Source organism: Bubalus bubalis, chromosome 1 (assembly GCF_019923935.1).
Source record: "Bubalus bubalis isolate 160015118507 breed Murrah chromosome 1, NDDB_SH_1, whole genome shotgun sequence".
Taxonomy (NCBI): Eukaryota; Metazoa; Chordata; class Mammalia; order Artiodactyla; family Bovidae; genus Bubalus; species Bubalus bubalis.
This window is the reverse complement of record NC_059157.1, coordinates 53289173-53577530: the sequence shown is the minus strand read 5'-3', so window position 1 is coordinate 53577530 and position 288358 is coordinate 53289173.

Sequence of the window (288358 nt, the reverse complement as noted above, 5' to 3'; positions counted from 1 at the left end):
GCCAGAACTGAAAAAAAGCATCCCAGATATGAAATGAGAAACGTGCAATTGTCATGTACAAGGAAGAAATGAGAATTGAACACAGAACTCTCCCTGAACTTTTCTTTTACTAGAGTAAACACATTCCTCTTTAGGTTATTTAAGGTTTGTTTTAGTTGTTTTGCTTTTGTCACTTGCAGTCAAAGGAATACTTGATGCATCAGATCACTGAGAAGTAGTTTATGAGGTTTCAAAGAATGAACTCTTATAATGATCAAAAAAGTACATTAAAAAAGATAAGTGAGTAACTTGGTTATTAGGATGTGTTTTGGAGTCAGAAAACTGAGTTTGAATTCTGACTATCCCACTTAACAAGATGGGTAACATTTAGATTTACTTAGTCTCTCTGATTTTTACATTTTCATGTGTAAATTGGATATAATGATCAGAAGAGGTACTGTGTATTATGCCCCATGCATTACACCAGTGTTTCACATACTTTATCTTAATCAAATCTTGCATTCACCACTGAAACAGGTATCATCTGTTTCATGAGGAGAGTGAGATTTAGAGATGTTAATAATCAGCCCAACAGTCTACAATTACTCAGATGGTATTGAATGCATGGTTATTTTATCCCAAACCTAGAGTGACTTTAAGTCTCAGTTCACTTGGACGATTTTAGTCTACACTTGATGTACCTGCATTCCATCTGATTAGCATACTCTTTCACTAAAGAATCCACCTGCAATGCAGGAGATCCAAGTTCCATCCCTAGGTCAGGAAGATGCCCTGGAGAAGAAAAATGACAACCCGCTCGAATATTCTTGCCTGGGAAATTCTATAGTCAGAGGAGCCTGGTGGGCTACAGTCCATGGGGTCACAAAAAGTTGGACACGACTGAGCAGCTAACACTTTCACTTTCACTTTCACTCACAAAATAGACTTAGATTGGACAGTAAATTGCAAGATCACTCTTGCAGTGACCAAGCTGATTTTAAGTCAGAGATGAGCTTGCTGGACATTTACTGGGATATGCTCTCTGGACCTCTACCAAAGGTGGGAGGAAAGAAAGTGAGACAGGGCAAAGGGAGGAACAAGAACTCCAACCAATCCCATGGGGAGCTCCGACATTGGAATGACCCTTTGGAGTTGTTATGTTTGGGTCCTTACGCTACTACGTCAACCCACTCATTGCACCAGGTCTGGCCCCAAGATTGGAGTGGTCTTGACAAGAAAGTGTTCATTACTCAAGGACAATTTCTTGAGAAAGCTGACACTTGAGGCTTTTCCACTGGGCAACATTCTCAGCTGGGGGAGTAAGTCCTTCAGAAAAAGAACTGGAAAGCATATCATAGCATCCACCATGGCTACAAGCATTCACTAGTCATCCATTATGTATGGAGCACCGCCTGCAGACAACAATTTCTTAATACAGTTGCTCTGAAGATTAATTAAAGTGTACCTACATATTTTTAAAAGTACATGGCATATATTAATATATTTTTGTTGATATTCAGATGCTGTCACATCCCACTCTTTGCAGCCCATGGACTGCAGCACTCCAGGCTCCCCTGTCCATCACCATCTCCCAGAATTTGCTCAGATTGATATCCACTGACATAAATTTTTTCCAGTAAGTTGGCTCTTTGTGTCAGGTGGCCAAAGTATTAGAGCTTCTGCTTCAGTATGAGTCCTTCCAATGAATATTCAAGGTATCTTCACATACATATATATATGCATAAATATGTGTATATATCTATCTATATGTATATGTATATATTCAATAAATGGTAGCAATTATTATTTTATTACATATGATATAGTACATCTTAAAATACAGTATATATCATTATAGCATGTTATATATTATAAATAGCATTATTATTAAATTATCACATCACAACACAGCATCTGAAATAATAGAAAAATTAAATTTACAAAAAACTTTAAGAATTTAGCTTGAGGGATTGCCACAAGTAGCACAACACAGTGTTCTGTCTATAAATTTTCACAATAAACTGAAATCTGATGAGGGCTACATGAGCAGAAAGCATCCAGGTATGGGTAAGTTAAGGGAACCCCATATGATGAAGGAGTGTGAGTGAGTGGCAGGGATGTTTGGGTACTAAATAAGGCACTGAAATCCACTGCTTTTACACCCAAAAGCTTTTGACACCCTCAACCTCTTAAAACAAGGAGAGGATTCTCCACCCCCCGCTCCCCAATTGTGGTTTTATTTAGGAACAAAGCCTAAAACTGTAGTAAACAGGAAGAAGGTCCGTCTGGATAGCCCGTTTAACAACCTCATAACAACTGTGTCTATACTTTTACTGTGCTGCTGTTAACTCTACTCCTAAATAGCCTGGAGGTGAGTGGGGATAACCAGGGCCTTAAACTAAATGTTTCAGCAGAAAAAAGGTAGAGTCCCTATTATGTGGGTTAATATCACATGATTTCAAAGAGGATACTCCATCTCCAGATTTTGAAGCCTGAAGAACATGTACAAATAGAGCTAGATATTTGGAATTTCCAAGTAAAAAGTTTAAAATTTTTCTCTAGTCAGATATGTTAAGTAGAAATGTTGCTGTCTTCCTGGAGTAACATCTTAGGCAATACATCAACTGTTATTTGACTCTCCCTTGATCTAGGTGTGATTGAAACTGCTATCATCTCTTGCACTTTCCTATGAGGCCAAGGCCATCAGATAAGTTTTTGGAACATGGGCAACTCTTATACATCTCAAAGATTTCACTGAAGTTAATTCATATACTACATGGGGAAATCTGAGATAAGTTTAATTAGCAAATAACTTCAATACTGTTTAATTTTTATTACTGTAATTCTTGCAGTGACTATTTTTCCCTATTTTAATCCCTTTGCTAAATTTTTCAGTGGTTGCTTTGTATAATAGGTGTATTTAGGAATGTACACATGAGTTTTCAAAAGGAAAATAAAGTGAAATATGATATTCTTCCTTGGAGTGTGTGTAAGTCAAGTAAAGTCTATATGAGTTTCCATATTAGCTCTGATTGATAGAAAAAGGGACAAGATATTTTCAAAGTTACTTTAAACATAGATTTTCCTTTTCATGACTTTGGTCCCCCAGGAAAAAATGAGACGTGCTATGATTAAACCTCATGAACCCTTGACTCTAGTACACATAAAGACAGCAAGAAGCAAGTCCTGATTATTAAAGACATCTTGACATAGACACGTTCTTTCCTTTACACTGAGAAACAAAAGATTTCTTGGAGAAACTATTAAATTTGGATATTACAGTATTCTCTAAAGGGAAGAAAATTTCATTTTCCCACTTCAAGGGAAGTGTATGCTTCACTCTTTTTTTTTTTTTCACATAAACTACACAATATAGAGGCTATTTGTGATTTTAGAGAGAAAAGTAAAAGCAAAATAAGACAGTAAAGAAAATAGACTCAAGTAACAACAGACTGGTTCCAAATAGGAAAAGGAGTACGTCAAGGCTGTATATTGTCACCCTGCTTATTTAACTTATATGCAGAGTACATCATGAGAAACGCTAGGCTGGAAGAAGCACAAGCTGGAATCAAGATTGCCGGGAGAAGTATCAATAACCTCAGATATGCAGATGACACCACCCTTAAGGCAGAAAGTGAAGAGGAACTAAAAAGCCTCTTGATGAAAGTGCAAGAGGAGAGTGAAAAAGTTGGCTTTAAGCTCAACATTCAGAAAACAAAGATCATGGCACACAGTCCCATCACTTCATGGGAAATAGATGGGGAAACAGTGGAAACAGTGTCAGACTTTATTTTTGGGGGCTCCAAAATCACTGCAGATGGTGACTGCAGCCATGAAATTAAAAGACGCTTACTCCTTGGAAGGAAAGTTATGACCAACCTAGATAGCATATTGAAAAGCAGAGACATTACTTTGCCAACAAAGGTTCGTCTAGTCAAGGCTATGGTTTTTCCTGTGGTCATGTATGGATGTGAGAGTTGGACTGTGAAGAAGGCTGAGCGCTGAAGAATTGATGCTTTTGAACTGTGGTGTTGGAGAAGACCCTTGACAGCCCCTTGGACTGAAAGGAGATCCAACCAGTCCATTCTGAAGGAGATCAGCCCTGGGATTTCTTTGCAAGGAATGATGCTGAAGCTGAAACTCCAGTACTTTGGCCACCTCATGCAAAGAGTTGACTCATTGGAAAAGACTCTGTTGCTGGGAGGGATTGGGGGCAGGAGGAAAAGGGGACGACAGAAGATGAGATGGCTGGATGGCATCACTGACTCGATGGAGATGAGTCTGAGTGAACTCCGGGAGTTGGTGATGGACAGGGAGGCCTGGTGTGCTGCAATTCATGGGGTTGCAAAGAGTCGGACACGACTGAGCTACTGAACTGAACTGAACTGATTCTTATAAAAGGAAGAGAGAGAAAAATTCCTACCAGATTAGTTTCGTAAAACTTACTATTTAAATTATTATATGGAGGGGCCATGCAGTGTTATAAAGGGTAGAAATCAGGTGGGGTTTTTTTGTTGTTGTTATAAATTATTCAACCATTTTATCATGTGCAGAAATAATTTAATTCACTGCTAATGTCATGAACTAAAATGCAGACTACATTTACTATCAACCTTTATTTGAGGAAGTTAAATTTTGTGATGCTATAAAATAATACTGTAAATATATTTCATTTAATAATATTGTCTCCTGTTTTAGTTTTAGTTCCAAAGATGAGAAAAGCCCATAAAAATTCAAAGTGCTTTAATGATTTCGCTGTAACACAACTGTATAGTGACATGTTTGATTTGCTATGTATAATGATTTATAATGGTATTAATTTTTTCATGGCTCCAAAGCAGACTCAATGATATCACAAAATATTTGTTTGCTTGTCTATATTTTTCTTTTCAGACAGCCTTGCAAAGAAGAAAAAAAGAAGACAGAAAAAAGGAAGGAAGAAAGAGAAAAAGAAGGAAAGAAAGAAGAGAGAAATGGAGTAAATCATTAGGCAGTAAAAATACTGATATTTATGTGATTTTACCAGTTATAGGTGGCACCTAGGCATCTCTGACTCAATGGACATGAGTTTGAGTAAACTCCGGGAGTTGGTGATGGACAAGGAGGCCTGGCATGTGACAGTCCAGGAGTCGCAGTCAGACACAACTGAGCAACTGAACTGAACTGAGGTGACAGTTTTAAAAAGACAATGTCTCTCAAAGTCTCTCCAAAGCTGCTGAGTAACACTGAACAAGAACTAGATGTGATGGCAGGTGGCTCTTGAGAGATTCTGCTTTCTTATACGTATAAACACAATATTTAAAAATACACAGAGAAACAACAGTCTTCAAGGGAAACCGTCTTGGTGTTTAGATGCACACTCTAGCCTAGTGTACTAGCCATCCTTGGCTTCATGTTTCAGAAGCATCCTGTTATTCAGGAGAGTGAACGTACACACAGCAAAGTAAGAGCTGAATGAAAACTTTGGGCTAGTCAGTTAGGACAGTTTTCAGCTATTTAGCATAATTTTTATTTCCTTCTTAATACCCCAAAATAAAAACAACTTTTAGATTCCACATTTGATTTAATTAGTCTTAATCCTGGTGCCTCAGCTGGTAAAGGACCCCTGCCAATGCAGGAGATGCGAGAAACAAAGGTTTGATTCCTGGGTCAGGAAGATCCCCTGGAGAAGGAAAGAGCAACCTGCTCCAGTATTAATGCCTGGAAAATTCCATGGACAGAGGAGCCTGGAGAACTACAGTCCATGCTGTCACAAAGATTCAGATATGACTGAGCACGCATGCACACACATACAACCTGCTATAAAGGGTTATATTTTATTCTCTCAGTCAAATTAAAATTGAAGTAAAATTATAGAACCCACAAGCAGACAAGAATCTAATGCTCTGATATAAAATTATCTTTTTATTAAAAAAATTACTCATCTTCATATAGTCACAATACAAGAATGACAATTTATATTAAACCATTGCACAAATATCAGTCAACATTTTTTTTAATTTTATGCAAATCTGATCTCTTCAACAAGCTCTGTTTTCCTGAATTTGCATTATATTGCTTCTTTTACTTCCTTCACTAAATAAAGAAAATATAAACTATTTCAGTATAGAAAAATACATAGAGAAAAACAGACTCTACTGTTTACTACCCTAGCCATTGCAAAGTCACCAGTTATTGGAGATTTTATTTCTACAACATATCTAAAGTACTATGTCTTTTTTCATAAGAGAAAACCTTTTGGAACTGAGATATAGTACACTGGAACTAAACTGGGATTACATTTGCTGTTTCTGTAATAGCATTTTATATTTGACATTCCAATAAACATTTTTTTTTCTGCTTCTACGTGGCTTACTTGATCATTTGAGGACATTATCCTTCATAAGAAATGAAGGCATGCCAGCATTTCTATAATTTCCCAGAGTCCATTTTTGCCACAGGCTTGCATTTTTTCTTATTACACTTACTAAAGCAGAGACCTGGGAGAAAGAAAATTAATCCAAAAAGTATTAAAGTAGAAGATCTAATGAAAATACAAAACTATGTAGAATATTAGGAATCCTATTCCATTAAAAAACCTACTTATTGTTTTCAGTATGTATGAGTATTAACATTTTTCAGCAATTACTTGAGAGTATCTCTTTTATTGATACTTTTATCCTTTGAATTCAGTAACTTCAGTTCAGTTGCTCAGTCATGTCTGACTCTTTGCGACCCCATGGACTGCAGTATGCCAGGCTTTCCTGTCCATCACCAAATCCCGGGGTTTACACAGCCTCATGTCCATCGAGTCAGTGATGCCATCCAACCATCTCATCCTCTGCCCTCCCCTTCTCCTCCTGCCTTCAATCATTCTCCCCTTCTCCTCCTGCCTTCAATCATTTCCAGCATCAGAGTCTTTTCAAATAGTCATTTCTCTGCATCAGGTGGCCAAAGTATTGGAGTTTCAGCTTCAGCATCAGCATTTTATATCAGCCTTTCCAATGAATATTCAGGACTGATCTCCTTTAGGATGGACCGGTTGGATCTCCTTGCTGTCCAAGGGATTCTCAAGAGTCTTCTCCAACACCACGACAATATTTTCTCCAAGAAATGTTTGATTATAGAAATCTATTTTGATATGTATTGTAATATATAACACAAAAGTAAAATACTTTACATTCTTACTCAAAGCTTCAGCCTCATTTATTCACATATAGACACAAATATTTGTGGAGCCCTGTACCAAGTTCACAGCATAAAAATCTCTGAAACTGACCAAGCCCCATAGCAACTGTTGCCATGAGCCTCTGGATCTAAACCGGCCTATTCCGTTATGTAAAATACCCACCGTACTCTCCACCCTGTAGCATCCTAACCCATCACCTAATGCCACCATTATTAGGAATTTTCTCTTCCTTGAGGCTATAAAAATAGGTTGCAAGCCTGAGAAAGCCTTTGGCTCTCCCTTGAGCCTGTCTACTGTTCTCTCACTCTAATCTAAACTTTATTCTCCTCTCATTCTGCCTCATGTCTGGAAATTCCTTTCCAACCAGCATATGGACTGCAACAATATTAAAATGATAGAATCATATTTTTCAAGGTCTTCTTAGTTCTAGAAAAAATCAAATTAATTATATACAGTATTATGAAAGAGTCACGTGTGATCATAACAACAGTGTAAAAACAGGTCATCAAGCCACAATAGTTCATTCTTTTTCCCTTTAAAACGTTATCACTCAGTTCAGTTGCTCAGTTGTGTCTGACTGTTTGTGACCCCATGAACCGCAGCACACCAGGCCTCCCTGTCCATCACCAACTCCTAGAGTCCATCCAAACCCATGGCGATTGAGTCGGTGATGCCATCCAGCCATCTCAACCTCTGTCATCCCCTTCTCCCTCTGCCCTCAATCCTTCCCAGCATCAGGGTCTTTTCAAATGAATCAGTCCTTCGCATCAGGTGGCCAAAGGATTAGAGTTTAAGCTTCAACATCAGTCCATCCAATAAACACCAGGACTGATCTCCTTTATGATGGTGTGGTTGGATTTCCTTGCAGTCCGAGGGACTCTTAATCTTCTTCAACACCACAGTTCAAAAGCATCAATTTTTCAGTGCTCAACTTTCTTTATAGTCCAACTTTCACATCCATACATGACCACTGGAAAAACCATAGCCTTGACTAAACGGACCTTTGTTGGCAAAGTAATGTCTCTGCTTTTGAATATGCTATCTAGGTTGGTCATAACTTTCCTTCCAAGGAGTAAGCGTCTTTTAATTTCATGGCTGCAGTCACCATCTGCAGTGATTTTGGATCCAATAAATAAATAAATAACATCAGCCACTGTTTCCATTGTTTCCCCATCTATTTCCCATGAAGTGATGGGACCAGATGCCATGATCTTCGTTTTCCGAATGTTGAGCTTAAAGCCAACTTTTTCACTCTCCTCTTTCACTTTTATCAAGAGGCTCTTTAGTTCTTCTTTTCTTTCTGCCATAAGGGTGGTATCATCTGCATATCTGAGGTTATTGATGCTTCTCCCAGCAATCTTGATTCCAGCTTGTGCTTCAGCCAGCCCAGTGTTTCTGATGATGTACTCTGAATATAAGTTAAATATGCAGGGTGACAATATACAGCCTTGATGTACTCCTTTTCCTATTTGGAACCAGTCTGTTGTTTCATGTCCAGTTCTAACTGTTGCTTCCTGACCTGCATACAGATTACTCAAGAGGCAAGTCAGGTGGTCTGGTATTCCCATCTCTTTCAGAATTTTCCACAGTTTATTGTGATCCACACAGTCAAAGGCTTTGGCATAGTCAATAAAGCAGAAATAGATGTTTTTCTGGAACTCTCTTGCTTTTTCCATGATCCAGCGGATGTTGGCAATTTGATCTCTAGTTCCTTTGCCTTTTCTAAAACTTGAAGATCTGGAAGTTCATGGTTCATGTATTGCTGAGGCCTGGCTTGGAGAATTTTAAGCATTACTTTACTAGCGTGTGAGATGAGTGCAATTGTGCCGTAGTTTGAGCATTCTTTGGCATTGCCTTTCTTTGGGATTGGAATGAAAACTGATCTTTTCCAGTCCTGTGGCCACTGCTGAGTTTTCCAAATTTGCTGGCATATTGAGTGCAGCACTTTCACAGCATCATCTTTCAGGATTTGAAATAGCTCAACTGGAATTCCATCACCTCCACTAGCTTTGTTCGTAGTGATGCTTCCTAAGGCCCACTTGACTTTGCATTCCAGGATGTCTGGCTCTAGGTGAGTGATCACACCATCATGATTATCTGGGTCGTGAAGATCTTTTCTGTACAGTTCTTCTGTATATTCTTCCCACCTCTTCTTATCTTCTGCTTCTGTTAGGTCCCTACCATTTCTGTCCTTTATTGAGCCCATCTTTGCATGAAATATTCCCTTGGTATCTCTAATTTTCTTGAAGAGATCTCTAGTCTTTCCCATTCTATTGTTTTCCTCTATTTCTTTGCATTGATCGCTGAAGAAGGCTTTCTTATCTCTCCTTGCTGTTCTTTGGAATTCTGCATTCAAATGGGTATATTTTTCCTTTTCTCCTTTGCTTGACCATTCAGGTATGACCTAAATCAAATCCCTTATGACTATACTATGGAACTGAGAAATAGATTTAGGGGACTAGATCTGATAGACAGAATGCCTGATGAACTATGGACGGAGGTTCGTGACATTGTACAGGAGAGAGGAATCAAGATCATCCCCAAGAAATGCAAAAAAGCAAAATGGCTGGTTGAGGAGGCCTTACAAGTAGCTGTGAAAAGAAGGGAAGCAAAAGAGAAAATGAAAGATATACCCATTTAAATGCAAAGTTAAAACATATATGAACAAACTATTATAATACCCTCTGTTGGAGTCCACTTAAAGTTCTATTCGATTACAAACCAGAATCCTTTTAATGTTAAGAGATCAAAACCTTTTCTCTCTTAGTTACAAATGTAAATTTGATCACCTGATGCTAAAAAACATTGGCTGGCCAAGGAAATGGATATGCTGGTATAAACCACAACAGAAAAGACTCTGCCTTCGACAGTGTGATTTGCATAGCTACATTTTCATTACATTTATAATGTAACCCTGGGATTCCCTGGTGACTCAGCTGGTAAAATAATCTGCCTGCAATGAGGGAGACCTGGGTTTGATCCCTGGATTTGAAAGACCCTCTGGAGAAGGAAAAGTTTGCCCACTCCAGTATTCTGGCCTGGAGAATTCCATGGACTGTATAGATCATGGGATCCCAAAGAGTTGGGCACTTCTGAGTGACTTTAACTAACTTTTTATAGTGTAACCAGCATCTATTCAGGTGCAAATACTTGAAACTGACAAAGAGCTAGCATGAGAGAATTTCAAATTATAGGTTGCATATGGTTAAAGGAAATACTTAGGATGGCATGTTTATTCTATTGACATTGTTTCCAACAATTTGCATAGTGATTGAAAAGGTTTTGACATCTTACCTTTGATAATATTAGATAACTATGTAGTTTTGTTTAAAAAGCATAGAAAGTCAATATTAAGGTTAGTAACATAAATTGTTTAATTATGCATTCTATTCAGAAAAGCTTACATGCATTCTAAAGTACCAAGGAATGATTCGGTTCTGGTCAGTACAGTTCAGTTGCTCAGTCGTGTCCGACTCTTTGCAACTCCATGGACTGCAGCACGCCAGGCCTCCCTGTCCATCACTAACTCCTAGACTTTACTCAAACTCATGTCCATTGAGTTGGTGATGCCATCCAATCATCTTGTCTGTCATCCCTTTCTCCTTCCACCTTCAAACCTTTCCAGCATCAGGGTCTTTTCAAATGAATCAGTGCTTCGCATCAGGTGGCCAAAGTATTGGAGTTTCAGCTTCTACATCAGTGCTTCCAATGAATATTTGGGACTGATTTCCTTTAGGATGGACTGGTTGGATCTCCTTGCTGTCCAAGGAACTCTCAAGAGTTTTCTCCAACACCACAGTTCAAAAACATGTTCTTTAGCTCTCAGCTTTGTTTATAGTCCAACTCTCACATCCATACATAACTACTGGAAAAACCATAGCTTTGACTTGACAGACTTTTGTTGGCAAAGTAAAGTCTCTGCTTTGTAATATTGTGTCTAGGTTCATCATAACTTTTCTTCCAAGGAGTAAGTGTCTTTTAATTTCATGGCTGCAATCACCATCTGTAGTGATTTTGGAGCCAAAAAAAAGTCTGTCACTGTTTCTGTTGTTTCCCCATCTATTTGCCATAAAAGTGATGGGACCAGATGCCATGATCTCAGTTTTCTGAATGTCAAGTTTTAAGCCAACTTTTTCATTCTCTTCTTTCACTTTCATCAAGAGGCTCTTTAGTTCTTCTTTGCTTTCTTCCATAAGGGTGGTGTCATCTGCATATCTGAGGTTATTGATATTTCTTCCAGCAATCTTGATTCCATCTTGTGCTTCTTTCAGCCCAGCACTTTTTATAATGTACTCTGCATATAAGTTAAATAAGCAGGGTGACAATACACAACCTTGATGTACTCCTTTCCCAATTTGGAACCAGTCTGTTGTTCCATGTCCAGTTCTAACAGTTACTTCTTGACCTGCATACAGATTTCTCAGGAGGCAGGTCAGATGGGCTGGTATTCCAATCTCTTTCAGAATTTTCCACAGTTTATTGTGAAATACACAGTCAAAGGCTTTGGCATAGTCAATAAAGCGGAAAATATGTTTTTCTGGAACTGATTATGATGTCCCAAAGTACCATATATTGTCCATATATGGAAATGGAATAAAGGAAGAGCTTAGAAAATATCTGGAAAATTGCCAGTGGGTTAAACACACTGAAATAATTACTATGAAAAATTCTATTTCTTAATTTCAGTTTAACTATCTTTAAAAAAGTCATTTTAAAGTTATCGATCTCATTTAAGTCTATATAAAATATAATAGTCTATTTTAGAGTATACTTTTAAGAAGCATATAACGGTTTTCTATATGGCTTAAATCACAATACCTTCTGGCATTGCCACTCAAGAGTTATTACTCAAACCAGGAATACCATGGTCAACCTGTTGTGCTAAGTTGCTTTAGTCGTGTCCAACTCTGAGACCCTATGAACTGTAGCCCACCAGGCTCCTCTGCCCATGGGGATTCTGCAGGCAAGAATAACGGAGTGGGTTGCCATGCTCTCCTCCTGAGGGTCTTCCTTTAAAGCTCAACCTTTTACATCTCCCTATATTTCCACATAGAAACAAACACTTCAGCATTTTCTGATTTTTTTTGTATTAATCTGATATTTTCCTCCATATTTCTAAATAATGATGTAAGAAAGAATTAATTCAATCAATTCAAATCATTCACATTACCCCAAAATGCTTGTTTTCAAGACTGGCCCTTTGCCAGCTCTTAGAAAGTAAACCACTGGGCTCTAGAAGTAAAGAAAATAGGGAGACGTCTACCTTTAGCCTTTGGTTCCTAGCCTCTATGGTCTATCTTATTGGTTAAATGACCATTGAGTCAAGAAGTTACATTCTGCATCTCAAAGGACAGCATCCCAACTGCATGAATATTATTGTCAAGATTGTGCTTAGCTTCACTTTTTTTTCTAGATATTTACTTTTATTTTTATTTTTTAATGAGGTATAGTTAGTTGCTTTACAATGTTGTGTTAGTTTCTGCTGTACAACAAAATGACTCAGCTGTGTATATATATACACATATCCCCTCCCTCTTAGACCTCCCTCTCACTCCACTGTGCCACCTATCTAGGTCACCATGATCTTGGGCAACTTTGGCCTGCAGCAGCTTGGACTGAGACTTGGGTTTCCAGCCAGAGATCGAGGCTGGGTCAAAGTGGTGAGAACACCAAATCCTAACCACTAGGCTGGTGATGAGTGATACAGGCCCTGGCCTTTAATCTTTGCAGAAAGAATTTCCACAAAGATGGAAAGTAGTGAAGCAAATAATTTGATAAGAGGAAAAAGAACAGTATGTGTGGATAGACACATGGGCAGACTCAGAGGGAGAGACCCTGAGTCACACTATTATGGCAGTTTAAATCATTTATGTGGGGCATTTCTTCGTTTCCTTTGATAGCAATCATTTTAATTTGCCTGGTTCATAGTCCATATTGGTATATCTCAGGATCCTCCCCTGTGTGCATGCTCATCTCTTGTGAAGTGAAAGTGAACGTTGCTCAGTTGTGTCCGACTCTTTGCGACACCTGGACTATATAACCCACCAGGTTCCTCTGTCCCTGGGATTCTCCCAAAAGAATACATTTGAATCAGTTCTAATGAGGTGGATGAAACTGGAGCCTATTATACAGAGTGAAGTAAGCCAGAAAGAAAAACACCAATACAGTATACTAACGCATATATATGGAATTTAGAAAGATGGTAACAATAACCCTGTGTACGAGACAGCAAAAGAGACACTGATGTATAGATCAGTCTTATGGACTCTGTGGGAGAGGGAGAGGGTGGGGAGATTTGGGAGAATGGCATTGAAACATGTATAATGTCATGTATGAAACGAGTCGCCAGTCCAGGTTCCATGCACAATACTGGATGCTTGGGGCTGGTGCACTGGGACGACACAGAGGGAGGGTATGGGGAGGGAGGAGGGAGGAGGGTTCAGGATGGGGAACACAGGTATACCTGTGGCAGATTCATTTCGATATTTGGCAAAACTAATACAATATTGTAAAGTTTAAAAATAAAGTAAAATTAAAAAAAAAAAAAATACTGGAGTGGATAGCCATTTCCTTCCCCAGGGGATTTTCTTGACCCAGGGATCAAACCCAGGTGTACTGCATTGCAGGCATAATCTTTACTGTCTGAGCCACCAGGAAAGACTCTCATCTCTTCGCCATGATGGATTCTCCACAAAGGCTTATGAGTAGGCTGGCATTAGTTAGTGTCACTCCTCTTTGATCTCCAAGGAGACTTTCTGCACATGTGTGGTTGGGGAGGACTTCACGGATGAGAAGGTGGTCCGGGCATGGCCTAGCTTCCTCCCTTAATTGTCCTGATATTCTTGTCTTGGAGTTTCAGTCCACAGGGAATGAATCTCTATTCGCTTTACCCTGGGGTGAGGGGTGGTCATCTACCTCCTGCCTCAAGTGAAGAGCACTGAGCTAAGCTCCCTGTAGTATTCAGTGGTTCCCACTAGCATCTATTTTACACATGGTAGTGTATATATGTCAGACTCAATCTCCCTATTCATCTCACCCTGCTTCCCTCCCAACCCTGTGTCCACAAGTCTGTCCACTACTTCTGGGTCTCTGTTCCTGCCCTGGAAATAGGTTCATTTGTACCATAATAATAATAAATCTATTACAAAACTTTCTCAGGTCACCTCTTTTTGGAGGATGCAGTATTTAGTATGCAATGGCTTGTGCCCATTGCTGTATCTCTTTCACCATAAAACAGGCTCCTTGCCTGAGGTACGTAATACAGAGCTGTATATCAGAATACCTGAGAACGCTCAGGTAGTGGTACTATCCTACACCCTGAGAGCAAGAACAAGCTTTTACCTGAGTCCTGCTCAGGACCGATTGCTGACCTTTTATGAAAGAATCAAAATTAATCAACGTGTAGCCAAGTGGTTGGTTGACCTCCTCAAAGGAGTATCCTATTGAGGCCCTAGTATGAGTCTCTGATGATGACAGAATTTTGCAGCAGTAGGAGCTCTACCAGCCTTTGTGAGAAGGAGCCCACACCACTGTGTCAGTAGCCACCATGGCTACCTCCACCATAAGCCCATTGTACATATGTAGGGTTGGCCTAAAGGGTTCAGGATGGGGAACACGTGTATACCTGTGGTGGATTCATGTTGATATATGGCAAAACCAATACAATATTGTAAAGTTAAAAAATAAAATAAAATAAATAAAATAAATGAAAAATTTTAAATTCAAAAAAAAAAAAAAAAAGGTTGACTTACAAGACACCAGTCGTCCTATTCTCCCAGTTGTTCAGGGTCTACTCTCAGCGAGTGTCTCTGAAGGATACAGATAACAAGTCACACACTCTGTACCCTATTCTCTGTGTTTATCTACATGATTTTTCTTTCCCATAGTCAAGGAAATCAATGGAATGAAGACCAGTGTCTTCTACTCTTAATTCTCACTCAAGTACTGGGACTCTTTCATTGTTCTTTTAGTTCAGAGTACTGAGATTCCTCCCTTGATCCTCCCTTTCTGCTCTTGTCAGATCCTGCATGTCACTCTTTGCCTGTTCCTTTCATCTTTCCCACAACTACGTGGGTTAACTAAGTTCTCCTCATTTGAACATCTGAGATGAAATCTGTTTCCAGACACACCCTTGACAAATGTAGGCATATTTGAACAAACATTTGAGGGGAGGTAACTAGAAGAAGAATATTTTGAATAAAGGCAGCAGCAAGATCAAAGACCCTGAAATTATAGCTTTCCCTGGATATTTAAGCAACAAGAAGGCTTGCATGGCCAATTAGGACAACCAAGGAATTGAGCAGTAAGAGGTGAGGCCAGAGAAGAAACGTGGGCTGATATCTCACTACTCTTGGCACTGACTCAGTCTGATTCCAAATTCCAGCATGATTCCAAAAGAATTCTGCTGACCACATTAGTCTAAGTAGCATAGAATAGCACAAAGTTGTCACATGACAGGTAATATTTGTGTTCTAGTACCTAAATCCAGGGTTGCAAACTGTGTCCCACTAGAAAAATCTTGCCCAACCTCTTGTTTTTGTTTAAAAAAAAAAAAAAAAAAAGCTACTGGAATACAGCCAAGAATGTTCATCTACCAAATTCTTGTTGTGATAAAAACAATATGGCTCACAAAGCCTAAAATATTTATTATCTAGACCTCTACAAAAATAGTTGGCTGACATTTTGCCTAAATGATAGAAAGTATGTCATCCTCTCTAATCACCAAAGATGTAAAAGACAATGGATTTTTTTTTTTTTTTAATTTGTCCTTGACCTCAATCTGACAGCTTGGGCCTGAGTTCCTTTTTTAGTAGAGGCCTGAACACTTCAGTCCACACTTTCTTTTCTCAAGTGCCAATTGACATTTGTGAAGGAAGTTATTTTCTGTGTGTGGCCTTGTATTCTTGGCTAATACCCTCTTCTTTCTAGAGGATTCTGCCCTCTGTCTTAGTTTTCTGATTGCTTATCTGGAATTCAAGCTTCTGTTACACTTTGGCATCTTAGGCTTTTGTTTTCAAAAAGGCGGTGTCTGTCCCTTTAGTGCTTTCTGTTCTACAGGGTGTAGGGTGATTTGATCTCTGAGTCTTTCCCACTCTGCCTTGTTTTGCTACAGGTAATTAGACAAGGTCCTAAGCAGACACTGAGTCTGCTTTGTTTGAAGTATTATTCTGTTTCTGTAAAAAATACCTCATCAGAATGTAACTTGGTTTTTGGTACATTCTTGTCAAGCTAATCCAGTTGAGAAATCTATATGCAAACATGCTTTCTGACTGCTGTCTTGGCTACTGATGCAGGCTTTTTTAAAACAATTTTCCATGTGTATAGGCCTACCCAAGGGTCCGATCAATGGAAACCACAGCTTCTTTGTTAGTTGTAAAGGCCTTGGAAATCTGAGTGACAGTTATAATCAAATCACTCATAAACAACAAACTAAGAAAAAGGAAGTTGAATAGTCATCAAACAGCCTGTAAAAGGTGTTCAGTCTCTGTTGTTTTCCAGTCTGCTACCTAACAATTCTCTCAAGATCATTATCAATCATCATCATCCTCAACAAAACCAAAAGTTTGTTCAATTTCAGGAAAAGGAAGCTACAGCAATTGAATTATTTGAACCCCTAATTTGAGTTCATGTTAACCTGACTGAAAAGCCCATCTCATATCATCAATTTTTATATGGATAATAGTATTAATCTGAAACAGGTCTCATAATTAAAGGAAGTGGAACCTAGAACTCTATTTGTAGACAGTCTCACTTGACAAGTTTACTCTATACAGTGACATTGGCTTCCAATGCCCATAAACGCTGCCTCATTTTGTTTCTTCAATATAAAACATTTGCTTTACAAACACAGTGTTCAGACTGCAAGAGAACTCCTCAAGTCAAGCATATACACTGTAATTGTACTGTAATAGCCGTCTGTACAGGCATTTTCACTGAAATCACCAAATAAAATATATTATTATTTTATTTTCTTTATTAAATTTATGTTCTTTATTAAATTGCTTACTTATAGACAAGTGTCAAGATGTCTCCATAATCTGACGTTTAGCTAAGGGAGACTAGTGCTATTCAAAAGTTTCTTTTTCTAGTTTCCTCAGTAATTTGGCTGTGATAAACATGAAGAAACTTAAGTTGCTAATTCAAACTTAAAAAAAAAAATCTCTAAACCTCAAATCCTTCTGTGTGGGCTGTGAATATATTAGTAGGTTGCTTTTCAGTCTGGTAAAGGATTGATGTTTTCTCTTTAACTGGAAGTTTTGATTACAACAAAATATAAAGTCTAGGGAAGACTTTTTTCAATACCAATAGTATTTAGAAATTCTTATACACACTTTTCTATTTGTTGAGATTTAAATGATTAGAAAATGGTTAAGCATGACAAATGAAAAGTAGTTGTATAAATAGTATAACCCTGTTTTGTAGTATTTCTAAGGGTTTGTAAAGAAAAGTATAAATTCAATGTTAATATTTTCCATTTACTATTATGTACTTAATTACATGATGTTAGATTAAATTAGCTATTGTTTATGTAGAATCAATTAGATGTTAGGTATATAAGAGACATATTTTTTTCACATGATTGACTTTTTTTCTTAAAAAATAGACAACTGTCCCCATTTTACTGTGAGTATATTAAAGTTGAGGAATCTAAGAGAGATGCCAAAAGTTAAAGAGCACTAGAATTAGACATAAATGAGTCAGACTATAAAGTCTATGCCCCCTTTCCTAGACTAGGGTATGTATCACCCTAGTAATATTTTTACTGGAATTGCTTAAATGTGGGCAACAAAGTACCAAGTGCATAATAATTTTAGTTTCTGTTTCTACATATATGAACCTCAATTAGTGCATTTCCACAATTGAGAACAGAATAACAAAGAGAAACTTTTTTTTTCCATTTTCTTTATAAATTCTGACCTGAATGTATTTTATAAACAATTTAAGTTTACTAGGATGTTGTACACTCAGTAATTATGCTTTGGTACAGTGCCTTTTACCTGATATCTGCATTATATAAAAGACATTTCTGTAAAAGGAAACAGGTTTTAATGAGTAAGCTACACAAAAATTTTCATCTCACACTTAACAATGAATATTACTGTTCTTATAATTTGCACTTCTCAGTCATAAGACATCCTTTTGTGGTTCTCATAATTGGTCTAATGAATTTCTAAAAATAAATGAAAGTCTAATTTGATCCAATGCCCATGAACAATTCACTCATTCACATCCAAATCACTGACCTGATTTGAAGACAAACCATGCCAAATGAAGTCATGCTTTTCTACGAAGTGTGTTGCCTCAGTGAGAGTTTTTGAATGGCCTGTTCTTAGATTTGAAGTGGGGATTTCCAGTGACAAAGAAACACAATTTGATCTCATAACCCTAGACACCACGGACTTATTTTAAATGACAGAAACTTAAGACTGGAAGAAAATCTGAGTCATTATCCAGTCAGTGTTTTCCACACAGTGGAAAACTTACTGATCATCTGGGATTTGACCAGTTTAGGAACGTGATGATATAATCTACAGGTAGCATTCAAATCATTTCTCTACCTGGGCAGAGTTTAGGACCTCTGAGTGTCTAGCACCCCTTATCACAGAATTATTCATCCAAATGTTTCCTTTCGTTGAAATTTTCAACACTGGAACTTGTTAAAGATCTTTGAAAGAAGGCCACTTTGTATTGTGTTAAGACACTAATCTCTGGTTAGGACTGTGTGTGTTGGGAGGGGGTGGAGTTGTAATCAAATGATAAAGTGACAAGAGAGATTTATCTAAGATTATCTGTATTTTTCACAGTTCCCTGAATGGTGGATGAAAGAAAGAATGTATTTATTTCTACATTTTATCTTTGGCAACCAATATATTGGCATTGGTTATCACATTACCTTTGATTACTAATTGTAGTAGTATAAAGATGAAAATCTATTGAACAGTTTCACTAAGAATAAAATTTTCTTACACTAGTAAGAATTTTGTCAATAATTTCCCCTAGTGTCTGCCACCAGCCAGAATATTTTCAACAATTTTCCAAAATCAGATTCCAAAATTTTAAATTCTGTATGACAATAAAGAAGGCAGAGCACCAAAGAATTAATGTTTTTGAACTGTGGTGCTGAAGAAGACTCTTAAGAGTCTCTTGGACTGCAAGATCAAACCAGTCAATCCTAAAGGAAATCAATCCTAAATACACTTTGGAAGGACTGATGCTGAAGCTGAAGCTCCAATATTTTGGCTACCTGGTACAAAAAGCTGACTCATGGGAAAAAAAAAAAAAAAAAACCCTGATGCTGGGAAAGATTGAAGGCAGGAAGAGAAGAGGGTGACAGAGGATGAGATGGTTGGGTGGCATCATCAATGCAGTGCACAGGAACTTGGGCAAACTCTTGGAGATGGTGAGGGAAAAGGAAGCCTGGCATGAGCAGTCTATGGGGTCACAAAGAGTTGGACACGACTTGATGACTGAACAACAACATGATGCTAACCATTAAAATCCCCAATAAGGTACAATATTAAGATTGAGAGATAAGGCACAATAAAAATTTTTAAGAACAGAATCATTTCTTTTGACAATTGTAGAAAGAGAAAAACCTCACAATTTTCTCTTCATCAATTAAAACATGTCTTCAGTGACAAGAAAAATTTTAAGAAAATATTATGGACAATTAGGTGTCAAAATAAAATGGACAAATTCTTACAAGCACATTAATTACCTAATATGTCTCAATAAGCAATAGAAAATCTCAAGAATCCTATACTAATTATATAGCCTGAACCAATAATCAAAAATCCTCCAACAAAGAAAAGCCCAGGGTCAAATGGCCTCACTGGAAAATCCTACTAAATATTTAAAAAAGAATCAACACTAATCCCTCTCAAATTATTCCAAAAATACTTCCTAAGTCATTATAAAAGGTTAGCATTATCTTGATACCAAAGCTAGAGACAAATAAGAAAAAGGGAACTCACAGACCAATATCCCTAGTGAATATACACACAAAAAGGAAATTAATAAGCAGTCTCACTTACAACATCATGTAAAAAGAACAAAACATCTAATAATAAATTTAAGCAAAGAGGTAAAACAATCATATACTAGAAACTACACGATATCTTGAAAGAAGCAAGGTAAGACTTAAATAAATGAAAAGAGAAAGATTTAATATTGTTATAATTCAAATACTACCCATAGTAAATAAAATTGAAAGCCCAGAAATAACAATTTAATACACTTAATAGTACAGAAATTTTTCTGAACAATTGATTTTCAAAAGGGTTCCAAGTATATTCAATGGAGAAACAATAGTTTCTTCAACAAATGGTGCTGGGAAAACTGGATTTCTGAATGCAAAAAACAAAGTTGGGACCCTACCTCACATCATGTAAAAGCTAATTCAAATTTGATTAAGGACTGAGGTGTAGCTCAAAGTCATAAAAGTCTTAGAAGAAAACATATGAATTAGTTTCCCACTCTTGTATTTGACATTGGATCGTTTGGTCTGATGCCAAGCGCAGGAGAAACATATGACACACAAATTGGACTTCACCAAGATTAAGAATTTTGTGCATCAAAGGACTTTATCAGAAAGGTGAAAAACTTACAGAATAAGAGAAATATGTGCAAATCATATATCAAATAAAGCTTTAATAGAATATATAAAGAATATGTATTGCTCTTCATCCTGTTTGTGACGCCAATTGTCTTGTTGTCACACTGCTTACGCTGTTCTCTGAACCCAGGGTAGGCAAGGCGCGAGCTAAGAAGATGAAAGGAAACTGGAGGAGCCTTAGGGATAGCAGACAGGTTTATTCTCTTCCGGCTGATGCAGCAGACACGATATATTCTCTCCTTTCATGGCTGAGCCAAGGGACACAGCCATGATCCAGCAGTAAATACTGCTGCTTTTTAGGTGGAGCTCATTCGTGAGCACGGCACAAAGTCGGGTGTGACCAAGCAAGTACCTTATGATGGGAACGCACAGTGCTGTGATATCCACTGTTACATAAACTGCAAAGTTTGTTTACAGAACCCCATGGGGTGAGAGCCCGACTGGTGCCGTCTTGTTAATTTCCCCACAGAATACCTACAACGAAGCAATAAAAATACAAAAAGAAAGCAACTAAAAATATATATACAAATGGCCAAGAACCACACAAAAAGATGTTTAACATTATTAGTCATGAGGAAAATGTGACTCTAAACTACAATAAGATACCACATCATACCTACCAGAATGACTATAAACAAAATAAAAAGGGGGTAATACCAAGTGCTGATGAGGATGTGGAGAAATTTGAACTCTCACACACTGCTTATGGGAATGTAAAATAGTGAAGCTCAACATTCAACAAATGAAGAGCATGGCATCCAGTCCCATCACTTCATGGCAAATAGGTGGGGCAAAAGTGGAAATAGTGACAGATTTTATTTTCTTGAGCTTCAAATTCGCTGCTGACAGTGACTGCAGCCATGAATTTCAAAGACGCTTTCTCCTTTGAAGAAAAGCTATGACAAACCTAGATAGCTTATTAAAAAGTAGAGATATCATTTTGCTGGCAAAGGTCTGAATAGTCAAAGCTATGTTTTTTCCAGTAGTCATGTACGGATATGAAAGTTGTACCATAAAGAAACCTGAGCACTGAAGAACTGGTGCTTTTGAAATGTGCTGCTGGAAAAGACTCTTGAGAATCCCTTGGACAGCAAGGAGATCACATCAGTCAAGCCTACAGGAAATCAATCCTGAATATTCATTGGAAGGACTGATGCTGAAGCTGAAGCCCCAAAACTTTGGCCACCTGATGGGAAGAACTGACTCATTGGAAAAGACCCTGACGCTGGGAAAGACTGAAGGCAGGAGAAGGGGGAGCACAGAGAATGAGATGGTTGGATGGCATCACTGACTCAATGGACAGGAGTCTGAGCAAACTCAAACATAATGAAGGACAGGGAAGCCTAGCATGCTGCAGTTCATGGGGTCACAAGGAGTCAGACACAGCTTAGTGACTGAAGAGCCACAGTTGAAAGCAATGACTCAAACTGACACTTGTATGCTAGCATTAATTATCCACAATAGCCAAAGTTCAGTTCAGTTCAGTTGCTCAGTCTTGTCCGACTCTTTGAGACCCCATGAATCGCAGCACACCAGGCCTCCCTGTCCATCACCAACTCCTAGAGTCCATCCAAACCCATGGCGATTGAGTCGGTGATGCCATCCAGCCATCTCATCCTCTGTCATCCCCTTCTCCTCCTGCCCCCAATCCCTCCCAGCATCAGAGTCTTTTCTAATAAGTCAACTCTTCGCATGAGGTGGCCAAAGTACTGGAGTTTCAGCTTCAGCATCATTCCTTCCAAAGAAATCCCAGGGCTGATCTCCTTCAGAATGGACTGGTTGGATCTCCTTGCAGTCCAAGGGACTCTCAAGAGTCTTCTCCAACACCATAGTTCAAAAGCATCAATTCTTCGGCACTTAGCCTTCTTCACAGTCCTACTCGCACATCTATACATGATCACAGGAAAAACCATAGCCTTGACTAGATGGACCTTTGTAGGCAAAGTAACATCTCTGCTTTTGAATATGCTATCTAGGTTGGTCATAACTTTCCTTCCAAGGAGTAAGCGTCTTTTAATTTCATGGCTGCAGTCACCATCTGCAGTGATTTTGGAGCCCAAAAAAATAAAGCCTGACACTGTTTCCACTGTTTCCCATCTATTTCCCATGAAGTGGTGGGACCGGATGCCATGATCTTCATTTTTGAATGTTGAGCTTTAAGCCAACTTTTTCACTCTCTACTTTCACTTTCATCAAGAGGCTTTTGAGTTCCTCTTCACTTTCTGCCTTAAGGGTGGTGTCATCTGCATATCTGAGGTTATTGATATTTCTCCCGGCAATCTTGATTCCAGCTTGTGTTTCTTCCAGTCCAGCGTTTCTCATGATGTACTCTGCATATAAGTTAAATAAGCAGGGTGACAATATACAGCCTTGATGTACTCCTTTTCCTATTTGGAACCAGTCTGTTGTTCCATGTCCAGTTCTAACTGTTGCTTCCTGACCTGCATACAGATTTCTCAAGAGGCAGGTCAGGTGGTCTGGTATTCCCAATTCTTTCAGAATTTTCCACAGTTTATTGTGATCCACACAGTCAAAGGCTTTGGCATAGTCAATAAAGCAGAAATAGATGTTTTTATGGAACTCTCTTGCTTTTTCAATGATCCAGAGGATGTTGGCAATTTGATCTCTGGTTCCTCTGCCTTTTCTAAAACCAGCTTGAACATCAGAAGTTCACGGTTCATGTATTGCTGAAGCCTTGCTTGGAGAATTTTGAGCATTATTTTACTAGCATGTGAGATGAGTACAATTGTGCCGTCGTTTGAGCATTCTTTGGCATTGCCTTTCTTTGGGATTGGAATGAAAACTGACCTTTTCCAGTCCTGTGGCCACTGCTGAGTTTTCCAAATTTGCTGGCATATTGAGTGCAGCACTTTCACAGCATCATCTTTCAGGATTAAGCAAATCAAATGTTCACTAATAGATATAAATATGTTACATATACATATATATATTATTCAGCCACGAAAAGGGTTGAAGATCAGACACATACTACGACATGAATGAACCTTGAAAACATTTTGTTAAGTGAAATGAGTCACACACAAATGGGCAAATATTGTATAATTCTACTTATATGAATTACCCAGGATAGGCAAATTCATAGAGAAAGAAACTAAACTAGAAATTACCCGAGTCTAAGGAAGAGGCTTCCCTGGTGGTTCAGATGGTAAAGAATCTGCCTCTAATGCACGAGACCTGGGTTCGATCCCTAGGTTGAGATGATCCCCTGAAGAAGGAAATAGCAACCCACTCCAGTGTTCTTGCCTGGAGAATTCCATGGAGAAGCCTGACCAGCTACAGTTCATGGGGTTGCAAAGAGTTGGACACGACTGAGGAACTTTCACTGTCAGAGGAAGTGGAAAATGGAGATGATTGCTTAACAGATTTATGTTTCAGTTGAGAGTCTTTGTTTTGGTGATGATAATTTTTAGAAATAATAATGATGGTTGCTTAAGAATGTAACTAAAGCCACTAAATTGTACATTAAAAATGGCTAATATGGCAAACTTTTTTAATGTATATTCTACCACAGTAAACAAAGGTTAAAAGAAAAGTAAAGTGGAAAAAGTGAGGGTCTGATCTTAATAAGTCAACATGCTATTCTCTGAAGCTGATTTTATCTTGTTTAAGTTATCCTGGTTAATTGAAATGGGAAAACAGCAACATCAGATTTACATTTAATAAAAATATTCTAGAAACAATAAAAAATCAGAAATTAGAAGAAAAAATAATAATAAATGTGATTCAACTATATGCTGTCTAAAAAACACATGTTTCATATTCAAAGACACAAATAGGTCAAAATTAAAAGAATGGAAATAAATGTTCTATGCAAACTGTAACCAAAAAGGAGCTGGAGTGGTTGTACTAATATAGACAAAATAGAATTTAAGATAAAAATTGTTAGCAGAGTCATTCATACATTTTGAAGTGATAAGAGGCTTGGTAAATTAATTAGCAAGACATACAATTGTATATATGCACCTTAAAGCAAAGATTAAAATATGAAACAAAAATGGACAGAATTGAAGAGGAAAACAGATAACTCAATAGATGGAAATTTTAATACTCCCATTTTCAATCATGGTTAGAACCACTAGGCAAAAATTAACATGAATCAACACTAAGAACCAGCGGGAACTAAAAGCCATAAGAATAACCATACCCGCAAACAGCAGAATACAGATTCTTCTTATCTCTCTTATAAATTATATATTAGGTCATAAAATAAGAGTCAGTAAATACACATGATTGAATTCATGCAAATCATATTCTTTGACCATAGTGGAATGGAATTACAAACCAATAACAGAAGGAAATTTGAAAAACTCCTGAATGTTTGTGTTTCCTCAAAACTTGTATGTTCAAATTCTCAGACCCAAAGGTGATGATAAGTGGGGCCTTTGAAAGGTATGGTAAGTAATAGGCTTCCCTGGTGGCTCAAATGGTAAGGAATCTGCCTGCAATGCAGGAGGCCCAGGTTCAATCTCTGGGTCAGGAAGAAGGGAATGGCTACCCACTCCATTATTCTTGCCTGGAGAATTCCACGGACAGAGGAGCTTGGTGAGGTTCTCAAGAGTCAGACACAATTGAGCGAATAAACCGCCGCTGATCTCCCTCATGAAGGTTTTGCTCTAATTATTTAGAAAAAATTGAAAAGTGAAAGCAGCTCCAGCATGTCGAACTTTTTGCAGTCCCACGGACTGCAGCGCCTGCCAGGCTCCTCTGTCCATGGAATTCCCCAGGCAAGAATACTAGAGTTGGTAGCCATTCCCTTCTTCCCGTTAGCTTCCCTACCCAGGGATCAAACGCAGGTCTCCTGCATTGTAGGCAGATTCTTCACCAACTGAGGTGCCAGGGAAGCTCATTACTCAAACCCATTCCAAAGGTTCTACTATCATCACATTTGGGGCTTAGAATTTGAACACGTGAATTTTGAAGAAACACATTCAAATGAATGGGATTAGCTCCTTATAGAAGAAAATCCAGAGAGATCCTAGTGGTTCCAGGATTTGAGACTACAACAAGATGTTGGAACAGAGGCCTTGCTTGACCATTCTTATACCCTGACCTTGGACTTCCAGCCTCCAGAACTGTGAGAAATAAATTTCTGCTGTTTAATAAGCTACCCAGTCTACTGTATTTTGTTATAGTAGTCTGAATTAAACTAAGACTGTCAAAATGTGTGGAAATTAAAAACACACTCATATTCAAATATTTCTTTACATTTTGTATTTCATATAACATGCTTTAATTCTACTTGTTTATGATTAATTCCCAAATATGTTCACAAAGACTTCAGAAAAGTTTTATTGTGGGAAATCAACTAATAAATTTCTCTCAACATATGTAAAAAATAAATAAATAAATAAAAATAAAAACACACTCATAAATAATCATTGGATCAAAGAAGAAATCAAAGAAAAATTAGAAAATACTGTGAGATGAATGAAAATGGAAACACACCATTCCAAAACTTAGAGGATGTGCATAAAACAGTGTGTAAAGAAACATTTATTGTGATAAATGCCTGTAATAAGAAAGAAAACAAAGATCTCAAATCAATAATGTAACAATCCATATTACTAAGCTAAAAGAGAAGAATCTCTAGCCAAAACAAGCTGGGGGGAGGAAATAATGATTATAGTAGAAATAAAACTGAGAATGAAAAAAAGAAAAAAGCTTCAATGAAATAAAGGCTAATTCTTTGAAAATATTAATAGAAGTGACAAAGCTTTAGCTAGACTGAGCAGTAAATGAAAGGAGACTAAAATCACTTAAATTAAAAAAAAAGAAAAGAAAAGATGAAACATCACTACTGAATTTTCAGACACCACACAAGGTTTGTAAAGGAATACTATGAACAACTGTATACTAACTGCTAACAGATTATATAACTTAGGTGAAATAGACTCTTTTGCTATTGTTGTTTAGTTGCTAAGTTGTGTCTGACTTTTTGCGACCCCATGGACTCAGTCTGCTAAGTTCCTCTGTCCATAAGATTTCCCAAACAGGAATACTGGAATGGGTTACCGTTTCCTTATCCAGGGCATCTTCCCAACCCAGGGATCGAAACTGTGTCTGCTGCATCTCCTGCTTGGCAAATGGATTCTTTACCACTGAGTCACCTAGAAGTCCCATCCACCATGACCAAGTAGGATTAATCCTAGGGAGAAAAATGTAGTTTAGTATTTTAAAAGTCAACATAATATATCAGTAGAATAAAGGACAAAAAAAACAAACATCTCAATAGACACACACACACAAATATTTGACAGAATCCAACACTAAAATTAATTTAAAAATATTAAAAATTTATAAAATATAACTAGAAAAAGAGACTTTTGAATCTAATAAAGGACTTCTACCTAAAATAGAAAGACAGCATATACTTAAAGTTGAAAGAACTAAATGCTTTACCTTTAAGTTCAGGACAAATGAAGGATGTCCATTTTAACCACTTCCATGCAGCACTGAACTAGAGGTTCTAACCAAGACAATTTGGCAAGAAAAATGAGTAAAAGTCAAAACTCCTTTTTACCCCTCTCTTGCAACCAACCCAGAAGTCAGCCAATAGAAGCAACTGTGTGTGTAGCTTTGCATATGTGTAATTTAAGGATCCTTCCAAAAAAGTGCTTTATATATAAAAGAATTGCTTTACATAAAAGTCTGCACTTAGCATGTACTATTCTGGAGTGCACTTTCTGTTCTCTATCTTCCATCAAGTAAGCACTATATATTAGCAAACCTTATATTTTTAAAATATTATAATTTTATGCTATTTAACTGTCTTATGTTACATATAAAATGTGATTTTCCTTGAATGTGACAAAATTTTTCTAACAAGAATTCCTTTTATGGTGCTTATGTTTCTAATAAAGTAGTAATGCTTTTAAAATTTAAAAATCACATCATCGTTAATCATAAAAGAAACCTTGTAGTAATAATATCTTAATGTGAAGTGAAAGTGTTAATTGCTCAGTCGTGCCTGACTCTTTGTGACCGCATGGACTGCAGCTCTCCAGGCTCCGCTGTCCATGGAATTCTCCAGAAAGGAACACTGCAGTGGGTAGCTATTCCCTTCTCCAGTGAATCTTCTCAACCCAGGGACTGAACCTGAGTATCCTGCATTTCAGGCAGATTCTTTCCCAAGTGAGCCAAAAAGGAAAGCCACGATAGTATCTTTACTATCTTTAGATAATATCTTTACTAGCCACGATATTCTTCTTTAAATCTACTTCCCAAAGGATCAGTATAACATTCTACTACCTGCTGCATTGAAAATGTCACTGGAATAACTTGAAGTTCTGTTTTGTGGTTCCTTTATTTTGAGATTTTTAAAAAATGATGTGATCTTTGTCTTTTGCATAAATAAATTAGATTTTTCAAAAACTATAATTTTCATTTTACCTCCTTTCACTGAAATACTTAAACACTCTTAAAAAAGAAGTTTATTTTCATACGCTAAATTACTTATTTTTATACTCTGTTTTCTTCCCTTCTTCATTTTGCAATCTCTGAACTCTCTTAAACTCTTTTATTCCCTGTAATTATGCCTTCCTTTCTTATTAAGTCTTTTTATTATCATTTTTTTAATTTGGATCAAAACCTTATGCCTAAAGTGGATTGCACTGCATATCAAAAGCCTCAAACAGTAAAACAAATAAGAATAAGCATGCTGTTCACAATTTATAGTTCTGATGGGAGGGAAAAGGTCAGAGGAAATGGAAAACATGAAACCAGCACACTTGCAGGCTGAAATTCGTGTAATGACTGAGTCAGGTCTCGCGTTTCATTTATAAGTGGAAAGAACATTTTAGTCTCACACAATACTAGTAGAAGCTACAAACAAAATACAGATGTGCTGAAGAACAAATGCATGATTGTTATGTCTAATTCACTTGTGTATGTTCGCTAGTGTTCTTTATCGTCCGATAGTCTCAAATCCAGGTCATGATTTTATTAGAGCAGTTATGGATTTTACAGTGGACTAACTGACCAACCTAGATAGCATATTCAAAAGCAGAGACATTACTTTGCCAACAAAGGTCTGTCTAGTCAAGGCCTTGGTTTTTCCAGTGGTCATGTGTGGATGTGAGAGTTGGACTGTGAAGAAGGCTGAGCGCCAAAGAATTGATGCTTTTGAACTGTGGTGTTGGAGAAGACTCTTGAGAGTCCCTTGGACTGCAAGGAGATCCAACCAGTCCATTCTGAAGGAGATCAGCCCTGGGTGTTCTTTGGAAGGACTGATGCTAAAGCTGAAACTCCAGTACTTCGGCCACCTCATGAGAAGAGTTGACTCATTGGAAAAGACTCTGATGCTGGGAGGGATTGGGGGCAGGGAGGAGAAGGGGATGACAGAGGATGAGATGGCTGGATGGCATCACCGACTCGATGGACATGAGTTTGAGTGAAAACTCCGGGAGTTGGTGATGGACAGGGAGGCCTGGCGTGCTGCGATTCATGGGGTCGCAGAGTCGGACACAACTGAGCGACTGAACTGAACTGAACTGAGCTGAGTTAATCCTTACATGCTAACTATGACTTAGATGGAATGTATTTGGATAATCAACATAAAGTATTTACAATGTTTGAAAGACTAGTCAGATTGACTTTGCTTTCTGAAATGATGGCATTTAAGTCAATGTATGAATGAATTAAATTTGCTGAATATACATATATATTAATAACATTGGCTGAACATTTATTGAGATTTTATTATATGGTTAAAAATTACAGTTTCTTCAATTGCTGCAGTCCTTTTACTGTTTTCTGAGAAGAAAGCTCAGTCAAACTTAATATGGAGACTTATCTTTTAAACTACTGGTTTTAAGAATGGTTGTATCACTTCTTGGCCTTTGGTAAGATCATGTGTGAAGAATAGATGTGTTTTGTTTTTACACTCAACAGCTAGTTTTAAAATTATTCTTCGAATTAAAAAGAACAAAAAGCTGCATGAAATTATACAATTTTCACCCAATATTCTCATATTCTTGGCAGTATAAATTACAAAAGTGCCTATAAATTACAAGTGTGCCTATGAAAATCAATCACTGGATGTTACACAGCATCTTTCTGTAGGTAATAAGGAGTTTACTGACGCAAAAGGAATGATTTTTAATGAGATACTGTGAATTTAAAATCAAATAACAAAACACGAAACTGCCAAAGAAAATGGATGTATTAGGGCAAACGAGCCCTTAAGTCCTGTTAGAGACATTATTAATAAATTGCCTTTTAACCTTCAGGTCAATCAAAGAAGCTGAGCTCATCAATACCTTTTGGCAGAGTGGTTGCTCTGCCATCACCACCACGCAGGAACATTTTATGTGCAAATATTAGTGTTACTTTAAATTACAAGTATTTGGAAAGTAAATAGACAATTGTTTTTAAGGTAACGTCTAAATTAAGGTCTATTCAAATTTTGCAGTATTTTCTAGCTATTAAATATATGTGTGAAAGATATGCATATTTTAACATTTATTGGAGTATAGTTTTTTTACAATGTTGTGTTAATTTCTATTGTCTGGAAAATTGAATCAGCTACAGGTATATATGTAGCCCTTTTTTTTTTTAATTTTCTTCCCACTTAGGTCACTGAAGAGATCTAAGAAAGGTTCCTTGATATCCCAGAAACTATTTTAAATCGTGCTGTATCAATAAGTAAAGAAAAAACATACTAATTATAAATTCTGAAAGAGTCTAGAAAGCCTATAAAAAATAAAATATTTGCCTTGGTTAACTTTCCTTAAAAGCATGAGTGATTTTATTTTTTACTGTTTTTTAATTGGTCTATATTAATGTTTAATGAGCTTCCTTGGTGGCTCAGACTGTAAAGAATCTGTCTGCAATGCAGGAGACCTGGGTTCGATCCATGGGTTGGGAAGATCCCCTGGAGAAGGGAACAGCTACCATTCCAGTATTTTTGCCTGGAGAGTTCCATGAACAGAGGAGGCTGGTGGGCTATAGTCCATCGAGTCACAAAGAGTTGGACATGACTGGGTGACCGACCCTTTTTACTTTCTCTCCCACTCACCTCTATTGAACCCCTGGCAACCACTAGATTTGTTTACTGTCTCTAATCTTTTCTAGAATGACATGTACATGTATTCATTCACTGGGTAACATTTTCAGACTGGATTTTTTCACTGAATTATACACACTTAAAATTCACCCATATCTTTACATGACTTGATGTGTTAGTTGCTCAGTCATCTCTGAATTTTTGCAACCCCATGGGCCTTAGAAAGCATCACTACAAACAAAGCTAGTGGAGGTGATGGAATTCCAGTTGAGCTATTCAAATCCTGAAAGATGATGCTGTGAAAGTGCTGCACTCAATATGCCAGCAAATTTGGAAAACTCAGCAGTGGCCACAGGACTGGAAAAGGTCAGTTTTCATTCCAATCCCAAAGAAAGGCAATGCCAAAGAATGCTCAAACTACCGCACAATTGCACTCATCTCACACGCTAGTAAAGTAATGCTCAAAATTCTCCAAGCCAGGCTTCAGCAATATGTGAACTGTGAACTTCCTGATGTTCAAGCTGGTTTTAGAAAAGGCAGAGGAACCAGAGATCAGATTGCCAACATCCTCTGGATCATGGAAAAAGCAAAAGAGTTGCAGAAAAGCATCTATTTCTGCTTTATTGACTATGCCAAAGCCTTTGACTGTGTGGCTCACAATCAACTGTGGAAAATTCTGAAAGAGATGGGACTACCAGACCACCTGACCTGCCTCTTGAGAAATTAGTATGCAGGTCAGGAAGCAACAGTTAGAACTGGACATGGAACAACAGACTGGTTCCAAATAGGAAAAGGAGTTCGTCAAGGCTGTATATTGTCACCCTGCTTATTTAACTTATATGCAGAGTACATCATGAGAAATGCTGGACTGGAAGAAACACAAGCTGGAATCAAGATTGCCAGGGAGAAATATCAATAACCTCAGATATGCAGATGACACCACCCTTATGGCAGAAAGTGAAGATGAAAGTGAAAGTGGAGAGTGAAAAAGTTGGCTTCAAGCTCAACATTCAGAAAACGAAGATCATGGCATCCGGTCCCATCACTTCATGGGAAATACATGGGGAAACAGTGGAAACAGTGTCAGACTTTATTTTTCTGGGCTCCAAAATCACTACAGATGGTGACTGCAGCCATGAAATTAAAAGACGCTTACTCCTTGGAAGGAAAGTTATGACCAACCTAGATAGCATATTCAAAAGCAGAGACATTACTTTGCCAACAAAGGTTCGTCTAGTCAAGGCTATGGTTTTTCCTGTGGTCATGTATGGATGTGAGAGTTGGACTGTGAAGAAGGCTGAGCGCCAAAGAATTGATGCTTTTGAACTGTGGTGTTGGAGAAGACTCTTGAGAGTCCCTTGGACTGCAAGGAGATCCAACCAGTCCATTCTGAAGGAGATCAGCCCTGGGATTACTTTGGAGGGAATGATGCTGAAAGCTGAAACTCCAGTACTTTGGCCACCTCATGCGAAGAGTTGACTCATTGGAAAAGACTCTGATGCTGGGAGGGATTGGGAGCAGGAGGAGAAGGGCACGACAGAGGATGAGATGGTTGGATGGCATCACTGACTGGATGGATGTCAGTCTGAGTGAACTCCGGGAGTTGGTGATGGACAGGGTGGCCTGGCGTGCTGCGATTCATGGGGTCGCAAAGAGTCAGACAAGACTGAGTGACTGATCTGATCTGATGGAGTGTAGCCCACCAGGCTCCTCTGTCCATGAAATTCTCCAGGCAAGAATATTGGAATGGGTTGCCAGTCCCTTCTCCAGGGGATCTTCCTGACCTAGAAATCAAACTGGGGTCTCCTGCATGACTTGATAGTTCTTTTCTTTTTATCACTGAATAGCATTTCTTCATATGGATGTGCTATAGTTTGTTTATACCTTTGCTTATTGAATGACCTCTTGATTGCTACAATTTCTGATAATAATGAACAAAGCTGCTATAAATATATCTTTGCAAGAAACAGCCAAAGTGTCTTACAAAGTTAAAGTGCCATCTACATCTCCATCAGAAAGGAATGAGAGTTTCAGTTTATCAGCCTCTCAGACCAGGAACTGGCACTGTCAGGGTTTTGTTGGGTATGTTTTTGGAGAGTCAGGAGACCCAAAGACCTCTGCCTCCAAAAGTCATCACATTGGGGATTAATTTTCATCAAATGAATTTTGTGGGGACACAGATATTCAGCCTATAACAGTATATTTATACCATTTACATTAAAATTAATCATTGATATATTTGGATTAATATCCAGCACATGTCAGTGGTTTTATTTCCTGCATTTGTCCCATATTTCATTTTTGCTCTTGTTCTGCTTTTTATGTTTTTGGTTAAGCATTACATATTATTCCATTTTATTGCTTCACTTAGCATTTGTATTCTTTTCAAAATTATTTTAACAGTTGCTCTAAGATTTACTCTATGCATTTTAAAGTAAATAAACTCCACCTGCAAACGGCGCTACATATAGCACTTCATTTGTGATGCATGGGTTATATAAAAGAATTCTTAATCCCTCCATTCTACCACTGCCACTTTGCCATATTCACTTCACTTACCATAAAGCTATAAATAACTGAGTTAATATTATTGCTTCAAATATCCATCAGATCAGTTACAGTTTCAGTCCAACAAGCCAGAGCTCTTGATTATTTCTCTCTAAACTCTCTTGTTTTCTTTCTAAACATTTAGCAAGATGATACTTCCATGTAGCTGCAACAGCTCTTTATCAATGGGCATTCCCAATGAAATCTGTGTATCTGTGAATCAGGGACTTCTGTTATCATCTGAAAAAGAATTCTTCATTGGACACTCAACTGCATCTCTTGATGTTGTTTGTAGTTGGTTCAGACACTTTAATATTGTTATTTGGTAGTTTGTACACCATTGAAACACAGCTGAAAGAGAGGATACTTGTCTCTTCTTGCAAATATATTGTGCTAAAAACTATAAAGGAGATTGACAGTGTGTTATTTTAGTTCTGGAGTGAGACCCAGATAGCAGCACTTGTTTTCCCTGCTTAAAATTGGAACCATGTGACAAATTAGACTTATGTGAAAAGATGCTCAGCATCACTAATCATCAGGGAAATGCAAATCAAAACCACAATAAGACACCAACTCACATTTGTCAGAATGACAATCATCAAAAAAGACAAGGAGCAAGTGTGATTTCCATTCTTAACCTCCTATAGGTATAAATAATACTGCCTTCATAGAAAGGAAACATTGATTCATAACCCAACTACATAACACAAACAGTAAGCTTCTCTGGAGTCCAATCATAACTATTCCAGGAATTCTCTACTTACTATTTAATATGTACTCATAAACATAAGTTTACTGTAAATGCAAGTTTTTGCTTTGTGACCAGTCATTGCAAGGTTTTTTTGTTGTTTTTTTTTTAAACCAAGAATCTATTGCTGCTCTGCCTGGCCTCTACTGCTGTCCCATGAGGCATTAGTATCTAGTTAAGGGGACTGGCTGCTGTTTCATTTGCTTCCAGATACAACAAATTTTGCTAAGGATCATCATCTGTTGGATATCATCATCAATATGCATCAATGTTTCATAGCAACAGCAGCAGTCAGGATAAAGTCAGGACAGGCTAGGCTGTGGTGCAACAATAAACACCCTCAAAGTTCCATTGGCTTAATAATGAGACCTATTTCTCACTCATATCATCAGCTGATACAGAATTTGGGGACAGTACTCTTGCCTGGAAAATCCCACGGACAGAGGAGCCTGGTAGGTGCAGTCCATGGGGTCGCTAGGAGTTGGACACGACTGAGCGACTTCACTTTCACTTTTCACTTTCATGCTCTGGAGAAGGAAATGACAACCCACTCCAGTGTTCTTGCCTGGAGAATCCCAGGGACGGGGGAGCCTGGTGGGCTGCTGTCTATGGGGTCGGACAGAGTCGGACATGACTGAAGCAACTTAGCAGTAGCTCCCTGTCATCTCAAGATGCTGCCTACCTTCAAAATGTAGCCTCAGGGGCTTCCACACAAAGGAAGAGAATAAGGGTGGTCATCCATGGGGTTAAATGACTAATTCTGGACTTATCTTAGTCCAGAGGTATGCTACAGCCAGTTCACCCTAGTTTGAAAGATTAAATTTGTGCATCTCTTCCCAACTCCAGGTTTACTTGGATGCCATGTTGATAGCTCACTATCAGCTATGGTTTATTTATACCAGGAAAATCAGCAAACATTAGAAACAAGGTCTTTTGTTTGGGCCGAGTGTTTTGTTTTGTTTTTAAAGAAGCAGCTCTTTAAAATAGAAACCATACATATTTTCAATATTAAAAATGTCTCAAAGATATTTAAAGAATAATCAAGTTCATGGTAGATGACATCTATTAAGTAATGCAGTTTTCTATTTATTTACTGCTTATAGGAGCCACAGAACCACAATAGTTGTATGCTTTTGCTAAGAATCAAAGTGATAGGGTTTTTTTGTTTGTTTGTTTTCCTATTGACCTTTTACTGTATAAAATCATACATGGCTGAAAAGAGTGTACATGAATCAGATATAATTTTTATTGACAGCTTTGAAACCTTATCACAGACTCATTACATGCCTTTAGGCTTAATTTCTGAAATAATAAAAATTCAAGCTATCTGGATGGTATACTGAATGAACTTCATTTGCCAATATTACATTTTGTGAACCAGCAATTAAACTTGGATGCAGAAACATACTCATAGTTTCTAAAAGATACTGAAGGTTTTTTTGTTTGTTTTCTGTTTTAAAAAACTAGTTTCATTTGTGCAGAGGGCAACTTTTTTCTCCTGGATATACATCACATGCTTTGGACAATTACAGGGGTAAAAATGGCAAAATAAAAACTCTATATTTTTCTACAGCTGCTCCTTTCAAATTCAGTGATCAGATATGACTGCTAACATAGTTCATAGATGTGTGTACTTCAAAATTTTGTGCATTGGTGAAGAATTATATTCATGAGTTATTAATTCTTTTGCATTAATTTCATTTATGAAGTGCTTCTGGCCAAACCTAGAATTCACTTGACAAAAACTATTCAGGGTTTCCCAGGTGGCCCTAGCGGCGAAGAATCCACCTGCCAATGCAGGAGACATAAAAGATGTGGGTTTGATCTGTGGGTCAGGAAGATCACCTGGAGAAGAGAATGGCAACCCTCTCCAGTATTCTTGCCTGGAGAATCCTATGGACAGAGGAGCCTGGCGGGCTACACTCCACGTGGCCCCTAAGAGTTGGACATGACTGGAGACTTAGCATGCAGCCAAAGTGCTCACTCACAGCAGAAGCACTTTTTAGGTGGTGAACAACGGGTTCTGTCTGGGAAGGACAGCAAAGAACACAACAAACTCAACACCTCATGGAGCTTACATTCTATAATAAGTGTGGTATGGACGTGAGAAACTCCTGGGAGGCAGCTTGGCCCCACAGGTTTGTCTTGAACTTGACAGGCCTACATTCTATAAAAATGAAAAGAATAGATCAATTCAAGAGCCACTTAGGAGCCACATCAGGACTAGAACCCAGGCTTACCTGATCCCTGGTGTGTGCTGATCTAATAAGACAAGCACAGATTAACTGGAGCATGTCATTATATCCGCTTCAACTAGATTTTGCATTTTCAGATAGTTGTTTTATGGTTTAGCAAAATGGTTTTGGACGTATGAAGTGAAAGTGTTAATCGTTCAATCATGACCAACTTCTGCAATGCCATAGACTATAGCCCCCACCAGGCTCCTCTGTCCATGGAATTCTCCAGACGTGAATACTGAAGTAGGTTGCCATTCCCTTCTCAAGGGATCTTTCCAACCCAGAGATCAAACCCATATTTCCTGCATTGCAGGCAAATTCTTTACCCTCTGAGCCACCAGGGAAGCCCATATGGATCAGTGCAATACCTTACAGTGCTTAAGTTAATGGAGATCCTCTAAAAACATAAGCCAGGTCATATCACTCGAGTGAAAACCTTCAATATCTCTGTTTCTCTCAAGGCGAAAGCCAAAATCCTTAAAATGCCCTCTAGAGTCCTGTGTAATCTGCCCTTCTCTCTTCCTTTTATTTTTCTACCTGCATCTCCTATTACTCTCCCCTTTCTTATTCTAATCCAGTGGAGCTGTCCCTGCTTTCCTTGGACTTATCAGTCACACTCCCACCTTAATGCCTTTGCACTGATGGTCCCCTCCTGTGGAGAACTCTTCTCAGAGATTCCCAGGGCCTGCTTCCACACAACTTTTAGGAATTTTTCTCAGATGTCAGCTCACTGACCTGTCTAAAACTCCATCTCATCCTCTCCTCCTCACAATGCCTGATCCTGCTTCCCCTGCATGTCTTTTCCTTTTTTCATACTAACCATAAGGGCATGACAACCCACTCCAGCATTCTTGCCTGGAGAATCTCATGGACAGAGCACCTAGAGGGCTACAGTCCATAGGGTCGCAAAGAGTTGGACGTGACTGAAGCAACTTAGCAAGCACAGAATCACCTAAGCTATTATGTAATTTACTTTTTATTTTATGATCTCTATTTTCTATTGTCTCTTTCCCTAGTTGCAATGTAAGTTCTTCAAGGATAATGTTTTTGTCTGTCTGCTCAGATGATGTATCCCAAGCACCTAGAAAAGTATTCTGGAGTGTAGTAGAGACTTAGTTAATATGTGTGGAAGAAATGGGTGTTGACATTATGTTTATTATATAATGACCATGTGCTATTAATAGAACAGTGTTCCTTAACCTTTTGGCACCAGGGATAAGTTTCATGGAAGACAATTTTCCCACAAATCAGGGACAGTGAAGAGGAGTAGGAGTGGGGGGAGGGGGGTGTAGTTTCAGGGTGATTCAGTGAATTTCATTTATTGTGCACTTTATTTCTAGTCTAATGCCTTCACCAACTTGACAGGAGTACTGGTCCAGGGACTCCTGTTACAGAATAAAAGGGTCTAAAATGTATGGAACACGGCGCTGTTCTCACCCAGTCCCATGTAGGAGACTGTCTTTTCACATAAGACTGAAACTTTTCATATAATATATACACACACACACACACATTTGTATATACATATACATAACTTTGAAGACATTAATGAATATATTAAAATTCTAAAGGCTCTATGAAAAGATGGAAGAGGAAATTGCTTTACATTAAAACACTTCCTATCAGTTCAGTTTACTTGCTCAGTCGTGTCTGACTCTTTGCAACCCCATGGACTGTGGCACGCCAGGTCTTCCTTTCCGTCATCAACTCCTGAAGTCCACCCAAACTCGCAATCACTGAGTCAGTGATGTCATCCAACCATCTCATCCTCTGTCATCCCTTCTCTTCCTGCCTTCAATCTTTCCCAGCATCAGGGACTTTTCAAATGAGTCAGCTCTTCCCATCAGGTGGCCAAAGTATTGGAGTTTCAACTTCGACATCAGTCCTTTCAATGAACATCCAGGACTGATCTCCTTTAGGATGGACTGGTTGAATCTCCTTATAGTCCAAGGGACTCTCAAGAGTCTTCTCTAACACTGCAGTCCAAAAGCATCAATTCTTCAGTACACTCAGCTTTCTTTATAGTCCAACTCTCACATCCATATATGACCACTGGTAAAACCATAGCTTTGACTAGATGGACCTTTGTCGGCAAAAGCCTCTGCTTTTTAATATGCTGTCTAGTTTGGTCAGAGCTTTTCTTCCAAGGAGCAAGTGTGTTTTAATTTCATGGCTGCAATCACCATCTGCAGAGATTTTGGAGCCCAAGAAAATAAAGTCTGTCAAGTGGGCCTTAAGAAGCATCTCTAGGAACAGAGCTAGTGGAGGTGATGGAATTACAGTTGAGCTATTTCAAATCCTAGAAGATGATGCTGTGAAAGTGCTGCACTCAATATGCCAGCAAATTTGGAAAACTCAGCAATGGCCACAGGACTTAACTATAGAACCACATGGAACCAAGAAACAATAACTCTGAGGTTACTTTTAAAGGATTATCAACCTGCAAGAAGTTCATCAGTCATGTATTTCAAAGTTCAGTGCATGAAAATTTGACTGTTGAAAGGATTTGCACTATACGCACATGCATAAATGCAGTGTTTACTGGTTAATAGCAAGTATCTATTGTGTTATTCCTTATGTACGTACATATATGTAAAGTAAATTCTTTACACAATATTACTCAGAGTAATGGGATGAAAACTATCGATGATGGAGAAACGAACATGTGTGCTCAGTAGCGTCCAACTCTTTGTGACTTTTTGGACTGTAAGCCTCCAGGCCCTTCTGCCCATGGCATTTTTAGGCAATATACTAGAGTGGGATGCCATTTCCTCTTCCAAGGGATCTTCCCAACTCAGGGATTGAACCCACATCTCCTGTCACTCCTATATTGCAGGTGGATTCTTTACCTGCTGAGCCATCAGGGAAACCTGAAGAAACTAAATGAAGTCTCCAAGTGGTCATTCCTCCTTCATCTTCTTTTATCTTTCTCATACATGATATTTGTAATGGGATTTCACTGAAAACCTGTTTTCATTATTTTCATCATTTCTATTATATTGTGTTAGCATCTCCAAAGAAATATTTAAAATGAATAGGAAACAGATGAGTATTTGTGATAATTTCTCTACAATTATTTCTTTGCTTTCAGAGAAAGCATTTAAGAGAAAGCATTATTTTCTGTCGGAATTATGACTACTGATTGATATGGTATTATTTTTGTCTCTATTTCTTTCCCTTGTCATCAAAAGCTTGCAAGTGATATAAGTAAATACTAATTATTTTCTAGTTCAAAGACTGTAAAATATGGAATTATTTTCATGAAAGTTGTATACCAATAGAGATGACAACTTTCACAATGAAGTCATGTATAGCTATAAATTAAAAATGATTTCTTTGGGAAAGAGCAGTATTCTGTTCTTTGGGACCATTTCATCAAAAAATTGATGATTGATAAGGGAACTATAAACTGCTTGGAAATAATTGAAGCAAAAACTTGAGATTTGCCAAAGATTCAGTAATACTGCTAAGATTAAATGCTTCTGTCAATAGCATTATGCAATTTTGCACACTTTGATTAGCTACTACCAACTGCATTTTTTTGTTGTTGTTTTTTGCAGCCTCACAGATTGTTGCTCAAGAATGTATGAATCTCTATCCCCTATCCTGCTGCATTTTACTGAATTCTTGGTACTAGATCTAGAAGACTAGTGAATTTAGAGTAGAAAAAATGAGGAGTAGGCATGGGTGATATGGGAATGGAGAGGAAAGCAGGTGAGACAATGTAGAAACTTCTTTACCAAGTAAAGAGCTTTGGTTTTCATTGTAAGAGCATTCAACAGCCATTTTGCAAATATATATTGTCAATCTACAATAGGCCATTGTTTGGATATTTGCAAATATGTGTTAGCAAAGACAATAAGTAAGAAAATGATGTTAGATGTTTGAAGGTGAAAATAATATAATGTGGAAGGAGGATAGAGTCAGAAGTAAGTTGAGCTGAGGAACAACGACATGATCTACTTTGCCTTGTATGGATGCATTTCTCACGGCAAGATGAAAAATGAACTGAAAGGGAGGCTTCTGCAATAGTTCAGGCCAGACGTAATGGCTTGGTCCACCAGTGACGGTGGAGATAATGAAAAGTGAACAGATTTGAGAGACATGTTGTTGTTCAGCAGCTAAGTCATTTCTGATTCTTTAAGACCCCATGGACTGCAGCATGCCAGACTCCTCTATCCTCCAATATTGCCTGGAGTTTGCTCAAATTCATGTTAGTTGGTGATGCTACCTAATCATCTAATCCTCTGTTGCCCCCTTCTCCTCTTACCTTCAATCTTTCCCAGCATCAGGGTTTTTCCAATGAGTCAGCTCACCATATCAGGTTGCCAAAGTATTGGAGCTTCAGCTTTAACATCAGTGCTATCAAAGAATATTCAGGATTGATTTCCTTTAGGACCAACTATTCAGATCTCTTAGTAGTCCAAGAGACTCTCAATAGTCTTCTCCAGCACCACAGTTTGAAAGCATCATCTCTTCAGTACTCAGCCTTCTTTACTGTCCAACTCTCACATCAGTACATGACTACTGGAAAAACCATAGCCTTGACCATAGGAACCTTTGTTGGCAAAGTGATATCTCTACTTTTTAATATGTTGTCTATCTTAGTCATATCTTTTCTTCCAAGGAGCAAGTGTCTTTCAATTTCATGGCTGCAGTCACCATCCACAGTGAGTTTGGAGCCCAAGAAAATAAAATCTGTCACTGCTTCTGCTTTTTCCCCTTCTATTTGCCTTGAAGAGATGGGACTGGATGCCATGATCTTAGTTTTTTTAATGTTGAGTTTTAAGTCAGTTTTTTTAGTCTCCCTATTCACCCTCACCTCAGAGAAGGCAGCAGCAACCCACTCCAGTACTCTTGCCTGGAAACTCCCATGGATGGAGGAGCCTGGTAGGCTGCAGTCCATGGTCGCGAAGAGTCGGACATGACTGAGCGACTTCACTTTCACTTTTTACTTGCATGCATTGGAGAAGGAAATGGCAACCCACTCCAGCGTTCTTGCCTGGAGAATCCCAGGGACGGGGGAGCCTGGTGGGCTGCCATCTATGGGGTCGCACAGAGTCAGACACGGCTGAAGCGACTTAGCAGCAGTATTCACACTCACAACAGGTAAAATTGACAGGCCTTTGTGATACATTTGATATGACGGATGATATAAGAAAGAAATATCAAGTGTTTCCTTTGCAGAATTGATCAATCACAGACTATTTTTGAGATAGGGAACATTAGGGAAGATTGGTTCTTATTTTCCAGCTGGTAGTAATCAGGAAAACCTTGAATGAATTCTTTAGTAATTCACCATGACTTATGACATGGCATGACCTGAATTATTGTACATATATTCTTTTTCTTTCATCTTTATATACATCTGTTGGCTGTTTGTAAGCAATTTTGTATTTTAAAAGTGGTTCTGATTAAGCTAAAGTTAGTAATAAATTAACATGATAGAAGAAAAAGTTGGAAAACTGTTGCTACCTAATTTCAAGACTTACTATAAAACTACAGTAATCAAGACAGTGTGGTATTGGCGAAAGAACAGACAAGGAGATCAACAGAACAGAATGAAGAGTCCAGAAACATACACCCATAAATACAGTCAACTGACAAAGAGCAAAGACAACATAATGGAGTAAAGACAGTCTCTTTTTTAGGAAAGATTAACTCAAAATGAGTCAGAGGCCTAAATGCACAAAACTATAAAATTCTCATAGAATATAACACAGGAGAAAACTTAGATGACCTTGGGCATAATGATTTTTTTTAAACAACTTCAAAATTTTGAATTGAAGCAATGACCTTAACAGACACATCACCAGAGAGCATCTACAGGTAAAACCTAAGCATATTAAAAAATGTTTCACATCATTTTATCAAAGAAATGCAAATGAAAACAGTAATTACATACCTAAATTCTTATTAAAATGACCAAAATCTGGAACACTGACATTAACGATGAGAGAAGATGTGTGGAGCAACAGGAATTCTCCTACACTGTTATTGAGCTAATAAACTGGCACAGACAATTTAGAGGACAGTTTGATGGCTTCTTAAAAAACTAAGCAAACCCTTACCATACAATCTAGCAATTATGCTTCTTGATATTTTCCCAAAAAAGTTGAAAACTTATGTCAAAACAAAAGTTTGCACAAGATGTCTACAGAAGTTTTATTAACAATTTCCAAACCTTGGAGGAAACCAAGATGTCTTTTGATAGATGAGTTTGTGATTGTTGTTCAGTTGCTCAGTCGTGTCCAACTCTTTGTGGCCCCATGGACTGCAGTGAGCCAGGCTTTCCTGTCCTTCACCATCTGCAAGAGCTTACTCAAACTCATGTCCATTGAGTCAGTGATGCCATCCAATCATCTCATCCTCTGTTGTCTCCTTCTCCTCCTGCCTTCGATCTTTCCCAGCATCAGGGTCTTTTCCAATGAGTCAGCTCTTTCCATCAGGTGGCCAAAGTACTGGAGTTTCAGCTTCAGCATCAGTCCTTCCAATGAATATTCAGGATTGATTTCCTTTAGGATTGACTGGTTTGATCCCCTTGCAGTCCAAGGAACTCTCAAGAGATTTTTCCAACATCACAGTTCAAAAGCATTAATTCTTCGGTGCTTAGTCTTATTTATGGTCCAACCCTCACATCAACCCACACTAGTACTCTTGCCTGGAAAATGCCATGGATGGAGGAACCTGGTGGGCTACAGACCATGGTATCTCAAAGAGTCGGACACGACTGAATGACTTCACTCACTCACTCACTCTCACATCCATTCATGACTACTGAAAAAGCCATAGCTTTGTTGGCAACGGTGAATAAGTAAACAGGTAGTAGATGAATAAGTAGATAAAATGTGGTACATTCCAACAATGCAATTATTCAGTACAAAATTAAATAAGCTGTCAAGCTGTATAAAGACTTGGAGGAACCTTAAGTACATAATTACTAAGTGAAAGAAGCCAAGCAGAAAAGTCTACATCCTCTGTTATTTTAACTGTATGACATTCTGGAAAAGACTAGACAATGGAGAAAATAAAAAGATCAGTGATTCCTATTTGGATGAGGGGTAGGGAATGAATAGGTAGAGCACAGAGATCTTTCAGGTCAAATACTCTGGGTGATATTATGTTATTATAATGATATGTCTTTATACATTTGTCCAAACCCATAGAAAATCAGAGATACCAAAGGAACATTTCATGCAAAGATGGGCTCGATAAAGGACAGAAATGGTATGGACCTAACAGAAGCAGAAGACATTAAGAAGAGATGGCAAGAATACACAGAAAAACTGTACAAAAAAGATCTTCACGACCCAGATAATTACGATGGTGTGATCACTGACCTAGAGCCAGACATCCTAGAATGTGAAGTCAAGCGGGCCTTAGAAAGCATCAGTACCAACAAAGCTAGTGGAGGTGATGGAATTCCAGTTAAGCTATTCCAAATCCTGAAAGATGATGCTGTGAAAGTGCTGCACTCAATATGCCAGCAAATTTGGAAAACTCAGCAGTGGCCACAGGACTGGAAAAGGTCAGTTTTCATTCCAATCCCAAAGAAAGGCAATGTCAAAGAATGCTCATACTACCCACAACTGCACTCATCTCACACGCTAGTAAAGTAATGCTCAAAGTTCTCCAAGCTAGGCTTCAGCAATATGTGAACCGTGAACTTCCTGATGTTCAAGCTGGTCTTAGAAAAGGCAGAGGAACCAGAGATCAAATTGCCAACATCCTCTGGATCATGGAAAAAGCAAGAGAGTTCCATAAAAGCATCTATTTCTGCTTTATTGACTATGCCAAAGCCTTTGACTGTGTGGATCACAATAAACTGTGGAAAATTCTGAAAGAGATGGGCATACCAGACCACCTGATCTGCCTCTTGAGAAATCTGTATGCAGGTCAGGAAGCAACAGTTAGAACTGGACATGGAACAACAGACTGCTTCCAAATAGGAAAAGGAGTTCGTCAAGGCTGTATATTGTCACCCTATTTATTTAACTTATATGCAGAGTACATCATGAGAAATGCTGGACTGAAGGAAACACAAGCTGGAATCAAGATTGCTGGGAGAAATATCAATAACCTCAGATATGCAGATGACACCACCCTTATGGCAGAAAGTGAAAAGGAACTCAAAAGCCTCTTGATGAAAGTGAAAGAGGAGAGTGGAAAAGTTGGCTTAAAGCTCAACATTCAGAAAACGAAGATCATGGCATCCAGTCCCAACACCTCATGGGACATAGATGAGGAGACAGTGTAAACAGTGTCAGACTTTATTTTTGGGGGCTCCAAAATCACTACAGATGGTGACTGCAGCCATGAAATTAAAAGATGTTTACTCCTTGGAAGGAAAGTTATGACCAACCTAGATAGCATATTAAAAAGCAGAGACGTTACTTTGCCAACAAAGATTCGTCTAGTCAAGGCTATGGTTTTTCCTGTGGTCATGTATGGATGTGACAGTTGGACTGTGAAGAAGGCTGAGCGCCGAAGAATTGATGCTTTGAACTGTGGTGTTGGAGAAGACTCTTGAGAGTCCCTTGGACTGCAGGGAGATCCAATCAGTCCATTCTGAAGGAGATCAGCCCTGGGATTTCTTTGGAAGGAATGATGCTAAGGCTGAAACTCCAGTACTTTGGCCACCTCATGCAAAGAGTTGACTCATTGGAAAAGACTCTGATGCTGGGAAGGATTGGGGGCAAGAGAAGAAGGAGATGACAGAGGATGAGATGGCTGGATGGCATCACTGACTCGATGGATGTGAGTCTGAGTGAACTCCGGGAGTTGGTGTTGGACAGGGAGGCCTGGCGTGCTGCGATTCATGGGGTCGCAAAGAGTCAGGACACGACTGAGCGACTGATCTGATCTGATCTGATAGAATGTACAAATCCATGAGTGAAATCTAAGGTATAAACTCTGGACTTTGGGTAATTAAGATATGTCATTGTAAATTTTTCCTTGGTTAAAACAAAAAAGAAAAAGAAAATGCACCATTCTAGTCATTATGTTAATAATGGAAGAGGCTATGCGCTGTGAGGTCAGTCTATGGGAAATCTCTGTGTTACTCTCGTCTCAATTTTGTTGTAAACCTAAAACCTCCCTGCAAAAAAAGGTTTTAAAAAGTTAACGGGGAGGGGTCAGGATGGGGAACACTTGTATACCTGTGGCGGATTCATTTTGATGTTTTGCATAACTAATACAATTATGTAAATTTTAAAAATAAAATAAAATTAAAAAAAAAACAGTTAACGGGACTCAAGTCTATTCATTTAATCTCATAAAGTAGCACAAAATCATTATTTGCATTTATGGAAGCTTACAATTGAAATGGGTATATTCTCTTTCCATCCAGCATGAACTGTTGTAGTGTATGTATCAGATGATTGCCTCTTGATTGTAATGTAAGTGCTTGACATTAAGCTTTTGATTGTTGATCCATCCATGTCAAATATACCATCTGGAATAAACATATTGCCAGGTACACAACTAGATAAAGAGCCAGAACATTTTACACATAAGGTTCCTTTTTTTATGGTAGCTCTGATTGACTTAGATAAGTGACCATTTGACTGACTTCCGGCTTTTACATTCCTGTACTTTACCAGCAGCTCTTATGCCTTATTTCTTTAGATTCTTTTTAAAAATATTTATTTATTTGGCTGCCTCAGGTCTTAGTTGCAGCTTCAATGATCTTCTTTAGATCATGTGGGATCTTTCATTAAGGCACCTCTGTGTGGGCTGAGTTGCCGCATGGCATGTGGGATCTTAATTCCCTGAACAGGGATGGAACCCATGTCCCCTGCATTGCAAGACTGATTTGAAAGTCCCCTTGCCCTTATGTTTTAAATTCACCAATAAAAAGTAAACCTGCAAAATCCTGAGTACTCCACCTTTGATGTCAATAAAAAGAACCCCATGTCTTCTCTCTCTCTCTTTCTATCCCCAGCCTCTCTGTTTTAACGCAAAGTGTGACTTCTACCCTCTAGAACTTGTGAGTAATAAACCTGTTTCCAAAATTCCTTGGTGGTTTTTGCTAAGGTGCATCTTGCAATCATAATAACCCCAAAGGCCAATCCAGTCACAACACTGACTCCAGGGTTCCCACAAATAGTCCTGGCCTCACTGAATGCCCACAGGCATTTCCAGCCAATGACATCACTATCAAACAGGCTGAGACAGACACAAACAGGTACTCATTCAATAAATTTTATTGAGCATCTGAAATATGTATGTCACGTTACATTCTATTGGTTCATTCTTATAGAGAATCAAACTTATTTTCAGGCCTCTGTATTTACTTATCCTTGAATTTTGGGAATTGCCAAAAGCATGAGAGAATGGTTTTCACGTGTAACTTTTGATGCTGCTTTTCACATCTATCTCTTATTCCCAGCTGTTGCTTTTGTAGGCCTTCCGGAAATTGTCCCCTATCAGTAGGGTTTTCACACTGAAACGGTCACACTCTCACTCATAACTTGTTAATTATATAAGAGGAAAACTTTGTTCTGGACATGGCAAGACATATTTTATTCAGACTACTGCAGTAGGAAAGAGAGACTTCAGTGTAAACTAAGCTTGAAACAAATGCCAGGAGGCTTTTCAAGAATTGGGGTATGTTAAAGAAAAAACACTGAAGAAAAACACTGAAGCATGCTGGAAAGGAGGGTTTGGACAATGTGATTAGGCCATCTGCATTTGCTAATTGACACTTACTCAAAGAGGAGAAACAACCATTTTATCCTATGACAGGGAGTAGTTTTGCAGAGTTCATCAAAGTTAGACACTTACACTCCCATAGGATCTAAGCAATTAGGAAGTTAAGCTCAGATGATTGCATTTCAAAGAGAGGATTCCCAGATCTTTGAGGAAAGAGTGCTGAATAGTAGGAGATTTACATCTCAAAGGGGCAAAGAAAGGATTTATAATCATAAATTTTCAAAAGTACATGCTTTAAGAAAGGGAGGTTAGCAATGTTTAGTTAAATTTTGGCTGGAACAAATAGTCAATTCTTCCTGCAGTGTTGAGGTCTCTTGAGCAGTTCATTTTTAAGAGAATTGTAGTCATCCTAGGGACATTATCTTGGATTAAAGAAACTAGGCTGCCACCCCTTCTCAATGTAGAGGGTTGAACAGAATCATTTGCCCCAGGAGTTCTACAGTTTTCAACTGCAATATTGTAATTTATATGAATATATATGTTTCATCATTTAGATTCCATAATACCCAAAAAAGAGCAATAGGAACATCTTCTGTTATAATAATTGGTCTCTTGTCCTCAGTTCCTGAAATCACTTCAGAGTCATAAAGGTGAAATGGGTGTGCTGTTATTTGCTGTTATTCATAACAACCACCACAGCTGAGTGTATATTAATGAGGTGACTTTTGGAAAGCCACTAAGGCTGGGGGCTGGAGGCCAGGGCAGCCAATCGAGAATAGAGTGGTGGAACTTTTAGTTTCATCCCCTGATTTCTGAGGAGAAAAGAGAGTCTAGATATTGAATCTTATACCCATGACCAGTTATTTAGCCTATCATGTCTATGTGATGAAGCCTTCATAAAAACACAGAAGGAGGGAGTTCAGAGAGAATTGGGGGAACCAGAACACTTCAGTGTGGCCTATGCTGGGTCCACACTCCACAGGGACAGAAGCTCCTTTGTTGGCTATCTCACCCTGTGTGTCTCTTCCTCTACCTGTGGATTCGTGTCATATACTCTCCTTTATAACACACTGGTAATCTTGGGAGTGTGCCTTCTGGGAGCCTCTCTAGCCAGCTAATCAAACCCAAGGAAGTGGTCACGGAAACCTCCATTTATAGCCAGCTGATAAGAAACACGGTGTTGTGCACAGATAAGAAGCACTGACATTGTGCTGCTGTCTGAAGTGGAGGGTAGTCTTGTGGATTGTCTTGTGGGACTGAGCCTTTAACTTGTGAAACTGATGCTGGGCTTCAAGTAGATGGTGTTAGAACTGAGTTGAATACACACAGCTGGCATCTGGAGAATTGTTTTATGTGGAGAACCCCCTCCCTTGCACCACACACACACATACACATACACATACATTTTGTAATTTGGTGATTAAAATATTTTTATCATTCAATTCCTATCATTTAAAATTACACCCAACCATCATGTTGGTGACTCGTATTCAACCCAACACTTGGTGCAGTGAGGAATCTTCAATCTCAGACATTATTTGAGCAATTCTTTATCTCGCTTTTAACCTGTAATGCCTGTTTCTGTTATAGGTTGAATTTTAAAAGCATCATTTGGGTTTCTATGGGCATGTATGTAGTTGAGAATGAACTCAAGTGAAATTCTTAATATATGTAGCTTCAAACCATTGTTTTCTACCTGCATGTAAGACTTTTTCTTACATCTTTATTTCCAGAATCTCCTTCATGTTTTCTTAGGGAATTCCTCATTTTCCCCCCTCCATGCTGTCTCCTATTGGGTTCACTCCCTTATTTCTATCTGAGAAGACAATGTATGTCAGAAGAATAGGATTCATACTTCTCATAGGCTAAAATGCTTCATTAAGAAAAAAAATCAGTGAATGAATTGATTCATTGAAAATCAGTGAATCTACTGATATCTTAGGAAGGAGATATTATATGATTATATTATTCATATAACATTTTATCTGAATCACATCAACTCAACCAGCATTTCCACTAGTATTTATTCCCACACTTGTTGGAATTTTTATTCTAGCTCAAGATAGATATTTCTTAAAAATGATGATGATTTTTGTGAGTGAATTTTGAGTTGTTTCTATTTGACTTTTTAATTGAATGAATCATAGATGGACTTAGAGAGTATTATGCTAAGTGAAATAAGTCAGACAGAGAACAAAAAGACTCTATGTTTTTTATGTTAAAATACTTATATTGGGGTCTAAAAAATATTTTTAAAAATTGTATTTTAAAAAATAGAAACAGATTTATCAATATAGGGAGCAAACTAATGATTACCAGTGAGGAGAAGGAAGAGGGAAGGGGCAATATAGGGGAATGAGAGTAAGAGGCACAAGCCACTAAGTATAAAATAGATAAACAACCAGGATATATTGTAAAGCACAGGGAAGTATAGCCATTATTCTGTAATAATGTTAAATGGAATATAATCTATAAAAATTTTCAAAATGTAATTCAAAAATTTGAATCACTATGTTGTATTATGTAAAATGAACTATACATTGTAAAATAATTATGTATATTTTTAAATTATGTGATTTTACATTATGCAAATTTACATAAAATTATATTATGCAAAATAATGTAAACCTACTGTATATCAATTAAAAATTAAACTCCATTAAATTTAAAAAGTTAAAGAGCCATAAAACATTGTAAGATTTTCAAACATAAGTGATAATGGGATCCACTGCTAACAGAGATCATGTTGACTCTTCAGAGGTCTTTCAACTGTACCTTTGATCGTAATACCAAATCCTGTCATATATGAAAGGGGGCGCTTTGTTAACTATTTTATCACATGATACATGATACTAGGAATAACACCAATTAAATTTTGCATGTTTATTCTTTTGAATTTTAATACTATCTCTTATTCAGATGAACCTGGTTTTAATAAATGATATTTAGCATCTGATATTCAGGGTGTTTTATCAGCAATGAAAATGTGGGTTGGTGAGTAGGCCCATTTTCTGTAATTAGAAATGTATCCTTTTATTAACTGTTTAAGCTGAGTGTAATTATATATAAACAAATTTCTCTAGTGTGTTTCTGCTATTAAATTCTGTACCTTTCTCATATATAACTTCTTATCATTTGTTGCTGGGGGAAAAAAGTCTTATTCTGGTTTTACTGGATGAAAATAATTTAGTGTGTATTGTTTAGAAGAATAAATGACTCAGTTTTCTTATCCCTATGACTTAAATATTCATTTGATGTTTTTCCATGTGCTCTTACAATAAAGTCTTTAAATGATGTCATCTACTTATAAATCCAACATGAGAAACCTAAAATTTGACTCTCATCATTTTCTTTGCTTTCTTCATTTTGTGGTTGATTTTGACCTACATAAATTCCCTGAAATGAGTCAGGTTCCTTCCAAATAGTTTAGTATACTAAGCACTTCATATAGGCTGCACAATACTTGTTCTTTTCTCATTTCCACTGCCAATGTGCATTGTTATAAAAATGAGCCACTTTTTTTTTGCCAGTAATAATGTATTTGCTGTAAATTTTATATTGCAAATTTCATCAAGTCCCACAAAGAACGTGATATATTTTTATCATCACTATTGCTATTTCTCTAAAGAGATACGTGTAAAAGATTGTGTACAGGGGAAAGTTTTTAGATATCAATTGTATACACAGATAGTTATGAAAGATAGCCAGCAAAGCTTGAAACAATGTTTCAGTTTCATTCACCTACTTAGTATGTAGACCAGGGTCAATCATAATGGAAAAAAAAAAAAAAAAAAGCTCCCCAAAACACAATCACAATTTCTTTTTTTTTGGTCCTCTCTGTAATGAAGGTTCCAAGTTGACACAGATGGTAACAATAAGGAGGCAAGATCTGAACGCTGCCAATTGCGTCATCCTGAAACCTTTCAACACACCTCATCTGAAACGATAACTATAATTCCTGTTCTATGTAGCACTCTCCTGAACTGCCACACATTTTTTTAAAGTATTAAGGAAATCATTCAAAGAGCATTATTGGAAAATAAGACAGGGCAAATATACTGGTCAATGAAATAACGCATTTTAATACTTCCCAGCAGTTACCTAAAATCCCAGCTGAATGCGAAGACTTTAAGAGGTAAAGGGGAAAAGGAATTGATGGTAGTGGGGGTGGCGGGTGGGGACTAATATGTTCTATCCAGTATATATATCTCCTCCATTCAGTGTTATCTCCTGCCAGTTTACATGAAATATTTCAGCATATATCAATTCACTGTAGCATTTATGAAATGTCCTGATAGTAGAAGTGAAAATCTTTTAGGAGAAACAACATTATAAAGCTCTGTATAAATTATGTAACCACATATTAGACACCACAGAACGCCTAACTGGCCAAGCAAAATTTTATCCTACTTTATCTTAACTCTAACATGATAAAAAGTAATAAGTAGTATTAATCCTTTAAAATGAAATCCACAAATAAGTATTTCCAATCTGTGCAATAAAGTACTTGCATAGTCTTGTGAAACACTGTATCTGTTCACATAATTTTTTTTTTTTTGCTATTTACTATAAAAAATGCTCATTTTTGTTCCCTAGAACTGAGTCATATTTACACAACTCTGAGGTTAAAATAAAAACCTATAGCCTGCCACAATAAATGTGTACAAGCAATTAAAATATCAGAATAATACAGAACAAAATATCATTAATTAGTTATTTTATTAGTCCTTCAGTAAACAAGATGCAGCTCAGATAGCAAAATAACTTCACCAAGATAATCTCTCAGTGTTGAGGCACTCAGAGATGAGCATGAGCGGGAAGCCATTATCACCTCAATCTGAAGAGCAAAGGAAGGTCAAATTCAAACCCAGGAGAATGGGAAGCTTAATGTAGGTATGGCCTGATGGGAGCTGTAGTTGTGGATGGTACCAAACGCAAATAGAAAATGCTGCTAAACATGGTAGGAAGTGGAAACAAATACCCCAGCCTTCCCTCTTGTCCTGTGATACTCCTGCCAGTGCCTCCCATTGACCAAACCCAGCAATCTGATGCCAGACAGTAAGAAAGCCAGGTGATTGAGTCCAAGGAGTTAGCTTCCAGTGCAGAAAAGAAGAACAAAAAAGACAGAGGGCAGATTGTGCTATGCGGTAGTCTTTGCTGTTTATTGATTTTAGTCTTTGCTGTAATGTGTATATGTTAATTCTATGTCAGTCATATGCTACATTAAATCTTTGGGCTTTTCATGTTTTCAAATATCCCCACACTCTATTTATACTTGAAAAACATTTTAGCTGGCTATAAAATTATTGGGCTATAATCCTTTTTCTTTTGTATTTATAAACATAGCTATTGCCTTCAGTTACAAAATATTGCTGTAGATATACTATTGGGCTTATCTGATTTTTCTTCCTTATTTGTGTTCTCTTTTTCTGATCTAGATGCCTGATGAATCATTTCATTACCTTGAAGATGAATAGCCTGGAATGGTTATATCTCAATGTTGAGTAAGCTGAATTAAAATTTCCTGGTATACTATATGCAGATTAATTTTTCTCAGTCTCCTTCTTTTTTTCTTGTAAAATTAAGAGATGTCTCAAAAAATAACAGTGCATAAATCATTTGAATGTGTCAAGGAAGTGCATGTACTTGTAAGTGCAACAAAGTTGAACATCTGATATCACACAAAAGGTTTACAAAAAACAGACAAAAACAATGCTATAACCGAATAAAAATGCTTTTGAGTTGTATTCCAGGTCCAAAGATGATGAGTTAATGTCTTTCCTTGAGTTGGGTAATGAAATATTACCTAAAAGCAGAAGAAAAGCCAATGCGGCTTCAAAAGCAGAAGTGTTTCAGCAAAAGGCAGGTTCAAAATGAATATAAGCCATATGTGATTAAACTTATTTTTCTTTGGAGGGTCTTTAGCTCAGGAAAAATGTGAAATATAACGTGTTCAGTAACTGATAAATTACAATGTCTTATATTTTAAGCTTCAGGGTGCAGAGTTCAGACTGAATTATAGTGCAGTTGGGTAGATTGTGTGTTAGTTGCTCAGTCGTGTCCAACTTTTTGCAATCCCATGGACTGTAACCCGCCAGGCTCCTCTGTCCATGGGATTCTCCAGGCAAGAATACTGGAGTGGGTTGCTGTTCCCTTCTCCAGAGGATCTTCCCAACCCAGGGATCGAACCCTGGTCTCCTGCATTACTGGCAGATTCTTTACTATTTGAGCTACAGAAAAGTCTCTAAAACTCCATCTTCTTACTTATGTACCCCTTTCATGTCTAGGAAGGCCCTCAGGGCCCATGAAACTCATCAGGGAAGTCAGTGTTACCTGGCTGGCTGAAAGTGGGCTAGCTGGGAAACTCAGTGCCCCTTCCTCAGATCACAGCGGCTGTTAGGGCCATGAGACACCGCATGGAGAGACTTGGACATTTGCTAACTTAGTGTTCCCTAGGGTTATTCTAACTGTTTGCTGCAGATTTGCTGACAAGGGCTTAGTTGTTTCCAACTCTGCCACACTGTGGACTGTAGCCTGCCAGGCTCCTCGGTCCATGGGATTTTTCCAGGCAAGAACATTGGAGTGGGTTGCCATTTCCTTCTCTAGGGGATCTTCACAGTCCAGGTATCAAACCCTGGTCTCTTGTGTTGGGTAGATTATTACCAGTTTAATGATCATATCTAAACATTAATTAGTAGTAAATCTATTTGAATCTGGTAGGGGATTCTTTTTTTTTAGAAAATGGAAGCTAGCCTGTAATTTCCTGTTGAAAGAGACCATGTCTATGGTCTTGCTTAGGCATATTTCATGTGACTGGTTCTATGTTCAGCTCATAATAATTGTATGAAGAATATTTGTCTGATATGTAAGAGTGCTCAAAGTGTATAAAAGGATACTCCAAAGGATTCGTCCCTATACTCCTCAGGATTTCATTTCACTGACTTAGCTGAAGACCTCACATACATGTATGTCAAGTGTATGGAGGACTCCAAATCATAATGGAATGCATATCAGTTGGGTGATCAACTTGGGATGCAGCAATGTCTTACGGGATGTATAGCAATGCATTGCTTTGTAGACTAATGCAATACAATTACTCTGACACAAGGAAATTATATAAAGCCTCTGGATCTCCAAAACCAATTTCAAAGGTATTGAAGTGGAATAATATAAAAGAGTAGGGGGATAGAGGAAAAAAGACTCAGAAGTTACACTTGACAGCAATTTAAATATAATATGAACAATGTGGTCTGACTCCTGGGGAAAAATGAATAGAATCTAATGGAAATTGATGGTCCAGTCATCTCTCTTCCTATGATGTTAGTAATATTAATTTTACAGGCAGCACCTCAAAGGAGGTATAGGCCTCTTGAATCATGTTCAAAAGAAAGAGATCACAGTATCAAGTGAGGCAAATATCTCCAAACATATGAAAAGGTGTCATGTAAAAAGACATTGTATGTGCTGTCTATAGTCTCTGGGCATGCTGTTGAGCTAAGATAAATGGAGTGAAATTGTTAATAGACATGTAAAAATTGAATGGACTTGATCATGAGAAACGCTGGACTGGAAGAAACACAAGCTGGAATCAAGATTGCCAGGAGAAATATCAATAACCTCAGATACGCAGATGACACACCCTTATGGCAGAAAGTGAAGAGGAACTCAAAAGCCTCTTGATGAAAGTGAAAGTGGAGACTGAAAAATTGGCTTAAAGCTTAACATTCAGAAAACAAAGATCATGGCATCTGGTCCCATCACTTCATGGGAAATAGATGGGGAAACACTGGAAACAGTGTCAGACTTTATTTTTCTGGGCTCCAAAATCAATGCAGATGGTGACTGCAGCCATGATATTAAAAGACACTTACTCCTTGGAAGGAAAGTTATGACCGACCTAGATAGCATATTCAAAAGCAGAGACATTACTTTGCCAACAAAGGTTCGTCTAGTCAAGGCTATGGTTTTTCCTGTGGTCATGTATGGATGTGAGAGTTGGACTGTGAAGAAGGCTGAGCACCAAAGAATTGATACTTTTGGACTGTGATGTTGGAGAAGACTCTTGAGAGTCCCTTGGACTGCAAGGAAATCCAACCAGTCCATTCTGAAGGAGATCAGTACTGGGTGTTCTTTGGAAGGAATGATGCTAAAGCTGAAACTCCAGTACTTTGGCCACCTCATGCGAGGAGTTGACTCATTGGAAAAGACTCTGATGCTGGGAGGGATTGGGGGCAAGAGGAGAAGGGGACGAAAGAGGATGAGCTGGCTGGATGGCATCACTGACTCGATGGACGTGAGTCTCAGTGAACTCTGGGAGTTGGTGATGGACAGGGAGGCCTGGCGTGTTGCAATTCATGGGGTCGTGGAGAGTCATACACGACTGAGCGACTGATCTGATCTGGACATGAGAAACATGATATGAACTTCCTTGGCTGGTAGTAAATTTCTCATCACTGGAGGTGTTCAAAAGAAGCAGAATAACTTTTCAAAAAGAATTTTAATGAAGTTACACCCAAATTAAATAAATAATAATTATTTTAAAATCTTTTCTAACACTAAAGGTACATGGCTCTACTAGTATTTCTTTTTATTTCTATTTTCTCATTTTTAAAAGTAATTTGGAATCCTATTTCCAGCACTTACTAGCTATGTGACATTGATTTAGCAAATTATTTAAGTTGTTGGTATTACAGTTTCTTCATCTCTAAAATGAAGATAAATAAGTTATTGAATTATGTGAGTTAAGATATGGAAGGAACAGTAAATGGCACAGAATAAACATGCACAAATAAGTATTTGAACTTTGAGGGAAAAATTGAAGAATTCAGCTCTTTGACACTACTATTCAAACCAGGTCCCCACAATAGGGAGGAAAATTTGGTCTTTATTTATTTGAAGAATGGTAGATTTACAATGTTGTGTTAGTTTCTAGTGTACAAAAATATGACCCAATTTACACACACACATATATATATATATATATATATATATATATATATATTAGATTCTTTTGCATTACAAGATATTGAATAGGGTTCCCTTGCTACACATTAGGTCCTTATTGTTTTTTTCATATTTAGTACTTTGTATCTGCTAATGGGCTTCATAGGCATCTCAGTGGTAAAGAACCCATCTGCCAATGCAGGAGATACAGGTTTGATCCCTGGGTCTGGAAGATTCCCTGGAGAAGGATATGGCAAACCAGTCCAACATTCTTGTCTAGGAAATTCCATGGACAGAGGAGCCTGGCAGGGCTATAGTCCATGAGGTTGCAAAAGAGTTGGTCGTGACTTAGCAACTAAGCACTCATATATGTATACCACATCTTCTTTATCTGCTCAACTATCTATGGACACTTAGGTTGCTTCCATGTCTTGACTATTGTAAACAGTGCTGCTATGAACATGGGGTGCATGTATGTTTTTGAATTAGTTTTCTCTGGTTTTATGCCTAGGAGTAGTACTTTAGATCATATGGCAACTTTATTTTTAGTTTTTAAGGAAACCTCATACTGTTCTCCATGGTGGATACAAAAATTTACATTTGCACCAATAGGGTAGGAGGGTTCCCTTTTGTTATATGATGACTATAAAATTCTGATTCAAAGAAATGGAAATATATCCCATGCTCTTGAATTGGAAGAATTAATTTTATTAAAATGGCCATACAACCCAAAGCAATCTACAGATTTAAAGTGATCTCTATCAAATTACCCACGACATTTTGCACAGAACTAGAACAAATAATTCTAAAATGTATGTGGAACCATAAAAGACCCAGAATTGGCAAAGGGTTTCTCTGAGGCACAAGAATGAAGCTGTAGTTATATTCCTCTCAGACTTAAGTTTACACTATATTTACATTAGGGTCCTTCACTGAACTCTACTTCAAAGACATGCAGTTCCTTAACTTTTTTTGAGTAAGACATTAAAAAAAAGTCAATACATAATACATACATTATTGCTTTTTATAATTTCATCCCTAGAATTGAGAAAAATGCATATCATACTGAATATACTCAGAATTTTTCTAACAAACAATTTGATGAATTTTTTTTTTTTTTGGTTAAAACATTTCAATGGCCCTAAATTTTCAAGTGGCTTCCCCAGTGGCCCAGTGGTAAAGAATCTGCCTAACAATCCAAGAGATCCAGATTTGATCCCTGGGTCAAGAAGATCCTATGGAAGAGGAAATGGCAACCCATTCCAGTATTGTTGTCTGGACAATTTCACAGACATAGAGCCTGGCTAGCTATAATCCATGGGGTCTCAAAGAGTTGGACACAACTTAGCGACTAAATAGCAACAAAATTTTCAAGTGCATGTTTTTTGCATAGGGATTAATTCATCTACCTATTCAGTAACAGTATTTCTTTCATATTTACCCTGAAACACAGATAAGTAGGTAAAAGATAAAAGTTTTTAAAAAATGTATTGTGAATTTAATCATCAAATCACCTAGCTTAAGTCCATGCAAACACAAGTTAAAGAGATAAGTAATTCCATGGGGACTGAGAGTCTGTGTATTCACTTGTAAATACATTTATTATCTCTCATGGCATCTGCTAATTTCTGTACATTGTTATTTTCTGTAGACCCTGACTAGGGTAGCTAATTAGTGAATGCAGCCAAAACTAAAAATGTAATACAATAAAAGAAATACAATTTTAAAAAGTCCCTCCTGACATTTTAAACTAGAGATTGTACAAATTGCTTCTTTCCTAAGTACTGTTTGGTATCCATCACTCTGGACAAATAACCTTTATACATTATATAATTCATTGCCTAGGAAAATTAATGCTTGTACTTGTGGGAGACTAATACAGCAGTGATATTCCATTATAATGATAGTCTCAAATTACAACTATTTTCCCTCAAAAATTCTATGTGCTCATCAAATCCATCTACTTCTTTTACAAATTAACATGATTTACAGCCTGTATTAGGCAGATTAATAGCTTCCCCAAATATAGCCAATGACTTAAACACTAGAATCAGATAATATACCACCTTGCATGAAAGTGTGTTTTCCTGATATAATTCAGTTCTTGAGATAGGGAGGGCATTTTGGATTTTTGCAGTGGGCACAATCTAGTGACATTAAAGAAGAGGCAAAATTTTCTTCTAAATTCTTAGCTGGAAACCCTACAAGCAAAAGACAGATTAAGAAAGAAACAGTAGTTTATTGGCTTGTATATGTCATATATGCGGCTCTCCAGGAGGTAAGGAATCTACCTGCCAAGCAGGAGATGAGGGTTTGATCCCAGGGTCATTAGAAGATCCCCTGGAAAAGGATCCCAGGATTCTTGCCTCCTTTTGCTAAGAGATATATTTGGAGATGGCATATTCTGCTACTTTTCAATATGATCCCTAAAAAAGCAAAAAACTTTTCCTGGGTTAGAAGACATGAGACAGGAGGAGAAAAGGGAAAGCATTTGAAGAATGACAAGTGGCGAGAACTGATGTTGTTGGTTTGAAGATGGAGAAAGGGGACCAGAAGCTGAAGAATATGGGTGTTCTCGAGAAGCTGAAAATGGCCCTCACCTGAGAGCTAGTAAGAAAATGCAAAACCCAGTCCTACAAGATTGGTAAGGAATTAAATTCTGCCAATAATCTGAATGAGAAAACAGATGAAGAAAGCAGATCTTCTCTTAGAGCCTTCAGAGAGGAATATGGCCTGCAGTACCTTGACCTTAGCCTGGTGAATCTTAGCCTGTGTTGCTCTTCTGACCATTGTTTTGCATTATTCAGGTCATTAAATTTTGGTAATTGGTTATGCAGCAATGAAAAACGAATATGATGTCATAACAACTTCTCTTTCTCTGAGTTCATTTAAAACTTGCTAAGCTTCTATGTGTGTGTGTGTGTGTGTGTGTGTGTGTATACACATACATATATATATGTTTTTTACCAATGAGACATTTTATACTAAATTATAAGAAGAATATGTGATTTTTTAAAAAAACATTATCACTAGTCTTTGACATCCTGCTGCTGCTGCTAAGTCGCTTCAGTTGTGTCCGACTCTGTGCGACCCCATAGACAGCAGCCCACCAGGCTCCGCCGTCCCTGGGATTCTCCAGGCAAGAACACTGGAGTGGGTTGCCATTTCCTTCTCCAATGCATGAAAGTGAAAAGTGAAAGTGCAGTCGCTCAGTCATGTCTGACTCTTCGCGACCCCATGGACTGCAGCCCACCAGGCTCCTCGGTCCATGCGAGTTTCCAGGCAAGAGCACTGGAGTGGGGTGCCATTGCCTTCTCCATTTGACATCCTACTGCCAACCAAAAACAAAAGACACACACAGAAGGCTTCAAATAAGAAAAGCGTTTAGCTGGAGGTCTTAAAAACTACAATTTAGGGGCACAGATTTGGGTGAAGCTTAAAGAGTATTTTAAAGAAGAGAAACAGTCAGGGGCTTATAAATGCAAAAGCCACCAGGATGTACTCTGACATAAGAGAGGAAACATTAATTCTTAAGGCATGTTGTCTCTGGTGGGTTCAGGGTAAGAGTTTGATAAACATCTTGAGTTTCTGGAAGATGTTCTGGATGCCTTTGTTAGGATACTGAGTGGTCCAAAAATCAGATTCTTTCAAGCTAAAGACCAGTACATACATCACACTTCCTCAATGGCCCCCTGGCTCCATTTTATACCAATACTGTCTCTCTTGATTTTCCTTCCATATCACTTTATGTGGGTCTGTCAGTCTAAGTATCAAATTGCACAGTGATAAAGGGCCAGGACAAACAATTACATGTCCATTATTTAACTCAGAGATTAGAAAAAAGAAGGGAAAATAAGTTGGAAACTTATATAGACTTGAATTGCTTTTTAGGCTTGCCTTTAAAAAACAGAAAAAAATAAATGAAGCATCAACTTTAAATAAATTAAAGGTGAAATAAATTTAATATTAAGTTGCATTTCTTGAATAATATGTGAAAGATTAAATATAAATCACACTTAAGACAGATTGTCTCAGACAATTGTCTTTAAAACTACTGTTTTAAATTTTGGATAAAGTGTCATTCTCAGTTTTTCTTTCTGTTTCATTTTGTGATCTTCATCTGTCAGGAGTTCAGAAGATGATACGAAATAAATAGCTTGAAACATTTATTGAGGATACATTAATTTCATCTGTTCAACTTAGTTTCAAAAATTCTCTGGGAGAGAAACTCTGTTCCAAACTCTATCAAAGAAGATTTAAGGGACCACCAAATAATTTAAACATCTTATGAAATACTGGATTCTGAAAACCTCTATTCATATCTGTTGGGCTGTTTATTTTTCAAAAGTCATATCTGACTCTCTGTGACCCTATGGAGCATAGCCTGCCAAGCTCCTCTGTTCTTGTGATACTGATTCTCCAGGCAGGAATACTGGAGTAAGTTGCCATGCCTTCCTCCAGAAAACCAAAGTAAACTTTTGAAAAGAAGCTACCCCTTGTGGCTATCAAATCCTCCAATTTAATATGTAAACATAGGCTCCTCTGTCCAGGGAATTTCCAGGCAAGAATAATGGAGTGTGTTGCCATTTCCAACTCCAGGAGATCTTCTTGACCCAGGGATCAAACCCATGTCTCTTGGGTCTCCTGCATTGCAGATTCTTTACCACCAAGCCACTGGGGAAGCCCACACTGTGATATACTGGACTTTATTTAGAATCAGGGAGAAAAGTATTTATATTAGAGCAGATAAGTCTGCTTTGGAGCATGCTTATATTAACACATTATTGGCTGGAGGATTTTTGTGGAAACTATTCCCAGAAATTTGTTAAGTGAATATTGAAACATTCTGGTGAATTACATTCAGGTAACACAAGACATATTAATACATTTCTGATCAATAAACTGTTAATCCAAACTTTAGCAATATTTCCAAACTCAAACTGTTTACTCCTATACTCTTTTATCTTCTGTTTTAGTTCTACTACTTTGTAACCAGGACCTGGATTTCAAGGGAAAGCAATTGAAAATTTTAGGACTTTGGAGGAGTAGATTTTTAGCATCACACTGCAAACAGAATAGAAATGAAAAGAAACAACATGAAAGTAATTGATTCTACCAAAAATAGCCTGATGTTTCAAATACAGTAAGAAAGCAGATATATTGTAAACCTGAAAGGGAGTTGTTTGACTCATGCATCCTACTAAGAGTCTGAGCTGTTAGTAGCTAAGAGATGTCTTGATCAGATCTACATGAGCAAAAGCCCTAGGCAAGTAAACTGTTGCATGTGGGCAAAAGATGTGTGTGTGTGTGTGTGTGTGTGTGTGTGTGTGAATGCTTGTGTGTAGGTGCACACGTTTCAATGTGGATCCATTTGTGCCTGAACCTTTGAGAATATCCTGATTGGACTTTGTGTTATTAAAACCTACTTTATATAACATACTTTTGAAGACAGGGAAGCTTCATGGCTGACCCTTGCCAGTGTCATGGTTGCTGAGTCAGCCTTTCTGAGGGTCACTGTTATTTTACTTCCAAGAAATGGCATCAGGTCAACAAAGGACTTGTTTGTGGTCTGTTTGTTTTCCCAAATTTAGGTTTCATTTGATCTTGGGTGAGTTCAAACTAATTTGGAATAAAATGAAAACACTTTTCTGCTTCTCCACCTCTAATCAGTAATATCCCTGTCTGTTTCAATTAGAAGAAAGAACAGTTCTATGTCGGCTCCAGGCAGAGGACACACAGTCTTGCCGAGGTGGAGGGTGTTGGAATCCAGTGTGGAAAGCAAGGGAATATGGATGGAATACTGTTTGGCCCTATTTTCTTAGGAAAAAAGAGTAAAGTTTTGCTTCACTTTAAGTTACAGCACACTCTTTCCTCTTTATTTTTTGTTTCTGCTCCTCCATCCTCCAGTAATTCTTCCAAGTCCACTTTTGTGCCCCAGTGGTACTCTTCGCTCCTGGCATTCTCTGTGAGAGAATCTTGATTATAATCCGTCATTCAACTTTGCTGAGTTAAGCATCTGACTTTATCAAACACTGTATAAAAAGCTGCATGGTAAAGGTCGTTGCCTTTTATTCTTTAGTTGGAATCAAGATAAACACAACTTGCCAGCCATCTTTTATGAGCCAGCATGTTTAGTTCCCCTCATCATTCCTATGCCCTAAGACTACTGTAAGTTAGAAGTAGCAACGGTCATTTTTATTAAACAGGATATACAGAAATAGTTTTCTCAAAATATAGGATTTCATAAACTAGATCCCTGGTTTCAGAAGGCAGAGTTCTGAATTTGCTCTATTTATGCAGTAGTGGTGGTACTGGTGGTAAAGAACCCACCTGCCATGCAGGAGACATAAGAGGTGCACCTTTGATCCCTGGATCCACAAGATCCCCTGGAGGAGGGCATGCCAACCCACTCCAGTATTCCCACCTGGAGAATCCCCATGGACAGAGGAGCCTCGCAGGCTACAGTCCATATGGTCACAAAGAGTCGGACATGACAGAAGTGACTTAGTATGCATGCGTGCATGCAATAGATATATATATGTTTTTAATCATAAATATATAGAGGTACTTTATTTGTTCATATCAGTTCCTAATTTCACTTGGTTTCTTATTAACTTTCTTATGAATTGTACGTAAGGAAGAATCCAAGACTCTTTTTCATGTACAATGATCTTATTTCCCTGAACAGAAGCTCTGGCTGAAAACTATTAAAATTTGGATTCCAAAATTAGGTTAGTGAAAGAGGAGAAACAGGATGGAAAGTTAACACATCCATTTATTATGCAATGTGCAAAATGGTGCTTCACAGTGTTTCCACTGAGGTTTGCTCATCCTCTCTAATACGGCTAAAGAATTCATTCCAACTAGTATCTCTTGTTCTAGAAATCTCTAGACACTTACTGTAGCTTACAGTCAGCATGGCACTGCCAGTTAAGGACTCGGAACACTCTGGGTCTAGTCACTCTTCTACTCCTGGGTAAACAATTCTGAAGCTTAATTTTTTTTCTTATCTGTATTATAAAAATGTTGAAATAATTTCTAAAATCTTGAATAGCTTTATAATTCTGATTCCCAATGTAAATAACACATAGTGAAATTTCTCCCCTTTTTTTTTGCAATACTTTAAAATGTAAAATAAAGATTTTTTTCATCTTAATCATAACATTTCTTTTCCTGTGATATCAGATGTGTAAGCTATTAATACCGTGTGCATGCATACATGCTCAGTTGCTTCAGTCATGTCAGACTCTGCGATGCAGTGGACTGTAGCCTGCCAGACTCCTCTGTCCATGAGAATCTCCAGGCAAGATTACTGGAGTGGGTTGCCTTGGCCACTTCTAGGGGATCTTCCCAACCCAGGGATTGAACCCAGGTTTCTTATGTCTCCTGCCTTGTAGGCAGATTCTTTACCCATTTGAGCAACCTGGGAAGCCCAATACCATGTGGACTTACCATGAAATTCCGTAAGAAGATATTACGTAAACGAGTCAAATCTGTAACTTAATAGAGAACAAGAAACCCAATTACAAAAATACAGCTAATAATTCATAAATGATAAAGATGTATTTTGTGCTAGTATATAGCTATCAAAGAGTAGGTAGTGGGCTTTTCCTGATTATTTAACTTCTGGCCATTGAGATCTTTTTTTCCCTAGGACAGTTACATTTTAATGCTTAGCTGTATTTTCTTTTTTAACAAGTCTCAGCCTTGTTTCACTTCTCTCAGTTTTCAGCAGAACTTGCTTTGGATTGGAACGCTTTCTACAATGTTGCTATAACATTGCCACCAGCAACCAAACTTAGCCAGCTGGCACCCTAGTGGCTCAGTGGTAAAGAACCTGCCTGCAATGCATGATCCACCAGTACACCTGGGTTTGATACATGATCCACCAGTAGATCTGGGTTTGATCCCTGGGTCAGGAAGATCCCCTGGAGGAAGAAATGGCAACCCACTCCAGTACTCTTGCCTGAAAAATCACATGAATGAGGAGCCAGGTGGGCTGCAGTACAAAGGGTCGCAAAGAGTTGGACACCACTGAGCACACACACTACCAAAAGTTGTATAATTAGTACAAAATGCCCCCACCTATTTTTGTATGATTTGCATTCACAACAACAATAAACAAGTGAGACTTCTTACAAGCAAAGGAATTTTAGTTCAGTTAAACAAGTTCAGTTAAAATTTCTGAGAGCGGAGAGGAAAACAGGGACATTTTGATTTTTCTTTTGAAAAATGAATTTTTAAAACGTTAATTCAGTGCCACCATAAAGATGTCTTTACAGGGGCATCAGTAGATAACCAAGAAAGATAACTGCATGCTTGAACTCTTGTTGTTCATGTTAGGTGAGTGTTGCAATCACACCATTTGGTCATTTGAAATCATGTGCTAGTGAGTCCCCCGTATTATCCTTGCAATATTCAATAGAAAAAAAAAAGATGAAAGCTCTTTTCTGCTACTTAATCTTTCTCCCAGAAGTCCCCTCTGCTGACAGGATGAGTGGGAGAGCAGGGAGGAAGCCTTACAGGCACTAGCTAGAACACACAAAACAGGAACTTGTCTCATTTTGGGAAGGGAGTAGGATGTCTTGTGAGCAGAAACCACTGATTTTCACCTGTTATCCTGGGACTCATTTGAACTTTTAGGAGGTAGAAAAACTATTTACCAGAATTTTTCTCAAGGGAGGTAATTTGGGGGATTGGCGAAAGAGGCATGATTAGGCAAGAACAGACCTCAGTAAAGGACCTTAGAAAAATAGGTCTGGAGTTCTTTGTTTTGCTTAGTGGGCCATTCAAGTTTATAGCAGGAACGCAGCAGAGGAGTCTAAGAGTAGCCAACAGGGCACTTCAATTTCATACTTCACCAACACAACACTCAGACTCTCTTCCAAATGAATGTGGGGCCAAAAATTTAAGAAGATTGGTTAGACAAGCACCAGATTACTGCCCACATTGGGACACAGCAGATCATCTGATTCTGTCCCTACAAGCTTCAGCTATTACAATTTAAATTTACTGACAACCCCTGGCAAAGGCAGGCAACCAGACTATAGACTTTTCTAAGATCAGCCCTAAAATTTATTAAGTTTTTTTCATACTGCTCTCTATTTACAAATGTAAACTGTTTGAGGCTTAGAGAGTGAGCATTAAAACCACTGCAGTGAACTCCCTTATTGTTTTATATCTTAGTGTTTTACACATGAAAGCACAAATTACTATTAGTTTTTAAAACAGTTGTTGAGAGGGTAGAAGGACTGTGAATGTGTGTGTATGTGTGTGTGTGTGTGTGCATAAAAGTGGGTATGAGGAGGTAGGTACGTGTGCAAGTCATTGATTTTATTGTGTAATTCAGCAAGAGCAAAACTACTAGATATTTTACTAATTTCACACAGAAATAGTGTGGAAATAGAAGCTAATCAGTATTTCAGTTTCCAGATTTATCTAGTATAGTAATTAGACTTCAGTATTTTCAACTCAAGGCTTGTACAGCAAGTCCATCTTTTACTGATTTTCTTTCCATGAACTCTATTGGTTACTGAAAGAAGAATGTTGACGTCTCCAACTGTAATGTTGATCTGTGTATTTGTCCTTTCAGTAGTATCAGTTTCAACAGTTTAGGCTTTATGGAATTTGAAGCTCTAATGTTGTATACAATTAAGACTTGTCTATCTTCTTGGTGAGATGGATTAACCCTTTTATTGCTGTGCATATCTCTCTTTGTTCCTAGACATTGTTCTGCTCTGAAGTCTACTTTGTCTGATATTCACTTAGTCACTTCATTTTCTATTGTTTCCGTGATGCACCCTTTTTCATCCTTGTACTTTTAATTTATTTATATCATTGTATTAAGGGGCTTTTTAACAAGCAGATATATTTGGAATTTTTTTTTTTAGCTATTCTAACAATTTCTGAAATTTAATTGATTTTTAGATAACTTACATTTAACATAATTATTGATATTTGGAATTATGTCTACCAGCTTCTTTTGTTGGCTCTCTCTTGCCTTTGCTTTTCATCATTACCCCTCCCCTTTTCTGACGGCTTTTGTGTTAAACATTTTTCAGTTAAACATAGTTTGAGTTTTCCTGTTGTTGTTTTTTCTACTGTGTCTTACAGTCCTCACATACATTTATCAGCACTATGGCTTTCTGCTCAAAGTGGTAGCTGGAGAGTCAGGATTAAAAAAAATTTTTTTGCCTCAATGTTTGTGTTCCACCCTCAACTTTCATCCTCTCTACATACGGGCACTACAGGGGAGCTCACTCCAGGATATCCCTCTTTCCCAGTGGTAGACCTCTTTTGCCTGTCGCTGGATTCTGGCTTGCAAGAATTTACTATTGTCCAGTGGCAGCCTCAGTTTAGGCAGATCCTGTATGTCCAGCCTCATGGGGAGCAAGATAGGAGAGTATTCTCAGCATTTTTCTCCCTATGTGCCCTAAATGATGCCCTTGATCTGTGTTGATCTTTACCACGCATTCCCTAACCCTACCCTCTAAGTGGGTGCACATATAGAATTCTAAGGCCAGCATGGCTTTCTTAACACCTCCCTGGAGTACAGGAGTTTCTCCTCTGCTCATTCCCCTGTATCAGTGTGTCTACACTGTTCCCTTTAAGCTTCCTCCAGAAGCTGCAAGTTTTTGCCTCATAGGAGAAAAGAGTTTAGCAGAAACAGTTTAGGGTTTGTATATTCCCCTCAGCAGCTCGGGCTTCTCTGGTAGCTCAGAAGGTGAAGAATCTTCCTGTAACATGGGAAAGCTGGGTTCAGTCCCTGGGTTGGGAAGACCCCTGGAGAAGGAAATGACAACACACTCTGATATTTTTGCCTGGGAAAATCCCATGGACCGAAAAGCCTGGCTGGCTACAGTCCATGAAGTCACAACGAATCAGACATAGCTAAGCAACTAACAGTCACTAAGCAGCTAAAAATCACTTTATGCAAGATTCCAGCAAGCAGAGGAGGCTTTTTATTGTTGTTGTTGTTTGTTTCCAGCCCTGCCTTCAAATATTCTTTAGAGTTATTTAGAGTTACTGAGAGAGGCTCATTAAAAATAAATACAGAAAGAAAAAGCTTGTAAGAGGATGTCTCGGCCCCAGTTCTTCCAGTCTTAGTTCACATTTGGCCTTTATTAATTTGCTAAAATTGCAGCTGATTTTGTCTTTTCTCATTCATTTTTTATTTTTATTTTTTTGGAAGGTTTTTGAGGTTAACTATTTTTTTTTATTTACTTTTTTATTGAAGGATAATTGCTTTACAGAATTTTGTTGTTTTCTGTCATACCTCAATATGATTAGCCAAAGGTATACATATATCCCCTCCGTTTTGAATCTCCCTCCCCATCTGACCCCTCTAGGTTGATACAGAGCTCCTTTGACTTTCCTGAGCCATACGGCAAATTCCTGTTGGCTATCTGTTTTACATATGGTAATGTAAGTTTCCATGTTACTCTTTCCATACATCTCACCCTCTCCTCCCCTCTCCCCATGTCCATAAGTCTATTCTCTATGTCTGTTTCTCCACTGCTGCCTTGCACATAAATTCTTCAGTACCATTTTTCTAGATTCCATATATATGCATTAGAATACAATATTTATCTTTGTCTTTCTGACTCACTTCACTCTGTATAATAGGTTCTAGGTTCATCCACCTCATCAGAACTCAAATGAAATCCTTTTTATGGCTGAGTAATATTTCATGTGTGTATGTACCACAACTTCTTTATCCATTTATCTGTTGATGGACATCTAGGTTGCTTCCATGTTCTAGCTATTGTAAATAGTGCTGCAATGAACAATGGGATACATGTGTTTTTTTTTCAATTTTGATTTCTTCAGGGTATATGCCTAGGAGTGGGATTGCTGGGTCATATAGTGGTTTTATTCCTAGTTTTTTAAGGAACCTCCATACCGTCTTCCATAGTGGCTGTATCAATTTATATTCCCACCAACAGTACAAGAGCATTTCCTTTTCTCCACACCCTCTTCAGCATTTATTATTTGTAGACTTTCTGATGGTCATTCTGACCAGTGTGAGGTGATATCTCCTTGTAGTTATGATTTGCATTTCTCTGATAATGAGTGATGTTGAGCATCTTTTCATGTGTTTGTTAGCCATCTGTATGTCTTCTTTGAAGAAATGTCTGTTTAGGTCTTTTTCCCACTTTTTGATTGGGTTGTTTGTTTTCCTGGCTTGAGTTGTATGAGCTGCTTGTATATTTTAGAAATTAATCCTTTCACTTGCTATTATTTTCACCTTGCTTATACTGTCCTTTGCTGTGCAAAAGCTTTTAAGTTTAATCAGGTCCCACTTGTTTACTTTTGTTTTTATTTCCATTACTCTAGGAGGTGGGTCATAGAGGATATTTCTTTATGTCATCGAGTGTTCTGCCTAATGTTTTCCTCTAAGAGTTTTATAGTTTCTGGTCTTACATTTAGATCTTTAATCCATTTTGAGCTTATCTTTGTGTATGGTGTTAGGAAGTGTTCTAATTTCATTGTTTTACATGTAGCTGTCCAGTTTTCCCAGCACCATTTATTGAAGAGGCTGTCTTTGCCCTATTGTATATTCTTGCTTCTTTTGTCAAAAATAAGGTACCCATTGGTGCATGAGTTTATTTCTGGGCTTTCTATCTTGTTCCATTGGTCTATATTTCTGTTTTTGTCCCAATACCGTACTGTCTTGATGACTGTAGCTTTGTAGTATAATCTGAAGTCAGGAAGGTTGATTCCTCCATTTCCATTCTTCTTTCTCAAGACTGCTTTGGTCATTCGGGGTCTTTTGTGTTTCTATATGAATTGTGAAAATTTTTGTTCTAGTTCTGTGAAAAATGTCATTGGTAATTTGATAAGGATCACATTGAATCTGTAGATTGCATTTGGTAGTATAGTCATTTTCACAATATTGATTCTTCCTACCCAGGAACATGGAATATCTCTCCTTCTGTTTGTGTCATCTTTGATTTCTTTCATTAGTGTCTTATAATTTTCTGTGTACAATTCCTTTGTTTCCTTAGGTAAGTTTACTCCAAAATATTTAATTCTTTTTGTTGCAATGGTGAATAGGATTGATTCCTTAATTTCTCTTTCTGGTTTTTCATTGTTAGTATATAGAAATGCAAGTTATTTCTGTGTATTGATTTTGTAACCTGCAACTTGGCTAAATTCATTCATTAGCTGTAGTAATTTTCTGATAATATCTTTAGGGTTTTCTATGTAAAGTATCATGTCATCTGCAAACAGTGAGAACTTTACTTCTTCTTTGCTGATCTGGATTCCTTTTATTTCTTTTTCTTTGATTGCTGTAGCTAGGATTTCCAGAACTATGTTGAATAATAGTGGTGAAAATGGACACTCTTGTCTTGTTCCTGAGCTTAAGAGGGATACTTTCAGTTTTTCACCACTGAGAATAATGTTTGCTGTAGGCTTATCATATATGGCTTTTCCTAAGCTGAGGTAGGTTCCCTCTATGCCCATTTTTTGAAGAGTTTTAATCATAAATGTGTGCTGAATTTTGTTAGAGGCTTTTTCTGCATCTATTGAGACGATCATATGTTTTTTATCTTTCAGTTTGTTAATATGGTGTATCACATTATTTGATTTGTGTATATTGAAGAATCCTTGCATTCCTGGAATAAACCCAACTTGATCATTGTGTATGAGCTTTTTGATGTGTTGCTGAATTCTGTTTGCTAAAACTTTGTTGAGGATTTTGCATCTATGTTCACCAGTGAAATTTGCCTGTAGTTTTCTTTTTTTGTGTGTTGTCATTGTCTGGTTTTGGTATCAAGGTGATGGTGGCCTCATAGAATGAGTTTGGAAGTGTTCCTTCTGCAATTGTTTGAGAGAGTTTTAGAAGGATAGGCATTATCATGCAGAATTCTCCTGTGAAGACATCTGGTCCTGGGCTTTGGTTTTTTGGGAGATTTTTTATCACAACTTCAATTTCAGTGCTTGTAATTGGTTTGTTCAAAATTTCTATTTCATCCTGGTTCAGACTTGGAAGATTGAACTTATCTAAGAATCTGTCCATTTCTTCCAGGTTATCCATTTTATTGCCATATAGTTGTTCATAATAGTCTCTTATAATCCTTTGTATTTCTCCCTTGTCTGTTGTAACTTCTCCTTTTTCATTTTTAATTTTGTTGATTTGATTCTTTTCTCTTCTGTCCTTGATGAATCTGGCTAAAGGTTTGTCAATTTTGTTTATCTTCTCAAATAACCAGTTTTTAGTTTTATTAATCTTTACTATTGTTTCTTTCATTTCTTCGTCACTTATTTTTGCTCTGATATTTATGATTTGTTTCCTTCTACTAACTTTGGGGGTTTTGTGTTCTTCTTTTTCCAGTTGTTTTAGGTGTAAAGTTAGGTTGTTTTTCTTGTTTCTTGAGGTAGGATTGTATTGCTGTAAACTTCCCTCTTAGAACTGCTTTTGCTGTACCCCATGGGTTTTGAGTTGTCATGTTTTCATTGTCATTCATTTCTAGAATTTTTTTTTAATTTCCCTTTTGACTTCTTCAGTAACCTATTGGTTATTTAGAAACGTGTTGTTTAATCTCAATGTATTTTTTTTCTCACAGTATTTTTCTTGTAATTGATATCTAGTCTCATAGCATTGTGTTCAGAGAAGATGCTTGATATAATTTCAATTTTCCTAAATTTACTGAGGCTTGATTTGTGACCCAAGATGTAGTCTATCCTAGAGAATGTTCCATGTGCACTTGAGAAGAAAGTGTATTTTTCTGCATTTGGATGGAATGTCCTGAAGATATCAATGAGATCCATCTCATCTAATATATCATTTAAGGCTTGTGTTTCCTTATTAATTTTCTGTTTTGATGATCTGTCCATTGGTGTGAGTGGGGTGTTAAAATCTCCTACTATTATTGTGTTACTGTCAATTTCTCCTTTTATGTCTGTTACTGTTTGTCTTATGTATTGAGGCACTCCTATGTTGGGTGCATAGATATTCACAATTGTTATGTCTTCCTCTTGGATTGATCCCTTGATCATTATGTAGTATCCTTCCTTATCTCTTGTAATCTTATTTATTTTAAAGTCTATTTTGTCTGATATGAGGATTGCTACTCTAGCTTTCTTTTGCTTCCCATGTGCATGGAATATATTTTTCCATCCTCTCACTTTCAGTCTATAAGTGACTTTAGGTCTGAAGTGGGTTTCTTGTAGACAGCATATATATGGATCTTGTTTTATATCCTTTCAGCCAGTCTGTGTCTTTTGGTTGGAGCATTTAATCCATTTACATTTATAGTAATTATTGATATATATGTTCCTATTGCCATTTTCTTAATTGTTTGGGGTCAATTTTGTAGATCTTTTTTTGTTCTCTTGTATTTCTTGTCTATATAAGTTCCTTTAACATTTGTTGTAAAGCTGGTGTGGTGGTACTGAATTCTCTTAGCTTTTGCTTGTCTGAAAAGTTATTATTTCTCCATCAATTTTGAATGATATCCTTGCCATGTACAGTAATGTTGGTTGTAGATGTTTCCCTTTCAACACTTTAAATATATCCTGCTATTCCCTTCTGGCCTGCAGAGTTTCTGCTGAAAGATCAGCTGTTAAGCATGTGGGGTTTCCCTTGTGTGTTACTTGTTGCTTCTCCCTTGCTGCTTAATAATGTTCTTTCTTTGTGTTTAGTCTTTGTTAGTTTGATTAGTATGTATCTTGGCATGTTTCTCCTTGGCTTTATCCTGTATGGGATTCTTTGTCCTTCTTGGACTTGATTGACTTTTCCATGTTGGGGAAATTTTCAACTCTAATCTCTTCAAAAATGTTTTCACACACTTTCTTTTTCTTTTATTCTCCTGGGGTCCCTATAATTCGAATGTTGGTGTGTATGATATTGTCCCAGAAGTCTCTGAGACTATCTTCAGTTCTTTTCATTCTTTTTTCTTTGTTCTGCTCTTCAGATGTTAGTTCCATCATTTTATCTTCCATCTCACTGATTCATTCTTCTGCAGGGGTTCTGGCAGCACCAGGTACTCAGAGGGGTTGGCGACTAGGGCAGCAGGAAATATAGTGCTCTAGAAGGGTATGGAAACCGGTATTGGCCAATACAATCCGGTATTCTTGCCTGGAGAACCCCCCTCCTTGACAGAGAAGCCTGGCAGGCCACAGTCCACAGGGCCGCAAAAAGCTGAACACGACCAAAGCAACTCTATGTGCATAGATGCAAGACTTTTTTGCCTGTGGCAGCTCTGCCTCAGTGAGAGTTGAGCGTGAAGGTGGTGCAGCTGCTTGGCTTGTGGGGACCCTGGAGGCACCATATGTGCAGGGACACAGACTGCCTCCACTGCAGGAGTTATGGCCCTATCAGAGTCGTTTAGTGAGCTTCTTGGAGCGGGCTATCAGAAGCCCTCTTTGGCTAGTCTTTCTCCATAGCTCTGCCCAATCAGGCACTTAGAGGGCTCCCTTGCCTGGGGTCCTTCTCTGTTGTTTGGATTATCAGTCACTTAAAGGAGCACCCTGAGTGGGGTCCTATTCTGTAGTTCAGTGCAACAGACGTTTGATGGGCCAGCCTCTGTCTATTGTTCAGCTGCCAATGCTGGCATGTTCGGGGGAGAGAGGCTATGGTGATGGCTCCACCCCCTATGCATGACTCAGCAGTATCGCCTTGCTTCCATGTCTGCCAACTTTCCTCCTCCACAGGCATTTCCTACCGCAATCTCCTCCCTCACATCCCCTTGATCAGTCTCTCCATAGTCAACAGCAGCCTCAGCCCTGGGACTGAGCCACAACCTAAACTCTGGCTCCCAGCCACTGCACCTATCTGGGGTATGTATTCAAAGCTATGGCTTTTCCAGTAATTATGTATGGATCTGAGAGTTGGATCATAAAGAAGAAGGCTGAGACTTGACGAATTGATGCTTTCAAATTGTGGTGTTGGAGAAGACTCTCAAGAGTCCCTTGTACTGCAAGGAGACCAAACCAGTCAATCCTAAAGGAAATCAACTCTGAATATTCTTTGGAAGGACTGATGCTGAAGCTGAGGCTCCAATACTTTGGCTACTTGATGTGAAGAGCCAACTAATTGGAAAAGACTCTAATGATGGGAAAGATTGAATGCAAAAGGAGAAGGGGGTGGCAGAGGATGAGATAGTTAGATAGCATCATCTACTCAGTGGACATGAATTTGAGCAAACTCCAGGAAATGGTGAAGAATGGGGAAGCCTGGCATGCTGCTGTCCATGGGGTTCCAAAGAGCTAGACAGGACTTAGCAACTGAACAATAACAATGCTGAACTAAGAAAGTGAACTAGCACTTACTAGCTTTCTGCTAATTCCCTGATTTAATTTTTGAATTAAAATATCCAAATTATTTAAATAAGTTAAACAATGTTAGAAAGGGCAGACATTGTGGACGATAGGATTTCTAATCTACACTTTCAGTAAAATCATATAATCCACTGCCTATTCAAAGTACAGGAAAATGGTTGTTTAGCATCAGCCACTAGATAGAGAAATGACAGAGAAGTGGTGAGATCTCAAGCAAATTTGTCAATTAGCAAAAGTATTGGTAGAATAGAGACATTTGATCATAATGAATGTTCCCCCACTGCTGTCCATATTATTTTTTAAATTGTTAGATTGCTCATATTTACTATTTTTCTTAATATTCCATGGAATTGTTTCAAATTTTAGAGTGTTTTCTCCCTGAAATTTTCAATGAGCTTGTACTAGTGTTGGCCAAAAAGTCCATTCAGAATTTCCCATTACATTGTGTGGAAGAATCAGAACTAACTTTTTGGCCAGTAGTTGGCTTAAAGCTCAACATTCAGAAAATGAAGATCATGGCATCTGGTCCCATCACCTCATGGGAAATAGATGGGGAAACAGTGGAAACAGTGTCAGACTTTATTTTTCTGGGCTTCAAAATCACTGCAGATGATGACTGCAGTCATGAAATTAAAAGACACTTACTCCTTGGAAGGAAAGTTATGACCAACCTAGATAGCATATTCAAAAGCAGAGACATTACTTTGCCAACAAAGGTCTGTCTAGTCAAGGCTATGGTTTTTCCTGTGGTCATGTATGGATGTGAGAGTTGGACTGTGAAGAAGGCTAAGTGCCGAAGAATTGATGCTTTTGAACTGTGGTGTTGGAGGAGACTCTTGAGAGTCCCTTGGACTGCAAGGAGATCCAGCCAGTCCATTCTGAAGGAGATCAGCCCTGGGATTTCTTTGGAAGGAATGATGCTAAAGCTGAAACTCCAGTACTTTGGCCACCTCATGCGAAGAGTTGACTCATTGGAAAAGACTCTGATGCTGGGAGGGACTGGGGGCAGGAGGAGAAGGGGACGACAGAGGGTGAGATGGCTGGATGGCATCACTGACTCGATGGACGTGAGTCTCAGTGAACTTCGGGAGTTGGTGTTGGACAGGGAGGCCTGGCGTGCTGCACTTCATGGGGTCGCAAAAAGTCAGACACAACTGAGTGACTGATCTGATCTGATTTGATCTGATATAACAATTGCTTTTAATGTAATAGATAACAATCAAACTAAAATCCAAATGAATATAATCTTAAAATAAAAAAGAGGGTAAATTGACAAAGACAACTTTATTTCAAGCATTGTCAATCAACAACATATCTCAGTTGCTGTCAATGTAAGCTTAATTCAATTTTTGATACATTATAGATGCTGTATAAAGTATCAAATTGTAAATTATCATTTGGATGGCTGTTTATGTTCACTGGACTGAGTTTAGGCAAGAAAAATACCCCAAGAGGTTTTATAAACCATTTTAACAATGTAGACAGAAATAAAAAAGTTTTACCCACTAATGCTTAGTTGAACCGAATATTAAATTAAATTAACTGGAACATCCCATTCCCAGAGAAATTCAGTCAATCGTGGTTTTATAATAACAAGAATGTCTTAGAAATATTTATAAGAATTTTTTCTGAGAAGGTCATTGCATTTTCATCAGTATAACTGAAGTTAGTCCTTCAAGATCCCTGTGAAGTAGAGAAAACATCTTATCACTAAAGTAAAGTGGAGATTGCTCTGTTGTGTCCAACTCTTTGTGACCCCATGAACTGTGGCGCACCAATATGCTCTGTCCATGGGATTCTCCAGGCAAGAATACTAGAGTGGATTGCCCTTCCCTTCTCCAGGGGAGCTTCCCAACCCAGGGACTGAACCCAGGTCTCCTGGATTGCAGGTAGATTCTTTACCATCTGAGTCATTAGGGGTTTTATCATGACTAATTGACAAATGAAAGGTATAAACAGTTAAGTATCATCACAGAGCACTTTGGTAGAAAACTAAACACATTTTCATTTGGGTTAATTTATAAATGTGTGAAATAAATAATCTAAGTCATTCTTAAAACTGTTTAAAAAGTCCCAAGAATACACAATGTATTTATACTACTATTGCTAAAGATTATCTAACATTTAAAGATATGAAGCAATCAATAAACGAACCATTGTATGAAAAACACTAGTGTATAATCATGCATGCTTATCAAAGATTAATAACCTTTTAATAAACTTCATCTTAGAAAAGTACAGCATCATTAACTTTCAAGTGCATCAATAATTTTAGTCTCAAATAAAACATGCCTTTATGAACACTTGAAATTTTTGTTCATGATACCTGTTTGCTTTCTTTTCAGTTCAGTTCAGTTCAGTTGCTCAGTCGTATCTGACTCTTTGTGACCCCATGGACGGCAGCACACCAGGCCTCTCTGTCCATCGTCAACTCCCGGAGTTTGCTCAAACTCATGTCCATTGAGTGGGTGATGGCCTCTGACCATCCATCCTCTTTCACCCCCTTCTCATGCCCTCAGTCTTTCCCAGCATCAGGGTCTTTTCCAATGAGTCAGTTCTTCACCTCAGGTAGCAAAACTATTGGAGCTTCAGTTTCAGCGTCAGTCCTTCCAATAAATATTTAAGGTTGATTTCATTTAGGATTAACTGGTTTGATTTCTTTGCACTCCAAGGGACTCTCAAGAGTCTTCTCCAGCACAAGATTTTAAAAGCATCATTTCTTCAGATAATTTAGTCAATAATGGACCCTCTAAAGCTCCCAATTTAAGTCCTATGAACCTACATAGACCAGCTCTAACTGTTTTCTCACAAGTATCTTTCAGGAACACAGTTCATGACCTATAGTGAATATGTTGTTTTTCTCTACACACATCCTTTCTTCAAGTTCCCTTTTCTTCTTTTACTCCTTTTAGCCTTTGGTAGACTATCTCAGTGGCATGTGGTTGGAGTGATGAGAGTATATACTGTGTTTCTAGTAGAGACAATTGTCTAGTAGAGACACTAGTGTTTTTCATACAATGGTTCTTTTATCAATTGCTTCGTATATTTAAATGTTAGATAACCTCTAGCAACAGTAGTATAAAACCAGGACACTTCCTGATCTTCTTCCTTAACTGAATCAAAATCTCCCTTTTTTTCCTTAAAGTAATTTAAGTGATATTTCTGTTCCTTCATTAGCCATGATGGGCTTTTTATAGTCTTTGTCTCTATCATACTCTTCCTTTACTTTTCTTTCAGTGTCTAGCTTACTCTAGACTATTTACCAAAGTGGTGTATTTCTTTCAAAGTATTGCATTTTTTTTTCAATATTTTCACAAAATGAATTTCCCACAAATAAGCAAAAATGTGCTATATCATCATGTGGAATAGTGTGTACCAACACTCTCTTTGTTCTGAAAATTGTCTTTCTACTAATCAAACCAAGTGGGTATTACTTTGCTGGCACTCAATCACCTAACATGTTTGCATAGAGTTTATGATCAAGTGAGTACCAGGGGATGATCAGAGGGAAGAAAGAGGGTAAGCTTAAGGTATTAGATAAAACTCTTGGATGCCCTCCTGTGGGGTTTCCTCCAGGCACAGGTCACTACTCCTCTCATAGCAGCTTGCTTTTGGCAACCCTTCTCCAGGTTTCTGTAACCTGTCCCTGCTTTTGATTGAGGCTTGCTAACAACTTCACTGCTGTGAGCTTAGCTACCTTTGAGGGTCTCCTGTAGTTAGTCCACAGCTTTGTTTAATGTCATTGCCCATAAACTTTCTTAAAATTATCTTGAGTGTGATATTTATTTCCTAACTCAAGTATTTTAAAAAGTTAAAAACAAACATGAATCCTTTACCTGTGCATGTGTAACCACTCTGTCATGTCTGACTCTGTGACACTCTGGATGATAGCTTGCCAGCCGCCTCTGTCCATGGGATCTTTTAGGCAAGAATATTGGACTGAGTTGCCATTTTCTTCCTCCAGGGGATCTTCCTGACCCAGAAATCAGCCATGGGTCCCCTGTGTCTCCAGTATCACAGTCAGATTCTTTATCCACTGGACCATCAAGGAAGCCCTCTTGTACCGGATTGGAAAACATCTCTCTTACATACTGATATTCACAGATTCAGGTTACAAAGTTAAAGCATCAAAATCAGAATTTAACCACATGGTCTGATTTTATTTTTGTTTTATTAACTTTGCTATTCAATAGGATGACATTGATCCCTCTCTCTAAAGAAAAAAAAAATAATAAGGTATTGACTCTTAAGCTAAATACTTTACTAAAGAGTCATGGATACCTTCTGACTCAGTAGGGACAAGACAGACTTTTAAAATCAGACCATTTGGTTAAAATTTCAATTTTGCTATTTTCAGGTTGTGACTTGAATCTGTGAATCTCAGTATTCTTATTTGTACCACAGGGATTGCAATGTACCATTCTAAAGATGGTTGTGAGAAGTAATTGGGATAAATATTTAAAGTGTCATGTAGAGAAAGTGTAGCTTAGTAGATCTTCCATCATTTTATTCCTCTTTGACGTTCATATATTTTACAGCAAATTGTAGCATTAGGTATATGGTGCATGCTGGGCACAAAATGAGAGGAAAATCTGCATTTGCTTGTTAGTTTTGAGATTGCATGACACTGTCTCTAGATTAATAACCTCCCAGAGTTTAGAATATTACCTTGCACATTTTGGAAAATATTCAAATGAGTTGTGGTGTCCTGGATTCTACTCTCTTATCTGGTATCAGTTATATGATTATTTATAAAGATAACTATCTCAAATAGACAATTGTGTTTCTTTAGAGTAGACACTTTTGATGATATATTTGTTACTGAGTTTAAGTTCATGCTGTTTGCTGCATAACAGGCCAATAATAAAGAGACAAGATGTTGGGGAAAAGAATAGAGATCTTATTCAGAAACACAGCATTCCAAGAAGATGGTGGACTAATGTTTAAAAGAACCATCTTCTCTGAGTTAGAATCCAAGCTTCTCTAATACTAGAAAGGAGGAAGTGAAGTCCTGATTCTAGTCAGACCCCAGAAGGGATGTGTTTATTTCTTCCTTCCTGCAGTCATTCACAGGTGGCACTGGTAAGGATGTTCCCTGTGACCTAAACAAAGGTACTTTAGCTTAACACTCATTACATGGGAGGCAGGATTCCCAAAGATGTGTGATTATGTATAATTCAACTTATAGGCAGCAACACTTTAGTGATTAACTTGTAATAAAATACAAAGGTTTTTTGTTGTTGCATTTTCTAGAACCAACATTTATATATAGAATAGGTGATTAGTATAATTAGTTTATAAATGTTCAGAGTTCATTACATATATTTTAGTTTATATATAAGGAGTTCAAAAAGTTTTAAAAAGTATTTGTACTCTAATAAATGTTAAGTCACTTCAGTCATGTCCAACTCTGAGACCCTATGGACTGCAGCTTGCCAGGGTCCTCTAATAAATACCAACAATGAATGCTTATACAAATTATTTCTTCTGTAACTTATTTTTCCTGAAAGTTTTCTATTTATGTCAATTTACATAACCTTTGTTGCTGTCATATTGATTTGGGGGACCCATTACCAGAGCTCCCAGGCAACAGGTTTTTATCTTTTTGCAGAAGCTATGAGTACAAATTAAATATCCTTATTTAATCAAATTGGAAGCTTGAATAAGTGTTACAAATTGATTTTCTGACTTTATTAAAATGCAAGTTTCCCTGATAGCTCAGTTGGTAAAGAATTCACCTCCATTGCAGGAGACCCTGGATTGATTCCTGGGTTGGGAAGATCCACTGAAGAAGGGATAGGGTACTCACTCCAGGATTCTTGAGCTTCCTTTGTGGTTTAGCTGATAAAGAATTTGCCTGCAATGTGGGAGACCTGGGCTCGATCCCTGGGTTGGGAAGATCCCCTGGAGAAGGGAAAGGCTACCCACTCCAGTATTCTAGCCTGGAGAATTCCATGGACTGTATAGTCCATGGGGTCACAAAGAGTTGGACACGACTGAGTGACTTTCACTTCACCTAAAAATGAAAATAATATTTATTAATATTAATGTAATTAAATGGCATTTATATAAGATGTAATATTATTACATAGTAATGAAAGGTGTTAAATACTATTTAATACAATAATGCTTTATAATTGTAATAATATCTAATAAGTATTAAACATAGCAGTTAACATACTATTGAGCTAGGTTACAATATTGTAAGTAAGAGGTAAATTTTTATATGAATAACATATTAACATAATTGTATTTCACCAGCAGGGTACAATTGCTTTAATAACTACATATTCTCTTCTTAATATCTAATAATACCAAGGCAAGTATCATTAAAGATGAAAAGTAGGAAATAATTTTGCATGCAAATAAACAGCAATGACCATGAGTGCACACAATAAGTGTAATCCAACTACTTCATCTTTTCAGTGATTCATATCAAACATTGAATATTTATTTTTTAATAGGAAGGAAAAATCATCTAAGACAAGTAAACAAAGGCTGAGAGTTATGATATGACACAAACACTTTGGTACAGTAACTCTTTTTGCTAACTTTAAAAAATTTATTTGTTATTTTTAAATGTTTTGGCCACAGCACATGGAATCTTAGCTTCCAATCAGGGATTAAACCTGCATCCTGTGCTGTGGAAACATACTGTCTTAACGACTAAACTGCTAGGGAAGTCTTTCTGTTTTTTCACTGTTTAAAAATTTATTTATTTATTTATTTATTTGGAGGATAGTTGCTTTACAGTTTTGTGTTGGTTTCTGCTATACCTCAAAATGAATCAGCCATACACATACATATGTCCCCTCAGTCCTGAGCCTCCTTCCCACCTTCACCCCATCCCACCCAGTTAGGTTGCCACAGCGCCAGGTTGAGCTCTCTGTGTTATACTGCAAATTCCCACTGGCTATCTGTTTTACATATGGTAATGTATATGTTTCCATACTACTTTCTCAATTGGTCCCACCCTTTCCTTCCAGCACTATGTCCACAAGTCTGTTTTCTATGTCTATGTCTCTATTGCTGTCCTACAAATAGATTCATCAGTATCATTTTTCTAGATTCCATATATATGCATTAATATATAAGATCTGTTTTTGTTTTTCTGACTTACTTCGCTTTATATGGACTTCCCTTGTGGCTCAACTAGTAAAGAATCCACCTGCAATGTGGGAGACCTGGGTTTGATCCTTGGGTTGGGAAGATCCCCTGGAGAAGGGAAAGGCTACCCACTCCAGTATTCTGGCCTGGGGAATTCCATCGGCTACATAGTCCATGGCATCTCAAAGGGTCAGAAACTTTCACTTTCGCTTTCACTTTTCACTCTATATAATAGGCTCTAGGTTCATCTACGTCACTAGAACTGACTCAGATTCATTTGTTTTTATGGCTGAGTAATATTCCATTGTGTATATGTACCACAACTTCTTTATCCATTCATCTGTCAAAAGACATCTAGGTTGCTTCCATGTCTTGGCTATTGTAAACAGTGCTGAAATGAACACTGAGGTACACATGTATTTAAAATCATAGTTTTCTCAGGGTATATACCCAGTTGTGGGATTGCTGGGTCTTATGGTAGTTTTAGTCCTAGTTTTAAAAGAAATCTCCATACAATTCTAGTGTCTAATCAATTTACATGCCCCACCCACAATGCAATTGAGCTCCCTTTTCTCCACATCCTCTCCAGCATTTATTGTTTATAGACTTTTTGATGATGGTCATGGAGAAGGAAATGGCACCCCACTCCAGTATTCTTGCCTGGAGAATCTCATGGACGGAGGAGCCTGGTGGGCTACAGTCCACGGGGTCGAAAAGAGTCGGACACGACTGAACAACTTCATTTTTACTTTTCACTTTCATTCTGACTGATGTGAGGTGATATCTCATTATAGTTTTGATGTGCATTTCTCTAATAATAAGCAATGTTGAGCATTTTTTCATGTGTTTATTAACCATTTGTATGTCTTCTTTGAAGAAACGTCTGTTTAGGTTTTCTGCCTATATATATATATTTTTTTTATTGCATTGTTTTTCTGATATTGAGCTGCCTGGGCTGTTTGTGTATTTTGGAAATTAATCTTTTCAGTTGCTTCATTGGCAATTGTTTTCTCCTATTCTGAGAGTTGTCTTTTCATCTTGTTTATGGTTTCCTTTGCTGTGCAAAAGCTTTTAAGTTTAATTAGATCCCACTTGTTTATTTTTGTTTTTATTTCCATTACTCTATGAGGTGGGTCGTAGAGGACCTTGCTGTACCTTATGTCAAAGAGTGTTCTGCCTATGTTTTCCTCTACAAGTTTTCTGGTCTTATATTTGTCTTTAATCCATTTTGAGTTTATTTTTGTGTATGGTGTTAGGAAGTGTTCTAATTGCATTCTTTTACATGTAGCTCCCCAGTTTTCCCAGTACCGTTTATTGAAGAATCTATTTTTTTCATTGTATATTCTTGCCTCCTTTGTCAAAGATAAGGTGTCCTTAGGTGTGTGGGTTTATCTCTGGGTTTCTATCTTATTCCACTGATCTATATTTCTGTTTTTGTGCCAGTACCATACTGTCCTGATGAGTGTATTATGTAATATAGTCTGAAGTCAGGGAGGTTGATTCTTCCAGCTTCATTCTTCTTTCTCAAGATTGCTTTGGCTATTTGGGGTCAGTTGTGTTTCTATATGGGCTTCCCTGGTGGCTCAGATGGTAAAGCATCTGCCTGAAATGGGGGAGACCTGGGTTTGATCCTTGGGTCAGGAAGATCCCCTGGAGAAGGAAATGGCAATCCGCTCCAGTAAATTCCACGGGTGAAGAAACCTGGTAGTCTCCCTGGGATTGCAAAGAGTCAGACACGACTGAGCAACTTCACTGGTGTTTCTATACGAGTTGTGAAATTTTTTGTTCTAGTTCTGTGGGAAAATGACATTGGTAATTTGATAGGGATTGCATTGAATCTGTGGATTGCTTTGGGTTTTATAGTCATTTTCATAATGTTGATTCTTCCAATTCAGGAACATGGTATATCTCTCCATCTGTTTATGTTGTCTTGGAAAATTACTATAGCTAATCAGTGAATTTACTAAAATCGGAGGATATGAAGTCAATACACAGAAACCCCTTGCATTCCTATACACTAATCATGAAAAATCAGAAAGAGAAATTAAGAAATTGACCTTATTTACCATTGCAACAAAAATAATAAAATGCCTAGGAGCAAACCTACCTAAGAAGATGAAAGAACTTTATACACAAAAATATAAGACACTGATGAAAGAAATCAATAATCTCTTAAAAACCACTTCACCATTCAAAAAGGAAATACTTTAGATCACATTGTTAGAAAGTTTCTGTCTTCTTTGAGGAGGTAAGTTTTTGTGTGTCTGTGTACATAATGAAGAAACTTTTTAGATATGCTTCAGAACAGTGAAAGTAGCAATGGGAAAGAACCATCCCATTTGCTAGATCCCTTGATTAAAAAGCTACAGAGAATGGGTTTGAAATTTTGAAAAAAAAAAATCACTCATAATTCCAACACTTATAGATAAGTATTTTAATTTTTTTTAAATATTTTCTTCTGAATGTATCCTATTCATGAAGATAACATTTTTTACAGAGTCGAGAATTACAGAGTCAAGGGGTGTAAAAGTATTTAAATCCTTAAACATGTATTTTACTAAATTCTATATTCCTAAATATTTCTAATAAAATTATATCTATCTATATTTCAAACACCAACATAAGAAGAGCTGCTTTCATACTGTGTTCACTTACATTCTTGAATCCCTTTCTAATTGCAAACTCCTTTAAAACTACAAAGTCACAATCCTTGGGGGATGGGCAAACGACCTTAAGACAGGTACCCTATTTTGTCCTGAAATACCATATTTTTTTTTAAAGAATTCTTGCTCAGTTAACCTTAATCCAGATCTTACCTCTAAATTTAGTCCCTCATATAGCTTCAGAATCAACTTTGAGAGCTCAAGTTGATCAGCCTTAAAGCAACCAATGTATTGGAGAGAAGAGACAATGTCTAATATAAATTTAATTTTTTTAGCAAGTTAAGGAGAAAAATATATATTTAGAGGCAGATAAAGAAGAGCCAATTGGAGTTGTTTGCACATTTCCAGTGAGTCAATTCTACCTGGAAGTCCTTTAGTTTCAAGATTACTTGTGAAAGGAGAAAGAAGAGAATCTTGACTCTAGGATATTACTTCAAGTTTATTCAAAATTTCATGCAAAACTAGTCACCCATAGATGGTTTCTTTGTAGCTTGCCTGAATTGAATGAATTGTCCCAGACTTGTTCTTCAGTTCAGCTCATTTCAGTCACTCAGTTGTGTCCGACTCTTTGAGACCCCATGAATCGCAGCATGCCAGGCCTCCCTGTCCATCAACAACTCCAGGAGTTCACTCAAACTCATGTCCGTCGAGTCAGTGATGCCATCCAGCCATCTTATCCTCTGTCAACCCCTTCTCCTCCTGCCCTCAATCCCTCCCAGCATCAGAGTTTTTTCCAATGAGTCAACACTTTGCATAAGGTGGCCAAAGTATTGGAGTTTCAGCTTTAGCATCAGTCCTTCCAATGAACACCAAGGACTGATCTCTTTTAGAATGGACTGGTTGGATCTCCTTGCAGTCCAAGGGACTCTCAAGAGTCTTCTCTAACACCACAGTTCAAAAGCATCAATTCTTCGGCACTCAGCTTTCTTCACAATCCAACTCTCACGTTCATACATGACCACTGGAAAAACCATAGCCTTGACTAGACAGAACTTTGTTGGCAAAGTAATGTCTCTGCTTTTGAATAATGCTATCTAGATTGGTCATAACTTTCCTTCCAAGGAGTAAGCTTCTTTTAATTTCATGGCTGCAATCACCATCTGCAGTGATTTGGGAGCCCAAAAAATAAAGTCAGACACTGTTTCCACTGTTTCCCTATCTATTTCCCATGAAGTAATGGGATCAGATGCCATGATCTTAGTTTTCTGAATGTTGAGCTTTAAGCCAACTTTTTTACTCTCCACTTTCACTTTCATCAAGAGGCTCTTTAGTTCTTCTTCACTTTCTGCCATAAGGGTGGTGTCATCTTAGCAATGGATAAATGCCCACGTCACAAATCCCTGTCAGTCTTGATTGGAGAGGGGTGGAATGCAGATGAAAGAATCTAAATTCTTCCCCAATCCTTGGAGGAGTCTTCTTTCCAGAGCAACATTAGAGTACATCTGCCTTGCTGCAAGGCAAGTTTTCTTCTTTATAGGAGATTAACCCAAAAGGATTCAAACTCATTGCCTGGGTATTTTTAAGATCACATTTTACTAACACTTTAAAATGCAACTTTTATGCTTTTGACCTTCAGTTATGCTTTAAAACATCTTCTATTTTAAACCTTACAATTCTTCATGACCAGCTTCAAGTCATCAGGTCCATGATTACCCCAACTCACACAGGGAACTCCTTTCTGGTGTTTATTTTTTCTATTGTCATCTATCGCTTCATATTACTTTGTTGTTCCTGTTCCTGTTGTTGTTGTAAGCATGCTTTCAACTTTAATAAGATTATAATTATTTGTGGTTAGGGCTGGATATTTTATTTCCATCTACTTCTTATTGTGCTTTGAATACAGTAGTTTCCATCATTATATGTTGAGTGGTTGCTTTCAGTTCTCAAAATGTGGACTATACAACTGTTTAGCCTTCTTACAACAGTTATTTAACATGATTATGTGGAATGTTTATGGTCTGGCCTGGGAGTGATATTCCCTTCCATTAATTCTTACATGTAAACTATTTTAAATAGAAATAGTTTTCATTGGAGCAAAAGGAAAAGGAAAACACATTGAATCTTATAGCTTAATCATCATGGACTTTCATTTTAGTGATCCCATGGAGGGTAAACTAAGCTTAACAAATAAACCAAAAGTTAACATTATACATTAAAAAACAGATTTAAACCTTAAAAAAATAATATTTATTAGAGAGAACCAATTAAGTTAATTTTTTTGAGAAAACTGCTCAAGTGTTTAACAAAGGGGGAAATTTGGAATTTGGAATATTTAGTCTTTGGAATATTTATTAATATCCTACAAAATGCCTTTATAAGTAGAATGCCCACACATACCAGTATAGTCAGGATAGTCCTGGATTATGCCTCATATCCTGAGAAATTATGAATAGCTTTTTCCTACCCTTTTTCAAATGAATCATTTCACAAATGGAATCATAAACTTATGGTCAATACACAAATAGTTATCTTAGTCCAAGTTCTTGCTTTCAAAGCATAGAAAATCACAAGAACCAACTCAAAACAAAGGAGTATACCAAGATTAAATAGTTATATAATTTGTTAGTTTTGAAACAGATATCATATAGTGGGCTGTATAAAACATATTGCCAGTATTATCAAAGTAAAAGTAAGAAATATATAATTCTTATCAGGTTCTGGACTAGTTCACTGTGTTTAGACTTTCAACATAGAATTTGAGTATTTTTATTATGTGCACTTTGTTCGTGCAAAGTAAATTACAATGTGGTATATTGTAAAGACCCTCTAAAAGAAAGTTTGGATTCTTTCCTTGAATTGAAAACAAGTCTTTAAAGGGAACATTTTGATCTGATTAAAGCTATTCAAATTGAGAAGAAATAAATGACTCTATTGCAAAATGATGGGTCCTGAGCAGGATGACCTGAAGTCTTAAGAGTTGATAAACTTGCATGTATTTTTAGCAGTGTTATTAACAAGCAAGTGGCTCTAGAGTTCAAGACAATGGGGTTTTAAACGTAAATCAAAATGATCATATATTCTCAAAAGCATGTCCATTTAAGAAATTCAACATTGTGATGCATGCTCATGTCAGTTTAAGCTTTCAAATTTCAATGATGCTAGAAATCTAATAATAATAATTATCAGTCCTTCAACCTGCAAATTCTAGTTGAAGTAGATATCAGGCTTTGGTGTAAATAAAAACCATCACAAATAGCAGAATGTTCTGGAACAATTCATTTCTTTAAAGAACAATTTGTTCCTTTTGCTTCATTGAAGAGAAAGGGTTTGATGGTTAATTCTTAAATTGGCTTAAAATGTTTATCATAAAATTTGAAAATAGTACAAGTACACACAAAAAAGGGCTTCCCTGTTAGCTTAGTTGGTATAGGCTACCCACTCCAGTGTTCTTGGGCTTCCCTGGTGGCTCAGCTTGTAAAGAATTTGCCTGCAATGTGAGAGACCTGAGTTCAATCCCTGGGTTGGGAAAATTCCCTGGAAAAGGGAAAGGCTACCCACTCCGTTATTCTGGCCTGGAGAATTCCATGGACAGTCCATGGAGTCACAAAGAGTCAGACACAGCTGAGCGACTTTCACTTTCACACACACACACAAAAAGAAGCATATATATTTTGAGTCCTCAGTTGTGATTAGGACATATCCTGGGAAGTAAGCTGGAGAAAGTTTGAATTGCTTTTGTTGTTATTCATCACTGTCAGTTATTCATCTCTTGTCAGTATACTTATGGCTCAGATAGTCTGGAGACTGAAAGAATTCCCTTAATAGGAAAACATGAAGCTGGGGGTAGGGGTAGAAATTGAGGGAATGATAAAGTATAGACTCATGAGAATCGTCAATTATGAGACATCAAACAAACACTATATCCATTTGACAAAATATCAATCACTTCTATGATCCTGGAGGATGAACCCTATTATTAGCAATACCTTGACTCAGTTCTTGCAACTGTGTCCAACAACTGAAACCTCATTATCACTCTCTATTTACTTATACATTCTAGGTACCCAATACTTCAGACTAATTGAAAGTAAAAATCAAAAATTGGTCTTGAAAATGATTTTTTAATGGAGGAAGAGACAGAGATATAAGAAACCAAACAGCCAAAAGCAATGTGTTGTCCGTGTTTGAGACTTCATTGAAATAATCAAGGATGTAAAAAAAAAAAAAATGAGACAATTGAGGAAATTTGAAAATGAAGCATGTACTAGGTTGACTACAATATTCCTTCAGATTTTTCCATAAGATATTATGAAAAACCCAAATGATCGTTTTGGCCAACCCAACATCGTATTAAGGAATAGCTGTAATTTCATCTTGCTTGATAATAGCATTATATGTGAAGTCTAGATTTCTTAAAGGTGAATATCAAAATATGTATTGACAAGACTGAATGGTGTCTGAGATTTGTTTTAAAACATTTTAGGGAAAAAGAACATATGAAACATAATTTTAAAATATTTATAATGTTGAAGATTAATGATTAGGTTTTCATATTTAAGATTGCAAAGCCAATATTATACTTCAAGTTATTTAACAAACTGAATCTGAAATGTATAGAATTGCTCAAAGACCCAAAATCAGGCAAGGTTCTCCTAAGGAGGAGTAAAGTGAGAGGGCTTATGTTGCCACATTTCAGAACTTATTGAAATAAGTATTAATTCACTCTTTGAAAAAATATTTGTTGAATATCTATTATTTCCTGAGTTCTCCAATACAGTAGAGACAGTATAGTATTGGTGAGAGGTAAACACGGAGATAAACTAAAGAGAATTTTGATGCCAAAGTCAGATATTGCATATATTGATACTTGATTATATTCTTACTGCGTGTATTGATATTTGATAGATAACTAATTGGAAAAGGAAGCAAATACTGCTAGTATCACTGATGCTCCAAAAGAAAATAAGACTTGATACCCACATCAATTGCCACATGCATATACACTCAAAACATACATATTGGGTTGGCAACAGATTAGAGACAATATGAAAATCAAATACTAACCTTTTAGAAGAAAATATAAGCAAATATATTTCACTTTAAATCAGAAATACATTTCTTACAAAACGTACAAGACATGTAAAGAATGAAAGAAAATGTTTACGAATTTGAATAGATAAAAAGTAAGAACTTCTGTTCTTCAAAGCATTTTGGAAACATACACACACCTATATCTATATCTATCTATCTATCTATATATATATAGAGAGAGAGAGATACATTATTATAAAGAGATGATATATTTTAAAAATCTATAACTTTTACAAATTGTAAGAAATAAACTAAACATAAAATGGGCAAAAAGGCAGAGAGGCATTGTACTGAAAAGGAATGATACAATTGAATAATCATAGGAAAGGTTGACCATCTTATATGACTGGTGGGAGTGTAACTTGGCATAATCACTTTGAAAACAAAAATTTTATCACCTTGTAAATTTGAGAATGTGCATAGTCTGTGACTCAAAAATTTCACTAAATATCAGTTCAGTTCAGTAGCTCAGTCGTGTCCAACTCTTTGCAACCCCAGGTCTCCCTGTCCATCACCAACTCCCAGTTCAGTTCAGTTCAGATGCTCAGTACTGTCCGACTCTGCGATCCCATGAATTGCAGCATGCCAGGCCTCCCTATCCATCACCAACTCCCAGAGTTCACTCAAACTCACATCCATAGAGTCAGTGATGCCATCCAGCCATCTCATCCTCTGTCGTCCCCTTCTCCTCCTGCCCCCAATCCCTCCCAGCATCAGAATCTTTTCCAATGGGTCAACTCTTCGCATGAGGTGGCCAAAGTACTGGAGTTTCAGCTTTAGCATCAATCCTTCCAAAGAACACCCAGGTCTGATCTCCTTCAGAATGGACTGGTTGGATCACCTTGCAGTCCAAGGGACTCTCAAGAGTCTTCTTCAACACCACAGTTTAAAAGCATCAATTCTTCAGTGCTCAGCTTTCTTCACAGTCCAGCTCTCACATCCATACATGACCACTGGAAAAACCATAGCCTTGACTAGATGGAGCTTTGTGGACAAAGTAATGTCTCTGCTTTTGAATATGCTATCTAGGTTGGTCATAACTTTCCTTCCAAGGGGTAAGCATCTTTTAATTTCATGGCTGCAGTCACCATCTGCAGTGATTTTAGAGCCCCCCCCCAAAAAAAAAGTCTGACTCTGTTTCCACTGTTTCCCCATCTATTTGCCATGAAGTGATGGGACCGGAGGCCATGATCTTAGTTTTCTGAATGTTGAGCTTGAAGCCAACTTTTCCACTCTCCTCTTTCACTTTCATCAAGAAGCTCTTTAGTTCTTTTTCGCTTTCTGCCATAAGGGTGGTGTCATCTGCATATCTATAGATGCACATTTAAATTATAATATTATTGTTATGAGCAATGCTGCTATCAACATTCTGTGACTTGAAAATGGCTGTAAATAATTTGGCACTCTTTCCATGAGAGAATGTGGACTATTTTCTCTCTTCTTGAAACGGGGTTACTCTGTGATGCTTTAACCAATGAAATGTAGGGGAAAGCATACCTTGCTAGTTTCAGATCTAGCTCAAAAGAGAGGACTTACAGTTTCAGCCTTGTATCATCTAGGTCTGATCTTGTATCATCTAGATCTGAGCTGCAGTGTAGTCAGAAAGTAGCTGACTATCCTGCTGAAAAGATCTAGTAGAGAGGTTCTAGGATCTCTGAGGAGAGAAGCCGGGGAGCCCATTCCTCCATGGCCAGCCTCCAACTGCCCATTTCACAACATCAAGCTTTCATGAAAACGCCAGACAGTCTTCAGATCAATGGGACATCACTGGGTCACATCATTGATGGCACTTGGAACCAAAGAATCACTAAACTAAGGCCTTACTGATGTTCAACCCAAAGTATTAAGTTCATACTAAAGTAAATGGTGTTTTAAACTATAGACTAGGAGGTATTTTGTTATGTAGCAATAGGTTATCAAACCATTCCTGGTATGCTGTGAAAGTGAAACTGAAAGTAAAGCCGCTCAGTCATGTCCGACTCTTTGCAACCCCATGGACTGTAGCCCACCAGGCTCCTCCATCTATGGGATTCTCCAGGCAAGAACACTAAAATGGGTTGCCATTTCCTTCTCCAGGGGATCTTCCCGACCCAGGGATCAAACCCGGGTCTCCCGTGTTGTAGGCAGAAGCTTTACCATCTGAACCACCAGGGAATGGACTGTGAACATGAGTTTTACTAAGAAATATAGCTGGTTTTAGAAAAGGCAGAAGAACCAGAGATCAAATTGACAACATCCACTGGATCATCAAATAAGCAAGAGAGTTCCAGAAAAACATCTATTTCTGCTTTATTGACTATGCCAAAGCCTTTAACTGTGTGGATCACAATTAACTATGGAAAATTCTGAAAGAGATGGGAATACCAGACCACCTGACCTGCCTCTTCAGAAACCTATACACAGCTCAGGAAGCAACAGTTAGAACTGGACATGAAACAACAGACTGGTTCCAAATAAGAAAAGGAGTACATCAAGGCTGTCTATTGTCACCCTGCTCATTTAACTGCGATGCAGAGTACATCATGAGAAATGCTGGGCTGGAAGAAGCACAAGCTGGAATCCAGATTGCCGGGAGAAATATCAATAACCTCAGATATGCAGATGACACCCCCACATTTAATTGGTTAAAGCATCCCAGAGTAACCCCGTTTCAAGAAGAGAGAAAATAGTCCACATTCTTTCATGGAAAGAGTGCCAAATTATTTACAACCATTTTCAAGTCACAGAATGTCGATAGCAGCATTGCTGATAACAATAATATTGTAATTTAAATGTGCATCTATAGGCATGAAGATGACACCACCCTTATGGCAGAAAGCGAAAAAGAACTAAGAACTAAAGAGCCTCTTGATGAAAGTGAAAGAGGAGAGTGGAAAAGTTGGCTTCAAGCTCAACATTCAGAAAACTAAGATCATGGCATCCGGTCCCATCACTTCGTGGCAAATAGATGGGGAAACAGTGGAAACAGTGGCTGACTTTTTTTTTTTGGGTGGGGGAGCTCTAAAATCACTGCAGATGGTGACTGCAGCCATGAAATTAAAAGATGCTTACCCCTTGGAAGGAAAGTTATGACCAACCTAGATAGCATATTCAAAAGCAGAGACATTACTTTGCCAACAAAGGTCCGTCTAGTCAAGGCTATGGTTTTTCCAGTGGTCATGTATGGACGTGAGAGTTGGACTGTGAAGAAAGCTGACCCCCAAAGAATTGATGCTTTTGAACTGTGGTGTTGGAGAAGACTCTTGAGAGTCCCTTGGACTGCAAGGTGATCCAACCAGTCCATTCTAAAGGAGATCAGCCCTGCATGTTTTTTGGAGGGAATGATGCTGAAGCTGAAACTCCAGTACTTTGGCCACCTCATGTGAAGAGTTGACTCATTAGAAAAGACTCTGATGCTGGGAGGGATTGGGGGCAGGAGGAGAAGGGGACGACAGAGGGTGAGATGGCTGGATGGCATCACTGACTTGAGGGATTTGAGTCTGAGTGAACTCCGGGAGTTGGTGATGGACAGGGAGGCCTGGTGTGCTGCGATTCATGGGGTTGCAAGGAGTCGGACACGACTGAAGGACTGAACTGAACTGAACTGATAAAAGGAAACCCACAGGGCATATAAGGCAGATCTGTGTCACTGTAAAAACTCAAGAGAGGGACAGTTTCCTGCTGTCAAATAGATGAATCTTAGGAGTTTTGAATACACAAAATTTAGTTCAAGAACTATTATACAGTGTGTTATTAGGTTGGCCAAATACTTTGTTCAGGATTTTCCATACTATCTTACAAAAAATCTGAATGGATTATTTGGTCAACTCATATGCATCATTATATAACTATATCTACAAATCTCATAAGTAAATAAATCTCAAAAATATAGAGGTAGTTGTGTTTTTTTTTTTTTTTAATATATAAGGGAATTTCAAACAGTACTCAGGAAAAATTTTCTGTCTTTGAGGGGTACTCTAGTATAGAATGGAAGAGAAATACTGGGGCGAAGAATTTTATATAAACTTTTAGGTCTTAAAATTATTGCATTATTATACTCATATATATTAAGTGTGCTATTTAGCATATTAAAGCTGCATTTAAAACTATTTTTTTTGTATTCCTGGGTTTGGAAAATACCCTCAGGTCTATCTTGCCTTTGGAATTGATTTGTTATTTTGTATTCCTAGGAATTTCCTTTAACTTCTCACTCACAAGCAGTTATGTATTTAAAAAACTGTATTTATATTTTAATCTATTCTTTTATAGCAGAAGGGTTTTTCAGAATTACCACTTGACTGTGTTTCTAGAGCCAGATATTTGTTCTAGCCCCTTCTATGTGTATACACATGTGTGTGTGTGTGTGTGTGTGTGTCCCCTTGAGCTTATATAAGTTTGTGTATAAATTTATACACCCTCCTAGATCTGTGGGTGTCAACTGACAGAGAAATCTCCTCACTAGGAAGGATTTGAAAGACATAGAGAAGTTCTACATGTTTACAATGAGTTCCATTCCAAGCCTCTGAACACCAGTGATAAATGTCCAGCAATTAACAAAGAATTGTTCATCTGAAGAATAAATTTGAAAAACACTCCCCTAGATTGATGATATGTCTCTTACTTAACCTTTCTCTTATTTACTTTCCCTCCCCACCTCTTTTTTCCCTGGGAAAATTTCTCTCCTTTTTTTCCCCTTAATCATCTATTGATTTCATTCTTTAACTTTAGCAACTATATTTTAATTTCCAAGAGTTTTTATTTTGATCATACCTTTTGCAACTTTCTATTCCCATTATATGGCATATAATTTCTCCCCTGTCTTCCATTTTAGTACTTGAATTATTTAGGTTTATTCTGTTTACTGGACTATCTCTGTATAATTTGGATTAATTGTTCTGTGTCTATATCTTAGTATTTCATGTTGATGCTCTTTATGTCCCTGAATATCTTTGTTGAGATTTTACTTTTTATCATGTCTGGATAGATATTATTGTATAAGTAAGTTTTCTGCCAAGTTCTTCCTTAAATGAGAACTCTGGCTGACTTATTAGACAGCACTTGGCCTGCTAATTAGGGGGTTTTTGCTTTTGGAAAACAAATCCAAAGAGAAAATCTACATGTGCATCATCTGCAAACTAAAAGAAGAAGTTGTATATCTTTGGTGCTCCTATCCACTATTACTTTCTTGGAAAGAGATTGCTCTCTTTCCTTTGAATTTCTAGCTACCTTCATGAGGGTAGGAGGTCAAGTCTGATGAGCATTTTCATTATACAAATTTACTTGTTGGAGTGAATAGCAGATCATCAAGACTTAAAAAAATGTATTTACTTTTTTCCCACTTCTCAAAAAGATGTCTCCGGGTCATCAGCAACTATGGAAGAAAGTGACCTGGGGATGGTGAAATTGTTTCTTACACAGTCCATCAATTAATCTTCATGATTTTACATATATGTAGTACTTTTTAATCTTCTTTAGATTTTGAGACTTTATATCAAATAAGAATGGCTGCTATCTGCACTGAAGTTTTCTCCTCTATTACATGAAGCCTTAGCCATCTCTGCTTAGCTTCTTATGTGTTCTCATTATCCACTACTCCCATATTTTTTAAATCTTTTAAAAATGGATAATGCACTCTTCTTTTTTTCTTGTCTTCTGTATTTGTGTTACTGAACATTGGTTGATGAATGTGCATGAATAGTTAATCATCATGTGCAATGAGTTTTATGTACATATTTTCAGAATTATAACCATGAGAATATTGGAGCCAGAGTAATGAGATGCAAAATTGGTTAGTCACAAGCTACATTGTTTTGAATTATTTATTTAAAGTTTATATTAGCTTTGAATTATTCCAGTCAAAAAGAGAAAGGAGAATACATTCTGCATATTGTTTTTGTTTCTTAGAATATATATTAAAAATAGAAAAATGAACATCTGATGTGAAGAACTGAAAAGACCCTGATGCTGGGAAAGATTGAAGGCGGGAGGAGAAGGGGATGACAGAGGATGAAATAGTTGGATAGCATCACCGACTCTATGGATATGAGTTTGGGTAAATTCCAGGAGCTGGTGATGGACAGGAAGGCCTGGCGTGCTGCAGTCCACAGGGTTGCAAAGAGTCTGACACGACTCAGGGACTGAACTGATCTGAACTGAAGAAGATAAAATAGTTCCATAGAGTGTTTCCTTGGGATGTTGGGAGCCCTGTAGATTCTCTTGGAATTCAAAACATTCTTATATAACAACATTTTGATGACCTTAAGAGTAAATGTAAATAAATAAAAAGCATAAGGATTACATTTTCTTTGACCCATATGTGACAGTTTTGAGAAAGACATGTTTAGCACATAGGCTCTGGACTCAACAAAACAAGAATTATGGTAAAAATTTCCCCATGTAGCTCACAAACCTCATAGAATTCATAAGAAAAAAGTTTTCTAATAAAAAGGCATATAATTAATATTATTATAGTAATATTAAACTCAGTCATACCCCAAACTTGCGACCCCATAAACTGTAGCCCACCAGGCTGCTCTGCCCATGGAATTTCTCAGGGAAGAACACTGAAGTGGGCTGCCATTTCATCCTCCAGGTGATCTTCCTGACCCAGGGAGCAAACCCATGTATCCTATTTCTCCTTCATTGCAGGTGGATTCTTTCCCAGCTGAGCCATCAGGGAAGTCCATTAATATTAACTGTATATAACCTAGTTGTTTGCTTGGGAATAGAGCATCTTACAAGTTGAACCTCATTGTCAGGCTTATATTTATTTAGTATTATTAAACAGAGATACATATTTTGCTTCTAAAGATTGTGAACACTCATCTAAACTTAGATAACAGATAGGTAACAATGTTAGTAAATATTTCTACACACCTGCACACACAAAGGGAGAGTCAGAGTCTTCCCATTGCTCAAAACTATTCCTTGGTAAGGTCTTACCCATGTGTATATATGTTTGTAACAAGTTTATATTCCTGGTAGAACAGTCACACAAACTATAACATTCTGTTTACAGACCCAGATTCTCTAGAGACAATATCAGTGCTATGATTGCTCAAAATTTGAAAGGCACAAAAGATTTAATACCAAACATGTACTTCATTGTAATTAAGTGGGTGGACTTAATTTAAAGCCAAAATGTATTTCAATTCCCGTATTTTCTAATAAAAATAGAGGAAGCAGATGGATACCATCACATAAGAACAATTTTCAACCACAATGGTTTTAACTGGAAGGTTAAAAGGTTCAGTTCAGTTCAGTTCAGTTCAGTTACTCAGTCGTGTCCGACTCTTTGCAACCTCATGAATCACACCACGCCAGGCCTCCCTGTTTATCACCAACTCCTGGAGTTCACCCAGACCCATGTCCATTGAGTCGGTGATGAAATCCAACCACCTCATCCTCTGTCATCCCCGGCTCATCCTTCTTTCAATCTTACCCAGCATCAGGGTCTTCCAAAGAGGCAGCTCTTCACATCAGGTGGCCAAAGGATTGGAGTTTCAGCTTCAACATAACTCCTTCCAATGAACACCCAGGACTGATCTCCTTTAGGATGGATTGGTTGGATCTCCTTGCAGTCCAAGGGACTCTCAAGAGTCTTCTCCAACACCACAGCTCAAAAGCATCAATTCTTCTGCACTCAGCTTTCTTTATAGTCCAACTCTCACATCCATACATGACCACTGGAAAAACCATAGCCTTGACTAGATGGACCTTTGTTGGCAAAGTAATGTCACTGTCTTTTAATATGTTGTCTAGGTTGGTCATAACTTTCCTTCCAAGGCATAAGCATCTTTTCAATCACCATCTGCAGTGATTTTGGATCTCCCCAAAATAAAGTCAGCCACTGTTTCCCCATCAATTTGCCATGAAGTGATGGGACCAGATGCCATGATATTCGTTTTCTGAATGTTGAGCTAAAAGCCAACTTTTCCACTCTCCTCTTTCACTTTCATCAAGAGGCTCTTCAGTTCTTCTTTGCTTTCTGCCATAAGGGTGGTGTCATCTGCATACCTGAGGTTATTGATATTTCTCCCGGCAATCTTGATTCCAGCTTGTGCTTCCTCCAGCCCAGTGTTTCTCATGATGTACTCTGCATAGAAGTTAAACAAGCAGGGTGACAATATACAGCCTTGATGTACTCCTTTTCCTATTTGGAACCAGTCTGTTGTTCCATGTCCAGTTCTAACTGTTGCTTCCAGACCTGCATACAGATTTCTCAAGAGGCAGGTTAGGTGGTCTGGTTATTTCCATCTCTTTCAGAATTTTCCACAGTTTATTGTGATCGACACAGTCAAAGGCTTTGGCATAGTCAATAAAGCAGAAATAGATGTTTTTCTGGAACTCTTGCTTATTCGATGATCCAGTGGATGTTGTCAATTTGATCTCTGGTTCCTCTGCCTTTTCTAAAACCAGCTTGAACATCTGGAAGTTCACGGTTCGCATATTGCTGAAGCCTGGCTTGGAGAATTTTGAGCATTACTTTACTAGCGTGTGAGATGAGAGCAATTGTGCACTAGTTTGCACATTCTTTGGCATTGCCTTTCTTTGGGATTGGAATGAATACTGACCTTTTCCAGTCCTGTGGCCACTGCTGAGTTTTCCAAATTTTATTAGATATCTTATAAAAAAATATTCAGAAATAGAAGCAATCACTGTCTCTGAGTGTACACAGCCATTTGTGGCTGGCTCTAGCAATAATTATGATCATGGCGCTTTACATAAAAGGAAGATGTTTTTGCACATATTGGCTTTGTAATTTTTCTTTTATTCATTCATTCAAAACTGTTCATTTTTTTTGTTGATTTTGTGGTAGGCATTTGAAACTGAACAAATGGCTCTTGGTATAAGATTAGAGATCAACATTACAGTCTATAGACTGGGCATTCTTTAAGCTCCTTGATAAAACAATCGGGCTCAGTACTTGGCATTTCTGCCTGACCAATAAGTGTTTGACACGCGGTTATGTCTCTTCTAATACTTAGTGATTGAATAGGCAATTTCAAGCAGACTTTTCATGGCATGCTGTTGCTGCATTTTTTTTTTAACCATTCACTCTACACAATTCTATACATACCAGTGTCTTCATCAACAAGTGGCATGTCACTTTCCCTTCCGAATGAGTCAATTCAATGAAATGTCACTTTGAAAAATATCCTTGAAGATAGATTAGAATGCTCTTTTTCAATGTGGATATCACAGGGGGAAAGAGTCTGAGGAGCCAATATTGTGAAATACCTGCACATCTTGCTTTCCCTAGGGGGAGGTGAGTGGATCATCACCAGATGCAGATCTGCTCTCAGTGGTTGCTTTGTTTTTTTGACATGTGCATAGAACACGGGTGCACCAAATAAAATAATCACAAATGTGCTCTTTACGGTAAAGACACCTGGCTTTGTGGGAAGTTGGAATGACACATGATGCCCCAGAAAATGCCTAAAATGAAGTGAAACTCAATACTAAAATCCTTTGATCTTGAACTCTAAATTAAGTTACCATTTTGATTAGCATGCAAGTAATACTCATATGCCTAAGCTTTCCCAAAACCCATAATACTGGAAAGAAGCAGTCTCATGACCCACAAGTATCTGAGTTAGCATTTCTGCTTCACAGAAGAGAAAGCAAATAGGGAAAAAGTGCTAACATGTCCTGAGCACTTAGCATATTCCAGGCGTCATGCTAATGTTATATTTAGGTCACCTGCTTCCCTCTCTTCATGAAGGGAGAAATGACAATCGTGTAGACTTCAACAGAAAATAATCTGTTCATAACTATTACCTCCTATACATATTTTCCATCTACCAATGTAAGAGAAGACTTAGCAAAAATGAAATAATTTAAAAAGGTTTTTCTTTAGCTTGCTACTTGAAGTTCTATCATTGGAACCGTCAACCCATTGAGAAGCTCGCTCTCTAGTTATAATGGTTAAGTTTCCTGGATGATCAATCTGTCATCCTCCATGTCCCTCTGAAATGAATCCAGACACGTGCTCTTATTTTCCACTGTGTTCTCTGAATTGGATCAGGAAGGACACTGTCTTGTTCTCTCACTTTCATGTGTAAAAACCAGAGGACACAAATGTGATGAGTCACACACACTAACGGATTCAACTCCATTCAGCACCCATACCAAACTCACACACCTTATATAATTTTAGTCTATTAGAATGTGATGATCGACCTTGGGGAAGTGATTTAACAGTTTCAAGTTGAACTCTTATCTGCTGTTATAGATGCTGTTACTTCCTGTAACATATACTTCACAGGCTGGTTGAAACTATTAAATTACATAGTTCACGTTAACTATTTAGTACATGGTAACAGCTAATGAAAAAATGCCATTTTCTCCAGCTTGCCCCTAAATGGTGAGATCTGGGAGAGAGATTTAATGATGGTCACAGCTTCCCAAAGTCTCTCTTTTTTCCACTTTCATCAAGCACCATTTCTACACTTACGGAGAGATGTCCGAATTGTTGAAAGTACAGAATTTAGGCCTGAGGTATATCCCTCATTTTGTACACAATTGCATTCACAGACAACCATACAATACTTTTGAAAATATATTATTGAAATATCTTTAATTCGGGTTATATTTTTCCCACCAAGATATGATAGTAAATGTTTGTTTAAAAATATTTTAATTATATAATGTAAAAAATCATATGAAAATAAAATAATTTTAAAAGTTTAATTCTTCATCCCACTGATTATACTTCCGTCACTTTTGGGGAAGTAAATATATAGAAGATACTGTTTTGGGGGATTCCTGATTCTTGAGATAGGAAAGGACTCTTAAAATTTTTGTTTTCTTTAGGAAACTAAATATCTTACTTTAATAAACTCTTGCCAAAAATAACTTAGCAGCTGTGTATCAGGGAAGATACATAGGTCTTATCTTGCATGTCAGTGGTGGTCTATTTATAATGAATGTCAGCCCGTTTAAGTGTCATATAGTCAGTGATGCATCTACAGCCAACCCAGGACAAGGACAGAGGCTTCAAAGGTGTATATTTATTATTCTGGCTTTTTTTTCCCCCTTTTAGTACTTTCTCTGCATGGTAGGGAAGTCCCTGGTGGCTCAGCAGTAAAGAATCTGTCTGCCAATGCAGGAGATGCTGGGTCGTGAAGATCACTTAATCCCTGGGTCGGGAAGATCCCTTGCAGAAGGAAACAGCAACCCACTTCAGTATTCTTGTCTCGAAAATCCCATGGACGGAGGAGCCTGGCTGGCTACAGTTCATGGGGTCGCAAAGACTGTAGTTAGCTGCTAACATGGGTTAGCAGCCAAACAACAACTGAACACAATTTTAGGTAAAATAAAACTGACGCTTCTCATTTTAAATAGATAAGAAAAATTTTTAAATAGCATGTAGGGAAAATGTTCTTTGCATAATATCAAATAGAGTTATGTTTTAAAACAAAGGCATATTTGATGTCACATATATAAATTATGCTATGATCAATTAAATAATCTATTTCAGGTTCTTTTAATTGCATACCAACTATCGTAACTCTTTTTAAAATTGATCTGGAGAAAATGAACCTGAGGCATAGGAATCTATGAGCGAAAAAAACCGGGGTGGAAAGCCCTAATCTGACCTTCTAACAAAAAAGTCCTTCAAAAGTGATTTTCTTCCTTCTCTTGGCAATGCCATTTCAGTCTCTAAGAATTTCCTATTCGCTACTTGACCTTTCAAATAAGGTCATCACCAAAGGAAATGTCTTATTTCAAGAGTCACTGCTGACTTTCGAGATCTTAGGGAGTTTCAGAGCATAGACCTTGTTAGATCCTGTTCAGAAGGGGAAAAGTAAGAGCTATTTGCCAATTGAATAACTTGCCAAGTGAATTTCAAAGCTCTTGTGTGTTTCAGGAAAGTACAGAGGCATGCTCTATAGACCTGAACTGTATTGCTTATATCTTAACCTAATACTTTGGGGACTGAGGGTTGTTGCCTATAATATAAAGTTATATCTATTTTAGAAATCTAAAGTTATAAAAGCAAAATAAAAGTTAAGTTTAAAAAAAAGCTCTGTCAAATAAAATATGTCCACACTATTCACTACATGGCTTCATCAAACACTAATTTTATATAAATCTATTTGTGTTTACAAAATACTTTATTTGGAACTTATAGAAAAATACATATGCATCTTAAGATAATTTACAGTGATCATATAAAAGTAGCTATAGTGCTCAAATTTCCATCCAGTTGTTTGCTCTTCCAATGATTTATGGTGCCCAAGGTTCAGTTAAGACAGGAAATTAGTGAACTGTATTTTCCTCATAAAGTATAGCAAATCAACTAGATATATAAATAAATGGTGAAACATAAGATACTCTCGTTAGGAAAAAAGTAGTTGCTGAGGTTTTGAACCAAGAAATTGAGTTGAGGACATAATTATTTTTTAATTGTATCAGTTTTCCTTGTCCTGACAGATTGGGTCTACTATAGACATTGTTGTCACATGATTGATTAATATTTTAAAAAAGAAGAAGGTGCTGAATGTGCTTGTCAGCATTTCTGAGGCCATCTTAGGTCAAGGTCTTTGAGAAGCAGACTCTGAACCTAGGATTTGAGAACCAGTGATTTAATAAGCAAGTTCTCCCAAGAGAAACCAGTAAGGAAGTGAAGGAAGCAGGAGAGGAAGAAACAAGGACTTTGTTTTTGTTTTTTGTTTAAGAAATATTAAGAGTCATCTTAGTAAAATCACCAAAAAAACATTTTTTCATAAATGTTTTAATGATAGCCTTTTGCAAAAACATTTTGAATTTTGTAGTAATTTAAAATTAACTTGCAAATATTTATATGGCATTTTTCCCTCCCTGTGTCTTTACAGCCAATTTTAGCTGAATATCCAGAAGGTGTTCCAAGCCAGATCAATCAATATGTTTGTGAAAGCAAGACACAGAACAGCAGATACATACAATTTATAATTTGGTAAGGTCTACATAGTTCTTCTTTTTCTCAGCATGTTACCATTACATAGGATATATTTAGTCATATTCTATAATACTTCATTTAGGAGTGTCATCTTCTTTAAAATAAGATTGAGGATAGTTTATTAATAGCTTGGTTTAACTCAACTGAGTAACTAAATGGAAATCATTCAAGTATCACTATTGCTAAATTCCATTAGATAAACTTTTCAATATAATACCTTTGTCTGCTATTATGTTTCCATATTCTTCTTTATTAATATCCACAGTTTTAAGAATAGATTCATAGTTGAAATAGGAGATGGTTGGGGAAGAACTCCATGTGTAGAACCCTTATCATCTCTCTGCACCTCTTATATGCTGCCTGATACTGGTGATAAACAAGAGCAACCAGAGTGTGCAGTGTCATCCAAGGTCAAGGAAGTGTCAAATACTTAGGTTAGCTATTACATTTAAAAGATTTTCCTCAGTGTGTATGCCCAGCAGTGGGATTGCTGGATCATAAGGCAGTTCTATTTCCAGTTTTTTAAGGAATCTCCACACTGTTCTCCATAGTGGCTGTACTAGTTTGCATTCCCACCAACAGTGCAAGAGGGTTCCCTTTTCACCACACCCTCTCCAGCATTTATTACTTGTAGACTTTTGGATCGCAGCCATTCTGACTAGTGTGAAATGGTACCTCATAGCCAGTCCAGGTTCGATGCATGATACTGGATGCTTGGGGCTGGTGCACTGGGACAACCCAGAGGGATGGTGTGGGGAGGGAGGAGGGAGGAGGGTTCAGGATGGGGAACACATGTAAACCTGTGGTGGATTCATTTTGATATTTGGCAAAACTAATACAATTATGTAAAGTTTAAAAAATAAAATAAAATTTAAAAAAAAAAAAAGATTTTCCCCTAATCTTCTTTAGCCCTGTGACCTTGATAAAATGAATCAATCCTTCTGATGTTCAAAGCCAATATCTGTATATTTGGTTGATAACTGATATTTATCTCCTTGATTTGACAGAGTTTAAAGTATAGAGCGATTGCCTTCAATAGTGATTCCCTTGTGGTACCCACTTTTAATAAATACCTGTTCCTTTTCGTTTCCCTTTTTTTTTTTGCTTTTGTGGTTCAGAAACTGCATTAGGTGAAAATGTTAAGTTCCCTAAAGAAAACTATTTCTTCTTAAATGCTTGAACCTCTTAACCTTATATAGGAGTTAAATTTTTAATTTACACTGAGATATTAAACCTTGTATTGATGTATTTTATTCTACAAATGTATTTGAGCTTTTAAAGAGAAATTGTGAATATAAATATTAATCCAAGATATTCAAGAGCTTCTTGGGAATATTCCAAGAAAAGGAATTTTCCTAAAGTAATGATCTTGCAGAGCACTCTGGACAACAGTGTGAAGTGGGATGAAGTGTGGTGAGAGTGGTGGACATTCGGATCTAACTGATACCTAAAGTGTGAACAGGAATGCAGGCAGCCAAGAGAAGATTAGGGGTTCTAAGCCAAAACTTGATAAATCTTGTACAAGATCAGTAATAATAATGGTTGGCATACATGAATCGCTCTACTTTTGAAATAACACAAACAAGGTGCCCTTTCCTGGAGTATCAATTGTTGTTCAGGTTGCAGAAGCAGGGGTGTGGGAGTAGAGAATGTATCACATTCCTATGAAGATAAACAGTAAGGAGTAGATGAAAAATTAACTTGAAAAGTTAATTAGATTAGATATTTGTAACAGGCTGCTAAGCTTTTCACCTCCTAGTCTCTGGGAATAAACTACTCTTCAGTGTTCTTTATATTGGGATAGAAAACACTGGTCTAGTTTGAGTTTCCAGAATGCATTAGTATCTGATCAAATACCATAATAATTATAAAAGGTAACTAAATCATCATTTCTATTCCACAAGTGAGGAAACCAAGGCTTTGCTATCCAGTCATTAAGTTGTATCTGACCCAAGGACTGTAGCATGCCAGGTTCCTCTGTCCTTCAGTAACTAAGGCTTACTGGGCCAAAGTTAATTTTGTGTAACCAAAAAGTTAGAGTGGAGACATTACTAAACTAAACTTTACTTTTCCAGAAAACCTCTGTCATGTCAAGTAGATACATTTTTACACATATATGACAAATAAAATTTTACACAAATTAAAAAAAAAAGTTATGTGAGCACTTAAAATAGTGAAGGATCACACACACACATTGCCTGGCAGAAGGAGGAGGCATTTGAGCATTTGACATTGAACTGGTGAGAAATGGTAAGGATTGAACTGGTGTAGGCTTAGATCCCTTACTATAAGAGGCTAAGTTAATCTTAGAAATTTTACTCTCTTTGGTAATGAAGTGACTACTTCAGTTATTATGAGGCATTTATAAGGTATATGTGAATAAGTCACAGGGTTACTTCCAAAGATAGATAACTCATGACAGTGAAAAGATGTGAAGAGACAAATAAGCCAACATATTTTAAGCTTTAATACATTTGTAAGTGTACAGAGCATCCAATTTATTTTGATATAATCAGTGGTGAAAGTAATGCCATCAAGCATTAGTGGTTGGCTTCTAACAAGAATCATGTGCTGTGTAAAGCTGTTGGACAGAGTTTAAAGGATCAGAATGTTGGAAGATATTTTAAAAAATGGCAAATGCCCTGTTGCTTTTGTAAGCAATTTTAAATTAAAGCAGCAAACTCTTTAAAACATCACACAATGGGTAGAAAAAAAAATGAAAGCTAATTAACCTCAATTCTTTTTAGTTGTAGAGCTTTGTAATAATCTTCCACGGAGTTCATGACCAGAGGATTACTAGACCTCTAGAATTTTTGGAGAAGAGGTCGAGGTAGGAGCCAAAGCAGCCATGTGAGACTCCACTGGCCTGCCTGGGCATGTCTGAACCAGATGCACACTTCTGATCCAGATTTAGAAACAGGTAAAAACAAGGAGTTCTGTGTATATGTCAATGTTGCTAAAGGATACGTCTGTATGTATATATACATATATAGTATGCTATAAGAATATGAAGTAGTGTGCATTTATCATAGTGGAGAATAGTTTGATAGCATTTCTCAAAAGTCTTAAAATATTCACACCATTTTACCTAGCTTTTCATTTCTACAAATTTATATTAAAGACATTATCAGAAAGGAATGTAAACATTTTTGGATATACTGTGTATTGCAGCTCATTTGTAATGGCAAAATATTACTGTAAAAAATGTTTCTTTTTTTAAATTAAGATATAGTTAACATATTATGTGCAACCTAATAATTCAATATTTTGCAACTATTGCAAAATGATCACCAGGATGTCTAGGTAGCATCCGTCCCCATACTCAGTTACCATTTTTCTCTTGTAAGAGAGCTTTTAAGGTTTACTGTCTTGGCACCTTTCATGTGCACAGTGCAGTGTTCACTGTAGTCACACTGTTATGTATTGCATCTTCAGGACTCATTTAATTTTATAGCTGGAATTTCATACATTTTGAACCCCTTCACACATTTGCATGCAACCCCCAAACCCACATCTGGCAACCACAAGTCTGTTCTCTATCGATAAATTAATTTATTTCCAATAATTTTAATTTTCAATAGTAGAGACATGATGATACAAATCATGGAATATTTATAAAATAGGATGTATACAGACATGAAAATTCATACATTAGAAGAATATTTAAAGACACAGGTGAAGAATCATAGTGGAGTATTTAAAAGTAATTATGTGTATCAATTGATAATTATATTTACATAATTTATATGCATATTACACATGTATTTATAGAAATACTATAAACTATTTATCCTATATCATCAAGTGATGGAGTTGTATGTACATTTTTTGTTTTTGCTGCCAAAATCTTGCCATTTCTTATAAAATGAAATTATTTTTAAATTATATTAAAGTATCATTTCTAAATATTAACACTTGGGGAAAAGCAGAGTCATGTAAAAAATGGGCCCAAGTATCACAAACATAGGAAGTATATTTTTAATAAAGCCTAAAACTAAACTTTTAAAGTTCATTAACTGAGGCGCATCAGCAAGCTTATTACATTTCCTTAAGCTGTGAAGTCTAAGCCCAAGTCTCTTCTCCTACTCTGCTTTTATTAAAATATTCTCTTTGATCTTACTTATATCAATTTTCTTTTAATAAATCTATGTATCCACCAACACATTTTTTTACATGTGTGTGCTGAGTCACTCAGTCATGTCCAACTCTTTGAGACCCCATGGAGTGTAACCTGCCAGACTCTTCTGTCCATGGGAATTCTCCAAGCAAGAATACTGGAGTGGATTGTCATGCCCTCCTCTAGGGGATCTTCCTGACCCAGGAACTGAACCCAGGTCTCCCGCATCGCAGGTGGTTTCTTTACCATCTGAGCCACCAGGGGAGCCCTTTCTTACATAGGCACGTGGTATTTCTAAGTCTAAAGCTAAAATGAATGCAGAAACCAAGACCTAAGTAAGCAAGTAATTTGAGTCTCACATGGTGCCTCCAACTTCCATTCCTAAGGATCTCTTGGAATGGCTCTTCCATCAGCAGAGTATGACTATGCACATTTTACTATAACCTCATCAATACTGGCAGAAATTGTCTGGTAGGATTTTTTAATTTATAAAATATACTTATTGAAGTAATTTTGAAAAATACAAATGTTTTCTTAAAAGGGAAATATCCAACTGTCGAGAGACAGATCTTCTTTTATTTTGTGGGAGGAAAGCATAACAGGGAAAGAAACACTTTGGACTGATAGCTTTTGATTTAAGAGTGTGTGAGGGAGAAAGGAAGAGAGAGAGAGAGAGACAGAGAGAATGAAAGGAGTTAGCAGAAATGGAGAAAGAATAATGGAGCAAGTGAGAGAGAGAGAAGGGGTCATAGAGACTTCAGAGACTTCTTGGGCTGGTTGATAACTTGCAAAGCATCCTATCCTAGGGGGACAACAGATGCTCAGTTGGACCCATAGCATAACAGACATTTACAAAATCTAATGGAACAAAATATCCAACACACCCCTATCCTGTTTCCCTGTTTCCCTGTCTGATTATTAGTTTTTAGAGAAAGAAGATCAAGGGAAGGGGAGTGAAGACAGTGGGGCAGATGCCAAGGTCAAACCCAATCTTGCTTTGTTTTCTGTGTGCCAAGCATTTGTGTGACAGCCAGCTGCCCTGGAATGAAAGTATCTTTTTTTGGGAATGGCAATATTGGTCTTCTTCCTCCTTTAAAATTTCTGATTGTGGCAAATGGCTTCCTTTGTCTTAATCTTAAATCATATATTTTTAAATATATAAAATATGTAACTTATTAATGGGCTTCTCTGGTGGTTCAGAGAGTAAAGAATCTGCTTGTAATGCAGGTAACCTGGGTTTGATCCCTGGTTCTGAAAGAAAACCCAGAGAAGGACATTCAACCCACTCCAGTATTCCTGCCAGGAGAGCTCCATGGATTGAGGAGCCTGGTGGGCTACAGTCCATGGGGTCACAAAGAGGCAGACATGGCGGAGCGACTAACACTTTCACTTTCTTTCATGCATAGGAAGTAAAAGTCAAGATGCTTTCAATTAGAATATATGAAATATATATTGGAAGGAGTAGAAATTAATGTCAGTGGGAAGGCCAATGAAGAGGCTGTCATGTCGCTACAGGTAAGAGAATTTACTGCTTATACTAGGATACTGGCAATAGCGATAAGATTTAAGTGGGATTGATAAGTAAAACTGTCATAGTTTATTGATAAATGCATACGAGAGTATTGTATGAACACCTAGATTTCCAATCTCGATAGTTAGATGGGTTATTGTGTTTTACAGCAAGAGCAGAAATGCTGAGGGAGAATCAAGAGACTCAGATTGAACAGTGAAGATCTTGATCATGGTTTAGATAGACTGAGTCAACACAGCCTTTCCGACATCAAAGCATATGTAAGATAGTAACTACCTGTGTCAGTCTGGAGTTGAGACAAAATATTCTGACACTATATTTGCTAATGGGAAAGTAATTTTTAATAGGATGCTCTAATGGTTTCGCCTTCCTCTGGGGTTAAAATCACAGCCATCTGCAAGGTGGAGGGTGAAGGCAAAGGGTCTGAGGTGGAAAGTCAGAGTGGGATGGATAAGTGTGGGAATAGTGAGTTTGAGTGAACTCCGGGAGTTGGTGATGGACAGGGAGGCCTGGTGTGCTGCGATTCATGGGGTCACAAAGAGTCGGACATGACTGAGTGACTGAACTGAACTGAACTGAACTGATTGTGTAGTATGGGCAAGCACATTATCTAGGGTAACAGTGTGCTAGCTAGGCAAAGCTTGCAACTTTCAACCTCCATTCAGAAGAAGGCTATAAACCAAAATATTTTAATGGAAGGTGGCATCCATTCCTGGGGAACATAGAGAGCTCACATTATTGACTAGTGTTGCATTATTGAGATTTTAGGAGTTCTCTATGGTTAAACAGTTACAATAAAGAAAGATTGTCTCATTATTAGCTCAAGCTTGTTAATTAAAAACATAAGTTTATATCTGAATGCTTTCAATATGGCATTATACCTGAATTACATTCCCCTTCCCTAAAATATAATAAACTTTGGTTTGTGAGTGAGAGTGAAGTATGAGTTCCTGGAATCAAAATAAATGAAAAATACCATAGCATCTGGGAAATTGAAACTATTTTAAGGTGACTTATATGCATGGGAAGTGACAGGAGTTGGAAGTAAAAGAGTGGGTATCGGCTGTGAGGGTAAAGAGGTTTGTAATTATAGCAGTTGGAGGAAAGATTAGAAAGGAGCTTTGGATTGCCATTCCTATCTCTTGAAGTAGCCTTGGAAAGATAATTTCCATCTCACATTATGGGAGTATCTACAAGATGGCAAGCTCCCCAGTGTTACTGAGCAAAATTTAGGGATGCATAGGAAATCAATGTTGTAAGGAGCTGATATATACTACACTAAACTGAATGCCTTACCTTCCATTATTTTTTCTCTCAGTCCCTTCACTCTTATCCCCTCAAGGAAAAGAGTCATATATGACTCTTTGTGACCCCATGGACTACAGCACACCAAGATCTTCTGTCCTCCACTATCTCCTGGAGTTTGCTCAAATTCATGTCCATTGAGTCAGTGATGCTATCTAACCATCTCATTCTCTGCCACTCCCTTCTCCTTTTGCCTTCAATCTTCCCCAACATCAGCGACTTTCCAATGAGTCAGCTCTTTGCATCAAGTGGCCAAAGTATTGGAGATTCAGCTTTAGCAGCAGTCCTTCCAAAGAATATACAGGGTTGACTTCCTTTAGGATTTACTGAGGTGATCTTCTTGCAATCCAAGGGATTCTCAAGAGTCTTATCTAGCACCATAATTGGAAAGCATCAATTCTTTAGCCCTCAGCCTTCCTTATGGTCCAACTATCACATGAGTACATGACTACTGGAAAAAAAATACTGTTGTATTAGTCACTCAGTTGTGTCCGACTCTTTGAAACCCCATAGGCTGTAGCCCACCAAGTCCTCTGTCCATGAGATTCTCCAGGCAAGAATACTAGAGTAGGTTGCCATTCCCTTCTCCAGGGGTTCTTACCAACCCAGGAATCAAACTCAGGTTTTCAGCTTTGTGGATGGATTCTTTACCCTCTGAGCTACCGAGAAGCCCTGATATGGAGGAAAAAAAAAAAAAAAAAAAGCTTTGATTATACTGACCTTTGTTAGCAAAGTGTTGTCTCTACTTTTTAATATGATGTCTAGGTTTGTCATAGCTTTTCTTCCAAGGAGAAAGCATCTTTTAATTTCACCATCCACAGTGATTTTGGAACCCAAGAAAATAAAGTCTGTCACAGCTTCCACTTTTCCCCCCATCTATTTGCCATGAAGTGATGGGACCAGATGCCATGATCTTAGTTTTATGAATGTGGAGTTTCAAGCCAGCTTTTTCACCCACCTCTTTCACCTTCATCAAGAGGCTCTTTAGTTCCTCTTTTCTTTCTGCCATCAGATATGCAGATATCACCTGCATATCTGAGGTTGTTGATATTTCTCCCAGCAATCTTGATTCCAGCTTATGATTCATCTAGTCCAGCATTTCACATGATATACTCTGCATAGAAGTTAAATAAACAGGGTGACAACATAGACCCTTGACGTACTCCTTTCCCAATTTGGAGTCATTTCATGTCCGGTTCTAACTGTAGCTTCTTGACCTCCATACAGGTTTCTCAGGAGCCAGGTAAGGAGATTTGGAGATTCAGCTTTAGCAACTGTCTTTCCAAAGAATATTTTATATAAATTTATATATATATATATATACACACACACATATATATATATATGTAATGTATAAGAAGATTCCTATACCTTTAAGAATTTTCCACAGTTTGTTGTGATCCACACAGTCAAAGGCTTCAGTGTAGTCGATGAAGATGAAACAGAAGTAGATGCTTCTCTGGAACTCCCTGGCTTTTTCCATGGTTCAACAAATGTTGGCAATTTGACCTCTAGTTCCTCTGCCTTTTCTAGATCCACCTTGTATCTGGAAATTAATGTTTCATGGACTGCTGAAGTCTAACCTTAAGGATACTGAGCATTAACTTGCTAGCATGTGAAATGAAAACAATTGTATGGTAGTTTGAATATTCATTGGCATTGCCCTTCTTTGGGATTAGAATGAAAACTGACTTCTTCCACTCACTATGTCTTGTTCCATATTAAGGAGCTGTCAGGAGGAGGGAGTAAAGTACCCCCTTTTCCCCAGTGAAGATCCACACTGAGGGCTCCCCTGAGGCAATAACACTGGCATGCTCTCCCCTGGCCTGTGTCCACCAGCTGAAGTAAGTGAATGTGGACAGTCTGTCTTATTAGGTCATGTTGGAGGAAATGGATTCATTTTGATATATGGCAAAACCAATACAGTATTGGTTTTGTTAAAAAATAAAATAAAATAAAAACTGATCTTTTCCAGTCCTGTGGCCACTGCTGAGTTTTCCAAATTTTCTGGCATATTAAGTCCAGCACTTAAAAAACAAACAACAAACAAACAAAAACAAACAAGGTAGGAGAATTTCTCATCTCAGGGCAGTCCCAGGAAACTGATTGAACTTAAATCTCTATGTGGGCAGTATTCTCTGGAGCACCAACTAGGAAAGAGCAAGTAAAACAGAGCTAAGCTGAGAAAGAAAAATGAACTGCTTTGCAACTGCTACAGCGATGTCAGTCACAGGGAATCCTAGAGTTGAAGTACCCCTGCAGAGATGTCTCTTAATATCATCAGGTATTCAGGCCTTTGAACACTTCAGTGGTCAGTTACTGGATATCAGTCACTAGGGACCATTAGTGAGGTCCTTGGGAGCTCACATCCCAAGGCAGCTTCCTTGGGATGACAGCAATTTTAGAGAGAGATGCAGGAAAAAACTGCCAGTAGCTGAGGTGGAACATGAATAGCATCTCAATAACTACTATAATTCCTTCAGGACACTCCTTTCAAAGAAATTCAAGGTAAGTATTTGGCCAGAATATATGCTTGGTGGTAAATGCACATACTTTTTATGCTTAAGGATGCTGCAAATTAGGGCCAGGCTTTCAATCTTCCCCAATACACATTAACAGTTGGACCATAAAGAAAGCTTAGCATCAAATAATTGATGCTTTTGAACTGTGGTATTGGAGAAGACTCTTGAGAGTCCCTTGGACTGCAAGTGGATCCAACCAGTCCATCCTAAAGGAAATCAGTCCTGGGTGTTCATTGGAAGGACTGATGTTGAAGCTGAAACTCCAAAACTTTGCCCACCTGATGTGAAGAGCTGACTCATTTGAAAAGACCCTGATGCTGGAAAAGATTGAGGACAGAAGGAGAAGGGGATGACAGAGGATGAAATGGTTGGATGGCATCACGGACTCAATGGACATGAGTTTGAGTAACTCTGGGAGTTGGTGATGGACAGGGAAGCCTGGTGTGCTACAATCCATGGGATCGCAGAGTCGGACATGACTGAGCAACTGAACTGAATTGAAGCCAATCCCCACATGAAATAGAAGTTAAAGGGGAAGTTAACTAGACTGACAGTGGCAGAATCTTTCCTTAAAGCAGCAGGTGGTAAATATTTTAGACCTTGTAGGCCATACAGTTTCTGTCCCAATTACTCAACCCTTCTCCTCCTTTTTCAAATGTGATCTGTCATATCTGACTCCTTGCAACTCCATGGACTGCAGCCTGCCAGGCTCCTCTATCCATGGGATTTCCCAGGGAAGAATATTGGAGTGTGTTGCCATTTCCTCCTCCAGGGGATCTTCCTGACACAGGGATAGAACCCACGTCTCCTAAATCTCCTGCATTAGCAAGCAGATTCTTACCACTAGCACCATCTGGGAACCTTACTCAACTCTGCTGTGTGTGAAATCAGACACAGACAATGCATGCACGAATAGGTGTTGGTGTATTCCAATAACACTTTTCTTTTATAGATACAAGTGGTGATCCAGTCTTGGAATTTGAACTGTAATTTTTCAACTCATGATTACTGAAAGAAAGCATGCAAAATTGTACACCATACAACATCTAAAGCAGAATTTTGGAGCCAAATGGTCCAAAATTTTTCTGTAATATATAAACTATTCTCAGGAGATAATGAAAAATGTCAGCAATAATGAATCAGGAACAAGGACTTACATTAAATAAAAGTTGACATATTAGATCTGAGTTAAATAAGTGTTTAAATAAACACTTACCAGATGCAATAAGTAACAGGATGTATACGTAGCTTAGAATAAACTAGTACACTGGAATATGATGTAATGAAACTCTTCCTGAAAGATAGAGCATAAAGTAAAACAAACTATACAGAGAAAAACTAACCAATATTTCAGACAGCAATAGATATGCCAATATCTGGGCAATAGAGTACTAGAAAGATGAAGGAAATGTTACTGGAAAGAAGAAAATGTCTTAGGAAATAATACCACATTTCCTGGAATTAATAGAAGAAGAAAGACTTCAGATTGAAAGACATCATAGATGTCTAAGCCCATACTTAGACATATAAAGAAATTTAAGAACATAAATTAAAAGGGAAAATATACAGCTTCCCAAAATAACAAATCACCAATAAAGGTAGAAGAATCAGGTAGACAACAGAAGTTTTACAAGAAACCAGAATATACACAGTCAATAAAGCAATATTTTTCACATGTTGAAGGAAAAGAATATTAAATACAAATTTTGTGCGTAGCCAAATTTTCACTTGAAAGTCAGTGTAGTAAGAATGAACTAAATGTTCAAATTAAATTTAAAAAAAAATAACAGCAAAGACAGAAAGATAAACCAAAATATTTAAAGAATGTAATAAAATAGATTCTGGCAAACTGATTGTGAAAAAATAGGAGGATATGTAAAGAAAAATACAGAAGGCTTCCCTGGTGGCCCAGTGGTAAAGAAACTGCCTGCAAGTTAAGAAATACAGGTCAATGCCTGGTGGTCCGGGAAGATCCCACAGGCCTCAGAGCAAGTAAGTCTGTGTTCCGCAATTACTGAGCCCACACTAAAGGCTGTGCTCAGCCACAAGGGAAGCCTCCAAAACGAGAAGCCACAACTAGGGAGCAGCCTCCACTTGCCACAATTAGAGAAAAGCCCACGAAGCAACAAAGACCCAGCACCGCCAAGTAAAAATAAATAAAAACAAAATTTTAAAAATATAGAAGAGGTATTTTACTATACAACAGAAATCTTTAAATATGATAAAAGACATGGTGCAGAACAGTTTACTAATATGTTTGTAAGCCTAGAAGAAATAAATCCATTTCTTGATTGTAAAATGAGAAAATGGCACGTGAAAATTGGAAGCTTGAGTGAGCAAATAGAATTAAGGAATTTTAAATGATAATTAAAAACCAAATTAATTCCCCCTTCCTTGGTGCCCTAGGATTATACAGCTTTACTCCTGAGTTCTACAACAGCTCAAACAATAATCTATTCTTATATTGTTCAGACCATAAATTCTGTCCAGCTTTTTATTTCAAAACAATGATGTAACTGTTTCCAAAACTGGGAAAAATATGAAATATAAAATTTGTTGAAAAGTGTAAATACAAAATCTCAAATGGAACACTAGATAAATAAATATTATGGATTTTTTTTAAAAAATCAAGCTAAGGTAAAATTTATCTCAATAATACAAAAATTAATCAACACTATACAATTTTACCCATGTAATATACCAATCGGTAGACCTGCAACAAACATATAATAGAAAAAATTCAATAATATAAAAAGCAAGCAAACAGCATTCCTCAATTACTTGTCACTCCTTAACATAAAATAGAATATGGTCAGTGGAATATGGAAGTAAAGGGAGAAAAATAGAAGTTTAAGGCTTGTAAAGGTCTGTCTACTCAAGGCTATGGTTTTTCCCGTAGTCATGTATGGATGTGAGAGTTGGAGTGTAAAGAAAGCTGAGCACCGAAGAATTGATGCTTTTGAACTGTGATGTTGGAGAAGACTCTTGAGAGTCCCTTGGACTGCAAGGAGATCCAACCAGTCCATCCTAAAGGAGACCAGTCCTGGGTGTTCATTGGAAGGACTGAAGTTGAAGCTGAAACTCCAGTACTTTGGCCACCTGATGTGAAGAGCTGACTCATTTGAAAAGACCCTGATGCTGGGAAAGATTGAAGGTGGGAGGAGAAGGGGACCACAGAGGATGAGATGGTTGGATGGGATAACCGACTCAGTAGACGTGAGTTTGGGTGCACTCCAGGAGTTGGTGACGGACAGGGAGGCCTGGCGTGTTGTGGTGCATGGGGTCGCAAAGAGTCAGACACGACTGAACAACTAAACTGAACTGAACTGAAGGCTTGTAAAAATTGTCAAGTTGGCCAAAGATATTTTTGTCTACACAAAAAGCCCAAAGAATCTAGACAGACCATTTAAAACAAATAAGAGAATTCAACAAAGTGGTTTCATTCAAGATAAAGTTACAAAAATAAAACTATCATTTTTGCACTAAGAACATCTGCAAAATATCAAACATGACTGGATTTTATTATTGGTATTCACATCAAGCATTTTGGAGAAGGTAATGTTGCCTGGGCTCCATGGTTTTCAAATTAGCAAGTCTTCCTGATTAAAAGGTCAGTGTGTTTTTGCTATTTATAAAGAATTAGATTACAACTTATGGGAATGCATATTGTTTTAACATTCACTCAAATTGCCATTTTTAATTTTTTTTTAATTAAGAGGAAATGCACCAGCTTAAAAGTCAAAGGAATTACTGTTATGTTTTCTTCATTACTTTTGTTGTCACTAAGTCATTAGTGACTCTTTGTGAGCCCACGGACTGTAGCAAGCCAGACTCCTCCGCCCTCCACTATCTCTAAGAGTTTGCTCAAATTCATGTCCGTTCAGTCGGTGAGGCTATTTAACCACCTCATTTTCTGCCACTCCCTTTCCTTTTGCCCTCAATCTTTCCCTGCATCAGGGACTTTTCCAATGAGTCGTTTCTTCCCATCAGATCGCCAAAGTATTGGAGCTTCAGCATCATTCCTTCCAATGAATATTCAGGACTGATTGCCTTTAGGGTTGAGTAGTTTGATCTCCTTCCAGTCCACGGGACTCTCAAGAATCTTCTCTAGAACCACAATTCAAAAGCATCAGTTCTTCAGCACTCAGCCTTCTCATTATTTTTACTTAAGTATAAATGATGAAGTTTCTACAAAAGCAAGAAAAGAATAATGTCAACCCAGGCAAATACAAGAAAGCAATAGCAACCCACTCCAGTACTCTTGCCTGGAAAATCCCATGGACGGAGGAGCCTGGTGGGCTGCAGTCCATGAGATCGCTAAGAGTCAGACACAACTGAGCGACTTCACTTTCACTTTTCACTTTCATGCATTGGAGAAGGAAATGGCAACCCACTCCAGTGTTCTTGCCTGGAGAATCCCAGGGACAGGGGAGCCTGGTGGGCTGCCGTCTCTGGGGTCGCACAGAGTCGGACACGACTGAAGCGACTTAGCAGCAGCAGCAGGCAAACACAAACTCAGCAGGTATCTAACACATTACCACTCTCCACAGTCTATTCTGTGCTTTCTTGTGTATAACAAAAGTTCTCTGTGCTTCCAGGGAAAAGTTGTAACTCTAAAAGTAGTAGAATCTCTGCAATTTAACCCTAATTGCGCTATGTACCTCTTTTGGGTTTTTATCCTCGTCACTCAAACAGTGTATAATGACAAGCCCAAAACTTTATTTATTACAATTTTACTGCTCTCCTCTACCAGAGAATGTGAAGACTCTTCTGAAGAAACTTAAATATTGTAGGCAAAATCTGCAGTTGGTGCATTAAACTTATAGATTGGCAAATTGATTTCCCCTGAAAGAAAACTAAGGGATAGGAAAATATGAGATTTTTTACAAATTGAATTATACCAAAATTCTGAGCATTTGAAAAGTGCATTCTCCTTTGCTATTGTAGGTAAACACCAATATAACGGCTTTAAGGAGTTGACTGGCAGTGGATAGGAAGAATAGAAAGAACTGTTATTCAGCTACGAGTTTTCATATTTTTTTTTCTTTATAGACAATCATAACTGTACTCACCCCACCCAAAGGATTTCCCATTTTAAGACCCAATATTCCATACAAGAAGCACACAGATGTAAAGTTAAAAATAAGAAATGAAGAATCTGGTAGAGCTGGGGATAATTAGTAAAAAAAAAAAAAAAAGTGTTTGCCATTAAAAAAAAAGGAAGTTGGGTAGACAGATTTTTCTTTAGCCAGGCTTTGGGAGATCCTTGGAAAATAAACATATTTACAGCCCTGGCCCTTCTCTTTCATCCCATAGTATCTAGCAGGAGGAGATCCATTGTGAAAAAAACCATATTAAAATCACCAAATAGTGGCATTCATAATTCAGTTGAGATTATCTTACTGAAACAGGTTGATTGATTGGAATCACATTTGAGAAATCAGTCATTTCTGGGGCTCTATCTCTGTTTTTGAGCCAATTCTGAAGCTTAAACACACCATTTAAAATTCCAGCGCAGTCTTTCCAAATGGCTATTTCCTTTCTAGCCTTTCATTTTCTGTACCTGTATGTGTCTTGTAGCGTAAGATTCCACAAATACAGCTACTTTAGTTAATTTTTGTAAAGGTAAATGTTCTCTTAGGTTATGATTTAGTGAGATGATGCTTTCATAAAGCTGAACTTATCAAGATTTCATCCAATTCAGTAAATAGTGATCAGTATATGCTCTGAGTCAGGAAGATGAATACAGATCTTGCTAAGACTGAGTTTCTAGTTTCAAGTCTCTTGCAGTTTAATTAATAAGACACAGGCTGTATTCTTTCTTACTGATTAAAATATTCCATGGCTTGGGAATGTTGTGCATTATATATTGTCTGGACTTTCTATCTATCATCTAAGGAAATATTTTACCGATTGGTGGACTGAAAATATTTCTGACTGTATATAAGATTTAAGTGAGCCAGAATAAGTTACTCTGAGCCTTTCCACAAACCAGAAGAAACTAAATTTGGATCCATGAAGCCTTGAATGTATTTTCCTTTTAATACATTTCTTATTCACTAAGTAGTTATTGTATATTAAACCAAAAGGTTGAAATTACTTTATGATATCTGCGTGCAGAGTTTCGCCTTTGCTTTTTCATTAAAGCTGTAACCATACCTTAGATAGTCAAACTGTGTAATTCACTAAAGCACATTCTCACAAGCTCACTAGAAGTTAATGAATAGCTAATAAATCTGCACTTAAGTGTGAGGTAAAACAAACCAAAAAAAAAGTAAATTGTTTGTAATGTTTCTGTTTTGAATTTTACTCTTTCTTTCCTGACATCCTTCACTTCCTGCATACCCTTATCGCTCTTACTTCCTCTGCCTTTGGATATATTCTTCCTGCTAATTTGCAGTGTTGACATTAAGCCTAGACTTGAGGCACATTCTTTGCTTAATCTTCAAGAATCAGGGAAAGAATACACAAAGATTTATATGAGGTTTATTTAGTGAACTGCTTAAATATGACCTCAGGGTAGTTCAACACTGTATACCTATTTCAATAATTTAACACAGGAGCTGGAACAGTTCTCTAATTCTATATCTACAATGTTTCTGATTATTTGAAGAATGTATTTTAATATCCAATCTACATTTTACAATTTTCTAAAGCATGTTTTTAATAGAACAACTCTGATTTTCATTTCAATAGAAATAAAAGCAAAACTATTATCATTTTCTCACAGAGTGATCCTAGAAACAGACTTCATTAAAAAGAATATATACATCTCATTAATATTTTTGAATAGAATTATAGAGGTCTTCAACTTCATAAAAAGGTTAGTTTAGAAAAATCATGTTCAACTTCAATAAATATTTGGGAATTGTCTACCTCGTGTGAATAAATGTGAACGTTTGCAAACCAAGATGCTAAAGTCTAAATATGTCTTGTTTTGTTTTGGGTAAATTAAAATCGTGGTTTAAGACAAAAAAATCAAGTGTCTGTCTCTCATTCTAATTTCCAACAGGATCACAACTAAGAGTTGACTTTTTTTTTTTTTTTTTTTTTTCTATTTAAAGGCTGCTGGTAGAACATTTCAACATTGAATACTGCTTACTGTTGGGAAAATTCCTTCCTTTCTAGTGCAGCAAGCTTTCAGCCCTGACACATGCATGGCAAAGACATCCAGGTTGCACAACAATCCAAACTCCTGCCAATTCCTTGGCTCAGGACTACTGAAAACTTTACGTGCTCACTTGGAACTTGGTCTCTGCCATGCTCTTTAAAACCACATGGTCCTGACTAACTGCATTCCATCACTAAAGAACATCACTGACTCTAGGTAACCGCTCAGCACCCAGGTCCTTCTCTTATCACCACTATTTGTCCATTACAGGGACACTGTACCCTTTTGTTCCTCATTCTATCAGGGAGAAGATCGGATTAACATCATTTAGCACCTTCAGCTTCTCGGATCTTTAACTTCGTCTAATATATCTCCTCACATCTTGGATACCTATCTCTATGAGTCATCTTAAAGTGACTAAGAGAATGTTTACATTTCTTGTCACGTAAATAATTGATCATTTTGGGCTACCCTGGTGGCTCAGCAATGAAGAATGCACCTGCAGTGCAAGAGACTCCTGTTCAGTCCCTGGCTCAGGAAAATCCCATGGAGAAGAAAATGACAATCAACTTCAGTATTCTTACCTAAGAAATTCCATGGCCAGAGGAGCCTGGTGGGCTACAGTCCATGGAGTCACCAAAGAGTCAGACACCGCTTAGCAACTAAACAACAATAAAACAACAACAAATGATTATTTTCCTATAGCAAGTACTGATAATAGTTTCCTCATATTCTCTCACTTTTCAAGAGAAGGAATTGGTCGTTTTTTATAAAGAACTCTCACTATGCCCTAAGTAAAGCCAGCCCAGGTCAATTTCTTGTTCATCAGATCAGATCAGTCGCTCATTCGTGTCCGACTCCTTGTGACCCCATGAATCTCAGCACGCCAGGCCTCCCTGTCCATCACCAACTCCCGGAGTTCACTGAGACTCACGTCCATCGAGTCAGTGATGCCATCCAGCCATCTCATCCTCTGTCGTCCCCTTCTCCTCCTGTGCCCAATCCCTCCCAGCATCAGAGTCTTTTCCAATGAGTCAACTCGTCGCATGAGGTGGCCAAAGTACTAGAGTTTCAGCTTTAGCATCATTCCCTCCAAAGAAATCCCAGGGCTGATCTCCTTCAGAATGGACTGGTTGGATCTCCTTGCAGTCCAAGGGACTCTCAAGAGTCTTCTCCAACACCACAGTTCAAAAGCATCAATTCTACGGCGCTCAGCCTTCTTCACAGTCCAACTCTCACATCCATACATGACCACAGGAAAAACCATAGCCTTGACTAGATGGACCTTTTTTGGCAAAGTAATGTCTCTGCTTTTGAATATGCTATCTAGGTTGGTCATGACTTTCCTTCCAAGGAGTAAGCGTCTTTTAATTTCATGGCTGCAGTCACATCTAATACATTGTAATTGTGTTATAATACTCTTATCTTTCGAAGTTGACAGTAGTAAACCATTCCCCTTTAGGAAGAGCTTAAAAATATAAATTTCCAGTGATTCACCCTAGTGAAAGGTGGTTGTTGCTCAGTTGCTCAGTCATGTCTGACTCTTTGCAACCCCATGACTGCAGCGCACCAGGCTTCCCTGTTTTCTTCACCATATCCCAGAGCTTGCTCAAACTTATGTCCCTTGAGTTGGTGATGCCATCCATTCATCTCCTCTTCTGTCGTTCTCTTCCCCTCCTGCCTTCAATCTTTCCCAGCATCAGTGTCTTTTCCAATGAGTCAGCTCTTCACATTAGGTGGCCAAAGTATTGGAGCTGCAGTTTCAGCATCAGTCCTTCTAATGAATATTCAGGGTTGATTTCCTTTAGGATTGACTGGTTTGTTCTCCTTGCAGTCTAAGAGACTTTCAAGAGTCCTGTCCAACACCACAGTTCAAAAGCATCGATTTTTCACTGTTCAGCCTTCTTTATGGTCCAACACTCACATCCATACATGACTACTGGAAGAACCAAAGCTTTGACCAGAAAAGTAATGTCTCTACTTTTTAATATGCTATCCAGTTTTGTCATTGCTTTTCTTCTAAGGAGCAAGCATCTTTTAATTTAATGGCTATAGTCACCATATACAGTGATTTTGGAGGCCAAGAAAATAAAGTCTGTCACTATTTCCTTATTTACCCTATCTATTTGTCATGAAGTTATGGGACTGGATGCCATGATCTTAGTTTTTTAATGTTGAATTTTAAGCCAACTCTTTCACTCTCTTCTTTCATTTTCATCAGAAGACTCCTTAGTTCCTCTTCACTTTCTGCCATAAGGGAGGTATCATCTGTATATCTGAGGTTATTGATATTTCTCCCAACAATCTTGATTCCAGCTTGTGCTTCATCCAGCCTAGCATTTCACATGATGTATTAAATGGCAACCCATTTCAGTATTCTTGACTGGTGAATCCCATGGACAGAGGAGCCTGGCTCCAGTTCATGGGGTCACAGAGTCAGATACGACTGAGCAAATAAGCACATACTCTGCATATAGGTTAAATAAGCAGGGTGACAATATACAGCCTTGACACACTACTTTCCCAATTTTGGAACAGTTCTTTGTTCCATGTCCAGTTCTAACTGTTGCTTCTTGACCTGCATATAGGTTTCTCAAGAGGCAGGTAAGGTGGTCTCTTAAAGAGGTCTCTAAGAATTCTTCCACAGTTTGTTGTGATCCACACAGTCAAAGGCTTTAGCATAGTCAGTGAAGCAGAAACAAATGTTTTTCCATGAAAGGTTGACCAGAAGTATTTCTCTACCCTTTATCTTAAGAGATGGTGTCTAATTCTTCTCTTGAATAAGGGCTGGCTTTACTGATCTGTTTGGCCAGTAGAAGGCAGCAGAAGTGATTGCCTTAGACCTCTTAACCTAGGTCAGGAGACACCTCATATCTTCTACTAGATTACTTTGAACAATGTTTCTCAGAATTTTGGGATGCCCTGTAAGAAGCTGGACTGACTTCTGCTGCTGAAGAAACCTGTGAAAAATCCTGAGATGACCTGAAGAGACAGAGAGATTGAGAGAGAAAATATCCAAACAGCCTTAGTTATTCCAGCTCTTAGGAATGTGAGTCAGATTAGGTGAGGATCGGATATGAATTGTTTTACTTAATCTTTCACAAGTTGTAGATTCATAAGCAAAATCAACGACTGTTGTTATTTCAGGAAATTAAGGTTTTATTTCTAGGTGAGGGAATATCACAAAGTAACAGATAATTGGGATACTTCCTGTTACTGACTGTTGAATCTGTAATTTTTGAAATAATGAAAGTTGTTTGACAGTTTCTTTATCCCATCATATGGCGCCATCATAAAGCCAAATTGTGAAGTAAGTAAACTTGACTTTTCTGTGTCAAATACCCATGTATATATTCTCCACCTGGGACATTTCCTACCTACTCTGCAGTTTCACAGGACCTACTGCTCCCCATAGACTGCTTCTCCTTGACTTTTTCAAATAAATCTTGCACTCAGGGAAAGTAGTCTTAAATTTTGTCTTTTTAAAAAATCCATTTATAGTTGCAACTTGTAATTCTTACTTGGTTATTTCTTTTAGGATCAATTCCTCCATTCCACAAATACTTTCTTTCCATCACTATATCAGTTCTGAATTAAATTATTTCCAAATAACTTTGTTTTATCATATTCTTACCCATGCCATTCTCTACACTATATCCAAGAATCTCTACACCATATCCAAAAATCTTTCTGAAATATAACTTATCTTTTTTACCCCTTTGGTGCACCTCCAAGGCATGTGGAATCTTAGTTCCCAGACAAGGAGTGAAACCCATGGCTCCTGAAGTTGAAGTGCAGAGTCAACTCTGGACCACCAGGGAATTCCCTGAAATATAAATCCTATCAATAACCTGCCTCCTTCCCAATTTCTTCTTCATACATCATTGACTGCCACCCCCTACACACACACATACACACACACACACACACACACACAGTGTGCTTAAAAAATAATAATAATAACCTAGATTCTTTAAAATCTTCTATGTAGTACTTAAAGAATTTGTAAAGTTAAAAAATAAAATAAAATTGAAAAAAAAAAAGAAAAAAAAAGAATTCATCTGGGATTTCTTTTCCAGTCTTATGTTCTCACCATGATCCTAAACCTAGCTGGGGTCCTAATTCTGAGAAATGTCAATAGCTCCTCAAACTTAATGTCTGCACTGTCTTTTCCAGATTTTTGCAAAGGTTTCTTTCATAAGTTTCTCTTCTCTATTGAGCCCACTCTATAGAATCTCTTTGCATTTCCTCATACTGTTTCACCTTCCAACTTTCCTCCTTCTCTCTGTAGAAACAAATATTGCAACAAAAAATTGACTCTGTAAATTTTCTATTTAATTCCATAGAAACTACAGAAACTCTACAAATATCCCCAATGTTACTCTTTAAATTTTGGTGCATCCTAAAGATCTAATTCCTAGTAGAGTAATTTTTCACCATCCTTAGTGGTCCCAGAACCTCCTCAACAGGAGTGGGGAGAAGGCAATGGCACCCCACTCCAGTACTCTTTTGCCTGGAAGATCCCATGGACGGAGGAACCTGGTAGGCTTCAGTCCATGGGGTCGCTAGGAGTCTGACACTACTGAGTGACTTCACTTTCACTTTTCATTTTTGTGCATTGGAGAAAGAAATGGCAACCCACTCCAGTGTTCTTGCCTGGAGAATCCCAGGGCCGGGGGAGCCTGGTGGGCTGCTGTCTATGGGGTTGCACAGAGTTGGACACGACTGAAGCGACTTAGCAGCAGCAGCAGCAGGAGTGGACAAGAAAAAGTCTGCTTATGGATAAATATGTGAGTTATTTATATATATTATATATGATGTGAATTATTATTTTCATGCCTTTTTGTTAACCTATGGATTAAAACAAAACAAATACAATATTAACACAAATTTAATATTAAGATAATGTTTATTTTATATTAATAATAATATTATTATAGCTAGTTTTTATCTTAAGTTGAAACACCTTAAAATGTATTTTTGTGTGATTATATAAGCTTCCAACTTCTGTTCTTCTGCATAAAGCATGCAAAACTTTTCCAGCTTTATAATGAATTCACATGTTTTTAAAAAATTTTTTTCCATAAATTATTTTTTCTAACTAGACTACATGTTTACATAGTGGTATAGTGGTTTCCTTTCAAGGAAAGTATAAGAATTATTTATAGCTGTTAACAAATTAATAAGATTTTATGGTGTTAACAGGGTGTTTGCAGAGCCCTCAATGAATCATTGCTTAGTTTTTTCAAACAGTGTCCAAAAGTGTACCTCAGTCAAGAGGTCCTTGTCAGAGGCAGTAAAGTAAATCATTTTTTATGATTGTTACCAAATACTTTCCATTTCACTTAGTGACTTTACCATCAGAAGCAACTTGTCAAAACACAGAAGTACCTGCTGACACAACACTTTATCTGTAGATATGTAAGTTGTATAAACAGGTACAATTGTTTTACAGTTTTAGATTAATATAAGTAGAGATTAGTTCATGCCTAAAAGCAATAGTTTGCATCGTTTCTTAATAATGTGTATTATTTCTAAAAGAACTTACTCAGCATGCTTCATGTTTAAAATACTAGTTTTCTGAAAAAAATATCAATCTTAGTGGAACTGTGGCTTAGAGGGACAGAGAGTAAATATGGAGAAGTAGGTGGGAGTATTAACTTGAATCAAACAAAGCTGCAAATGACCTGAGAATTGGAAGTATTCCTCAGAGAATCTTGACGGTACATTCAAGGACTTGTAAGTGAAAGAGGAAAGCATTTAAAACCGAAAGTTTCTGGCATGACTGTTGCAAAGACTTGAGCAGGTTTATTCCCAAACCCAATGTCATTGGCCTTCATGTTTGACCAAAAAAATAAACATAGTGTAGACATAAGTTTAGAAAACAGGTTCCACAATGAAGCCAAGTTTCACCAAAGTTGATGAATCCATTTAAATGTGGCTATTGAATATACTCTTGACAAATGAAAGAGAATATTCAGTACATGGGGGAAAAAAAGGTGGGGGGGGGGGGATCTGAATGGATGCAGCATTTTCCTAAGAGTTGGTTTATACCTACAGAAAAGACTAACAGTCAAATCTTTCAGAAACTGAAATCTCTCTAAAACAAAGAAGTGAGTCTTAAATGACTCTTGAGCTACAGACTGGAGTGAAATGATCAATTATCAGGCAGGCAAAATTAGGAAAAGAGAAATAAAAAGTGAGAGAATGTATGTAACATCATCTCTCAATATAGTTAAATTTTGATTAAACTATAATATGAAAAACAGTACTGTATTCATTTTGAGTTCTTTTTCATTCTCTTTGATCTTTAGTAGGAATTTATTTGGAAAAAGTTTTTTCACAACTTGTTCATAGGTTCTAGGGAGTCACTGTGGCCAGAAGTTATAGGGGCCAAATAAATTCTCATTCTTGATGCCAGATAAACCTGTAAACTGAAAGGATAGGTATAAATGCAGTAAGTGAGAAGTAGATACAGAAGTGGTAGGTGATCACTTCTTACATGTTATTCATTTATCAATCAGATAGGATAATATATGTCATTGAAGCCTACTAAATCTCAAGCTACAATCAATGGTACTGTGAATATATTTTTGATTGTTCTCTTAATTTTGTTTTTACTATCAATTTCTTTAAATACATTTTCATTGCTCTTGAGACACATCTGTGCCAACCATGGTGTTGGTCACATAGTAAGTCTTCAACAAATATTGTGGAATGAATAAATGAGTGGTACAAATGAGTTGCAATTTTGTGTCAATTACACATAAGTCAACAGCATGCTCACTTTCACTGGACCCGGTAGCCTAATAATAGGTATTTCAAATTCCACATGTCCAAAATGAATTCTAATTTTTTAACCATAATATGATCCTCTTGTAGCCCTTCCCATCTCAGTCATCAACAACTTTATCCTTCCAGTTCCTCTGCCTTCAGAAAATACATTTCTGGATTCAATCCTTTTCACCACCTCCACTGTTACCACTTTAGTCCAAGTCTCCATCATCTCTCACTCAAATTTTTGCCATGGCTTCCTAGTTGGCTTTTGCTTTTAGTCTATGCCATCTACACTTGGCATAGCCCTCAAGAGTGGTCTTCAAAAAATCCAAGTCAGATCATGACTTCTCTCTTCTAAGCCATCATTGGCTGCCTTACAATGGCCTTCTATTCTCTAAATGACTTACTCCTGGGCTAGAAGACTAAATGGCATTATCAAATTTCCACTGAGGGAAGTTAAGATGAGAGAAATGAAAAAAGGCAGGGTGCTCTGTAACTCGACTGCTCTTGATATAATTATATATTGGTTGAAATAAGAGAAAATTGTGCTTTGTTAACTTGGGTTTCTTTTCTCTTTCTGCTCAGTCTGTTTCCTACTACTCTCATTCTGCTTACTCCTTTAAAGACACACTGGCTTGTGCATCGTGCCTTACCCATGCCAGTTTATTTCCAACCCAAGCCTTTAAGTTTTCTGTTTCCTTTCATCTGCAAACATCCTCCCCACGAATATCCACATGGCTCCTTCTCTCATTTCTTTTGGAACTTGACTCAAATGCTACGTTTTTAGAGAGGGTTTCTCTTACTTAACTATTTAAGCTTTCCTCATTTCTAGTATTCCTTAACCTACTTTATTACTGCTTTTATTTTTTTTCTATTTTAGTTGTCACCATTTGTCATAATATATGTGTTTATATGTATATATATATACACATATATATATATATATGTAAGTATGTGAAAGTGAAAGTCACTCAGTCATGTCTGATTCTTTGCAACCCCATGGACTATACAGTCCACAGAATTCTCCAGGCCAGAATACTTGAGTGGTAGCCAAGGCTACCCACTCCAGTATCCTTGTCTAGAGAATTTCAAGGACAGAGGAACCTGGTAGGCTACAATCCATGGGATCACAGAGTCAGACACAACTGAGCAACTAACAAACACACACATATATAACTTAAGTATTTTAATATGTGTCCCTCTACCCCTCTCCCATAAAAATAAAGTACATATGGTCAGGGATATTTGTTGATTTTGTTAATTACTATAGCCCCGGAACCTAGAACAATGCCTATCACATACAGGCTCATAAATACTTGTCAGATGAATGAATGAACATCAAGAAAGCATTATCACTCATTCCATTTGCCACATATAAGGCAATGACAATCCCTTTGATTCACTTCAGCAAGGCTGCTACCTCTTCCCAAAGAAGCACTGAAGAATTCCAGACTGACTCACAAATTCCTTTTCTTTACCATTTCCTTCTGTCTCCTTACTCTTTCTATTTTTCCCTCCTCCTCCTTCTCTTTTTCCTAATAAAATGACTTGTTTAAATTACATCCAATGTAATCTCTTCCTTGTAGCCATATGGGAACCTGTATATTCCAATTTCCTTTATTGTCAACAACTTAAAATGCAAATATACACACTCACATGCTTTCTTAAATTTAGGGAAGAGGAAAAAAAGATAAGAATGGATTGCAGTTCAGACTTTTACAGTTTTCTCATGACCTTAAATAATTTGTGAACTCAAATTCCACCAATACTTGGTTACACTTCAGTAATTATTATTTGACAAAAATGTATAATAACATTTAATTGTGAATATTTGAGAATAATCAAATTAGGCCAAAGACCATTGGGTGTGCTGTAGGCTCAGCTTCTGTTAAACTATAGGTGAGATAGTTTACCCTGGATATTAGATACTATGCTGTGTTTGAATTCAAGTCCTAGAACCACTTATCTTACAGTTGGGTCATTTAGCAAATCAGTAATTTTCTCAAACGAGAACTTCTCTTATATTCTCCTTAGTAATCAAGGAGGATAAAGCATATGGTAAGAGCATTTTTAGTCCATATATTCCCCAGTGAAAGCAAACAACAATTTATGCTAATATCACTGTGATTTTATATTTATGAATTATAACATGAAGGAATGAATATTTAGACTTCCTGTTACACATTTCCCTTTTGACATCAGAATTATAAAGGAGTTGTAAGGCAATTAAGAGTGTTGCATGGAGGTACAGCACTGGAATTTTAAAACAGTTTAGAGGCATTTTTGAATAGTAATATACTGTAATATGACTTTTAAATCCTACATGTACTTTACAATCTTTCATGGAAAATTCCCATGTTAACATGATAAGGTAAAGCCCTGCTTTCTTTAGGGAATAATCTTAGGAAAATAAGCTTAGCTTGATTTTCATGGAAAAAAGTCTAAATAGTAGTATGGCTGTTTAAATTTTGTCACATTTCTTTTTGTGGGTGTCTTGAAGTAAATGAACAGGTTTATGTAAACATTATGATTTGGCTTCTCTTCAATATTAGAAAGAGGCAGTGTGTGACTAGTGACGTACATAGGCTTTACGTCAAGAGATTTTGCCATTTTTCAAGCCAGATATAGCTTTTGTATCAACAAATGAAACAGGTCTTCAGTGTTAGCCTTGGGCAGAAAAATTCTATAATACTTCAATGAACTCTTTGCATTTTAGGTTTGTTGACCAGAGTATTGTATATATCTAATGCTGCTGCTGCTACTGCTAAGTCGCTTCAGTTGTGTCCAACTCTGTGCGACCCCATGGACTGCAGCCTACCAGGCTCCCCCATCCCTGGGATTCTCCAGGCAAGAACACTGGACTGGGTTGCCATTTCCTTCTCCAATGCATGAAAGTGGAAAGTGAAAGTGAAGTTGTGTCCAACTCTTAGCGACCCCATGGACTGCAGCCTACCAGGCTCCTCCATCCATGGGATTTTCCAGGCAACAGTACTGGACTGGGGTGCCATTGCCTTCTCCTATCTACTGCTACAAAATATTAATTTTATCATGTATCCAAGTTAATTAATTAATTGCTATCTATAGTACTCATAGAGGGCAAATTTGTTCCTATTAGGGGACCTGCTGATATAGATGTTTATAAGTGAGAATTCATGTAAATATGTGAGCAGCTCATTCTGCCTTCCTGTGTAACAGCAGTTATGTTGCATGTATATGTTGAGTAAACTAAAGTCTAAGAATAATTTACATTTAGAATTTTGAATACTATCACAACTAGACAGCAACTAAAAGATGAAAAATATTTAGTAGAGATTCTTATGTTGCAGTTAGAAATCATTCTTTCATCAAAGATGTGATTTTAATTTTCTGATAGGCTTCTGCCTAAATGTGCTAATCTTGTCTCAACTTTATAATCCCTTGGTCTTTCAGTACTTTATCTTGCACTATGTGCGTCTTTTATTTGTGTTTACTGAGACACTTTCAGTTACCTTTGAGGCACACCAGGAGCCTTTCTGTAGACTCTTGAATTGCTTTCTCTGTCAATTATCTCAAGTTTTTCATTCAAGAAAGGACCACTGTCTATTTTTTTTAATTTTATTTTATTTTTAAACTTTACATAATTGTATTAGTTTTGCCAAATATCAAAATGAATCCAGCACAGGTATACATGTGTTCCCCACCCTGAACCCTCCTCCCTCCTCCCTCCCCATACCATCCTTCTGGGTCATCCCAGTGTACTAGCCCCAAGCATCCCGTATCGTGCATCGAACCTGGACTGGCAACTCGTTTCATACATGATATTTTACATGTTTCAATGCCATTCTCCCAGATCTTCCCACCCTCTCCCTCTCCCACAGAGTCCGTAAGACTGTCTTATGGACTCTGAGGACCACTGTCTATTGAACAGCTTGTTTCTAGGGTGAGCTGCTAACATGAGTGCATTTAAGAGTTTGTTTTTGTGCATTCATACCCAAAGTCTTAAGCAATGATGTCAGCATTACCCTAAAGATAAAAAAAGAAAAGGACAGGTGAAAAATCTGGATAGAGTTTATTCCAAGAGATATTTAGACATTCCTTAAAAAAAAAAAAAAGTAGTTTTGTTTTTAGAAGCCAACAAAGTAGAATGCCAAAATCAATCTCAAAGCAGTAGAACTAAGGATTTTTAGGCCAGGCATTACTTGTAATGAGATAAAAACGCCCACGTCATGTAAAACAAGCATTAAAAGGAAATATATGTAGCTAGAAAATAGGAAAACCTCTAATGCTCTCTGTAAAGTAGACCAGATGCCTGCTCCTACATGTTCTTTTTATTTACCTCTAGAGGAAATGTTGAAGTTATTGCTGAAATGTTTGAGTGTGAATGAGAATGATTATTTCACACCAAATATTCCCAACCAGTCTGTCATCTGGCAAACAGCTGTGAAGCCTTCTCGACATCTTGCTTTGTGACAGCAACAATCTCTCATCACCCATCAGTCCCAAATGTCTCGTCGCCTGCCACTGGCCTTTCTGGCAAACCACAGCCAGCGCCTCTGCAGTATCACTTGTGCCTGCTTGAAGTGCAACACTTCAAGCTGTCCTGTTGTTTAGATGGGAGATATGTTAACTAAAATGAAATTCTAGAGGTACTGTCCACACACTGTCAGTAGAGATGAGAATCCAAACCACATAGACTGAAAATAAAGCAACAAGGGGACATAATAAGAATTGTCTCTATCACAAGCGCTTAAAGACATATGTTCCTCAATATCACAGGCATACATTTAACTTGTAAAAAATATTTTTTTTAAATATAGTAGCCTAATCTATTGGGTTAAATAAAGAACAGCAAGTAAAACCAAGAAATTTCAAATGATGCATTTTGAATTTAACCAAATCCATTTTATACTAAGGAATATTAGCCAAGTATAGGTGAAAATCAAATTGCTATTTAATGTTTTTCCCCCAGGAAGGGATAATCAATCAGTAAATAAAAGTCTTGAACATAATTATACATTATGCTGCTGTGTTTAGTTGCTCCGTCATTTCCGACTCATTGCAACCCCATGCACTATAGCCCCTCAGGCTCCTCTGTCCATGGAGATTCTCAAGGCAAGAATACTGAAGTGGGTTGCCATGCCCTGCTTCAGGGGATCTTCCCCACCCAAGGATCAAACCCAGGTCTCACGCATTGCAGGCTGATTCTTTACCGTCTGAGCCACCAGGGAAGCCTGCTGGTTAATGACAAAAAATATAAGTCATGACCTCAGGTGGTGGTCATGACATGCATTTTTCCTCCTCATTTCTGAAATTATTCATGCTTCATAATTCATGTATGGATCACCTATGTGTAAATAGTGGCATCAATATGAGGAGATTACACATGTGTATTTTGAAGACTTTCATCTTCTTTCATCTTTCCCAACTAGGAATGGTCTTTATCCAACTAGCTCTAAAATTCACATCTCAATTGGTTGTTTGGTTTAGTGAAAAATGACTAAAGAATTATCCTCATAACTTAAAAAAAAATCTAATAGCCTTTATGGTCAAAAGATAAACCCATTAAAAATTATGTTTGAGTAATATAAAAAAAATTATGTTAATATAGTGGGAAATATTTCAAATAAAATTAGACATGGTATAAATGAGAGAATTGTTTGCATCCAATATTTATCTTGAAAGCACAAATCCCAAGAAGCAAAAGCTTATTTACAAGTCAACTTTCTCATTTTACTTGGGAAAAAAAAAATTGAAGATTATACAGGAAACCTCACAAGAATAGCTTCTGTCCAATTCAAGAAGAGTGAGATAATCTGCAATTTCTCACTAAATTTTAAAATTAGCCATTTACAGGTATATAGTAACCATAAATATCAAAAAATTACCCCCTCCCAAAATGTTTATTCTATGAAACTTTGTTGTGTGCATGTGTTATGAAGCAAACATGCTTCTTCTAATGTATATTTAGAGCACAAGCAAACAGGTAACTAGATGACTTATGTATTGTTATAAACATGTGGTATATGTGTGTCACAGTGTAAATTAAAATGCTGGAAATGTTTTCTGATTTTTCTCAAATTAAACAAAGTCAAACATAAAACTGTCACTTGATTTTTTGTTGTTGTTGTCTTTACCAGACAAAATAGACTTTATTTTTTTTTTATTTTACAATATTGTATTGGTTTTGCCATATATCAACATGAATCTGCCACAGGTATACATGTGCTCCCCATCCTGAACCCTCCTTCCTCCTCCCTCCCGGTACCATCCCTCTGAGTCATCCCAGTGCACCAGCCCCAAGCATCCAGTATCGTGCATCGAACCTGGACTGGCGACTCGTTTCATATATGATATTATACATGTTTCAATGCCATTCTCCCAAATCATCCCACCCTCTCCCTCTCCCTTTCCCACTTAGCCATTAAAAAGAATACATTTGAATCATTTCTAATGAGGTGGATAAAACCTTCACTTTAATCTTACATCCATTTCAAAGATTCTACAAACACACAAGGATACACACAGGAATCCAACCCAGACCTCTTGACCTCAGTTTGAAATCTTCCAGTAACCAAGAGGACTGAAATATGTATGTGGATTTGTGCACACATGTACATATGTGCGTGCATATATGTGTGTGTATTTATTACTGTTTTTTCTCTTTCCCTTTCTGTCCCTGCCAACTCATTAAGCTACTGGAGAGGCTGGCTGGGAGGGAAAGGGCACACCCTACTTCACAGGTGCATTTGTAATCCACTATCACTGCTCTCTGGGGTGTCAACTTCAAATATTGGTCCTTTATCCCCACTGGTGCCTTTGAAGGCTATTTGACAACTTCCCCATTGAGTACTAACATCCTGCAATTCTCTGAAGCAAGCAATGCCCTCCACAGCCACCTCTTCCTAGTCGTCTTCTACTCCGTCGGTATGACCCAGTGTAGACCCTTAGCTGGATTTGTTTGGTCCTGCCTGCCATCCTCTTTGAGCTGGTTCATTAGCCAAAGCTCACCCCAACATCCTGTAACCCGTGGCCTGCCTGAAGTGAAAGTTCTGTTCAAATGTTACCTGAAAAAAACAGGCACTAGTCACTATGGAATCCATAGGGTCAGTTTCCAAAGCACCCACAGGTCACTATAGGGGCCCACAGTGAGTTCCTCAAAGCTTCCTTTCACTGTGGCCTTCAGAGCATCTTCTGGCACAGTCTTAAATAGACTTGGATTAGAGTATAACAAGCATCCATGTCTTTTTTCCCACTTTCTGTTAGGCAGATAATTATTCTCAAGAAGTGGTATTTAAACACTCTCGAAAATTTTAGCATATTCTAGTACATCTATATAAAATATATATATATATATATATATATATATATATATATGGCATCCGGTCCCACCACTTCATGGGAAATAGATGGAGAAACAGTGGAAACAATGTCAGACTTTATTTTTCTGGGCTCCAAAATTACTGCAGATGGTGACTGCAGCCATGAAATTAAAAGACGCTTACTCCTTGTAAGGAAAGTTATGACCAACCTAGATAGCATATTCAAAAGCAGAGACATTACTTTGCCAACAAAGGTTCGTCTAGTCAAGGCTATGGTTTTTCCTGTGGTCATGTATGGATGTGAGAGTTGGACTGTGAAGAAGGCTGAGCGCCAAAGAATTGATGCTTTTGAACTGTGGTGTTGGAGAAGACTCTTGAGAGTCCCTTGGACTGCAAGGAGATCCAACCAGTCCATTGTGAAGGAGATCAGCCCTGGGATTTCTTTGCAAGGAATGATGCTAAAGCTGAAACTCCAGTACTTTGGCCACCTCATGCGAAGAGTTGACTCACTGGAAAAGACTCTGATGCCGGGAGGGACTGGGCGCAGGAGGAGAAGGGGACGACAGAGGATGAGATAGCTGGATGGCATCACCGACTCGATGGACGTGAGTCTGAGTGAACTCCGGGAGTTGGTGATGGACAGGGAGGCCTGGCGTGCTGCAATTCATGGGGTCGCAAAGAGTCGGACACGACTGAGCAACTGATCTGATCTGATATACATATACTTATCAGCAATATCAGCAATGCTTCAGTTTCCCTGAGCATGTGGATAGTGGATATAGTCGATTTTAATCATTAGATAAATACTGCAATTCACACACACACACACACACCCCCCACATCACACACCACACAAAACATCACATACCCCACACAAACACATCACCCACACACTATGTTTAAACACTATGTCAACTAAAGATATTTTATCCTAATGACTTGTTGAATATTGTATATTATTTATGTCACATAACAAGTTTTGATTGCAAATCTTGAAGTACCTGCTTTGATCATTTTAAAAAGAATAAATGGAACAGAGGCTTACACTTGCACAGTGCAGTCTCCTTTTTTCCCTTCCTACTCTAACCACTCCCAATTATACACATCAATGAAGAAAAGACAAAGCAACATAAATCAATTAAGAACGAATGTTATGTGGAAACGAGACAGCTTCCTCCCAAGTCTGAAGTCATTTTGAGTTCATTAAACACAGGCTATTTCTAAACCAAAGAGGACATCTTTAATCTTTAAAAATATGAATTCTGATTTTTTTTTTCTGCTTCCATATTTCTGTTGCCCATTTCCTCACTAGAGGCTAAAATTGTTAGGTTGATCAAAGGATAGAAACACTTGGAAAAAGGACCAAGGGCAATTGCTCCTAAGATGTTGCCATCTTCCCTGGAAGTTTCCAGATTGCTGAGACAGTCTCACTGCATCATGAAGGACACACACAGACCCATGGTATCTTTTATTCTGTTTGTCTTTCCACTCTCGTTTTCCAGCCTGTTGCAGACAGCAGCTATTCAAACTTTTTTTGGATACTTTCATTAGCTATGGCGTCCAAAAGTTTGGTTAAAATAGTAAGCGAGCTGACCAAGCAACATTCTGGCTTTTTTTTGGTTTTATTGGGCACACCAGTCATTTAGTGCCCCTCCCCCACTTTATTCTCCTAGCCCCAGAACACAGCCTTCTCTGGATGGTATCTGGCTGTCTGGCCAGTGACCACTTTATTGCAGGCCACACATCTGCGTCCTCAGAATCTGAGACCTCGCTTTTATGTCAGGGCATCAGGGATTGTTCTGCCAAAACTCCAGGAGCTGTTTACTTCTTCTCTGTTCTTTCCTGTCTCCTCTTTTTCTTATTTCTTTAATCCCCAAGAACAATACGAGCTGCACCTAGCGCTGACACTACTAGAATACTAGAGTTGATCTCAAGTGGATTTTTAACTCATCTTCTAGCCCCATTACCAACTGATCTTGTGAGTTTAGAAAAGTCATTTAAATTCTCTCAGATCCTGGCAGCTTATCTACAGAATCAACCCTATTAAAGGACTCTGTGAGGAGCAAGGATGCTATATGTATTGTTATTACGGTTAGGTCAGAGGGCCCCTAATCTATGGCTGACTTGGATGAAAGGGCATACGCTGAAGGAATTCAATTAACTAGTTCAAGGCTATCTCTTAGCTAACTTGCTCTTTTCTCTCTTGAAAGCAGCAGTGGTATCATTACAGTGGGCTTTTTAAAGGAAAAGGAAGAACAACGATGTCTTTTGAAAGCTCCATCCGCATTAAAGGAACAGCTACAAACCTATGATATCTGTAACAGTGCTGGGTTGATATTTTAATCTCTAAATCAAAATTTCAGAACTCTTTACTCTCGATAAAGATTATACATGCATATCTGCACAGGTTTAGAATTTAAGAGCATCTCATCTGTGCTCACAACCTGGAAAATATTACCATATTTAAGGCCCACATGGAAAGGTACTATTAGGACCTACCAGTGACAGTTTATACACAAAAGTCAATCCCTTTTCAAATGTCATTTCCATTAGTATCTTATATCAGAATTACAAGTGAAATGAACACACTGTAACCTGGTATTTTAAAAGGTTATGTTGAAGGAGTAGAGAGGCTTAAATTAATTTTCCCTGCTCTTATCCAGTAGGCCTTTACCTCAATAGGATTTCCTATAATTCTATCTTAATCCATGTCTCTGCGGATGAACCAAACAGACCACAACACAGGAGAGCCTGCCAAAGTGGCTCCCTGCCAGAAGTCCTTTCTACCCTTTAAGAGGAACTTCAGCTTAATAATTGTACAGCAAGCCAAATCAATCAAGAAAGCAGAGAGTAGACGCATATCTTATTATGCTCTGCAAAGATCTATTTGTTTAGCCATGTGCAAACATTGCCCTAAAATGGTCAGAAGGTTAGCACGTTAATCATTTGCTAGATCTATTCAATCCTTAACATTAATGTCAAGAATAAATCATTTCAAGGAATTTTTCTACATAAGCAATATTAGTATGATATTTGGAAGGAGCTGCACTGCTGATTTTGTTTCTAGAAACTTGATATAGACAGAGAAGAAGAAAATTCTTCATATTTAGAAGGTCAAACAGAACTTATATATTTGAGATTATAAAGTAGCCAAATATAGCAAAAGTATTTTCTAGCAATACCAGTTAGATGAAACATAAATGTTAAATGAAGACTAAAAGTCTACTTTGCCACCTGAGCTTAAGCATTGGTCTAAATTATTGCATGTATAATACACAGGCTCAATATGTATGCCTTCATCAACTGCTTTACTTGAATTATTCTTGCGGCATTTTTTCCTTTCCTTACAGGTTGGCTGCTGTTAAGAGGCTGGAAAAGAGTGTATTATTTATTTTGAGGCCAATGTAGGATCACATTGGGTAAAAATATATTAGATGCACACTAGTTAGACATCTATCACAGTAAATATTGTTCTATATCACTTAGGAAGTTTGAGTCTAACTTTCAGCTTGATGGTGGTAAGAGATCTTCCTGATCCAGGGATCAAACCCACATCTCCCACATTGCAGGGAGATTCTTTACCAGCTAAGCCACTAGGGAAGCCCAAGAATACTGGAGTGAGTAGCCTATCCCTTCTCCAGCAGATCTTCCTGACCCAGGAATTGAACCAGAGTCTCCTACATTGCAGTTGGATTCTTTACCAGTTGAGCTACTAGGTAATCCCAGTAAACTGAGGATATTAAATTTGCTTAAGTTTATTTGAGTCAAGCAGAATCCAATCTAACAGAAAGGAACACCAAAGAGTTGTACAATATGAAAGACTTTTATAGCTAGAAGGGAGCGGGAACAAGGAAGTTATATAAGCTAAAAAACTCAAGTTGGTTATCACAAAGTCACTTTCCCTTATGGGATGGCAGGGGTCTGCCATAAGATGACCTAACTGGTGCTGACCAGGAGATTCCTCTTTGACTGGTCTAACATTCCACTTCCAGGATTTTTTAACAATGTGATTTAATATTATGAATTTAGAATTTTTGTTCACTAATATGATTTTGGCCATAAATACCATGGCTGAAAATATCCAAATGAAACTAGATTTTTATATCAACAAATGCATAAAAGGGGTGACTGAATAAACAATTCTTTTTATTTGTCTGCATAAGATTTAGAAAATGTAAAATATCTTATTTATAGTAGAAGGTTAGCATTCACTCTAGATGTGTCCATACAGACTTTCGTCAGGGTTTGAATGGATAAACAGAATGAAAAATGTTTATTCTTTCCTTTTATCCAGAAATTATACTAAAGCAGGAATGGGTCTTCTTATTTTTAGATAGACTCTTAGGAAGTCATACAATCACTGCACTCAAATACCTAAAGAAAAAAAAATAATACTTTGTGTACTGTGAGAGATTTTTAAAATGTGAGACATAACCATGCTGTAATCTATCTTAAAAAAAAGGGAGGGGGCAGAAAATGAATTCATCAGCTTTTGACATTGTCCTCAGTGAAATGCCTTCTATTCTTGAACTACAGATTCCCTATATAAAACTCTCTCAACCTCTCAAGAACTCCCCTATGAATAAAAATATCTCTAGATTCACCCATACCTTGTTTCTGTTACTTAAAATAACACAGTCCCTGGAAATTCTGCGCTGAGTTTAATGTCTGGGGAAATCCTCAGTCCCTATCTTTTTACTAAAACATCAGCAAGTGACACTTCATCCTAAAATAATTAAAATTTTGAAACTTATTCAAAGCAATTTCCTTGAATATCTCCCTGGAGCCCTTTAAATTTCTTCATCTTTATGCATAATGTTCTTTCTATATTTATGTATCTATTGTTTAATCGACTCATCTATCCATCCATTTGTCTATTGTTTCATGTATCTAATACTTGTACATCTTTTTTGTTTGTATCTAAATATCATAGAGGACTCTTGAAAATCTCTTGAACTGCAAGGACATCCAACCAGTCCATTGTAAAGGAAATCAGTCCTGAATATTCATTGAAAGGACTGATGCTGAAGCTGACACTCCAATACTTAGGCCACCTGATGCAAAGCACTGACTCATTTGAAAAGACCCTAATGCTGGGAAAGATTGAGGGCAGGAGAAGGGGACAACAGAGGATGAGATGGTTGGATGGCATCACCAGCTCAATGGACATGAGTTTGAGTAAACTCAGGGAGTTGGTGATGGACAGGGAGGCCTGGTGTGCTGCAGTCCGTGGGGTCGCAAAGAGTTGTATATGACTGAGCGACTGAACTGGACTGATTCATATACTTATCTATCTATACGCATATTTATTTACATTCAATATGTCAATGATCTAGCCTCAACCATCAGTTTCAATCGTTGATCCTCTATTTCTACCCCATTTTTACCTCAGAGAAGGTGTATTAAATGATTTTTTAAATGTTGCACACAATTCCTAATTTGCTTTACTTGCACCTCATAGGCGGAATATTTATTCTAAGAATTCTGACACTTAAATGCAACATATTAATGTATTTTTAAAAACCTGTATAGAACAGTCTTATGGACTCTGTGGGAGAGGGAGAGGGTGGGAAGATTTGGGAGAATGGCATTGAAACATGTAAAATATCATGTATGAAATGAGTTGCCAGTCCAGGTTCGATGCACGATACTGGATGCTTGGGGCTGGTGCACTGGGACGACCCAGAGGGATGGAATGGGGAGGGAGGAGGGAGGAGGGTTCAGGATGGGGAACACATGTAAACCTGTGGCGGATTCATTTTGATATTTGGCAAATCTAATACAGTTATGTAAAGTTTAAAAATAAAATAAAATTAAAAAAAAAAAAAAAAAAAAAAACCTATATTGAAAGAGACATGTGTACCCCAATGTTCATCACAGCACTGTTTATAATAGCCAGGACATGGAAGCAACCTAGATGTCCATCAGCAGATGAATGGATAAGAAAGCAGTGGTACATATACACAATGGAGTATTACTCAGCCATTAAAAAGAATACATTTGAATCAGTTCTAATGAGGTGGATGAAACTGGAGCCTATTATACAGAGTGAAGTAAGCCAGAAAGAAAAACACCAATACAGTATACTAATGCATATATATGGAATTTAGAAAGATGGTAATGATAACCCTGTAAGCGAGACAGCAAAAGAGACACAGATGTATAGAAGAGTTCTTTTGGACTCTGTGGGAGAGGGAAAGGGTAGGATGATTTGGGAGAACGGCATTGAAACATGTATAATATCATATATGAAACGAGTTGCCAGTCCAGGTTCTATGCATGATACTGGTTGCTTGGGGCTGGTGCACTGGGACAACCCAGAGGGAGGGTACGGGGAGGGTGGAGGGAGGGGGGTTCAGGATGGGGAACACGTGTATACCTGTGGCAGATTCATGTTGATGTATGGCAAAACCAATACAATATTGTAAAGTAATTAACTTCCAATTAAAATAAATAAATTTTAAAAATCTATAGATATTGGCATGTCCTCTTCTTCCTTGATGTTATAACTTTCTTAGAAATCTACTAATATTTATCTATTATGTAATTTTTTATATTCCATTTTGTTTCCTGGGCTTCCCTGGTGGCTCAGATGGTAAAGAATATGCCTGCAATGCAGACCAGGATTCGATCCCAGGGTTGGGAAGACCCCCTGGAAGAGGAAATGACAACCACTCTGGTATTCTTGCCTGGAGAATTACATGGACAGAGGAGGCTGGCAGGCTATGTAGTCCATGGAGTTACAAAGAGTCAGCATGAGTGAGGAACTAACACTTTCATTTTCTCTTTGTTTTCTAGCTATCTAATTGAACTTGTACTACCCCAGTAATAAACAGTACTTTACTTGAAGGTTGGGTCTCTTGATCCTTTTTTTTTTTTTTTTTTTTGGCTTTGTGTATCATATAATGTAAAACACAGAATTCTGTGAATAGTAGACATTTAGCTCATGTTGACTAGATTATGCAATTGATGTGTGAAAGTTAATTTGGAAAAATTGTCAAATGCTTTGTGTTGCTGGGGTAAACTGGATTCAAGAAAATTTGGGAAGGAGCTTCTAAAGTGACCCAGGAACAAGTTGATACAGATTTAACTTAATACTGGAGATGTGAAAGTTGAAAGATAATTGTAGTTTTATAGTTGTTGTTTTTTTTTTTTCCCAAATAGAAAAGGTGGTTTTCAAGACATAGTGGATTTACAGAATGAGGGAGAGTTAAAGATCAAAGGTGAATTTGTTGATTTAGCTCGCATAGGAGACTGGTCAAACAGTACCACGATGGATAACTCTGAGAGCTAGACGAGAGAAATAAAGGTTTGGGGCAGGTAACCATATGCCATTATAGTGACTGGGTTCTATGATGGAGTGTGGACTGAAAGGAGGCCAGACGGGAGAGGCATATGAGGAGTGCAGGACACAGGGGAGAAGCCCGCAGAGCCTTGGGAGGAATCCAGTTATCATTAAGGACAGCTGAGAAAGTGATATACTTTCAGAAGGAGTAAATGACCAATAATAAACAAACTAGATTGGAAGATTGATCACAAATAAAGAACAGTTAGATATTAGCAAGAAGGTGGTCACGTCTGAGCACATGAAGGGGTATTTCAGTGGAATGGTAGCATTTTTATCTTGTTATTAAAAAATAACATATCTTCCTCTGTCCTTTCTTTTTAATGTGTGACTTCTCACATGAAGTAGTCTTCTCGAGAGGACTAGTCAATAAATTGTTTTATATATAAAGTTAGATTATATATAGCATAATATATAAAATATAGCCGGCTGTATATGGCAAAACAATATATTTTAGCTCGCTATTCACAATCTGAAAAATCCATGTGTCAGGCAATATGGGTCCTACTTTTAATCTCATCTCCAAATTATTTCTTAATTTAGAGTATCATCAATATAATGTTCTTCCTTTACTGGTAGCTCAGCTGGTAAAGAATCTGCCTGCAATGCAGGAGACCCAGGTTTGATTCCTGGGTCTGGAAGATCCCCTGGAAAAGGGATAAGCCACCCACTCCAGTATTCTTGGGCTTCCCTTATGGCTTAGCTGGTAAAGAATCCGCCTGCAATGCAGGAGACCTGGGTTCAATCCCTGGGATTGGGTTGGGAAGACTCACTGGAGAAAGGAAAGGCTACCCGCTTCAGTATTCTGGCCTGGAGAATTCCATGGACTCTATAGTTCATGGGGTCGCAAAGAGTCAGACATGACTGAGCGACTTTCACTTTCACTTTTCACATATGATGTTCAGTGTTCAGCTGAGTAACTGAGGGCTTAAAGAAATCCACTGGGGGGAAGAGAGAGGGGTGGGAAGAACTAGCACCAGGAGAACTGGCTACTACTTTTGATAACTGACTAAAAAAATCATCTCGCTGTGTCTAGTCACATCCTCCAACTGAATTCTACAACTGTGGAGTACTGGACAGATTTTCAGACACAATAGGAACCAGCTATTCTTTCAGTGCTGGTCTATGTAGGCCAGTACTGATTCAGCTAAGGGAACATTCACCCCCTCTGAATTCTAGCCAATGAGAATGAGAACTAGAATGTAAGGAAGGCATACAACCCATGCATTTGTACCGCATATTCAAGTTCATCCTTCTGTGGGCATTTTCTTTAGACCAGGGAGTGAATGAGACACTAGAGCTCAATGATTTTCAAAGGCAGATCCATTCACTACCTACAATAGTATCATCTGAAGTCATTTTTCCAGGGAGAGGTTTGGGATTTCACATCTCTGAAATTCTAATTCAGTATATCTGGGGAAAAGCCCAAGAAACAGCAATTTTTTTTAAATTTATTTTTTTTATTGAAAGATAATTGCTTTACAGAATTTTGCTGTTTTCTGTCACACCTCAGCATGAATCAGCCACAGGTATATATATATATCCCCTCTCTTTTGAAACTCCCTCCCATCTCCCACCCCATCCCACCCCTCTAAATTGATACAGAGCTCCTGTTTGAATTTCCTGAGCCATAGAGCAAATTTTAAAGAACTCTGTAGTCTTTTTTAAGGCCTATTGCACTCAGGTTTGGGAACTAATGAATACTTTATGTGTCAAATTTGCTAAATTTTAAAACCTTAATATTAGCACAAAACAAATTGAGAAAACTGAAACTCTGAGGAAGTAACTGGAGAAGGAAATGGTGACCCACTCCAGTATTCTTGCCTAGAGAATTCCGTGGACAGAGGAGCCTGGTGGGCTGCTGTCCATAGGGTCACAGAATCAGACATGACTGAAGCGACTTAGCATGCATGCATGTGTTGGCGAAGGGCATGGCAACCCACTCCAGTATTCTTGCCTGAAGAATCCCAGGGACAGAGAAGCCTGGTGGGCTACCGTCTATGGAGTCACATAGAGTTGGACACAACTGAAGCAAAATTAAAAGATGCTTACTCCTTGGAAGAAAAGTTATGGCCAACCTAGAGAGCATATTGAAAAGCAGAGACATTACTTTGCCAACAAAGGTCCATCTAGTCAAGGATATGGTTTTTCCTGTGGTCATGTATGGATGTGAGAGTTGGACTGTGAAGAAGGCTGAGCGCCAAAGAATTGATGCTTTTGAACTGTGGTGTTGGAGAAGACTCTTGAGAGTCCCTTGGACTGCAAGGAGATCCAACCAGTCCATCCTGAAGGAGATCAGCCCTGGGATTTCTTTGGAAGGACTGATGCTAAAGCTGAAACTCCAGTACTTTGGCCACCTCATGCGAAGAGTTGACTCATTGGAAAAGACTCTGATGCTGGGAGGGATTGGGGGCAAGAGGAGAAGGGGACGACAGAGGATGAGATGGCTGGATGGCATCACTGACTTGATGTACATGAGTCTGAGTGAACTCCAGGAGATGGTGATGGACAGGGAGGCCTGGCATGCTGTGATTCATGGGGTCCAAAGAGTCAGACACGACTGAGTGACTGAACTGAACTGAAGTGAATTAGCAGCAGCAGCAGCAGCAAAGGAAGTAACTAACTTGTTTAATTTTATTGAATCGAAAATCACGTCTAGACCTTGGAACTGATACTGCTTGTTGTTACAATGCTACTGCCTTTCATGGAAATGGTTCTCCGTTTGACTCTATGTTTATCACTTTCTCAACAGGCACTGCTCTGAACGGTGGATTACTACACTAAACGGATCCAACGCTTTCATTCTGTCTTGATATTTGGTCAGAGTTTTATTTTATTTTATTTTGGTTAATTCCCCCCATGAGGCTCATCTGAGCCCAGTAGGAAATCTATCCTGTTTTCCCCTCATCCTTGGTGTGTTTCCTGGGTAGCAAACTCATGAGAAGTCCTCCTTTTTCTGCTTTGTAGATCTGATTTTTTCTAGTCACTTAGTGGTAATTAAGCCAATCCTCCTGCCCAAACTCTTGAGTCAAAATGTTATGACAGATTGATTTGCACTAAGCTGATAATGAGTGCACAGGAATTAGAGTACTGTCACTCTTGCCAATAAAACATGAAAATTTAGTGCACCTATGATAGATGGAGAAATTGTACTCACTGAGTGCTGATAATTTTGGCTAGAAGAGCCATTTAGAACTATTACTATTTTATATTTGTAAAACTGCTAAACTTTTTACCTGGCATATTGTATTAGCCAGGATTAGCCAGAGAAACAGAATCTATACAATATGTGTGGGTGTATCATATACGTGTGTGTGTGTGTGTGTGAAGTGTGTTACTCACCCAGTCATGTCTGACTCTTTGCAACCATATGGACTATAGCCTGCCAGGCTTGTGTCCGTGGAATTCTTCAGGCAAGAATATTGAACTGGGTTGCCATTCTACTCTCCTGGGGATCTTCCTGACCCAGGGATGGAATCCAGGTCTCCTGCATTGCAGGCAGATTCTTTACCATCTGAGCCACTAGGGAAGCCCCTATAAATATGAGAGAATAAAAGAGACAGAGTGATTTATTTTAAGGGGTTGGCTAATACAGTTGTGGGTGCTGGCAAGTTCAAAATCTGCAGAGTAGACTGGTAATCTAGAGCCAGGGAAGCATTGATGCTGCAGTTTGAGTTTGAAAGAAGTCTTCTGGCAGAATTATCTCTTCTTTGAAGGAAGCTGGCCTTTTTCTATTAAGACTTTCAGCTGATTGGATGGGGTCTACTCACATCATGACAAGCAATCTGATTCACTCCAAGTTGTCTTATTTAAATGTTAATCTCATATAAAGAAAAAAAAAATCTAGAATAACATTCGACCAAATATTTGGGTACTGTAGCCTAATTTAGCCATTATACCTCATAATACATAAGTGAAAACCATTTTGAAAATATAAAAAGATTATTATTAAGGCAATATATCCTTCAGCTACTTTAACATGGAACTTGACTCATAAAATAAGACTGAAGAGAAAATAAAAGCACATAGAATTATGGTAATTTTGGAAAGGGGGAGCATTGTTCTTATGATGATACAACTTCACACACAGGAAGTGCAAAGTCTACTGGATCAGTAACTCCAGTATATAATCATGGGTTCCATTTTGTGTGTGTGTGTGTGTGTGTATGTGAAATTTGGAGCACAACTTTATTTTTAATTCCTAGTGAACCATAAATCTGAATTTCAGAGGCAAATGTTCAGCAGCCATAAATGTGTGCCTTTGATTGTACCCTCTGGAGAAGGCGATGGCACCCCACTCCAGTACTCTTGCCTGGATAGTCCCATGGGCAGAGGAGTCTGGTGGGCTGCAGTCCATGGGGTCGCGAAGAGTCAGACACAACTGAGCGACTTCACTTTCACTTTTTACTTTCATGCGTTGGAGAAGGAAATGGCAACCCACTCCAGTGTTCTTGCCTGGAGAATCCCAGGGATGGGGGAGCCTAGTAGGCTGCAGTCCATGGGGTCACACAGAGTCGGACACGACTGAAGCGACCTAGCAGCAGCAGCAGCAGAATGTACCCTAGGTGAGAAATCAGAGTAAAATGTGAGGAAGACTCCAATCAATACCTGGTCTCTAGTTTCTTAGATAATGCCTTAATGCCTTTAAGGCTGTCTTTCCCCCATTTATGATAACAAAGGAAAAAATTGTAGTACTTTTCCTTCAGTCAGTTCACAGCGTGATTAAGTCTCCCTTACACAACTTTGGTTTTGAATTGATTTTGAATTTTTAAATTGTTCTGTTTATTTTTTATTTTACAACAAAAAAGTTATTTTTGGCAAATATTTTATTATTATATAGGGGCCTTGATAGCTTGGCTGACTAAGTAAAACTGTAGTAGACTTAACTGATACCAAGGACACCAAAATATGAGAAAAAGTATGGGAAATTTCCAGATAATTCATTTGGCTTAATTTTTCAATTTGTAACTGCTCTCAAAAATGATAGAATAGAGACATGTGTACCCCAATGTTCATTGCAGCACTGTTTATAATAGCCAGGACATGGAAGCAACCTAGATGTCCATCAGCAGATGAATGGATAAGAAAGCTGTGCAACATATACACAATGGAGTATTACTCAGCCATTAAAAAGAATACATTTGAATCAGTTCTAATGAGGTGGATGAAACTGGAGCCTATTATACAGAGTGAAGTAAGCCAGAAAGAAAAACACCAATACAGTATACTAACCATATATATGGAATTTAGAAAGATGGTAACAATAACCCTGTGTACGAGACAGCAAAAGAGACATTGATGTATAGAACAGTCTTATGGACTCTGAGAGAGAGGGAGAGGGTGGGAAGATTTGGGAGAATGGCATTGAAACATGTAAAATATCATGTATGAAAGGAGTTGCCAGTCCAGGTTCGATGCACGATACTGGATGCTTGGGGCTGGTGCACTGGGACGACCCAGAGGGATGGTATGGGGAGGGAGGAGGGAGGAGGGTTCAGGATGGGGAACACATGTATACCTGTGGTGGATTCATTTTGATATTTGGCAAAACTAATACAGTTATGTAAAGTTTAAAAATAAAATAAAATTAAAAAAAAAAAGATGAAAGCCAGAAAAAAATTTGGTGATATTTCTAGAAAATAACTGTCAGCTAATATTTCTATATCCAAAAAAAAAAAAAAAATGATAGAATAGAGATAGTGTCTCAGAGAAATCCCCAGAAAATATCTATCTTTCAACAAAATCTAACATCAGCTCTCTAATAGCGGTGGTGGTCTAGTTGGTAAACGTGTCTTGACTCTTGGAATCCCATGGACTGTGGCCTGCCAGGCTCCTCTGTTCATGGAATTCTCTAGGCAAGAATACTGGAGTTGAATGCCCTTTCCTTCTCCAGAGCATCTGCCCAATCTAGAGATCATACTCAGGTCTCCTGCACCGCAGGCAGATTCTTTACCGACTGAACTACCAGGGAAGCTTTCTCTGATAGTATCTGTAGAAAATCAATCCTGGCTCAAACATGCAGTGGTGAAAATAAAGTTCTGCCAAAGAAGTAACAACCAGGAAGGCCAGCAAAAATTAGTAATTTTCCAATAGATTTGCAAGAAATTAGAGAAATAGGGAAAATGGCATTGTCACAATGTAAACAATGGACAAAAATGGAGTCCTGAGTCCAGGAAGCAGAGTTCTCTCCAATTCGACAGCTAAGGAGTAGGAGTCAAAACACCAATTCAGGAATCCAAGCACAGAGGAAACATGTGGAAGGGAGGACTCTTCTTAAAAACAAACCATAGGTGTTAAACTGGTTTCCAGCAAGGCAAAAGCCGGATTACTAAGATTGAGAAATAAGATTGAACATATCTTTTGGTATGAGTGCTAAATCACTTCAGTTGTATCTGACTCTGTGCAGACTCTTTTCAGTTGTATCTGAAACTTTGGACTTTAGCCTGCCAGTTTCCTCTGTTCATGGGATTCTCCAGGCAAGAATACTGGAGTGGACTGCCATGCCCTCTTCCAGGGCATCTTCCTAACCCAGGGATTGAACCTGCTTCTCCTGTGTCTCCTGCATCGACAGGTGTGTTCTTTACCACTAACTCCTCCTGAGAAGCTTTTGCCTCTCAGGTAATTAATTTAATTGCTTTCTGTATGACTCATGAAAAAAAAAAGAGAGATCCCAGAAGAAGGTAGCTAACTAAGTCTGGAGAACTGAGTAAATGACTAAGCAATGGACAGACAAGAAACAAGGTGGCAGGGAATGTGGCCAGTACTTGAGTTTGGTTTTAAGTGTTCAAGATTTGTCAAGTCTAGGGTTGCTTATAAAGGTGACGGCAGAAAATCTTGGCTTCAGCATGCTCTTTAAGATTCATTTGGAAAATATTCTAAAGTATAAAATAACACTATTGTAAATACTTTATAAGGGTAGAAATTGATTCTCTTCCCCACATATATTTGCCTTTCATTTGTTTCTTAAGTTACAGTCCTTTAAGAGATTTTGTTAGCCTAGACTGGAGAATTGTTAGGGCAACGTATTTTGTCCAAAATAGAAAACAGTGAGTACTTCTTCATTCCAAAGAAAGAAGAGATTATATTTATGAAACTTGGTGGAATGTCTGTAAATCTACCATGTCTAATTCTACTTAATGATAGTAAAATTTGATACTATGGATGCTATGTAATACATACAGTCATAAACACCCTCCCACATACATGGTTTCCTAGTTATATCTTTCTGCACTAGCCACTGGTTATCCTCTTACCAAAAAAAAAAAAAGAAAAAAAATAAAAATAAAAAACAAATAAACAAACATCTTGGGAATAATATCTTCACTGCCACAATTTTTCCTATCATTTAAAATTCTATTAATGATAAATAGATCATGATTCATAAAATAACCCAAAATATCAAAACCCATAATAAAGTAAACTTTGGCCATTCAGGAGTAACCCAGAGAACTTTATAAAATCTCAAATTTACAAAGCATATAATTGTCTCTATAAAATATAGACAAGAAATAACAGAGTACCACAAAATCAAGTCAAGAAGCAGAAGGTTGGCAGTTCCTATGCAATATACTGTGGTGTTGGAGAAGACTCTTGAGAGTCCCTTGGACTGCAAGGAGATCCAACCAGTCCGTTCTGAAGGAGATCAGCCCTGGGATTTCTTTGGAAGAAATGATGCTAAAGCTGAAACTCCAGTACTTTGGCCACCTCATGCGAAGAGTTGACTCATTGGAAAAGACTCTGATGCCGGGAGGGATTGGGGGCAGGAGGAGAAGGAGACGACAGAGGATGAGACGGCTGGATGGCATCACTGACTCAATGGACGTGAGTTTGAGTGAACTCCAGGAGTTGGTGATGGACAGGGAGGCCTGGCGTGCTGCAATTCATGGGGTTGCAAAGAGTCGGACATGACTGAGCAACTGATCTAATCTGATTTGATCTGATGCAATATATATTGAGCTAATTCCTTTAACTTCTTATAAGAATTCACAGTTTCTCATTCAAACTAAAGCCTTTGTAAAATTTATTTAAAATTCTTCCCAGGTGACACAATGATAAAGAATCTGTCAATGCATGAGATGCAAGAGACGCAAGTTTGATCACTGAGTTGGGAAGATCCCCTGGAGTAGCAAATGGCAACCCACTCCAGTAGTCTTGCCTGGAAAATTCTATAGACAGAGGAGCCTGGCAGGCTACAGTCCATTGAGTTGCAAAGAGACAGACACAACTGAGTATGAACCCATGCATGCACACTAGGGTCTTTGCTATTTAAATGGCAAATAAGGAATGATATAAACTGTTTTAGGGACTTTCAATGGGAATTTTACTTTTTTACAATACTTTTCCTGTTGATTCATTTCTTTTCAAAGCAATTTCCATTGTCTTCATCCAAAAAGTTATTTCTCTAATATATTATAAATATATATTTGATGCCTAATTTACTAATATAAATAAAATTTTCATTAAGCAGTTGCATTATCATAAATTTTATTTACTGATAAATTTGTTTTTCACCATGTCCTGAAGTGATTATTCATATCAGAAGGAACCAAAATGATATAAAATCAAAGACAGATAATAATGTCAATATGTAAAAAAATTCTAAAAATGCATATACATTTTTACTAGTATGTCTTTTTTCCATCATCAGGTTGTGTTACAAAAACAAAATAAAAATCAGATACCGAACAGATGCGAGTTTAAGATTTGTTCTTAACTGCGCATGCAGATACCTTAGCAACTGTCTTCTTTCCCTATTCTACTGTGCTTAAGTTTGATAAGAGCCTGGATTAAGTTTAAACCTTACTATTATTACTATTCCAACTATAAGAATGATAATAATGATAAGCCATATAAATTAATAAGTATTTACAATAAAATTCCACTGTATCAAGTTGTTGATGTGATTTACTATATTTATTTTTAGCAGTAACTATTCCAGATGACTGGCCTGCTTAGAATATTGAATATCAGTAACCTTAAAATATTGTTAGTAGTCAAACTTGTCCTAATAAATCACTGAGATTGGTCTTCTTTGTGATAATCAAACTTACCATATATAATAATACTCATGGCAGAGGCGGCTAGTAATTCACCCAGATCCACATTTGTCTCTTCCTCCTGGGCATATGTCTTAATCATTTTTCTCAGGCTTCCATGCAGTAAGGGCATCCATGGGATTAATTCCATTCCACCCAATGGAATGTCAAGAAAAAATGATATTAACCACTTCTGACCCTAGCCCATTAAAACCTCTCTCCATGCTCTTTCCAAGTCTACCTTTCTGGGTCCAAGATGACAACCAGGATGACTTAGGAAGCTGTATATTGAAGTAGGCAGAGTGCCAGTCAGCCTGGAACCCTGTGTGGATTCACTGACACTGGCTTTGTTCCCTTTGCCTTTGAGCAAGAGATACCATTCTCCACATTCTGGTCTATCTAAATTCCAGAATTTACCATTATAAAAGCAGTGAGTTTAAAATATACTTAGTGTTCAAATATATGCTAATAAATTAATATTATTAGTCTTATTGAATATAAGACAAACTAATATTTTACATGAATGTATGGAAAATAATTGGAGAAGGAAATGGCACCCCACTCCAGTATTCTTGCCTGGAGAATCCCACGGACATAGGAGGCTGGTGGGCTGCAGTCCATGGGGTCACAAAAAGTCAGACATGACTAAGTGACTAACAGAGATACGTAAAGTAATAGATATTTTTCTGTAAAGAATTCTCGAAATAGCTTCTTTAACAAATTCAGACTACTTGAAACCCATGCAAGTGTATCACACAAAACAAAAAGAATGGGAAATTTACTTAGTTTCCACTAAATTATTTCTTTTTTTAATATAAATTTATTTATCTTAACTGGAGGCTAATTTACAATATTGTATTGGTTTTGCCATACATTGACATGTGACTTGAGGTAAATGGTTTGCTAGGCATAGCTGGGACATACCTCCTCCTTGCCTTTGTCTTCAAGGCTCTGTGGATATGAAGTGAGATTGAGGCAACAAGAAAGACCATTAAGACCTCCCTTGTGGTCCAATGGTTAAAAACTCTGCCTTCCAATGAGAGGGGTGCAGGTTCAATCCCTGTCTGGGGAACTAAGATCCTGCATACCTTGGGGTGTGGCCAGGAAAGAAAAAAAATAAGAAGAGAGACTATTGCCTCAGTTTTATTCCTGAGGGAGTAAAATACTTTAGCATTCTCAGTTGCCTTCCAACAAGATGATTTCATAAATTTCCCAGCATTGACCTTTTGTTGAAAATGTAGCTCTGTGTGTGTGTGTGTTTGTGTGTGTGTGTGTTTGTGTGTGTGTGTGTGTGTGTGATGGCTGCACATTCTATATGCTCATTTGTGTCTGATTCTCTGAGACTCCATTAGCCTGCCAGGCTCCTCTGCCATGGGATTCTCCAGGTGGAAATACTGGAGTGAGCATTTCTCTACACAATATAAAGACACAGACACAACACACCCAGCCTTAACCTTTCTTTTACACTCTTTTTGGGACCTATGACACACCTACGGACATTTTTAGATCAACCTCACTAGTCAATCCACATTCATGTAACCCTTCTAAAATATTGATTTTGGAAGAACCACCAGCTACCTTCATATTAACTTCTCAGTTCAGTTCACTTCAGTCACTCAGTCATGTCCAACTCTTTGTGACCCCATGGACTGCAGCACACCAGGCCCCCCTGTCCATCACCAACTCTGGGAGCTTACTCAAACTCATGTCCTTTGAGTCTGTGATGCCATCCAACCATCTCATCCTCTGTCGTCCCCTTCTCCTCCCACCTTCAATCTTTCCCAACATCAGGGTCTTTTCCAATGAGTCAGTTATTCGCATCAGGTGGCCAAAGTATTAGAGTTTCAGCATCAGTCCTTTCAATGAATATTCAGGACTGATTTCCTTTAGGATGGACTGGTTGGATCTCCTTTCTGTCCAAGGGACTCTCAAGAGTCTTTTCCAACACCACAGTTCAAAAGCATCAATTAACTTCTCACTTAAAGCCTAAGGAAATAAAACCCAATGTGTTGCTGCGGAAACACAATAAAGACCCAAGTCTCATGTCTAATTCAATGCTCTTTCCAAGGCGCTGTAAAATTTTCATGCACTCCTGCCCTTTTGACTTATCTATTTCAACTGAATTTAGTAGTTAGCTAACTTGAATAATGACAATCAAAAGACTGTCAAATATTATTAGAGATGGCTAGTAAGTTGGGTGAGCAAGTCTGACATACTTTAATGCAGAGATTCAAAATATAAACCTAACCCAGTTTCCATCAAGAGATTAACATTAAATATAAGTATATAAATATATATATATATATATATATATATATTTATAGGCTTCCCTGGTGGTCCAAATATTTAAGAATCTGCCTCCAATGTAGGTGACCCAGGTTTGATCCTTGGGTCTGGAAGATCCCCTGGAGAAAGGAACACCAACCCACTGCAGCAGTCTTAATTATGCCTGGAAAATCCCACAGGCATAGGAGCCTGGTAAGCTAAAATTCATGGGGTCACAAAGAGTTAGACATGACTGAGTGATTAACACAATAACTTAAATACCAAAAAAGATATCAAAGATACAGAAAACACTCACACACACGCACACACTGCTTTCCTTAAAACCCTAATTGCATAGAGTAAATCTCATCATGTTTCTTACTAATTTATAACTTCAATACACAGGTCAAAGGGGAAAAAAAAGCCACAGATATGAAAAGATGAGATCTGTTTTTATCTAAGTCTTTCTGGCAAGAGGTTCTTACTTTTAATAACACAACTACCTGAAACCATAGAAGGAGACAGGAACTTCCTCCCTTGTTTTTTTCCCCCAAAATTATCCACTAATCTTTTAATTAAACATGAATGATGGAGAGATGGCAAGTGAGCAGGAGAAGCTGAGGAACACAGCTTCCTTATTTGTGCAACCCTAATCATTCTGCACATCTCTCAGAGATCTGTATTAATTACATGGAATCTAATCCATTCTACTAAAACTGATATTGTCAGCCACCATGAATGGCTCCAGTTCATAGCATTTGTAGACACAGGTTGGTAAAATATATAACCTAGAATAGAAACTTTTAGGAGGGCTTTACATAGTAGAGGATGCTAAAATTTTAGAAGATGGTTTCATATAAATTTTGACATTAAATAATAAAAGATCTTTGATTTTTCTGGAAGTCTCTCAATCATATATTTAATTTAATGTGTATGCATGCTCAGTCACTTTAGTCATGTCCGACTGTCCACAACACTATGGACTGTAGCCTGCCAGGCCCCTCTGTCTGCGGGATTCTCCAGGCAAGAATACTGGAGTGGATTGCCATGCCCTCCTCCAGGGAATCTTCCCAACTCAGAAATTGCACCTGTGCCTGTTGCATCTCCTGCATTGCTCCTGAGCCACCAGGGAAATCCATTTTCCTTAATACTTCCTCTCAATTCAGTAAGGTGCTTTTTATTTTAGTCATAAAAGTATAGTTTGGGCAAAAATATATAGAAATACTAAGGCATATATGATACCAACAAGTATTTTTTTAAGACAAGGAATTAAAGAAAAAATAGTACATCAGATCAGATCACATCAGTCGCTCAGTCGTGTCCGATATTTGCGACCCCATGAATCGCAGCATGCCAGGCCTCCCTGTCCCTCACCAACTCCCGGAGTTCACTCAGACTCACGTCCATCGAGTCAGTGATGCCATCCAGCCATCTCATCCTCTGTTGTCCCTTTCTCCTCCTGCCCCCAATCCCTCCCAGCATCAGAGTACATATCCCTCTCTATATAACAGTGACAGAGACTGCTTAGTGAATGCTTACTACGTATGAACGACTGTGCTAAACATTTTTCATAAGTTATTGAAGTGATTCCATGTAATTATATTGCAGTTTTACTTTTGAGGACAAAAGCCTCAAGAATAAGTCACTCATCCACATTTAAGTATCTCCTGTGTCTCTGATACTCATAATCCATGAATTTTAAATCATCCACTCTTTCTCTCACAATTCCCTCCACCTCTCCTGTGCTGCCCAGACCAACTGATATTTCAAGGGATTCTATTTCGTTCATTCATTCAACAAGCATTATGTTTACACATGCTTGGCATGTGTAGGTGCTTGATTCACATCAGTGAGCATAATAAACATACCCTTTGTCTTCATCAAGCGACATTCATTTCCTAATATTGGATCTCATTTCCCTTACCCTGCTCTCCCTTTGTCATAGAACTCTGGCAAAATTCCCACCTGGTTAAATCTAACTCTTTTGTCTGTTCTCACACTTGTCAAACACATATGTTAAAGCTCACGGCGATGCCACCTGACTTCACTATTAATTGCTAACCAAGAAGATCACATGGGCTGCTATCAATAACCACAAATACCAAAGTTACCTTCTTTCTTGCTTTTTTCACTTCCCTAGATGATTTTCAATCTTTTCCCTACCTCCTCCCACTACCTACTAGTATCTATTTTATTGAATGACCTTGGTTCCTGTGTTACAGAGAAAATAGTAAAGATCAGAAGGAAACTGCACAAACTTCCACCATGAAAACTATCACTGTACATGTATCTGTATTTGTCCCAATTTGTCAATCTTTCCAATTTGTATTTGTCCCACTTGGCTCTCCTTCCTGCCACTGTGAAAGATTCTTTCTACACTTCTATCCAAAGAGAACGCTTCCCAGGTGTCAATGTGCTTAGTTCTCAGCTGTGTCCAACTCTTTGTGACCCTTTGGGCTGTAGCCACCAGGCTCCTTTGTCCATGGGATTTTTCAGGCAAGAATACTGGGTTGTCATTTCCTTTTCCAGAGGATCTTTCAGATCCAGCAATCAAACCCGTGTCTCCTGCATCTCTTGCATTGCAGGTGGATTCTTTACTGCTGAGCCACTAGCAAGAATCTACCTGCCAAACAGGAGACACAAGAGACAGGGGTCTGATCGGGAAGATTCCCCTGGAGAAGGAAATGGCAGCACACTCCATTTCCAGGCAGTGCCTTTAAAATGCCATGGACAGAGGAGCCTGGTAGGCTATAGCCCAAAGGCAGAGTCTGACACAACTGAGCAACTGAGCACCACATTCAAAGAGAAGCTCTTCTCATTTGATTCCACTAATTCTATTCTAGCATCTGTCCTCATTTGCACACGTATAACCAACTTCTTTCTTTTTTAAAGAATTTCTATAAATATAAAGCTATATTCAGTTCAGTTCAGTTCAGTCGCTCAGTCGTGTCCGACTCTTTGCGACCCTATATTAGCTCACAGCAAAAAAAAAAGAAAAGTGTCTCTTGATCCAAGGTTGCTTTCCCTTTTCTCTCCCATTAATCTTTTCTTTACCTTGAAAGAAAGTAATGTCCTACTCTTTGCAATCCCATGGACTGCAGCCTGCCAGTTTCCTCTATCCATGGAATTATCCAGGCAAGAATACTGAGTGTGTTGCCATTTCCTTCTCCATGGGGTCTTCCTTCCCCATGGAAGAATCTTCCCATTTGATTCCCAGGAATCAAATCTGGGTCTCCTGCACTGCAGGCTACCATTTGAGCCACCAGGGAAGCCCTTTATTTTAAAGTTCTTCAAACTGTATCCTGTTCACAATTCTCTCCTTTATCTGGTTCTAAAAGGCTCTCAGTTCCATGGCTTTACCGTAATATCTCCTGTCAATACCACCGTTGACCCTGGGTTACTAAACTGAGGTTAGCCCCCAGTTATCTTACTTATCTCACAGCAATGTTGGAATTAACTAACACTGTCTCTTTCTTGAAACATGTTTTATAACATTTCTTGGATGCAAATTTCTTGATTCTTCTCCTACTCTCCAAAGATTGTGTTCAGATTTCTTTGTTTGATCTTCAACTCTCCAGCCTCTGGATTCTGGGTGCTGAGAACTCAGCCCATCAATATCTTTTCTTTTAAAACACTTACTACCCTACCGGAATCATCCAGTCTTCTATCGTGTACATGCTGCTGATTTCCAAAGTTATATTTTCAGGTTGAAATATCTACTCTAAATATGTCTAAAATACATCTCATGTCCATGTTCTGTCTTCCTCGTCTCCCTCCTCCCAATAAAAGTTTTAGGTCTTCTTCTTGGTTAGCAGCAAATTGTCTCTTCCATGTGTTGTTGTGGATAATTGAATGCTTTCTCTTGATTTATCCTTTTCTCTCACAGCGCAGCACCAAAACCATCTGTTCCAATATATCATCACTTTTTACCTTCTTTAGGAAAGCAGGTAATACTTTACGAAAATATAACAATACTTTCCTAAAGGGCTTCTCTGTTTTCACTTCCTTTCACATCATTTCTCAGTAAAAGAGCCAAAACTATCACTTTTAAATGAAAGGTAGACCCTGTCTCCCTTTTGATATAAATCTGCTAGCTGAGGAAGATGATTCCTGTCACTGGATGTGGGTCTGACAATTGCTGTGGATCTATTTCTGTTTTGTAAATAAATTTATTTATATCTTAAAAAAAATAGCTACAAAAGGGGAAAGTGGGAAGCAGAGATAAATTAGGTGTTTGGGATTAAAAGATACACAATACTGTATATAAAACAGACAAACAAAAAGGATGGACTGTATAGGATATGGAACTCAACTCAATATTCTGTAATAAGCTCTATGGGAAAATAATTTTAAAAGGAACACATACACATACACACACACACATATACACACTTGAAACCAATAAAACCTTATAAATCAACTATACCTCAATAAAAAACATCTGACAGTGGCACTACATGAATTTCATTTTATCTCCTGGAGGAGTAAATGGCAGCGCCCTCCAGTATTCTTGCCTGGAAAATTTCATGGACAGAAGAGACCGATGGACTGCAGTCCATAGGGTCATAAAGAATCAAACACGACTGAGCACCCCTGCTGCTGCTGCTGGTAAGTCACTTCAGTCATGTCCGACTCTTAGCGACCCCATGGACTGCAGCCCACCAGGCTCCTCCATCCATGGGATTTTCCAAGCAAGAGTACTGGAGTGGGTTGCCATTGCCTTTTCCGGAGCACCCCTACACACGCCCTATTTAAATTTCAACAACCTCTAAGTTGAAGGGTATTGCTAACTGGGTTATCAATCCTTTCTGTTTGTTTGTTTTTGTGCTCCTGGACACCTAGCTCAACTATATTTTTTGCTTTTCTTATAATTAAGTGAGGTCAGGAAATTGAGTTGTAGGGATGTAAGTGTATATAATTTGAGTAGAATTGATCAACCCTTCCAATTCTGTTGGATTAAAGTTTCTGTGTATGCCCTTGACTCCCTGTCCTCAACTACCAACTTTATACCAAGAATTCTACAGTTCTCCAGGGGGCAAGAAGCCCGAGAGCAAGAGATTGGGTTCCTGAATGACCATTTGGAAGACTTCCCACTGATCAGAAATCTCAGTATGGAACTTCATATAAACCCTGAGAAACATCTATTTATGAAATCACTGCTATTTTGCAATTGATCTGTTATGGTAGTTAACAACATCCCTCCCTTTAGAACTTCCCATTCCTCTGAATATGCTTTACTTTTATCACTTAACACAATCAGACCTATTTTGTATTTACGTACTGTATTCCCCCAGTGTTATCTGTCTGGAACAAGGGTCAGCAAATGACAACCTATGGGAGAAATCTAGCATGCTTTGTATTTTTGTGCACATATACATGCATATATGCAAATATATGCATATATGCAAAAATATAAGGCATATATATCTATATAATCATGTTTTATTTTTCGATTTTATTTTTCATTTTTTGAACTTTTTTTCATTATTGAATAGTTTTATTCAAGCGCTGTTGTTATTGTTCAGTGACTAAGTCATGTCTGACTCTTTGCAACCCTGTGGAGCATGCCAGGCTTCCCTGTCCTTCACTATCTCCAGGATGGAGTTCACCCAAGTTCATGTCCATTGAATCAGTGATGCCATCCAACCAGCTCATCCTCTGTTGCCCTCTTCTCCTTTTGCCTTCAATCTTTCCCAGCCTCAGTCAGTTTCAGTGTGTTGGCTCTTCCCATCAGGTAGCCAAAGTATTGGAGCTTCAGCTTCAGCAACAGTCCTTGCAATGACTATTCAGAGTTTATTTCCCTTAGGATTGACTAATTTGATCGGCGCTCCACTCCAGTACTCTTGCCTAGAAAATCCCATGGACGGAAGAGCCTGGAAGGCTGCAGTCCATGGGGTCGCTGAGGGTCGGACACGACTGAGCAACTTCACCTTCACTTTTCATTTTCAGGCACTGGAGAAGGAAATGGCAACCCACTTCAGTGTTCTTGCCTGGAGAATCCCAGGGATAGGGGAGCCTGGTGGGCTACCGTCTCTGGGGTCGCACAGAGTCGGACACAACTGAAGTGACTTAGCAGCAGCCGTCCAAGAAACTCTCAAGAGTCTTCTTCAGCACCACAGTTCGAAAGCATCAATTCTTTAGCGCTCAGCCTTCTTTATGGTCCAACTCTCACACCCATACATGACTACTGGAAAAACCATAGCTTTGACTATATAGACCTTTGTCAGCAAAACAATGTATCTGCTTTTTAATACACTGTTTAAGTTCATCATGGTAAATGTAAAATTTTATTTATCTATTTTTATTTGGAGGATAATTGCTTTACAATATTGTATTGGTTTCTGCCGTACATCAATATGAATCAGCCTTACTTTTTATTTTGTGCTGAAGTTTTGTTGTTCAGTCACTCAGTTGTGTCTGACTCTTTGCGACCCCATGGACTACAGCATGCCAGGCCTCCCTGTCCTTCACCATCTCCCAGAGTGTTGGGGTATAACTGATAAACAATGTTGTGATAGTTTCAAGCGAACATTGAAAGGACTCATCTTTATTGGAATACACATACACCATTCATTTCTGAATTTGGGGGTTCTTTCCCTGCTTACAATAGCAGAGTTCAATACTTCCAACAGAGAGATCTATATGGTCTTCAAATAATATTTACTATCTGATCCTTTATGAAAAATGTTGCCATCCTTGATGCTAGTATGCAAACTCCAAGAATGCAAAAACTGCCTATTTGCTTCAGTGTTATATCTCCAGCATCAGAGCAATGCCTGAACCATTGTGATTACTCATTAAACATTTGCTAAACGCGTGAATAAATAAGTGAATGAGTGAATCAGTGTGTAGTAGGCCAAAAAATGTCCCCCCAAAAATGCCTTATGTCCCAGTTCCTCAAACTTGTCAATATTATCTTAAATGGCATAAAAAAAGAAAGAAAGAAAGAGAAATGGAGGGAGAGAGAGAGGAACAAAGAAAAGGAGGAAGGAATGGAGGAAGAAAGGGAGGGAGGAAAAGAAACATGAAACCGCCTTCTGCATCAATATGATTATATGTAAACACTCCTCAGATAAATATCACTGTGATAGAACACATGGGGAGAAAAAGAATTTTGGCATTCCTTCACTAACCATTAACTCTTTATTGAGTACTTTATCATTTATACTTTCTTCACTTCATAGATGAAATCTGACATACTTTGAGAGGTTATACTAGCACTTCACAAATTATTTGCTGAGTCAGTTTACTGTGAGACATTAGATATGACAGCAAAAAATGCTTACTTTTTTAAACATATTTTAATAATTTCCTGAACTTCATAGCTCATGATCATAGTTCACTTCAGTTCAGTTCAGTCACTCAGTCGTGTCCGACACTTTGCAACCCCATGAATCTCAGCACGCCAGGCCTCCCTGTCCATCACCAACTCCCGGAGTTCACTCAGACTCACATCCATCGAGTCAGTGATGCCATCCAGGCATCTCATCCTCTGTCGTCCCCTTCTCCTCTTGCCCCCAATCCCTCCCAGCATCAGAGTCTTTTCCAATGAGTCAACTCTTTGCATGAGGTGGCCAAAAAATTGGAGTTTCAGCTTCAGCATCAGTCCTCCAAAGAAATCCCAGGGCTGATCTCCTTCAGAATGGACTGGTTGGACCTCCTTGCAGTCCAAGGGACACTCAAGAGTCTTCTCCAACACCACAGTTCAAAAGCATCAATTCTTCAGCACTCAGCCTTCTTCACAGTCCAAATCTCTCATCCATACATGACCACAGGAAAAACCATAGCCTTGACTAGACGGACCTTTGTTGGCAAAGTAATATCTCTGCTTTTCAATATGCTCTCTAGGTTGGTCATAACTTTTCTTCTAAGGAGTAAGCATCTTTTAATTTCATGGCTGCAGTCACCATCTGTAGTGATTTGGAGCCCAAAAAAATAAAGTCTGACACTGTTTACACTGTTTCCCCATCTATTTCCCATGAAGTGGTGGGACCAGATGCCATGATCTTCGTTTTCTGAATGTTGAGCTTTAAGCCAACTTTTTCACTCTCCTCTTTCACTTTCATCAAGAGACTTTTCAGTTCCTCTTCACTTTCTGCCACAAGGGTGGTGTCATCTGCATATGTGAGGTTATTGATATTTCTCCCGGCAATCTTGATTCCAGCTTGTGCTTCTTCCAGCCCAGGGTCTCTCATGATGTACTCTGCATAGAAGTTAAATAAGCAGGGTGACAATATACAGCCTTCATGTACTCCTTTTCCTATTTGGAACCAGTCTGTTGTTCCATGTCCAGTTCTAACTGTTGCTTCCTGACCTGCATACAAATTTCTCAAGAGGCAGGTCAGGTGGTCTGGTATTCCCATCTCTTTCAGAATTTTCCACAGTTTATTGTGATCCACACAGTCAAAGGCTTCGGCATAGTCAATAAAGCAGAAATAGATGTTTTTCTAGAACTCTCTTGCTTTTTCCATGATCCAGCGGCTGTTGGCAATTTGATTTCTGGTTCCTCTGCCTTTTCTAAAACCAACTTGAACATCTGGAAGTTCACGGTTCACATATTGCTGAAGCCTGGCTTGGAGAATTTTGAGCATTACCTTACTAGCATGTGAGATGAGTGCAGTTGTGCGGTAGTTTGAGCATTCTTTGGCATTGCCTTTCTTTGGGATCGGAATGAAAACTGACCTTTGCCAGTGCTGTGACCACTGCTGAGTTTTCCAAATTTGCTGGCATATTGAGTGCAGCACTTTCACAGCCTCATCTTTCAGGATTTGAAATAGCTCAACTGGAATTCCGTCACCTCCACTAGCTTTGTTCATAGTGATGCATTCTAAGGCCCACTTGACTTCACATTCCAGGATGTCTGGCTCTAGGTGAGTGATCACACCATCATGATTATCTTGGTCGTGAAGATGTTTTGTGTACAGTTCTTCTGTGTATTCTTGCCAACTCTTCTTAATATCTTCTGCTTCTGTTGCTGCTGCTGCTGCTGCTGCTAATTTGCTTCAGTCGTGTCCGACTCTCTGTGACCCCATAGATGGCAGCCCACCAGGCTCCCCAGTCCCTGGGATTCTCCAGGCAAGAACACTGGAGTAGGTTTCCATTTCATTCTCCAATGCATGAAAGTGAAAAGTCAAACTGAAGTCGCTCAGTCATGTCCAACTCTTAGTGACCCCATGGACTGCAGCCTATCAGACTCCTCCATCCATGGGATTTTCCAGGCAAGAGTACTAGAGTGGGGTGCCATTGCCTTCTCCATCTGCTTCTGTTAGGCCCATACCATTTCTGTCCTTTATCGAGCCCATCTTTGCATGGAAAGTTCCCTTGGTATCTCCAATTTTCTTGAAGAGATCTCTAGTCTTTCCCATTCTGTTGTTTTCCTCTATTTCTTTGCATTGATCGCTGAGGAAGGCTTCTTATCTCTCCTTGATCTTCTTTGGAACTCTGCATTCAGATATTTAAATCTTTCCTTTTCTTCTTTGCTTTTCACGTCTCTTATTTTCACAGCTATTTGTAAGGCCTCCTCAGACAGCCATTTTGCTTTTCTGTATTTCTTTTCCATGGGGATGGTCTCCTATACAATGTCACGAATCTCTGTCCATAGTTCATCAGGCACTTTATCAGATCTAGTCCCTTAAATCTGTTTCTCACTCCACTGTATAATCATAAGGGATTTGATTTAGGTCATACCTGAATGGTCTAGTGGTTTTCCCTACCTTCTTCAATTTCAGTCTGAATTTGGCAATACGGAGTTCATGATCTGAGCCACAGTCAGCTCCCGGTCTTGTTTTTGCTTACTGTATAGAGCTTCTCCATCTTTGGCTGCAAAGAACATAATCAATCTGATTTCGGTGTTGACCATCTGGTGATGTCCATGTGTGGAGTCTTCTCTTGTGTTGTTGGAAGAGGGTGTTTGCTATAACCAGTGCATTTTCTTGGCAAAACTCTATTAGTCTTTGCCCTGCTTCATTCCATATTCCAAGGCCAAATTTGCCTGTTACTCCAGGTGTTTCTTGACTTCCTACTTTTGCATTCCAGTCCCCTATAATGAAAAGGACATCTTTTTTGGGTGTTAGTTCTAAAAGGTCTTGAAGGTCTTCATAAAACCGTTCAACTTCAGCTTCTTCAGCGTTACTGGTTGGGGCATAGACTTGGATTACTGTGATATTGAATGGTTTGCCTTGGAAATGAACAGAGATCATTCTTTCGTCTTTGAGATTGCATCCAAGTACTTCATTTCAGACTCTTGTTGAGCATGATGGCTACTCCATTTCTTCTAAGGGATTCCTGCCTGCAGTAGTAGATACAATGGTCATCTGAGTTAAATTCACCCATTCCCGTCCATTTTAGTTCACTGATTCCTAGAATGTAGACATTCACTCTTGCCATCTCTTGTTTGACCACCTCCAATTTGCCTTGATTCATTCATAGGACCTGACATTCCAGGTTCCTATGCAATATTGCTCTTTACAGCATTGGACCTTGCTTCTATCACCAGTCACATCCACAGCTGGGTATTGTTTTTGCTTTGGCTCCATCCCTTCATTCTTTCTGGAATTATTTCTCCACTTATCTCCAGTAGCATATTGGGCAACCTACTGACCTGGGGAGTTCCTCTTTCAGTATCCTATCATTTTGCCTTTTCATACTGTTCATGGGGTTCTCAAGGCAAGAATACTGAAGTGATTTGCCATTCCCTTCTCCAGTGGACCACATTGTGTCAGACCTATCCATCATGCCGCCCATCTTGGGTGGCCCCACGGGCATGGCTTAATTTCATTGAGTTAGACAAGGCTGTGGTCCTAGTGTGATAGGACCACACTGATTATGGTTTCAGTGTGTCTGCCCTCTGATGCCCTCTTGCAACACCTACCGTCTTACGTGGGTTTCTCTTACCTTGGACATGGGGTATCTCTTCATGGCTGCTCCAGCAAAGTGCAGCTGCTGCTCCTTACCTTGGACAAGGGGTATCTCCTCACTGCCACGCCTCCCGACCTTGAATGTGGAATAGCTCCTCTAGGCCCTCCGGTGCCCGCCCGTGCAGCCACCGCTCCTTGGACGTGGGGTTGCTCCTCCCAGCTGCCACCCCTGACCTCGGACGTGGGGTAGCCCCTCTCGGCTACCCCTCGGGCATGGGGTCCTCTGCGACATCACACAGAGCGCGACTGAGAGGAGCTACCCCAAGTCCAAGGTCAGGGGCTTGTGATCACAAAGGACTGTCAAATCAACAAAACTAATTACTCTTAAGGGAAAAAAAAAAAAAGATTGTCTTCAGGGTGAAGGCTGAGAATGTGTCAGTAGATTTTCTGCTTTAATAAAAGGTGAACATTCTCTTTGCCTCCTTCAGAGGGCCTGGCCACCACCATGCATCCCTGCTGAGCCTTGAACAGCTGTGGCCACTTTGGAAATAGGCACCTGCCCGGGGCTGATAGGCCTGCAAAAAAGTGTGGTGGTGGAAAGCACCCAGGATATGAATCACTCTAACTAGGTGCTAAACCAACCTTAGAACCACCTTGCATCTGCACTTTGTGTTCTCTGATATAATTAATGTCTACCTTGGGTTGTGTATTTGATGACTTGAAGCTGAAAACCCCTCAACTGAGGGAGTAATCATTATGATCGCATCATTGATGTTAATTGCTTCTGAGTAATTTATTCATCTGATGACAAAATGATATAGTAAAACCTTGAGTCATATTGAACAGTGAACCAGATCCTGATTAAATTTACTTTAGGTTCCAGGGAAGTAACTTCCAGAAAGTAACTAAGGTATTACATTGTCCATCAGTTGCGTAGGGATTTTTTTTTTTTTTTTCCACATAAGGAATCAATTTGTGTTGCCAGGATGTTGGTTTCAGTTGATGCCTTTATTGAGCACTGGCAGTGCTTTCTAAATGATACACTGAAATGGATAAATGGGCAGCAGACACTTAACAAAGAGCAAATGTCCCTGGTTGGCTTAGTCACTTTCATGCCGGTAGCAGAATGAAAACTGCATTTCCTCTTTCATAAAACTGTTCTGTCTTTCATGGACTATATCCCACCAGGCTCCTCTGTCCATGGAATTCTCCAGTCAGGAATACTGGAATGGGTTGCCACACTCTTCTCCAGGGAATCTTCCTGACCCAGGGATTAAACCTGCAGGTCCCCTGCATTGCAGGCAGATTCTTTACCATCTGAGCCACTAGGGAAGCCTCTCTGAAAGTGGAATACATCTTAAAAGTTTGGCGTACGTTGAGTGAAGTGGTGAAGCCATCAAATTTAATATTAAAATAACAAGTTTTATAAATGATGACATCTTTGAGTCCATGAAATACAGGAGCCTAACCTTGGACCTATTCAGTTCAGTTCAGTTCAGTCACTCAGTCGTGTCTGACTCTTTGCGACCCCATGAATCGCAGCATGCCAGGCCTCCCTGTCCATCACCAACTCCCAGAGTTCACTCAAACTCACGTCCATCAAGTCGGTGATACCATCCAGCTATCTCATCCTCTGTCATCCCGTGTTGCTTCCTGTCCCCAAGGGGACGACAGAGGATGAGATGGCTGGATGGCATCACCGACTTGATGGACGTGAGTTTGAGTGAACTCTGGGAGTCGGTGATGGATAGGGAGGCCTGGCATGCTGCAGTTCATGGGGTCATAAAGAGTCGGACATGGCTGAGTGACTGAACTGAATGGAACTGAACTGAGGTTGGTCGTAAGTTTCCTTCCAAGGAGTAAGCATCTTTTAATTTCATGGCTGCAATCAGCATCTAACAATGATCAAATTGGGAAAATAAAAATATCTATATATTCCCTTATAATCTTTATAAATGAATAATAATTTTCTTCTAAGAATGAAATAAATTAATACATAGCTATTCTCAGTCTGAAGTTTCAAAAATAATTAGAAAACATCCCTGTCTTTGAGAGGATAACGTAAGAAATAAACTAAGCTGTGAGGGGGGCAGAAGAAATGAGGACAATGACTATAAGAATACAGAGAATGTATCAAACAGGGGCTCTGTATCAACCTAGAGGGGTGGGATGGGGGGAAATGGGAGGGAGATTTAAAAGGGAGGTGATATATGTATACCTATGGTTGATTCATATTGAAATTTGACAGAAAACAGCAAAATTTTGTAAAGCAATTATCTTTCAATTAAAAAAATTAAAAAAAAAAGAATACAGAATATGAATGCATCATCAGAAATGCAAGTTTCCTGAAGAAATTTAAGGAAAGATTTCCATAGTTTTTCATGCCTTGGGAGAAATGAAAGTCTTAAACTCAACCTTTATGTGTAGACAGGTTGAATGTTCCAATGTGGCACCAGTGATAAAGAACTCACCAGCTAATGCAAGAGACATAAGAGATGTGGATTAGATCCCTGAGTTGTGAAGATACCCTGGATGAGGGCATAGCAACTGACTCCAAAATTCTTGCCTAGAAAATTCCATGGACAAAGGAACCCAGCAGATCACAGTCCACAGGGTCACAAAAAGTCGGACACAACTGAAGCAAATTAGTGCTATCTTGTGAAATTTTGTGCTATGGTAAGAATACATACCTATGAATCATGTTACACAAAATTTCAAAAGATGAAGCTGTCACAATCCATACCTCTTTTTTTTTTTCACCAGCACAGTAAGCATTCATAAACACTCCTCCAAATTGTGTTCACTTCATTAAATAGACATGCTTATGTTCTTTAACAATAATTCACAAATACCTTCTTTATTGATATTATTAAACTACCTAATTCATTTATTTTCACAAATGCTTACTGAGCAAACACTATATGCCAGGCATTGTCCAAGGAGATAAAGATATTATGGTGAACAAGATAAACAATTTTTTCCCTCAATGATCTGTAGTCTAGTTAAGTAGGGCTTTTCAAATTTTACTGTTCACTCAGATCATTGGAGGGCTGTGGGGAAAGAGCAAATTAGCCAAGATGGTGTGGTCAGTCTCTCTCCCCCTCCCATGGCTTCTGGCTCTTGCCCCACGTTTTCTAAATAATAATTACAGAACAGCTGAGATCACTTAGAACACTGCACATGTGCATCAGGAGGCACTCACTTGGTCATGGGCTACTTTGTGTGGTATGCCTGTATGAGCTTCCCCATGAAAGCCCTGGCTGCTGCTGCATTGGGGCCACATTTGAGTGGCATCATGGTTATGTTATATGAGGTTATGCTGTGGCTATGCTGTGGCTACATTACGGTTATGTTGTGGTTGCTGCTATGGCTGCTGCATCAGCCAGGAGAGTCTGTGTTATGGCCACCATGCCAGCCAGGGGAGAATAAAGGGGTCTGCAGTGCCTTTGGCTCCTCATGGCTTCCTCCAGCTTCCCTGTTAGTGCCTTGTCTACCCTAGGTTCAGCGAACAGTGTGAATGGCAAGACAATTGGCATCACGAACAGGATCAGCAATACAGGGGCCTTTTTTTTTTAATGCAGATTTTTAATTCAGTTGTTCAGGCTGGGATCCAAAGGTCCGTTTTTCGGTAAGCTCCTAGGAGATGTTGACGCTACTGGTCCATGAATCCCACTCAGTTCAGTTCAGTTCAGTCGCTCAGTCATGTCCGACTCTTTGCGACCCCGTGAATCGCAGCACGCCAGGCCTCCCTGTCCACCACCAACTCCCGGAGTTCACTCAGACTCACCTCCATCAAGTCAGTGATGCCATCCAGCCATCTCATCCTCTGTCGTCCCCTTCTCCTCCTGCCCCCAATCCCTCCCAGCATCAGAGTCTTTTCCAATGAGTCAACTCTTTGCATGAGGTGGCCAAAGTACTGGAGTTTCAGCTTTAGCATCATTTCTTCCAAAGAAATCCCAGGGCTGATCTCCTTCACAATGGACTGGTTGGATCTCCTTGCAGTCCAAGGGACTCTCAAGAGTCTTCTCCAGCACCACAGTTCAAAAGCATCAATTCTTTGGTGCTCAGCCTTCTTCACTAAGAGTATGTAAATGTATGTAAGTATACAGACAATAAAGCTGTAATTATACTTTAGCAGCCATGAAATTAAAAGGTGCTTACTTCTTGGAAGGAAAGTTATGACCAATCTATATAGCATATTCAAAATCAGGGACATTACTTTGCCAACAAAGGTCCATCTAGTCAAGGTTATGGTTTTTCCAGTAGTCATGTATGGATGTGAGAGTTGGACTGTGAAGAAAGCTGAATGCCAAAGAATTGATGCTTTTGAACTGTGGTGTTGGAGAAGACTCTTGAGAGTCCCTTGGACTGCAAGGAGATTCAACCAGTCCATCCTAAAAGAGATCAGTCTAGGGTGTTCTTTGGAAGGAACGATGCTAAAGCTGAAACTCCAGTACTTTGGCTGCCTCATGTGAAAAGTTGACTCATTGGAAAAGACTCTGATGCTGGGAGGGATTGGGGGCAGGAGGAGAAGGAGACGACAGAGGATGAGATGGCTGGATGGCATCACTGACTTGATGGACCTGAGTTTGAGTGAACTCCGGGAGTTAGTGATGGACAGGGAGGCCTGGCATGCTGCGATTCATGGGGTCACAAAGAGTAAGACACAACTGAGCGACTGAACTGAACTGAACATGGTAGAGAAATAGAATAGACAACCCAGAGAGGTCAAGAAGATAGATGAAAAGAAAGATATGTCCCTGAAATACATCTTTCCATGTAAATATTTGTAATAATACAGATAGATCATACATATATATGAAAAAGTAGAAATATTCACTAAGTATGTTACAGTAGCTATGAAAATATATCCTCATCTGAAAACTTTTAACAAAGCACATTCCTAATAGATTAGAGAACTAAGCATAATTAGAAATAATCAGAAACAGAAAAACTGTAAGTGAATACTCAACTAATTCAGAGATAGAAAAGAACTTTTGAGTTATAAAAATAATGGGGAGAGTTTCCTGGTTGTCTAGTGGTTAGAATTCGGTGCTTTCACTGTTGTGGCCCAGGTTCAGGGAACTGGGATTCCCACCAACCACATGGCCAAAAAATAAATAAATAGTCAATGATTTGACAATAAAATTTAAACATTTGTGTACCCCTTCAGAATAATGAAAGAAAGAAAGAAAGAAAAATCAAGTCTGTGTTTCTTTCACGGGAAACCCAGTGAATGGTGGAAGACAATCCTTGCTTCATAGAAACGGTTACAACCAGATTGTGAATTAATTAATAAAGTTATTTAACAGCTGCTTCCACTGCCAGTAGATTAATCTTAACAAAATCATTATCTTCTTTTGATCCTTTATACACACTTAAACTATGCAAAGACCATACCGCCAGTTCTAGAAAGTACAAATTATTTCACAATCTCTCAAGGCTCTTGACAATTGGACCCAATTCCATCTACTTTTCCACTGTTCTACTCTAGTCCTTTAATGAACCTAGTTATTTTTCTTCCATTGTGCCTTTACTATACTGTCTTCCAAATTTCTAATACTCCACCCTCATTTCTGCCTCTCCAAACCCAACAATTCATCCAAGTGCAACTCAAGTTCCACTTTTCTGCAATGTTTGGCCAAACCACTACACCAAAAAAGTCATTTCAGACACTGCAGGCATTTCGCTGTACCTGCTACCTAGGCTAACTTTAAGAAACTGAACAAAATGCCTTGGTTTGAAACTATTTATGTAAGAAGTCTTATAGTCCAAAGTGAACTTCAGGATTTAAGGACAGAATGTCAAAATGCTTAGCATAGCACCCTGCATCTTTGAGCTCTAAATAAATAACCACTAAATTAATGCCTAGCCCTGTGGGTAAGATGCTTGCCAAATAGCTTTAAGTATTTTTAAGAGCTTTGCCTCTGCCTTTTTCTAAACCATCTAAGAAACTTACAATATTTATACAGGGTTGGTATATACAAGATGTTTTTCCTAAATAGTAAGATACTACAATAAGTTTCATTAACATTCTATATTTCATAAAATTAAGTGATGTTCATATCATAAAATTGCCTTTCTTCAGATAATAAATCCCTGTATTTTAAACAAAAAATTGAATTATTTTAAAATTGTATCATATTACAAACTATACATTAAGAAAATTGACCAACTGTATTATAGAATGTTAATCTAAAAGTTAACAACTATTCTTCTTTTTTAATATATTACTTTTTTGCTGATTGATTAAATTGCTATTTTAAAAAATATTTCTCACACTATTTACTCCATATTTTGTATACATGGATTCAGTGTTCACCATTCAGTTCTTTTTCTTTTTTTTTCCAGGTTTTTTCCTATCTTATTTTTTTTATTGGAATATAGTTTCTTTACAATGTTGTGTTGATTTCTACCATACAGAAAATTGAATCAGTTATATACATACATGTATCCCCTCACTTCTGGATTTCCTTCTCATTCATTATTCAATTCTTTTACAGTGTTTTCTTCATTTGTCTCCTACATAATTTCATTCTAAGATGGCTGAGGGATAAGATATTCTCTGAGTTTTTTGCATAATTAATTATGCTAGTATTACCATTTTGTAAAGAGGAGGGTTCGATTCCTGAGTCAGGAACATCCCCTGGATGAGGGAATGGCAACTCACCCCAGTATTCTTGCCTGGAGAATCTTGTGAAAGCCCTGCAAGCTACACTCTTTATTTTGGGGAGCCCCAAATCACTGCAGATGGTGACTGCAGCCATGAAAATAAAAGACACTTGTTTCTTGGAAGAAAAGCTATGACCAACCTAGACAGCATGTTAAAAAACGGAGATGTTACTTTGCCAACAAAAGTCCACCTAGTCATAGCTATGGTTTTTCCAGTAGTCATGTATAGATGTAAGAGTTAGACTATAAAAAAAAGCTGAGTGCAGAAGAATCGATGCTTTTGAACTGTGGTGTTGGAGAAGATTCTTAAGAGTCCCTTGGACAGCAAGGAGATCCAACCAGTCCATCCTAAAGGAAATCAGTCCTGAATATACATTGGAAGGACTAATGTTGAAACTCCAATACTTTGGTCACCTGATGCAAAGAGCTGACTCCTTGGAAAAGACCCTGATGCTGGGAAAGATTGAGGGCAGGAGCAGAAGGGGACAACAGAGGATGAGATGGTTGGATGGCATCACCGACACAATGGACATGGGTTTGGGTGGACTCTGGGAGTTGGTGATGGACAGGAAAGCCTGGTGTGCTGCAGTCCATGGGGTCGCAAAGAGTCGGACATGACTGAGAGACCAGAGTTCCTTGGTTATAATATTCTCAAGACATACTTTTCCCTTAGAATTTTGCAAATATTGTTCTATTATCTTCTGGCACTTCATTTTTCCATGGATGTAGGTGAGTCCAACCAGATCTATTCCCTTTGTAAGTTCTTGGATACCTAATGAATTCTTTCTTTATCCTTGATACTCAATCACTTTACCAGAATGTCATGAAATTGTTCTTGTAATAAAGTTTTTGAAAAGAGTGTGCTTTTTATTTTGGAGTATTACTTTTAATTTCAGAAATATATTCTACTATTACATATAATTTTAAATTTTAATTTGATAGGCTTTCACTCTGGTCTCACCATTTGTCTCTATCTTGGATGAACATTTCCTATACACCATGGATATTAACTTCTTTTTACTTATTTTATCTTTTTGTCCTTCATTTACTGGGACTATTTCATGGCTTTCTTCTGTTGCTAATTTTATTTTCCCACACTGTCTAATCTGTTCCCTGGAGTTTCTATTTAAATAGCTCTGCAATGGTATAATTTGGTCTTCTATACACTTAATTTACAATCTCTCTTTTCAGCTCATTCACACTTTTAATTATCTCATATTTTATGTCTTCTCTCATTAAAAACATAGGCTCTATAAGTTTTCTATGGCCTGAAACATCTATGGGAAACTCTTCTTTTTCACTTTTATTTTCTTCTAAAATGAATTCTTCTGTCTTTTCTGTATTTCATGCCTGTCTCTATTTTTGCTCTGGTAGTTTTGCACACTTTCCATGCTTAGTCCATATTTAATGTGGTCTTTCTTAAGGCATTTTAGCTGCTCTGAATAAGATAGACACATTTTTGCTCATACTTTTTCCAACTTATCTGAGCCATGTTAGACGTCTCCTTAATAAGTCATTTAAGGAATAACAGTGGCTATTTTAGCCACACTCCTGTAGCCTAAAAAGCCTGTAGATTAAGAGGAAAACCTAACTGGAGGTAGTAGTGTCTTCAGTTGAGAATTTGGACTATGGTCAAAGTTAAGAAAATATTCCTGGATACCTAGTGATCAATGCTATAACAGCTCACCTACACATTATTTTAATTGCCAACATTTCTGAGAGAGATTTCCTTTCTACTAATTAGGATCTCTCTCTCTGTGCCCATTTCCTTCAGGAATATTTATCAAAATATGCATCAAATATATAAAAACACATAAAAAAAAATCCTCTCACTGTAGAACTGCCTGACAAATGAAGTTAGACCAAAACTCTGCCAAATAATTATTTATTTTGCCCTAGAGAAAGATATAAACAATAAAAATTTCCCCCTACAGTACATTTTCAAATTACTAAATCCATTACAGCCTGTGCTCTAATTGTTTAAATATATCCATGCCAGTCTTGTCAAGGCTATGGTTTTTCCAGTGGTTATGTATGAATGTGAGAGTTGGACTGTGAAGAAAGCTGAGTGCTGAAGAATTGATGCTTTTGAACTGTAGTGTTGGAGAAGACTCTTGAGAGTCCCTTGGACTGCAAGGAGATCCAACCAGTCCATTCTAAAGGAGATCAGCCCTGGATTTCTTTGGAAGAATGATGCTAAAGCTGAAACTCCAGTACTTTGGCTGCCTCATGCGAAGAGTTGACTCATTGGAAAAGACCCTGATGCTGGGAGGGATTGGGGGCAGGAGGAGAAGGGGATGACAGAGGATGAGATGGCTGGATGCCATCACTGACTCGATGGAGGTGAGTCTGAGTGAACTCTGGAAGTTGGTGATGGACAGGGGGGCCTGGCATGCTGCAATTCATGGGGTTGCAAAGAGTCGGACATGACTAAGCGACTGAACTGAACTGACGCCAGTCTGGTCTATATTCTGAAGCATTTCATTTCTGTTCATTTCCCCCATTATAACAACAAAAAGTTGGACAAGCTGAAAATAAATTACTTTTTTTTGGACTCATCAAATTATCCCTGACATCTAGATAGAGAGGGAATTACACAGAATCAATAGCAGAGATCTACTTACTTGGAACAGAAGCCAATGGAGCCATAAACTGGGATGAAAGTCTAAATGATACTTTTGACAAATTGCTGAAATCTGGGTATGGGATAAATGAGAAATTCCTGGGGAGTCTTAGGAAGATTGATACAAGCTTCCCTTTGGTCTCACATTGAAGAGTCAAGAAAGAGTCCTTGGTAGCTCTAGTCATAAAGCAAGAAAAACACTTTACCCACAGACTTATACCATCTGGGGAAATGACATTTTTTTTCATTTTCAATCTGTTTACCCATCCTGTCCCCCCTAAGAGGGAATACAACTAAGAAACACTAGTAAGGATTATAGCTTAGGGACATTGTCTCAGCCCATGAAAAAACTAAGATGTATCAAAAGATAATAGAAAGTTTCCCATCTCCCATAACTTATATGTACAAAAACAGCATAATAACAGAGATTTATAAGTGAAAGAGCTAAAAGACATAGGTTCTATCAGAGGAGATTTCTTAGTGAAAACCTAAGGCAACAGTGTCAGACTTTATTTTGGGGGGCTCCAAAATCACTGCAAATGGTGATTGCAGCCATGAAATTAAAAGACATTTACTCCTTAGAAGGCAGGTTATGACAAACCTAGATAGCATATTGAAAAGCAGAGATATTACTTTGCCAACAAAGGTCCATCTAGTCAAGGCTATGGTTTTTCCTGTGGTCATGTATAGATGTGAGAGTTGGACTGTGAAGAAAGCTGAATGCAGAAGAATTGATGCTTTTGAACTGTGGTGTTGGAGAAGACTTCTTGAGAGTCCCTTGGACTGCAAGAAGATCCAACCAGTCCATCCTAAAGGAGATCAGTCCTGGGTGTTCATTGGAAGGACTGATGCTGAAGCTGAAACTCCAAGTACTTTGGCCACCTCATACGAAGAGTTGACTCATTGGAAAAGACCCTGATGCTGGGAGGGATTGGGGGCAGGAGGAGAAGGGAACGACAGGGGATGAGATGGCTTGATGGCATCACCGACTCCATGGACATGAGTTTGAGTTGGTGATGGACAGGGAGGCCTGGCGTGCTGTGATTCATGGGGTCGCAAAGAGTTGGACATGACTGAGCGACTGAACTGAACTGAACTGAAGACAACATATGAGAAAAAATAGTCACTGGGTGAATTTGAAGTCTTTGGCATCTATAGCTAGCGTAACTATTAAACAAAGACTCAATCCTAATCATTCTACTATAAAACTTCACCTTAATTACTTATTTTAACTCAGGTCCTATATCCCATACATCATCCTAGCTATAGAAACAAAATTATAAAAAATCCTAAATATAGGAAAAATCCCAATTTTAAGAGATAAAGCAAGCAACAGCTTCAGACTCAGAGAATACACAGATTTGGGGATTATATAAGAGATCTTAAATTGCTATGATTAATACTTTAAGAGGTGATGGTAAATGTAGACTAGGCAGAAAAATGGGTAACATAAGCAGAATGATGAAAGCTATAAGACAGAATCAAAGGAAAGTGAAAGAAATTATAAACTATATAACACAAATAATTGTTTTGGTGAACTCAAGAGTAGACTTGACATGGAAGAACCAGTCAATAAATTTGAAGATATGTCAACAGAAATTTCATAAACTAAGATTCAAGTGGGAAAAGAAAAACAGAACATTCAAGAACTGTGAGGAATTTTGAAAAATGTAGCATACACACAAAATACCAGAGAAAAAATAAATAATGGAGTAGTAGAAATATTTGAAGTAACAATGGCCAAGAATTTTCCAAAGTTAATGACAAACATCAAACCACAGATCCAAGAAGCACAGAATATGCAAAGCAGAGCAAACATACATGTGGAAATATCATATTCAAGCAACAAAAAACAAAGACAAAATCTTTAAAGAAGAGAGAAAAATAAAACTCTGCCTAGAGAGGAAGAAGAACACAAATTACAATTGACTTCTTATCAGAAACCATGTAGACAAGGAAAGAGCAGATTAAAATTTTTTAAAGTATGCAAAGAAAAAAAAAAAACCACCAAACTATATTTTTATGTCAAGTGAAATTATCCTTCAAGAGTAAAGAAGAAATAAGCATTCTTTCAGAAAAATAAAAAGTAAAAACTGAAGAAAGTCATAACTGGCAGAACTCCCCTAAGAAAGGTTTTTTAAAAAAGTTCTTCACAGAGAAGGAAAATGATATAAATCAATGTGCCAGGCAGAATAACGACCCTCTAAAGATATTAATATTATAATTCCCTGAATCAGTGAATATGCTATCATATACAATTAGGGACTTTGCACATGTAATTAAAACAATAATTTTGAGATAGAGTAATTATTATCCAAGCATGTCCAATGTAATCACAAAGGACCATGTAAGGAAAAAAAGGAGGTAGAAGAATTGGAAAAGAATATGGAACTAAAGAGACTAAGGTCATAGTGTTACAACTATGAGTCAAAGAATGAGAACAGGCTTTAGAAACTGGAAAAGGGATGAAATAAATTCTCATCTAGAACCTTCAAAAGGGATGTAGCTTTGAGATAACCTTGATTTTTGTCCCATATTTGCAAGTTTTGGCTTCTGTTTTTCAGAGAAGTAAGATGATGCATTTGCTATTATCTTACTAAATATGTCTTACTATAAATAGAGATAAGAAGCAACAGGATAATAAATTGTCACTAACTACTAAGCTTATGATAACACGTTAAACAGAAACAGGAAAACAACACAGATTTTTGGTATCTGGAAAGCAGATACATGATAGACAGATAGAATATATACACCACCACCACCCCCCCACACACACTTTTTTTTGGCTGTTCCAGGTAGCATGTGGAATCTTAGTCCTTCAACCAGAGATGAAACTCACACCCTTGGCACTGGAAGCAGAGAATCTTACCCACTGGATTTCTAGGGAAGTGCTGATAGAATAAATACTTAAAACAGAGAAGTGACTTTGGAATTGAGTCATGAGTAAATATAGAAGGTATTTTAAGAAGCATGATAGAAAAATCTAGATTACCTTGGACATTGTTGGTATAAATATGAGTATTCATGAATCTGCTAGTGAGAGCTTATAGGAAAGTAAGAAACATTCTAGAGAATACCTATATTGTCTGCGGGAATATTTTCAGCACCATAAATCATTGGTAGGCATACGGGTACTAAGAGCACTAGCGAAGGTTTAGGAAGAAGTGAGGAACATTTCCTTAGAAGCTGGAAGAAAAGAGATCCTTGTTTTATAGGGGCAGAAAGTATGAATGAATTGCATCCTAAATTATGCAAAAAGTAATGAAATTAAACATTTAGCTGAGTATACTTCTAAGAAAGTGTTGAGGGTATGGTCTTATTTCTCTTTACAGCTTATATGTAGATGCAAAAAGAGATAAATTGAAAGAAGAATTGATAAACAAAAAAAAAACAGAACTTGATAATTTGGGCAGCTTATATAGAAGAAGATTTGATAAACTGAGTGCCTAAAGAAATATGGAGATGGAGATTTGTAACACTGTACAGGAGTTGGTTATCAAGACCATCCCCAAGAAAAAGAAATGCAAAAAGGCAAAATGGCTGTGAGGAGGCCTTACAAATAGCTGTGAAAAGAAGAGAAGCTAAAGGCAAAGGAGAAAAGGAAAGATATACCCATCTGAATGCAGAGTTCCAAAGAATAGCAAGAGAAATAAGAAAGCCTTCCTCAGTGATCAATGCAAAGAAATAGAGGAAAACAACAGAATGGGAAAGACTACAGATTGCTTCAAGAAAATTAGAGATACCAAGGGAACATTTCAGGCAAAGATGGATACAATAAAAGACAGAAATGGTATGGACCTAACAGAAGCAGAAGATATTAAGAAGAGGTGCCAACAATACACAGAAGAACTGTACAAAAAAGATCTTAAGGACACAGATAATCATGATGGTGTGATCACTCACCTAGAGGCAGACATCCTGGAATGCAAAGTCAAGTGGGCCTTAGGAAGAATCACTATGAACAAAGCTAGTGGAGATAACAGGATTCCAGTTGAGCTATTTCAAATCCTGAAAGATGATGCTGTAAAAGTGCTGCACTCAATATACCAACAAATTTTTAAAACTCAGCAGTGGCCACAGGACTGGAAAAGGGCCGTTTTCAATCCAATCCCAAAGAGAGGCAATGTCAAAGAATGCTCAAGCTACCACACAATTGCACTCATCTCATATGCTGGCAAAGTAATGCACAAAATTCTCCAAACCAGGCTTCAACAGTATGTGAACTGAGAACTTCCAGATGTTCAAGCTGGATTTAGAAAAGACAGAGGAACCAGAGATCAAATTGCCAACATCCGTTGGATCATCGAAAAGGCAAGAGAGTTCCAGAAAAACATCTATTTCTGCTTTATTGACTATGCCAAAGCCTTTGACTGTGTGGATCACAATAAACTGTGGAAAATTCTGAAAGAGATGGGAATACCAGACCACCTGACCTTCCTCCTGAGAAATCTGTATGCAGATCAAGAGGCAACAGTTAGAACCATACATGGAACAACAGACTGGTTCTAAATTGGGAAAGAAGTAGGTCAAAGCTGTATATTGTCATCCTGTTTATTTAACTTATACACAGAGTACATCATGCAAAATGCTGGGATGGATGAAGCACAAACTGGAATCAAGATTGCAGGGAGAAATATCAATAACCTCAGATATGCAGATGATACCACCCTTTTGGCAGAAAGTGAAGAGGAACTGAAGAGCCTCTTGATGAAAGTGAAAGAGGAGAGTGAAAAAGCTGGCTTAAAACTCAACATTCAAAAAGTGAAGATCATGAGAATGTGGCTGGACAACATTTTTCTACTACCTTGGAAAAATTAAAAGTTCAGAGCATTCTATTTCACAGAAATTGCTTTGGAAAGATTTAGCCTGTGACTCCTAGTTATAGTCAACCATCTCAGTAGAAGTTAGAAATGAGATTACCTAGAAAAGATCTTTACAGAAGCCTCTTGTCCAATAAATCCTCACTACCTATATAGGAGATCCACAAGGTTCTTGATAATTTTAATCCACCGAAACATTGACACCTTGGCCTAAAAGAGACAGAAAGAATGAAGTTTAGAGAAGGCTTTGGAATCCCCAAATTTCCAGAGGTAGAAAACAGGTTGATAACTCTGCACACATGTTTTAATTTTTATAAAAAAAGAAAAACAAAGATGATTCTAAGAGTGGAAATCTGAGCCTAGCGGACAGAATTTGGATCCATGATCCTAGCAAGCAAGGCCATGATGTCACAGAGATTTATTCCCAAGTCATGAAATCTGATGCTACTTTCCTACCTGGATTTTTAAATGTCTTGAGACTAGTGACCCCATTTTCTTTCAGTTTTCTCCATTTCTCAGAGAAGATGCCTGTACTTGATGGTTGTTCCATCATTGTATTTGGTAGTAAATAACATATTTTCTGATTTCACTGATGTACCAATGGAGAAGAATTTTGCCCCAGAATGGATCATACTCAAAATCTAATTCACACATGATTTAAATGATTTAGATGATGAAATTTGAAACTGTTGAGCTGATGAGATCTAGATGAGGTTTTTGAGTCTTAAATTGATTATGTATTTTGTTGAAACTTTGAAAAATATTTGGATGGAATAAGTGCATTTTACATGTGTGATATGAATATATGAGTTCCAGAAGAAAGACTATGATTAAGTATGTCCTTATCCTCTTAACTAACTAATATGTTACCTAACAAGCAAAACAGACTTTGCACATTGGATTAAGGGTCTCTAAATGGGATCACTATTCTGGATTAACCCTGCAGGATAAGTATAATTTCAAAGGCCCTTATGAGGGAAAGATGTAGACAAGAATCATAGGAAGGAGCTGTGATAAAGGAAACAGGGTTGGCTTGACATGTCGATGAGCCAAGGAATACAGACAGCCTCTAGTAGCTGTGTTCTTACACAGAACTTCTAGAAGAAATTCACTTCTGCTTCCACCTTGATTTTAGCCTCATAAGACATATTTTGGACTGTACCATCCTATATTTATAAAATAAATGGGATTCATAATTATTAACCCTAATTAAGGAAACCCAAGACCTAGATGGTTTCAATAGTGAATTCTACCAAATCTTTAAAAACAGAAACAGTACCAATTATCCACAATTTCTTTCAGAAAGTTAAAGCAGAGGTAACACTTTTTAACTCATTCTGTGAAGCCTAATACTAAAAGCAGATAAAGATATTATAGAAAGGAAAAACTAAAGACCAGTATCTCTTATTTTAATTGCTTTTATGAATTTCAGCAAAGAACAATTAGAGGCAATTTAAATTTAAAAAAATTCTATTTATCATAGCATAAGAAAGAAGAAACACTTAGGTGTAAATCTAACCAAGAGGTACAGAGTCTATATGTGAAAAATGACAAGATTCTGATCAAAGAAATAAAAAAATCTAAATAAACCATAAAATATTCAATGTTCATGTTTTGGAAAGATCAATATTTTTAAGATGTTAATTCTTCCCTGTTTGATGTATAGATTCAATGCAATATTAATCAAAATCCCAGAAAGCCATTTGTAGATATCAATAGATCATAGCTTATATGGAAAAACAGAAGACCTTAAATAGCTGTTAATAATAGAAGAAACTGAGTGTGGAGTTTATGGGAAATTTTGTATCTATCTTCACAATTTTTCTGTAACTTTAAGTGTATTCTAAAAATAAAGTTTATCTTAAAGTAATTTTCCTTCTGTGACATACATAAGCAGTAAAGGGATTTTTAAAGTTTCTTTCTTCAGATCATTTATTATTTTTCTACATTCAATGTAAAGAAAATAATTATCTTCAGGCTGTGAATATATCCTTATTCAGATACTGAATCTGATCAAATGAGCATCTACATTAATAACTAGAATTGTGTATGTGATTTTTATTTCATAAATAGATTATCAACCTTAACCATCACCAAATATTCCTCCTAATTACGTAACCCTCAAGTTGACAGGAGAATTAATATCTTATTGCTTAAATATTTCATTAGAAGGTAAAAAATGTCTTTATATGACTATATTAAACTGAATGTTCAGTTGCAAATTATTATCAAATTCAGTCATCTCTTAAAATTTAAATTTATCTATTTTAATTGGAGGATAATTACTTTATAATATTGTAGTGGTTTTTGCCATACATTGACATGAATCAGCCATGGGAAATTCAGTCATTTTATCTGGCTTACTCCATCAGTTATACAGCTAGAGTTGAATGTATAAGAGCAATCTTCCTTCACTTCCAGTGAGAATTTAACTATGTAAGAGTACCAACTCTGCAATTAGAAGCTGGAATTCTCAAATGCTATCTCTGTCTGTTACAACCTCTGTGCTGGGAAATTCACATGAACTATTTTTTCTTCGGTTTCTTTATTTCTAAAATGTAGATAATGATTCATCATAGTATCATTGAGAAGTTAAATGAGATGATAGAGAGAAAGCCCTTAAAGCATCGTCTGACATAGTAGATTCTTAAAAGCATAATTACTAAAAATTATTACTTGGACTTATAAGAGTGTTGGTTTGCAGTCTTGGGAGTTCCTCACGTGAAATTTGGAACAGGCCCCCATGCCTGGAGGACAGACACCAAAAGGCCACTCTAGATTGGTAATGGCAGGCTTAATCAGCAGTTCCTTGTACCCATCAGCTAGAATCTTAAAGTTTGTATGGAGTCTTTAACTGATTGCCAGTTCAGATAGGTTGAACAACACATTGCTCTCTTAAGGTTGTGTCCTTGAAATAGCTGCTGAGACATTTATTCCAAGGACAAGGGGAGGGAGTGAATAATCTCTGATAGCCTGGCTCCATCTCACGGGCCAACCAGTGGTCACATCTTCTTGATGACCTCCTCCAACAAAAACAGTCTCCAGATAAATGAAGATGGTTCTGATATAACTGTTATTGCAAGAAGGGGGATGGGTAGAATTCAGAGGAAGGAAAAGCAGACTACGTTTGGAAGACACATGAAGGTAAACACTTGTACTTACTTCCCTGAAAGCAGAAGCTATGCTTAGAGAGTGGTTCATCTTTGTAAATGTTTGTGAATATGTTCAAGGATTTATACCTATATACAAATAATATAAAATTTAGTTGATCTAGAATGAGTAGAAAATGAATGTTTTGTGTCAATTGAATATTCTGATGGATTCAATGTTTACTGATTTTCTGAAATGTTTAAAAATCAAATCCTAAAATAAGTCATTGAAATCCTACAAAATTACTGGTATAACAACCCCAGTTTCTGCCTTTTACTTTTAAATTACTTTAAGTTACTTTTAAATTAACTACTGTCAGACTGTATGTAGATGCATTTACTAACTCTGGGTCTTATTCAGAGGCACAGTAAAATTTGATGCCTTATTGTACACTGATGGAATGTTTTTGTCTTATTTCTGACTCATTTTTACTCAATTAACTTTTATTCTCTTGTCTTATTTAAGTTCTCCTTTTATACTAGCACTACCCTGCTCTCCTACACATTAGTATGTTCGCCTCCTGCATGAGCTCACAATGAGGTCTCTTTTACACAGTGATGGCTAGAAGCATATCATACATATTATCGTCATTTTAAAAGACTTTATATATGAATAATGCACATTCAACCCTAAAAATATGTACCAAAAAGAAGTGAGATTCAGGAAATTCATAGTCATATAATATCTCTGGATCTTTGTAGTGAAAACAGTAAATTGTTCAAAACTATTGACTTGGGACTTAGGTTGAACCATTAGGCAGTGACTTACACCAGAAGTGACTTTTGCAATTAATCTTGGTAATAAGAATGCTGCTTCTCTGTGTATCTTTTAGAGAAAGAAAAATTAAATCATTTTTTGAGCAGTACCATTACTTAAATTTTAGATAAATGGGCATCTACTATGATTGCTTACTCTCATGTGGGCTAGATGTTGGCAAATTTCAACAGCTATTTTGTTTCTGCAGCCTCAAATTAAATCCTTTATTTTGTCAGATGTGACTGGGGAACAACTTCCAAAGGAAAAGAAAAAAGACTAAAATAGTAAACCTATAAACAATGATATTCGTTCTCTAGACTTGGATCCCTACATACCAGTCAAGGAAAATATCTAATTTCTTCAAGGAAAAAGAGTTCATATTTCTTTCGAAACATCTCTGTTGCCATAGTTACCAAATGTTCTCTTTTTTTTTTTTTTTTCCTCCTAACAATAACACTACCATCTAGATACACATAACTCATGAAAGTGAATGTTTTATTGTGAAAATTTATAAGGACATGGGCTCTGCTTCCAATGACTTTTAAAAACTTGAAATTGAAGCATTTTACTAATAAATACACCTGAGTTGAACTTAATGCTTTTCTGAGCAAAAGTGCAGAAGAAAAGGGGGAATAGAAAAACTGAGAAGAGTCATACAGTTTTAAACATTACCAAGGTGAAATTGATCTAAATAGAATTTGGACTTGGTTGATCTTCGCGACCCCACTGTATATAAACACTCTACATGAGTTGCCGTGTCTCTAAGACTGATACTCTCATCTGGATAAACCACAAGAAATTAAAACATACACATACACATGCACACCTTGGAATAAGAAAAATATAAGCCAGCTTATTTTCATTAATGGTCTTACCAAATATAAACTTTAGAGACAAAATTTTAAATAAAGCAGCAACTATGAAAATAAACAATGAGATCCTTGTGTACAGAATTACGTAGTTGGGGTGTGCATATTTGCAATCATGCTCTGAGTAGAAATAAAATCAGTTTTTTCTGCCTTCCTTTCCTCTTACTTTTTAAGAAGTGGTCACCAAAATCCTTTTTAACAGGAATTTAAAGTGCAAACATATACTTTAGAGGAAGTAGAGATTGCTAAGAAATGTGTGGTCAATGTGCTCATTGTAAACAATTCTATCAAATAGTCCAGTAACTTCTATGAATCACAAAACCTATCAAATGTGTTTATGTTTTGGAAAGCATATTGAAAACCAGGAAAGTTTGAAGACTTAAAAGTAACTGACATACCTGAGTATCTGTCTTTATTACTAACATATTAATTTTCTTGGTGGTTTTCTTTTTTACACTTAAAAATTCCTTTTCCTACCCTTTACATGGTATATCACAAATTATAAGTTACTTATATTAAATGCATTAAAATATGAAATGAATTTAAGTCCTTCATATTTTAGTGCACTATTAAATAACAAGAGCATGTTACTTAAAGACCATTTTTAACATTTAATACAGTTTTCTAGATCCATAATCTCAATATTATTTTTAAATCAAGATTCAAATAATTTTAACATAAAAATTACTTTTAATTTTCTTTATAAAAAAGATTAATCCAACTTTTTCAAATTGATTATGTAGATCATGTGGTACAGTGTTTGAGGAAAATGGGCCATTTCCTAATAACTGAATGCAGAATTTATGGATATGTGCAAGAATATATAAAAGGAGAAATACTTTATGATTTTATTTTTCAAAATAGTTATATATACATATATGTATATAACATATTTATAAGTGTGATATAATATACATAAGATATAAATATGTGCATATATATATTTGTATATCTCATGTACTCCAGAGAGCTTTTTATGCCTAGTATGATTCTTAGGAAAAAAGGTCATGATTTCTATTTTATAAATTCTCTCTTGACTCAAAATTTGTTCTGTGGGATGGTGGGTAGGATTTTTTTTTTTTCCCCACAAACTTCACTGGCCTTCCTTACACTTATTTTGGTTTATTATTGTTTATATTTTAAATTATATGTTAGGAGGGATCCTTTATCTTGCCAATCAGCTCTGTCTGGGTTTGGATCTCATCTCCTTTCGCCTCTTGGGGAATTTTTATTGGTCAATTTCCCCTTTATCCTGTCTTCTTTCTCTCCCTTCCCACTAATGCAGGCCTTTTGAATTCTAAACAAGCAAGAACTAATCTTGAAATTCTCTTTTTGCTTATACACTCAGTTTTCTTTGCAGACGCTTTCTCTTCTCTTACTAGCTTATTTCTAAACTGTTTCTGTGCCTAAAACCACATGTTATTTTCCATCTAAAGCCATCTTTTTGAGCAACCTAATCTTCTCCAGTGGCTTCAGCTCTCACTTATCAGACCTATAACTCTCTTCTGCAATCCAGACACATATTGACAGGTACGTCATGGAGCAAGTCATCCCACGTCCTCACCTTTAAACTGGTAGAGTCTCCTTTTATCACCATCTCAGTTAATATTTCTCTCACTTCCTCCCCAAGCCCAAACCTTGAACTCTGAGTCAAATTCTTCTCTTCACTTTCCATAACCTTTGATCCATCTGAATCTTCCAAATTCACTCCATTTATATCACATGGACATTTCCTCCTTGTAGACCCTAAACCATTGCTGCAACCAATTAATGTTAGACCCCTCAAACACAACTTACACACTGAACACAAGGATATCTTTATTAAGTGTGAATCTAATTCTGTGACTCATCAAATTTTCAATTCTTCCAAAATACACTGCTGAATATAAAAAGAAAAAAAAAAGGAAAAGAAAAATCTAGATTCCTTAAAATGGCTTACAATAGGGACTTCCTTGGTGGTCCAGTGGTTAAGAATCTGAGCTTTCTCTGCAGGGGGCATGGATCTCTCCTTGTGGAACTAAAGTACCTCAAGACTTAAAGGGCAGCCAGAAGCAAACAAACAAAAAACCTTGGGCTACATAAAACTTTATAATTTTCCCTCCTATCTGATGAAAACTTCCTATTCTCATACCCACACGTGCATTACTTACTGTGCTGTGCTATGCTTAGTAGCTCATTCATGTTCGACTCTGCGACCCCATGGAATGCAGCCAGCCTGGCTCCTCTGTCCATGGGGATTCTCCAGGCAAAATATTGGAGTGGGTTGCCATGTCCTCCTCCAGGGCATCTTCCTAACCGAGGGAGGGAACTAAGGTCTCTGGTATTGCAGGCAGATTGTTTACCATCTTGAGCCACCAGGGAAGCTCCTGACCCAGGAATCGAACCGGGGTGTCCTGCACTGCAGGCAAATTCTTTAACATCTACTCCCATTTCAGGCACAGCAAACCCCTTGCTATTTATTAAAAAAAAAAAAAAAAAAAAGTCACTTCTCCTCAACCAAAGCCTTATCACTCTCATCGCCTGGAATCTCCTTCCTCTTTCAATGGATCGCCTATCCATCCTCTGAGATTGAACTCACAACTCATTTCATCTGTGAACCATCCTTGCCCCTTCTTTTCTAAACTATAAGTTCCCATACAGGTTTAAAATGTTATCATTTTATTATAATATATTTTCATTATATTTTAATTTTGAAAAGACACTCCATCTAAACTATGGGTAAGATTTATTGAGCACTAACAACATGACAAGAACTCTTCTAAATGATAGACATACAGGGTTTTATTAGATTGTCACAATTCCTGTTTGTTAGGTGTTATTTTCACTGTACAGACCAGAGAACTGATACTCACAGAAGTTAAGTGTTGTACCAGATTTACTCAATTAGCATATTGCCAAGCTAGTATTTAATCCAAAAGCTTCCTGAGTCCAAATCCTTTGATTTTTTTCCTAGTATATGATATTTTCTTTCCAGTTGTTTGAATTCCAGGTTTCCCCTCCCAGGGTAAAGTACAAGACTACTGCTTGAAGAAGGCTGTGGAATCCTTCTCATGGACCCATTTCATTAATTTTCCAGATTCCTGAAAAAATGCTTTTCAGTGAATGAGGTAGCACTTTACATTCTATATGGTATTGACCTCAAGTCTGTGCATGCATCCCATGAAAAAAATTGCACTGACCTGAATCTCTAATGCCCAGTGCCTAAATTTTCCCAAACCACCTTAAATCTTGAAGCTGAGGAAATTGGTAATGAGTAATGTGGAAGAAGGCCAAGATACTCTACTTCATGGTCTCTGTATGACATCTAGTGGTTGGAAATGGAAATTTTTGAGAAAATAATGATTAATAGGCGGGGGTGGGGGCAGCGAGGAAATTCATCTTAGTCTAGAATCTTTATTTCTAATATCAAAGGAAGAATGATACAGAGTTGTTTCAATTCTAAATGCTTTTAAAAAGGCTTTGAATTTTTATTTTTAAAATACAATAACACATTTATAGGAGACTTGGAAAATACAGAACAAGGTTATATGTAGTTCCACTATATATTGCAACTACTTTTTAAGTAGACAAATTAAGATTTTTAGTTGGAGATTCAATATCAAACTCTAAAAAATTAATAGAATGGATATACAGAGAAGTGAAGTCGCTCAGTCGTTTCCGACACTTGCCACCCCATGGCCTACAGCCCATTAGGCTCCTCCATCCATGGAATTCTCCAGACAAGAATATTGGAGTAGATTTCCATTTCCTTTTCCAGGGAATCTTTCCAACCCAGGAATCAAGCCTGGGTCTCTCTTGCATTGCAGGCAGACTCCTTGCCACCTAAACCACGAGGGAAGTCCAGCTAAACAGAGAAGTAGAAGGATATAGTAGACCTGAAAAGTGTTGTGACCCAATTCATCATAATTCAGATTTATATAATTTTATATAAACAAAGTTATAACAGAGTAAAACTTAGCATCTATTTTATGTGGTGAAGATTAATTTGTACAGTGTCCATAGGTGGTGAATCATCAGCCCTTTTATTATACATATATTAAAAAGGTGCCAGTTGCTTTGTCATTTCCAACTTTTTCTTACCCCTTGGACTGTTGTCTGTCAGTCCCCTCTGTCCAAGGAATTCTCCAGCTAGAATACTGGAGTGGGTAGCCATTTCCTTCACCAGGAGAATCTTCCTGACCCAGGGATTGATCCCAGGTCTCCCATATTTCAGGAAGGTTTTTAACTTCTGTGCCACCAGTAAAGCCCCAAGAATATGAGAGTGCAGAGCTATTCCCTTCACTCGGGGATCTTCCCAAACTAGGGATCGAACTAGGTCTCCCACTTTGCAAACAGATTTTTTTTCCTGCCTCACCCACCAAGGAAGCCTGGTTGCTTCCAACACTGAAAACAGAGTCTTCAAATCCAATGTCATTTTATGAGAATATACAAAAGAAATGGGCCAAGAGAAAAACAAGTGGGAGTGAATAAATATTACATTGCTGATACCAAGAATGTTGTAGCCACCCTTTCTGGGAAACAAACTCATTCAGAAGGACAATACAGATAGTGGAGTACAGTTTCTTACACCGGTAGGCCCAAGGCAGAGTCGACTTTAGCCAAGGACCCTGACCAGTTTTTCTGAAAACTTTTACCCTAAGTGTACATGCCCAAACCCACTTCCTAAATTTCCTGAAACTAGTCTGAACAATGGAAAAGAAACATACAATCAAAGTTAACCCGTGATTCATAGGCCTTAAGCCTAGGTAGTTAACAGTGGACAATTATCAATAGGCCTGTGGTCATACCCCAATAAGCATAATAGAATTTATGATTCTATTCAGTTATACAGATAATTAGGGTATTATTTTAGGTAAGAGATAGTCTATGTACAAGTGCTGGGCTCTTCCATCCAGGGGGCCTGGTTTCCCAGTTGGTATGTCGTTTCCATAGATATTGGGCATATAGCTCAAAGTCCACAGTCAGGCCCAAGATGGAGTCCTGCTTTCAGGATGAAGCCTTTTCTGTCTGTTTCCTCCTTCATTCCCCGCTCTTGATGCTTTTATCTCATAGTATGAGCATCATTCATAGGGATATATTGCACCCTGACTCTCCGACCTCCAATTTGGGAGAACGACATCAACCTTTGGGTTACAAAGTTCATAATACATTGTAAAATAAAGGGTCCACAAAGCAGAACTATCAAGGCAACAATAACAATGGTAAATATAGTTTTCCACCAATCACCCTTCACCCAAGATAGGACCAAAGTCCAAAAAGGAAGATTGTCATCAGACATAACTTTTATCTGACCTTTCATGTCATCTAGGGTGGCTGATATACAGCCAGATAAATCAGGAATATATACACAACATTCAATTTTGATTATAGCACAGGTCCCTCTTTGTACTGAAACTATGGTTAGTTTCAAGATGATACCAGCAAGTCCGTGTAGCAGCAGTTGATTGTAGAGCTTCATCTCTGTTTCTTCTTTAAGATGATCTTGGTTTCACGGGGATCAGTGGGGTCCTTTTGTGTATCCGCTCAGCGTCCTCTGGGTCTGCGTGGTATGCCCTCTTCACCCTCATGTGGTGAACCAGGGAGTGACACCTGCAGCTTTACCTGCAGAAGGGCCGGTTGCTGCTGCTGCTGTTGCTAAGTCGCTTCAGTCGTGTCCGACTCTGTGCGACCCCATAGACAGCAGCCCACCACCCTCCCCCGTCCCTGGGATTCTCCAGGCAAGACCATTGGACTGGGTTGCAATTTTCCTTCTCCAATGCATGAAGGTGAAAAGTGAAAGTGCAGTTGCTCAGTCGTGTCCTACTCTGAGCGACCCCATGGATACAACAACAGTATATGGACCCTTCCAGGGGCCAAGAAGTCATGTTCCCGGTCCTTGACTACACCTGATCCCTAGGCACAAATTCGTGAATCTGTTCCCCAAGGGGGAATGGCACCCTTTCTTCTACAAACTTAGTTACCTGATTTATTACCTTACCCAGTTGTTCCATGTGCTGTGAAATCTCATCTCCCCTTACCTAAGACAAACTTATTGACACCTGTTTTATTATGGGAGGGGGCCTCCCATACACAATTATGAACGGAGAGGAGCCATGGGACTGAGGTCATCCTGAGCAGAGCTGTCAGAAACAAGTCCACCCAGGAACAGTCAGTCTCTAAGACCCACTGGGAGAGTGTCTCTTTAAGTGTCTGGTTGGTTCCTTCCACCATCTCAGAACTCTGGGGCATATACGCTGTATGTAATTTCCGCTTGATGTAAGTTTTGCTTACTTGTTGTACTAAATCAGCTATGAAAGCCAGGCCATTGTCCGATCCAATGCTGGTTCAGTTCAGTTCAGGTCAGGTCAGTCCGTCAGTCGTGTCCCATTCTTTGTGACCCCACAAATTGCAGCACGCCAGGCCTCCCTATCCATCACCAACTTCCGGAGTTCACTCAAACTCATGTCCATCGAGTTGGTGATGCCATCCAGGCATCTCATCCTCTTTCGTCCCCTTCTCCTCCTGCCCCCAATCCCTCCCAGCATCAGAGGCTTTTCCAATGAGTCAACTCTTCACATGAGGTGGCCAAAGAATTGGAGTTTCAGCTTCAGCATCAGTCCTTCCAATGAACACCCAGGACTGATCTCCTTTAGGACAGACTCCTTGCATCTCCTTGCAGTCCAAGGGACTCTCAAGAGTCTTCTCCAACACCACAGTTCAAAAGCATCAATTCTTCAGCACTCAGCTTTCTTCACAGTCCAACTCTCACATCCATACATGACTACTGGAAAAACCATAGCCTTGACTAGATGGAACTTTGTTGGCAAAGTAATGTCTCTGCTTTTGAATATGCTATCTAAGTGGGTCATAACTTCCCTTCCAAGGAGCAAGCATCTTCCAACTTCATGGCTGCAATCACCATGTGCAGTGATTTTGGAGCCCCAAAAAATAAAGTCTGACACTGTTTCCACTGTTTCCCCATCTGTTTCCCATGAAGTGATGGGACCAGATGCCATGATTTTCATCTTCTGAATGTTGAGCTTTAAGCCAACTTTTTCACAATCCTCTTTCATTTTCATCAAGAGGCTTTTTAGTTCCTCTTCACTTTCTGCCATAAGGGTGGTGTCATCTGCATATCTGAGGTTATTGATATTTTTCCCAGCAATCTTGATTCCAGCATGTGATTCTTCCAGCCCAGCATTTTTCATGATGTACTCTGCATATAAGTTAAATAAGCAGGGTGACAATAGACAGCCTTGACATACTCCTTTTCCTATTTGGAACCAGTCTGTTGTTCCATGTCCAGTTTGAACTGTTGCTTCCTGACCTGCATATAGGTTTCTCAAAAGGCAGGTCAGGTGGTCTGGTATTCCCATCTCTTTCAGAATTTTCCACAGTTTAGTGTGATCCACACAGTCAAAGGCTTTGGCATAGTCAATAAAGCAGAAACAGTTGCTTTTCTGGAACTCTCTTGCTTTTTTGATGATCCAGCAGATGTTGGCAATTTGATCTCTGGTTCCTCTGGCTTTTCTAAACCAGCTTGAACATCTGGAAGTTCACAGTTCACGTAGTGCCGAAGCCTGGCTTGGGAAATTTTGAGCATTACTTTACTAGCATATGAGATGAGTGCAATTGTACAGTAGTTTGAGCATTCTTTGGCATTGCCTTTCTTTGGGATTTGAATGAATGCATTGCCTTTATTGGGACTGGAATGAATGATTGGAACCAATGCTAGTAGGAAATCCAAATCTGGGAACTATCTCCCTAAGCAAGCTCCGGGCTACTTCTTATGCTCTTTCAGTCCGGGAAGGAAAAGCTTCTACCCATCCCTAGAATGTACATACCATGACCAGCAGGTAATGGCAGTGTGGGTGAGGATTCGTTTCAGGTGTTCAAAGGGCAGCGTGTCTTTTACCTAAATCCCTGGAGGTTTCTGTCTGTGCCGAGAGGCAGCATTGACCTTTGATCAGGCAGTGAAGTTCTGAGATTTTGTCCTGCATGGGGAAGAGAGGCGGGGAACCAAGAAATATTTTCAAATTACCTCTTTCAGTTTATCATGGCCTAGATGGGTTGCTTGGTGTGTTTGGCTTACCAGAGTGGGTGCCAACTCCTGTAGTACCAGCAATTTGCCACCTGGCAATTCCCACCATCCCTTTTCAGTCTTGATGGCCTCTTCTGCTTTGACTATTTGGTTTTGGGCTTCAGTGTATTTTGGAGAGTCTAGCATTAGCTCAGAGAGCTTTCATAGGGGCTTCACTTGTCACCCCCAAGCCCTCGGCTGCTTGTTTAGCAGTCTCATCTGCCAGGGTGTTCCCTGAACCCGGGGGGTATCCTCTTTTTCACGTCCTCAGCAGTGTATGACTGCAAAGCTTTCTGATTCCCAGGCAGCATCTAATAAGGTCTTAATTTCTTCCTTATTTTTAATATCCTTTTCACTAGCTGTCAAAGGCCTCTCCCTTATATAGAGCCCTGTCGTGTAGCAAAAGCATACCTGGAGTCTGTGTCAATGTTTGTCTTCTTACCTTTGGACAGCTGAGGGCCTGGATTAGAGCATAGTTTGGCCTGTTGAGTGGACCGGTGTGATGGCAGCGATGGTTCCTTCCGTGACTACTGCATATCCCAACAGTCATTGTCCTTGTTTCACCAGGCTGGAGCCATTGGTGTACAGGACCAAATCTGGGGGCAGTATTGCCTGGTCTCTCAAGTCAGGGCTGCTGGCATATTTCCTTGCAATCATGTGAGGGTCCACCTTCTCCCACAAGGAAGAGAGTGGCCAGATTCAGGGCCTGACAAGGCTCAGTAGTAACATGGGGGTTCTCACATAACAGTCCCTGGTACTGAGTAATCCGGGATGTTGACAGCCATTTATGGGGGTCCCCTCGCAGGAGAGTTGGACCTCATGTGGGACTTTTACAAACAAATCTTGGCCCAAAGTCAGCTCGGTTGCCTCCTGGACCAGTAAGGCAACTGCAGCAACTGCCCGTAAGAATCCCAGCCACCCAGTGGCAACATTGTCCAGCTGATTAGAGATAAGTCACTGGTCTATCCCATATCTCCATAATCTGGGATAACACTCCCATAGCCACTTGTCTTTTTCAGTCACGTAAAGAGTAAATGGCTTAGCAAGGTCTGGCAGGCCCAAGGCGGGTGCTCATGTAATTGTACCGGGTTTGAGTTCTAGTACCAGTGGGACTTATTTTGCAAGCCTGGGGGGTTGGGGTTGTCTTCCGCCCAGACCTCAGGAATTGTTGAGTTAACTCTCTCTCTCTCTTTTCTTTTTTTTTTTTTTTAATTTATTTATTTATTTATTTTTACTTTACAATATTGCATTGGTTTTGCCATACATCATCATGCATCCACTACGTCTCAGATGGTGGTAAATGTAGCCTATATGTCTCTAGCCTACCCTGAAAATGTCAGATGGAGGGACACCAAGTGACTCATGAATTTTTATACATCCCTGAATGCCCAGTACCCAGAGCCTAACTCTCTCTCTTGACTGTTTAGGCTTCCCTGGTAGCTCAGCTGGTAAAGCATCTGCCTGCAATGCGGAGAACTGGGTTCAATCCTGGGTCAGGAAGATCCCCTGGAGAAGGAAATGGCAACTCACTCCAGTTCTCTTGCCTGGAAAATCCCATGGACAGAAGAGCCTGGTAGGTTAGGGCCCATGGGGTCCCAAAGAGTCAGACACGACTGAGCGACTTCACTTTCACTTTCACTTTCTTGACTGTTTAACCCATCCGGTTTCCTTTCCAGGGGATTGTGCAACCTCCATTCATCTCGAAGGGTTACTGAGAGGAAGAGTAAATAGGTGGTTGAGCCCACTCGAACAGTGGGTCTTTCATGGTTGGAAAGGTCACTTGTGCCCCCAATTTAGACAGCAAGTCTCTTCCTAACAGAGGTACTGGGCATTCAGGGAAGTATAAAAATTCATGAGTCACTTGGTGTCCCCCCATCTGACGTTTTCAGGGTAGGCTAGAGTCATATAGGCTACATTTACCACCATCTAAGACCCAGCAGCTCTGGCTGGGTCTATTGGCGTATAAAGTCTATAGGCCTCCCACAGTCTTTCACAGAACTCGGACGGTGATTCGCTTTCCCTTTGAATCACTTCAGAGGGTTTTGCGATACTCAGAGCTCTTTGGGCCCCCCTCTTGAGACCTTGTAAAATAGTCACCCGATATCTCTCCAGGTGGCCCTTCCCTTCCTCTGTGTTACAGTCCTAATTGGGCCCTTATTGGGAATGGCTAGTTCTGCCCACCACTGTGGATTTGCAGTACCCTCAGCTACCGTTTGTCTTAACCATTTTCTAGCCTCAGTTAGGATCCTGTGTCTTTCATCAGTGCTGAAGAGGGAGATGAATGGTTGGATTATGTCATCCTATGTAGAGCGGTGGGTTCAAAAAATAGTCTCCATTAGCCTAATCATGGCTTGTGGCTCCCCCGAGTATTGTGGAGCATGTCTCTGCCAGTTTAATATATACGTAGAGGAAAATGGCTGGTAATAATAGACTACAGGGGGCTGATGGTACTCCCCCATGTATCCTGAACTGGAGGCTGTTGTAGCTCTCTGAGGGGCATCTGTAGTGGGGTTCTTTCCCCCTGTTCCTTGGCGGAGTGCAGATCGGGAGAGATGGATACAATCTAGAAGGTACAGCTGAGGTGGACTTCTGGGGGTATTGACCAGAGGTCTCCATTGCTGGGATCGGAGCCTGCCAAAAAGGCGGCTCTAGGAAGTCCAGGAGAGCTGGTGGAAGAGCAGTGGCTGCTGCAGGAACTTCACCTGGCCCTTTCTTGGGCATTAAGGTGCCCTCCGGTCCTGGTGGAGCACTGGGAGGCAGGCACGTCAATATCCATATATAATATGGGGGAAAGGTTGGGTCGTCCCCGCCCATATCCTGTAGAATATTCTTTTTTATCATCAGTCAATTTTTGTGCCATTAATATTTTTCCCTTTCCCTTCTGGATCCAAAGCCTTGTCCAAGGAGGAGGGTCTTGAGCTAACCCTAGTCATGAGTCAATATATGGGTATTGATCCAGGTGTTCTGGCTCTCCTGTGAATACTGTATAGACTGCTTCCACTATTTTTAAGTTCATGGTGTTCTCTGGTGGCCATCCTACTCCATAGTGGGCCATTTGACCTCACAGAGTATGTGGAGGCGGTTAGGCGTCATCTTCACCCCATAGTCTCCTCCAAATCCCCTCTTTAAATTTTTAATCATATACTCCAATACAGTTGCCTTAGATTCACCTCCCCCCATCTTGCTTACCTTCTCAGACCTTCTTGGACCTTCTTCTACTTTTCCTTTTTGTTCTGTCTATGAAGTCCTCAGTACCCTATGTATTTCTGATATTTCCACTCAGTTCAGTTCAGTTTGGTTCAGAACTCAGTCATGTCTGACTGTTTGCATCCCCATGAATTACAGCATGCCAGGCCTCCCTGTCCATCACCAACTTCTGGAGTTCACTCAAACTCCTGTCCATCAAGTCAGTGATGCCATCAAGCCATCTCATCCTCTGTCATCCCCTTCTCCTCTTGCCCCCAATCCCTCCCAGCATCAGAGTCTTTTCCAATGAGTCAACTCTTCACATGAGGTGGCCAAAGTATTGGAGTTTCAGCTTTAGGATTCATCCTTCCAATGAACACCTAGGACTGATATTTAGAATGGACTGGTTGGATCTCCTTGCAGTCCAAGGGACTCGAAAGAGTCTTCTTCAGCACCATAGTTCAAAAGCATCAATTCTTCAGCACTCAGCTTTCTTCACAGTCCAACTCTCATATCCATACATGACTACTGGAAAAACCATAGCCTTGACCAGACGGACATTTGTTGGCAAAGTAATGTCTCTGCTTTTGAATATGCTATCTAGGTGGGTCATAACTTTCCTTCCAAGGAGTAAGTGTCTTTCAACTTCATGGCTGCAATCACCATCTGCAGTGATTTTGGAGCCCCCAAAAATAAAGTCTGACACTGTTTCCGCATCTATTTTCCATGAGGTAAAGGGACCAGATGCCATGATCTTCGTCTTCTGAATGTTGAGCGTTAAGCCAACTTTTTCATTCTCTCTTTCACTTTTATCAAGAGGCTTTTTAGTTCCTCTTCACTTTCTGCCATAAGGGTGGTGTCATCTGCATATCTGAGGTTATTGATATTTCTCTCGGCAATCTTGATTCCAGCTTGTACTTCTTCCAACCCAGCGTTTCTCATGATGTACTCTGCATAGAAGTTAAATAAGCAAGGTGACAATAGACAGCCTTGACGTACTCCTTTTCCTATTTGGAACCAGTCTGTTGTTCCATGTCCAGTTCTAACTTTTGCTTCCTGACCTGCATATAGTATTCTGAAGAGGCAGGTCAGGTGGTCTGGTATTCCCATCTCTTTCAGAATTTTCCACAGTTTATTGTGATCCACAGTTTATTGTGATTCCACAGTTTAGTGTGACCCACACAGTCAAAGGCTTTGGCATAGCCAATGAAGCAGAAATAGATGTTTTTCTGGAACTCTCTTGCTTTTTAGATGATCCAGCAATGTTGCCAATTTGATCTCTGCTTCCTCTGCCTTTTCTAAACCACCTTGAACATCTGGAAGTTCACAGTACATGTAGTGCCAAAGCCTGGCTTGGAGAATTTTGAGCATTAATTTACTAGCGTGTGAGATAAGTGCAATTGTGCGGTAGTTTAAGCATCTTTGGCATTGCCTTTCTTTGGGATTGGAATGAAATCTGACCTTTTCTAATCCTGTGGCCACTGCTGAGTTTTCCAAATTTGCTGGCATATTGACTGCAGCACTTTCACAGCATCATCTTACAGGATTTGAAATAGCTCAACTGGAATTTCATCACCTCTACTAGCTTTGTTCGTAGTGATGCTTTCTAACGCCCACTTGACTTCACATTCCAGGATGTCTGGCTCTAGGTCAGTGATCACACCATCGTGATTATCTGGGTCGTGAAGATCTTTTTTTGTACAGTTCTTCTGTGTGTTCTTGCCACCTCTTCTTCATATCTTCTGCTTCTGTTAGGTCCATACCATTTTTTGTCCTTTATCGAGCCCATCTTTGCATGAAATGTTCCCTTGTTATTTCTAATTTTCTTGAAATGATCTGTAGTCTTTGCCATCCTGTTGTTTTCCTTTATTTCTTTGCATTGATCGCTGAGGAAGGCTTTCTTATCTCTTCTTGCTATTCTTTGGAACTCTGCATTCAGATGCTTACATCTTTCTTTTTATCCTTTGCTTTTCGCTTCTATTCTTTTCACAGCTATTCGTAAGACCTCACCAGACAGCCATTTTGCTTTCTTGCATTTCTTTTCCATGGGCATGGTCTTGATCCCTGTCTCCTGTACAATGTCACAAACCTCCATCCATAGTTCATCAGGCACTCTATCAGATCTAGTCCCTTAAATCTATTTCTCACTTCCACTGTATAATCATAAGGGATTTGATTTAGGTCATACCTGAATGGTCTAGAGGTTTTTTCTACTTTCTTCAATTTCCACTCAATGACACTTAAATTGCCATTCTGCCTCCCTCCTAATAGGAGACAGCAGAACCTTACCTGCCAGTTCCATAAGGAGAAGGGGCATCTGGGTGTCTTCACCTGCTGGTCAGCACAGCCGAAATCAAAACACCACGTGGTCCAAGACTGTTTCTCCCTTCACTATTAAAGTCTCTTCTGCCTTGGTGGGCTTGATCAGGTGCGGATGAAAATACAGATGGGTTAAATATCCCACTTCCCAGGCAGTATCCGGAAAAGCCAATTTGTACTTACTTATGTATCCCCCTCCTTCTAGCCTGACTATTCCGAGGGGGTCAAGAATTTCATAGCAGATGGGACACCTCCTTGGGGAGGGCAGAATACGGGCACACAAAAAACAAGTTTCTTCTCCTAAAAATCCCCTGGCAATTGCTTGGTAATAATTTTCCCCAAGACGGCATGGACACCACCTCCTAAATGACCTTCACAAATTTCCTTCCTAAGCCCTAACATGCTCATCAACCTGTGTACCAAGCAATCATTGCCACCCGTCTATTCCAGGCTCCTGTGAGTCTGTGCCCCTTCTAATCCCTCCCAGAGGGGTGATCAGGCCCCCTCTTTCTCCCTACTGGGTGGGTTCCTCCTCACCTGAGCGCTAGGTCGCCTGCTGCCATCCACTACCTTCTAACATGAAAGGTCCAGGCACTGAGAAACAGAATACTTCCAGAAAGGCGAGGGACCTTCCCCCCTCTACAAGATTCAAGCCGCGAGGCCTCGGAGTAGTCCAAATGGGACTTGTCTCCTCAAAGTGAGGAGTTTCCCGGCCCATGCACTAACTGTTGTAGCCACGCGTTCTGGGAAACAAACTCACTCAGAAGGACGATGCAGATAGTGGAGTGCAGTTTCTTACACCAGCGGGCCCAAGGCAGAGTCCCCTCTTACCCTAGGACCCTGACCAGCTTTTCTAAAAACATTATGTACCCTAAGTGTAAGTTCCCAATCCACCTACCGAAATTTCCTGAAACTAGTCTGAACAATGGAAAAGAAACATACAATCAAAGTTAACCCGTGATCCATAGGCCTTAAGCCTAGGTAGTTAACAGTGGACAATTATCAATAGGCCTGTGGTCATACCCCAATAAGCATAATAGAATTTATGACTCTATTTGGTTACACAGATAATTAGGGTATTCTTTTAGGCAACAGATAGTCTCCGTACAAGCACTGGGGCTCTTCCATCCAGGGAGCCTGGTTTCCCAGTTGGCATGTTGTTTCCATAGATACTGGGCATATAGCTCAAAGTCCACAGTCAGGCCCAAGATGGAGTCCTGCTTTCAAGATGAAGCCTTTTCTGTCTGTTTCCTCCTTCATTCCTCACTCCTGATGCTCTTATCTCATAGTATGAGCATCATTCATAGAGATATATTGCACCCTGACTCTCTGACCTCCAATTTGGGAGAACGACGTCAACCTTTGGGTTACAAAGTTCATAATACATTGTAAAATAAAGGGCCTACAAAGCAGAACTATCAAGGCAACTATAACAATGGTAAATATAGTTTTCCACCAATCACCCTTCACCCAAGATAGGACCAAAGTCCAAAAAGGAAGATTGTCATCAGACATAACTTTTATCTGACCTTTCATGTCATCTAGGGCGGCTGATATATAGCCAGATAAATCAGGAATATATACACAACACTCAATTTTGATTATAGCACAGGTCCCCCTTTGTACTGGTTAGTTTCAAGATGATACCAGCAAGTCCGTGTAGCAGCGGTTGATTGTAGAGCTTCATCTCTGTTTTCTTCTTTAAGATGACCTTGGTTTCACAGGGATCAGTGAGGACCTTTTGTGTATCCGCTAGGCGTCCTCCAGGTCTGCGTGGTATGTCCTCTTCAGCCTCATGTGTTGGACCCAGGGAGTGACACCTGCAACTTTAACTGCAGAAGGGCTGTTTAGAGCAACAGTATACGGACCCTTCCAATGTGGGGCCAAGGAGTCGTGTTTCCGGTCCTTGACCACACCTGATCCCTGGGCACAAATTCAGGAATCTGTTCCCTTAGGGGGAATGGCACTCTTTCTTGCACAAACTTAGTTTCCTGGTTTATTACCTTACACAGTTGTTCCATCTGCTGTGAAATCTCATCTCCCCTTACCTGAGACAAATTTGTTGACACCTGTTTTATTATGGGAGGGGGCCTCCCATACACAATTATGTACGGAGAAGAGCCATGGGACTGAGGGGTCATCCTGAGCCTGAGCAGAGCTGTCAGAAACAAGTCCACCCAGGAACAGTCAGTCTCTAAGATCCACTGGGAGAGTGTGTCTAAGTGTCCAGTTGGTTCCTTCCACCATCCCAGCACTCTGGGGCCTATATGCTCTATGTAATTTCCACTTGATGTAAATTTTGTTTACTTGTTTTACTAAATCAGCTACAAAAGCCAGGCCATTTTCCGATCCAATGCTGGTTCAGTTCAGTCCCTCAGTGGTGTCCGATTCTTTGCAACCCCATGAATTGCAGCACGCCAGGCCTCCCTGTCCATCACCAACTTCTGGAGTTCACTCAAACTCATGTCCATTAAGTCGGTGATGCCATCCAGCCATCTCATCCTCTGTCACCCTCTTCTCCTCTTGCCGCCAATCCCTCCCAGCATCAGAGGCTTTTCCAATGAGTCAACTCTTCACATGAGGTGGCCAAAGTATTGGAGTTTCAGCTTCAGCATCAGTCCTTCCAATGAACACCCAGGACTGATCTCCTTTAGGATGGACTCGTTGCATCTCATTGCAGTCCAAGGGACTCTCAAAAGTCTTCTCCAACACCACAGTTCAAAAGCATCAATTCTTCGGCACTCAGCTTTCTTCACAGTCCAACTCTCACATCCATACAAGACGACTGGAAAAATCATAGCCTTGACTAGACGGACCTTTGTTGGCAAAGTAATGTCTCTGCTTTTGAATATGCTATCTAGGTGGGTCATAACTTTCCTTCCAAGGAGTAAGCGTCTTCCAACTTCATGGCTGCAATCACCATCTGCAGCGACTTTGGAGCCCCCAAAACTAAAGTCTGACACTGTTTCCCCATCTATTTCCCATGAGGTAAAGGGACCAGATGCCATGATCTTCGTCTTCTGAACGTTGAGTTTTAAGTCAACTTTTTCACTCTCCTCTTTCACTTTCATCAAGAGGCTTTTTAGTTCCTCTTCACTTTCTGCCATAATGGAGGTGTCATCTGCATATCTGAGGTTATCGATATTTCTCCCGGCAATCTTGATTCCAGCTTGTGCTTCCTCCAGCCCAGCGTTTCTCATGATGTACTCTGCATATAAGTTAAATAAGCAGGGTGACAATAGACAGCCTTGACATACTCCTTTTCCTATTTGGAACCAGTCTGTTGTTCCATGTCCAGTTCAAACTGTTGCTTCCTGACCTGCATATAGGTTTCTGAAGAGGCAGGTCAGGTGGTCTGGTATTCCCATCTCTTTCAGAATTTTCCACAGTTTAGTGTGATCCACACAGTCAAAGGCTTTGACATAGTCAATGAAGCAGAAATAGATGTTTTTCTGGAACTCTCTTGCTTTTTCGATGATTCAACGGATGTTGGCAATTTGATCTGTGGTTCCTCTGCCTTTTCTAAACCAGCTTGAACATCTGGAAGTTCACGGTTCACATAGTGCCGAAGCCTGGCTTGGAGAATTTTGAACATTACTTTACCAGCATGTGAGATGAGTGCAATTGTGCGGTCGTTTGAACATCCTCTTGCATTGCCTTTCTTTGGGATTCGAATGAATGCATTGCCTTTCTTGGGATTGGAATGAATGATTGGAACCAATGCTGGTAGGAAATCCAAATCTGGGAACTATCTCCCTAAGCAGGCACCGGGCTACTTCTGATGCTCTTTCAGTCCGGGTAGGAAAAACTTGTACCCATCCCAAGAACGTACATATCATGCCCAGCAGGTAATGGTAGTGTGGATGAGGTTTCCTTTCAGTGAAGTCCACTCCCAGGTGTTCAAAGGGTAGAACGATTTTTACCTAAATCCCTGGAGGTTTCTGTCTGTGCCAAGAGGCAGCACTGACCTATGAGCAGGCAGTGAAGTTCTGAGATTTTGTCCTGCATAGGGAAGAGAGGCAGAGAACCAAGAAATATTTTCGAATTAGCTCTTCCAGTTTATCATGGCCTAGTTGGGTCTCTTGGTGTGTTTGGCTTAGCAGAGTGGGTACCAGTCCTCTGGTATCAATACTTGCCACTTGGCAATTCCCACCATCCCTTTTCAGTCTTGATGGCCCCTTCTGCTTTGGCTATTTGGTTTTGGACTTCAGTGTATTTTGGTGAGTCTAGCGTTAGGTAGCACCGACAATATGAGAGCTTTCATAGGGGCTTCACTTGTCACCCCCAAACCCTCGGCTGCTTGTTTAGTGGTCACATGCCAGTCTGTTCCCTGAGCCCTGGGGGTATCCTCTTTTTGACGTCCTCAGCAGTGTATGACTGCAACCCTTTCTGGCTCCCAGGCAGCATCTAATAGAGTCTTAATTTCTTCCTTATTTTTAATATCATTTTCACTAGCTGTCAAAGGCCTCTCTCTTATACAGAGCCCTGTAGTGTGGCAAAAGCATACCTGGAGTCTGTGTCAATGTTTGTCTTCTTACCTTTGGACAGCTGAGGGCCTGGATTAGAGCATATAGTTTGGCCTGTTGAGTGGACCGGTGTGATGGCAGAGAGCTAGACTCAATGATGGTTTCTTCCGTGACTACTGCATATCCCAACAGTCATTGTCCTTGTTTCACCAGGCTGGAGCCATTGGTGTTCAGGACCAAATCTGGGTCTGGGATTGGCTGGCCTCTCAAGTCAGGGCTGCTGGCATATTTCCTTGCAATCATGTGAGGGTCCACCTTCTCCCACAAGAAAGAGTGTGGCCAGATTCAGGGCCTGACAAGGCTCAGTAGTAACATGGGGGTTTTCACATAACAGTCCCTGGTATTGAGTAATCCAGGATGTTGACAGGCATTTATGCGGGTCCCCTTGCAGCAGAGTTGGACCTCATGCAGGACTTTTACGAACAAATCTTGGCCCAAAGTCAGCTCAGTTGCCTCCTGGACCAGTAAGGCAACTGCAGCAACTGCCCGTAAGAATCCCAGCCATGCAGGGGCTATATTGTCCAGCTGATTAGAGATAAGTCACTGGTCTATCCCATATCTCCATAGTCTGGGACAACACTCCCATAGCCACCTTGTCCTTTTCAGTCACATAAAGAGTAAATGGCTTAGCAAGGTCTGGCAGGCCCAAGGCGGGTGCTCATGTAATTGTACCGGGTTTGAGTTCTAGTACCAGTGGGACTTATTTTGCAAGCCTGGGGGGTTGGGGTTGTCTTCCGCCCAGACCTCAGGAATTGTTGAGTTAACTCTCTCTTGACTGTTTAGGCTTCCCTGGTGGCTCAGACGGTAAAGCGTCTGCCTGCAATGCGGAAACCTGGGTTCGATCCCTAGTGCAGGAAGATTCCCTGGAGAAGGAAATGGCAACTCACTCCAGTTCTCTTTCCTGGAAAATCCCATGGACAGAAGAGTCTGGTACGGGCTCTTGCATGGGGTCGCAAAGAGTCGGACACGACTGAGCGACTTCACTTTCACTTTTTCGACTGTTTAACCAGTCTGGTGTCCTTTCTGGGGGATTATGCAACCTCCATTCATCTTGAGGGGTTACTGAGAGGAAGAGAAAATAGGTGATTGAGCCCACTTGAACAGTGGGTCTTTCATGGGGGGAAAGGTCACTTGTGCCCCCAATTTAGACAGCAAGTCTCTTCCTAACAGAGGTACTGGGCATTCAGGGATGTATAAAAATTCATGAGTCACTTGGTGTCCCCTCATCTGACGTTTTCAGGGTAGGCTAGAGACATATAGGCTACATTTACCACCATCTGAGACCCAGCAGCTCTGGCTGGGTCTGTTGGTGTATTATAGGCCTTGTACAGTCTTTCACAGAACTCAGACAATGATTCACTTTCCCTTTGAATCACTTCGGAGTGTTTTGCGATACTCAGAGCTTTTCGGGCCCCCCTCTTGAGACCTTGTAAAACAGTCACCTGCTATCTCTCCAGGTGGCCCCTCCCTTCCTCTGTGTTAGAGTCCCAATTGAGCCTCTTATCGGGGGTGGCTAGTTTTGCCCACTGCTGTGGGTTTGCAGTACCAGTACTCTTGCCTGGAAAATCCCATGGACGGAGGAGCCTAGTAGGCTGCAGTCCATGGGGTCGCTTTGAGTTGGACACTACTGAGCGACTTCATTTTTACGTTTCACTTTCCTGCATTGCAGAAGGAAATGGCAACCCACTCCAGTGTTCTTGCCTGGAGAATCCCAGGGACAGGGGAGCCTGGTGGTCTGCCGTCTATGGGGTCGCACAGAGTCGGACACGACTGAATCGACTTAGCTGCAGCAGCAGCAGCAGCAGCTGCCGTTTCTCTTAACCATTTTCTGGCCTCAGTTAGGATCCTGTGTCTTTCCTCAGTGCTGAAGTGGGAGACTAGTGGTTGGATTATGTCATCCTATGTAGAGCAGTGGGTTCAAAAAATAGTCTCCATTAGCCTATTCATGGCTTGTGGCTCCCCCGAGTATGGTGGAGCATGTCTCTGCCAGTTTAATATATACGTAGAGGAAAATGGCTGGTAATAATAGGCTACAGGGGGCTGATGGTACTCCCCCATGTATCCTGAACTGGAAGCTGTTGTAGCTCTCTGAGGGGCATCCATAATGAGGTTCTTTCCCCCTGTTCCTTGGCGGAGTGCAGATCAGGAGAGATGGATACAATCTAGGAGGTATAGCTGAGGTGGAATTCTGGGGGTATTGACCAGAGGTCTCCATTGCTGGGATCGGAGCCTGCCAAAAAGGCGGCTCTATGAAGTCCAGGAGAGCTGGTGGAAGAGCAGTGGCTGCTGCAGGAACTTCACCTGGCCCTGGCTTGGGCTTTAAGGCACCCTCCGGTCCTGGTGGAACACTAGGAGGCAGGCATGTCATTATCCAGTGTGGGGGAGGGTTTGGGTCATCCTCGTCTAAACCCTGTAGAATTTCCTTTTTATCATCAGTCAATGTTTGTGCCATTAATATTTTTCCCTTTCCTTTCTGGATACAGAACCTGGTCCAAGTATGAGGGTCTTGAGCTAACCCTAGCCATGAGTCAATATATGGATATTGAGCCAGGTGTCAAGGCTCTCCTGTGACTATCGTATAGAGTGCTTCCACTATTTTTAAATTCATGGTGTTGTCTGGTGGCCATCCTACTCCCATAGGGGGCCATTCAACCTCACAGAGTATGTGGAGGTTAGGCTTCATCTTCATCCCATAGTCTCCCCCAAATCCCTTCTTTAAATCATGCACTCCAATACAGTTGCCTTAGATTCACTTCCCACTATCTTGCTTACCTTCTCGGACCTTCTTCTACTTTTCCTTTTCGTTCTGTCTACAAAGTTCTCAGTACCTATGTACTTGTGATATTTCCACTCAATGACACTTAAATTGCCATTCTGCCTCCTTCCTAATTGAGGTGAGAAGAGCCTTACCTGCCAGATCCCAGAGGGAGAAGGGGGATAGGATTGCCTTCATCTGCTGGTCATCACGGCCAAACCAGAACACCATGTGATCCAATACTTTTTCTCCCTTAACTTTTAAGGTCCCTTCTGCCTTGGGGGGCTTGATCAGGTGCGGATGAAAATACAGATGGGTTAAATATCCCACATCCCAGGCTGTCTCCGGAAAGGTCAATTTTTACTCACTTATGTATCCTCCTCCTTCTAGCCTGACTATTCTGAGGGGGTCAAGAATTTCATAGCAGATGGGACACCTCCTTGGGGAGGGCAGAATACAAGCACACAAAAACCAAGTTTCTTCTAAAAATCCCCTGGCAATTGCTTGGTAAAAATTTTCCCCAAGACGGCGTGGACACCACCTCCTAAATGACCTTCACAAATTTCCTTCCTAAGCCTTCACACTCTCATCAACCTGTGTACCAAGCAATCATTGCCACCTGTCTATTCCAGGCTCCTGTGGGTCTGTGCCCCTTCTAATCCCTCCCAGCGGGGTGATCAGGCCCCCTCTTCCAACCTACTGGGTGAGTTCCTCCTCACCTGAGCGCTCAGTTCCTCTGCTGCCATCCACTACCTTCTAACATGAAAGGTCCGGGTATTGAAAAGCAGAATACTTCCAGAAAGGCAAGGAACCTTCCCCCCTCTAGAAGATTCAAGCCCCAAGGCCTCAGAGTAGCCCCAAATGGGACTTGTCTCCTCAAAGTGAGGAGTTTCCTGGCCCATGCACCAAATGTTGTAGCCACACATTCAGGGAAATAAAGTCATTCAGAAGGACAATGCAGAGAGTGGAGTGCAGTTTCTTACACCGGCAGGCCCAAGGCAGAGTCTCCTCTTAGCCAAGGACCCTGACCAGCTTTTCTGAAAACCTTATATACCCTAAGTGTACATGCCCAAACCCTCCTTTCCAAATTCCCTGAAGCTAGTCTGAATAAAGGAAAAGAAAAATATATGCCTTAAGCCAAGGTAGTTAACAATGGACAATTATCAATAGGCCTGTGGTTATGCCCCAGTAAGCATAATAGAATTTATGATTATAGTCAGTTACACAGATAATTAGGGTAATCTTTTAGGCAACAGAGAGTCTGGGTATGAGCCCTGGGGCTCTTCCATACTGGGGGCCTGGTTTTCCAGTTGGTATATCGTTTCCATAGGTACTGGGCATATAGCTCAAAGTCCACAGTCTGGCCCAGATGGAGTCCTGCTTTCAAGATAGAGCCTGTTCTGTCTGTTTCCTCCTTCAAGACATGTACAAGAGAATTTGCAAAGTGATAATAAATACTTTGTCCGTCTATTTAAAAGGCCCACGCCATGGATTCTTAGGATATATGTCACAGAGATGAATCACAAGTCCTTGAAACCCAAGCAATTACTAACAAATACTCCTTTTTCATTTTCTATTGCTACAGGTTAATCTGTTAGTCACAGAAGGAACCAGATTAACCACTTTCAGCTTCTGAATCATAGGCTTTTATAAAAATTAACACACCTAAAACGTAACTTGAATCAAAATAACTTTCTCTATTTCAAATGAAAGAAGGTCAGCAGGAAGTATTTAGGTTTGCAGTGTCTACTGTTGAAGATTATTATATCAGCAAACCCTGGAATTAACCTCCAGGATGAAGAGTTAGGAAAAAAGAAAGAAAGAAACACTCCACATGGGTTCAAAGAGACTTTTGTTGAAGAGGTGGGTTTTCCCTTGGTCTTTGAAGTGCTAGAGTCTGAGTGCTACTTAAATCCTGGGGCCTTGTGATGAGTGAATTTTAAGAGAGATTGCTGATGAAGTTAGAATCCCACAGAGGTTGTTTTGTGTCTTGCTTTGAAAAGGCTAGTGATAATTAAAATCCTTTTCCAGCACGATCTTTGTTTCTAACCCAAGTATCTTGTTTAAGAAGAGCCAAGTTTTTTTCTTTTTCTATCCCTAAAACTGACTGTCTTATCTACCTTCATGTTTCTTTTCCCCAAATGTGTATTTTGTTAGTGGGAGAAATTATTTTCTGAGAGGGGATGAGTGTGTGTGTGTGTGTGTGCACGTGTGGGTGCCTGCACATGCACGCTCACAAGAGAGAGACAGATAAAGACATATAGAGAAAGAGACAGAGGGCTGCGTGTGTGTGTGTATGTCTGTATGTCTTTACAGACTTACTTGCAGAAAATCCAGCCTTCACCTTCTCTGGACCATTTTGTTTAAACTGTTATCTTTGCCTTTGTGTTATTTATCTGTAGGAGATAGCAGACCGATTTAAGTGCTGAGCTTATATAAGGCTGGCATCTCCACCCTTGATATTTAACAGACCTGAACTAAACAAGAGCTTATTCAGTTTGAGTCATTTTAAATATTTGGTCATTTTTAAACTCCATGTAAACTTTCTAGCTAAACCTCATTTCAAATAGTGAAAGAATTATATCCTGAATAGAGTGCCTGGCCTGTGATAGTCCTCAATAAATATTTTTGATTGATAAGCCTAAAATGGGTGAGTATGTTTGCTTTTAGGGAACTAACAGACTTAAAAGGAATATGCAATATAAATTCAATTCTGAACTGAATAATGATACTAAAATATTAAAACTCTGTACTGCCTTTCTTTTTAGCTTCCTTGTCCTGTTAATTTCTGTTATTGCTTTTTTTTTTCTTTTCTATTAAATAACTAGGAATCAATTTGTAAATATCCAATACCTGCTACCCACTGGAGATAAAATCAGCAATTTGAGCTTCTTGACTCTTTGAAAACAAGCTATAACATATCAGTAAGATTAAATATTTTCAATGTATTCAATACTTTATCAAATGTGTTCATGTTGTGATAACATATAAAATTCCTTTTCATTGACAGGTTTCTGTGTATGTGTTTCCCTTTCACTATTTACAATGAAACTTCTTAGTTTGAAAATATTTTGGATAAAACAAAAAATTAAATCCCTTACATCTTTAGTAACATTTACTGTTAAAATTACAAAAAGCAGAGTTTCATAAAAATGTCCCATATGTTATTAAATATCCATCTCTCAGTGTGTTTGACTTGTGGAATCATCTGATTGCAATATATCTGAACTGAGATAGCACATACTTGGTGTATTTAGCATAGATCAATGGATTTGGGATAGATCAATAAGCCCATAAAATCTGATGAAGAACAGAAATAAGGAATTGCTTCTCCTAGTCATTATAAATGCCAAAACGCACATATATACTGTGAGAAATGGGTTTATGTGAATCTGTCTGAATGTGAAAGTCGCTCAGTTGCCTCCGACTCTTTGCAACCCCATGGACTATACAGTCCGTGGAATTATCCAGGCCAGAATACTGGAGTGGGTAACCTTTCCCTTCTCCAGAGGATCTTCCCAACCCAGGGATCGAACCCAGGTGTCCTGCATTGCAGGCGGATTGTTTACCATCTGAGCCACAGGGAAGCCCGGAGTGGGTAGCCTATCCCTTCTCCAGCAGATCTTCCCGACCAAGGAATTGAACCCGAGTCTCCTGCATTGCAGGTGGATTCTTTACCAATGCTTGGATATAAAAGTAGTATTTCTAGAGACATAAATTAAACATTCTAGATTTCTTGGTATGTAGGAGAAATCAATTGTATTCATTTCATTCTGTCTTGACCAAAAGTTTACTAAGCAAAATCTCCAGCAGAACATACCACTCCTAACACTTAGATGGTCAGTAATCAAAACCTATGATTTGGTATAGGGGCTTCCCAGGTGGCGTTAAAGAACCCTCCTGACAATGCAGGTGCAACAATAGAGATTCAGGTTCCATCCCTTGGCCTGGAAGATCCCCTAGAAAGGCATGACAATCCATTCCAGTATTCTTTCCTGGAGAATCTCATGGACAGAGGAGCCTGATGGGCTACAACTCATAGGTTTGCAAAGAGCTGGGCATGGCCAAAACGACTGAGCATGTATGCATGCATGATTTGGTATCAAGCAAAGTCCAACCCATTCAGTAACTTTATTTTAGTCCAGTGTAGAAATCCAGATTTCAAACAACTATCTATTGAGTGTCTTGCCTCCCCTATCCTGAGCCTATAGCCCTAGGAGCCTGCAGTGTAAGAAGAGAGTCCACTGGCTTCCTTTCCTGCCCCTTGACTTACCTTGCCCTCTGATGCCTACACTGCAGGATAGGACCCAGGTAAGGTGGTATTAAAGTAATGGACATAGGCTTATGTGTAAAGTACAACTGCAACATGGTGGTGACGTTATTTGAATCAGTCAGTGTCAAAAGCGGTCTTGTCCTCCAATGGAATGGTCCAAAGATTCCTCAGAGATCCTTTCTGAGATTTTTCAGTAATGATTATCTGAAGCAAGTCATAAGATTTCGCATCCTCTCTCCCTACTATTGGGGTTGCATTTCCTCTCTTGATCGTTTTCCTGATTAAAATGCCTTATACAATAATAGGATTTCAGCATATTTTTACATCTAGTGCTTGGGAAATCCATTCTTTTGTTTTGCTACTACACACACACACACAGAAACAGTCACTTTATCCTTGTGACATATAACATCCCCATTGTATTCCGAAGCCCAGGTGTGAAATATTCTCAGGGTTTTGTGTTGTTTTGTTTTCCTGAAACTCCCTTTGTCATTTGACTTATGTTAAAAAGGAAATGTCCTCTTCTTATCCCTATGGATGGTGATGGATGAATGGAATGCCAAAGGATATTTCCTCAGAACAAACTTTCATTCTCTTACTTTGTATCATATAATGGCTAATACACTAATAACAGCAGAATAGTGTTTTAAATAATCCTTTGGCAAGTCAAAATGAACGGTTTAGCAACTGCTTTTAGAATGATGAGAGTGAGGGTGTGTGTGCATCTGGGGGTAAGGTTTACACTGTGGTTTTGTTCCTTAAAAGGGGAGGATGTTTGCTATATAAAATGACACAACTGGAACATATTTTACAATCTATAATGTGCTCTATGTTTGTTATCATTATCTATGGGCATAAAGTCATATGGGTGTTCAGATCCTGCAATCTTCTTAAGATGAACATATGTGGGCAGGGATTTTATGTGTTCTTCTCACCTTCCTGGCTTCTGTAGATAATCATTCCTCCTGAAAATAGATGGAATACCCATGATTTAAGATCTTTCTGAAGAGATTCCCCAATAATGACATTTCATTCTTTTAGCTTGGGGTGATCAAAGCAACAGGGATATAGAATCGTGTTCAGTCACTGTGTATGTTGAAGGATAATGTTCCATAGGCTAGTCACACATCTCTGCAGGTTGAATTATGAGAAGGAAGTGGAGAAGAGGGAATAAAATGGACTATAAGTTGAAGAGTGGAAAAATACAATAAATTTCATAAAGCCGACAAGGGCTGGAGGACTGAGTTTCTTACATGGAATAGCACTGCGGCCACAGAAAAAGGGAATATATTTACCTTGTATGGAAAAGTATCTTCATGCTGTGTTTGATATTCTAATAAAATTTGGATACTTTTCAAAGGCAAAATTCTATATATATTCTCAAATGCTTTCTCCTTCATATCCAATATTCTAAGAGCTTGAAATGCAAATGGAAAATACTGTCAATTGAAATGTAAGCACAATATATTCAAATTACTATATATAATTCTTCCTTATAAGAGGTTGCTCTACAATGATTTTATTTATTTATTTTTTCAAAATCTTTCTCACTCAATGACTGTTTTATGTCTGAGACATTATCACAATGATAGGAAAATAATAGCCATTATATACCTGATTTTTTTTTTTAAGTTAGGATGATTTTAACACAAGCTATTATTAAACTGGTATTTTGGGGATTTTGAGGCATAATTACTATTTTAGTATGAACCTCTTTTACATATCACTCATTGCTAATTACAAGCCTAGTATTTTTCTTCTTTCAAACGAAATTAAGTTATATGGATTAATTTAAATTTCTGTTAATATACAATTTACAAAAAAATTTGTTATTACTCCAAAGGCAATTATTGTATTTGCCTTATCCATACAACCAGGATTTCCTGGTGGCTTAGATGATGAAAAAATCTCCTTCAATGCAGGAGACCTGGGTTTGATCCCTGGGTTGGGAAAATCCCATGGAGGAGGTCATGGCAACTCACTTCAGTATTCTTGCCTGGAGAATCCCCATGGACAGAGAAGCCTGGCAGGCTATAGTCCGTGGGGCCACAAGGAGTCAGACATGACTGAATGACTAAGCACATATAACCAACTATTGAAGGGAGAATGCAGAATTACACATGATGTTCTAATAGACTCTGAATTTACAACTATATTAAAGTTAATACATTTCTCAACACCATTAGGGCTTCCCTGAATTAACATCTGTCACAATGGTTATAATTTTAAAAGACAACAAGGAGTTCTTCAAAAATATGGACAAATTGGAATCCTTTTATACTTCTGGTGAACATGTGAAATAGTACAGCCATTTTGGAAGAGTCTAGCTGTTCAACCAAAGTTTAAACACAATTACCATATGACTTGGAAATTCCACATTTAGGTACACACTCAAGAGAAATGAAAATAGATATCCACAAAAATATCTGTATGTAAATATTTATGGTAGCATTATTTATAGCAAGCAAAAAGTGGAAATCATCCAAATTTCTACCAGCTGGTGAACTTATAAATGTAGTGTTCTCTTTCAATAGAGAGTTAAAATTTGTCAATAAATTGTAGAGGACTACTGAATGCAATATTAACCTAAAAATGTTTTGCTGAGTGAAGGAAGCCAGTTAGATAAGACTACACATTGTATGATTCATTTACATGAAATATCTAGAAGAGGCAAATCTAAAGAGGTAAAATATATTGGTGGTTTCCTAGGGCTTCCCTTGTAGCTCAGTTGGTAAAGAATCTGCCTGCAATGCAGGAGACACGGGTTCAATCCCTGGGTTGGGAAGATCCCCTGGAGGAGGGCATGGCAACCCACTCCAGTAACCTTGCCTGGAAAATCTCATGGACAGAGGAGCCTAGTGGGCTGCAGTCCATGGGGTTGCAAAGAGTCAGGCATGACTGAGCAACTAACTAACACTTCTTAGGTCTAGTGAGGATGAAGGAAAGAGATGTAACTGGTAAATGGCACATTATTTCTTTGGGGTTGATGAAAATATTCTAAAATTGATTTTAGTGATGGTCACATAACTTTGTGAATAAACAGAAAATTACTGAATAATATGTTCTGTGCTATGTCAATCAATTGTGTCTGACTCTGCAACCGCATGGAGTGTAGCCCGCCTGGCTCCTCTGTCCATGGAGATTCTCCAGGCAAGAATACTGGAGTGGGTTGCCATGCCCTCCTCCAGGGGATCTTCCCAACCTAGGGATTTGACCTACATTCCCCACATTGCAGGTGGATTCTTTACTGTCCGAGTGACCAGGGAAGCCCCATAAATAGTATATTTTATGTGAATTATATTGCATATCAGTTATATCTCAATAAAACCATTTTTTAAATCTTAATAGTTACTATAAAGAAAGAAAATTTATTTAAACAAACTTAACCTCTTTATCAAAATTACAATCTACTAGACAAGACAAACTAGTACCACCTTCCATCCCAAGCCCTGACACTGTTCTAAGGTCAAGGTGCCTCTGAATTCCGTAACTCCAGTCCAAATTCATTGCTGATACAATTAAAAACACCTAGTTAGACAACACTTTATTCTATAACATGGTGATGTGATCAATAATGCCCAACATAAAACCCTCTACATTTGCTAAGGGATTGTTATGCAGTAGTAAGTTTCCTGGTTATGTCAGTCAATCCATGTAACTCTATCTTATCTTTGCAACTCATTATTAGTACCATGTATGGCAGGATCTGTATGTCTGGTAGAATGCTAGTCACATATTAATAATATGAGATTAATAAATAAAGAATGAACAATGAATAAATAGAAACATAATATGAGTAGTGGATACTATAAACTATCAATATAATCCAGCTCTTCACTGCAGATATCTTGGTGACATGTTAGCCATGACAAATCTTCGAATTATTTTCAGTACCAGTTCAGTAATTTGGCAAAGTCCCTTATTGCCAATGTATTACAAGTTGATCTATCCCTAGCTAGTCTCAGGCTAGGATAACTTATGTCTACAAATGATTCTAAAGTTTAGCACTGCTTTTTTTTTTCCTATCAATAAATGTTACTGATAGCAGTTTCTAACATTTATTTCTAAATTAGTAGCTATATACTTTAGCATTCTAAATTAATAATAAACTTAGTTATAATAATCCTAAAGCTATTTTAGATAAAATTAGAATAGATTTATTCATTGCTATTATGTGGTTGACTTTCTTGTTTTAATAATCACATATGTGAAATCTTTAAAGGAATTCGTCAATGAGACTTGTGAACACCAGAATTAGAAGAATGAGAACTTAATCTACCAAAATAGCCCTCTCATCTGTCTAAATTGGACTACATAGCTCCAGTATGAAGGCTATTTCCGCAGTGGTGTCATTTCAAATCCATTCATATTTGTTCTTCCCTTCTTTCAGTAACAGCTGCTATTGCTGTTGTTTAGTTACTAAATTATGTCTGACTCTTTTGTGACTCCATGGACTGTAGCCCACCAGGCTCCTCCGTCCATGGGATTTTCCAGGCAAGAATATTGGAGTGGGTTTCCATTTCCTTCTCTAGAGTATCTTCCCAACCCATGGATTAAACCCACATCTCCTGTATTGCAGGTGGATTCTTTACCAATGAGTCACCTGGAAGCCCTCAGTAACAGCTGAGTTCCACCTTAAGTCAGATCTTCACTTTTTCTTTTTGCATTTGCTATAAAATAAGGGTATCCTATCTCGGGTTGTGACTTGCTAAGATCTGAGTATCTGTGTTTCATACTCTTTGAACACATGAGAAGAACTTGCCACTGTTCCATTAACAGCAAACCCACTGGATCTATGGATCTCAGTCTCTGAAGCAGACCAAAGACCCAAAGGCAGAGTCAGGGGCTTACAAATAATCATTGACATTGGAAACAGAAGCTTTCCCTTTCTCAAGTCGGTTATGCTATTTCTCCTTTTTCCTTCTACCAGTAAAACTTTTTTTATCAGAAGTCATGTCTTCCTGTCCTTTTCTGTATATTTGCGTACACACACACATTTATTTTCCTCTTAAAAGTCATTTAGGGCATTGCCAAGTTTTGCTATCAGTGAATAATTATTTGATGAAATCACATGTAATTTCATCTTTCTGCTTATGTTTAAAAATCCTTGTAGAATAGAATTCTATGGTATAATTACTGTATCAAAAGAACAAATGTAGCATTCATCTTAATGTGTAATGCCAAATTTTTCCCTTTTCTACCAATAATCTTAGCAATATACAAACCCACATAATGTGCCAACTTGATCTATAGAATCAATGCCACCCAATCAAAGTCCTAGAAAATAATCTTGTGAATATAAACAAAGTGATTATAAAATATACATGTAGAGGCAAAAGACCCATAATAAAAATTACAATATTAAAAAGGATGAAGGGCTGACACTGTCTGGCATCAGTACTTACTGTAAAGTTACAATAATCAAGATGGCATTTTTTTTAAAGAATAAACAAATAAATCAATGAAACAGAACAGAGATCCCCGAAATAGGTCCCCATAAATGTCATGAACTGATTTTGACAAAGGAGAAAAGGCAATATAGTGGAGCAAAGACCATCTCATCAACAACTAGCATTGGAACAACTGGACATCCATGCACAATAAATAAATAAAATCAATCTATGCACAGACTTTACACCCTTCACAAAAATGAAGTCAAAATGGATCACAGATCTAAATATAAAAAGAAAAACTATAAAACTCATGGAAGATAACAGGATAAAATTTCTATGACCTTGGGTTTCTCAATTATAATACCAAAGGTGCAATCATGAAAGAAAATTTAATAGCTGGACCTTCATTAAAATTAAACATTTCTGCTCTGTAAAAGACCATGTCCATAAAATGAAGACAAGCCATAGACTGGGATAAAATATTTTCAAAAGACATATATGATAAAGGACTGTTATCCAAAATATATAAAGAACTCTTAAAATTCAACACACCTATGTATGCAGTGAGGATGTCACTGCACTGAAAAATGGCATTTGTATGGAGGTACTGTCAATTCAGCTAAAAGGGAGAAGACACAGATGGAAACAAAGAGAGAGAGATGGAAAGTGAGAGAGGGAGAGAAAAAGAGAGAAAGAAAGAAAAAGAAATCTTTGTTTTAGAGTAGAAATAATTGTAAACAAACTCTGTGGAAAAGGAGAAGAGTCCTACTTTTCCACTCTGAGATATAAACAAATGCTTCCAAGGAGATAAATCCCTGTAAGTCTCTAGAAGTACCTCCTGTAACTGTAACTCCAAGAGATTGTGCTGGGTTTGAAGAAGGAATTCATAGGGCCTGGTCTCCATCTTAGGCCTGTTCGTGCTGATCATGCTCGGCCAGCTTTCCAATGGACTCTGAACTCTGTGTTTAGTGCCTATGAAAACAACAGAAGGATAAGGTCCCCTCCAGACAGGGGAACCTTGAAGATCGTATCTAAGTTACTCATCGCCTAAGAGAAAACATACACTAATCACCCCTTCCTCCAGACAGGCCATAAATTTTTTTGTATCTATCGGAGTGTAACCTCGGGTTTATTGATTATTGGTTAATTGTTTGACTTAGCACATGAGCACATAGCATGTGAAAGATGGGGTTATTGGGATTGTATTTTCCTTGGTTTATGTAAGTCTCAAGGAATTTGGAGTGGTGGGTTCAGACACGTACACATAGGGTGTAAAAGATTTTCACAAATGCTGGTCGGGGTCCTTGGCTAAGAGGAGACTCTGCCTTGGGCCCGCGGGTGTAATAAACTGCACTCCACTATCTGCATTGTCCTTCTGAGTGAGTTTGTTTCCCGGAACGTGCGGCTACAACATTTGGTGCATGGGCCGGGAAACTCCTCACTTTGAGGAGACAAGTCCCATTTGGGGCTACTCTGAGGCCTTTGCAGCTCGAATCTTCCAGAGGGGGGAAGGTGCCTCGCCTTTCTGGAAGTATTCTGCTTCTCAATGCCCAGACCTTTCATGTTAGCAGGTAGTGGATGGCAGCAGGGGAACTGAGCGCTCAGGTGAAGAGGAACCCACCCAGTAGGGTGGAAGAGGCGGCCTGATCACCCCCCTGGGAGGGACTAACAGGGGCACGGACGCACAGGGGCCTGGAATAGGCAGGCAGCAGCCATTACTTGGTACACAGGTCGACAAGCGTGCTATGGTTTAGGAAGGAAATTTGTGAAGGTCATTTAGGAGGTGTGTCCACGCCATCTCAGGGAAAATTATTACCAACGATCACCAGAGGACTTTTAGGATAGGAAACTGGTCCTTGTATGCTCATATTCTGCCCGCCTCAGGAGGTGTCCCATCTGCTGTGAAATTCTTGACCCCCTCAAAATTGTTAGGCTGGAAGGAAGAGGATACATAAGTGAGTATGAATTGGCTTTCCTGGAGATGGCCTGGGACATGGGATATTTAACCCATCTGTGTTTTCATCCACACCTGATCAAGCCTACCAAGGCAGAAGGGACTTTAAGGGAGAAACAGTCTTGGACCACGTGGTGTTCTGGTTCGGCTGTGCTGACCAGCAGGTGAAGGCATGCTGATCCCCCTTCTCCCTCTAGGATCTGGCAGGTAAGGTTCTTCTCACCCCAATTAGGAAGGAGGCAGAATGGCAATTTAAGTGTAATTGACTGGAAATATCAGAAGTACATAGGGTACTGAGAACTTCGTAGACAGAACAAAAAGGAAAAGTAGAAGAAGGTCTGAGAAGGTAAGCAAGATGGGAGGAAGTACATCTAAGGTAACTGTGTTGGAGTGCATGATTAAAAATTTTAAGAAGGGATTAAGAGGAGACTATGGGGTGATGGACAGGGAGGCCTGGAGTGCTGCAATTCACGGGGTTGCAAAGAGTCAACAAGACTGAGCGACTGAACTGAACTGATGGGGTGAAGATGAAGCCTAACAGCCTCCACATACTCTATGAGGTTGAATGGCCCCCTATGGGAGTAGGATGGCCACCAGAGAACACCATGAACTTAAAAATAGTGGAAGCACTCTATACAGTAGTCACAGGAGAGCCAGGACACCTGGATCAATACCCATATATTGACTCATGGTTAGAGTTAGCTCAAGACCCTCCTACTTGGACATGGTTCCGTATCCAGAAGGGAAAGGGAAAAATATTAATGGCACAAAAATTGACTGATGATAAAAAAGGAAATTCTACAGGATTTGGACGAAGATGACCTGCACCTCCCCCATACTGGATAATGATGTGCTTGCCTCCCAGTGCTCCACCAGGACCGGAGGCCGCCTTAATGCCCCATCCAGGGCCAGGGGAAGTCCTGCAGCAGCCACTGCTCCTCCGCCAGCTCTCCCGGAGTTCATAGAGCTGCCACCTCTGCAGGCTCCAATCCTGGTGACAGAAGCCTCTGGCCAACACTTCCAGGATCCGGCTCCAGCCAAACCACCCAAGCTATACCCACCTTTCCCCGTGAGTACTGACAAGAAGGGCAGGGAGACGTTGGAATTAAGCAGAGGCTGCGCTCTGCCAGAGAGCCGGAGGGAACGAAAGAGAACAGACAAGAGATTTGCAATGCTAGCTGCTGCTCTGGGCAAGTGTATATAGGGCCCTCCGGAAAACCTCATCTGCCCCAGGGACAGGGCAGTCCTTCAACTGGTCCCAACGGAGGCCCGGAGCCCCTTTACAGCCAAGCCAGTGTGTCTGGTGCCAAGCTTTTGGCTACTGGAAGAATGAATGCCCTAAGGCAAGGAAGGAAGAGGAAGCTCCCACAGTTGTGGGGCTTGCTGACTTGGAAATTAAATAGGGTTGCTGGGGCTCAGAGATATCAGGTCCCCGAAAGCCAATGGTAACCTTAAAAGTGGGGGACCAAAACACTGACTCCATGGTGGATACAGAAGCAGAACTGTCGGTAGTAACAAGACCTGTGGCACCACCGTCCAAAAAGACTACAGCCACTATGGAGAACAGTGCGGAGATTCCTTAAAAAACTGGAAATAGAACTGCCTTATGATCCAGCAATCCCACTGCTGGGCATACACACTGAGGAAACCAGAAGGGAAAGAGACACGTGTACCCCAATGTTCATCGCAGCACTGTTTATAATAGCCAGGACATGGAAGCAACCTAGATGTCCATCAGCAGATGAATGGATAAGAAAGCTGTGGTACATATACACAATGGAGTATTACTCAGCCATTAAAAAGAATACATTTGAATCAGTTCTAATGAGGTGGATGAAACTGGAGCCTATTATACAGAGTGAAGTAAGCCAGAAAGAAAAACACCAATACAGTATACTAATGCATATATATGGAATTTAGGAAGATGGTAACAATAACCCTGTATACGAGACAGCAAAAGAGACACTGATGTATAGAACAGTCTTTTGGACTCTGTGGGAGAGGGAGAAGGTAGGATGATTTGGGAGAATGGCATTGAAATATGTATAATATCATATATGAAACGAGTCTCCAGTCCAGGTTCTATGCACGATACTGGATGCTTGGGGCTGGTGCACTGGGACGACCCAGAGGGATGGTATGGGGAGGGAGGAGGGAGGAGGGGGAACACGTGTATACCTGTGGTGGATTCGTTTCAATATATGGCAAACCAATACAATATTGTAAAGTTAAAAAAAAAAAAAAAAAAAAAAGACTACTGCTGTAACTCGGGTATCAGGAGAAGAGATGATTAAATTGTTTTGCCAGCCCAGAAAATGTCAGATGGGGGGGTGGGCACCAAGTCATTCATGAATTCCTCTACATTCCTGAGTGCCCAGTACCCCTGTTGGGGAGAGACTTGCTCTCCAAACTAGGAGCACAAGTAACTTTCTCCCCTGAGGAGAGGCCCATCTTCCGGATGGGCACTATGACTTATTCTCTCTCAATACCACCCCAAGATGAGTGGAGGTTGCATGAGCCTCCGAAGGAAGAACCCGGTGGGCCAGAAGAGCATGAGAGAGAGCTAACTCAATTATTCCCTGAGGTCTGGGCAGAAGAAAACCTCCCCTCCCCCGAGGCTGGGTAAACATCAAGCCCCAGTGATAATAGAACTCAGACCAGGCGCCATCCCGGTTAGAAAGTGCCCATACCTGCTATCTATAGAGGCCTGGGCCGGCATACTGCCCCACATCAATAGATTGAAACAAGCAGGCATTCTAGTAGAGTGCCAGCTGGCTTGGAATACACCAATCCTGCCATTCAAAAAGGAAGGAGGACAGGATTATAGGCCTGTATAGGATCTCAGGCTAGTCAACCAGGCTACTGTGACTTTACACCCCACTGTTCCAAACCCCTATACCTTACTTAGCCTCCTCCCACTGAGGACTAAAGTTTATACTCCCCTAGATCTCAAGGATGCCTTCTTCTGTGACACTGGGGCGAGGGTGTATGCGCAGGGCACCAAGCAACAGCTCACCTGGACTCCCCTACAAGGGTTTAAGAATTTCCCAGCCATCTTTGGGGAAGCCTTGGCTTCTGACCTGAACTCATACCATCCAGAAGAGTATGGATGTTGGCTCCTACAATATGGGGATGACCTGCTGCTGGCTGCGGAGACCAAGGAAAAATGCTGGAAAGGGACAAAAACACTGCTCCAGCTGCTGATGGAAGCAGGTTACTGGGTGTCAAAGAAGGCACAGATCTGCAAGGAGGAGGTAAGGTATCTGGGGTTTGTTTTAAAGAAGAACACAAGGTTCCAGACCCTAGTTGGGTCCTGTATACTGATGGCACTAGCCTGATAAAACAAGGACAACGGCTGTCAGGTTAGCCAAAGCAGAAGGGGCCATCAAGACTGAAAAGGGATGGTGGGAATTGCCAAGTGGCAAATTATTGGTACCAGAGGAGCTGGCACACAATCTGGTAAGCCAAACACACCAAATGACCCACCTAGGCCATGCTGCCTGCTCACAGGTTAATGCTGCCTCTCAGGTATTCAGACAAAAACCTCCGGATATTCAGATGAAAGGCACGCTGCCCTTAAACACCTGGGAGTGGACTTCACTGAAATGAAACCTCACTGACACTACCGTTACCTGCTGGTCATGGTATATACATTCTCGGGATGGGTAGAAGATTTTCCTACCTGGACTGAAAGGGCATCAGAAGTAGCCCGGTGCCTGCTTAGGGAAATAGTTCCCAGATTTGGACTTCCTACCAGCATTGGTTCAGACAATGACCCGGCTTTTGTATGGGAAAGCTGGTGGCTAAAACAGTAAAGCATCTGCCTGCAATGCAGGAGACCTGGGTTCAATCCCTAGGTCGGGAAGATCTCCTGGAGAAGGAAATGGCAACCCACTCCAGTACTCTTGCCTGGAAAACCCCATGGACGGAGGAGCTGGTAGGCTTCTGTCCATAGGGTCGCAAAGAGTCGGACACGACTGAGCGACTTCACTTTCACCAGCATTGGTTCAGACAGTGACCCGGCTTTTGTAGCTGATTTAGTACAACAAGTAAGCAAAACTTTAAACATCAAATGGAAACTGCACACTGCATATAGGCCCAGAGTTCTGAGATGGTGGAATGAACCAACCGGACATTAAAGAGACTCTCCAAGTGGATCACAGAGACTGACTGTTCCTGGGTGGACTTGTTTCCGACGGCTCTGCTTAGACTCAGGATGACACCACAGTCCCATGGCTCTTCTCCGTACAAAATTGTGTATGGGAGGCCCCCTCCCATAATAAAACAGGTGTCAACAAATTTGCCTCAGGTAAGGGGGATAGGATTTCACAGCAGATGGAACTGGGTAAGGTAATAAATCAGGTAACTAAGTTTGTACAAGAAAGGATGCCGTTCCTCCTTTGGGAACAGATTCATGAGTTTATGCTTGGTGATCAAGTATGGGTCAAAGATTGGAAACATGATTTGTTAGCCCCTTGGTGAAAAGGCCCTTATGTTATTCTAACTACCCCTACTGCAGTTAAAGTTGCGTGTATTGTCCCTTGGATCCATCATACGAAGGTGAAGAGAACATACCACGCAGACCCAAGAAATGCTGAGTGGACTGCACAGAGGGACCCTGCTGACCCTCGAGAGACTAAGACCATCCTTAAGAAGAAGGGAAAGAAGATCCTGGATGAGCCCCTTCAGGATGAAGCCGCACAATCAACTCCTGCTGCTTGGCCTCATCAACATGATTTTGAATTTAACTTCTGTTTCAAGCCAGGACAATGTTTGCATCTCATGGGCACATTCCCACGCAGACTTCCACAACACTTCCAGCTGCTGGGTATGTAGGGCTATGCCTCTGTCAGTGATGGAGGGACTTCCTTGGTGGGTGTCACCACTCTGCTAAGAAGATTTTAAACCACTCTGCTCTTTTCTGGAATGACAAAACGAGACTTTCCTCTCTCTTGTCAATCATAACCTCTCCTTGCTCTCTTGGTGTAAGACCAAATCAATAGACTTGGGTCATGGGGTTACATTTGATATAAATGCCAGTGTAACAAAAGCCTAACCTACAACAAGCCCCGGTAAATCTACCTTATTTACATGCTAGGTGGACAAGATCCGTGTTTCAGTGGTATGGGTATATTGCTGCCTTATCCGTACCCTCTATAGGGACAACAGATAACATGATTAAAGTAGAGGCCTTGACTAATTTCACAAAACAGGCCCTCCTAGATAGAACAAAAGCCATCCAAGCCTTAAATGAAGAGCAAATACAAATGAGAAAAGTGGTAATTCATAATAGAATGGCTTTGGACATACTCACAGTTGCTTAAGGAGGGACCTATGCTATAATTAAGGTTGAATATTGTGTATACATTCCTGACTTATCTGGTAATGTATCAACTGCTTTAGATGACATGAAAAACTAGGTAAAAGCAATGTCAAATGAATACATTCCTTTCTGGACTTCGGTCCTATCTTGGGTGAAGGGCGATTGGTGGCAAACTATATTTACCACTGTTATAGTTTCCTTGATAGTTCTGCTTTGTGAACCCTGAATTTTACAACGTATTATGAACTTTGTAACCTGAAGGTTGATGTCATTCTCCCAAATTGGCGGTCGGAGACCCAGGGTGCAATATATCCCTATGAATGATGCTTATAATATGAGTTAAGAGCATCAAGAGGGAGGAATGAAGAAATAATTCATAGGGCCTGGGCTCCATCTTAGGCCTGTTCATGCTGATCATGCTTAGCCACCTTTCCAATGGACTCTGAATTCTGTGTTTAATGCCTATGAAAACAACAACAGAAGGATAAGACCCTCTCCAGACAGGGAAACCTTGAAGATCATATCTAGGTTACTAATCGCCTAAGAGAAAACATACACTAATCACCCCTTCCTCTAGACAGGCCATAAATTTTTGTGTATCTATCGGAGTGTAACCTCGGATTTATTGATTATTGGCTATTTGTTTGACTATTTGAACACATGAGCACATAGCACGTGAATGATGGGGTTATTGGGATTGTATTTTCCTTGGTTTATGTAAGTCTCAAGGAATTTGGAGTGGTGGGTTCAGACACGTACACATAGGGTATAAAAGATTTTCACAAATGCTGGTCGGGGTCCTTGGCTAAGAGGAGACTCTGCCTTGGGCCTGCGGGTGTAATAAACTGCACTCCACTATCTGCATTGTCCTTCTGAGTGAGTTTGTTTCCCGAAACACGTGGCTACAACAGTTTTTGTTTGTTTGTTTATTTTTATTTATTTATTTTTACAGTTCCAATTGTCCCTTATCCTTCAGTTATTGCCAATGTTCTTTTGCTTAGAAAGCTCTGACCATGGAGAAACATAAGATTATTCAAGAGATGCCTCCCAACCCATCCCATTGATCCTTAAGCCGAATCTCCTGGTTTCTGTAAAGGGAATGATGAAACCTGTGAAACTTGCTCCAAAAAATGCTCACACCAAATGTTTTTATACATTGACAGGAGGTTCTTGAACTTCTGAAACTCATAGATTCTAGTTTAAGCATCAGTGCATTTTATGACAGTAGAAATAGAAAACATATCTGTCAGCGATAGTTTACTGCAGTCAGAGACCTAAAAATACCATTTCCCCCTGTCTTCAGAAGGATTTGCTACTGTCCTGTGGCCTAGTGACCTGATTCAGATGACTTAGAGTGGCAGCCATGGCCTTCAACAACACAGCTCCCATTCGGCTTTCTAATATGATTTCCCAGTAGATGTACTTTACCACTCATTCCAGGTTGCTTTGTTCTCTGCTTATCTGCTTTTATTCAACCTTCTTTTCCACTCATAGAATCATTAACCCTTTTTCTAACTAAAAAAAATCAACATTATTAAAACTAAAATTATTTCTAATTTACATGCCAGTTCTAACTTGAAGCCATCCCTAGTGTCTCCAGTTAGAATCATGTCACAAATTTTTGGCGTCTATTGAAATATGCTTGCATTCTTTTATAAAGTTTAACATTTGTCTAAAATTATATTTTTTCTCATGCCTCTCAACTTCAATGAATTGCAATCCTCTTGAAAAAATGAATCTTAAATGTAGTTCTATTTCTTAAAGTGTTTAAGAACATTAACTTGGCACAGTTAGAGATTAATAAACATATGACACTATTATCAATCATGTGGTACTTATTTTCTCACAAGATTTACTTTCTATTAAAAAATCAGAATAATGGATCAATGTTAAAGGCCCGCATCATGAAACATTGTGAAGAATAAGAGAACTATGAAGAGTGATATTTACACAGTATATTTATGGTTTGGGGGTAATGAGAACTATGCTGGTGTCAGAATAAGAAGGGTTGTGTAGAAGGGATAACCATTTGCATTTAAAGTTAATCCATATTGTGTTTAGAAGATTTCTACAGAAATGCTGAGATGGGTGCTTTGCAAAATATTAGTTTCAGTGCTTGTTAAACAATGCAACATGAAGAAGGAGAAGGAAAGGGCAACCCACTCCAGCATTCTTACCTGGAGAATCCCAAGGAGAGAGGAGCCTGCCTGTCCATGGGGTCACAGAGATACAACTGAGCACAGCATATACACATGAATGGTTTGGCACTGGTAGTCATCTAGTGACTCAATAGTGAATAGGAGAGTGTGGAAGAACTTTGAGGATGTGCTAATTATTGCAATCCTTCTGTTTGCTTTACTTGGAGATTCTAGTATTTCCAAAAAGTAAGCCAAATATTTTGGATTTAAGTAAACACAGCTTTAGCTTTATTATTTGCTTTTGTTTTCCCTCTACCAGTTTATTGTGTTTCTTTACTCTTCTACAACTTCCTCTTCTGCTTCAGACTTGATCCATTCTACTTCTAGTATTTTGTCTCCTTCTATTCAGTCTCCATATTATTATATCCTCTTACACTGGATTAATCTAACCACATTCCTTTCTGGCCTAGCTGATATCTTTTGTATGTTCTCTGTAATTTCTCTCTTTGGGTTTCCATTGCCTTTCATATTCCCACTATGTTTTCCAAATTTTATTTAACTACATGCTGAGTGCTAATATACACCTCAAATTTAGCCAAGTGGAAAAGAAATAGGAATGAAAAATGAAAGGCATATTCTCTTTACAAAATAGCTGCAATCTTAAAGACATTCATTTAATAAGATTCAAGTAAAGAGTTTGGGGAAAGGGAAGAAAAAATGAACTAATCTAGAGAATCAGAGAAAGAAAAGCTCCTTGAGGAAGAGAAGTAGCATAATAATTGCATTGTATAATTTTACTATCCTGACTTAGGGATAAAATAAGAGAGATAAAATACTAGAGGTTAAAGTGAAAATTTAATACATTCAAGTTAATCATATATATCACTTGCCATGCCAACTCACAGAGAAAAGTTTGAGAAAAAAATATTTTAAAAACATTTTAAAGATTTTTCTAGATAAGTAAGATAGATCAATTATATTAGCGGCTCAAATTAAGAGTTTTCTGAGTCCAGTGTTGCTTAATGAGTTTGAAAGGTTGTTGCTGAACAAAAAGACGCCAGGATTCTTAGCCTCTGGAGAAGAATAATTCAATCCCGGACCAGAGACGAGGCTTGATCACTCAGAGCTTTCGTGTAATAAAGTTTTATTAAAGTATAAAGGAGGTAGGGAAAGCTTCTGACATAGGCATCAGAAGGGGGCAGAAAGAGTACTTCCCTGCTAGTCTTCAGTTGGATGTTATATAATCACTAGCAGTCTGTTAATGAAAGAAAGGAATGTCTTAAACCTCAGAATGGCACCAGGCCCCTCACCCATAAGATGCATTTTGGGATAATCTTGGCACCAGGTGATTCATCCTGGGCATAAAACGATTGACTTGAATCATTCAAGGGCATATTACCATACAAATAGTTTCATTTACATAGATTAGGGGAACAATATGTGAGCATAACATACTGGTTTGTCAAGTAGGTTCTGAGCCATTAGGCAGAACTGACTTGAAGACAGAGTCTGGGGTAAATGCATAGTACATTAACATACCTTAAGACAAACATTTCCATAAGAAAAATGCATTGATTAACTCAAGGTTTCAGAATAGTTAACTTCAGGTGAAACCAGGTGTCATTATGGCAACACAGTATTTTAAGAGAAACCTCTTTTTAAATTTGTATAGAGAAGGAAAAAAAAATATTGCTAGTTTGTTTTTTCTTGCCACTTAAGAGAGAGACAAATGTCTGACACTTGCAGCCTATTTCCTCCTTTTGGCCTTCCTGCCTGTTACTCTCTCAAGTTTTACAAAGGACATTAGCTTTCATTTGGAATGTAGAGTATGAATTTTTCTTCAATTCATATGTTAAATATGGCATTAGGCACCCCCCTTCATGGGAGCTCAGAAGGGAACTTTTTAATTCATTTTCTATGTCTCTAGTAATAGTCTGAGGTTAGGATTGTAATTTTTGTGTGTCTTGAAAAAAAAGTTGTGTGTATAAAATGTTAATCACAATGTATTAGTTATTTTATTTCATGACTAATAACTATTTTAGACTATTCAAAATTGAAACTAAAAGGACTAACTTAGAATGTGAGCACTAGAATGTGAGTGTGAGCACTCACTTATCTTACCTGGAATTAAGTCCAGACCTGGACAAGTCACACTATTTGGTTATGAGTAAATTTAGTGTTTCAAGTAGTTTTTATCTTGGCTGCAGAAGAGTTGATCCAGTTTAGCATTATGGGTTTTTCTCAGCGGTATTTGTATTCCTACATGAGATTTGCTGCAATGCAGGAGACCTGGGTTCGATCCCTGGGTTGGGAAGATTCCCTGGAGGAGGAGGTGGCAACCCACTCCAGTATTCTTTCCTGGAGAATCCCCATGGACAGAAGATCCTGGCGGGCTACAGTCCATGGGGCTGCAAAGAGTCGGACAAGACTGAGCAACTAAGCACAGCACACAGAACGTGAGATTTGCCTACACTGTAATTTGAACCAGTCTTGGAGTGGCTATGATGATGGGTTTCACTTAGAGGCAGCAGAGCTGCTCTTGAACTTGAAAGTTCTAGAGAAGCAATTTCAGTGTTGTGCTAGTAAAGGAAGCAGATCCAAGGAAACTTTGACTCGCCACACAGGTATTCCAACATGTGTCACCAAGCAAATACTGCAGACCTGCTATCTAACCATCTCCAGTTAGAGAAATTTTCCTTTCAATTTAGAAAGCGTGACTAAGTGATGCTGCCTATTAGAGTGTTTCTCACTGTCAGTACACATACACTCTCTGTTTGCTTAGCCTATTGTGTTCTCTTTATCCCTCTCTCTCGCCTGCTTTTCATACAATGTTCCTTTCTTGGGGTGAGACGAGGAAAGAAGGAAACTTAGATTTCAGTAAACAGACTTCAGTGATATCCTGAGGCCATCATATGGCAGATGTCTCCACTATAACACTTAGCCTGTTTTCATTAACAACATTACATTCATATGCACATTGAATTAAATGGATTCAATTTGCATTCCCTTTTACAGAGTAACTGGAAGTCTCCCCATCCTGAGAGACCTAAAGTAGATAACTATTTTTGTACTCTCTCATAGTAAAGATGACCCTAGAGATGTATCATCATGGTGTACTCCATGTGATTCATATGAAATACACCCTTTCTGAAGTTTGAGTTCTTAGCAAGATAGCACTTCCTGTTTTTGAGGGAAAAAATGGCATAAAAAGTCATCTAAAAAGACACATAAGGCCCTTGGACCTCAATAGCTCTTACAAAACAATATTTTAATGAATTAAGTGTAAATGAATCAGAAACATGTGGGTTGAATTTCCCTTCAAATACCCATGGGTTTAAAAATTAAAAAAAAAAAATGTTTGGCAGTCTTGTGTGCATTTTACTGAGCTCAAGCCTTTTGAAAAAGAAGAAAAAGAAAGGAGACTTTATTTGGTTGACTGAATTAAAAAAGCATTGCCATGGTATTTATTTATTTTTTTTAATATTCTACAAAAGTAGTTTGAAAGTATAATTATGTTGCTTCTTGGGTGCCAGATTCATTAACTTCAACCATTTTTTAAAATATGTTATCATTTTGATTAAGCAGAACCCTCGAGTCATGGCTGTCTTTTTTTCTAGGGCAAAAGTTGTAGTCAAAGGAATAAGTAGAAACCATAGTTCAAATAAAGTTCATTAAAGCTGAGATAAAGAAAATATGGTGATTGTTCAGTTCACTAATCAAGAAGGTCCTAAATCAGAAGGAGTAGTGGACCTGGTTAGCTAAGCAATGACCCAAAGTCTAGAAAAACAGAGCCACCCAAAAACCAGAGCTCAGAAGATAAGGAAAGCTGACACAGCCGGGAAAATCTGTGAGCTGAGAGGAAGAGCTGCAATATAAGGAAATGGCTGAAAGAAGAAAAATGAAAATCCCAACGATCCCAATGATTGAAAAGTCTTGAATAGCAACTAGAAATAGCCAAAGTACAGCAGGAACATAGGAATTAGAAAACGTCTAGAGAGAGGAAAAGCCAGGCAAATAAGAACACTCAAAATAACTCTGTGAATATAAATTTTTATATGAGGTCAAATGTGAGCTATTGGACTTAACAACCTACAAATAGCAGGAGCCCTGTTACTACATTTTACCTGTAAACTGCTAATGGAAGGAAGTCTTAAAATACATGTAAATACACTCAAGATTATTTATTGCTTGATTTATTTGCATGACTACATTTACATTTGGATATATCATACTCAGCTTCTCTGATGGCTCAGTAGTAAAGAAACTGCCTGCAATGCAGGAGACACAGGTTCAATTCCTGGGTCAGAAAGATCCCCTGGAGTAGGAAATGGTGACCCACTCCATATTCTGGCCTGAAAAATCCCATGGGCAGAGGATTCTGGTGGGCTACTCTTTAAAGGGTCACAAAGAGTTGGACACACATATTATACTCAAGATCTTGGTGGAGTAAAAATAAATTTGAATTGAGTGAGCCCAGGAGACCTAGATTCTCGAGTAAAATCTATAAATTTGAAGAATTTCTTTAAATCTGTACTTTGAGGAAAGATGCCACATAATAAAGAAAAGGTTGATGGGGTCACCACGCCTCCCATTTAGGTTATAGAGAAACTTAAGTTCTCTTTGTAGGGACTTTAGGTCAATAGAGCTAAACATTTTTCAGAAACACACTTTCCCAAACTCTTATGTTAATAAATAGCTTACTTTAGGGAAACAGAATTTGTCTGGTGAAAATGATTGGAAACACTATGTTTCGTCCTGGGAAATGCTACTAATTGGTAAACCTTGTTTATATATTAAATATTACCTATTTATGGCACCTATACATCAAGACATTGTTCAGATTATATAGAAAAAATATTTGAGAAAGTTAAGCTTATTTAACAAAAGTTGCAAAAGCATAGACTTAGTTAAAAGGTAAAGGTGATAATCTTAGCAAAAGCTGTGCAAGAACATTGTGCCTGACACTAGCAATAACATTTCCTCCCAAAGCAATTCTAAAAGAAAAGAGTTGGCAAAGTAATGAATATGATGATAATGATGATGATAATACAATAATTATTATTGTTATTATTATTTTAAGAAAAAAAAGAGAGAATGAGAAGAACCACAAGAAGAAGAAAGGAGTTAATTTGGGGAACAGCAAGCCATATTTTGTTTTCTTGTTACTGAAAATTAAAAAAGCAGAAAAAGACAAGATTCATGCAGAAACTGGATTCACATGCAATACAAACTCATAGAGAACTTGAGTGTCCAGAACAGTTATTCATATTAAAAATGGCATGACAAGTGGAACTTGGATCTAGTCATTGAGTAATAATTAGCAGTCTCAAATACAGGTTTTGCATTCTGCCCAGAAAAGCAGGCATTTTCTTTCTTTTACATTTCTGTTAAAGAGGTAAAAAAGAAAAAAAAAAAACAAGGTCACTTCAAGACTCTACCAGATTCCCTGAGAAGAGTACCACTCAAGCTCATCTACGTGAGTGGAATGATTTGGACATCAATTGGGGTGATTTGATTTTACTTTGCTATAATCACTGTCTTCAGGCATATTTTGTCAATCATTGTTTCTCTTCCTTTAGAGGTATTTGAGCAGGTTCTAAAACATTATTAAAACATATACCTTTTTAAAGTTTAATCTAAAATTCAGGGTGAAAAATCAACTTTTCCTAAAGAAGCCTGGATCTGAGCTGAAGCCCCAGGGTTTGCAGGAAGCTGGAGTTGAGAGAGGTGAGCATTGGCTCTGAGCCCTGTATTTTCCTTGTTCTGCTCAGTGCACTGGAGTGGAGAGAAATGTGAGCCAAATGTGTCTGTTTTCTTGGCTGTCTGTTCTTGTAGTGCTCATTCTTCTTATTGTCACTGGTTTTTCCTCTAATTGATTGGCCTTGATGCACTCTGGGTCACTGTAAGGTAGCAGATTTCACATGTTGATGAATCCTGCCGGTGACTGAAGCTTACCCACCTTTTAAAAGCTCTGGTAGAAGGTTGCTGTTGTTGTTTAGTCACTAAGTCATGTCCAATTCTTTGTGACCCCAGGGACTGTAACCTGCCAGGCTCCTCTGTCCATGGGATTTCTCAGGCAAGAATACTGGAAAGGGTTGCTATTTGCTTCTCCAGGGATCTCCCTAACCCAGAGATTGAACCCACATGTCCAAGCATTGGCAAGTGGATTCTTTACCACTGAGCCTTCTGGTAGAAGGTACATACATGTTGCCAAACTATGACATCAGCACCTTATATAAGAGGGATTGCATCCTTAGAATCATTACTTTGCTATAAATTTGATATATGCCTGTTTTGTTTAAGAATACTTTGATTAGAGGATATTGAACAGTTTCTGCCTCTCCTTTCTTATTTCTATCATACTAATATTTTTATCAGCTTTTAGAATGTCAGGATAATTTTCTAAATAATATAAAGAGACTTGCAACTCGGAATCAGCCCAAGAAGCTATTTTACAAAGTGTTCTCATGCTTCTCTGAATTCTATTTAATGTATAACTTAAATTACAACAAATGAATCCGTATATTATTGCAAGAATTTAGACAAGGTTATCAGCGAGTACATGTGCATTGCATGCACAGGATTGCATACATGAGTCTGTGTGCAAGTGTGTGTCTACGTGTCCACATGTGTGCTTGTGGTGGAGATGTGATAAGGGAAAGAAGAGTAGCCAATCAAGTCCAAAGGAAATTATTCCATGTCGTCATTCCATGTTAGCACACCTTTCATTTTCTTTACCCAAACTCTCCTTCTGACAAATTGCTAAATCCACCTAATAGATTGGAAAGTGAACCAAATCAGCTATTGTATGCAAATTCCTGATGTTTTCTCATCTGCCATCAGAGACAATTTAGCTGTAAAGTGTATCTCATCTTACTCCTAGGGTTGTCTGAGAACTTGATCCTTGAGAACACCTGTTATTAACATGGCTTAGCTCTCTGTGTTGCTTTTCCCCATTTTGGACACTGTTTCATGCAGCTGTCGATAATTAGAAAAACAAAGCAAATCCCTCCCATGGATGCTGGACTCTGCAGAGAGCCAAGGGAATGGAAAGCCAAAGAACACCATAAGCCTTTTTGTTTTAAACCAGGAAACTATACTATATTCTCCTAGACTGCAAAACCACAGGAATGGATTAACATCACTAACCACAAAAGACATTTGTGTATGGATCGGGGAGGGCAAGGCATGAGAAGAATATTAATCTATGATTATGACCTAATATTTTCTGAAAAAAATTTAAAAGCCACATGTATTTGAATCATTGCATTTTAAATGTATCAGCCATATAAAATGAATCATATGGCTAAGTACCAAGAGCTGAGTTCTTTTCCAGAAGTTTCTATTTTTAGCTCAGTAGATTCTTCAATTATTAAACTAGGATGGATATTCTCTAAACAGAGCAGATTGAAATTAAGAATTGAAAAGCAAAGCAAAACTCTGGCACCAGAAAATCTCTTCCAATTAATCATTAACTTATCTTTGAACACAACACATAGACATATATGTGCCTGAAATACATTCATCAAATAAGTACATATGTGTATTATATGTATGTGACACCATGATGATTAAGAAAAGAATTAGTATTTATACTATTGTTTACATACTTAAACACTGAACTATAGAAGCACAATAAAGATATTTTATGCACTTTAGATATTCCAAAAGATATAAATCATTGCACAAGTTTAATATGTTTGTAATATTTCCCATGTTTCCTGAAACAAGGATTTCTTGAGCATCTGAAACATATAAAGCATTTTGCTAGGTACTATAAATACTGGAAAAAAAAAACTCAACATTATAGATAATAGCACATTCACTAAAATTTCTCAGTAGTCTAGGATTTAAGATTTTACTCCCAGGTACATTTCAGATTTCATTGTTCTTCCACCTGTATAAACCTTTTTAATTACTATTGTTTAAAGTTCCCAAAATGAGCCCTAGATTTTCAAAGAAAGGTATTTTTGTTGTTGTTCACTCACTCAGTCATGTCCAACTCTTTGCAACCCCATGGACTGCAGAATGCCAGGCTTCCCTGTCCTTCACCATCTCCCGGAGTTTGGTCAAACTCCTGTCCATTGAGTCAGTGATGCCATCCAACCATCTCATCCTCTGTTGTCCCTTTTCCTCCTGCCTTCAATCTTTCTCACCATCAGGGTCTTTTCCAATGAGTCAGTTCTTCATATCAGGTGACCAAAGTATTGGAGCCTCAGCATCAGCCCCTCCAAAGAAAGGTATCCTTGAACATAATTCCTGCTTTTATCTTTCACTGTGAAAGTCTGACCAATCTTCAGATACAGTAAAATCAGTTGGGATATTACTGCAGTAAGCTAGGACAGGGTTTCAGTTACGGTGCTGGAAATTGAGATAAAAATGAAGGGATAGATTCCAGAGATGCTAGTATATATTTATGTGGATACAAAGATTGATTATTTGTTAAATGAAGGGAAGTAGGTGTTTGTGATGACTAAGTTTTCAAATCTGGATGACTGGGAGAATAATAATACCAGGAATACAAATAGAATAATCAAATATAGGAGTTGGCTTGTGGGAAAAAAAAATACCTTTGGTTTTATTTTTAATTTATGATGCCTATGAGACATTCTGGAATTATCATGGAAGTACATAAAAACCTGAAATGAGAACCTGAGGTATCCCTAAGCTTGTAGGGGCTTAGGATCTAGCTGGAAAGCAATTGTTAAACTCACAAGTTGAGGTCCACAGGAAGAAAACTGGCTGAGGAAAAGCATATTATACTTAGACATGCCGTTTTAGAGGAAAAAAAAAATAGAATGAAGAGCTAGCTACCAACTAAACAAACAAACAAAAAGCCAATTTCTCACATCAGAGAGATGAGGAAAAGAGAGAATCAAAGCCAGGGGAGGTCAGTAATATTAAATGTAGATATCTACAAATAAAGATTAACGAAAGACTTAGTGGGCATTAGTCAATTTTAAGAAATAAAGACAGTAAAGGAGAAGATGAAAAAGTTGTCATAGTTTTTGGAATTGAGTGTAAAAAAAAGTAAACAAATGGGAATCAGTACTCTATTCCTTGAGAACTTGAAGGTGAAAGAAAGATCAACAGAGAGTATGATGGCCTGAAGATGTCTAAATGAGGTAGAAAATACAATCCCTACAATATGAAGTAGAAGTTAAAAGTGTTAGTTGCACAATCACAGCTGACTCTTTGCCACCCTGTGTACCATAGCTGTGCCTCAACCCCCCAGTTCTGTCCCCTCCCCCCATCCTCACTTCACACACACCCACACACACCATTCTCCTCTGTCCATGGGATTCTATAGGCAAGAGTACTGTAGTGGGTTGCCATGCCCTCCTCCAAGGGATCTTTCTGACCCAGGGATCAAACTCAGGTCTCCTGCATTGCAGGTGAATTCTTTGCTGTCTGAGCCACCAGGGAAATCCATTTCTAAAATCGTGTTAGTGAATATTCAGATAGCAAGAGCTCATATTCCATTCATTCATTGGGGGAAAAAAAAACCCAGTGTATTCTAGCCCATACAAGAATCTCAACAGGTATCTCCAAATATTGTGAAAACATATTTCAATAAAAATGAAAATCTAGAAGATATATCTGCAAAATATAAAGTATTTAAGAGCCAATGAATTAATAACTTAGTATGTAACGTACTAAGTATATAATGTAACTTAGTATGTAATATGCTATAAAGAAAGCTGAGCACTGAAGAACTGATGCTTTTGAACTGTGGTGTTGGAGAAGACTCTTGAGAGTCCCTTGCACTGCAAAGAGATCCAACCAGTCAATCCTAAAGGAAATCAGTTCTGACTATTCATTGGAAGCACTAATGCTAAAGGTGAAACTCCATTCACAGCTGATGCGAATAACTGACTCATTGGAAAAGACCCTGATTTTGGGAAAGATTGAAGGCAGAAGGGAAAGGGGACAACAGAGGATGAAATGGTTGAACAGCACCACTTACTCGATGGACATGAGTTTGAGCAAGCTCTGGGAGTTGGTGATGGACAGGGAAGCCTGCTGTGCTGCCATCCATGGGGTCACAAAGAGTCAGACATGACTGAGCGACTGAACTGAACTGAATGTAATGTGCTTGCCGGGCTTTCCAGGTGGCTCTAGTGGTAAAGAACCTGCCTGCCAATGATCCTGCTGCTGCTGCTGCTGCTAAGTCGCTTCAGTCGTGTCCGATTCTGTGCGACCCCATGGACGGCAGCCCACCAGACTCCCCTGTCCCTGGGATTCTCCAGGCAAGAACACTGGAGTGGGTTGCCATTTCCTTCTCCAATGCATGAAAGTGAAAAGTGAAAGGGAAGTCGCTCAGTCGTGTCCGACTCGTAGCGACCCCATGGACTGCAGCCTACCAGGCTCCTCCGTTCATGGGATTTTCCAGGCAAGAGTACTGGAGTAGGGTGCCATCGCCTTCTCTGGCCTGCCAATGCAGGGGACATAAAAGATGCTGGTTCAATCTGTGGGTTAGGAAGATCCCCTGGAGGAGGGCATGGCAACCCACTCCAGTGTTCTCCCCTGGGAAATCCCATGCACAGAAGAGTCTGATGGACTACAGTCCATGGGGCCTCAAAGAGTTGGAGACAACTGAAATGACTGAGCACACATGTACTCATTAGTAGGTGTGTTTGAGTGCGGTATACGAAATATTATACAATACTAGATATTGATTGTGCTTTACTTCCATATCCTGAAAAAAGCATGATGATATAAATAAAAATAAAGTATTATGTTAAAAATAAGTCAAGGTACATGTCAACTATCATTTTTTATATCATCAACATGGTCACCATAGAAAGAAAGATGTGTAACTCAGAATCATTGATGTCAAAAAGTTATTAATAGCTAATAACAGTTGATTTCTTATTTTATTTACCAGTCACTGCCTTATCTTATATTTACTTCTTATAACCACTCCACAACATAAGTAACATATTAGCCTCATTTTATAGATGAGGAAGGAACTCCCTGGTGACTCAGTGGTAAAGAATCTACCTGCAGTGCAGGAGGCACAGGTTGATCCTTGATTTGGGAAGATCCCCTAGAAAAGTACACAGCAGCCCACTCCAGTATTCTTGCCTGGGAAATCCCAGGCAGAGGAGCTTGGCGGGCCACAGTCCATGAGGTCACAAGAATCAGACACTGTTTAGTGACAAGGCTACCATAGACCAGGAAACCGAAGTTCAGAGAACTGAAGTGGTGAAATTGCCCCCAAATCACTTAGGTAATACAAAATGAAACCTGATTTTGAGCTCTGGTATTTTGGTGTATCTTCCCCTTACTCCTTCAGAACTCCTGACTAGAGGAAGAGAATCTGCTTCTATCCGAGCAGGCCTGTCTTTTTAAGACAGTGTTAAACATCGTAACACAAGCCTGATTTTACCTAGTTAGAAGACAGACCTCTGTCACAGAGCATGAGCCTCTAAAGAATGAGTGTGGTTGGCAGGAGTGGTGGGAAATGGTATTCCCTGAGGAGTCTTCCTGCTAGTAAGCTGGCAAGCCTGGTGCCATGAGAGGGCTGTCCATATTGTTCTGCCCAAGATAGGAAGGGCAGTAAAGTATATTTTTATAATGTAAAGGGAATAGGGAGAAAGAACTAGAAGGGAGTGCATTCTGGAACATTTCTAAGGTGATGAAGGCTGTAACGGGAACTCAGGTTTTATTTTGAGTCTCTGTATTCAGAGAAGACCTTGTAATCTGACTTGCTGTCTACTTTGGATGTGCCAGCTCCTCACAGATGGTGGTGGCAGAGTTTGGATACTGAAAAGTCAGTCACTGCTTTCGATAGTATGGACTCCCTGAGTCAAAATCAAATCTCATCCATTTCTAAAGCTAATATTGGAGCAAGATGAAAGACCCGATGCACCTAATAAAGATCCGGGGCATGACAATGTGACCCTAGAATCAGAGATATTATAAAAGAGGGCTTAAACAGCAGGAATGATATAAAGAGATTATGTGTTTACAATAGTTCTTTGAAGGAGAGAAATGATCCTCCTGTTGGCACTACATGAAACTGATTCTAATCGGCATAATAGGGAACATAGATAGATGCTTTGTGAAAGAAAAATTCTATAATAGAACATTTAGAAGGAAAATTATTACTTTTTCTGTGTGACTAGAAGTTCTCATCAAAAGAAAGATCAAGTAATATGGCGTGTGGACTGCAGGTAATTGCGGTTTGATGAAAGAAAAGGAGGGAGGAAATATCCTCTAAGGAAGAACTGTACAATCCAACCAGTTAAATCTGCTGCAAAATTGTTTCTCATTATAAAGTACCGAAATTTAAAGAGGATACAGTTTGGTCTAGGGAAATCACACAAAATAAACATCTAAAATTTTTGAAAATTGCATTAGCCCTGCACCACAATGAAAGCAAAACACTGAGTCAGTGTGAAAACTAATCTATTTCTTATACGATTACTTTTCATCTTGAAATTTGGCAAAATATAATCACAACATATTATTGCTTCAAAGTATTCTGTGGCTTTAAAGTGTTTTTCTTTTTAAAAATAAAACCTATTATGTCAAATGAGTGTTATATAAGAAACATGAGTGTGCTTCAGTCCTGTCTGACTGTTTGTGACCCCATGGACTGTAGCCCACCGGACTCCCCTGTCCATGGGATTCTCCAGGCAAGAATACTGGAGTGGGTTGCCACGCCCTCCTGCAGGGGATCTTCCCGACCCAGGATCAAACTTGCCTCTCTTATGTCTCCTGCACTGGCAGGCCTGTCTGCCACTAGTGCCACCGGGGACGCTCTCCATAAGAAATATGAAGAGATATAAAAGAAAAATCAAAAATGTATTTTCACATGCAGATTCTAAATTTTTGAAGATGCATATCATTTTTCTCTAATATGTAAGCAACTAACTTGTTACCTACTAGTCTTGCTATGATGCAAATTTACAAGGTATTGGCTATGATTGTTAACACTGCTGTATAACCTGAATCTAGCCTCCCATAATAAATTCTTATAATGATTACAAGAAAAAATAAAGGTACAATTTAAACACAAATTACCAGAAGGTAGCCTGTGAAAGAACCAACTTAGAAACATGCTGAAAAAGTGTTGATTGCACTCATTTTCTTATTAACCCATTTACTTAAGAATGAGAAGGGGAAAGATGCTCAAAAAAGTATTTTGTCTGTCTGGCAGGATTGCCACACATTTACCTCCATAATAAGATCTTAAATGCATGCTGGTAGGCATCGAGAATTTATTTTACAGTAATAGCTGCCATACGAATGGAATAAAATAATATTGTTAAATTATTCTTATGTAAACCAATTTTATTCAATGTGCATGAAGTGGAGTCAATGATTTAGAAGTAAAACTGAAAAGTTTACCTCATAAATGTGATAATACATCAAGAAATACCTTAAGCTAGCATTTTACTGATGTAATAACCGTTGATGCTGCTACTAAATTCCATAAATGTGCTATAAATCAAGATAACTTTTGTTTTGGAGCTCTTGGCATCTCTTTCCTAATGGATTATCTGTCTCTGAAATATAACCATTAAATAAATAATGGTAAAATTTAAAAGTTCATTGGTGATACCATTACCTCCTCACTAAAATACAATTTTAAAATGTTAGTTAAAGTAAAGGGGCATGGATTATCATGTCTGCTCCCTTTCAGCCTGTCAAAACACTTAGTTTAAATAGTATATCTTCTGTGAAGCAATTTTATGTGAAATCTTGGCATCCCTTTGTTTCTAAACATGCTTATAAAATTTGCTGCATAACCATATTACTAAACAAACAACTGACTTTTACAAGTAAGTAGAAAAGAAAGCTTTGTCAATTTTTCATGCAGATAGAATTAATTTTGTTTTCTGTGATGGTTAAGTTTAAATTTTACAAAAGATGTCAAACGTAGTTCCTGGTTTTATGGGATTTAAAATCTAATTAAGAAAAATTATGCATGCTACTCATTTCAACATTACAAAGAAAAATAATTTGTTTTAAGGGAATTAGGATGCAAGACTTTATAATATACTCATATTTTTTAATCAACTACAATACACCAGCAAGATAAAACTTAATTATGAAGGGAAAAATATATTATGAGCCATATTCCTAAATTGCTTTGTGTGTATAATATGTACAATGTCATAATATATTTGGATAAATGACCTTTATTTTGTTGCTACTGTTTTAGTTATATTAGATTAAATAAAAGTGTAAAAGAAGACTTTTTTGCTCATTATCTGTGTTATTATAGGAGGTATTCATAATCCAAAACAATAGCTAATAGATATATTATAAAATATATCACAACATATGATCTTGTATTTTAGATAATTCAAAGAACCACTGGAACATTTTATAGTTGGAGATAACCAGAGTTTTTCTTTTGGTTGTTTGGTTGGCTTGGTTTTGAGCTTATCTTCAGATGTATCCAAATAAGACAGTGTAATACAAAGTCTGCTAAAAATGTATCAAAAAGAATTTAATGCAAATTCAATAGTGGACGTACTTAATCTTAAAAAATACAGGTATGGAGTAACTACTGTGATACTATAAATTGAATTTTCATAGCATCAAAATCATAAAATTTAAGAGCAAGAATGATAGAGTTCTGCTAAGGATTATTTTATAGTTTTCACTGAGTAAAATTTATCTGTTTAGCATTCCTTAAGTAAAGAGCAATTTGATGAATCTTCCATGGAAGTATAACTTCACTGAAATGAAGGCCATTTCTCATGAATGTTTGAATGCCTGTCAACCAAGGCAGTGCCTGGGTCCCAGAAAGGGACTTGATCTTCTGAGAACAAAGTCATAATTGTTGATACTTAGCGGAAACCAGAAAGAATGCTACACACACACACACACATATGTCCCACATACCAATATTTTAATAATTTTTCCAGGTTTCTGGATCACAAACGTAATCAAGGCAAATGCTTTAATCATTTCCATATTGCTATGGTCACCTTTCAATTTATCCTTACTTTCCTGTTTTCCTAACTCTACTCATTCTTTAAGGCTTAGCCCAGGGGTAAGTTTGTCTGTTTCATCTCAGGTATGGTAACATTGCTCAGAGATTTTCCACCACATTGTCTTATCAGGTCTCTTCTCTGCCTCTGTTGTGCTTGTCCATTTTCATATCTCCTCTATGCATGCTGGAACTGTTAATAGTTGAGAACAAGACCATATCTGACTAATCTTTTTATCTCCAGGGCTGTGTCCTGTGCTAGTAACCTATTAGACATCCAAAGCATGATTGTTAAGTAAATAAACTAGTGAAACAGTAAAGAAATATGTAAAAAATATGTTTTATGACAGGATTAGTCTATTAACTCTCTACTGAGAAGGGAGCATTATTCTTGGAGAAAATACGTGCTTGGTGGGGGAGGAGCCACCTGATCACACCCTCATCCACACCCGCAAATTTCTGGCTTTATTTAGAACTTGAGAAATGCATTGCTTGTGTGAATCAGATATTCATAGAGGAGAAGAAAAACTGTTATGTATGACTGATTTAGACATTTAGAAGAAAGATATTGGGGGAAATTTTGACTTTAAAGGGGGAAGATTTCATCTTATCAATTTTTTTCCCATAGAAATTTGGATTAAATTTATGTTTTTATTTTTAACTTGTACAATAGCTATAAGATTCCATTTTCCTTATTTGAATATCCTTAAGAAATTCAGTATATAAAATAATCACTTAAAATGTCTTCTAATATAGTCTTTCTACTCTTCACTTTTATAATGATGATGGAAAACACAAATCCACCTTTGAATCATATTATAGTTATTTTCAAGTGATGAGAAAATTAATTTCTCTGAAAGATCCCTTTGACCCAATTTTATTACTAGGGAAAAGTGAGATCCATTTTCTTTATAATTTTATAATTTCTTATCAAAGGATTGAAAACATGCAAGTCTCTCAGACACATCATCATAAGCAACTTTCTGGCCATCTTGTAAAGGACAAAAACACAAAAGTTTTCCAAATCCAGGCTTCTCTTGCTGGCCGTATCCGTTTTCATGTTCCTGCTAAACTAGAAATACAGAGGGATGAAAAGATGAAATTCTGTACTGTGTGCTTGAAGGATTCATTTTCATGACTATTTGACGTTGGTATTTTCTCTATGGGCAGTGAAATCTATGAATGAAATGCATAATAAAATATATATATGCTATATATAGACAGATATAGATATAGATATATATATATATAACTCTGTCACACTTCTCTTACAGTGTATTATAGACTACATAGATCCATTTGAAAGAAAAAAGTAAGGTTAAATCAATGTACTTTGGTGAGATTACTGACACTTCTCCACATGAATAGAAACCTTGATGATTAAATTACCACTGTTGTTGCTGTTCAGTCGCCCAATCATGTCAGACTCTTTGTGACCCCATGGACTGCAGCACTCCAGGCCTCCCAGTCTCTCACCATCTCCCCAAATTTTCACAAGCTCATATCCATTGCGTTGGTGATGCCATCCAGCCATTTCGTCCTCTGATGCCCTCTTCTCCTGTCCTCAATCTTTCCCGGCATCAGGGACTTTACTAATGAGTTGGCTGTTTGCATCAGATGATCAAAATACTGGAGCTTCAGCTTCAGTCTCAGTCCTTCCAATGAGTATTCAGGGTTGAGTTCCCTTAAGATTGAATGGTTTGATCTCCTTGCTGAACAAGGAACTTTAACCAGCCATATTTTCAAGGTTGATGCATGCTGCTATATGGGCTTCCGATGTGGCACTAGTGGTAAAGAACCTGCCTGCCAATGCAGGAGATGTAAGTGGCATAGATTTAATCCTAGGGTTGGGAAGATCCCTGAAAGACGGCATGGCAACCCACTCCAGCATTCTTCCCTGGGAAATCCCATGGACAGAGGAGCCTGGCAAGCTACAGTCCATAGAGTTGGACATGACTGAAGCAATTTAGCATGCATACACACATGTTGCTATATAGGCTAAATCACTTCAAGAGCTTCTACCTAAATTGGGAGAGTTAATTCTTAGGTAAGGTTGATAAGGAATTTGGGGCCCTCAAGGAGGAAGGAGCCAGGGCTCTTGAGGAGGAGAAACGGACAAACCTTTTTTTTCTACATCCTTTAGTCTTAGTCACATAAGACATCATTTTCTTTAAGCCCAGAGATGATGATTACATAACAAACCAGTTCATCTTAAACTCTCTGCTAAGGATTATATAACAACAATGTATACCAATCTTGTTATTTTATGTGGGAGTGGGTCTGGTAAGAACTTTCTATTGTCAGTTCTAGTCTTGTTAATTTAAGATGTATGTTGTGGGAGTGGGTCTGGTAAAAGTAGATAAGGTCTTGATATGACTAGCAAGGGGGACACTCTCTGTCCCCCTTCTGATGTCTATGTGAGAAGCTTTCTCTGTCCCTTTTTCACTTTAATAAAATTCTGCTATGCCAAAGCTCTTGAGTGATCAAGCCTGGTCCCTGGTCCCAAAGCTAAATTTTCTTCTCCAGAGATCACAAAACCAACATCATTCACTATAAACTATCAAGACCCAATTCTATAAGGCACGATTATATAAGGAAAATGGTCACATTCAAACCAAACCAGAGAAGATGTTTATTTACTCACGGGCGAGTTCTGAGCAGACCTCACTAGACCAACGATATTCAGAAGCTATGGCTCAGACAGTAAAGCGTCTGCCTGCAATGCAGGAGACCCAGGTTCAATTCCTGGGTCAGGAAGATCCCCTGGAGAAGGAAATGGCAATCCACTCCAGCACTCTTGCCTGGAAAATCCCATGGACGGAGGAGCCTGATAGGCTAGAGTCCATGGGGTCGCAAAGAGTTGGACATAACTGAGCGACTTCACTTTCACTTTCACACTGATAGCAACTGAATTCCGGGAAGTGACATGCATTTACTCTCATGAATGCACAGACCTTCTTTGTGGAGTATGCAGGATCATCTACTTTGTCTACCATCCTGCCAAACTTCCCACTTAGATGTTTAACCCCTGCATGCTGCATACTGCTCTGAAAAAAAATCCACAGTAAGTTGAAAATCACATATATTGCTAACATCTCCAGCATAATCGTGAACCTTAGCTTGGACTTTCATGACCTAGCCAGGATCAGAATAGACAAAGCAAACTAAGACAACACATACACACATGCACAAAGACACATCAACAGCACTTACAGATTGATAATATACAACAGGTAGATAATGTACTCTGGCTGTTTTATTTCAACTTATGAAGACAATAGCATAATTTAAAATATCTATACCTCTGATTTCTCTGCCATTAAAAGTTCACATTGATAGCAAATTATATCAGAAAAGCAGAAATATTTTTCTTGCACCCTGCATGGTTTAGTTTGGTTTTCTTCCTCACTCAGGGACAAGGTGCTAATCATGACTGATGTATGGGCTCTTGAGGGAACATGGCAATCATGGAAACAAAGAGACAAAGGACCAGTGATGTGCTAGGAGTAAGTAGAACTGGCTTACAAAGATTAGTTGTTAAGTTTCTAAGAATTTCACAAGCTGATTTTTTGATACATTATTGAAAAGTAAATCAAAGAAAATGTAAACTTAAAGTTACCTGCTATATTAAAAATGAAAGTAATAGATAATCAGACTCCTAACTACCTTTTAGTTTACTATATTTCATTCCAATCCCAAAGAAAGGAAATGCCAAAGAATGTTCAAGCTACCATATAATTGCAATCATTTCACATGCTAGCAAAGTGATGCTCAAAATTCTTCAAGCTAGGCTTTGACAGTATGTGAACTAAGAACTTCCAGATGTACAAGCTGGATTCAGAAAAGGCAGAGGAACCAGAGATCAAATTGCCAACATCTGTTGGATCATACAAAAAGCAAAGGAATTCCAGAAAAATACCTACTTCTGCTTCATTGGTTACGCTGAATGAATCCTTTGACTGTGTGGGTCACGACAAACTATGGAAAATTCTTAAAGAAATGAAAATACCAGATCATCTTACCTACCTCCTAAGAAACCTGTGTGCAGGACAAAAAGCAACAGCTAGAAGTGGACATAGAACAACAGATTGGTTTAAAATTGGGAAAGGAGTGAATCAAGCCTGTATATCATTACTCTGCTCTTTAACTTCTTTGCAGAGTATATCATGCAAAATGCCAGGCTGGATGAAAAACAAGCTGGAATCAAAATGGCCAGGAGAAATATCAACAACCTCAGATATGCAGATACCACTCTAATGGCAGAAAGTGAAGAAGAACTAAAGAGTCTCTTGATGAGGGTGAAAGAGGAGAGTGAAAGTGTAAGTAAGTGTTAGTTGCTCAGTTGTGTCCGACTCTTTGCAATCCCGTGAACTATAGCCTGCCAGGCTCCTCTATCCAGGAAATTCTCCAGGAAAGAATACTGAAGTAGGTGACCATTTCCTTGTCTGGAAAAGTGAAAAAGCTGGCTTAAATTTCAACATTCAAAAATGTAAGATCATGGCATCCAGCCCTATCACTTCATGGCAATTAGAAGTGGAAACAGTGACAAATTTTATTTTCTTGGGCTCCAAAGTCACTTTACATGGTGACTGCTCCTGCTGCTGCTGATGCTAAGTCGCTTCAGTCGTGTCCGACTCTGTGCGACCGCATGGACTGCAGCCTACCAGGCTTCTGCATCCATGGGATTCTCCAGGCAAGAACACTGGAGTGGGTTGCCATGGTGACTACAGCCATGAAATTAAAAGACTCTCGCTAACTGGAAGAAAAGCTATGACAAATCTAGAAGGCGTGTTAAAAAGCAGAGACATCACTTTGCCGGCAAAGGTTTGTATAGTCAAAGCTACCGTTTTTTTCCAGTAGTTATGTACGGATGTGAGAGAGGAACCATAAAGAAGTCTGAGCACCAAAGAATTTATGTTTTTGAATTTTGGTGCTGGAGTAGACTCTTGAGAGTTCCTTGGAGAGCAAGGATATCAAACCAATCTTAAAAGAAAACAACCCTGAATATTCATTGGAAGGACTGATGCTGAAGTTGAGGCCCCAATACTTTGGTCACCTGATGCGAAGAGTTGACTTCTTTTTCCTGACTTCATTAGGGAAAAGACCCTGATGCTGAGAAAGACTGAGGGCAGAGGAGAAGGGAGCAACATAGAAAGAGATTGTTGGATGGCATCACCGACTCAATGGACATGAGTTTGCGCAAAGTCCAGGAGATGGTGTATAATTTTCATTGTTTTAAAATGTGTTGTGCTTGTGCTCAGTTGTATCTCTTTGTGACCCTGTGGACTGTAGCCCGCCGGGGTTCTCTGTCCATGGGATTTTTCAGGCAAGAATGCTGAAGTGGGTTGCTTTTTTCTTCTCCAGAGGATCGTTCTGATCCAGGGGTTGAACTCACATCTCCTGGTCTCCTGCACTGCAGGAGCATTCTTTACCCACTGAGCCATCTGGGAAGTCCTTATTTTAAAATACCATGTCATTAAACTACAATGTAATTTCTTTGACATAATAATTCATTATCCTTTTTTTAAAATTAAAAACAATTGCAAGTGTTCAGGAAAAAACAAAAATCCCTCTCAGTTTTTCTTCTTCCATCAAATGCCACTTCCATCTTCATAGATGAGCAATTAACAGTCTGGTATGAGTTATGGCAACCCACTCCAGTATTCTTGCCTGGAGAATCCCATGGATGGAGGAGCTTGGTGGGCTACAGTCCATGTGGTCGCAAAAAGTCGGACACGACTGAGCAACTTCACTTCACTTCACATGAGTTTCTCCAAATTCTTTCAATATGAACATCTTTGTGAATGAGTAAATAAAAGATTTATTCACATTTATTGCTTTAAAACACATATTCAATTTACATTTACTTTGGATCCTAACTGTTAGTGTAGGTCCGCAGCAAGTTTAAGAGAGAAAAAACAATAAAATATATTCAAAATAAACTATTCCATTGTGAATAATTATTACCTTTCTATGCATATGTGCCACCAAATATTTTTAGTTTCAGCTTCACTAAAATATTCACCACGAGCTAGGTGAAATGATAAGTTTGGTGTAACTGGTAAATTGTTCTACTTTTGCTTAAGACTGACTATTTGGTACTGATCTTTGTAATAAACATCATGCTATTAATTAGGATCTTGTTTAAGTGGACCGTTTTATATAATTACCTTTTTCAAAGATCTCTCCCGAAGTCATTATTCAAAATTAATTTATACTGACTACATTTCTTGGCAAAAGTGGAAGGTAAAATAAGCAGCAGAAATGAATGGAGAATGAGAGAAGTTTGATAACTTGACTTAACATTTAATAGATGCATCCTGAGGCTAGACTAATCAGTTCTCCTTAAATTCGGCTTGGTCTAAGTAGCTCCTGTTGGGCAGAACATTCTTGGCATGGTGATTTGGACATTCCAGATTAGTTGATGATGATAAAATCACTTTCAGTCCTGATAGATTACTTAACACCATTCCATTTGTATATATTGTGCATAATACATTTAGGAAATAAAATATGCAATGAAAAGTATCCTACAGACTAAATAAGCCAACAGTGAAATGTCCTAACACTGAAATTTAAGGCACATTTTGTTAAATGTGCATTACTTAGCAGGAACTATAAATTAACACTGTGATGTTAAAACAACATTCATCATGCATTAGGTTAATATTTTTAGGAGTATAGCTAATACTATCATAAGTATTTTTCTGCAAAGTCATTAAATTCTTATTAAAGTCATTACGAAAATCATTATTAAGGTCATTTTCAAAAGTTTTACCTAATTACAAGTAGTCAACATTATCATCTTGCTTGAGTGTATGCTCAGTTGCTCAGTCATGTCTTAGTCTTGGAGAGTCATGTTCGACTCTCTTGTCTATTGTTCTCTAAATCCTGCAGTTCAGAGAGTTGTAAACAAGTTGTGGAGTTCTTATAAAAAGAATAAGTGTTGACAAAGATATAATTTAGTCAAAAGCCACTGACTTATCTTTACATGAGTCATAATACAACATATCCAAAAACCCTTTCATAACTTGGGTTCCAACTAACTCTTGACAGTTATTACACAAGACATACCACAAGCAGTTGTGAAGATGTGCTTCCACATATAAAGTATTATGATTTGTTTTCTATGTAAAAAAAAAATAATTTCACAACTTCATAGTAGATAAATTGAAAAACAATCGTGCTCCAGCAAATATGCTCACATTCAGATGGAAAAGTGAGACTCTTTTGCAAATCAGAAAGTGAAAGTGAAGTCACTCAGTCATGTCCGACTCTTTGCGACCCCATGGACTGTAGCCTATCAGGATCCTCCATCCATGGGATTTTCCAGGCAAGAGTGCTGGAGTGGATTGCTATTTCCTTCTCCAGGGGATCTTCCCAACCCAGGAATAGAACCTGGGTCTCCCACATTGCAGGCAGACACTTTACTGTCTGAACCAATGATATCAAATTGGACATTATATATGATTACACAAATTGTTGTCATTTTTGTTCTTTTTTTCTCAATTAGCTGCACTAATATGAGACAATTCTGAGGGTACATCCCGTAGTTTGGTGAAAAGAGGAAGGGATTTGGGATGAGAAGACTCAATTCTATTTCTCAGCAATAGCTACAATAGCAATTAGCTACTGTAGCTAACTGTTTAAGCTACAGTTATACCTGAACAATATTAGCTATATGTCTATGCAATGTCTGTATGTTGTAAATAATAATGAAAAAAACTTCAAAATTGCATTTGAAGATCATTCTGATCTTCTCATTCAAAAGTCTTCTGATAATGCTAATTGGAAGAAAAATTTTGGCCAAATAATTCAATATGCCACTTGAGTAAGACATTTTTATTCAGTATGATTTTAAAACATTTTCACAAATAGCAACTTATACAAAACAATAATAATGATATATATCTTTAGTAAGTCATTCTTCAAATAAAATTTATGGTACAAGTTTATGCTAATTAAAGTGAATCTTTTACCATAATGAGATCTATTTTTACTCACATGGATATGATCTTTTTGAAGCTGTATTAATGAAAAGAGTTGAAGAGCAAATTTATTTAAAAAGTGTTACATCATTTTTGCTACCTTTTCTTAGAGAACTGAGAATAAATCTGACACACAACATCTGGTGTATCCCTAAATTTGGAAACTGAATTTTCAGACAAATTGAAGTTCATTTCAGTCCAAGTTTTAAACCTGATTAAATTCATAGTCTCAAATATTTCAAAGTAGTCCATTAGGAGATCTTATAAACAGGGCTTTTGCATGCTAAATAAAAGTACTTGTATTATATGTCTCTACAAAAATGTTGTTTTTTTCAGTGTAATATAGACCACACAATATTGATCCACAGTTGTTATGAACTCATTCAAATTACCTAGTTGCAATAGATCTTATACTCAGCTTCACTTGGAAGACCACCCAGAAACTCCATCTGGTCTAAATATAATCAACATACTTTTTACTGTATATTCCAGCTTATATTAAATATATTCATTCACAAAGAAATTCAATATGCTGCTTTTCATTTAAGTTTAAAAAATGAAATCTTAATGCAACAGTTAGAAATTTCATGCATCAGTGTATCCCAATCCCTGACAAATAATATTAACAGACAGCTTTGGTCTCACTGACATAATATTAATCAATGATATTATTTTAGAGAAATAGAAGCATATGTGAATGCCACACATCAATTTCTTTTTTCAGAATGCACTGACTTTCTGGCTGTATAGCAAGATCATTTTAGTTACTCAGTCATGTCCAAGTCTTTGCAACCTCATGGACTGCAGAACGCCAGGCTTCCATGTCCATCACCAACTCCCAGAGCTTACTCAAACTCACGTGTATAGTCAGTGATGCCATCCAACCATCTCATCCGCTGGCATCCCCTTCTCCTTCTGCCTTCAGTCTTTCCCTGCATCAGGGTCTTTTCCAAAGAGCCAGTTCTTCACATCTGTTCAGTTCAGTGCAGTCACTCAGTCGTGTCTAACTCTTTGTGACCCCATGGACTGCAATACACCAGACTTCACTGTCAATGACCAACTCCCGGAGTTTACTCAAACTCATGTCCATTGAGTCGGTGATGCCATCCAACCATCTCATCCTCTGTCATCCCCTTCTCCTCCTGCCTTCAATCTTTCCCAGCATCAGGGTCTTTTCCAATGAGTCACTTATTCACAGCGGGTGACCAAAGCACTGGAGTTTCAGCTTCAGCATCAGTCCTTCCAATGTATATTCAGGACTAATTTCCTTTAGGATGGACTGGTTGGATCTCCTTGCTGTCCATGGGATTCTCAAGAGTCTTCTCCAACACCAGAGTTCAAAAACATCAATTCTTCAGTGCTCAGCCACCTTTATGGTCCAACTCTCACATCCATACATGACTACTGAAGGGACCATAGCTTTAATTAGATGGACCTTTGTCTGTAAAGTATCCTCTCTGCTTTTTAATATTCTGTCTAAGTTGGTCATAGCTTTTCTTCCAAGTAGCAAGCGTCTTTTAATTTCATGGCCACAGTCACCATCTGCAGTGATTTTTGAAAATAAAGTCTCTCACTATTTCATTGTTTCCCCATCTGTTTGCCATGAAATGATGGGACTGGATGCCAAGATTTTAGTTTTCTGAATATTGAACTTTAAGCCAACTTTTTCACTCTCCTCTTTCACTTTTATGAAGAGACTCTTTAGTTTTTCTTTGCTTTCTGCCATAAGGGTGGTGCCATCTGCATATCTGAAGTTATTGATGTTTCTCCTGGCAATCTTGATTCCAGCTTGTGTTTCTTCCAGTCTGGTATTTCACATCATGTACTCTGTATATAAGTTAAAAAAGCAAGGTGACAATATACAGCCTTGACATACTCATTTCACAATTTACAACCAGTCTATTGTTCCATGTCCAGTTCTAACTGTTGCTTCTTGACCTGCATACAGATTTCTCAGGAGGCAGGTAATGTGGTCTGGTATTCCCATCTCTTAAAGAATTTTCCACAGTTAAGCTACTCTACTAAGGTAACAGACAGATGATAGACAGATAGATGGTTGATAGATGGATAGGAAGAGGGAGGCAAGTTTCTGTTTGTGAACTTAAATCTAGTTGCCTATGGAAACTTAATCTATCTTCTTGTATGAACTTAATCTAGCTTCTGCACTTTTGACTAAATGCCACACTGGAAGTTATATTGTCTCAACATTTCCAACTTCCTAAGAAAATAACTGAATCAAAGACTAGGTGTTTGAGAAGACATGAGCTACAAGCCTCTGAAGAAAAAGACCAACATTTGAAAAACATTGTATATTCCCAGGATATTTGATAGTGGATAGATGTGTTCTTTCAAAATGTTTAGGACATGAACTTCTGAAAAGCAAATGCATTTTAAACCTTTCAATATAAGCTTTGAATAATATGTGCTCAGTCGCTCAGTTGTGTCGGACTCTTTTTGCAGCCCCATTGACTCTAGTCTGCCAGACTTCTCTGTCCATGGATTTCCCAGGCAAGATTACTGGAGTGGGTTGCTGTTGCCTATTCCAGGGTATCTTCCTAACAATGGGCTCAAACATGCATCTCTTGCATCTCCTGCATTGGCAGGAGGATTCTTTACCACTACAGCCATATGGAAGCCCTTGAATAATATAAGAGAAATAAAAGTCCTTACTTTTGACTGCAAGGAGCTAAATTCAGATTCAGTTCAGTTCAGTCGCTTAGTCGTGTCCGACTCTTTGCAACCCCATGAATCGCAGCACACCAGGCCTCCCTGTCCATCACCAACTCCTGGAGTCCACTCAGACTCATGTCCATTGAGTCAGTGATGCCATCCAGCCATCTCATCCTCTGTCATCCCCTTCTCCTCCTGCCCCCAATCACTCTCAGCATCAGAGTCTTTTCCAATGAGTCAACTCTTCACATGAGGTGGCCAAAGTACTGGAGTTTCAGCTTTAGCATCATTCCTTCCAAAGAAATCCCAGGGCTGATCTCCTTCAGAATGGACTGGTTGGATCTCCTTGCAGTCCAAGGGACTCTCAAGAGTCTTCTCCAACACCACAGTTCAAAAGCATCAATTCTTCGGTGCTCAGCTGTCTTCATAGTCCAACTCTCACATTCATACATGACCACTGGAAAAACCATAGCCTTGACTAGATGGACCTTTGTTGGCAAAGTATTGTCTCTGCTTTTCAATATGCTATCTAGGTTGGGCATAACTTTTCTTCCAAGGAGTAAATGTAGAGATATATAAATATTTTTTTGAAAATTTTGAATCAGAGTAAGTTTCTCAAGAAACTGACCTCATCTTGTTATAGTACAGATAAAGAAGTTAAGGATCCACGAAAATTAAATGATTTGGTTAATTGAAAAAATTATGTTATGTTCAGAAACAAGGGTCTTAATCCCTAGTTTGGTGTATAATGAATCTAAAACACATGGTTTACTCTTCCTCTTTGATTAACACATTGTTAAAATCTAGTTTTGTGATTAATTGGTAACTTGAAAATAAATTGATTAAAGATTAATGGTCAAAAAACTAATAAGCCTCTTTAGAGAAGTGTTTTTCAATCTCAAACTATTATAAAAGTTTAAAAATGCATTGCAATATTTAGAGGGAGTTTCTTTAAGAATTTCTTAAAAGAACTTTTATGGGAAAAATGATATTTATATTTATTTATATTCCAAAAATATTGTATACTTTAAAATATCTTGAACACAGAACATTTTAGTAACAACAGTTGTTGTTTTTTTTTTCTTACAGAACATCATCATGTGTCTGACAGCTTGTTAAACCCTGAGGAGCATGTATTATCTCAGTCAATTCTCAAAGCCCAGTATATCAAGTGTGGTTTCTTTCACTTTACATGTGAAGAATCTGTATTACGTTAAGAAATTGAAGTGGAAAAGCATGTAAGGGAAGAGACGTATGTGTACCAGATACACTGGACGAAGAAATACTGGGTTTGAAACACTGAATTAGCTGTAAATTCAAAGCTATAAAATAAAGTGTGCTTCAATGTGCAACATTTACTACCTCCAACAATGCTCACAGTTTCATAAAAGGAAGTAAAAACCTCATTTATGCAGACATGTTTTTTCTAACAGGAAGGTATTTATCTTGAGAAATTATATTTATGCTAGATTGCTTAACATTACAGTCGTCATTAGATTAAATCATTTTAACATCTCTTTGTAAAAGCCAAGGAAAGTTTAAATCATAAATTTTAACACAGAGATTAATATTAGGGGTTCCCAGTAATGGATAATTAAAGGAGCCCTTCAATATTTTTTAAACTATAAAATTTTTCAATTGAGAAAATGAAGTTGGGGGAATGTTGGGAAATATTTCATTTCATTCCTGGCTAAATGAATTATATATGGGGCTATGAAGACAATATCGTATGTTTCCATTCAAAGCACAATAATTTTTTTTAGGAATATAAGGCCCACTAATAAAATCATCAATATTGTCATTTAAAAATTAGGATACATAAAAAGATCACTGTTATCTAATGGCCAAAATATCAATGTTTTTCTTAAAAAAAAAAATTATTTGCTCTGTTCAGACACGGGATTAAGACACAAGAAATTAAAGTAAAACTCATGGAGGAAACTAATAAACATTGTGAAATGTTTGGAAGCAGTGGGGAGAAAGTGTTTCTTTGATGGTAGAGGAATCTCAACATGGTCCCTGGGGCCCATCTGATTTTTAAATGGCCTCCCCTTCCCTTTGGCTTCCCAGACGGCTCAGTGGTAAAGAATCTGCCTGCAGGGCAAGAGATGCAGTAGACACAGGTTCAATCCCTGGGTAGGGAAGACCCCTGGAGAAGGAAGTGGCAGCTTACTCCAGTATTCTTGCTTGGAAAAGGAAAACCCTAAAGAATAAATCTGTTTAAAACCAAAGCTCAACAAAACACCCATTGTCTTCAAATCCTGAAATAATCATTCATATATTGGCATTTCCTCACAGTTATTTTTGTTTAGACATAGTTGCCTAATACATATTGAGTTTTCCCATCTCACTTTGTTACCAACAAAATATGGACATGCCCATCCTGCCACATGTAATTATTTTTTTATAAAATATTTTCTTCTGTCATGTATTTATATCATAACTTATTTGTCCAGTTCTATGAAATATTTAGATTCTTTTAAGTGACTTATTAGTAAAAATAACATGTGGATAGGATAAATAATTTTTTATATTTAGGATTTTTTTCATGATAGGTTTTCTATAAGTTAAATTACTTCATCAAAGTCTATGAACATTTAAAAACTCTTGACCAAATTGTATATACAAGATAGCCATTATCCATCTGGGCATAGTGAAGTGAAAGTTACTCAGTCATATCCATCATGGACTCTACCCTGCCAGGCTCCTCTGTCCATGAGATTTCCCAAGGAAGAATACCGGAGTGGGTTGTCATTCCCTTCTCCAGGTTATCTTCCCAACCCAGGGGTTGTACCCAGGTCTCCTGCATTGAAGGTGGTGTCTTTACTGTCTGAGCCATAAGAGAGGCATCTAGGCATAATTAGTTTTCAAATATGTTTAGTAGTCTAGTCACTAAGTCATGTTCAACTCTTGCAATCCCATAGACTGTAGCCTGCCAGGCTCCTCTGTCCCTGGGATTCTCCAGGTAAGAATACTGGAGTGGGTTGCCATTCCCTTCTCCATGAAATAGGTTTACCAGTTTCATAAAGCAAGTATACTTTATTTGGCTTATTTTATTGCTAACATGCTTCTAGCCATTTCCATTGCTACTGCTCTGAGAACTCTTTTCTGTCCTTTAACATATTTTCCCCTTATCTCAATGGTTTCTTAAAGTTATTTTTTATATTAATGATAAATTATTGCAAATATTTCCCAATCTCATGTATTTTCAATTTTATGATTTTGCCATGCACAAAGTTATTTTTCTTGTATCTGTGCATGTGTGTGTGTGTGTGTGTAAAGCCATTGCAAATTTAAAGATTATTTTCTCTTAGATTATTGTGGTTTAATTTTTTCATTTTCTAAAATAGTTAATCCAATTTACCATCATAAGGTTAAGACCTAATTCTATTTTATTTCCCAGGTAGTTTCTCAGATACATTTTATTGAGTAAGAAATACCTGCCTGATGAATTCTGATAATTTTAAAATCATTTTTTAGAAATTTAGAAAATCAGAAATTATCTATGGGCTTTCTAATCTCTTTTATAATATATTGCAAATGAATGAGACAGTGGATCACATTTAATTTTATCTATAATATCTGAATTTTCCTAGTGGCTTAGATGGTAAAGAATCTGCCTTCAATGCAGGAGACATGGGTTCAATCTCCGAGTCAGGAAGATCCCTTGGAGCAGGGAATGGCTACCCACTCCAGTTTTCTTGCCTGGAGAATTCTATGGAAAAAGGAGCCTGGTGGGCTACAGTCCATGGGGTCACAAAGAGTTGGACACGACTAAGCAAACTTCACTTTCATAATATCTGAAGGTGCACTTTCTTTTTAATTCTAACTTCTCTTCCTATTATTTGTAACATTAAAAAAAAAAAACACTTCATTTTATCAGATGAATAGACTTATCATGTTAAGATTAAGAATGTTTATTCTGGATTCTGATGGGGAATATTTAAATGTCACATTAGTTCTCTACTACAGTGTAATTTATTATCACAAACTTGGTAGCTCAAATCTCATCAGTCAGAAGTCCAGCACACTGTTATTGGGCTTTCTGTTCAAACTGAAGTCAAGGTGACAGCAGGCTGTGTTCCTATTTGGCACCAGGAATGCTTTCTCAAGGTCATTTCTGTTCTTGGCAGAATCTCTTCCTCACAGCTGTCACACTAAAGTCTTCATTTCTTGCTGCCTTCCTACAAGAAAAATGTGAGTTGATCCAGGGGAAAAATGGGACAATTGACAATGTTTAGACTTTCAATAAATAGCTTAAACAAAACATATTTCAATTTATCCAAAATATTATATACATACACATACCCATAATTATATAATGTTCTTTGTACAGGTATGACAAGGTCCTGTAAAGATGTGCTTCTTGTATGTGCTTAATTTATGCGTAGGTACTTTCTTTTAACTCATCACTTATACACAAAACTTCAACATTCCCTGTATTTGTTGTTATTACCCAGCTGCACCCTTGTGTAATTCTATGTGTTTTTATTTAGCTACCTTGAGTGTTCTAGAATTAATCAACATGTCTGTAAACACTGATTTATTTCCAATACTTAAATATCTTATTAATGAAGGAGTTTCTTCTTTCCTTTTTAGCTATTGGGAAGTTTTTCATAGTTAAACATACTAACAGCTGCTGATTTCATAGTTATTCTTAACCATACTTTAAAAAATAACTTTCTAGTTTACCTTTATACGTTGTTTCTTTTTTTTTTGCTTTTTAATCAAAGTGGGCCCTAAAGTTTTGTTTTGTTTTGTTTACTTTTGGTATCAATTGAAATGATCAAATGATCATATGGGTGTTCTTAAGAGAATTACTGATGTGTTATAAAACTAATTGATTTCCTAATATTTAAAGCCAATTCTTCAAGAAATGGGAATACCAGACCACCTGACCTGCCTCTTGAGAAACCTATATGCAGGTCAGGAAGCAACAGTTAGAACTGGACATGGAACAACAGACTGGTTCCAAATAGGAAAAGGAGTACGTCAAGGCTGTATATTGTCACCCTGCTTATTTAACTTCTATGCAGAGTACATCATGAGAAACGCTGGGCTGGAAGAAGCACAAGCTGGAATCAAGATTGCCAGGAGAAATATCAATAACCTCAGATATGCAGATGACACCACCCTTATGGCAGAAAGTGAAGAGGAACTCAAAAGCCTCTTGATGAAAGTGAAAGTAGAGAGTGAAAAAGTTGGCTTAAAGCTCAACATTCAGAAAACGAAGATCATGGCATCCGGTCCCATCATTTCATGGGAAATAGATGGGGAAACAGTGGAAACAGTGTCAGACTTTATTTTGGGGGGCTCCAAAAATCACTGCAGAAGGTGATTGCAGCCATGAAATTAAAAGACACTTACTCCTTGGAAGAAAAGTTATAACCAACTTACATAGCATATTGAAAAGCAGAGGCATTACTTTTCCAACAAAGGTGTATCTAATCAAGGCTATGGTTTTTCCAGTGGTCATGAATGGATGTGAGAGTTGGACTGTGAAGAAGGCTGAGCGCCGAAGAATTGATGCTTTTGAACTGCGGTGTTGGTGAAGACACTTGAGAGTCCCTTGGACTGCCAGGAGATCCAACCAGTCAGTCCATTCTGATGATGCTAAAGCTGAAACTCCAGTACTTTGGTCACCTCATGCGAAGAGTTGACTTATTAGAAAAGACTCTGATGCTGGGAGGATTGGAGGCAGGAGGAGAAGGGGACGATAGAGGATGAGATGTCTGGATGGCATCACTGACTCGATGGACGTGAGTCTGAGTGAAATCTGGGAGTTGGTGATGGACAGGGAGGCCTGGCGTGCTGCGGTTCATGGGGTCGCAAAGAGTTGGACACGACTGAGCGACTGAACTGAACTGAGATGCAATATACATTGAAAGTGAAAATGAAAGTCGTTCAGTCACGGATTCTTTGTGACCCCGTGGACTTCTCCAGACCAGAATACTGGAGTGGGTAGCCTTTCCCTTCTTCAGGGAATCTTCCCAACCCAGGGATAGAACTCAGGTCTCCCGCATTGCAGAAGGATTCTTTATCAGATAATATACATTAGGAAATCAATTAATATTATATTTAATATATTAAAATATATCTAATATGTAATTTATTATTAACATATAGTATATAATTTATATACATTAAAATGGACATATATTATCTATAATTTGATACACTTTGACTAATGTATACAGTATTATGTCTACTGCAAAAAGTCTGTATTCAATCCCTATTGACATCTGCAACCCTAGAAAACCACAGATTTCTTTTAAAATGTAATCCCATTGTATATCCTAATTTGTGAATGTCTTCTCTCTGTCAGCATAATACATATGAAAGTCATCTATTTTGTTGTATGAGTCAGTAGTTGATTCTTTTTCAATATAGATCATTACTTTACAATCTGTTTATTTACTTTTCTGTTGACAAACATTTGAATTATATCCTGCCTTTATCTGTTTTACATAACGTTGTTATGCATATTGTTGTTTAAGTCTTCTTGTGGATATATACTGGAATTTCTCTTGAATAAATACCCAGGAGTAAAACTGTATGGTCATAAAGTAAGTGTATAGTTAACTTTATAAAAATGGAGAAATCTTTCAAAAGTATACCACCCACCAGCAATGTATGAAAGTGCCAGTTACTCACATCTTGTACAACACTTGGAACTGTTAAATTTCAATACTTTTTGCTATGAACAATTGGCCTTAATATTTTATGCTTATGAAACTATACCTGTAGATCAAGGATGATTATCTTTTAACAATAATCGAGTATCATCAAATCAGGCAGAATAGAAACAATTCTGGTGGTAGAAGAGTTTCTTCTGGATCTTTTTCAGTTTTCAGTATTTTGTGAGATAGTTCAGAATCTTATGGAGAAAACTTGACAATATAAAATGCAGATGGAACTTCCTAAGACTTAAACTCAAGAAAATTTTTCTGTCAGTCACCTATACAGAAAAATGCTACTATAACTAGACACCATGATGCATTTTATACCCTAATAGCTCAAAGGAAATCTCTGTGACCCCTTTTCTTCCCACTTCCAAAGGATATTGCTAACAAGGGTAATTTGAATTTAATAGCATTATACTGATATCATCTGAGAGCATTTTATGGCATTATTTTGCTAATTTTGTCAGGATAAAACTTTTAATTTGCTTCTCAGCAGTCTTCAGTGACTCAGAATATAGGATGGATTGTTGCCCAGATATGTGGTAGTCAAGGTTAACTTAAACCTTTATAAAATCCTATTGTATGTAATTAGATAAAAGCTTCCTCCTTTCCAAAAGACCATTTTAGTTAAATAGTGTGTCTTCTTTGGCATCAGCAAATTTACCCCTGCAACTGAAGAGAGCAAATTACTTCCATAGTCTTACTCCCCACAATTAGGTGAATACTCAGATTTATGCATATCATGGAAGGATCACTTTCAATTTGGTCTAAAGAAACTCTTCTCTAATACATATTAAGCACAGGAAAAATAAAATGATACTTGACTGTCTTTCATTCAGTAAAGTTGGTGCATAATTATGATTTGTATGAAGTTTTCATGAAGCACATTCTGTGAGTTACTATTTAGAATTATGTGTTCCAATAAAGGACACTGCTTTCTTTTTCCCTTCATTTAGGCATCTACCCCTAAAGAAATAGTCCACAGAAAGGTAATCTCCAAAATCCATATTTTGTATGGATGAAACTTCGGGACACTCATCCTCAATTCTGATATTAAACTCTACTCATCAAATTAGTTTAATTTAAGGACGCTTTGAATATATAAATTTCTAAAGTCTACTAAAATCGGTTCCAGCTACCTAAGGGATCTACATATGCTTATTTGGTAGATACAAATACTTTAGAAGTTGCATCAAAATCAAATAAGTAGTAATACACATCAGAATAAAATAAATAGCAAACTTATTACAAATGTCAAGTGTCCCAGAAACTGCTCCTGTAACATTTGATCAAGTAACTCTGTCCAGCTCATCCTTGCCACTACCAAAAATATTCTGCTAAAAGGCAAAGTAAGATATGGGACTGGTGCCTTCAATATGGAGAATTACAAATAGAGCTCAGAGAGCTTGTATGGCTTTCCAGAACATCCACTATAAGGCAGTAATCTCCCACTCACATTTATTTCCTGGATTCATTTTCTCCTATAATTCAAATATATAAAACCCAATGACTTATAATAATCTGAAATTGTATGTCTCACTTTCTTTGCTCAAATTATTGTTTTGTTGTTTTTTTTTTCTGAAACCTAAACAACAATGAATTAGCTCTGATTGTCAGGTGAAATTAAACTTATAAATTCTGAGAGACTGAAGGCTTCAAGATGATTTCAGAAAAGAGAAACACTGAAAGTAACATGTGAAAGATGAGTAGAGTTTTCCTACTTGGGACAATAATTGAAGTTGAACAGAATTTCAGAGAGTAGGACATTTTAGGATGAAGAAATAATGAAGTTTTTCAGACTGGAAATTGGTATGGCAAGCTTCACTCCACTTCAGTGAGTGGTGGAGGAGTAAGATGGATTGGAAAATTACAATGAAAAAATTATACTCAGAGTGGAGAAAATTATTTTTAAATTGTCAAGAAATAACTAGACTCAGGGAAGACAGTGTTCATTGTAGGATTTGATAAAACCCACAATGAAGAGAGAAAGCCCTAAAAATCGGAGACTTAAAATAGCTAGGAATTTTGTGATGATGCCATATATGTGTCGCTTAAGGAGAGAACATTAGAAAGAAGGAGGGCATTTGTTCCTACTAAGTAGGAAGCAAAAAATAGATGAAGAGGAAGGAAAAAAAAAAAAAACATAGAAAGAAGAACCAGAGGTGTAGCTTCTAACATACTAACCCGAAGTTACAGTTTATGCATTTCTTTTTCCAGAAATAGACTTCGTGACAGATGAAACCTGGCTTAATATCCTTTCTATCTCTAGTACCTGGCACAGGGCAGGTTCCTCACTGTATGTTTATGAAATGGATATGTTGAGGTAAAATCATTCTTGCCACGTGATTTCATTATTTTTGAAGATGGAGGAAATTGGCTCCTCTGGGAATAGGGGAATTGGCAGTTAGTTGAGAGTCTATTTGGAACACCTGCTGAGAAGAACATGCTAATGATTTTTTTTTTTTGAGTGAGAAATGATGAGAATAACATTAACTTGAAGTGGATGTGGTCAGCATATGTTTGAGGTTTTATTTTTTGAATCATGGACTGCAATTTCGAGAGCAGATGTGAAAAAGCAGACAGTAATATAATGAAAGACTGTCCACGCTGTCACCGTGGTGTGGCCCACGTACCGAGCTCTCAGAAGCTGTATGTGGCAAATGACATGACTGTCTTTGGCATCCTGGCTGGCAATGAATGAAGGTGGCATTACAATTAGGCTTGGGATTAAAATAAAGAATAGATTAGATTCGATTGGATTAGTTAGAATAATGAAACAGTGCCTCTTAGAATTAAGATTTTAAAAGGACAGACTTACTGGGGTTAGGGAAGTGAGATAGATCAAGGGTATTAAAAACAACTACCCTTGCATTTCTGCATTTTCAAGGTAGAGAAATTTCAGCATTCAAAACTGTAGAGAGAGAAGAAACAAGATATGAGGATTTTTAAGTTTATGTTTGTAGATAACAAAATGGCTGAAGGTTGAGCATACTAGAAGGATTACGGATTGTTTACTTGGACAATGAAGCTAATAATAGGACTGGAGTGGAGAGGAAAACAGTGGAACAAATACTCAAGGGAATGAGAATGTTAGGAGGTTATAGAATGATGACCGTCATATGATGTTCTGTCATTCATTATGACAAAAATCACAGAAAAGATTGAAGATGAAAAAAACGTATATCAACATGATGGCCTTGAGTAAATATTCTCAGAAACCTCTTCCTTACCCAGGTGGGAAAACCTCTTCCTTACCTCTAGCAGAAAGGTAATGAGAATTTTAACCATCAGAGAAAAGTCATTTTCAGTTACAGAGTAGATGTGGGAGAAATCCTTACACAAAATATCAGCAAGAAAAGAAGTATTAGAACCTACACTTTTTCTAATTATTGCATAACAATATGATTAATGATTCTCTAAAAATTCATATTGAGTATGGAAGAGGTAATCGAAATATAGAATGCTGATTAGACATTAATATATCCTAAAAACTCAGAGTATAAATGAAGACACAAAACTGGCTATGTGAGATTTGTTGTACATGTAAAAACTGGAATGGCCTTGCTTTGTTTTTTCAGTTACTAAGATTGCAGGGTTATTTTAGGCTCCTGGTTTCACTGGATGAAAACGTGGTACCAACCTCTACACACACAAGCGTTCAGGAATATGCTGAAACTTTTATTCTAGCTGCCTAAAAAAGCAAAGAGATAAAATAGGATACATGTTTCACTTTAATTCTGATATTTCTTAAGCCAGGAGGAGGCAGCTATTGGATTTAGAATACTTATTAAAAAGTTCATGATAAAGCCAAATCTTTGTGGTTATTTCTGACAAGCATTATTACCAAAATAAATTATTTTTACTTCTGAAGTGATTACTGATTAGGTCTCAAGGTTTTTGTTTCATTGATAGTCATCATGATTTACTCACTGCGCTGTTTCAAAAAGCATAGCTAGTTTTAATGTCTGCCAATCTTGACTATCAATGAATTGAAATATGTTTGAAAAAGGAACACAGATTCCTAAAAAGTGATCCATTGTGTATATAAAGCTATGATTATTAGAATTACTATTTATTTATTAAAGTAGGACAACAGCCTTGACATTAAATATATGAATTAATTGGATCCCAAGTATTAGAGGAGTTTCAAACATTAAAGAAAAAGATATATTTATAACATTTGAAAAAATGAGATCAATACCAATAAGTAAAATTGGAGTTTTGAACATAAAGCTAATATTTCCTATCAGAAAATAAGAACAAATACAAAGAAAATTGTAGTGATATCAAACTGCCTTATAAAATAAAAGAATTATTTTTTCTTGCATCAGTTGCCTTGTTCAGCTGTGTCAAATATTGATGAATAAAACCAAAATCTAGTTTTCAGTTCTATTAATATTTGCTATTTAGACTGCCTAAACTGTCTGTGATTTTATTCTTTCTGCTGGCATTCTAGTATACTGAATGCCATCTGATAGCTTTTTCTAGCATTATTTCTAGCCAAATTAGATGAGTGAATAATAAAATTATTATTTTAGTTTTCATAGATTTGACTGTGCTATGTCTGAGCATGGATTTCTTTGGGTTTATCCTATCTGTAGATAAGTCGTTCACTAAATTTAGCAAGTTTTTAGTCATTATTTCTTCAAATGTATTTTCAGTCTCACCTTCTTTTTCCTTTCATTCTAAGACTCCAGTGATGAAACTATCTGATCTTTTGTTATTTCCTCAGAAATACCTAAGGTTCAGGGGTTTTTGTTTTTTCTGTGCATTTACTCTGTATTGTTCAGATTAGATCATTTTGTTAATCTACCTTCAATCTTTTTGATTCTTTCCTCTCACACTTCCATTCTGCTATTTAGCCCATAAAGTTAGACATTATATTTCCTTTAGTTCCAAAATTTCCATTGTTTCTTATAACTTCTATTTTTTTACTGTTATTGTCTACGTTTTTATTTTTACTTTTATACATTATTGCCATTTAGAAAAATTTTATGATTTCTTCTTTAGAATCCTTGTCCAGTAATTCTAACATTTGTATCATCTTTATGTTAGTTTCTGTTGATTGCCTTTTCTCTCTTGAGACTTTCCAAGCTTTTAATATGTGAGTGATTTTAGACTGTATCTTGGACAATTTGAATATTATAAGACTAAGTGTCCTGTTCATATCTTTTATGTAAGCAAGTGGTTAAATTTTTTTTTGGATTCAAAATACATATTCTGGCTCGCTTTTATGGGCTGGTTATCAAATGTCAGTTTAGTTTATAAATACCCTGCCGTGAACAGTGCTCCTGCACTTGTGCGTTAGTTAGGTGATGGGAATCCGCCTCACAGGCTCCTTGGCACTGGCCATGGAGGGGGGACACCACCTCCCCACCACAATGATAGTGCTCATACTTTCCTCCACATGCCTGTACATCTTCCTAAGTGCAGGGCAGGGATGATCATCAGATACCAACCACAGACTCCACCAGGTAGGGGTAGCTCCTGCTCCTGGGGCGAGATGGCTGTCAGAGTTCTGTCCAAGGTCTCTGTGTAGGAGGATGGTCACTTTATCCCTGCAGAAGGAAGAATGCAGAGGTCTACCCACAAGCTCCATGGGGCACAGGTGCTAACTCAGTACCGCAGGGTGAAGGGGGAAGATTATGTTTTATCATAGTCACTCCTGTTTTTCCAATGGTTTGGGGAATGGACATACTTTGGAGGGGAGGGGATTCACCTTGAGAACAAACCGGTATGAATACAAAGGTTTTGTCTGAAGAATTAGCTTCCTTCCAATGCTTTGACTAAAGATAGATAAAGATCTTTGACTAAAAATAGATAGAAAGATAGATGATAGCTAGATAAAACAGCTCAAAATAAAAATGGATAATTCTTAATAATATTGGACGGAATTGATGACCAGGGCCTCCTTAAATCTGTTGCATGATGTAATGAAAGAAAGCCTAAGATTACTTCCAATGACAAACTATCTGCTGCTTGTATAATATAGTATCAATAAGTAGCTTGACTATTTAAGAAATTCTAGATATATTAAAAAAAAAAGATTAACCTGTTCCCACTAAATATCACCCAACCAAGAGTACAGTACTTGTTTCGATAATAAAAGAATGAGTTTTTTTTTTTTTTTTTTAACAAAGGAATATATCTTAATTTATCTGAGGATGGAGAAAGGAGAGTGGAGCTTGGAATATTATTCAGACACAATGTGCCATATTGGTATAGTGTGTGGATCAGTAGACAAATTCAAGGAGGCAAAAGTCAGGGTGATTAAAAAGCTGTTTACCAGAGACAAGTATTACATTAGTATTCAACTTCATTATTTTGACTAGGATTAATCATGAAGGTGAAGAATCTTGGTTCTTCACTGGATGGTCATAAAGGAATGAATAAGTGATGAAAATGTGACAAACACTGCTGCTGCTGCTGCTGCTGCTAAGTCACTTCGGTCGTGTCTGACTCTGTGCGACCCCATAGACGGCAGCCCACCAGGCTTCCCCATCCCTGGGATTCTCCAGGCAAGAACACTGGAGTGGGTTGCCATGTCCTTCTCCAATGCATGAAAGTGAAAAGTGAAAGTGAAGTCGCTCAGTCGTGTCCGACTCCTAGCGACCCCATGGACTGCAGCCCACCAGGCCCCTCCGTCCATGGGATTTTCCAGGCAAGAGTACTGGAGTGGGGTGCCATTGACTTCTCTGGTGACAAACACTAGCTGTGTCTAAATATCCATACTCCTCTATCCCCATAGTAATAAAAATGTTAACTCTACAAATAGATATCCAGAATAATATGTACAGAGATATTTTTTCAAGTCTGCTTGTGTCTAGGCATGGTCATGTGACCAACTTACACATGTTAGGATTTTGATGAAAGTTAATGTGTTCACCTTTCGGGTAAAGTCCTCACAGGAAAGAGTGCCATCACCTTCAGCCTTTCCTCTTTTCACTGGTCAGTAATAAACCCTGAACATAAGTGCAGCACCCAGAGAAATAATAAAGACAGAGGGAACTCAGGCTCCTTTTGACTTTATTAAGTGGAGCCATTAGAGCTGCCTGGAATTGTAAAAGAAAAATAATAAACTTCTATCATGATTAATTCATTCTTGTTTGAGTTCTTGATACACTCAAACACTAATACAGAAAAAAGAGAGCATGGTGAGATATAACATTTCATATGCTGCTGCTGTTGCTACGTCACTTCAGTCATGTCCAACTCCCCATGACCCTATGGGCCATAGCCCACCAGGCTCCTCTGTCCATGGGATTCTCCAGGCAAGAGTACTGGAGTGGTTTGTATGCCTTCCTCCAGGGGATTTTCCTGACCCAGGGATTGAACCAGCATCTTTTATGTCTCCTGCATTGGCAGGCAGCTTCATTATCACTAGTACCAACTGGGAAGCCCAACATCTCCTATAGGTTCAGCCTAACCTATCTGCATTGTAGTAATCACTAAGTCAGCAGTTGGTTCAATCATTTCGTAGCAAGTCATAAAGGAATATAGTGGAAAGCATTTGCAATTTTTAGAAGAGAATCACATTAGTGAATAACATTTTTACATTAACTTGGAAGAGAATATTACCAACTGAAATCCAGTGTGACTATATTCAGTCAAAAAAATGTTAATTCTCCCGTATTGTAGGCAGATGCTTTACCATCTGGGCCACCAGGGTGATTAAAATAAACTTTAGTAACTGTCTAAATTTAAGTCATTTTTCTAAAGTTGAGCTTTTGAGTATGAAGTGTTACAGTGGTATGGTAAAGCCTTGATCAGTTTTATTTTTAACTATGAGTATAAAATATTAACATTCTAGATACATGCAAGGATGAATGACTTAACTTAGGCAGGCTTATATTGAAACAAAAGTTATAATATTGAGAGATTTCTCATCTTTCACAAAGTGTATATTATGAGCATACTTGGCATGTTTTATTTTTACTATTGTTGTTAACTTGCTAGGTTGTGTTTGACTCTTTTTCAATCCCATGGATTGTAGACCACCAGGCTCCTTTGTCCATGGGATATCCCAGGCAAGAATACTGGAGGGGTTGCCATTTCCTTCTCCAGGGAATCTTCCTGTCCCAGGGATCAAACCCATATCTCCTACATTGGCAGGTGGATTCTTTACCACTGAGCCACCAGGGAAGCCTTATAGCCCAAGCTTGAAAGTTTTAATGTAATTTCTGATGCTACTGTTAAGGTCAGTCACAGGACCTATCCAGATTCAAAAATAAGGAAAATAGACTATTCTTCTCAATGAAGAAGAGCAAAGAATTTGTGGCCATCTTAAATCTATCATGATATAAAACCAGATTTCAAATACGAAGTAAAAAATATGAAGAAGCTGCACATATCCATAAATTAGAACATGGAGAAAAGGAAAAGTTTCAATATAAAATTTTTCTCAATTTCTGGGCAACATTAAAAAAATTCTCCATCAATAATATGAAATTTCAGAAAGCTGTATGTAGAATTTTAACAGACTGCAGCAGATATATGGTTTAAATGATATGTTAATATATCTGCCAAAGTGTCTTCAAAAGTTGCAATATTTAAAAAATTTATTTATATTTATTAAATATTATATTTTCCCAGCTTTATTGAGATATAATTGACATAGAGCATTTTTTAAGTTTAAGATATTTAATTTGACAGAGCATATCAAAAATTATTACACACTAAGGTAGTGTCAGACTTTATTTTGGGGGCTCCAAAATCACTGCAGATGATGACTGCAGCCATGAAATTAAAAGATGCTTACTCCTTGGAAGGAAAGTTATGACCAACCTAGATAACATATTAAAAAGCAGGGACATTACTTTGCCAACAAAGGTCTGTCTAGTCAAGGCTATGGTTTTTCCAGTGGTCATGTTCATACATGAGAGTTGGACTGTGAAGAAATCTGAGTGCTGAAGAATTGATGCTTTTGAACTGTGGTGTTGGAGAAGACTCTTGGGAGTCCCTTGGACTGCAAGGAGATCCAACCAGTCCATCCTAAAGGAGATCAGTCCTGGGTGTTCATTGGAAGGACTGATGCTGAAGCTGAAACTCCAATACTTTGGCCACCTCATGTGAAGAGTTGACTCATTGGAAAAGACTCTGATGCTGGGAGGGATTGGGAGCAGGAGGAGAAGGGGACGACAGAGGATGAGATGGCTGGATGGCATCACCGACTCGATGGACATGAGTCTGAGTGAACTCCGGGAGTTGGTGATGAACAGGGAGGCCTGGCATGCTGCTGCGATTCATGGGGTTGCAAAGAGTCAGACACGACTGAGCAACTGACCTGAACTGAACTGAAGGTTAGTTAACACATCCTTCAATTGAGGAAGATCATTGCACTAAGAGAAAAAGAAAGCTGAAGCTCCAATACTTTGGCCACCTGATGAGAAGAGCTGACTCATTGGAAAAGACCCTGATGCTGGGCAAGATTGAAGGCAAAAGGAGAAGGGGCTGACAGAGGATGAGATGGTTGGATGGCATCACTGACTCAATGGACATGCATTTGAGCAAGCTCCAGAATATAGTGAAGGGCGGGGGAGCCTGGTGTGCTGCAGTCCATTGGGTCGCAAAGAGTTAGGGTTAGGGTTAGGGCTGAAAGACAGCAACAACAAAAAAGGGGGAAAAAAATCATCAAATAGTTTGACTAGTTTCTTCATCCATACAATTTTTGTTCATATATTTATTCATCCAACAAGTATTTCTTGAGGTCTCATCATGAGCCAAGGATTCTGTCAGGTAAAGAAGCTGTAACCTTCAAGGTGCTTAAAAGTTAATGTTATAAATGAACTGGAAAGATCATTCATCTGGACCTTTGATAATGTAGCACAACAGCCTTTGTGTATTATGTGAACAAGGTCTATGTAATGTAAGAATAAAAATTACAAATTTAGGGGTGCATTCAGTTACTCAAAGAAGCATAATTAAAGGCTTTGTTATACCCCCGGTTTGTCCTAAATCTTTAGGCTAATGTTTAAACCATGTCTTAACAAAAACAGATGCCTCCGAGTACACAGAATAGGCACATCTGCTCTATGGCTCCACGTGGGAACATCTTCTTATTACTAGCAGCCCATCCCCAGTTCCAAGAACACATGAGCCTCTTAAAACAAAGTTGAAAATCTAGTGGCTTGCAAGTCAGCTGGCAGCGTCTCTGCATTTTTCAGCAGACTTGGATATCATGGGGAGCTTAGAGTTCACTCTGTAACTGACCTCCCTGAGCCAAGTTCAGAGTGGTGTGAGTTATCAAATCTGACAGTTTTTTGGCAAGTCTTTGAGGGCTCTTGGGCCAGACTCCCTTCCAAGCTCAGCTGGGATCAATTAGGATAAATAATAGTTCTTGCAATAGCTAGTTCCTACTATGCTTTTGAAAAGTACTTAGTGTGCAATAATGTAATTGATGGCTTACCTGTACCATGCTGTCCAATCAAAGGAAAATAAGGCCCAATCGAAAAGTTGAAATGTCCTAAGATTTAGAACAATACAGTGGGGGAAGAGAAGGCAGAGAAGAACCAAAGAGGTCAATATTTTGAGGATTTCTTGTTCTCTAAATTTAACTAAAATATAATCAAACATATATTAAAAAATACTGTTTTCCTCCCAAATCTGAATTTCCACCCCAATGCAATATTTTGAAATTCTGGTTAAAATATTTACCCCCTACACACACACACATACACACACACACACACACACACAAACACACACACACACACTCAATGAAGGACTTTTAACAACACTCTCAGCAACCAGAGACTCACTAGTATATAATGCAGATTTTCAATTCTAGAACAAAAGTTGAACCCAAGCACAGGTTACTAGTGAATAATAAATGGTAAATACTCAGTGGAAGTCAGTGGCACAACAGCAAAAAATAATTTTCTATAGTAATTGAATAATACTCGTTTTAAGGCTTTATGTAAACCAATATATATATTTTTAATTGGGTGTTTATGTGGCCTGAGGGTAAGGTCCTGCAACTATCTCAAGACTGAAGTTCACACCTTGACTCTTTGCCAGAAATTTCTTTTTTTGACCTTATTAATTGCTACCAGAATCATGAAACCATTGTGGCACCTCATTAATGATTATGTAGGTTTGACATTGGTCTCCCACAAAATGGAACTGATTGTTTAAAACAAATGTAAGTTTAAATGTGGCACTATATTTGCTTTAGAAGTGTTTCCTGCTTCATTGCTGTGTCCCCTTTTGTGGTCTTAGCTTCTTATATTTTTTTAACAACAAAAATTTCTTGTTAATAAAAGATTTGGACCTGCATAGATTATTTTTCCAGTCAGAGATAAAGGCTTCCATTTGAAGTCCTTTCTACAGAAACCTTTTTCACAAGTGACCAGAATGAAGATTTTTTTTCAGGTAGATTTTATTCATTATATTAACAACATTGTTGAGTTATGACAGTAATCAAGATATATGAAGATTATGGAGAAAATTATGCAATAATGTTTACAAATATCCAAGCAGACCCTTTATGCAATGAATCGTTGGCTCCTAAAATTTGCGAGAGCACACATGCAGTGGGATTCCCAGGCAGTGCATTGGTAAAGAATCTATCTGCCTATGCAGGAGATGCAAGGGATTCAGGTCCGGTTCCTGGGTCGGGAAGATCCTCTGGCGTTGGAACTAGCAACCCACTGCAGTATTCTTGCCTGGAAAATTCCATGGGCAGAGGAGCCTGGTGAGCTACAGTCCATGTGATTGCAAAGAGTCAGACACTACTGAGCAACTGAGCATGCATGCTCACACACTCACATGCAATACTGTTGCTGCTAACTGCTAAGGATGCAATGATTTTCAGACTAACTCCATGCTCTCCCAAAGTTACCTGTTAAGCTTTGATGAGTTAAATGTTCACTTCAACTCAACCTCTAATCAGGATTCCCCGACCTCTGGAGTCCAACATCAGATGATATGAGCTGGAGCTGCTGTAACAATAATAAAAGTAAAGTGGACAATAAATGTAATGGGCTTGAATATCCCAAAACCATTCCCCACCTCATCCATGGAAAAATTGTCTTTCATTAAACTGATTCTTGATGCCAAAAAAGGTAGCGGACCGCTGCTCAAAATGTATGCAGTCTGTGGAACTGAATGACATAGTGATGTCAAGTGGGATTTAGTTCTTAAGAATTATCAGTCAATGATACTATTCTAGTGAGTATGAAAACACAGTACCTTTTGTAGAACACAGTTTCAAATAAATATATGGTTTGGTTAAGCAATACATAAAATAGCTTATTTTCTTCAATGTAAAGAATGCACTATGACTTGTGTGTACACCTGAGTGTGTGCATCCTCTAGTGTCTATTTCAAGATCAGATTATGACACGTTCAAACTACTTTGAAAATCATGTTTTGAATGACTGATTCTAACTGATAAGTTAGTGAAAATGTGTCAAAATTAAGACAACAGAAGAGAGAAATTAGAAACCTTAGAATGCAATCTGTATAATTTAAGAAAGATTTACAGTCTTAAGACATGCATTCACTGTTGAAATATATGGGGGATACAATGGATAAAACTGCCATTAGTTACATGGGTATTAAGAATATCAGTGAGAGAATCTCAGTAGAGAAAGAACAATGAAAGAAAAGTAAAAGATGACTAATAATCCAAAGTTCAACTGACAGTTACTTGAATGAGAAGTGAAGACTGACTGTGAACTGGCAAACTCAAGAAAGACATGGCTGAAGCGTTTTGACTTGTGCTCATCACTGTCCAATTTAGGTGTCCAGAGAAAGGAAGAGGAAGCATAATACATGGAGTATTGAGAATTTCAACATCATGAGCAAGGGCTAAAAGGTAGAGTGGAGAACAAGGTCCCAGACTGACCAAATCACGATTGGACAGTCATCCTTAAATAATCAAGAACTGACTTTAGGTACAACATTTTGTAGTAAACTTTACTTCTACACATATAGTATTTGTCATTTATGTTAGCTTGTTGTCCTATACAACTTTGTTGTATTTATTTCAATAGAAACAATTACACTCATAGGAAAAACTCCCTTCCTGACCCACTGCGTCTTCTTTGCACAGATTTCCTGAAGCCAGACACTTGCAGAAACCCTCTGCAGTGCAAGGCTAGGTCCAGAGCTGTGCTTTAGAAATATTTTCTTGTCTTTTTGTAAGTTTATTTGTTTTGATTTTGTTAACATAAACATTATTTTTAAAAGTCAACGTCTCTTCTTTCTTATCTATGCTGTTATTCATTTGTGTTAACTCAAACATTTTTGATTCATTCTACCAGCTTTTCTTTTATCTCTCTCAGAGGCTTAGCAAGTATCTTTTATATTCATGTAGGTTTTTGTATAAATGAATTAATTTGATGTTTGCTTCAAATATCTTTTTCTAGTAGTTTAACATTCTAGTTTTACTGTTTTGTGTTAATATGTACAAAATGTAAATTACTAAGAGTTCAGTTCAGTTCAGTCACTCAGTCGTGTCCAACTCTTTGCGACCCCATGAATCGCAGCACACCAGGCCTCTCTATCCATCACCAACTCCCAGAGTTCACTCAAACTCACGTCCATTGAGTCGGTGATGCCATCCAGCCATCTCATCCTCTGTTGTCCCCTTCTCCTCCTGCGCCAATCCCTCCCAGCATCAGAATCTTTTCCAATGAATCAACTCTTTGCATGAGGTGGCCAAAGTACTGGAGTTTCAGCTTTAGCATCATTCCTTCCAAATAAATCCCAGGGCTGATCTCCTTCACAATGGACTGGTTGGATCTCCTTGCAGTGCAAGGGACTCTCAAGAGTCTTCTCTGACAGATCTATAATTATATAGCTTCTGTAGTTTACTTTGAAATACTTCATAAAATTCAATAATATATCTGAAACCTTGAGTGTCAAATTATATTTGAGAGATACTATCTCAAATCCTTATTACAGAAATAGCCAAGGAAAGTGCTTAAGCTATTACTAACTAAAGGTAGAGTACCAGAAGTAGCAGATTGTGGTAACTTGTCTCCAAAGGTGGCTCGCTCCAAGTGAACCAGCCTCCCATAACTTGAACTCTTGTGTAGTCCATGACCACAAAGAATGATGGACCAATTCTTGACATATACATTAAGAAAGCTTTTGGTTAAAAAAAAAAAAAAAGAAAGCTTTTGGTTTCCAATTTTCAACTCTCGGGAACCCTGAGCTACCATGAAAGGTACCAATTGCCCAGCTGAAGAAATAATGTGAAAATGTGCTAAGATCACGTAGTAAGAAAAGAGTAATAGTTGTCTAAGCATTCCAACTGAGTCTTCCATCACTTCCACCCCAGGTACTATTTTCCTACAACTACATAAGAGACCCTCAGGGAAACCAAAAGAACAACCACATGGAGAAGAACTAGAGGCTTAGAATAAGGAAACAAGTTAGCAGAGGAACAAAAATATAAGTTATAAAATTTTTTTATGGAAACTGTGTAGATTGTTGATAAGAGAAGAAAATTTTCTCAACCAGATGATTTTATTAACAAAATACATCCTACAGCTAACATTATATCTAACAATGAAAGACTGAATTCACCCTGCTTAAGATCAGGAACAAGCAATCACGTACATTCTTGCCATTTTCACTCTGCACTATACTGAAAGAAACTGACCACGGAACAAGATAAAAATAAATAAATGGCAACAATAAAGATTTGCTTACAAATAGTAAATGTGTATGTAGAAAACTCTAAATAACCTACAAAATAGTCTCTGTAACATAAATAAACTGAGCAGAATTGCAGAGTCACATAGTTAATATACAAATTCTGCCATTTGCATTTGCCACAAAATGGATGTACCTTGAGAACATTATGCTAAGAAAAATAAGCCAGATATAGAAGGATAAATACTGTCTCATGCCACTTACCTTAGGAATCTAGAACAGCCAAACTCATAGAAGCAGAGAGTAGAATGGCTATTGCCAGGGGTTGGGTAAGGGGAAACAGGAAATTGCTTTTCAATGGGTATACAGTTTCTATTATGCAAGTTCTAGAGATCAGCTATTACCTGTAGTCTCTACAATTTACAATTTGGTATTGTGTATTTTATGTGAGAAGATACATCTCATTTAAGTCTTCTCACCAAAGGAAAGAAAAGTAAAATAAACAACAACAACAAAAAAAAAAAAAACAAGAAAAAATTTTGGAGGTGATAGATACATTACTCAAGACTTTACTTGTGGTGATGGTATCACAGGTGTAAAATAAATGCTTACTCAGTCATGTCTGACTCTTTGTGACCCCATGAACTGTAGCCTGCCAGGCTCTTCTGCCCAAGAGATTCTCCAGGCAAGAATACTGGAGTGGGTTGCCATTTCCTTCTCCAGGGGATCTTCCCAACCCAGGGATTGAACCCAGGTTTCCTGCGTTTCAGGCAGATTCTTTAGCCACTGAGCCACCAGGGAAGCCCTGGTGTATGCATACGACCAAACTCATCGAGATATAGACTTTAAAGGTGTGCAATTTTTAATATAGATAGCATATTCAAAAGCAGAGAGATTACTTTGCCAACAAAGTTTCATCTAGTCAAGGCTATGGTTTTTCCTATGGTCATGTATGGATGTGAGAGTTGGACTGTGAAGAAGGCTGAGCACAGAATTGATGCTTTTGAACTGTGGTGTTGGAAAAGACTCTTGAGAGTCCCTTGGACTACAAGGAGATCCAACCAGTCCATTCTAAAGGAGATCAGTCCTGGGTGTTCTTTGGAAGGAATGATGCTAAAGCTGAAACTCCAGTACTTTGGCCACCTCATGCAAAGAGTTGACTCATTGGAAAAGACTCTGATGCTGGGAGGGATTGGGGCAGGAGGAGAAGGGGAATACAGAGGATGAGATGGCTGGATGGCATCACTGACTCGATGGACATGAGTCTCAGTGAACTCTGGGAGTTGGTGATGGACAGGGAGGCATGGCGTGCTGCGACTCATGGGGGCAAAGAGTCGGACATGACTGAACGACTGATCTGATCTGATACCTCAATAAAGTAAAAAATGCTAAATATATTTAATTGCATTTTCTTTTGAGCAATATTTTTTTTCCTTCTCTGTGATCATTATTTAACAATGAAAAATTTAGGAAAGGAAACAAAGATGTTAATCTCAGTATATGATTTTCTTGCATGTATCACACAGCTTGCTTTTTACTATAAAGTATATAATCTAAAATTTAGCAATTTAATTATGACATATTCCGCATTGTGAAATACCTGAATAAACACTGAAAAAAAGAATTTATACAGAACTCTTACAGACTGATAATAAGAAAGCAAACAATACAGTTCAAAAATTGGGCAAAGAAATTAAGATATTTCACAAAAGAAACCATGCAGCAGACTTGTGGTTACCAAGGGGAAAGAAGCAAGGAGGAGGGACGGTTGGAAGTTTGAGATTAGAGATGCAAACTATTATATACAGAGTAGATAAGCAACAATGTCCTACTCTACAGTATGGGGAGCTATATTTAATGTCCTGTGATAAACCATAAAGGAAAAGAATATAAAAATATATATATATATATATAACTGTCACTTTGCTGTTCAATAGAAATTAAACACAACATTGTAAACCAAATATACTTCAATAATTAAAAAAAAATGCAGTGACAAATAAATAAAAACTAAGATCCACTATACCATTGGTCATTAGGGAAATGTAAATTACAACTACAGTGAAATATAACTACACAAACACTAAAATAAAAACTAAAATCTCACATTTAGAGACTGGAGCAATAGGAACTCTGATAGATTGCTAGTGAAAATATAAAGTGGAACAACTACTATAGAAAAGAAATTGTGTATAATCCTGCCATTAACCTTAGTTAAGGGGTTTTTGATACTCAAAATGACATAGATAAACTAAATAATCATTACACTAAGCAAAAGGAGCCAGGCACAAAAAAATCACGTGATTCCATTTTTATGACATCTACAAATGATCCCTGGGTTGGGATAGTATCCTGGAGAAGGAAATGAAAACCCACTCCAGTATTCTTGCCTGAAAAATCCCACGGGCAGAGGAGCCTGGTGGGCTACAGTCCATGGGGTCACAAAGAGTTGGACATGTCTGAGCACGCACAGCCTCACCTCACAAAAGGCAAAACAGTCTCTAGTGTCAGAAATCTAATAATGGTTGCCTGGATTGAAGGGTGAAGACTGACTACAAGAAAGCACAAAGAAACATTTTGGAGGGATAGAAATACTCTATTTGTTGATTGTGGTTGTTACATTGATAATCACATTTAGCAAAACTCCTCAAACTGCACTTTTAACTTGATATATTGTTATTATATGCAAATTTTGCCTAAGTAAAGTTGAATTAAAAAAAATCCTCAAGAAAAAAAAATAGCATACCAATGACTAGAATGGCTCATTTAAAAAAGAAATTAACCATAAGTCAATAGATCATAACTTATTTCTGTTGGAGAACATGTTTAGCAAATGGAAATTTGTTGAAAGTAAAAAATTGTACATTCACTTTGGAAAACAGCTTGACAGTTTTTAATAAAGTTAAAAATACACATACTGTATGACTCAGTAGAACCATTCTGAGTCATTTACTTAAATAAAAATGTATCCAACAAAAGACCTGTATACAATGTTTACAGCATTGTTATGCAAAATATCCCCAGAATGGAAATAAACAAAATATTCATCAACAGCTGAAGAGGTAAGCAACTTGTATGTATTTCATATTTTCATATAATGGAATATTACTAAACTATGAAAAGAACAAACTACAGATATATGCAACTGATTTGGGGATAAATTCCAAGATAGTATACTGAACAAAAGACACACAAGCATACAAAATGATTGATTTCATATACATATGCCATATATATGTCTTGCCCAAACAAAAAAACTAATACTTAGTAATAAAAATCATATCAAGCCCACATACAAAGTTTTATAGTACCTTTATTCATAACTGCTAAAACCTGGGAGCAACCAAAATACTTTTCAGCAGGTGAATGCATAAATAAACTGTAGTAAATAAATTGCAGGAAAAAGGAATGAGTTCTCAAGCCATGAAAACACATGGAGAAAACTTAAATACCTGTTACTAAGAAATGCATGGAAGCCAATATGAAATGGCAATATTCTGTATGATTCTAATTATATGACATTCAGGAGAAAGCAAATGTATGGAGGCACTAAAATAATCAGTTATCTCCAGGGGAGTTGAGGTCAGGAGAGGGGAGGGTCAGGGGAAGAGGGATAAATAGAACACAGATGATGTTTAAGACAATGAAACTACCTTTTATTATACCATAATGATGGATATGTCTCATATACATTTGTTATAGCCTATTCTCTGGTAGCTCTGGTAGTAAAGAATCTGCCTGCAGTGTGGGAAACCCTGGTTTGATCCCTGGGTGGGGAAGATCCCCTGCAGAAGGGAATGGCTACCCCACTCCAGTATTCTTTGCCTGGAGAATCCCACAGACAGAGTACCCTGGCAGGATACAAACTTATATAATGTAAACTTATGTAATGTAAACTTTCATTAATGTAAAACTTTAATGAATGGTAATAATGTTTCAAGAAAATTTCATCAGTTATAACAAGCGTATCACAGTGATGGGGCTGTCGATAGTGGGGGAGGCTATGACTGTGTGTGGGCATGGGATATATGACAGTTCTCTGTACTTTCTGCTCAATTTTGCTATGAACCTAAAACTGCTTTTATAAATAAAGTCTATTGAAAAGAAAAAAAAAAACATCTAAAGTTGCTGGATCCAGGGCATTGGTCTTTTACTGCAAACACTCTTGAATGAACTTTTCTGAATGATGGAAATGTTCTATCTGTAACTTGATGGTTACACATACACAAGTATATTTTTCCAATCTTATGCACTGTAAGTTCATAATGGGTGTATTTTACTGTATGTACATTGTACTTCAATAAACTCCATTAAAGATAATGTTTTAAAAACATATTTCAACAGAGGAGACACTGGGTAAAATCTGGTTGGTGACTTAGAGTAAAAGATATATGTTGAAACAGAATACAAAATACACGTGCTGTTTGTGACACGTTGGTTGCATTAACAGACCTAACTAATGACACACCTTCCCTTAAGCATGTTCTCTGGATTAGCATATCTTTCCCCTTCAATTCTGGGTCCGTCATTCCTTTGGCGCACTGTAAAACAGTCAATGTTTTACATGCTGGTGTTCACTTCTGCCCTGGCCCTGTTGCTGGACTGGGCTTACTCATCTTTAATTCTTTGTCCTAAACAAAAAAACCTTGTTTAGATTAGACACTGGATGGATGGGAGACATATAACAAAGCTCTTTCCCCAGCCATCCTAGATCAGCTGCTGGTGGATAACACGGCAGGCAGCCAACACCCTTACATGAAGAAGGATGGCTGAGCCAAGACTCTCCCAGCAAGACCAACCTAAATCGTTAACCCACCGTGAACTTAGTCAATGTTTATTGTTTTGAGTCACTGAGTTTTACTATAATTTGGTATGTTCTATGGGGTATTAAAATATAAGGTAAAAATCGGAGTAATTAACATTATTTTTAGATGCTTCATAACATATTCTCACTAAACATATGCTAACATTATAGTTTAAAAGGGGGAGCAGGCTGCTCAAGTGTTTAATAACCCAGGACTGTCCTACACGTATATTAGAAATTTCAGGTTAAAAATCAATTTTTAAGCCATGAAGTTAAATTTATAAATAAATTAATATGCTGCAATTCATATCAAATAATAAATCATTTTAACAGAAGTTGACACTAGATACAAGTGAGAGTGAGTCACTGATTTTTTTTGTTTGTTTGAAGATTTTCTTTTTTCTGTGGAATTTCAGGACTTTTGGGAAAACACTCTCATCTACTATCTCTTCCCCCTCCCCTTATCTTATTTCAGTAATACTGTTATTTCTTCTCTCTCTCTTTCTCTCTTTCTCCTTCTGTCTCTGTTGGTCAACCTGGAAGTTTCGATAAAATTCCTGAAGGCTAGAATATGAGAATTTTATCCAGTTTTGCAAATCTACATCTTATTTAAATGAACTATTTTATAATGAACTCCATGAGGTTTAGTCAGTTTTTTAAATTGTACTAGAATTCTTTGTCCTGGTCACTCTTTAACCTGGTGAAGTACTTTCTTTGACAATCTTTTATGAAAAAAATTACTATTTGTGGTCATGATATTTTTCTTGAAGTTTAAATTCCTAAGTAGGCTGTCCTAGTATTAACATCTTCCACTGGAATCCTTTAGACTAGAAAGTAATCCTACTAGATAAAATAAAAATACCACCAGTATTACAATGAATAATTGTCTCCTAAATTTTGAAAAGGTCAAAAAAATGTTATGGTTAGCTCTCTTATCAGAAAAGATGCAAACTGTAAGAGCTGACACAATGAAGAAAGGCTTTGGCAAGTGATATGCAAACCACACTGATGTTGCTAAGAGAAAAGATCTTAAAAGCTCTCATCACAAGAAAAAAAACTGTAACTATATGTGGTGATGGGTGTTAACTAAACTATTGTGGTAATTATTTTGCAATATATGCAATATATAAAATCATAATTTTGTACACCTAAAACTAATACAGTATTGCATGCCAATTATATCTCAGAAATAATTTTTAAAAGCACATTAACTCAAAGGGCATGTGTAAGGGGAAAAAATGTCAAGTAAATATCAGCTACACTGCATTTCCAATATATTCAGATAACATCTTTTATGGGGTTTCCCCAGGTGGCTCAATGGTAAAGAATCTAATGCCAAGGCAGGAGATGAAAGAGACACAGGTTCAGTCCCTGAATTGGGAAGATCACCTGCAGGAAGAGATGGCAACCTGCCCCAGTATTCTTGCCTTGGAAATCCCAGGGATAGAGGAACTGAGCGGGCTACAGTTCATGAGGTTACAAAGAGTCAGATGCAACTGAGCACGCACACACCATAACATCTATTACACAGAAAGATTAAGGTTAGGGCTTCCCTGGTGGCTCAGACAGTAAAGAATCCTTCTGCAATGCGGGAGACCAGGGCTCGATCCCGGGGTTGGGAAGATCCCCTGGAAAAGGGAATGGCTACCCACTCCAGTATTCTTGCCTGGAGAATCCCCATGGACAGAGAAACCTGGTGGGCTACAGTCCATGGGGTCACAAAGATTCACACACGAGTGAGTGACAAAGCACAGCACACAGCACTTTATTACTCAGGTTGCAAATTAATTTTTATCATAAACATAATTTTAATCTTTCAGAACTAGAAGAGGAAAACTAAAATTATTGCTTTCTATTCACAATAAGGAATTAATAGAAATTCAATTTTAAGCCAAATTTGCTACAACACAAACATTTTCTTAAACAAGGATTGTTACATTGATTAACATTACCTTTTCCTGGTTAAAAAATGAACTTTTGATATTTGGCAAATCTAATACAGTTATGTAAAGTTTAAAAATAAAATAAAATTAAAAAAAAATGAACTTTTAATGTTTGAGTAATAGTACCCTCTAGAAATGTAAATCAGATTTCAATAAATAGCCACATTAATAATTCAGTGAGGATTTCCCAGGGTGCACTAGTGGCAAAGAAGCCACCTGTCAATTCAGGAGATGCGAGAGATGCAGGCTCTGTCCCTGAGCTGGGAAGATCCCTTAGAGGAAGAAATGGCACACCACTTCTGTATGCTTGCCTGAAAAATTCCATGGGCAGAAGAGCCTGGTGGACTACAGTCCATGGAACCACAAAAAGTCAAACACAACTGAGCAACTGAGCACAATAATTCAATGAAGTGATAAAAAAAAAAAACTGAGACTGTAATAGGGAGATCGTTTATCTGAGAAATCCATCATAATTAATAGCCCCCATATTCATATAGAATAGTGCTTATTAGTGTTTGATAGGTGAGTCCTTCCCCTAACCATTCAGAAAAATAAATATTGTCACCCCACAAAGCTCCATGTGAACTCCATGTGCCTTCTATTAAGGCAATCAATTCTAGCCCTCTGAAAGGCACGGTCCCTAATCCTGATCATTGAAGGAGATGAGCTGGCAAGCTACAACAGGAGCAGTTTATGTCCTATCAAATGGCCATGGGAAAGAACCAGCTCTTCTGAAATCTTGCAACTGAGAAGCACTACAGTTGAGGTCAGGACTCTTCTCCCAGGGACTAATATCTTGCCCTGTCAGATGCTGTAAAGCTCCAGAATTTCTCCAGTGAATTCTGTACTAAGAGCAGAGAGGGATGTGTTACTTAACTATGACCCTCATTTGCATGGAGATTTTAGTTTTCTTCACATATTTTTAATTTTTCATTGATTTTAGAATATAAAACTTATGCCTCCTCCATTTATTTTTTTCACTTTTTCTTTTTTATATTTTTAATCTTATCTAATATAAAAGTGTGAATTTTGTTGTTGTTGTTGTTGGATAGCCTTTTTGTTATATTGAAGGATAGTTGAGACACAATATTATATGTTACAGGTGCCCAATATGGTGATTCACAATTTTAAAGATTATACTTCATTTATAGTTATAATATATTGGCAACATTCTGTGTTTTGTACAATATGTTCTTGTAGTTTAGATCATACATAAGAGTTTGTTCTTATTCCACTACATGTATATTAATCCTCTTAATCCTCCTCTGCTCCCTCTTGCCACTGGTAACTGATCATTCATTCTCTATATCTGTGAGGCTGTTTCTTTTTTGCTATGCTCACCAATTTGTTGTATCTTTTAGATTCCACCTATAAGTGATACATACAGTGTTAGTCTCTCTGTCTGACTTATTTCACTTAGCATAACATCCTCCAAGTTCATCTACATTGTTGCAAATGACAAAATTCCCCTCTTTTTGTAGCTGAGTAGTATTCCATTTTTTGTATTCCATCCTGTATGTGTTTACTGAACCAGTCACTGAATGATCCAAAGATGGGTAACTTACTTATTACAAAAAATAATGCATAAATCCATAATATGTGTAAGCTGTTTTTTAACATTCATAGTTATTTAAAAACAGAATCAAGATTTTCAATTGAAATGCATTTACCCTGGGTATCTTTTTAGAATAAATGATTTCAGGCTTGTAACTTATTAAGTCAGTCATGACTGAGCGACTGACCAACAACACATTCATTCAGCTTTTTTTGTCATTACTCTTTGATTTTTTTTATTGCTCTCTTTTCTCTGGCTGGTATAGAGAGAGAACTTAAAAGCTATTTTCTAAGTGGCAGCATCCAATTGCTTAGCCTTTGTTGTCGGCACTGGGCTCGTCACAGGGTTGTGTTGCTCTTAGATTATCAGGCTACCCTTCAAATCTTCTGCAGAGTCAGTTTCCATGACTAATTCTTGATTAAAATAATCTCAAGGTTTTAACTATAATATTGGAGAATTAACTTGTAACTATTTTAACATAAAAGGATTTCTTTTAATGCCAGAGGTGGGTGTTGTTTGAGATGTCTGTGTCTTATCCAACAGATAGTAGAGACCAACCATAAAGAATGTGAGAGACAAGAAACCCTTCTCCGCCCTCTGCTGTGATTCTCCCTGTCATTGTGCAAGATATAGTCAGGCATTTAGCAGAAATAGGAGATAATGGCTCTATAGTGTTTTCATTTCATTGTTTTACAATATAAAAAATAAATTAAATTTGTAATTGCAGGAAAATGCACAATGAATCATGCCAAATAAACATCTAATTTGGGAGAAGTGAAGAGGGCAGAAAAATGAGAATAAATGCAATTTTCTACTTCTCACTTGATTGGAGGAGCTATTTTTTGTAATCAATGAATTTATAAGTTTCTATTCACCATTTTAATACACGCAATACTTAAGAATGATTATGAAATATTCAATTTAAAATAATTGAGATGCTAATGTTTTCTTCTCATCAAGTTTGGCTAGAGCCTACATTCTGTTCCCCAGTAAAATCATCATTGATGAGTGACAAATATCATAAATATCCTATATTGGAAACGCCTAAGTCAAAGAAATAGATTTCTATGAGTTTATGGTTGAAGACAAATTTTAGTTACAAATTGTAAGAGGAAAGAACAAGTTTATTGGAATTGTTAATCAATTACTATTATGACTAATCCACTTTTAAATGAAGTTAAAAGAAGTCAAATTTCAATTAATAAAAACCAGAATATTAGAATCATTTTATTAAATATAATTCAATTATATACCACACAACACCTTGAATTTAATTGTATCAGTACATCACTTTATATCAGAAGTCTTAAGAAATCTTTGAATTTTATTTCTAAGGGTGAGAAGTGTGTGCAAATTTTGTCCTTTTCAGATATTAAATTCCCCCTGTAGCCTTTTCTGTCCCTGAAGATTTTAGATACATGCAAAATGTCATATGCTGCTGCTGCTGCTAAGTCGCTTCAGTCGTGTCCGCCTCTGTGCGACCCCATAGACGGCAGCCCACCAGGCTCCCCCGTCCCTGGGATTCTCCAGGCAGGAACACTGGAGCGGGTTGCCATTTCCTTTTCCAATGCATGAAAGTGAAAAGTGAAAGTGAAGTCACTCATTCGTGTCTGACTCCCAGCGACTGCATGGACTGCAGCCCACCAGGCTCCTCCATCCATGGGATTTGCCAGGCAAGAGCGCCCGAGTGGGTTGCCACTGCCGTCTCTGAAAATGTCATATATGTATACTGAAATACCTTATAATTCAAAATGGGCGATGTGTTTCATGTAGCTCCATTTTTAATGTCTCTTGAACTTTATTTTTTCCCCTCTAGTAAGTACAGTAAACCTCTACATTTTATAGCATTTCTGTTTTCTCTCAAGTATGTAAGTTTTTTTCTTTTCTGTAAACTCTTTATTTTACTCTTATGACTAATAGAAATAAATCCAAATTACATAAAATGAAATGTCACACACACAATCCCAAATAATGCTGTTACAATGAACCACTTTTTCCCTGTAGAAAGACTATCTAAATCCTAAGTCACTCGGGCAAACCCTGGAATCTAGTGCCGATTTCATTTGCATAGACTGTTGGAACACATTCCATGGGCCTTGACGGACAACAAGAATAGGCCTATGTGGTACAAGGAAGAGAAACCTACTAGGTTCTGGGTTCTCTCCATTTGTAACCATGTCAAAAAGATCCTTTTTTTTTTTTTTTGAACAGGAAATTCTGTGTATTTAGACAGGAGCCCACCAGGCTCCCCCGTCCCTGGGATTCTCCAGGCAAGAACACTGGAGTGGGTTGCCATTTCCTTCTCCAGTGCATGAAAGTGAAAAGTGAAAGTGAAGTTGCTCAGTCGTGTCCAACTCTTAGCGACCCCATGGACTGTAGCCCATCAAAGCTCCTCCATCCATGGGATTTTCCAGGCAAGAGTATTGGAGTGGGGTGCCATTGCCTTCTCCGGTATTAAAGATAAGTTATTCCTATTTAAGTTTTTTATTTCTTTTATGAGACAAAGAGCACGCATCTTTTGGCTCATATACCCCGTGGGTCACCATTATTTTGACTCCTGATTTAGGCAACCAATATGAGAGAAGTGAATTCACACCATGTGGAAAACAGTAATTCTTCTGAATGGGGGAAGAGACATCCGTAAGGTGACATTCTGTCGGAAGGGAGTGAAGGAACTTGGCTTTGAGCTCTCTTTGCATATCCAGCACACTATTTACAGTTACGATCTATGATCTGAGCTTAGTTGGGCATTGAGACTCTGATGGATATTTGGGATATATGTGAATACTTAGTAGCTGTTCTTTATGTTGTCCCTCATTCACCGTCTTGTTCTGAAAAGCAGAGCCGTGATGGTTCAATGAATGGAATATTACTCTGCCATAAGAAAGAACACATTTGAATCAGTTCTGGTGAGGTGATGAACCTAGAACCTGTTATACAGAGTGAAATGAGTCCAAAAGAGAAAAACAAATATCATATATTAATGCTCATATATGGAATCTAGAAAAATGGTATTGATGAACCTATTTTCAGGGAAGGACTGGAGATGCGGATACAGAGAACGGACTTGTGGACACAATAGGGACAGGAGAGAGTGGGACAAATGGAGAAAGTAGCATTTTCATATGTCTATACATACTACTGTGTGTGAAAATAGATAGCTGATGAGAAGTGGCTTTATAACACAGGGGGCCCGGCTAGGCAATCTGTGATGACCTAGAGAGGTGAGATGGGGGAGGCTCAAGAGAAGGCAATATATGTATAATTATGGCTAAATCACATTGTTGTATGGGTGGAAACCAACACAATAAAGCAATTTTCTTCCAATTAAAAAATAAATTTAAAAAAACCTTTAAAAATGAATAGTCTAATTTTATGGACTATGGTAAGACAATAATAGAGACCAAGGGAGCCTTTATTTATAGACTAATGCATTGTAAAGAAAGAATTGGGAAATTGTCATTACTTTGCTCTGTTTTCTAGACAAAGTCATTTACCCCATCTGGCTTCAGTTCCTTTTTTTGTAAAATGGGGATATTTTACCAACTATCTTTATAAAGAGTCTGCTCTTAAACATATATTTTGTGATATAAACTTTGATCACATTTGATACATATTTTTTAAACAATGAATGCACAAGTAAAGGAATAGTTTGAATGGTTTGCTAAAGTGAATCTAAAAACGCAATACATCTTAAGAGTCCCTCTGACAACAGTCACAATTGCAAGTGATTTTGCTATTTAGATTATACTATTCATCTATGCCAGTTCTCTCATGCTGCTCTATTTAAACTCTCAAATGTAGCACATCCAGCAACAGAAAAATGTTACTCATTGAACTACCCAATACCCATGCAAAATTTTTTGCCAAAGTAGCATTCTTAAGTGATTGACCCACCCTCATTGATTTTTTTTCCCCCAAATAATTCCTTCACTTGGATCACAAGCAACCACCAGCCAGTGGAAATTTTTGCAAAACTCTTGGCTCTCTGTACTAACCTAATAGTAGATGAATATTTCCCCACTACAGATGAAACAAATGTTTCTCTTTGGATAAGTTTGCCATTAAACAAACTTTTGCCATTGAATCTATGTTTAGATTTGGGCAGTTGGAACATCACCAAGTTAAATAGATGCTTGCTGAAATATCTGCTTTATTTTGCTGATTCAGAAACATGTTAATTGTCCTGTGAATTTAGTAACAATCATCAAGTATTATTTTAAAACAATTACTTTGTCAAAAGGTGGTACTTCTAATGTTTGATTTTTTTGGCTTGTGAAGTAGACTTCAGTTTTGTGAAAATTACTTAAACTATCTACTTTTTCATGAATACAAATGAACCATTTCTTTGTGTGTGTGTGTGTTTGACCATCACACTCTGCTTAAAATTTACCCAATAAGAAGTCCAAGACAAGTAAAGCACATTGTTGCTTAATGGAGAAGAAGAAAGCAGGATTTTTTTTAAAGTTCATACCTATATTTATCTTGAGCAACTTGCCTCTTCTTGATCTCAGTTTCCTGTGTATGAAACGATGAGTCTGCATTAGATGATTTCCAAAGTCTCTCCAATCCTGAATTACCAGGACTCCATGACCCTCATTTATAAACCTTACTAAGTTAATTTACCACAGATGTACTCTGGTCCAGTATCAATGCCAAAAAACATCAGCATTGAGAAACAGTTAATAAGAAGCTGAATGTTTTTGATGGTGCAAACAGATATTAATAGAAATGAAAGCACAATTTAGTTTTTATTAGATGTAACTGGATTTCTTCTGTCATTCTGTTTGTTACCTATTACATATAAGGTTGAAATTCCTACCTAACTTCAGTGTATTATCCCTGTTCTCCTTTCCATGTTCACTTTATTCACCTTCTATCATATTCTGAAATTCAGAAGCATTGAGTTGGGAAAAGCATCTGTTTAAAGGGAGTATTATAAGTTCTTCAATCCTCAACTTTCTCTCTCCTGACCCAAATGCTCACATGCCTTGCATACGGTTGTAAGGCATGTGCTGTTTAGGGCTCAATGTGGTTGCAAATTAAGAATAAAGTAACCTGTAGGAAATGCTAGTTTTTGGCTTACAGTATACCAATCCCATGCTTTTCCCTTATTAATAAATCACACCAGGCAACAATGACTTCCCTGGTGGCTCAGATGGTAAAGCATCTGTTAATATTTCCATACTCATAAAATTAATCTAAGCTAATCATGTTAATCCTAGATCCTTCAGAGAACTATTAAATTTGCCTATCTCCCTTGCCTGTGACAAATTTGGATGATAAAAATTAAAGGTACATCTGCTGAGATCCAACCAGTCTATCCTAAAGGAAATCAGTCCTGGGTGTTCATTGGTAGGACTGATGTTGAAGCTGAAACTCCTATACTTTGGCCACCTGATGCGAAGAACTGACTCATTTGAAAAGACCCTGATGCTGGGAAAGATTGAGGGCAGGAGGAGAAGGGGATGACAGAGGATGGGACGTTTAGATGACATCACCGACTCGATGGACATGGGTTTGGGTGAACTCTGAGTGTTGGTGATGGACAGGGAGGCCTGGCGTGCTGCAGTTCATGGGGACGCAAAGAGTCGGACATGACTGAGTGACTGAACTGAACTGACCTGATTGACATTTGCTGAAAGAACTTTAACTTTCTAGATATAAGAATCATAACCAGTGGTACCAGCCACCTTTTCTTTCTTATGTGGATGCCTGGAATTGGAGTGGCCATCTTGCAAGTGTTAAGAAAGGCTAAAACAAACAAATATGCAGAAGTTCTGACATCTCTGAGTGGGTGAACCAAAACCATAGCAACTACAAATAGCTAGTCTTATTGTGAGGTTATGGGCTGCCTAGATTCCCCCTTCAAGACCGAAGGATTTATTCTTCCAGCTGCTAAGATTATGAGCTAACATCCCTCAGCTGTCAAGCCCTCTTCCAGAATTTTATCAACTGAAGAACACCTCCCTACTTTGGATATGTTTGCCTCCTCCCTGGAGAAGCCCCTCTTCAACGTCTGGTTGATGTGGGAGTATAAATATCTGGGTGTCTCTCTTCGACATGGGATAACCATCTCTGAGGAGCCATCCATCTTTGGAGCTCCCCACAAGTTCAGTTCAGGTCTTATTATAAATTAACTTCAGGCCAACTCTCCCTCTAACCCAGTCTGCTTGCTTCAAATCCCCTAAGGTGATGTTTCTGAGAGCACTCCCTCTGAAAATTTCTGACGCTTGTCTCTGTTTTGAATTGACTTTGGGCAAAAAACAAATTACAATGTTGTTTAATCTGCTGTTAGATTTTCTGTTACTTGTGGCCAAAATTATTCCTAATTTAAACATGAGTGTATGATACAATTAGAAGACTGGTTAAATGATCCTTAAATAGAAACTGTAAAAAAAAAAAAAAAAAAAAAAAAATGAGGTGTTTGGACCCTACTCAGTCTTGAGCCCAGCCTGGTCTCTGAGCCTCTGCAGGAGGAGGTTCTTTTTCCACTGCAGTTTGAGTAGATGAAATCAAAGCTGAGATCAACACAGCTCAAGCTTTATTTCATGGCCAAAAAATAGAGAAGGGGGAATTAAGTTTACAGATCACCTTTCATCCATCTGGGTAGAGGGATTTAATTTTAAAGAGTAAAGACAAAGGGAAGAAGACTGAGCCTAATGATGGGGAGGTAGGTGCACCAGTCTACTGGGGAAGGGGTGGGGCTTTTCCCAAGGGAGTGGGGTGCATCACTCTTTTTTATACTTTATTGTCCTGAATGTCCACTCATGGCCACCGGGTGTGTGTTATTTACCATGGCAATGTAGCAAAATCTGTGTATAATAGAACTCAGGGTCTGTTGGAGGTCAGATTTGTTGCCATCTGGTCCCAGCTGGTTCCATCTGGGTTTTTCATTTGTAGCTTCCTTTCTTGACTCTGGACCATTTAACTTAGAGGCTTATGTTAACTCCTGTTAAAGGTGAGGGTTGGTAGGTTTTGAGCAAAGACCTGGAACAACTGTGGCAACAAAATATTAGATGAAACTGTTGCAGACCTCAACAAAAGAGACTTCACAGTGACTGAACACTCACCACTTTTTGTGAAGATAGATCAAACCCAGGCTTGGTCTCTTAACCAGCAAGGTAAACTTAAACAAAATATTTAAGCTTCTTTGTCCTCAAATGTTGAGTCTAATAATAATACATTTTTTATTATTTGATTTTTTTGGTGAGTAATCGATAGGTAACATGTGACATGTCCAGCACATATAATTGTCCTTGATCATTTTTGTGAGGATTCAACAAAGTAACATCTGAGTAATACCTAACATATGTAGTCCCCCTACTCTATAAGCAAATAGTTATTGCTATTGAATTAATGTCACAATTGTTTTCCTAAAATGAAACCAGCCCCCAAATTATAATTCCAGATTTGATCACCGAGAAGTTAATCTCGTATAACTCTTTGGCATTTACTAGGTTTCTTCTTTCAATTTTAAAGTGTATCTGTGGTCCCAGGTCCTCACCAGGATTTGTGGAAGTGGTATGAGTAGGGAGATTTGAGAATGTGGTCATGAGAGAGGTGCTCATTCAGAGATGTCTCTGGAGCAGCCTCTGAGGAAAGTCAGAGGCCCAGAGGATCTGTGGCATATTCACAGAAGCCTCAGGTCTCGGATGCAAGACGGCTTCAGATATGGCCTGAAGCCAAATCTGGCCTTTGTATCCTGACACCGAATTAAATCTTAGAGGCATAATTTGGGATAAAGTAAAAAAAGAAAAAAAAAGCTGCATTGCTTTGCCAGGCAAAGTCTTTCTCAGGTGGCAGAGTGGTGGAGAATCTGCCTGCCAAGGCAGGAGACACAAGAGAAGCAGTTTGAATCCCTGGGTCAAGAAAGATCCCCTGGAGAAGGGAATGGCAACCCACTCCAGTACTCTTGCCTGGATAATCCCAAGGATGGAGGATCCTGGTGGGCTACAGTCCATGGGGTCACGAAGAGTGAGGCAACAGGGAGTGCATACATTTTCCAGGCAAAGAGGGCCACATGGGCTAATGCCCTCAAAACTGTGTCCCAACCTGGCGGGGTTAGTGAGAAGTTTTACAGTAATGGTTCAAAGAGGGTTGATCTACTTGTGGACATTCTTCTGATTGGTGGGCGGTGAGGTAAGTCAGATTCGGCGTCTTCAACCTTCTTGTTCCTGGGTCTGGGGTCTATGGACTTGTGGGCACCAGGCTGTTAATTTCTCCCATCTGGTGGGGATTACAGCATCTGCAAAACTGCTCAAAGATAGTTATGTGTATCCCTGGAGGGGGAACCAGAACATTGGCGCAAGGCTGGACTAGTGTTTCTTTTGACAGCCCCTCCCTTGTCTCTTCATCCCCTCCCTTCCCTATTTAGACTTTTGAACCTGCTCATTGGAGCTCAGGGAAGGTCCCAGAAGTTGAATGAAGCCTATTTCCTGTAATCAAGAAATAGGAGCACAAAATGCCTTTTGTGTCCAGAAACCCCACAGGATCTTGCTCAGTGTCTGATCCACATGCCCCTTCTACCCAAGAATATCAGGACCTCAGACTTTTACATGCTGATATTGAGTGACCCTTGTATGTTCATGTGTGATGGCTTTTGAGACATTTGCTCCCCACATCATGTGTAGATGCTTCTGCATCTATAGCCTTGGGACCCTTGGGGGAACCTCAGTAATTATTTTCTGATCTTGAAACAGTTCATCATATGTGTCTCTTCTCCACTAAGCTATGCCTTTAACAATAAAGAATGAATTATTCCTCTTAATCAGGAGGACTGTTTAACTAAGAGATCAAATATTATGTCTGATTCTTAACATTAAAAAAAAAAAGTCAGTGAGTGTTTCAAGGGCATCATCTCTTAAAATTTGAGGAAAGAAATGTTGTACACACTACTGTAGAATTGTTGGTAAAGTGAGGCTCATTCGTGAATATTAAACTGCCCCAATTACTATACGATTTGCTCATGAACAAAGGCTGCCCCTTCTCTTGAGGAATTCATGGCTTGGTGGGAAAGTTAATGGTGAAATTCTATGTAGTGAGACTCCCTAAGGGAGTGTATTAGGCTTGTCACCTTTGGCGTCTCGATGGACAAGAGTGGGCTGCCAGGAAAGGTTTATCAAGGTTCTGTTTGTGTTAAGAGCCACATTTCCTCAGGGAGCAAAACTGCTGGGCAGGTTGCTGTTATAGTTGGGTTCCAACTCACTGTCTCTAGAAAAGAGACTTGAAACTGGCAACATGCAAGCTGAACCTGGCCCACGGAGATGTTTTATTTGGCTCCTATACTGTTTTAAAAAATGTAACCAACATTTAAAACTGGGAAATTTCACATAAAAACTCAAATTTCTGGCTTGCACTGAAAAAAAATTGGAAAGACCTGGCAACACTGGGCTCACATTCCCGTATGACAACAGCTGGCTGAATCCATGTCATGGCCCTTCAGAAAGAAAAGAAGGAGCCCTTCTGTTTACCACAGTCCCCACCACTCTCTAACATTCTCCACTCTGAACCTATCCATTATCATCTATCATCATGTTTGTAGTTTTCCAGTGTAATGAATTATTTCTTCATAGAGGTCTACATCTTTCTCAAAGGCAAGATAAAGTAGATAGAATGAGAAGTCTTTGGATCAGAAAGCAGTGAGAGAATTTCCTATGAGAGGCGAAAAATAATCACACACATTTAATTCTATTTAATTTAAGGTTTGTACCTGGCCCTAAAGTAAGTAAGTAAAATCCTCACTCCTTTTTGGGAATTCATAAAAAAATATTAATTTTATGAAAAGAAGAGTTTGTTCTAAACATATACTATTGACTTTAAGATTGGACTTGACATCTCATAAGACCTCAAACACTTAGACGAATAAATATGTTTGAATAGAAAAAGATTTATGATCAAGCCATCTCTCATTCCAAGTAAGTCATGCAGATTCTGAGGGAGACTTTGTGTCCTCTAGGGTGTGGAAAAAATGTTTATATTTTAAATCCCTGTGGAGATATTGACACCTTTTCACCAACTAAGGACATCTACACAAAACATTATGAATCTGCCTTTTTAAATGCATCTAGCAGAATCTTTCATAGTACCATCTGATAAAATTTTTAAATAAAATTTTATAAAAATTTTATAAAAATGCTTTTAGTTACTAAAAGTTTGGATTTATAAAACAATACTTTCTGCTTACAAATAAAACATTCCTTGTTAGGGCCAAGATTGAAAGGGGAAAAAAAAAAAAAAAAAAAAAAAAAAACAAATAAAATGGACTATCTCAGGGAAAATCTTTGTCTTTATTACCTTTTCTGAATTCAACTGAAGCCTAAAGTATCACACTAGATGATATTTAAGATCCCTCTGGTCATTGGGAATGACTCATTTTGTAAAAATTAGAAAAACAGAAATATTTGGTCTCCAGCTTTTGATACAAATCCAGACAGCTGAGGGGGGTTCCCATTCCTTTACAACAGATCTACCTTGTTTTCACAAAAAAATATCAGTTTTTGCTTGTTCAACGTTCAAACAGACTTTCAAATTTTGAGATATTTCCTCTCCCCACTTTCTGATAGACTTGGCTGATCAGATGGCCCTCTACCTCTGGAGTTTTCCCTATGGAATGGGGAGCACAGTGCCCACAGGCAGTTAAGAAATAACCCCTAGCAGCAGAGCTGGCAGCACTGAGAACCGCATGATGTCAGTGAGCATTGAAAAGACATGTCCTATGTGGGTTCCCTTGATCACTAGCCATTTTTTGAATCTGGTTCCCCAGCCCTCATATCACTTATGGGCATGGCTCTATGATATTCTAAGAAATGAATTTGCTGCAAACATTAGCCAGAGACAATTTCTGTTGGTAGGCAGCTGGTAGGTAACAAACTGATGCACAGAAAATTTACTTTGAGACAATTTTATAGAAGTCAATGAAATACATTAATTTACAAAAAATAAAACCAGCAGGGACTGCTTTGGTGACTTATGCCCACTCAGCACATTCTCTTACAAGAAAAGAATATATTGCAATCTACATTCTAAATCAGAAGATTTGGGAGACATGGAATCCATGAGAGTTTTATGACTCCTATGGCTACAGCCAGTCATAAGATCAAACAGTGGGACCATGATATATTTTATTCTCATTAACAAGGCTCTTCTGATATAGAGGGAAAAAGAATAAAAGAAGCAGAAATGTGGAGTTTCTTTAAATCTCTTTAAGTATTTGTATTGGTATGCTTGCTTGGTCACTCAGTCATGTCTGATTCTGCAAACCCATGGACTGTAGCCCACCAGTCTGCTGTGTCCACGTAATATTTCAGGCAAAAATACTGGAGTGAGTTGCCATTTCCTTCTTCAGGGGATCTTTCTAATCCAGGGATCAAACCCATGTTTCTTGCATCTCCTGCATTGGCAGGAGGATTCTTTACCACTAGCACCACCTGGGAAGCCATGGGCACTATTAATTTTCTCTGATTCCTAGTTTCAATATTCCATAACGATGCATACTTATTGGTGAATTTCAATGTCCAACTTTTCCTTTGTTGCTACTAAAGTGATAAAGAAGCATGTGAACCAAACTTTCTTAATCAACCACTAAATTACCGATGTTCAAAAATTTACTATAATATAACACTATAATTCTTTTGAATACTATGATTTCTTTATAAATTTTGGAAATACCTTTGTGATTCATTAGGTACAGCCTATGGTTGATTATGTGTTTTATGAAAACTTCAAAAAAGTACTTAATCTAAGGCAATCAAATACTCTTCAAAATATATTGAATATTTAGCGAAAGGAATTTAAATAATCAGCACTTTTCAGCATACTGATTTAACTCAACTGTTTTGATGTGAATTAGAATAACAGATCTCTCTGAGAAATACAATATTACTGTATTTCCACTGATTTCACCATGATGTTTCTAAAACTAATTATTCCTTATTGTGCCATCTTTATTGCCTAAGAAATGTAATGTAATGCTACAAAAATGTGCATCAGATGTCAATTTATTTTAAAATCTGCATAAAAATGAGAAAGTATAATATGATAGCAAAATGGATTTTAGAATAATATGTTCCAATGACATATTCAATGTTATTGAAGTTTTTTGGCTTCTTAAAGATCTCCCTACAGAGGCAACTTCCCTCTTTTATTTCTCCTGTTATCTCTCATACTTTGGATTATCATCCAAAAATGGCAACAGAGGGCTACCATGCAAAACACTATAACAAATGCTAGGAATGCCAGAATTTCCTGTCCTCAGATATCTAATTGTATTCTTAAGATAATTTGCTGTGCATCATGAAGATAAATAATGATGCAGCACAGTTCAAAGACACATAGTGCTGAATAGTGCAGTCTGTGAGCAAACCTGAATTTCAAATAGAGAAAAGTCACTACAATTCTGTTCCTTAGAGGAGTGGGCATGAGCTGGAATTTAAGGGAACAAAGATCCTCCACGTTATTTAGGGAGAATGGTGAGGAAGAGAGCATTACTCACTATAAGATAAAATATTTGTGTTTTTTAAGCCATTACATATGTGGGAATTTGTTACAGCAACAATAGAAAATTAAAACAGATTTTTAATACCCAGAGTGAGGCACTAATGCAACAAATATCAAAAAGGTATCATAGTGTGTTTGGAATTGGGCAGAGTGAGGCTGACGAATTTTCAACAGCATGTTCAAAAAAGCTTTGATTGCCTTGAATATGCTTTAGCTGATGCCTGGGCATTAGTGACTCTGCCAGAGAAGACTCAGGATAAAGTGAAAAGCCTGGTAGAGAAAATATAGTTTGCCTTAAAGAATACATAAACCATCATAAACAGACTATTGGTAGAAATATGAATATAACAAGTTCTATTTGTGAGGGTTCAAAAAAGAAATAAGCAACACATAACTGAAAACTGGAGGAAAGTTTGTCCTTATATAGTGGCAGAAGTCTTAACAGAATTATCTTCTTGAAGCTATGTAGAAAACAAAACTTGTAAGTGATAAATAAGTGGCTCAGATAGTAAAGAATCTGCCTGCAATGTGGGAGACCCAGGTTCCATTCCTGGATCAGGAATATCCCCTAGAGAAGGGAATGAGTGCCCACTCCAGTATTTTGGCCTGGGAAATCCCAAGGACAGATGAGTCTTGAGGGCTATTGTCCATGGGGTTGCAGAATCAGACAGGACTGAGTAACACTTTCACTTTTCGCTTTCCTAAGTAATATTTTACTGAGGAGATTTTCAAGGAATAAAGAAGCAGCCTGGTTTC